General features: G+C 41.5%; 1 protein-coding gene and 1 non-coding gene across 7 annotated transcripts; both read left to right on the top strand.

Moving 5' to 3' along the window:
• Window positions 1-116349: 116349 nt before the first annotated feature.
• Window positions 116350-257215, top strand: fam110b (family with sequence similarity 110 member B). 6 transcript variants are annotated; one of them, XM_080194198.1, is made up of 4 exons: window positions 116350-116627; window positions 180768-180862; window positions 226649-226754; window positions 254958-257215. In XM_080194198.1, exon 4 carries the CDS (start codon window positions 255260-255262, stop codon window positions 256370-256372), a length of 1113 nt encoding a protein of 370 aa, XP_080050324.1. In that variant the 5' UTR covers window positions 116350-116627; window positions 180768-180862; window positions 226649-226754; window positions 254958-255259; the 3' UTR covers window positions 256373-257215. The 6 variants fall into 6 exon arrangements, with proteins under 6 accessions (XP_080050324.1, XP_080050327.1, XP_080050323.1 ...); XM_080194201.1 differs by lacking the exon at window positions 226649-226754 and adding an exon at window positions 178738-178783; XM_080194200.1 differs by lacking the exons at window positions 116350-116627; window positions 226649-226754 and adding exons at window positions 163037-163174; window positions 178738-178783.
• On the top strand, window positions 127056-127247 carry LOC145347114 (U2 spliceosomal RNA). The gene has a single exon (XR_013887772.1). It is a non-coding gene; the product is annotated as a U2 spliceosomal RNA (small nuclear RNA).
• Window positions 257216-288358: the final 31143 nt, after the last annotated feature.

Here is a 288358-nt window from a genome sequence, read left to right as displayed (position 1 = left end):
AAGATGGAATTATTTCTTTATAAAATTTATCTTCTGGTGCTGGATCCACAAAGGGGTAAAGAACATTTCTTTTAGCAAATGCATTATTGGCTTCAGTTGTTTTACAGTTACTTTACCAGGGAGACCTGCAATCCTGTACCTAAAATTTACATATTCTATTTGAACTAAACAATTCTGTTTGCATCACTATAGTAATAGCCACAGCAAATCTTCTTTTGTTTGAATCTGAATCTGTTCTTTTTGTAATCCTGGGTTGGTGGCCTAAATAAAATACATATCATCACACAGAATCCAACAAGGATTCTTTTTTTTAGAAAAGTAAATGCCACTAAATTTGTACTAAAAGAAAACATTATCACATATCAAAATTAATATTGCTATCTATGCTGTTTGGGACTGAATCCATTCATGATAAATCTGGCTTCCATTGAGCCTACGCTAGAAAATTTAACAGCTGGCTCGACAACTTTTCTAGGTTAAGTGAAAAGCACTGCAAGGTTATTGTTGCAATTGGCCGCTATCCTTTGTTACTAGAGAAATAGTCTCAAAAAGCACATTTTGGAAGCACAATTTAGGAAAATAGGAATTGAGAGATCAATTTATGGGAATGAATTTCCACACCTGATCTCCCTGGAGAAAATGTGAGGACTGTTTTAACAAAGAACAAAGAAAATTACAGCACAGGAACAGGCCCTTCAGTCCTCCAAGCCTCCACCAACCATGCTGTCTAACTTAACATAAACTCCGTATACTTCCGGGGACCATATCCCTCTATTCCCATCTCAGTCATGTACTTGTCAAGATGCCCCTTAAAAGTCACTACTGTGACTTCCGCTATCTCCCCCAGTAATGAGTTCCAGGCACCCACCACTCACTATGTGAAAAATCTGCCTCATACATCTCTTTTAAAACTTGTCCCTCGCACATTAAAACTATTCCCCCTTGTAATTGACTCTTTCACCCTGGGAAAAAGCTTCTGACTATCCACTCTGTCCATCCCTTTTGTAATCTTGTAGACTTCTATCAGGTCTCCTCTCAACCTCTGTGGCTCCAGTGAGAACAAACCAAGTTTCTCTAACTCTCCTTATAGCTAATGCCCTCCATACCAGGCAACAACCTGGTAAATCTTTTCTGTACCCTCTCGAAAGCCTCCACATCCTTCTGGTAGTGTGGCGACCAGAATTGAACACTATATTCCAAGTGCGGCCTCACTAAGGTTCTATAAAGCGTCAACATGACTTGCCAATTTTTAAACTCAATACCCCCGGTCGATGAAAGCAAGCATGCCGTATGCCATCTTGAGTATCTTCTCCAACTTCATTGCCACTTTCAGCGAACTGTGTACCTCTACACCCAGATCCCTTTGCCTATCAACACTCCTAAGGGCTCTGCCATTTACTGTATATTTCCTATCTGTATTAGGCCTTCCAAAATGCATTATCTCACATTTGTCTGGATTAAGCTCCATCTGTCATCTCTCCTCCCGAGTCTCCAACTGATCTATATCCTGCTGTATTCTCTGATGGTCCTCATCACTATCCGCAAATCACCAACCTTTGTGTCATCCACAGACTTACTAATCAATCCAGTTACATTTTCCTCCAAATCATTTATATATATTACAAACTTTGCTTGAGTTAGAGGAGAGTTCTTAGAGCATTCTTAATTTAGTGGAACCAAGATAGGGTGATTTTTGGAACTTGATTTATGTAGAAGTATTGAATTCCCAGTGGGCATTTTCATGTAAGTACTTGGTGAAATGAAGTGATGCAATATTTGAGCAGGATGTCCAGATTGTGCACAACTTGTAGCATGGTAGTTAGCAGTTCTGCCTCAGAGCACCAGGGACCCAGGTTCGATTCTAGCCTTGGGTGACGGTATGGAATTTGCACATTCTCCACATGTTGCATGGGTTTCCTCAGGGTGTTCTGATTTCCTCTTACAGTCCAAAAATACAAGTCTCACAACACCAGGTTAAAGTCCAACAGGTTTATTTGGAATCACAAGCTTTCGGAGCGCTGCTCCTTCATCAGGTGAATCGACAGTCCAAACATGTATGAGTTAGATTGATTAGCCATGTTACATTGTCCCTTAGTGTCAGGGGGACTAGCAGGGTAAATACAAGGGGTTACGGGTTTAGGGCCTGCATGGGATTGTTGTCAGTGCTGGCTCAAAGAGCTGACTGGCTTCCTTCTGCATTGTAGGGACTCTAGAATCTATGAAGAATGTCCCACACTCGTGTCAGATCTTCTGGAAGTCATTATTATGGGCAAAACTTCCCTAAACCCCCACCTGTAGGATCAATGGTAGGCATGGGGGAAGAATATGGCAGAAGGGGCTGAAGTTAGTTTCACACTAGCATGAACTTACAGCAGGATCTTCTGCTTGTGCCCACCATGGTGAGTTGGAAATCCACTAGAGGTTGGTGTGAGCCTCATTAGCAGCCTGTACAAATTTATTTGCATTTATTTTTCTTTAAAAAAAATAAATCTGTGGGACAGTCTCAACCAAGAGGACATGGCTGCAAGATAAAGGGCAAGTCATTTTGAACTGAGGTGCGAAAAAATTCCTTCTCTCAAAAGGTGGTAAATCTCTGGAATTCTCTGTCCCAAAGGATGGTGGAGGCTAAATCATTAGAAGTAATTAAAATGGATGGAGATAAATATCTGATAGATCAAGGAAGAGAGGGCTATGTGGAAACGGCACAGAAAAGAAGTTGAGGCTGGCATAGATTAGCCATGATCCTATTGAATGAAGGGGCAGGTTTGAAGGCCTGGTGGCCTACTCCTCCTTCTATTTCTTGTGTTCTTGCGCGAGTCTACTTGGGATCTTCTATTCCCTGGCTCTCCTGTGCTGTTGGTTTTCAGATTAGCCTGTTTCTCTCCCTGGTCTTCGAATAAATAAGAATTCAAACTGATGTTGAATATAATCATGTGACCACAGGATTATTACTTCCATGGAGCACATAAATGATTCAAAGTTAGAAGCCATTGCTACATAATATGGCTGTTCACACCTACCTGTGATGAATTGGTTTCTCTGCAGCTCTCTTTGTTAAGTATTGAGCTCAGAGACAGTGGGCTGGATTTTCCAGTCACACCTGGCTCAAGACTGGAAATTCCCAGCCAAGGTCAATAGACCTTTAAACAGTCGTCAAATTGTTCATTCTATCTGCAAGGATTTGCACGACAGGATGGACTGGAAAATTTACCCAAGTGAATCGGGGAGTCGATGGATTTTGAAATTTAGTATGACCACGGGTAATAGAAGGTTTGAATTCCATTAAGTTGTCTCAGCATGTCCATTCAAGGAAGGGTGCCAAACTTGGGGTCATTTAATTAAGAGTTTTCCAGAGATTGAGATAATTCTGAGTCTGTGTAGAAATCAGAAAAGTCACCCGACTCTCATTGGCCATTTTAACAGCTTGAAGTTTTAATTATTTTAAAACATAGCCAGTGATTTTCAGCCAGTAAGCACATAAGGTCATTTATTATAAAGCTTGGCTTTATAACAAGTAAAACAAATGATGTTTTCATTCTCTTGCATGTCCTATTAAATGGGATCCTGCAAGATACTGAAAAAACAGGAAACAAAAACAGCTATTATTTAATTTTCACCACAAGTTCAAAACTTGCATGTTTCATCCTTCTTATTGTTTTTGTTTGCATGCCAAAGTAATGAAAAGGTAACAGAAATCTTGACTATTCATAATTGCTTTAAAGTATCAACCTCAAAGGCAATTAATTATATTTTCTCAGTGTGATAGTGTAAATTTTCATACCCAAACCTCCTTACTCTTGTTGAGGCATCTGACCTGATCACTTCACAGTTTGCAAAATTAATGACTTGCTCCAGGAGTCAACAGATACGTATCTTGGAACTGGTAAGAAACCATATCGAATGACCAACAAGGCCGCTCCTCCAGGCAATCACTTTAATGCAGGCTGCCTGATTCTCATTACAGGCCCTAGTAAGCCGAGGGTCTTCCAGTTATATTGGGTGTTCCACACTATTAGCTGATCTAATCAAATTGAGAAATACCAGAACGATGTAGGATCCATTTTAACTTTATAAGTGTAAAATGAATGCTCGTGGATTGTCAGCCATTTTACTTTTCTCCCAACTATTATTTCTATTGACATCCATGTAAAATGGGCTGCGGAATCACTACCGCCGGGTTTTCAATCACACAAATTCATAATGACCCATACAAAACGCATAAACTATTGGAGATTTTAGCTAAGTGAGGCAGCACTTTAGCAGCTTAGCAAATGGATTAGCAGTGGGAGATGTGAGACAAAGGGGAAGGAGGTCAGTAAGATTAACTCCTAATGGGCGCATGGGCATGAAGTTCAGCGACACAGGAGGATGGAGCAGTTGAGGTTGCTTCTCATAAGGAGATGATAATATGTGTCTTGTGAGGACTTCAGAGAATACCGGGCAAGGTATGCACTATAGCCTTCCTTTCCATTGAAATCAGATGTCATCTATAACAAGTGACTGAGCTACAACATCAGTTTTACACCAAGGTGACAGGTTGAAAATCTATCCCCTCACTCCAAATATATGACCAATGCGAGAGCTGTATCAGTTGAAATGTCACATATTATTTTGTAAATCAATACATAAAACATTTTCTTTGGAATTTGTTTTTGACCAGTTAGGGTTGTGAAACAAACTTTTTTTAATTTATTCATTCTCCAGATGAGGCGTCACTGGCAAAGCCAGCACTTTAGCCCATCCCTAATTGCCCTTGGACTGAATGGGTTGCTGGCCATTTCAGAGAGCAGTTAAGAGTCAACCTCATTACAGTGGGCCTTGTGCCAGGCTAGGTAAGGATGTCAGATTTCCTTCCTAAGGACACTAACAAAGCAGATGGGTTTTTACAACAATGATGGTTGTCATGGTCACCATTACTGAGGCTACCTATCAGTTCCAGACATTTTTTTCCATTGAATTTAAATCCAACCAGTTGTTATGATGGGATTTGAGCCTGTACCTCAATATCATTAGCCAGGACCTCTGGATTATTAGTCCAGTGATATTACCATTACACCACCATCTAGCACTAGCATGATCTGCAATCTTCTTTAAAAAAGGCCTATGCAAATGTGGCCTTTGTAAAGATTTTGTGGATATTGAACTTGACAGTATATCCTCAGTGAAATAATACCCCATACAGAAAATGAAATAAGATATCAGAACGATAGATTGTGAAACATAAGAAGCATGTTTTTCCATGTTGCAACCAGCGATCCTTCATCACAGCTATCCCATCTAACCTTATTTTTCTGCTCTATTCCAAAGGGAAATATTTTCCTATTTCACAATAAAATCTGTGTAATTGTAAAAGTTGTGATAGACTCAGCTCTAATGTTCACTAGCCAGGAATAACAGGTATACATAGTGACAGTGGAAAAATGATCTGAAGACGGAACTTCATAAAGAACTGCAGTAGAGAAAATGAGTGTTTCCACAGACAAATCAGCTTTGTGGGAAATGTGAACTCAGTCTGAGGCAGAGAGCAGCCTGGATCAAGCATGTACTGAAGCTTCCAAGTTAATGATTTTCTCCTCGGGGAGTAACTCAAATGAACTGGAGTCATTTTGTACCAAGTAGTGCTAACAAGGGCTGCAGTTTCTGTTAAAGATGTTATACTCTCTCTGAGCTCTTGCTAGCAACAAAAAAAAAGCTGACAATTGCACAACTGCAATGATTATTGATAACAGCAGTGAGTAAAGTCGAATAAATCAACAGGGAACTTTGGTTCATTAAAAATAAAAGTGGCTTTTCATTTTCTTTGCAGGGCTGTAATTCCAACGTGAACATATGAGTTCCCTCCCCATCTCCCCATAAACATCAGAAAGTTTTATCTCATAACCATTTTATTTCAGAGATTACTCATTCTGTAAAGTAGAATTGATGGCACAGATTAACCGTGATTTTCTGGGAAATGAGTAAAAACAGAAAGTCCAGTAACTCTCGCTGGATGAATTACTTGTACGAAGAATCCCACAGAAAACTGATGAATAAGAAGAAAGCAATATATCTTGGCTCAGAAATTTGGGCATGCAGCATCAGTTTTTCAGCTGCTAAATGTCCCACTGAGCATCCAATCTGGTGGGCAGAAAGCACATGCTCATTACTAACCTGAACTGCATTGTCATATTGATATAGAATATCTTACAGCCCACACCTGAAACCCCTTACACAAGGAAAAAAGGGGCCTAATGCCATTTGAAGTTCCCTCTGCAATACTGGTTTACACAAATGGAGACAGCACTGGCTTTATTTTTAAAGAGCAGGACTACATGCAACTTAACATGTCATCCTTAAAGGGGCCATTGCAAAAACAACAAACAACCTCACAATCCATATTCAAAGCACAAGAGCAAGAATTTAAATTTATATATTGCCATTAATGGAATGAAATGCCCCTAAGCACTTGAAATGAGCTTAAAAAACAAAGTATAACAAGTCACACAAGACAATATTAGGTCAGATGACCAAAAGTTTAGACAAGTGTTTTAGAGAATGTTGTGAAGGAAGAAAGTAAGGTTGAGGGGCAGAGAGATGTAAGGAAGGAATCCCAGCGTTTAGGACATGAGCAATTGAAGGCATGACCAACAATGGTGAAGTAATTATAATTGGGAGTGCTGGAGAAATTTTGGGGAAAGCCTGCCGAAGGATGCAAGGATGTCTTACTGCAGTTTACAGAGCCTTGGTGAGATTACACCTGGAGTATTGTGTACAAGTTTTGATCTTCTGACCTAAAAAGTGATATAGTTGCTACAGAAGAAGTGCAGCAAAGGTTCATCAGACTGATTCCTGGGATGTCAGGATTGTTGTGTGAGGTGAAATTGGGTCATTTAGGCCGTTATTCACTAGAATTTAGAAAAATGAAAGGGGATCCAATTGAAACATATAAATTTCAGAGAGGGCTGACCGACTGGATGCAGGGATATTGTTTCCTCTGGCTAGATGTCTAGAACAAGGGGTCACAGTCACTGGGTACAGTGTAGGCCATTTAGGACTGAGACGAGGAGAAACTTCTTCAGTCAGAGGGTGGTGAACCTGTGGAATTCTGTACCACAGAAGGCTGTGGAGGCCAAGTCATTGAATATATTTGTGAAGGAGAGAGGTAGATTTCTAGGGTAGGATTTTCTTGCCCTTCCTGCTAGTGGGATTTTCAAGTTCCAGAGGTGACGCACCCCGACTGCAAGTCCCTTATAGTTAGAATGGGCAACAAAGAAATGGAAGACTTGCTGAACAAATACTTTGAATCTGTCTTCACTTAGGAGGACACAAATATCCTTCCAGAAATACTAGAGTCAGCGGATCTAGCATGAAGATGGAGCTGAAGGAAATCTTTATTAGTCAGGAAATTGTACTAGGAAAATTGCTGGGATGAAAACCTGATAAATCCCCAGGGCTAACGTTCTGCATTCCAGTGTGCTCAAGGAAGTGGCCCTAGAAATAGTGGACACATCGGTCATCATTTTCCAGCATTCCATAGATTCTGGAAGCATTCCAGTGGATTGGTAGCTAATGTAACCCCAATTTTTAGAAAGGGAGGGAGAGAGAAAATGGGGAATTACAGACTGGTTAGCCTGACATTGATGGTGGGAAAAATGCTGGAGTCAATTATTAAAGATGTAATAACTCAGCATTTGGAAAGCAGTGGTAGGATCGGTCCAAGTCGGCATGGATTCACAAGGGAAATCATGCTTGACAAACCTTTTGGAATTTTTTGAGGATGTGGTCAGTAGAGTGGACAAGGGTGAACCAGTGGATATTGTGTAGCTGGACTTCCAAAAGGTTTTTGACGCAGGTCCCACTGAAGAAATTAGTGAGCAAAATTAAAGCTCATTGTTTTGGGGGTAGTATATTGATGTGGACAGAGAACTGGTCAGCAGACAGGAAGCAGAGAGTGGGAATTAAAGGGTCCTTTTCAGAATGGAAGGCAGTAATTAATGGGGTGCTGCAAGGTTGCATTCTGGACCCCAGCTATTCACAATATACATTAATGATTTGGATAAAGGAATTGAATGCAATATCTCCAAATTTGCAGACAACACTAAGCTGGGTGGCAGAATATGCTGTGAGGAGGATGCTAAGAGGCTGCAAGGTGACTTGAACAGGCTGGATGAGTGGGCAAATACTTAGCAAATGCATTATAATGTGGATAAATGCGAGGTTATCCACTTTGGTGGCAAAAAAGGAAAATTATTATCTGAATGGTGGCAATTTAGGAAAAGGGAAAGTGCAATGCGACCTGGATGTCACGATGGAACAATCGCTGAAGGTTGGCTTCGGGTACACTAGGTGATGAGGAAAGCTAATGGTATGCTAGGCTTCATAGCAAGAGTATAGGAGTAAAGATGTCTTGCTGCAGCTGTGCTGAGCCTTGTTGAGGCCACACCTTGAGCATTTTGTGCAATTTTTGTCTCCTAGACTGGGGACGAACATCCTTGCTATTGAGCGAGCCCAGCAAAGATTCATTAGACCGATGCCTGGAATGGCAGGACTGACATATGAAGAGAGATTGGGCTTGTACACACTGGAATTTAGATGAATAAGAGGGGATCCCACAGAAATACGTAAAATACTGATGGGACTGGACAAGCTAGATGCAGGAAGAATGTTCCTGATGTTGGGAAGTGCAGAACTAGGGATCACAGTCTAAGAATAAGAAGTAAGCCAGTCAGGACTGAGATGAGGAAGAACGTCTACATTCAGAAAATTGTGAACCTGTGAAATTCTCCACCACAGAAAGCTCTTAGGGCCAGGTTGTTAGATATGTTCAAGAGGGAGCTGGATGTGACACTTGTGGCTAAAGGAATCAAGGGACATGGAGAAAATGCAGGAGTGGGGTGCTGAAAATACATGATCAGTCACGATCATAACGAATGGTGATGCAGGCTCTAAGGGCCAAATTACTTATTCCTGCACCTATTTTCTGTGCTTCTATGTTTCCTGGTGACACGGGAAGTATTCAATAGGAAAATCTATTGATAGAGGCGGGATCAGAAAATCCTGCCTCCCGCCAAAGGCAGGCCATTTCCCACCACCAAGAACCAAACTATAGATGGTGATGGTGATGGTGGTGGTGGTGTTGGGGGGCGTGGGGGATGGGGGTAGCGGGGAGGTGGGGTCAAGGTGCAGAGAATCCCATCTGTAAAGCTGTCAGGAGGTATGGGGAGAACACGGGAGTATGATGTTAAACGAGAGGATCAACTATGATCATATTGAGTGGTAGAGTAGACTCAAAGGGCTGAATGACCTAGTCCTGCTTGGTTTCTATGGGCAGGATTTTCTGGTTGCACACACCCAAAATGGAAATTCCTGCCCAAGCTCAACTGATCTTTGAATGGTCTGCCAAATTTTCAGTCTCGCCCGCTACAATTCCCTATGTTTCTACAACAGATGAATATAGCTGGAGGTAACTATAAGGATGCATTTCTTATAAAATTGACCCTGTTGTTTCCTGGGAGGAAAAAATAGACTTGAACATTGAGAGGTAGTGTACATCACAGGCAGAAAAGACATCATGTGCAATTCTGCTGTTTAGCATTTCACACGGAATTTTAAATTGATATTGAAAGCTGAATTATTGCCGTCCTGACATAAAGATAGGTTTGTTTTAAAAAAACGTGATCCAGTCTTGAAACAGAATCCTAAAATCTTCCTTCAGAAATGAAATATTAAAGAATGTCGGGACACTGGAGAGATAAGGAATCTGAAACCTCTCCTTCAGCAATATTGTTTTATTTATATCTTGATGTATCTAGCCTACTCCTCCACAACTCCTTATGTATTCTTGAAGACTCCCAACTACTCTTTCTCATGTGATTAGCTCCTTTTTGAACAATGAATTCTGGTTTTGTGCCAAAGTTTCTGGGATAGCCACCTCTAACAAAGCAATTGTCAGATACTGAAGTGGAAGAGTAAAGAGGACCAGGAACAAGGCAAGGGACTGCTTTTGTTGGTAATTCATGTGCCCCGGATCTTCAGAGGAAACTGATGTATGTTTGTTGGCAGTCTGCTGGCTGCAGCAGATGAATTACTTACCCACAGAATGTCAGGACACTCTGGGATCCAGATTGAAACCACCATTCATTGTTGCTTTACTAAAGTGGTCCTCTTTATAAGGTGACCCTGAGTACAACCTACCTTTTCCTTCTCATACGACATTCCCAGTACCTCCTGACCTTGCTCTTGCCAAATTGTCTATCTTTATTGTTGTGTCCCAGATGCACCCTTTATTCATTGGCATCTGTCAATGGGATTCTCTGTACGGTGCTACTCCTGATTCAGAAAGTCCACAAAGAAAATGATAAAGGTTCCTAGCAGTCGCCATTCTGGTATAATTGCTGGGATTATTAGCCTACGGAGTTGGGAAATTAAGTATAATGATGAAGTGACGTTGAATTTGTCAAAGTCATTAGGTATCTAGTGAAAGACCGCTGAGAGGCAAAGCATAGCATGACTTAAAAGGATTTAACATTCTATCACCATGAATAGAACTAGATACATTTTTGACGAAAAATATCAAATGAAATGTAGGGAAAGAGCAGAACAGATGAATTGCTTGCCCACCAGAATGTCAGGACACTCTGGGATCCAGATTGAAACTGTGCGCAGTTCTGGTCACCTCACTACAGGAAGGATGTGGAGGCTATTGAGAGGGTGCAGAGGAGATTTACAAGGATGTTGCCTGGATTAGGAGGCATGCCTTATGAAGGTAGGTTGAGGGAGCTAGGTCTCTTCTCCCTGGAGAGACGAAGGTTGAGAGGCTACCTGATAGAGGTTTATAAAATGTTGAGAGGAATAGATAGGATGGATTCTCAGAGGCTATTTCTCAGGGCTGAAATGGTCGCTACGAGAGGACACAGGTTTAAGGTGCTGGGAAGCAAGTACAGAGGAGATGTTAGGGGAAAGTTTTTCACTCAGAGAGTGGTGAGTGAGTGGAATCGGCTGCCGTCAGTGGTGGTAGAGGTGAACTCGCTGGGGTCTTTTAAAAGACTTCTGGATGAGTATATGGGATCTAATGGGATTGGGAGTTACAGGTAGTTCTATGGATTGGTAGGTATAGATGTGATCGGCGCAACTTGTGGGCCAAAGGGCCTGTTTGTGCTGTAGTGTTCTATGTTCTATGTTAACATCATAGTCAGGATTCTCCTATCCCGCTGTGCTGCTCAAATAGTGAAGCAAGCTGGAAGACATCAGCAGGGGGCCTGTAGCAGGATTCACGACTGACATCTAGCTGATCACGAATCTCCCAGGCCCTTTTTTCCCACCTGTTCAGCCCTGCACCGGAAAGTGGCACGAGGCTGATTATCATACGGAAATTCACATTTCCATATGATTAGCAAGCCCAGGATGGTAGCCCGCTAGTATCTCCCCTGTCCCTGCCTGGACAGATTCCCACTAGCAGGGTTTACAACTGCTCCCCACCAACAGGAACCAGGCATGCTCACCCCGCTTTTGGGAACAGAGGCCAATGAGGCTTCCCACAACATCAAGGGCAGGGGAGTGCCCTTGGGCAGTGCCAGCCTGGCACTCTGACACTTTCCACTGAGCATCCTGCCACTGCCCACTGGTCACCTGTCTGTGCTAAGAGCACGGGTGTGGGTATGCCGGCGTTGGACTGGCGTAAACACAGTAAAAAGTCTGACAACACCAGGTTTTAGTCCAACCTATTTATTTGATAATATTCTCACAAGCTTTCGAGGGGTTACCCTCTTCGTCAGGTGAATGGAGAGTTCTGAACTCTCCATTCACCTGACGAAGAGGGTAACCCCTCGAAAGCTTGTGAGAATATTATCAAATAAATAGGTTGGACTAAAACCTGGTGTTGTCAGACTTTTTACTAAGAGCACGGGGCCAGAGGAAGACGGGACCTACTGGGAAGATTGGGTCTACTGGTAGGCCTTTCGATGATGGTGATGGGGGAACCTGATATGCACCCTGTAAAGGGATTGGTGGGGTTGGGAAGGAGGACGTGATTGGATCTGCATACAGCGTGGGGGAAGATCAGGGCCGGCAAAGGTGGGGGAAGGGAAGATCAGAGCTAGCCGTTGGGTGGAGGGGTCAGATAGGCCAGCGATCTTGGTAGTCAGTAGCTGGCAATCAGAGGCGGTAATGGTGGATGCTTGGGAAGATATCGGAAGACTAGCAATCGGGAGAGGGGGGAGGGCGGGGCTGTGGGGGGCAGTGGGGGTGTGGGGGGGGTGGCTGGAAGTGTGCATGTGCCGATCTCACATGAAAACTGGCCCGCTCAGCACTATGCTGCTGGCTTCTCCAGTGGGATGAGGCCCCTTTCTCCCACTTACTGGCTTGAATCTCTCTGAGTGCCAAAGGTTCATTAAACTAAGTACACACAAAAAATGGATGGAAAATTCTTCTGTTTTCTCACTTGTTGGGCATTAGTTTTTCTGGGGGTGAATCCTGGCCCATATTAGTCAACTCCTGTACTTGCAGTATGAGCTAAATTACTTCCTTCTGTGCTGCACTTTCTTTGATGGTATGGACAATATTTCTGAACAATTTGGTCAACTTTTTAATTCTGATTATGTATCTTGAAAGCAAACATTTAAATCAGTTGGCATGAGCCAAAGATACACAGTTTATAGCAGCATCATGTTTGAAATGTCAACAGGAAGAAGTAATTTTGAAATTGCTTTGCTATTGATTGCTGTAACACGCAATTACTCATGATTAAACGAACCTCGGCACTAATGAATTATTGGGATATGTGGTCACTAAGGTAGAAGACTTATCCAATGATCAAACAAATCTATGATCATAGAATAGTTACAGCACAGAAACAGATAATTTGACCTGTCATGTCTGTGCTGGCCCTCCGAAGTAACAATTCACTTAATGCTTTTCCTAGGCTTCTCCCCAAGGCCCCGCAAATCTTTCCTTTCAGATATTGTGCAATTCTGTTTGGAAAGCCTCAATTAACCCTGCCTCAACCACACTGTCAAGCAGTGCATTCTACGCCTGAAATACTCCCTGTGTGAAAAAGGTTTTCTGCATGCCACCATTACCCCTTTGCTCATTACCTCAAACCTGAACCTGCAGTTCTCAATCTTTCCAGCAATAGGGAGAGTTTCTCCCCATCTACTTTGTCTGAACCTCCCATGATGTTGAATCAAGTTTCCTCTAAATTTTCTCTTCTCCAAGGAGAACAGTTCCAACTTCTCCAATCTTTCTAAATAACTGAAGTTCCTTATCCCTTGAACCCTTCTCATAAATCTGCATCTTCCATTATCTTCACATCCTTCCTAAAGTGTTATACCCAGGACTGTTTACACCACTTCAACTGACCAATACTTCTAGAAATTTAACATAACTTTCTTGCTTTTATGATCTATGATCCTCATGGAGCAGTCCAGGGTGATATATGTTTTTATCAACCATGTTATCAACCTATCCTGCCACCTTCAGTGATTTATGCATATATACACCAAAGTCTCTCTGTGTTACACATTTTGTATCTCAAATCAATGCAGAGATGGTATTAACAAATGTCTAACAAGTTTGATTTACACTGCTTGGCAAAATAACTGCACTATGCTCTACTTCTTGCTTTCAGTTCTTTCCGCAGCTTTGTTTACTTGTCGCTGAGTCCACAGCCAGGTTTAACCAGTCAAGCACATTGAGCATCGTAGTAAGTGAGCATGACATAGGAAACATACACACATAGTCAAACACAGAACAATTCAACATTACAGGTGGGATTTTACGGCCTCACTCATCTTGAAACCATAACATCCAGCCTGAGGTCAATGGACCTTTCCTTGATCCGCCCCTCGTCTGTTTCGATTCCCAAGGTGGACGGGGTGGTAAAATTCCAGTCTACATCTTTTATCGCTTGTACAACTAAAGGCCTTGACTATAATTTGACAGATGGCAGGGCCTTGGCGCCCATCCTCCAAAGAGTCAATGGAGGATGTGGCATGCATCCCCATTGATTCCAGCTGGCCCGATGCCATTTCATGCTCTAACAGGCATTGATTGACAGAAGATAGGATTTTGCCTTTCACCATGAGAAAGTCTCACTTTAGAGAGTTGCTGTGCAATCATTCCAGGAACAGTTCTACAATGACAAGAAACTGCCTGGAACGTAGTGCTGGGAACTCGAGAAAAGGTAAATGGCAGCGGTCAATCAGATGAGGGGAGGATGTGTGGTATGGGGGTGTTGGGAAGGTATAGGGGAATTGCTGGAGAACAACTGGGATCTTGGGGGTTAGGTTGAGGGGGAAGGAAAGTCAGCAAACCCTAAAGGGAGGGCACCCAAGTCAGAAGGGGGCTTTTGAGGTTGGTTCTCCCCTACCTTCCCATCTGAGATCAAACTTAGTTCAATTTCAACTCCCCTCCACGACCCCTTACCCACCCCTGATCTATCATCCACCTTCCAGTCTAACAATTGAGGTTGGGCAGGAAAAGGGTCTTACTTGGCCGTTAAGTAGCTGCTTAAGGGCCTTAATTGGAACTAGGGTGGGCTTTCCCTCTGAGGCTCTGCCCACCCTGTTGTAAAATTGGGATCTGGTCGGGGCATGCAGGATTCAAAGGCATTCCAGTTCTTGCAATTTTATATACCCCCCACGTCCTTCCACACCACCACCAATGCCCCACCCCCACACGACCCCCTTCCCCCCACCACAGCCAAGAATTAAATCATTCTTCACAACAAACATTTAGATCGAGCAATTTCTTAGAGTACAGCTTTCTGAGTCCTCTTGCTATAGACATAGTCTTTGAGCTACAAAGTTCTCTAATGGCTATGCTTAAATCAATGAATTTAAAATTGTGAATGATCAACTTGTTTGCATGAACCTGAGAGATACTTGACCTCAAAGATGTACTCATGAAGATGATCTGATCATCTGTAGATGTATAGTGGTCAATGGCCAGATCCTGGTATGACTATTATTGTCAGTGTTTGATGATCAGTGCAGAGAGTGACCATAGAGATACACGTGCCAATGTTAATAAATGTAAATGCAGACTACTGCTCCAGTGAAGTATTTGTGTTCAGTTTCCAACAACAAGTTTGACAAAGAGGGGTTGATCATTTGCTTCCTTCAATGTAATGTGAGAATCCAACTCCAATTTCATTTCTTGATGCATTTGTTGTGACATATGTTTCTGCATATTGGTTGAAATGCATGAGGACGAGCGGAGATATTGGGCTTGATGGTCCTGCCCCATGCACTCATGCACAAATTGCATTCAGGCCGGAAAATCACAGGGGAGGAGCCATAGTCTAGTTCACACCATCACACCATGAACCCCTTTTGGCATTCTTCCAGCTTCTGCTTCCCGATGTAATCTGGTTCATGCCCAGCAGATTAGCATATTTGAATAATTATTTAAACATGCAGGATCAGTTTGGACTGACTTCTGCAATTTCCAATTGTTGGGTGCAGTGGGAACCTGGCACGAGTCTCTGCTGGTCTCCACAAATGGAGACCAGTCAGGATGACCACACCAGGGGGGTTTGGAGGCCATTGCAGCCCCTGGGTGTTCGGGGAAATGGCTCTGTAGTGCCCAGATACCCTGGCAGGGCCAACCTCATGGCGTCAACCTGACAGTGCCAACTTGGTAGTGCCAGAGTGCCAGGGTGGCACTGCTTGGGGGCAGGTTGGCACAGCCAGGATGCCAATTTGGCAGTGCCAGGGACCAGTGCTGAAAGGGGGGGAGGGGGAGGAGCTGAAGTGGGAGGCTTTTGGCCCATAGTGAAATGGCGCTCACTTTGGGGGGAAGTCGCGGCTGCTGGTACAAGCAAGCAGGGGGAAAGGAGAGGGGTGGGGAGACTGATGCCAGTGACTGGGGGGGTTAGCCGGCAAATAGAAGGGGTGGGCAGTTGTAAGGTTGAGCGGAGATCTCCTAGGCATTGGCCTTGTGATGTCCTTAGATTCCACTGTGAAAAGACTTTCAAATGTCGATGAATTCAATAAGAATCTCTCCAGCCTCCAAAAGAATTTTAAATGTGATTTAATTGTCAACTGAATTGCACCAACCTTCCTAATGAGAATTCCACTGATTTTTCCACTAGGGATAACACTTAGAAATCTTTTGGGAGAACTCTGTCTGCTATTTTCACCTTTACCATTACTGAATGTTGTTTGTTTTCTGATTGTCCAGTCCAACTGTATAACTTTGCAAACAGCTTTTGAAGAGGCTCCATGATCTCTGCGTACTTAAAAAGTAATTTTTGATAAATGTTGGCAGTGCTGGGCAGCAAGCAATACTAACTCTGTTATGTTAAACTGTGATATTGTAGTGTGTATATCTACTCCAGCCACTGTCACTCTGTACCCTAGAAAGATAGTCTCAGATGTTGGGGATATGCATTTGGCCTTGTTGAACATTGTGTTGAGTGAGTCAAGTGAGGACTGCTGATAACTGCTAACTGTGTTCTGATTTGTCTCTTTGATGTCATCAAATAGGTTGGGTGGGCCCTCCATTTCTGACAAGTCTGAAAAAATATTCTTCTGGAATATTCTTCTGTTGAACTTAGACTATGAAGCATTCCGTGGTACTGAAGCACACTTTCATGAGCACAAAGGCTGTAAGATGTTGGCTTTGCTTTGGTAATGGTATATGACTGTAGGTCCATCACATGTTGAGCTTTGCAAAGACTGTGGAATAATGAATTGATGCTGATATTTCTTGGATTGTAGGAAATACATATTTGTTTAGAATGCTAAATGGGATGGATTTGGAACAGATCTAGCAACTGAAAACTGGGCATCCATGAGGTGCCATGAGCCATAAGCAACAGCAGCAGAACTGAACTCAACCACAATCTATCACCACACGGCCCAGCATAGCCCTCACTCTAACATTGTCATCAAGCCATGGGACCAACCCTTATTCAATGAAGAATTCGGAAGGACATACCAGGAGCTACACAGGCATACCTCAAAATGAAGCGTTGCTGGTGAAGCTGCAATGCAAACTACTTGCGTGTCAACGAGTAGAAGCAGAATACAACAGACAGAGCTAAGTATTCCCACAATGAATGTATCAGATTTGCAGACTTGCCACTTCCAGTTGGTATGGTGGTAGACAATCAAAAAACTAACTGGAGGAGGTATCACAAATATTACCATTGCCAATGATGGGCAACACAGCAGTGCAAAAAAGGCCAACTTCAGCCAGAAGTGCTGAGTGGATGATCAATCTCCGCCTCCTCTTGAGCCAATTTGATTCACTCAACATGATATCAAGAAATGGCTGAAGGTACAGGATACTGCAAAGGCCATATGGGTCCTGACAACAGACTGGGAATAGGACTAAAGATTGATGCTCCAGAACTATCCATGCTCTTAGCCAAATTGTTCCAGTATTCTGATAATGTGACAAATTGCCAAAGTATGCCCTCTTCACAAAAGGCAGGACAAATCCAACTTGGATAATTACCATCCCATCAGTCTACTTTCAATAAAGTGATGAAAGGTCTTAAAAGGTCTTACCAACAATGCTATTTAGTAGTAGTTATTCATCAATAACTAACTCACTGACACTCAGTTTGATTTCTGCCAAGGCTACCTAGCTCCTGTCCTCATTTTGGCCTTGGTCCAAACATGGACAAAAAAGCCGAATTCCAGAGATGCGGTGAGAGTTTCTGCCATCAACATCAAAGCAGTGTTTGACCACGCATAGTATCAAGGAGCCCCAGCAAAACTGAAGTCAACTGGAATCGAACAGGGGGATTTCCACTGGTTGGAACCATACCTAGCAAAAAAGAAGATGGTTGTGGTTATTGGAGGTCAATCATCTCAGGTCAGAACATCGCTGCAGGAATTCTTCTGGGTAATGATCTCAGGCCAACCATCTTCAGCTTCTTCATCAATGACCGCCACCCCACCCCTCCCTACCCCTATCACCATAAGGTCAGAAACATAGATTTTTATTGATGATTACACAATATTTGGAACGATTCACAACTTAGATACTGAAGCAGTCCATATCCATATGCAGCAAGATCCGAACAACATTCAGACTCCAACTGATAAGTGGCAAGTAACATTTATACCACACAATTACTAAGTAATGACTGTCACCCACAAGAGAGAATCTAACTATCTTCCTTGACATTCACTGACATTACCATCACTGACTCCACACTACCAACAGCCTAGAATTTACCATTGACCAGAAATTGAACTGGATTGGCCATATAAATACTGTAGCTACAAGAGCAGGCCAGAGGCTGGGAATTCCGTGGCAAGTAAGTCACTTTCTGATTCCCAAAGCCTACACGCCATCTACAAGTTCAGAGTGTGATGGAATATTCTCCACTTGCCTGGATGAGTGCAGCTCCAACATTCAAGAAGTCAAAACTATCCAGAACAAAGTAACTAGCTCAATTGTCACCCCGTGTAACACTTTAGACATTTGCTCTTCCACCACCATACACCGGGACAGTGGAATGTGCCATCTACAAAAATCACTGCAGCAATTCATTTACTAACTTGACAGCACCCGTCAAACCTGTGACCTCTACCACCCAGAAGGACAGTAGATGCAGTAGATGCATGAAACATCACCACCTTGAAACTACACACCATCCTGGCTTGGAACTAGATTGCTGTTCCTTCACTGTCTGTTGATCAAAATCCTGAAACTTCCTTCCTAGCAGCACTGTGGGTTTACCTACATCACATGGACTGCAGTAGCTCAAGGAGACAGCTTTCTGCCATCTTTTTAATGATTAAATATTTTAATAATCAATGACAAGGGCAATAAGCAAACGCCAGCTGAAAGTGCACTTCAATAGATATACAACTCACTCAATTTATTTTCTGCCACTCATGATTTTATGTGAACACATGCTATTAAATGACACCTGTCCAATGGGACTGTTCACAAAATATCATGACATTTTGCAGAGGTGAATTGTTTAGCATTTAATTATATTAACTAAAACTGATGTGGATTCAATAAGTCTGTGGCCAACCACTAAAGCATTAAATACAAGGTTAGTTACATTTATTGTCATTTGCGCTTTAAACCTGTTTTTTTTCCATTCCTAGCATTTCTTTGAGTGGAAGTAAATTGGTAGATGCGATCAATGATGATATGCTAAGATTTTGTGCAATGGTAACTAATGAGGCAGTCATCCTGCTGTGAAAAGCAGTTGACCTTATCAAATTATCTTCAGGCAAGATTGCAATCTCTTCAGTAAAATTCAAGCCTCCACCACAAATTGGGTCAACAAACACCTCTCCTTATCATGAGCATTCTATGTAGCCTCTATACAGATCATAGCCAGGAATGATTAAGTGGATAAGTGTACATTTTCCTGGTAACTACTTAAAATCAATAGAAGTTAGAAGTCATGTTGAGACAGAACCTGAATTATTTTAGAGGAAAAAGCTAAATTTAAAATGTATGATTTTTGATGCAAGGCAACAGTGAAATGACCAAACTTTGAGGTTCACAGTTTTCCATTTAGGTAGCCTTAATGAGAACACTTAGAGGTGGAATTTCCTACTCTGCCACTGAAGACATTGCAGGGAACTCACCAGGTCTGGACAGTTACTGCTCTGAGGAACATTAATTGGCTGGAGGAGGCCTTCCACCTTCATGCGAGGAGGTGGTCTGTTTCTGAGAGCTGCTGGGCATCTGATTGGCCAGCACTGTCTAGTCCTCGCAGTGCCATTCATGGGACTACACTTTAGACTAAGAAAATATTACTTTGGGAGCTGGGTGTAAGGTAAGTCTGGGAGGAGGGCCCCCATAAGGAAAAAAGAGAGAGCTGGGATCCAAAGAACAGGTGGATAGGGGACTCCCAAGTGGGTATAGCCCTTCAGGGCAGCTTCTGATCAAAAAAGGAGTCCATAAAGGAGACTGCTCTGTCTTTCCCATGTGGGGCCAAACAGAATAACTTGCTGGACAATCCCTCATTGCCCTTAGTCTCCCCACTAGTCAAAAGGCTGCAGCCAGGGTAGGAAGTGGCCCTAAGTGGATATTTGTTGGCCACTTAAGGGTCTAAAATGAGGCAGGAGAGACGTTCTGGCCTAGATCTCGCTGCCACCTGTAAAATCATGTGAGGTCGGGGACAGGTGGCTAGGTAGTGGGAAAGGCACCAGTAGAATTTTACAGGTCCCTCAGCTACAAACCCAAATTGATGCACGTGGGGGAGGGGGTGGTGGTGGTGGTGGCACAGGGGCGGGGGGGTGTAGGGGAGGAGGAAGGGGGGCGGGGGGAGGAGGGGGAAGGAGGAGGCAGGGCAGGGAGAGGAGGGGGCGGGGAGAGGAGGGAGGAGGAGGATGGGGGTCAGGGGGAGGCATAAAACTCTGCTTCATAAATTGATTTTGGTGTAAATCAGGTGCAAAGTAACACTTTTCCTATCTTACGGAGGAGCTTGGGATTAATGATCTGCCAGAGATATTTTTGTTCCTTATCGGCAATTTTCTAACTGGATGTTTAGAAGGCAGTACCTTAAAGAGAAGGAGCACTCTCCAATAATAAAAGCAAAACACTGCAGTTGCCGGAAATCTGAAATCAAAAACAGAAAATGCTGGAATAAGTCAGCATGCTGGAAGCATCTATAGAGAAAGAAACTGAGTTAACATTTTGAGCCCATGTGACTGTTCTTCAGAGTGAAGGAGAGGGAGAACAGTGATGGATTTTGTTTAAGACGGGGAGAAGAGCAGAGTAGAAGGTCAGAGATAGGTGGGAACAAGGAGGGATTTGGCAAAGATATTATGGGCACAAGGCAAGTGGAGTGTTACTGAGAATGTTAAAGACTAAAGTAGGTGCTGATAATGATAAGGTAGCAGAATGTGTTAATAGCAAAACAAAGATCAGCACTCTATGAAATTCCTCACATGTAGACCAAGGAAATGATGCCAAATTCCCTTCTCTAAGGACATAAGCGAACCTGATGGGTTTTTACTAAAATTAATTATAATTTCATGGTCACCATTACTGAGAGTAGTTTTCATTTCCAGATTTTACTAATTGAATTTAAATTTGAACCCATGCCCTCAAGCATTAGCCTGGGCTTTTGGACAACTATCCATGTAGACAAATGTGAAGGAATCCACGGCCAACTTGTCTGGAATTCTGCTGTATGGCATCAACACTGTGTAGTAATCCATGAAATATATAAACTTCAATGGGCACTACAGCTGGGCTCCACCTGCGGGACACTGTGGCAACTGTAGTAGCACCTCTCAAAGATTTTCCTACTTACGGACTTTGGGTTCAACTATTTCCTCTGCCTCCAAGAAAGTAGGAGATTGAAGGAATAGGGATTCCGCGACACCACATTTCCTACGGTTAGCTCTTCTGCGGAACAGTGTAAATGCTGAACAGTGTATGTATGATAGCAAGAGTAAATGTAGTGGGAATGGAGTATGTTATCAACTTGCAAAACAACAGGATATTGAGACCCTCATGACCCCCCTCCACCATGTGATTCCCTGGTACCAGAAAATCACCAATTTGCTGCAACTTTTAGCAGCGTTCTCTCAGGGCAAAGCTGAGCATTTGCCATTAAGCCTCACAAGAGTATTGATACAGAAGCTTCCATTGCCCATGCCACTGGAGAAACACTGCATAAAAAGCATTCAGGAGGGCTTCTTGAAACTGTATGTAGATAGTCCAACTAGGGAAGGGGGCGTACTGGACCTGGTATTGGGGATTGAACCCACCCTGGTGGTTCACATTTCAGTAGGGGAGCAGTTCAGGAACAGTGACCACAACTCAGCAAGTTTTAAGGTACTGATGGATAAAGATGTGTAGTCCTCAAGTTAAGGTGCTAAAGATATCAAGATCGCAAGGAACTACAAAAGGTCGTGAATGTAGCTCAATCCATCATGCAAACCAGCCTCACGTTCATTGATTCTGTCTACACATCCCACTTTGGCAAAGCAGCCAGCATAATTAAGGACCCCATGCACCCTGGACATTCTCTCTTCTAATGCCTTCCTTTGGGAAAAAAAATACAGAAGTCTGAAATCATGTACCAACTGACTCAAGAATAGCTTCTTCCCTGCTGTTGTCAGACCTTTAAGTGGACTTACCTTGCATTAAGTTGATTTTTCTCCACACCTTAACTATTATTGTAGCATAACAATCTGCACTCTCTTGTTTCCTTCTCTATAAACAGTATGTTTTGTCTGAATAGCACGCAAAAAACAGCACTTTTCACTGCATGTTAATACATGTGACAATAATAAATCAAATCAAATCAAAATTGGGGGAAGGCTAATTGCAACAATATTAGGCAGGAACTGAAGAATGTAGACTGGGGACAAATGTTTGAGGACAAATCAATATCTGGCATGTGGGAGGCTTTCGAGTGTAAGTTGATAGGGATTCAGAACCGACACATTCCTGTGAGGATGAAGGATAAGTATGACAAGTTTTGGGAACCTTGGATAACAAGAGATATTGTGAGTCTAGTCAAAGAGAAAAAGGAAGCATTTGTCAAGGATTGGAGACTGGGAACACACAAAGCAAATGTGGAATCCAACGAAAGTACGAAGAAACTTAAGCAAGGAGTAAATAGGGCTAAAAGGGGTCACGCAAAATCATTGGCCAGCAGGATTAAGGAAAATCCCAATGCTTTTTATACATATATAAAGAGCAAGAGGGTTTCCAGGGAGCGTTTTGGCCCACTGGAGGATGGGGAGGGAATCTATGTGTGGAGCCAGAGGAAATGGGCGAGTTATTAAATGAGTACTCTGCATCACTTTGAGTATTCACCAAAGAGAAGGACTTGGTGGAAGATGAGTCTGGGAAAGGGTATGCAGATAGTTTGAGTCATGTTGAGATCAAAAAGGAGGAGGTATTGGGGTACTTAAGAAACATTAACGTAGACAAGTCCTCAGGGCCTGATGTGATATACCCTAGAATACTGAGAGAGGCAAGGGAGGAAATTGCTGGAGCCTTGAGAGAAATCTTTGTATCCTCACTGTCTACAGGGGAGGTCCCAGAATATTGGAGAATATCCAATGTTGTTTCTTTGCTTAAGGAGAGTAGGAAGAATAATCCAGGTAATTACATGCCAGTGAGCCTTACGTCAGTGATAGGGAAATTATTGGAGAGGATTCTTCGAGACAGGATTTCTTCCCACTTGGAAATAAGTGGACATATTAGTGAGCTGCAATGTGGTTTTATGAAAGGGAGGTTGTGTCTCAGTAACTTGATCAAATTGTTCGAGGAAGTGACAAAGATGATTGATGAGGGTAGGACAGTGGATATTGCCTACATGGACATCAGTAAAGCTTTGACAAGGTCCCTTATGGCAGACTGGTGCAGAAGGTGAAGTCGCATGGGATCCCAGGTGAGCTGGCAAGATGGATACAGAACTGGCTCGGTCATTGAAGACAGAGGGTCATGGTGGAAGGGTGCATTTCTGAATGGAAGGCTGTGACAAGTGGCCTTCCTCAGGGATCAGTGCTGGGGCCTTTGCTGTTTATAACATATATAAATGATTTAGAGAAAATGTAACTGATTTGATCAGTAAGTTTGTGGATGACACAAAGGTTGATTAATTTGCAGATGGCGATAAGGACCATCAGAGATACAGCAGGATATAAATCAGATGGAGACTTGGGCGGAGACGTGGCAGATGGAGTTTAATCCAGACAAATGTGAGGTAATGCATTTTGGAAGGTTTAATACAGGTAAGAAATATACAGTAAATGACAGAACCCTTAAGAGTATTGATAGGCAGAGGGATCTGGGTATACAGATACACAGGCCATTGAGAGTGGTAATGCAGGTGGAGGAGGTAGTCAAGAAGATACACGGCATGCTTGCCTTCATCGACCAGGGCATTGAGTTTAAAAATTGGCAACTTATGTTGCAGCTTTATAGAAACTTAGTTAGGCCACACTTGGAATATAGTGTTCAGTGACTGTTAATGCACAGGAACAAATTGTTCAGCTGAAAAACTTATTAATGAACTGTTGCTGAACAGATCGAAATACAGGTAGCTGTTAAAGTTTATTTATTAGTCACAAGTAAGGCTTACATTAATACTGCAATGAGTGACCCAAGGCGGGGATCGAACCCGGGTCCCTGGCACTGTGAAGCAGCAGTGCTAACCACTGTGGCTACTGTGCCATCTCTCTTGGAGTCCAGCCACTTCCTCAACATCTTCTGTGTCATCTCTCACCATCATGACAAGGGCCTGGCCTAACTGTGACTCACGAGCTGTCCCTGTTGTCAGAGCAAATTTACACAGAACAAAAGGCTATCATAGGAGACATGCTTCTGAGTTACAGTGCAGGAAGCCACCAGGCTTGTACAGATAGCTAACCTGTTGATTGAGGTCCATTGTGGGTACAATCAATGAAGCCTTTGATTTGAGGGAATCCTACAATCTTTACGACCCTTGTGTCTTATTCTGTTGCTGCAACTTTTGACATCAATTTGCATTTATTCATTAGGCCTTAGTTAGCATTTGCTAAGTGGTCTTGTGGCCTGAATTAGGATTTGTATGTAAAACCTAATTGGGCAGACAACTATCAGTGAGTCAAGAGTTCTGCTTCCTGACTAATTTTGTTCCACGAGCATTCCATTTTTAGATAAGAACTGGGTGGTAGTAACAAGAAAGCAGCCCGCACAGAGAGCAGATACTCTTCTATGGTACCCTTCTGAGATTTATTGAGAAGACCTCCCCATTGTTGTCTAATGATAGTCAAACAAAATAAAACAGGAGAACAAAACTTTTTTGCTAATGTTAGAAAATTGGAAAAATTCATTAGGCAGAAATTTCAACTTTGGTGGATGTTTTAACAATTGGTCACTCAACCATCCATTATACACCTCTCCTGATTTCCCATTCCACTGAAGTCACCAGAAAGGGAATACTGCTGGGGTGGATAAGAGGTGACCAATCTGCTACTGTCCACCTCCTCTTCCCTCCTCCCACCAAAGCTGATAGCTCCTTGTACGTCATGAACAGCCTGAGGTTAAACTTCTTTCTATGCCTTCTGCAATATGGTGGGGTGGCACAGTAGCACAGTGGTTAGCAGTGTTGCTTCACAGCACTAGGGACTGGGGTTCAATTCCTGGCTTGGGTCACTGCCTGGGCGGAGTTTGCACGTTCTTCCCATGTCTGTGCGGATTTCCTCCAGGTACTCTGTTTTCGTTCTATATTCTGAAAGATGTGCTGGTTAGGTGCATTGATCCAAACAGGCACTGGACTGTGGTGACTAGGGGAATTTCACAGTTACTTCATTGCAATGTTAATGTAAACCTTACTTGTGACTAATAAATAAACTTTTTTTTTACTTTTCTTTAAAATAGGGAAAGTGTTTCTTTCCCCAATCACAGTTATTCACACAGACTCGAGAAATAGTTCAAATATAACATTGACTTATGAATTCCATCATTTTTGATTTAAGAACTGGGACACCATGTGCCAAAAATTCACTTTCTGACAATAAAATATTCTTATGGAAAATTCAATGCTGGTTTGGCACTATTCCAAAAACATGCTTGGTCAGAATTTATCGCTACTTTCCTGCAGCATGGCATTCTAATCAAAACGCAAATTGCAGCTTAAGTTTAGATTGCTCACACAATTCTGGATCAGGATATTTCTGTGTGTGTTCCAGTTACTGCCTGATTTTGTGATCCATTTACCTGTCTGTTAGGGAACATAAATTCTGACAGTGCCCAGCTTGGATGCGATGGTTTACAGTTCCTGAGGATGCATTGCAATAGCCTGAGGGGAGTCAGCTGAATTACCAAATCAGTGTCACTACAGTGGAAAGCAATATTTATCACTGTATTATCTACTTACTAACGACAAAAACAATGTTCTCATATTTTCCTATGGTGAACATTCTGTTGAGGCACATCAATTGAGGATGCAGAATAGGTAAAAGCGAGAGAATATTTTCTGTCAGAGGCACTGAACTGTGTACATCTCTTATCCCTTCCCATAAGGGGTCTTCAAACATTATAAGAACCAAGATCAACAAAACATGCTTCATTAATGGAAGAAGTGGCGATTGCAGACTAGTAGTGGCAGGGCAATAATTGTGCCAGTGGGTAAACCTATTGTTCATCACAAGGAAGCACTAACCAACATTCTTCCTGAGTACATTAGCATGGTAAATATGTTATGTAACTGGAAGACACCTTTGTACTCTATAAATAAGTGCAGATATCCTGTAAATTCCTGGAATCTTTTGCAATAAGAATGGAGTAAGATTGGAGTTGCCTGTTTTTTTCCAACATACTTCTGCATAACTGGTTTATGCTGAAACATCACAACAAGCAAATTTGCACAATTCTTTGTGCCATTCTCAAGTTATGTCCATCTGTACTCTAATTGGCTCAAAAACATTGCTCCATTGTCACAAGCTGGAGAATGTGGGTTTACTATGTTTGTACCAGTTTGGAGCAGAAATAAATTTAAGCCTAAATATTCATGCACAGCAGGCATTGAAATAATACCTGTTCGTGTCAGTGTTTTATATTAAGTTTTGTGTCACAATTTTCCTGCATGGGATCCTGCACTGTACTTTGTATCTAACTGAATGTTTACTTATAACATCATAAGTTATGTTAAAAAGGGAAAAAAGCTTCCACAAATGTATTTTGTTGGGTGATTTTCAACAGTGCTTTCAGGCGGAGGATATATTCTGAGGTTGCCAGATTCAGGATCTTAAGTGGAAAGACTAGCTTAGCCCTCATTTAGCATAAGTCACTATCTTGGTAGAGGAATTGAACTTTGCATGAGAATTAGCAATCTGAAGAATCACTAAGGGGCTGCTTGTATTTAAAATGTCTGCTAGCACTCATTAAGAAGGTTGCATGGCAGTTTGGTGGCTACCATTTTCCCTAATTCCCTCTCCTAACAACAACCAGCTGCTCGGAAGTGAACAATGTGTAGATCTCAATTTCAAACATTGCTTAAAGGGACATTGACCATTTTATATGCACTTGCTGCTGGAGCCATGAAAAGAAGCTCATTGGGACCGACCTTTTGGTATACTTTATCATTGTTTCACCAACACTTTAACCATATTATTCTGCAAATGCTTGAGTACTTCATCTAATGGAGTAAGTGTTGTGTACTCCACCTTATTGGATGCGACATAGGAGTCATCAAAAGAAGATGGTGGGATGAGGGGTATATGGGGTCATGGGCATCTTTCTCTGAGTTCCCGTCAGACTGGATAAGGAATGGGAGGAGATTGAGACCAGGCAGAGAAGCACAAGTTGCTGCAGGTGAGAAGGACAAAAGGGCAAGGCGGGTGAGGTGGCATCCTTCCCCATTGTAGGTATAGAACACCATAGCCTCCTCTGGAACTCCTCTAACAGGACCTTCCCTCAGTGTTGCATCCAACTACTTAGGTGCCATCTCCCTTGGTCTCTGATCTATTCAGTAAAGTGTTGCTGTGTGTCAGTGGGTGCACTCCACATCTTCTGCTGAAATGAGTACCAGGAGGCCATGTGTATTGTTGCACAAAAATTGAACAAGAAATTCATCTGTGTACTGTCACCTCCAACAGTGCCATGGAGGGCTGGCATCACATTGTTGGGGTCCGCCAGGCTGCAACCTTCTTGCAGAGCCTGAAGACTCCAAGAAAGCACTATCCTGACATCACACAGCACAATTGGCTGACGGGCACCAGGCTACCTCTTGCTAATCCAGGCAGCAAATGTTGCATCACTCCGCCAGTAATAAACATTGAGCCATAAAATGATTTAAAGTGTAAAGGTGCAGGCACCCAAGGTAATTTTTCAGAGATTTTACAGTTGCAAAGTATCTGAAGAAGTACTCTAGAGTGTTTTTGGAGATAGTGTGGTGACTTCCTGGATTTTCCAGAGATTTCACAGGAATAACAGAGGATTTGGTGACCTGTAGAACAGCAGTGTCAGTGCCTTTGGATCTGAAGCAAAACAGGGAGATGGAGCAGAAACTGCTGGGAGGGAAAACAGTGCACAATAACTTCTGCCAACTTGGAGCAAAGCTCCCTGATAGTGACGGAATGTTGCCTGCACCCAGAATCTCAGTGTACATGCCCAGAATCAAGGCCCTGAGGCCTCCACAGCAGAATCTACCTGCAAACCTGATCTCCAGGGAGCTGGCAAACAAACCATCCTTTATCCCTGGCCTGGCTGTAGCCACGTGTTGATCTCAACTACCAACCTAAGTTACGTGCAGCATCAATATCTGAGCTGGCAGCTGCAAGTGTCAGATTAAGCAGTGGGGGCCCTTCATCAGTACTACACTGCTGTTGACTTTCCTTCTCTTGGGGTTGCTGTGGCTGGGCAGGTGGCAGTTTTTGAGTATCTGAAAGTAGGAAATCTAAAGAGGAAGTTTGCTCTGAAGCGTTGTGTCGGGGGCTAAAGTAAGCAATCCACCATCAGCAGCTTGCTTATCATAGCAGATGACAAAATAAATGTGTGTTGGGAAAAGAGAAGGGCCGTATGGTGTAAACATGCTGTTGTCCTTAATGTTTTCACTGAAGCTGGATGTCGAAGGATGCTGCAGCTGAGTCCATTTTGTTAAGAATTATCTCCTCTTCAGAGCTCAGGAGAGGCAGGTGACATCAGCTACATTCTGACCTCCCCTATTATGTACCACCACATTGTCTCACAAAAGAAAGGGCCAAATATCAGTGACTGTAGTACTCCAGTTTAGGTGATGTGCTTGCTATAGCTGAAGGTATGTGAAAGCAACAAGAGGTGGGCTGTGAGGCTGGCACTGTTGGTAGGTGTGTAAGAGTTTGGTGGAGCATCTAGGTGTTAGGTGGAAGTCATAAGTGCCATGGAGTGTTGCCGAGAAATGATGGGGCTGTGGCGTACTGAGCACTGTGAGAGGTTGCTGCAAAGTCATGTGAACTTGCATTCACTGAACAACCATTAGATTAGACTTCATGAGGCACTGCTGTCAAGTCCACGAGTGACGACTTGAGTTCACCTTCCCGGCCATACGCTCGCACTTCCTTCTCAGGGTGGACTCTGAGGTCCTCCTGGCTCCCAACAGATCCAAGGCATTTCTTATCTTGATTCCCCCCACCCACCCCACCCCTCCCAACCATTAAGAGGGCCCTCCTTCCTTTTAAAATCATGCACTGCCTGTATTATCTGCATTCAGCACAATGCTGATCAGTCTCCTGCTGAGCACAGAAGCAACTATCCGCAACAGAGGAGCCCACTCACACCCATACTACAATTCAGTAAGTGATTTGGGAGTTTACATCTTTTTTCCCTCTAACAACAAATTGCAAAATACAGCCTCCCACCATCCAAAACAATGCAGCAAACAATGTTTTTGCCCCATTGCATCTGTTTTATATTTCATTTCTCGTACCTGTGCAAAAATGACACTAGTTTCTATGTGTAGCATCTTCTGCACTTTGCTCATGCCCCAACTGTTTACATCGAATTTAGTTGTTTTATGCTAGTTTTTGTTTATGCCAGCATATGTGAATATTATTAGGAACTTCCAGCCTAAATTGCCATCAGGAGAAGCAGCATAAAATTGGTTGTAAATTTTGTTGTAATTTTAACATAAACTGAGCCCTATCAGCTGGCAGTATAATTTATTTTGAAACAAAGGGCAGAAATCTCCAAAAAACATGACAAAATGTGGGATTTTATGGCCTTGCTCATCCCAAAACCGTGACGATTCCCGTGGCAGGTGGGACAGTAAAATTCCAGCCAAAGTGTCAGGTTCTGACTGAAAACTGGTGTGTTTCTCTCCAGGAACACAGTCAGGCTTTCTGACCAAATCTTCTGACATTCTATTTAAAAAAAATCATTGGGTCTGATTTGCTGGCCGGGGTCTGATAGAACAGGCAAGCCTGGTTCCACAGAGATCAGGCTGCCATCCGTAAAGAGTAACCTGATCCAGAAAAAAAGTAAACTCTCTCCCATCCACCTCCCCCACAAGCTTCTGAGTGACTCCCTTCCCACCACTACAGAAGTATTAGGGAGCACTCTTCCCCTCCTCACACCCAGAAAGGGCGTGAACCTGAAGGACGGAGGCTGAGTAGATAGCTGGCACAAATCCCATTACGGCCCTTTCGTTAGAGGGCCTTAGTGGGATTTGCACCGAGTGAGGGGCAAATGGATCCACTAAATCCCACCCAAACACTTCCAAAAATTTCCCTTTTGCAACCTTAGCCTTAGAATCATGAAATGATACAGCATAGGGGTGACCATTCACCCCAGCATGCCTCTACTGGATCTTTGGTATCATAATCAAGCTCATCTCATTTTCCTTCTCTTTTCCCATCGTTGTAAAATTATTGTCCCTCCAAGTAGTTATGTAATACCTTTTTCAAAGTTGTTGTTGCATTTGCTCCCACCACACTTTCAGACAATGCATCACAACAACTTGCTGTTTAGAAAAAGATCCTCGTGTTACTTCTGCTTCCTTTGTCATTTACTTTGAATCCACATCTTCTGTTTGCCAACCTTTCTTCCACTGGAAACTGTTTTAAAAGTCAATGAATTACTTTAAGTGAAGTCACTCTTGTAAAGAAAGAAACATGACAACCAATTTGTGGACAACAATCTCCCACAGTCAGCAATGTGAAAATGACCAGATATATTGTTATTTTTGATGTTGGTCGTTGGATAATTATTAGCCAGAGTATTGGGAATAACTCCAGCAATCCCTGGGTCTTCAAAATTGTGCCTTGGGATCCTATGCATCCACTTCAAAGGGCAGACATGGCCTTAGTTTTTCACTTATTCAAAATACAGTGTTGAGAGTATTCCATCACATTCCTGCCTTGTGCCTTGTAAGTGGTCGAAAGTTTGCGGAAATCAGGAGCGAACTATTTACTATAGAGTTCCCTGCCTCTAACCTGCTCTTGTAGCCACAATACTTTTTTGACTGGTCCAGTTCAATTTCTGTTTAGTTAACTGCTACATTGCAGCATCTTTTTTCGTACTGAAGCTAGATACAAAGTACACATTTACTATCTGAGCCATGCCCTCCACCCCTACAATAAGACTTTGTTTTGGTCCCTCATCAACTCTACTCTTCCTCTGACTACCTGTTTATTACCTGGGCTCCTTCTTGTATTAGCCATAAATCTACTGCCAGATTTTCACTTTGCTCCTCTCATTCATGTTTACTGATCTAATCTCTGCTTCCTATTTTCAGACTGATTTCCCACTGCATTATGTACCTTACTGCTGCTGCAAGCTTTACTGTACTATCTCACTTTAATCTCTGAATGTGGAAGTGCTAGTTTTGGATGCCCCCTTCTTTTTCCCTTCATAGAATTGTGTTTATTCAATGTCCAAATCATCTCCTGTTTGAAAATCTTCCAGTGTCCAATTACTATTTTGCTGATGAATTCTGATCCCAAACCAAGTGATTCCGTACTACCTAGTTAAGTTGTCTCTCATCCAGTAAAGTATATTTTATAATTGTTTGCTTCTTGTCCTTTTCCGTAACTATTTTATTCCTGTGGTCTTATGATCACTCTTTCCCAAAAGCTCTCTTGCAGGAAACAAAACCAGCATTGATTCCTTCCTTATTGGAGTGGAAATAACTTGATCAAAATGTTCACAGTAACTTCATTGCAGTGTTAACGTAAGCTTACTTGTAACATTAATAAATAATCATAACTTTAAAATGTTCCCTTGCACACGTTTCAGGAATTCCTCTGCCTCTTTGATCTTTATTGCTTTCCTCTTTGTTACTATCCCAGTCTATAGTAAGATAATTGAAGTCCTCCATTACCATTATGCCCCAATTTTTTCTTATTTCTGTTTTTTGTTCCTCCTTCTCCTTCCTAGACCATAACTTATCTACTCAGTAGGATAAAAGCTCCTCTATTGCTCTTTAATTCTAACTATTTCTGTCTTTGACCCCTCAACTACACTATTCCTTTCCAATGCTGTAATATTTTATTTTGTCTAAAGTGACATCCGGTCCTTTCTTTTAACCTTCCCTGTCTTTCTGGAATACCTTGCAACCAGGAATATTTAAATCAAATATCAAATTCTCCCCCTTTCTGAGCCAGTTGGCTTGTCATTGCCACTGTATCTTAGTCTAATGCAACAACTTATGCCTGCAGCTCACCAATCTTAATTACATGCTATGTACATTTATACATGAGGGACAATTTTGTGTCTGCATTTGCCGTAAACACAAGCACGTGGGCACAAAACCTTGCAAGAATCGGAAATCAAGATTCTCGCCAGTGAGATCCAGTTTTCCAATTCTCCACACACCTTGCTGGCGACATAACAAGGTTCCAATAAATTGTAATAACTTGCAATATAATTTAAGGGCTTCCCCATCATCCACTCCCTCACTAAATACTCATACAGTTTACAATAGGTATTTAAAAATGTGAAGCGGTGAAGAGTAACTCACTAGGGGGTGTGAATATACCCCAGGGTTGGGGGAGAGGGATGTGCAGGGCACTGACCCTGGCAGTGCCACCCTGGTAGTGCAATTCTAGAGGTTCCCACTAGGACCATAGCAGTGCCGACTTAGCAATGCCGGGTGCAGTGCCGGGGGTCCCTTTGGAGAGAGGTTCCCTTATATGAGAGGGGGAGATTCTCAGCTTCCGTGGGGGTGGAGTGGAGGGGGGGGCATTGGTTGTTGGTGGTGAGTTTTTGTTGTAGCTTGCTAATTGGGGGGCCCTTTAAAAATGGTGCTTGATCTCTGTGGAGCCAGCATTGCTGGCTCTATGGCACCCTGCCCTCCCAAGGTACAACATCAGAGACGCCAGAAGATATTTGTTACTCTATCTACTGGAACATCTGGCATGAAAAGCCAGCTGCACAGCAGCGGAGCAGCACACTATTTTTCACGGCAGGTCCAGCACTTATTAAATTTTGGAAGATTCCCCCCATGCACTTCAAACTCATTCTAAACTGCTTCACATTCGCTCACCATTTGATCCTTCTTATTTTTTACTCTAGTGCTATTTTCTCTCCCATCCTTTGTGTAACTTGTTTCTGTTCTCAATAACATTTCATTCTGGTGCCAAGCCCCAAATTAATGATGTCAGATCAGTTTAAATCTTCTCCACTAGACCAACTGACATTCCCATGAGAAGCTTGATAGTCACATTTGTTGAGACGTAACTTGAACAGTTGCTTCCTGCCCCAGAATTGCTCCTAATGTTCCAGGAATTAAAAATCTTCTGTTCTGCACTATTTTACCAAGCACTTGTTAATGGCTGTCATCCTATTAATTCCTGTAACACGAGCATGTGGCACTAGGAGTAATCCAGTGATTACTATTGAGTTCCTGCTCTTTAATTTCTTGCAAGCTGCTGAAGCTTTGCCTACAGGGCCACAAATCTTTTTCTTCCTAATAATTGGTTTCCACATGAACCATGACTTCTGGCTGTTCCACTTCCTCCCAGTCAATGTCAAACATTTCTGCACCCTTTCATTGATCCTGAGGGAATATTCCACCGTTCTATTAGATGGACTTTAAGGAACCTTGTTGTTGGTGTGGGACAGATGATGCAGAAGAACAGCACAATGGCACAGTGGGTAGTACTGCTGCCTCACAGCTCCAGGGACCTAGGTTCAATTCCAGCCTTGGTCGACTGTCCGTGTCTGCTTGAGTTTCTTCCGGGTGCTCCAGTTTCCTATCACAATCCAAAGATGTGCTGATTAGGTTGATGGGTCATGTCAAGTTGCCCCTTACTGTCAGGGGAATAAGCATGATAAATATAAATATATGGGGTTATGGGGATGAGGCCTGGGTGGGGTTTTTGTTGGTGCAGGCTCGATGGGCCACATGATCTCATTCTGTACTGTAGAGATTCTATGATTCTGTAACTATATTAATGTCAGCTTAATCCTGCATAATATATTTAACAAGTTTTACAAGAGATCTAGAAATAGAATACTATGGTAAAAGCTTGCTGTTAATGTACCTAATCAGTAGTTAATTCATGTTAACAAATAAATGCAAGTAAAGCAAACTAAGTGTTTCAAACAAAAGAACAGTAGCACTAAATAGAGGTAATGAAAAGACATAAGACGCAATCTTACTGGCTTGCTGTGCTAATTGACCAGTGCAGTGAGCCAGTAAAATTGAGTGCAAGGCCAGAAATCAGATTCAGACCCAGTTTGGTGCCGTATGCAATGTTCCTGGCCTGTTCTATTGGATTTGAATATTCATGTCATGATTAACATAATATTAGTTCATCCTGCGTAGCCATTTGCAGCCTCATGCTTCCCCTCTCGCCAGTGTTACCTCAAGCCATTGAGAATCACTGCTGGTCTCCACAAGCGGAGACCAGACATGGCGGCCACACCGGGGCGGAGAGGGGGAGGGGGTTCGGAGGCATGGTGATAGAGGGCATGGCTGGGCAGTGCCCTTCACGCTGGGCCAGCCTGGCAGTGCCCACCTGGCATCCTGGCACAGCTTACCGAGCACCTAGCACTGCTCACCAGGCACCATAACTGTGTCAAGGGGATGGGGTCTGAGTGGAGATAGGGCCTGAATGGGGATGCAGCGATGACAGGGAGTTATGCAAGAGGGAAGATCTGCAAAGGGGAGGGTGGTATGCAAGGGTGTGATGATTGGCAAATGCGGGTTGATCAGCAAAGGGTGGAAATTCTGCAAACAGGGGGTCATCTGCAAAGAGTGTGTGTGTAGCAGCGCCGTGGAGAGAGTGAGTTGCAGGAGAGGTCATTCTGGGAGACTCATTGGGAGAGTCCCAATGACAGCGACACATATTGCTATGGGTTACATTGCCACCGATGATGGAGGCAATGTCCATGGGGATGGGGGGGCGGCAGTGGGCCTCCCAGTGCACTGAGAGATTGGGGTGCCCTGTGCAATGGCACCCGAGCGCTCTGAAGCCAGCTTCACCAGCGTGCACAGACTCTGCCATCCTACCTGTACCTCACAAATTTTCCAACTGTCAAAAAAATTGACAATGTGGGAAGATTGCAAGGCTGCTGAAAAAACTGGTGTGAAACATTCCAGTTTTCAGACTTTTATGATACTTAAGATTGCACCCAATATTTATTGAACGTGCAATTGCTCTTGAGCTGGTACACAAATTGGATGGTACTGACAGCCCATTTTGCATCACATCAGGTATGGTGGAAAATTGCATCAATCACTGATGACTATTTTGCACATAAGTGAATTACACAGAGTTGTGGCAAATTTGGAAACGGCATCAACATAAAGTGTAAGCCCATTTATAAACTAATGTACTCACGTTGGTGATGTGAACTATTTTGCACATTTAGTCACAAATTAATTTGTGTTTGTTGAGGTGGAAGTGGCTAAACAACAAAGCAGTGGAATATGAATTAACTATTCCAGCAAAAAGCATAAATTCCATGACAAATGGATAGGAAGATGTTTTGAAATCAAAATCTCATTTGAAATAAGATTAATCAAAATGAAATATACTAAATAGTTTCACGGCAAGCAAATTTTTCTATAATTAATTTATAAAATTTAGATGTCAAAAGACCATTAAATTCCACACCTAATTGCCCAAATCAATTTTGTTAGTACGAGGAAGGAACTTTAACATATATAATGCAGGAACTAAGCAACCATGTCCAAAATAGCTGAACAAATTCCCTTTAATATTACTTTGGTGCCATGTGCAACTTCAAATATGTGTTTAATTTTCCAGTTTATGATGAGTACGAAATAAGGGCTGCATATTATTACAAAAGTCAGGATAAAAGAGACTTTAAAACTTCCATGCAAACATGTGGAAAACATTTTTCATTTGTTTCCAAATACAAGAAGCTAACCAATAAAAATACTCAAAAACAAAACAGCATCATTTGTTTGAATTAAAACAAATGATTGTCTGTTATCGTTCCCAAAAGGGGAAAAAAATTAGCAAATGCTTTAATTAAGACCATTGCCCTTCAAAATTTGCAGTTCATGAAAAATTTTAGCTTAATGATCACTAAATTATTAAACAATAATATTCTTTACAAGATCTCTTCTGAGACAGAAGTGAACTTTTTTTTCTAAGCAGAATTGGAAAGCCATCCTAAGGGATGACTACAGCCCTCATGAAGCTGTAATGTATTTGAACTTTTCTCCAGTAACCAGGCAACACTCTCAAAAGAAAATCAGCCACAAGAGTATCTGATGTGTGAAATGGCACATGCTCAACTAATTATTCTCTTGAGTGTCTCAGCTGGTTGTGAAAACATTACAAGATATACAGAATGGGAATTCAGCAATACAAACAAATCTAAAACAATGTATCCACAATTACACCACAATTTCATTTACCTTTAGACTGTCAACAGCATTGGGCCTCCTGGGACATCCTTTTGTTAAGGTTTCAATCTGGATTGATAATGGGATTCTTGGTGCCCATAGTGCTGTTACACTCCAGGTGCAAGAAATCTGTATTATAGCAAACTAAGGCTTCAGCATCTCTTGGACTATGGTATTTCCTGAGCCCCGGATAAGGAACATGTGCACATCACCCATGCCATTCATGATGTGAACAACTGTTGGTTGGACTGTAGGTTTATATGCTCCAGCATGAGCACACACCAGGTACTTCAACACTGAGATCCTCAAAGAAACCCAGAAGATTAACACTCACTCTCCAGGATGTAAAAGGTAAGAGATTAATGTACTCACGTTGATGCTGTTAAGGTTTCAATTTGGATTGATAATGGGATAATGGGTGCAGCTACCTTCCCGACTTGCTCTTGCAAACTCCAATGATGCTTATGCGGAAGGGCTTTGAGACAAGATCAAATATGTGCTCCAAGGGGTTTGCATGCACTTCATGGGGTTTGGATCTTTGTAGCACTGATTCAATGAGAATAATAAAGAAATATGCAAAATTCTTACTCAGAAATGCCAAGCCTTCATTACGCACCAAGATCACTGTAATCATAGCAGGAATGAGAACACTACTTCCTACTCTAATCAGGAGCTCAGTCATCAACAATAAGTGGTAGGTTAAGAAGGCCAAAAAAACCCCTGTGTTATACAAACCTGCACGTCATGTACAGCTTTCCACACCCCACAAGTGGACCAAAAAGCTGAAGACAGCAATACTCTTCTCCAAGAAAATGCAATTATCCAAGACCATTGGAACGATCATTAATTGGGACTCAATAGTATCAGACAAAAAATTCAAACAAACCCTCAACAACCTGAGAGATCAAGGCTGCAATTCCCCCAAAAGCGCTGGATAGGAGGGAAAACTATTCTAGATCCTAACTGTTCTCTGTTCAACTTCTCGATCGAATCTTCGCACTCTGTGCACTGCAGATGTCCCAGTCATGAATCGCATTAAAAATCCAGGGGGCAGGTCCTATTCACACCAGAGTTTGACAGTTCTGGAACCCTGCGCATGCACAATGGCTCCGTACTGTCAGTCTGCCCATTTGCTGGCCCGCTTGATGGCTGGCCAGCCCAGAACACTCGCAGTGCTGCCCCTCCAGTACATCCTTCCCCATGGCCCAATCGCGGTCCCCACAACAATTCCTGGGCCATCTGTGACCCCTCCCAAACAGTGGCAATCCCCACACCCCTCACCTCAGCTGACCTCCCCTACCAAGTCCCTCCCGGAGTCAGGCAGCCCTCCCCCCAAAAGGCCACCCTTCTCCTCAGCCTATCCGAATTACTATCCTCCCTCCATTCCAGACCAATCCCAGTGCAAAATGGCAACAGGACGCCCCCGCACCCGCACCAATCATCCCCAGCTCCCATCCACAGTAGGCTCCACCCTGTTGGCATTGCCCGATGCCAGGTTGGCAGTGCCAAGGTGCCCCTGGGCATGGGCATTGCCCTTGGATAGTGCCAATGGGCACAGACTGGCATTGTCAGGCTGCCCATAGTCTCTAGCTTTCTGAGCACTGAGTACTGAGGCAGTTGCAGCAATGCCATCATTATGGGGTGTGCAAAATCTTGCTAACTGTCCTAGCTGAAGACAATACACATCCCTTCAACCTGTTCTTAACCCTCTTTCCACTCACATTGTCTGTACCTTTAAGACTTGATTACCTGTAAAGACTCACATTCCAACCATTATTTTGTAAATTGAGTTTGTGTCTTTATATGTCCTGTTTGTGAATTGAACTCCCACTTACCTGACGAAGGAGCAGTGCTCCAAACGCTAGTGGCTTTTGCTACAAAATAAACCTATTGAACTTTAACCTGGTTTGACCTTCTTACTGTGGTTACCCCAGTCCAACGCCAGCATCTCCACATCATGGGTGCCCATGTCCAGGGGGTACCACCCCCCAACCACCAAGAGGGCCCTAATTGCCTCCCCTTCATTCCGGCAGAGTCTCCCGATGACTCCCCAAATGTTGGGAGCTTCTCTAAACCCTCTAAACACTGCCAGAATGAATGAAGTACTACTGATGGGGTGGGAGATTCAATCGGAACTGGTTAGTTGCTGCTAATTAGATTTAAAAGACATTTAAAACATATTAAAAAAAGATTCAATTGACTTACCTGCCTTCCTGCCGGTTTCTAGCGTGGTCTGGACTGCGACTGTTCGCTGGCTCTGGGAGATGTGAATGCATTCCTGGCGCATGCGCAAAGCCTGGAACAAGGCTGATGATGTGCATCTCCCACCCCAACCCACCAGAAGAGCTGCAGGTCGAGATGGGAGAATCACAGCCCAAATCAGTCAACTCTTTCTGAGATACAGAAGGCCATCCAGCAGATGAAGAATAACAAGGCATGTGCACTAGACAATTTTCCTGCAGAGATCTGTCAGATCAGCGGTTATGAACCCTTGCTCAAATTCACAAATCTTTTTACAGGAACCTCAGAGGAAGAAGTACTGACTGCTGCAGTATCATCACTGTTTCACTTTTCAAGAAGCATGATAAATCAATTTGTGGGATATATGAAGGCACATTCCTTCTGTTCATTGTGAGGAAATGATCACACAAATCCCTCTAAACCACCTCCTAAACATCATAAGGAAACCATGTTACAAGCTGCATTAATCCATAATCTATATAATTCCATTTAACTCGCAGTTTGCCCATTATAAATGTATTTCAGAAACGCTTTGAGAATCTGCAGCTACATCTTTTCAATTGTTACAGTCATCTGTCCTATGGGATGATGGATCTGGGAAAGGGTGGAATTTATACATTCTGCTAATGTATAGGATGGAATTTTACTAAAATTAGGCTGTCAATCTCGACCCAAAACCCGATCTGATTCCCACCAGCCCTATCACTGTGATCTAGACTGTAATCATTCAGCACTTTGAAAAAAATTCCCCACATGTAAAATACTGGGTTTGTGAAATAAGACGCCAGATTTACCCACCCTAGGGGTCATCTGAGCAGTTCTGTCAAGAGGGTACTGCATTTAGATGGCTTCATAGCACAGCATTACAGACCTTTCCTCACTGCGAGCGATCATCAACACACAAAAGAATGTCAACATCCTTAATGGGCACCCGGTTGACCACCCTACTCACCACCCTCCATGAAGTGTGCAGCGATAAAGGCATATCTAGCCCATCTCCCGCTCATGTGCATTCTCTTCTTCCTCCTCCTCTGTAGGCTCCTCTTCAGTACCCTCCTGCACTTCCTCCTTGTCTGAGGAGACATGCCAGTCCTCTAGATCCTCATCAGACATCTCCTCACCCTGTTACACAGCAAAGTTGTGGAGGACACTGCAAACCACCACAAAATGAAGACCGTCTTAGGACTGTACTGCAGCGCTCCACATGACCTGTCTAGGCAGCAGAAACACATTTGCAGAAGTCCGATTGTCCTGTCAATTGTTGCGCATCTCACAGTGTAGTGCAGTAATTGTAGCGAATCTCTGCCTTGGCCTGTGGCCTCCACCATGGTGCCATCAACCATGACCTGAGGGGATAACCCTTGTCCTTGAAGATCCATCCCTGCAACCTTGTGTGTCCTACGAACAGTTCAGTGATCTGGGACTGCCCAAGGCAGTCATGTGCACTCCCTGAGAAATGGATACACACCTGTATGATGCACATTTTATGGTTACAGACCAGTTGCAGATTAAGGGCACTGGACCCCCTTCCGCTTGATGAAGGAGTAACCACTGGTCAGTATGACAATGAACACATCCCATCCCCCACCTTATGCCCCGCACCCACCCCAGAACCAGATACCCATGCCCTGGACTCCAAGACCACAGAGAGCAGACACCACCAAGAGCCGACTTGTCTAGCACTGACAGCAACATTACTGAGCCCCATGTGGTTCCTGAGTGTGAACCTGATCATGTCATCAGGAGGTGGCAAGGAAGATAGTATTCCAAAATCTCATCAGCGCTAACCCCGTTTTTTGGCCTCTCATGAGATTTAGCAGCCATTACGAGGATTTGAGCATGCAGATAATGCGGATGCTAAATCGTGTCCATAATCTAAGATCTTTGGGCTACGTTTACCCAGGCTTTGGAATCCCAATGTCAGGACAAAATGGAGGCTCCCAAGTCACACTGGTCAGTAACAAGTCTGGATCAGCCATGTTCCCTGAGGTGACCTCCTTATTAGCTACATCTGCATTTGATGTCCTTCTAATATCAGAATGCGGGCTCTCAATGCTGCTGGCCCATTCGAATGGCTTGTAGGCCTGGAGTCTTGGCAGACCAACCTGTAGAGGTGTGTGCAGCTGGGCAGTACAGGAACTCACTAGTGTCTCAACATGTAGGTGGCCTCACTGACCTGGACAATTGTGAAGAAATAAACAAAAGCTAGACTGGGGTGGAGAGAAATCCCTCCACTTGATTGATCTTGGCCATGATTGGGGTCTATCATGAATTCAGACGTCTTTTTACAGCACGGAGCTTCCAGTTCCATTAGCCCCTGCCCCACCACTGAGAGTAAGAAGTCTCACCAGTTGTAAAGACTGTAAAGACCCGCATTCCAATCGTTATTCTGGAAATTGAAATTGTGTCTTTATATGCCCTGTTTGTGAATAGAACTCGCACTCACCTGACGAAGGAGAAGCGCTCAGAAAGCTAGTGGCGGTTGCTACTAAATAAACCCTTTGGGCTTTAACCTGGTGCTGTGAGACTTCTTACTGTGTTTACCCCAGCCCAATGCTGGCATCACCACATCATGGCTGCCACTGATAGGCCAGGCCCATGTGAGCTGGGGACTCCACACACAATTCCACCGGTAGCAAAATGCTGGTGAGGCCACAAAATCACCTCTTAAATGCAGTCTTAATCAGTATAATTGGCTATCCACCTTTGGAATCTGATTTTCATCCCACTCCTTGGCAAGTTCCCCAGCAGGGGAATTTAATGGGCAGTCAAACTGCTATTTTCATGTCTCTATTGCCTCTAAGTCTGCCATCTCAGAGCCAGGAAACTTCTTCTTCATGAAAGACATAGGGCTCTACCTCAATCAAGCACAGCCTTTGTGAAAAACTGATGGTAAGTGTACAGTTTAATTTGTTTAATTATGTGTTCCATAAATCTAAGATCACCTAACACTTTATGGTACTGCTGATACCCTAACTCACACCAAGTCACATTCACCCATAATCCGTGTGCTTACTGACCTGTCTGCTTCCAGTGCAGCAATAATTCAATTTTAAAACGCTTAACCCTTGTTTTCAAATCTCTCCATGACATCTCCTCTTCTCCCCCCATTCCTTTGACCTCTTGCAGTTCTACAACCTTTCATGATTTCTTCGCTAGTAGATCCTCAATTTTAATCATGATACCATTGACAGCTATGCCTTCAGTTGCCCAGTACCAAAATTCTGCAATTTCCCCCCAACCCTCTCTGCCTTTACACCCTCTCCTTTAAAGTGCACCTTGGAACCTGCCACTTTGACCAAGTGTTAAGACATCCGTTCATTCTGTGACTCCGCATGCTACGTAGCCTTATATTTACTCCTGTCAAGTAGCAAGAGTGAGACCCTTATGGAATGTTTTGATAGCTCACCAGATAAGTTCAAGAGTCAGTGAATAGTCAGTCAGTCAATTTTAATCAGAAAAAATTAGCCAAGGGAGTGGTTCACAAAGGAATTCCTAGGTGAGGGACAAAGACAAGGAACAGCTACAGGTCCCAGTTAAGTGAAAAGAGAGCAGCAGGGAAACAGGCTCTAAGTTACAGAAATGACCACAGTTGGCAGACTTTCAGTGAATTTCGCTCAAGAGAAGCCCAGAAGATCCATAAAGGCAGCCAGAGATTGGTGACTCTATGCTATGAGTTGTTGAGGTGAAGTAACCCTTTCGAGCAGTGGTGTTGTGCTTGGCATGGCTGTAGAGCTGAAATTGTGCTTGTAAATTGATGCTTGACCCGGCTTGGAAATCCAGGGAATGGAATCATAAACGACAAGATTGAAACCCTACAAGGTCAGCTATCATTGAAGCCATCTGAGTTAGAGAGGTATTTGGAAAAAATCCAAAGATCTTTGATGGTGGAGATTGGAATCCCTCGTGAGAAAGATGGAATTTTAGTGAGATTGTTTGACTCACAATGTGACAAATGTCTGAGTGGTCATTGCAAAATCCATGGAATCTGTGTTGGCGTTTAATGGGCAGTGTGGTGCATTTATCCACAGTTTGCCTGTTAATTCACATGTACCTCTGCTTACTCTGAATGTTATAGTATTAGATAGATTTTGTTAACTGTTTTATCACTCTGAACTTATATAGTAAAGTTTATCTTTGTTCAAAACCCGCAGAATCTTGTAGCTTCATTCACTTAGTAAGCACCTGGAATCTCAACACATTTGTCTACTTAAACAAAGAATTATTTGATCCCACCACATCCCGGGGTCTGGTCGAGGATTGGAACAACGAGCTTTTAGTCGCCTGTCCTTACATCTACCATGTGGCTCAATGTCAAATTTTATTTGATCCACTCTGGTGAAGCACCTTCTGGTGTTTCATTTTGTTAAAAATGTTCTACAAACACAAGTTATTGCTGTCGGTAAATATATAAAGTAATGATACACCTATGTCAAATGCGTTACTACTTCATTTATCTGTATGTCACCATGATGAGAATTATAGTCAACTCTTTTGATGTTTCTTCCAATGAAAACCATACGTAATTGCAAAATGGAGATAGTGTTCCTTTAATGATGATCATTAGGGCAGCATCATACTGATGTTAGGACCTCACTGATCTTTAATGGCCTAAGCTGTTCAGAGAACCATAAAATTGCAGTGAAGCTTCTTGCTACGGACTATTGACCATTACTGGGAATCTATTTGGGAATTTTACCGTGTTCTTTAAATAAGGCACATTATATTTCCCGTTATTGATAACTTTCTCAATGCTACCTCCGTGTACATCTCTACTTTAGTAAATACGGTTTCATGTTTTCTTCTTTTTGTGAATTGTTCTAGTATTCTTGCTAACATAATCATCTAATGAAACATTCACTTGTATGTTTGTAACATTCCAACCAGAAAAAAATAAAAAAAACAAAAGCAGAAATTGCTGGAAAATCTCAGCAGGTCTGACAGCATCTGTGGAGAAAGAATAGAGCCAATGTTCCGAGTCTGGATGACCCTTCATCAGAGCTAAGAGCAGAGAAAATCAGAAGAGATTTATACTATGGGGGCTGTAATTGAACAAAAGGAATGTAAATGATGATGATGAAAAAATAAGACTAGTGTAAGTAACACTTAACGCAAGCAAAGTTCCATTGTATGTATGTTGTCAAAAAGTGTTATCTCCAAATCAATAATAGATATGCAAAATGAGTAGCCGTAAGCAGAATAAGATAATTTAATTCTGATTGTGTTTTAACCCTTCATTTGTCAATATGGTGGAATGTACATTATCTCTTAAGAACGATAGCAAATGAATATAGCTTTCAGTTTATTATATTTCCTAATGCTGCTTCTACATTACAATATTTGTTTAATTGTCTTGATTTACAATGGGGGTGACTTTCAAGTATCCCATGAAGCAATGTGAAAATTTGAATTTGCTAATCTTCCCCAAGTGGTGAAGAAGGCAGCTTCCAAGATAAAGATAAGGAAGGATTTCCTGGTGCAGCAATCAGAAGCTGGTTTTGGATATCTGTGGTGACTCTTGTGTATTCTGTAGCTAAATACTGCATATTGGTGTGGTAGTGTGCCCCTTTAAAGGGCAAGGGTCTTCTCCAAGGGTCGTGTGATCCATTTGGCCAATTGGGTGCGAATCCTGGAGCTGAGCACTGGTTTTCCATGCCAGAGACATGGAGTACGGTAACCTTTAAATTGCTCTCTTATGTAGTTACCTTAATAAATCATCCATTCGTTAATCTAGTTGGTATCTCACCTGTCTTTGCAAGATACCACAATTAGTATAGACGGAAGCAACCATGGATGACTTGCTGATGTGGGACTGCACACTTAATGTAATGTATCACTCAAATTGGCCCCAATACCATGGCTCTCATGTTATTGTGTATCACTTCCTCAGTCATTCATCAAAATGCTGCAACCCTCCAGGATATCTAGCAAGTCAAGAAAAATGAATGTCTCCCATCCACCAACAGCTCAACAATTTTCCTCCACATCACCTGAAGGTGCATAAACTCTTTAGGACCCATGTGTTTAACCTTGAACAATACAGCTTCAACATTTATGAAAGTCAGCAGCCAAATGGAATTTCACAAGAAGTCACAAACAATTCCGGCATGGAAGATTCCTCATGAAGCTTATGGGCAACCCTAAATCCCATCTGCACAAATTGTGGCAGTTACAGATACTTGGTACACATGTAAAATTAAAAGCTCCATTCTGACCTTACCCAAACCTTTTCCATTAGGCCTCCAGTTCTTCTCCACTCCAGTCTATGACCTTCCATCAACCCAGCCACATCTGAGGCCACCAATTTCCTCTGGAGACCTCTGAGCTCCATCCATTTGATCCCCAACCTCATTTCATCCCTCATTGGCCTCCAATCATTCAGGCAGCTTATCCCCATCTCCCATGGGATTGGATATATCCATAGCTCCTTCTCCCACACGGAGTTGAGGCGCAGACTTACTTCACAGCAAATGGGGAAACTTAGACTTCCAGATTTCTCGTGTGCTACCACTTGCCTCCCTTATCCCCCATTCTTCCCACCTCTCCATCTGTCCAACCCCACCCCCAGATACCCTCTCACCCCAAGAGGTCAAGATGTTAAAATCCATCCTTTTGGGTCCTATGCTGCAATTGAAGACTAATGTCACAAGAACAAATTATATAGTTGAGTTTCTCGTGGCTGTTTTGGGATCCTACTGAGTGCAATATGGCTGCCTGGACTCCCTGATTTACAGCAGTGAGTAGATTGAATTGTCATAAAGCTCTTTGGGACACCCTAAGATCGTGAAAGGTGCTATGTAAATGCATAGACTTGAAACTCTACGGTGACTATTACTCACTGCAATTCATATTATACCAGATTTTCATGCAGGACAGAAAACAAATGTGAGTCCTCTGTTCCACTGTCAACCACTTAATTGATGTAGAGATAGGTTCGAGATGGAGTGAAGAGCTGTGGCAGCCTGGATTAGTGGCAGATGAAAGCAACATTACAGCTGGTGATGCGCCACTCTAGCTGGTCACCTGGTCTTGATGGCCGCATAACTGCAATCGATGATGCCCGACATCTGGTGGAATGGTGGCAATGGTGCTGAAACCCACTGCCATCTATCCCTGTTTGACCACCTCTGTCATGAAAAGAATGTACTATCCAATTCAGGTAAAAAAAAGGCTTTGGTAATCAGTGATATGCAGTGGTGGAGGCCATTTGTCAGATAACACCAAGGTCCCCAGCTGGTCCTTGGAAGGAGTCAGAAGTGAAGAGATTCAAGGCCACCGTGGCTTTGATGTTTACTGGCACCCCAAGACATTCAGTGTCACAAAGTCTTTAGCACTCAGTTTTGTGACCATCTGCCTGGAAAGTTTGCAGTTTCTTGAAACAATAGTTCTTGGTCATTGCTGATTAGCTCTGTCTTTACCAGTAGATCCTATCCTGAAGGGTATGTATTCCCAGGTCTTTCCTGCCCTTTGCCCCTTTCCCTTGTCCTCAGATTGATAGGATGGATGTTTCTCTGCATCGTTACTGGATATAAAATCTGAGAGTCATGCTCCCATTTCCAGCAGCAGCCTTCTTTGCACTCAAATACTGGCCTGCTCCATGCCCCTGAATTATGTCTCCTCTTCCGTTGTACTTGCAATGCCAGGAGGATGATGATCCCCCCCCCCCGCCACTGCCTAATTACTTCTCCCCAATTTCCCCAGCACCTGCACAGCACCTTCTGTCGATGACCATTCACCCTTCAATGGGGCTTTGGGAATTCCCTGAGGAGGCTGTGGCTGACTTTCCATTGAGGCTTTTCACCCATCTCCTTCACCAGGTCTACTCCCGATGGGTGGAATATGTACTCTGTGAAATTTTTAATTTTATTCCCCATTTCGGCATTAAATGGTCATGGGCCCCATCCTTCAATCTTCAATCCCTCAATCAGAGTGATCCCAAGATTCAGCCTAAAATTGCATACTAGCAGTCATCCATGTAGCAGAAATGTAATCCCGCCCAACCTAAGGATTCTGGAAGCTATTTGTGTCTAGTTTGCAATTAGTGATTCTCCTTGAATTGCTTCCCCTAAATTAACACTTCAGTCAGACTTCTTCAATGTGCAATGATAATAGAGCTTTTATTTTTCTGTCAATAAAGCATTTTGAACAAGAAAGATAGCTGCTAGCATTGATTTCAGGCAATTAAAATCCATTCATTTAAACAAAGAAACTGAGGAAAAGTGTATGAGATGTCAGAAAGCTTATTACGAGGCATCTCGGTGCCAAGTTCGACAGAATAGTACATCACAGTGACAATTTCTATTTGATTCACTCAGCCTCCCAATTATATTGCAGCTGCTTCACATTTTAAATAATTAGCCAATGCCTCCTCATTCTCAAACTCACAATGTGTTTGATATGATTAACTATGCCATCTCCTTTCATCAGTACTCCTTTGTTGTCCACTGACATCTAGAGGAACATAGCCAGTGTATTGCCGTTAGTGGGCATGCTTCCTGGTACTACATTGTCACCATTGGAGTCCTTAGGAATTGTCCAATTACTGCTTCGAACAAGTCTTTCATTTTTTCTCAGCCAAGGATTCCACGACCGCCCTGTCTCTGCCAATAACTCCATCCTCTCTTCCATGTGCTGCCCTGCTGGGACACCATCCATATTATTGAGGTTGTCTTTAGTATACTGGGTCCACTTCCAGCTTCACCTTTCCACAACTTCGTTCAACTCAGTGACCATCTCTGTGTTGTCAGGCTTGGGTGAGACAAGAATTCTTCCAAATGAATATCAGGGAGACTGAAGCAATCTTATTTGGCCCCTCAATAAACTGGGCTCTTTCCCAACTGATTTACTTCCATCCCCAGCTACATTTTAGGTTTAAACAGACAACATAAATTCTTAATGTCCTGTTAGGTCTGGAACTGAGTTTCAACTCTCATTGCCAAGAGCTTTTATTTTCCCTAATATTGCATGTTTCAAATTTTTACTCTGTTTCCTCTCCTTTGTTGAAGAAACCTTTTCGTCATTTCTAGACTTGATTTCCCAATGTTTTCTTTGCAAGATTCCCCTCTAAAATAAAGGAAAGAAGTAAGGAAATTAATTATTACAAAAATCGCATTTGTATAGCACCTTTCACACACTTCCAAAGTGCGCACAACCAGTGTCATGCTTTTCAATTGCAGTTGCTGCTATAATATAGGGAAAACCAACAATAAATTCTAAAATAAAATTAAAGTATTACGGATTCAAAAGATCCAAAATAAAAACAGAAAGTACTGGAGAAACTCAGCAGGTCAGGCAGCATCTGTGGAGAAATGCCATTAATGTTTCAAGACAAATATGACTGTTCTCTGGAAGAAGTAGAAATGTGCCCATATGGGCCTGAGTTCAACCTTTCTTTTTGTGGGGTATATGGAACCTCCCTTATCCCAGTCCTACTCAGAACTCCTCCCACAATGCTTTTTCTAGTATATTGCATCCTGCTTTCATCTGGAGTTGGAAAAAATAATCAATTTTGCTCCCAATTTCCATCCTTCTCTCACCTTCACGTAGCCCAATACTTTCCTTCCTTTTTCCAACTTCTCTGGCTCCAATTCCAGGCATAAACTGTCACTAATATTCATTATTCACAGCAACCTCAAATGCACCTTCTTACACTTTGCTTCCAGCAAAGACTCTGTTCCATTCTCCCAGTTTTTTAGTCTCCATTGCATCCATTCTGATAATGTTATTTTCCACATTGATGCTTCCAATAAGTCTTTTTTTCTCAGTCAAGGATTCCACTACCACCTGCCCTCTGCCAGCAATTCCATCCTCCCACCCCAACTGTGGTTGACAGAGCCTATTTCCTACATCTGCTCTCATCCTTCACCCTCCCTCCCAGAACTACAATGGACTTCCCCTTGTTCTCACTTTCCAGTCCATTAGTCTCCGTTTTCAAAGGATTATCTTCAGCCATTTCTGCCAACTCCAGCATAATGCCACTACCAAACACATTTCCTCGTCCATATCAGCAATTTGAAGGGACCGTTCTTTCTGTGACATTGAGGTCTACTCCTCTTTCACCCCCTTCTCATTCCCGTCCCATGGGACCTTCCTATGCAATTACAGGAGGTGTAGCATTTGCCCCTTTACATCCTCCCTCTTCATTGCCCAAGGTCAAAATATTCCGTTCAGGTGAAGCAGTAATTTACTTGGGCTTCATTCAATTCAGTCTAATGTATTTGCTGCTCACAATGTGATCAACACTGGGGAGAACAAACACAGACTGAGTGAGAGCCTTTTGGAACATCTTTGCTCAGTCCTCAGACCCTGATCTTCTGGTCAATGGCTATTTCTTGCTCTCATGTCCACGTTACTGTCCACGGCCTATTACAACGTTCCGGTGAAGTCCAGCACAAACTTAAGGAATAGCTTTGCATCTTCCAGTTTTACGACCTAATGGATTCAACATTAACTATAACAACTTCAGACCACAAACTCAGCCCTCCATTTTGGTTTTTTCCCAAACTGCTATCTTGTTTTTATAGTTTGTTTTCAGATTGTACTGGCCATTATTCTGCTATTAACACCTACTCTGGACCCATGCTGTTTCGCTGCTATTACCATTATCACTTCCTTTGCCTTTTGTCCCATGACATCATTGTCTTTAGTCTCCCCCCTCAATCTACTCCTGAACTTCTCTTTTGCTCCACGTGACCCACCACCTTTCTCAACATTAACCCATCACATTTCCATGTCTTTGATTCAGAATCAAGATCAAAACACTGGGTGGGATTTTCCATGTCCCCTACAGCATATTCTGCAGTGACAGAGATAGCCCACCATTGACTGGCAGTAGAATATTTTGGTCAGTGGGGTTTCCCATTGTAAGCATCCCATGCCGCCGGGCAGCACGTGGCAGTGGTTCACTGTCCGCGGTGGGACCAGCCAACGGGAATGACTGGAAAATTGTAGCCAATAGCTGTTTCTGTTTCCACAGACTCTAGCAGACCTTCTGAGTTTTTCCAACAATAAATTCAACTTGCTAAAAACTCAGCTACTCAATATGTAACTCTAAGTCATACATATCCAAAACCATCCCCTGTGCCCGCAGGCCTAAAATACTGCCAATCCCCCACTGTATTAAGTTCAAAGTCCTTATCTTCAAATCCATCCCCAGCCTCATCCTACCCATACAACCTATTTACCCTGAATTCTGTAGTCTTCTCAGTTGTGCCTTTTATACATCCTCCCTCCCTTTGCCTGATTATTCGTAGCTAATTTTCCATTGCTTCAGTCTTGTTCTTTGGAATGGTCTCATTAAATCCCTTTACCTTGACAGCTCCTTATAAGTGCCTTTTTAAAGCCCATCTTTTCAATATAACTTTTGGTTACTATCTGTGGTTTGCAATCCATTTCCTACATTCTATAAAGAGCCTTGGGATCTATTCTACATTAAAAATGCTATTAGTACATGTGAGTTCCTTTTACTATTCCATTTATAAAATACATATTTATGACATGATTCAGTAAAGATGATAGACTTAATAAGCTTTCAATAACCAACATTATAGCTTTACTATATCCAGCATTTCCTTTGGTCATAATTAAAGTTTGATACAGATAATGTTCCCAATTAATATGTTAATTCAGTGCTGCTTTGTAAATCAAATTGACTCAAATTCTCAATTTTCACTTTAATCCAGGTATTAAGGCCCCAAGATTAATTCTGAGGGTATTAGGAGTGGGGTTTCAATATTAGGTGTGAAACCCTGAAGGGGTTTCAGCTCATCTGCAGTATTTTAAGTGGTGCCATCTCATTATGGTTGTACTTCTTCTGCAGTTGGTGTCACGTGCATGGCAGCAGTTGTAATGCTGACCCGTATGATGTGATCTCAGCTGGAGTTTTTGAAGAATATATTCAAAAATTAATTTGGATATTTACAGAGAAAGAGGGAGAAGTTCCATGATGGATTCCAAAACTGCATCTCAATCCAACAATACATTGTTTGATGGCTCTCTCAGTGCAGTGAGGAATCAGTGAGGGCTCCTCTGCTATGGCAATTAGTACTCAATTAAGTGTTTCAGCCTGGTTCTGTACATCTAAAAATATATCACCTTCTTTGCACCTAGTATTCCACCCAGTCCCATCTCTTACAACCTGCTTATTTTATACATGGCTGATCGGAGGTATTAGGGTTCCCTTTTATGTTAAGTGCTTTCTATTTTTATTTTCACTCTTTGTCGGTTGCAATTTTTTCTTCATATCCCCTCTCAATTTTCTGTAACTGGCATGCTTCTCTTTTGAAGAATTTGCCTGGCATGCATTATACACAAACTGCGTGCGGGTATGGACAGCTTCAGCGTCTGAAGAGAACATAAGAAATAGGAGCAGGAGTAGGTCATCTAGCCCTTCGAGCCTGCCCCACCATTCAACAAGATCATGGCTGATCTGAAATGGATCAGTTCCACTTTCCCACTTTCTCCCCATAACCCTTAATTCCCTTGTTTGTCAGAAACCTACCTACCCGTGACTTAAATATATTCAGTGAGGTAGCCTCCACCACTTCAATGGGCAGAGAATTCTAGAGACTCACTACCCTTTGAGTGAAGAAGTTCCTCCTCAACTCCGATCTAAACTGCGCCCCCCCCCCTTATTGTGAGGCTGTCCCTCTAGTTCTGCTATCCTTTCTAAACGGGAAGAATCTCTCTACCTCTACCCTATCTAGCCCCTTCATTATCTTATATGTCTCTATAAGATCCCCCCTTAGCCTTCTAAACTCCAACGAGTACAGACCCAGTCTATTCAATCTCTCCTCATAGGCTAACACCCTCATCTCCGGTATCAGCCTAATGAACCTTCTCTGCTCTCCCTCCAAGGCCAATATATCCTTTTGCAAATGCGGCGACCAAAAGTGCACACAGTACTCCAAATGCAGCCTCACCAGTGCCCTGTACAGTTGCAGCAAGACCTCCCTGCTTTTATATTCTATCTCCCTCGCTATAAAGGCCAAAGAATTGTGAATGCTACTGAAAACTGTGTCATCATCAACCAAAATCTCATTTCTGACTTCATGATGGAGGGTGGTTCAGTAATGAAGTAGCTGAAGATGCTTAGGCCTGGAATACTACCCTGAGGAACTTGTGCAGTATTGTCCTGGGACTGCGGTGATTGACCTGTAGTCTCCGCAACCACCTTCCTTTAGGCTGCTAGGTATGACTCCAACCAATGGAAAGCTTTTCCCCTGATTCCCATTGATTTTCATTTTGTTCAGGCTCCTTTTTCTTATTTATTAGTGTCACAAGTAGGCTTACATTAACACTACAATGATGTTACTGAGAAAATCCCCTAGCCGCCATGCTCCAGCGCCTGTTCAGGTATGCTAAGGGAGAATTCAGCATGAACAATGCACCTAACAAGCATATCTTTTGGATTATGGGAGGAAACCGGAACACCCAGACAAAACCCATACAAACATGGGGAGAATGTGCAGACTCTGCAGAAAACAGTGACCCACGCTGGGAATCAAACGCGGATCCCTGGCACAGTGAGGCAATAGTACTAATTGCTGTGTCAATTTGGGGCCCCTTATGACATACTTGGTCAAATGCCACCTTGACATTGAGGGTAGTCCTCTCACCTCATCCCTGGAATTCAGTTCTTTTCTCCAGGTTTGGAACAAGATTGAAACACTGTCTGCAACTGATTGGTCCATCCATACCAGATACTCATGCTTCAGTGGGTGCAGTCAGACAAAGAGTTGACTGTTCATCATTGACCCGTAGTTCACGAGTGAACAAGAGCAGATGTTCACAGAAACAATGTTAACAACAATCGAGGATCCACGTAGATTGCTAAGGAAGTGACTCTAAAAATAATGGATACATTGATGGTCATCTTCCAGCATTCTATAGATTCTGGAACAGTCCCTGCAGATTGGAGGGTAGTTAATGTCACTCCAATATTCAAAAAGGGATGTAGAGAGAAACAGGGAATTATAGACCAGAAAGCTTAACATCAGTAGTGGGGAAAATTCTTGAAACCATTATGAAGGATTTTATAGCAGAGCATTTAGAAAGCAATGGCAGGATCAGACAGAATCAGCATGAATTTATGAAGGGGAAATCATGCTTGACAAATCTGTTGGAATTCTTTGAAGATGTAACTAGTAGAGTTGACAAGGGGGGACCAGTAGGTGTGATATATTTGGAGTTTCAGAAAGCATTAGACAAAGTCCCGGACAGGAGATTATCATGCAAGATTAAAGTGATGGGATAGGGGGAAGTGTATTGAGATGGACAGAAAACTGTTTGGCAGAGAGGAAACAAAGAGTAGGAATTAATGGGTCCTTTTCAAATTGACAAGCAGCAACTAATAGGGTGCCACAGGGATTGGTGCTAGGACCTCAGCTATTCACAATATATATTAATGATTTGGATGAGGGAACAAATGTAACAGTCAAAATTTGCAGATGATACCAAGTTGGTTGGGAGGGTAAACTGTGACGTGGATGCAGAGATCCTTCAGAATGATCTGGGCTGGTTGGGTGAGTGCGCAAATCAATGGCAGGTGCAGTATAATTTGGATAAGTGTGAGGTTATTCAGCATGGAAGTAAAAACAAGAGGGCAGATTACTACCTGAATGGCTGTAAATTGAAAGAGGGGAGTGTGCATCGGGACTTGGTTGTCTTTGTGCACCAGTCACTGAAGGTAAACATGCAGGTGCAGTAGGCAGTAAAGAATGGCATGTTAGCTTTCATTGCCAGTGGTTTCAAGTACAGGAGCAGGGATATGTTGTTGTAATTATACAGGGCCTTGGTGAGGCACCACCTAGAGTACTGTGGGCAGTTTTGGTCTCCTTTTCTGAGAAAGGATGTTCTTGCTCTCGAGGCAGTACAGTGAAGGTTTACCAGGCTGATTCTGGAGATGGTGGGACTGATGTACGTGGAGAGATTGACTGGGTTAGGATTGTTTCCACTGGAGTTCAGACGAATGAAGGGAGATCTCATACCGACCCTATAAAACTCTAACAGGACTAGACAGATAGATGCAAGGAGGATATTCCCGATGGTGGGGGACTCCGGAAGCAGGGATCACAGTCTGAAGATTCAGGGTTGACCATTTAGGACAGAGGTGAGGAGACATTTCTTCACCCAAAGAGTGATTTTTGAAGTCGGACAGAGAGAGGACATGTCCCCTTTTCTTCGTGCTGTGCCACTTTTCTTTTGGCTCAGGCCTGTGGAATTCATTACCACAGGAAGTAGTTGATGCCAAAACATTGAATATATTCAAGAGGCAGCTGGATACAGCACTGGAGCAAATGGGATTAAAGGTTATGGGGAAAAAGTAGGATTAGGCTACTGAGTTGGATGATCAGCCCTGATCATAATAAATGGCGGAGCAGGCTCGAAGGGCCAAATGGCCTCCTCCTGCTTCTATCTTCTATGTCTATGCCTAATCTTCCCCAAAGTTCTACTCAGCTGAACACAAATACTGTACCCCAGGGGCCATTAATGAAAAGGATAATCTTTGAGGTTCATCAAAAGAACCTGTAATACGCAAGCAGGCTTTCTGTGTAAGTTGCCCACATCTGCAAAGATAATGGAGGATTCCAACTCGAGCATAGTTGGATTCATGCCACAGAGCATTGCCAAGGTATCTTCTTCCATGGATAAACTGGCTAATTTGGTGGAACATCAATCATTGCAATCAAATATGTCCATGCAGACCTTGGTCATTGTTGTGCAGACTCTTGTTGCCAACATATCTAGCACCTTAAACAGAATGATGTAGATGTCTGACTCACCTGAAGAAGGGGCTGCGAGTACCCTGAAAGCTAGTGGCTTTTGCTACCAAATAAATCTGTTGGACTTTAACCTGGTGCTGTGAGACTTCTTACCTTAAACAGAATGACAGACACCCTGAACTTGGTATTATGGAGCACCACTGATGTGCAGCAACCTGCTCTTCAAAGGTTGATATCATTCAAGTGCGGCTGTACTATGGCAGGAATGATGATGAAAGAGGTCATGGAAGTAGCAACTCTATTTAAAGTGTACCTACTTCTCAGCCATTGCCTTCCCCACCCCACCAGCTCAATCAATGCCCAGTATGCTGCCTTCTCTCTTGAACTCTGTCTGCTGTACATGGGGTATAGTTCTTTATGTGGGGCCCCTCATGATCGCCAAATCCAGAGACATGATTGACTAAGAGCATCTCAACAATCGTAGCAGGAATGCGAGCAACCTGCCTCTTTCTCTTCAATCTAAAGAGGTTGAAACATATAGGAGTGGTAGGAAATGGAAGAGTAAAACTTTTTACCTATACAAGTTTATGTACATCAGTGTTTAAAAAAATGTTGGCCGAAATTCTCCAGCCATTCACACCCTGTTGCTGCTACCAGCAAGAATGAAGAATTTGATGCTCAGTTAAATCTTCATTCACTGCAGCAAGACCAGAGAATCCAAGCTCTGGGTGAGGCAAAATCACACAAAAAGCATCATTTTGCACCATTTTCACACGTTGCCCATTCTTGATTGCTGGTTGCAATTGGCCTTTTCAGGTTTTTTTTGAGGAATGAGAAGACAAGAGTTGACAGGACCAATGTGTTGATGGACATCTTTGTGTAAGTGGATTTGGGAGTGAGGAATGAAGGCTGACTGGTGCTTTGGATGTGATTGTTAAATGAATCTGGTGGTATTAGCTAACTGAATCTTACAGCTACAAGTGAATCACTAACTTGGGCTGCAATGTGAACAGCTAGTATTGTATAGAGTTCACCATCTTCATTCTTCTCCTTATTCTCTTCATTGGATTCATCCACAGATATTATGAGCCCAGCATTTTGTTCCTTCAATAGCAGGCTCCAGTCTTTGCTATTGCGTAAGGTTATGCAGAGTGCAGCACACTATGATCGTCCTGGAGACCCTGGCTGTTAAATATTAACCTGTCCATTCACATGAAGTGCACGTTGAGCATACCAATCAGTTGTCTGGTGTCATATCTGATTGTCATATAGCTGTCATGATGCTATTTTTGTCTAAATTGTGAAGTCCCCCACAAGACTGTCAAGTTTGGAGGAGGTATCTTTTGTCACCTAGCAGCTATCCTTGAGTTGGCTTGGAGGTCCAAAGAGATTGGGTATCTTAGCCTACCACGGGATGTGAGCATCATCATGTGTCCTCTCACATGCATCATCCTTTTTATGCCCCTATCTATCAGTTGAAGATTGGTGGAATGGAGTCCTTTATGTTGACAAGTACCCCTGGTTGATCTAGGGGTGCACAGATTGCCACATGTGTGCAGTCAGTGTCATTCTGTATCTGTGTGGAAAACCAGCCGAAATTTCAAAGTCAAGCGCCCGCTCATTCTGACCAACACCATCACAGACCAACTTAACATCATTGTCACACCTGGCAAACAATCCATCAGTAATCTGCCTTTTGTGTCTGTGTATAGCCAACTGGGAAATCCTGGATACATCTGTAATGACACCTTGGAAGAACCAAGGAACAAACAAATTGAGAGCAGCAGGCTGTTTGATAGCCAATGCCAATGGATGGCCACCAGGTTCAGCAGAGAACTGGTCTTCTAGGAGGTTTCAGATATCTACCTTCACCTTATGTGATAGCCTAATGTTCTGGAAGCAGAAGTCAAGGAAACTCAATGCCTGCCGACAGCCTAAGTTATGCAAGTAATACCATATGTGAGCTGCCATCTCTCCTGCTGCCATCTCTGCTGCTGCCATCTCTTAACTGCCATCTCTCCTGCTGCCATCTCTGCTGCTGTCAACTCTGCTGCTGCCATCTCTCCTACCACCATCTCTGCTGTTGCCATCTCTTGGCTGCCATCTCTTGGCTGCCATCTCACCAACAGATCTCTCCCCAGCAGGCTGTTGCTGTGGTCGTTGTTGCTGAAGATACTACTCTTCTTAGAATTCTTCCTTTAGTTTCTGTTGATTATCAGTTTAATATTTCAATGTATTTAAATATAATTCCTATTAAAGCAATTTAAAATAATATCCTGAGATGAAAGCTTGTTACATTTTTAAATTGCTTTTCACTTACATACGTATTTTAAACATTTTCAGTCTATTTTTTCATTCCCGAGATCCGCGTCCACATTTTCCCATGACTAATAACTTCCACAGACATGTGAATAAAATTACTAGGAGGCATTTTTGAGTGATGTAGGAAATCACCCACTCCCACCACTACTGTCACCAGCAGTACAACCAAACCTACTGCCTGTATAGTTTTTCAAGAAATCAACTGTAAATATCATTTTAGATGAGGATTTGAAATGGGGATTACCATGAGCACGAGATGGAAGTAAAGAACTTGAACAAAGTCATGCAACAGAGCAAGGGGACAAAATGCAATAACACTTACATAAAGCTGTAAATTAAAAACAGGAGATTTTTTTGTATTTCTCACCTCTGCACATCCATACCCAGGATTCACCCCCCACACCCCTTCAAGCCCCATGGAAACAATCAGCAAGCTGCCTGAAGCCTATCAGTGCGGCTTCAGTTTGCCAGCTTGCTGAGATTACTCAAATGAGACCAGGGCATGATCAGGCCTCAACTGATTGCATCAGGCATGTGATGCCCTCACTGGACAGGCCTCCTGCCCACTGAAATCAGACATATGGAAACCCAGCTCTTCTTCTGTAAGTCTGACAAATAAGAAGCTGCAATGCAATCAGAGCGGAGAGCCCACCAATCAGGATTCTGCTTTGTTGAGCTGAGAAGCAGTTGTTCCCTAAAGCTGTGACACACAAGGCCACCTGTATGTTTGCAATTCTACGCAGCAATAGTCCACACATTTCTCTCTACTTGTTTTAAGGATAGTTAGAGAGAGAATGATCACCAAGTGTGGCCATTGGAAATGATCACCTGACAGCCTTGCTTGATGACACTCATAGGGGAAACTGAGGATTAAAAACAAAGGAAGAAGAAAAGTAATGTGGGTGGATAACATTGAGACATGGACCCAAGGAGACTAAAGCCAGAGAAGAGGACAATGCCAATGGGTCCACTAAGACTATGGCGAAAACAAGCAAATGCATTGCCATGCTATGGAAGATGCTAAGCACATTGTAGTACGAATAATATGAATTGCAACAGCCTATCATTTCCCAGGATCAGATGTCTTCTTCAATCAAAACCAAGAGATTCCCCCCAAAATCACTCTAAAGCAGGTTCCATTTCAAGCCACTCATCATCCTGACTTAGAAATATATCCCTGTTCCTTCACATCGCTGGATCAAAATCCTGGCGGTGCCATGGATGTACTGCATGGACTGCAACAGTTCATGAAGGCAGTTCACCACCACCTTCTCAAGGGCAACTAAGTATGGGAAATAAATGCTGGCCTAGCCATCAACACTTGAATCCCGTTTTTTAAACATCTGAGCCCACTTCCTTCAAGAAGCAGCTTCCTCTTCCTGTACCTCCTCCTCATCAGAATCAGACTGACAGATGTCTCATATCACCAGGCACAACTTACTGCAACATTCTTCTCTGAAAGGTGTTGGTATTTTCAAGTGCAAGATGTTTAGATTTAAAAAAAAGTATTTATTCCTTGCAGGGAATTATGGTCCCAGTTTTTCTTTGCTTTCAAAGGCCGAGCTCGTTGATTAATAAAAGCCAGATATTAAGGAGTTGGCTGCTCAGGCCAAAAACATTATCTAAGGCAAAATTCATTCCTTCTATTCTATTGGAAAAAGTGTTGATTTTAAAGCAGCAGTTTAGATTGCATAGCTACTCTATTGGCAAACCTCTCAGGCAGTATTGCAGTTAACCAATTATCAGATGACAGATGGAAGTTACTGTGACCCTTGAATGCAGTGGAAAGAATAGCACTCCAGGGATAGCAGTATCTCATATGGCTTTCAAGCGACATGTTGCCCACTTCTGTAATGGGACATTACCTAGCAGGGTCAAGGAAACCATTTTAAATGCCATAACATCCAATGCAGTAGTTGCAGTTAGTGATTGGTTAATGCCTTAAGACATGGACAAATACCGAATCCAACCATCTGTTATTAATATGTGTAATTTTCATGTATTTTCATGGATTACTTATCTCCTGTTTTCCCAGTTCAGCAAACATGCTTTGGACTATACTTCCTAAATCCTTCTTGTTACTCCTCTTCTGACCTTATAAACCCTTCAGGAAAGCTATTTCTCTGACTGGGTTTTTGGCTGCCTGCCTTCATTTATTTTTCATTGAATTTCTGTGAAGCCATTGTAAAGCACCTTGGGGCATTTAATTAAGCAGAAGGTGCTATTAAAGTACAAATTGTTGTGTATCAAGCACCTAGCAACATCACCTCATAATCTTGAAAGCTTAAATTAGATGAAAGAGTTATTTTGATGATTTTCCAGCAATGCCCCCAGTTGTGCTACAAGTTTAGTATCAGTGCAACATTACACTTTATTATAAATACTAGCACAAGTCTTGAACCCATTCATTTGGAATTCCCCTGTCTATTTTCATGATAGCATTGCCAATTTATCTTAAATGAGTCAATCCCATAACAAAATAGGGGAATACCATGTTAAGCATTTTACACTTGTCTCACTATTTTTATTTCTGCTTATTTCTACTTATGTCCTTGCTATCATCCTAATGCCAAATGATTTGATTTGATTTATTATTGTCACATATATTGGGATACAGTGGATACAGTGAAAAGTATTGTTTCTTGCCAGCTATACAGACAAAACATACCATTCATAGACTTCATAGGAGATAAGGAAAAGATAGGGTGCCAAATATAATGTTGCAGTTACAGGTAGGGTGAAGAGAAAGATTAGCTTAATATATCATTGGACCATTCAAAAGTCTGATGGCAGCAGGGAAGAAGCTGTCCCAGAGTCAGTTGGTATGTGTTTTCAAACTTCTGTTTATTTTCCTGACAGAAGAATGTATATCGGGGGGGCTTGGGGTTCTTGATTGTGCTGGCTGCTTTGCTAAGACAGTGGGAGTGTAGATGGAGTCAGTGGATGGGAGGTTGGTTTACGTGTTGGATTGGGCTGTGTTCACAAAGCTTTGTAGTTTCTTGCAGGCTTGCGCCGAGCAGGAGCCACACCAAGCTGTGATACATCCAGAAAGAATGCTTTCTATGGTGCATCTGTAAAAATCGGTGAGATTCATAACAGACCTGCTAAATTTCCTTAGCCTTCTGACAAAGTAGAGGCATTGAAGGGCCTTCTTAACTATAGCGTCGCTGTGGAGGGACCAGGACAGATTGTTGGTGATCCAAGCACCTAGAAACTTGAAGCTCTCAACCATTTCCTCTTCATCACTTTTGATGTAGACAGGAACATGTCCTCCGTTATGCTTCCTGAAGTTGATTTAAGCAAAATACCTTTTTTTGACTGATGTTCAGATCTGGTACTTGCAGCAAGGCCTCCAGGCACCACTGAGATAGTGCTTTACATTTCAACCAACAAAATACTTGGAGCGCTCACATATCACTTTTTCATTTCTTTTGATTGAAGAGAACATGAGGTTCAATGAGGGGTTTTCAATCACTAGAAATCACATTGGCAATAGAACAGCAGATGATCAGTACATATGGAAAGAGTACTGTCTCACCTCACTGTTCAATAATGTATGGAACCTGAGTAATTTCCTTGCAATGCTGAAAAAATAGTATTGAGGACATTTATATTTTGTTTGCCATACCAATGAATCATTTTAAAAAGCAAATGCTATTAACAATTCAAGCATAGCACCCTTTTTTTTATTAATGGTGTACTCTTAATTAAATGTTGCCTATCGTTTACTTTTCATTAATCCTTTATAGATTCCTTTGAATTGTATCTTGCTCTGCAGGCTATGTTACTTTTTGGCATCACCCGCGTGTTTTAATATTTTACTTGCCAAATCAATCATATAACTGCTTCATTAAACCTGAAACACCCTCAAAGAATTCCAAGAAATTGAGAGGCATAACCGTCATTTCATAAAACCATCTTAGATTAGTTTTATTGCTTTTGCTCTTGCTAGATGCTCATGAATTGTTTTCTTTTAATAAATTATGGGGCAATTTTCCCACGATAGCTTAGGCTCAGATGAGTCAATCTCCAAGGTCACCAAGATGGGATCTTGAGCAGCAGCACCCAGTTAGCCTGCGCTCAAAGCATCTTCTTGGTAAAGGCATTTGGGTGCATGCTAAGGACAGCCACCCCAAGAATGATTAAACATCCATTTACTCACTAAATTGAACCCTTACGCTTAATTCACTCCTGGATTTCAAATGACTGTAAGGATTGTCTTAGTGATCTTCTATTATTGTTGTTAGTATTATTATCTTCTGATGCTATATCTTGGTCAATTTAATTCCTCCACAATAATCACTTATTATTTTCAGTTTTATCAGCTGCATTGCAGTTGTATTTGATGAATATTTGTCATCTTCATTTTTGATATAAACCTCATGGTAATTTCGATATAGATAAGAGTGTGTTTCCATACTGCGTGACATTGCATTGAGTTTTATGCTCCCCTGCTGACAGGTATGAGGAGAGGCATGGTAAAATCCAGTTGGTGGCCTTCCCACTGACTACCTTCCTGCCCCAGACCTGTCTGGAATTTTAAGGGAGGATGGGGGAGACTCAGGGGCAACCTGCCTAGATATGGGTCTATTGAGGTCCTTAAAAGCTTCATCCCACCACCACCAATATTTTGCCCATAGCAAGAAAAGGCCCACAACATTTGACAAGCCTGGGTGCTTTGGCTACATGGGCTGCTGATGTCAGGCAAGGGAGAAGAACTCGTATGTTGTATACTCACATGCATCAGAGGTGCCCTCTAACCAGATCATTTCAACACCCCCGCCCTGCTTTAGCCCTCCCACCTGTCCTTTCAAACCCAGATCTCCTTATCCTTTCACTGTGATCCCTCATGAAGATCCCTGATCCCAGGCATACCTAGGCTGTTCAGCATGGGGGGACTATCTATAGTCCCAGCACTGGCCACTGTGCCCATCTGGTGCTGCTGGTTCAGATTGACTGGCAACTCTCTAAGGTCGTGTCTTCTGTCCCTGAGAAAGGGGCAGAAGTCGTGACTTAAAACAATTGGCGCTACTCCCAGCATTTAAATTGCTGTTAAGCTGTCATTGGGAAAATAGACAGGCTCTCCCCCACTCCTCTGCCACAACTTATCCCAGCAACCTGTGAATTCCAGCCCATTAACACTGACATACTTCAGATTTAATGCAGGTCATTGTTAATTCGTGTGTCAAGTGGGTGGGGAATCCATGGCACTGCCCAATGCTAACAACAAAAATCCCAGACCACTTTGAGGCTCTGGCATCATCTGAATTTAATCTGTGGTCTATGGGTGCCATTCTACTGCAATAGATTTGAAAGGCAGAACTTTGTCAGGCTTGTGTAGAGAGCTAGTCGGCTGCTTGGGCAGGAAATTGAGTCAACTGATAGAGACTCTGTGGAGCACTACTGTTCCTTTGGATAAAATTCCCCAAGCCATTTTAGAGTGGTGTCTTATAATGGATAGATCACTAAATGCCCAGTATAACTGGCCCTCTTCTGCTCATGTGACACAAAGTTTACCTGGTGCCTTCTGTTCTAAACATGTCTGAATCTCCAGTGAGGTCCATGTATGTGTGCTAGTGGAAAGTGAGCTAACTCCTGTGATAGTGGATTGTCATCTTGTCCTCTGAGGTCAGTGCAGCCTCCAACATCGGCTGGTGCTACTTTTCAGTCACTAACCTTCCAAAAGAGTGAACACATCAGTTGATCTAGCTGCCACTCAGTAACTGCTTCATAAGATATCTGGCTGTCCATTGACTGTGAACTACTGGAAACAAATATGCGAATGAGGAAGCTGCCCTAAGACACTTGCATGGACAGAACAAGAAGGTTCTGCCAGATATTCAGGTTGCCCTTGGCAAATGCCTGTCTTGTGGCTAGCCTACCAATATCAAGGGTCTCCTTCTCCTCGGGGTCAATAATGTCAGAAATAAAAACAGAAAACGCTGGAAAAGCTCAACATGTCTAGCAGCATCATTTCAATTCTGTACTCTGGGATTTGGCTTGCTCAGCAAATGACATCTGCTGTGATTAAAATAGTACTTACACCTGTAATTACTAGACTTAACTTTCTACTGCCAGTTTTAATCTACTAAGTAAGGACAGCAACTTCACACCATTTAGTGAATTTCAATGGTGAGGCAGATGGTGAACCGTCACCTTGTGAGACTGAGGTGGAGTGACGCAACTCTGTGAGCGGCTTCTGGATATTCACAGTTAATCACAGCCTACCCCTTCCTTGAAATTACTGTACCATTTGCACATAAATAACACTGACCGTGATTCGCCTCATGAACATTTTGAAAGTCTAGTGAGTTTGATAACAAATGACATGTTTTGTTTTGCCTTCCCTATCATCTTCACTTGATTGAGAAAATTGAGAACAGGTGATAAGTTTTACCAACACAATCCATAATCTGCCCACCCAGTAGATGAAATATTACCACCTGTAAAGATTCTAAAAGCAAAATGGGTCATCTTGGAGGAAGTCAGCAAAAACAAAGTTCAGCAATACAACATTGCTCATGTCACATCAATGATTTTGTAAAAGCAAGGCAGTTTGGTAACAATGGCATTTGTTTTCCTTTTTCAACCTTAACGAAGAAGATGCAATGTGAAGTTTTACATTAAGTTGATGGTAGTCTGTTACCATCACTTACTGAAATAAGGCCCTTTCCACAGTTATGAAGTTGGCTCTGCCTCATATCAATGCTAGCGAAAGAAAATTTAATATTGCAAAATCTGTTTGACAGGTTTCATTTTATGCTTCATGCACTATAAAAGTACCCTGAGTGATTAATTAACAATTGTGTCACTGACTTTTAATATTTCTAAGGACAATGTTTCTAATAAGATATGTACATCAAGATGCAATGGAACCTGTTCTCACTGTGTATCAGTTTTAAACAGTGGACAGTGTCTATCAATCTTTGAATTCTATCAGTTTCTGAGAGATTGCAATTGGTTCTTGTCGCTTTTTCCCTGAGATCAAGGCCAACAAAGATGACATGTAATCCATCAGCAAAAACTATCTGATACATATTCTGCACTTCTGACAGCTTGCTTAAATACTATATTTTACTGGAAGCACATTGACTAGGAAAATTTGACAAGTCTTGAATTTTGCAACACATCTCTCTGAACTTCAGTGACATCAAAACCTTGAATTGTAAACTATGCAGGCTTGAGAATGCAAACTCTATAAGCAAAGACCTTATGATCCTGTACAATTCATTCTGGAATTGTCATTAAAATTCTCCTTCGGGCACCCCCAGGATATGCATTATATGGGGTGGTACTGAAGCATTGAAGTCGGTGAGATGTGGGATTGTTAGGTTGTGCAGGAGTCTCCCAAAATAAATGTTTGATCCTCCAGGTACTGTTGTTAACATCTGTGATTTGCTCCCATACAATTCCATGCATCCTGTGTGAGAATAGCTGACAAGAAAATTGAAATCCTTCCATCTTACGCCCCAACCCGGAATCTACGTTCCTGACACTCTAGCTTCCATCTACAGCTGTCCTTCTTTGGCTGACAACTATTCCGCCATCTTAACAACCTAGAATTTTCTGGTAGTTCTGCCCTACCACCAAAGCTTTCTCACAAATTCAGTCCAGACACATGTTGAAGTATTGCACGGAACAGAACAGGCCAAACTAACCGTGACATATTTTAATTTAACTGTGCTCACAAGTACAGCACGCAAGTTCTACAATTGGCCAACAACATTACTTCGGAAATTCTGTGGGCTCATTAACTTTTACATTATGTAAACTCTGCTGTTCATGAAATTATGTATCACTCATTCTTGTTTTCAGACAAACACTCTGAAATACTGAGAAAATCTTTTCATTACTCCATTACCCTCTGTCATCTGAGGAATTGGAAAACATGAAACTTATGCCATAAATTAGCATTTATTATTAAAAGTGTTAATATTTTTAATAAAAGGGTGTTAAAAGATGAGTTTGTAAATTACAGATACCTGAATTTAGGCCTGCATGTCTCACAAAATGGAAGAGCTGTTGAGCGTTTTTTGCCAGATCAAGGCATTGAGACTTGAGTTTATTTCTGGTTTGTGTTAAATCATCAACTTTTTGTAACCTGTGCAAACACATGTTCAGGCAGAGCTGCTGGCTGGAGGAGTTCAAACTCAGGAGGTGGTCACCTCACAACTTAAAAGGGAGCTCGTAGAAGAGGAATGGGGGACAATTAGACATACAAGACAGGAGTCTAGTGAGGACATCTCACCCTCTAACTGATATTCAGTTCTGAATATTTGTGGGAGAGATAGTGGCTGGAATTTACTGGCCGTCCATGGTCCGCTGCAAGCGAGGATGGAGAATTTGGTGCTCAGTCAAATCTCCGTTCACTGCAGTAGGACTGGCATGGATGGTCCGAAAATTCTGCTCAGTTTCTCTGAGGAGTACAGATAAAGCTGAAACCGTTGCACCATGGTTGCTCAGTAGCACAGTGGAAGGAAGAAAACGTTCAGAGAAACAATAACTATAGGTGAGTCGAGAGTTGGGAAACCAACAGGCAATTCTATAGCTGCAGATATGAATCCAGGGTGTTATGTTGCCTTCCTGATAACATGGTGAAAGATGTTACTGAGTGGTTGCAGGCATTTGGAGAGAGTGCAAAGAAGGTTCACCAGAGTGTTGGCTGGTCTCGAGGGCATTGTCTATGGGGAGAGGTTGAAAGAACCAGGATTGTTTTCACTGGAAAGACAGTGACTGATAGAGGTCGACAGAATTATGAGAGGCATAGACAGGCTAGATAGTCAAAGACTTTTTCCCAGGGTGGTAGTGTCAATTATAAGGGGGCATAGGTTCAAGGTGAGAAGGAGAAAGTTTAAGGGAGATGTACAGGGGAAGTTTTTCATGCAGAGAGTCTTGGGTCCGGGGAACGTACTGTCAGAGGAGGTAGTGGAAGAAGGCATATTAACAACATTTAAGAGGCATCTGGTTGATACATGGATAGGAAGGGAATAGAGGAATATGGATCGAGTAAGGGCAGAAGATTTTTTTGTTTAGTTAGGGCATCATGATCAGCACGGGCGTGGAGAGTCAAAGGGCCTGTTCCTGTGCTGTACTTTTCTTTGTTCTTTTTGCTCTATTCTGAAAGAGGAGTTTGAGCAGCCGGGGGTTGTGGTCCATATCAATGCCTATGACACAAAGATAAGAAGAGAGATAAGGTCCTGAAGACTGTAGGGGAAAGGGCAAGAAATTAATAAACTGGACCTCAAAAGTAGTTTCTCTGAATTACTCCCAGCACCACACATTAGCGAGTACAAAAATAGGAGGAAAGTACAAGCAAATGCATGGCTGGGAGCGAGGCCCAAGCAGGAGGCCTTTAGATTCCCAGAACATTGGGACAGGTTCTGGAGGAAGTGGGACTTGTACAAGCCAGGGAGATTGCACCTCCACAGAGCAGGACCAATATTGCTGTGGGCAGGTTTGCTAAAGCTACTGGGGGAAGCTTTAAACTAGTTAAACAGAATGATAGGAACCTGAGCATAGACTCAGAAGAGAGAGATGCTGTTGGCAGGGTACCTAAGGTGACCAGTACTGCCTAAACTTCAGACAATACAAGATACACAAAGCCAGTGTCCCTGTATTAAAAACATGACTTTATTTAATCAGCAGCTGCCAAGTGACCAGCAAAGGGTCAGGACAGCTCTGAGATAGACCTTCTGATGAAATTTGACATTTACATTTCAAAACAGATCAATTATAGGTTTTCTTATCAATAATCCTACCTTTCATTAGCTTAAAATCAATCATCTTCATTATACATTAATTGACAATAATACCTGTCTTGTATCTTAGCCAACTGCAGCTGACTCTCCAGCATAACGGCATTTTATTAGTCCATAGAATTTGGAAGGTAATTCCCGTTTTGGCTGACTCCACTTCCCGTGTTGCCTAGTGACCTCAGATACCAGCCCAAAATTCAAATGAATGTTCCCATGGGTTTCCTTAAATGTCACTGCCAAACGAGAGTAACACATGACTCCACATCCGGGCATGCATCCATCTTGTCTGGATAGTGAATAAACCCTATTCATAAACTCTGATTAAGTGTCCTAGATGTTCTTTCCGTCTAAAATTTTACTAATAAATCTTTCATATCCCCAAGGTCTAAATATTCTCTTGAAATATGACTTACCCAAATGCCTTTTTACCATGGAGCTTTGCAGCAAATTGCTGTTGGCTAAAATGAACAATATATCTTAAACAATGCATTAATACATTCAAAATATCAGCATATGTGTCTTAAAATCATAATCACTTGTTGAAATCACTTGCTGCATTCATGGAGATGATTCTCCCATTATGACCTGCAAATTTTCTGATGGGTTGGGTCAGGAGATGCGTGTATCAGCCATTTTGCGAGTTCCCTGCGTGTATCTCCAACTGGAAAAAAATGGTGCCGCTGGCACCACACAGCAATCTGGCATGCTGCTGATTTGCAATACTTTCCATACCTTAGCATGCCATTGTCAGGATCTACATGGCAATCTCCACCCACATTTGCATCTCCCACCTCTTTGGCGCGATGTCACTTTGGCGCGAATCAGAGTAGGTATTTAAAAGTCTCAACCTGGCGTGGCAACCTTGAACTGGTGTGAAGAGGTAAGTGTTGCTAGCGGAGTGCGAGAGATATTGCAGGCAGGCCCTGGAGATGCCTGCTCCTTCCTGCTATCTTCAAGTGCTGTCCCATGGAGCAGTGATATTTGGGGTAGGCTTCTATTTTCTCAGAGCTCTCTAGGTGAGGTTCTGTGAAGGAGTTCTGCTCAGTCTTCCCCTCCACGCCTCTTTGCAGTGGCATTGTGTGATCAGGGACTGCACTGAGTGCTGGGGTTCTGGGAGGGAGGGGGGGGACAGGGGGTTGGTGAGGGTGCCAGGAGTGCACCATGCGCTGACTGAGGCCTAACCAGAAGCAGCTGCTGCTCCAGGCCGGGGTGCAGAGGTTCAGACATGAGCTGCATGGAATCTGCTGTCACTGAGTGCGCATCTGGTGTTGATTTGCAGTCTGTCCCTGCTCTGTGACATGGATCAGCAACACATGCCTGTAATGGATGCCGCTGTTGCACACATAGCAATGGCTCAAGGGTGCACATATCGCATGTCTGCACACCAATCTGTGCCAGCATTTGGCATGATGGGAATCTCACATAACCCTAATCGGGTCATGCATGGCATCGTGGATTGTGTGGTGTTACCAGCACTCACAAGTGGGGGTACTGGCCCAAGTGAGGGATTGGGGAAGTGTTGGGTCTATGCAACCAATGAGAATAATCCATCATTCTTTGCTCTTTCCAAACCCCACTGTGCAGATGGATCTCGGACCGATTGATCAGGATCTGGCCATTATGGGGACAGCAGGGGTGGAGGAGGAGGCAGTTCAGGAAGTGGGGGGCATGGAGGGACCACCACAAGAGCAGCCACCAACCAGTCCCTCGGGCAGGGGGCTGCTGCTGAGGGTCAGGAGGTGGGTATGCAGACTCCCGGGGGGGTGGACTGAAGGCGGAGGGTGCCAAGGGTAAGGAGGTACAGGCCCTGCAATTCATTTGAGGTCCTCTCAGAGGAGATGTGCTGTTGCTGGCTGTGGCTCTCCAAGATCATGGTGTGACACCTTTGTGAGGTGCTCGCACATCTGGCACCTCAGAGAAGGGGCGGCCACCCGCTCCCTGTTGACATGAAGGTTACGGCTGCCCTGAATTTTTATGCCTCTGGCTCAATTCAGGCACCCAATGGTGACCTAGTTGGGATCTCCCAGGCCTCCGTGCACAGATGTGAGTGGCAGTTACAGATGTTCTGAATGCCCAGGCAAGACAGTACATAAATTTTGATGTGCACCTTACACAGCAGGAGGCCCAGGCTCTCAGCTTCGCTTCCATTGCTGAGATTCCCAGGGTCCAGGGAGCAGTGGATGGGAGACACATTGCCTTGCAGGCCCCCCATGCAGAACCGCAGCAATTTCTGAACTGGAAGGGGTTCCACTCCCTGAACGTCCAAATTGTCTACGACCATCAAATGAGAATCATGCAGGTCGATGCACGCCACCAAGGGAGTGTCTGCTCTGCCATTCAATCATGGCTGATATATTTTTCATCCCCATTCTCCTGCCTTTTCCATAAACCCCTGATCCCCTTATTAATCAAGAACCTATCTATCTCTGTCTTAAAGACGCTCAATGACCTGGCCTCCACAGCCTTCTGCGGCAATGAGTTCCACAGGTCCACCACTCTCTGGCTGAAGAAATTCCTCCTCATCTTTGTTTTAAAGGATCATCCCTTTAGTCTGATGTTGTGCCTTATAGTTCTAGTTTTTCCTACTAGTCGAAACATCCTGTCCACATGCACTCTATCCAGGCCTTGCAGTATCCTGTAAGTTTCAATAAAATTTCCCCTTATCCTTCTCAACTCCAACAAGTACAGACCCAGAGTCCTCAACCATCCCTCATACGACAAGCTCTTCATTCCAGGGATTATTCTTGTGAACCTCCTCTGGATCCTTTCCAAGGCCGGCACGTCTTTTCTTAGATACAGGGCCCAAAACTACTCACAATACTCCAAATGGAATCTGACTAGAGCCTTATACAACCTCAGAAGTACATCCCTGCAGTTGTATTCTGGCCCACTCAACATGAATGCTAACACTGCATTTGCCTTCCTAATTGCTGACTGAACCTACGTTAAACTTAAGAGAACATTGAACAAGAACTCCCAAGTCCCTTTGTGCTTCTGATTTCCTAAACATTTCCCCATTTAGAAAATATGCCTCCATTCCTCCTTCCAAACTACATAACCTCATACTTTTCCACATTGTATTCCATCTGCCACTTCTTTCCCCACTCTTATAGCCTGTCCAAGCCCTTCTATAGCCCCCAGCTTCCTCAGTACTACCTGTCCCTCTACATAGTTTTGTGTCAACTGCAAATTTAGCAACAGTGCCTTCAGTTCCTTCTTCCAAATCATTAATGTATATTGTGAAAAGTTGCAGTCCCAGCTCCGAGCCCTGAGGCACACCACTAGTCACCAGCTGCCATCCTGAAAAAGACCCCTTTATACCCACTCTCTGCCTTCTGCCAGTCAGCCAATCCTCCATCCAACCCGCCATGGGCTCTTAGCTTATTTAACTGTCTCCTATGTGGCATCTTGTCAAAGGTCTTCTGGAAATCTAAATAAATCATGTGAACTGGTTCTCCTTTATCTAACTTCCTTGTTACTTCCTCAAAGAACTCTAACAGATTTGTCAGACATGACTCCCCTTGACGAAGTCGTGCTGACTCAGTCCTATTTTGTCATGCACTTACAAGTATTCTTCAAACTCATCTTTAATAATGGACTCTAAAATCTTGCCAGTGACTGAAGTCAGGCTAACCGGCCTATAATTTCCCATCTGCTGCCTCCCTCCCTTCTTAAACAGCGGTGTTACATTAGCTACTTTCCAGTCCTCTGGTACCCTCCCTGCCTCCAGTGATTCCTAAAAGATCACCATCAATGCCTCCACAATTTCCTCAGCTATCTCTTTTAGAACCCTGAGGTGTAGTCCATCCGGTCCAGGTGATTTATCCACCTTCAGACCTTTCAGTTTCCCTAGAATCTTCTCCTTAGTGATGGCCACTACACTCACCTGTGCCTCCTGGTTCTCCTGGAGCTCTGGCATCCCACTGGTGTCTTCCACTGTGAAGATTGATGCAAAGTAACTATTCAGTTCCTCTGCCATTACTTTGTTTCCTATTATTACTTCTCCTGCCTCATTTTCCAGTTGTTTAATGTCTATTTTTGCCTCTCTCCTATCTTTTATTTATTGAAAAAACTCTTCCAATCTTCTTTTATATTATTAGCTAGCTTACACTCATATTTCATCTTCTCCCCCTTATTTCTTTTTCAGTTGTCCTCTGCTTGTTTTTAAAGGCTTCCCAATCCTCTGGTTTCCCACTAATCCTTGTCACTTTGCCTGCTTTTTCTTTTGCTTTTATGCTGTCCTTAACTTCCCTCGTCAGCCATGGATGCGTGATCCTCCTCTTAGCATGTTTCCTCCTCCTTGGGATGAGTTTCTTGTGCCTCCTGAATAACCCCCAGAAACTGCCTGCCATTGCTGTTTCACTGTCTTCCCTGCTTGGCTCCCTCTCCAATCAACTCTGGCCAGCCACTCCCTCATGTCTTTGTTGTTACCTTTATTTAATTGTAATACCATTACATCTGATTCCAACTTCTCCCTCTCAAACTGCAGGGTAAATTCTATTATATTGTGGTCATTGCTCCCTAAGGATTCCTTCACCTTAAGTTCCCTAATCAAGTCTGCCTCATTACAAATCACCAAATCCAGAATTTCCTGTTCCCTAGTAGACTTTATCACAAGCAAATGGAAGACAGGCATCAGTAACAGTGTTGCATGCAGAGGAAACAAATGCTACTAGATAGCTAAAAAGGGATTTTGGCAAAGCTTAGTGGCATATACTTCAACGAAATCAGTCTAATAATTATGGAAGTTGAGCATGACATGTAAAGAAGCTTGGAAGTATAATATCAGAATCATTACTAAAACATATTTTTAAAAGACAGGAATAGCTGCTTAACATTACTAATTACAGGGTTTTCAGATTAGATAGACAGGGGAATAAAAGATGGGGGGACGCACAATATTAGTTAAAGCAACAATTACAGATGTAAGGAGGAATGATATACTGGAGGAATCATCAAATTAAGCCATACGAGTTGAACTGAAGAATAAAAATTAGGCCTTCACACTTCTGGGAGTATAGACAACCATAAAACTCTCGGGGACATAGAAGAGCAAATATGTCAGCAAATTTCTAAGAAGTGCAAAAACAAAAGGAAAGTAATGGTGAGAATTTCAACAATGCTAAAAAATGTATAGAAGAAGCAGGATTCTTAAAATGCGTTCTGCAGAATTATTTTAGCAAGTAAATAGAGACCCTAACAAGAAATGGGGCAGTTCTGAATTTAACTTTAGGGAATGAAGCTGGGTAGGTGATAGGGATATCAATGGAAATTTCCATAAGGGAGCATTTTGATAGTAGTGATCATAGTTCAATTGGATTTAACATCTCTACTAATCCAGAGATCTGGATTAATACCCTGGAGATATAAATTCAAGTCATAGCTTAGCAGCTAGTGAAGTTAAATTCAATTAATTAACCAATGGCTTAATTGGCTGAACATTAGTAATAATTTCCATGAAACTACCATATTGCAAAAACTCACCTGGCTCCCTAATCCAATCCAAAAATGTTGACAACATTTTTGTTTTCATGCATACTAACTAACTTGAACTAACTTTGACATCAAATTTGATAGTGCTCAAAGCCATCCCATACACTCAGCAGCTTTCATTAAAAATTACAAGAAAATCAATGACTTAGATAATATCTGAATTTATTCAGTTTTTCATATGAGCAAAAAAAAATTGTTCCACTCTCTACTATAAGCCTGAGCACATCACCTAATTCTCATCATTTCTTAATTCATTTTATTCTCAGTCACAGTAGACTGGGATTCATTCACAATAAATGGAAAGCTTCGTAGTACCTCAATCTACTGCCTGGCTCTTAAGTTGTTTTTTGGATATTGAGTTTTTACAGGGTCTCAGGGTCTACACTTTCGATCCACCATACTCAAATGTCATGGTGTAAAATAGACCCCACCCTCACTACACAGACATACACACACATATACACGCACACAAAACCCCCAATCTCACGGACCATGCTCTCCCCCTCTCTCTCCCCAACATCTCCATACTCAGCCTTTCTCTCCCCCAAGTCTCTGCACTTGTCTCCTCCCCCAAGTCTCTACATTCTACCCATCTCTCCCCTCAGTCGCCATACTCTTACCTTCTCTCCCCCAGTCTCCACATTTTGCCCCAGCCTCTGCACTCTTCCCAAGACTCTGCACTTCACACTCTATTTTCGCACCCCCCAAACACCTCCATGGTCACAGGATATATCCCAAAGGAGGTACACCATTCCTTCCTTCCTGTTAACCTGAGTTGGTGAAAAGGCAGACTGGTTTCCTTTTATCCATCTTTCTCACCAGTACACATTATTGTGGCAGAGGCAGAAACAAGCTGTTACCTGGTCACCCCGGACACATTCTCTTCCATCTTCTTCCATCAGGAAAAAGATACAAAAGTTTGATGTCGCATACCAACCAACTCAAGACCAGCTTCTTCCGTGCTGCCATCAGACTTTTGAATGGATCTACCTTGTATTAAGTTGATATTTTGCCACAATCTAGCAATGATTATAACACTACATTCTGCACCCTCTCCTTTGTTTCTCTATGTATGGTATGCTTTGTATGGCGCACAAGAAACAATACTTGTCACTGTACACTAATATATGTGACAATAATAAATCAAATCAAAAACATTAAGTGGCCAGTTAAAGGTCTCAGTATGCCTAACAATGAGTGGATGCTTGATTCCTTATCCATCCATTGTCTTATAGGGGACTGCTCAGCAATGGGTGGAAATGCAATAGGCTAGCCATCCATTCCATTTCACGTATCTCCCCAACCTGAAATACAATGGTGGGGTCATAAAATTCCCCATGATATTTACGTCCTTCAGTTGATCAACTGTGCTTCTCATGATCAAAATAAACTTGTATTTATTTTCATAATCTCGTGAGACACTCAAGTATAATTCTTCAAAGAATTATACATGAGAAGCACAGTTGATCAAGTGGAGGAAATAAATATCATGGGGAATTTTATGACCCCACCATTGTATTTTAGGTTGGGGAGATATGTGAAATGGAATGGATGGCTAGCCCATTGCATTTCCACCCATTGCTGAGCAGTCCCCCATAATACGGTGGGTGGGTAAGGAATCAAGCAGCCCACACACTATTAGGCATATTGAGACCTTTAACTGGCCAATTAATTTATTTGATTTGATCTACTATTGTCACATGGTGCTGTTTGCTTGTTCTGGTGGCTCAGATGAATAAGAACAGTTCTGTGGCAATCTTTGAGAAAGCGCAGAAGAATCTTTTAATTGTGACCAATGTCCCTTCCTCAATCAGATCCATTAAAAACAGATTGACTCCTCTGTTGGAAATTTCTAGCTTTACTGCTGAAGTTCAACATAAGCATTGTGCTGGAAGTTATTTGAGACATTTTGATGTCATAAACACTATACGATTAATGATACAATCTTCATTGACAGTGCTCTTATACTTAAGGCATGGTCCTCTCTACTATCAGGCACTACATAGGTCTAAAGAGTATTTTGTACCCAGTGAAAACTACAAATTAAAATGTAAACACAACTCTATTGATGCCCAGAGCATGCACACTCGTTGTGCACAAGGCTCATTATTTCCAAAATTACTCTGCTATAATTTGCTTTATGCCGGGCACGTAACAGCATCTGCCATTAGATAGACATAACCTTTCACAATGAAGTTATTAATTTTTTGCAAAGCAATTCATTGAACAGGTGTGTTGCAGCAAGTGAAACCAGGCATTTGGGGTCTGAATGAACAGGGCAACAACTGTATATATCTCCTTAAGCAACTAGACTGGAGGATTGTGAAACTATCAGTGTGCTGAACTAAGAAAGAAATATACTAGAATGAATAAATTAAAGTGAATTCAATGTCAAATCAAATACAGAATATTAAATAAAAAAAGGAAATACATTCGATTTAGGCTCATGTCATATGCTGTAACTGTATTCAGACAATAGATATTTTTACAAAAAAAATGGCAGTTTACCTTGACCTAAGATGCAGTCCAAGGGTCATTTGTATACAAACCATAGAAGCACGCAGTGCAGAAAGAGGCCCTTCAGCCCATCGAGTCTGCACCGACCACAATCCCACCCAGGCCCTACCCCCATATCCCTACATATTTTACCCACTAATCCCTCTAACCTACGCATCCCAGGACACTAAGGGACAATTTTAGCATGGCCAATCATCCTAACCTGCACATCTTTGGACTGTGGGAGGAAACCTGAGCACCCGGAGGAAACCCACACAGACACGGAGAGAATGTGCAAACTCCACACAGACAGTGACCCAAGCCAGGAATTGAACCCAGGTCCCTGGTGCTGTGAGGCAGCAGTGCTAATCGCTGTGCCTCCCAAATATGTTTTTTTATATAGTGCAGAAGGAGGCCATTTTGCCCATCAAGTATGCACCAACTACAATCCTACCCAGGCCCTATCCCCATAACCCCATGCATTTCCCTTAACTAGTCCCCCTGATATGAAGGGGCAATTTAGCATGGCCAATGCACTTAACCTGCATATCTTTGGAGTGTGGAGGAACCTGCACACCTGGAGGAAATCCAAACAGACACAGGGAGAATGTGCAAACTCCACACAGACAGTGGCCCGAGGCTGGAATTGAACCCTGGTGAGACAGCAGTGCTAACCACTGTGCTGTCATGCCATCCCAGGTTTCCAGAATTGGGTGTAGGGCCAGAGAGATGGGGTCTGCTGTGGACCTGTTGCCCTGATAGGCAAACTATAGTGGATCCAGGCAGTCTGGCTGGCCAGAATTGATTTGTGCCATGACTAATCTTTCAAAGTATTTCATAATGATGGATGTCAGACTCACCGGATGGCAGTCATTAAGGTATGCTGCCTGTTTGGTACCAGAATGATGGTCACCTTCTTGAAGCAGTTAGGAGCCTCAGATTGGTATAAAGAGAATACTCCTGTCAGCCAATCTGCGCTGGGTACCCCATCTAGGCCAGTTGCTTTCCGTGGGTTGACTTTTGAGAAGGCTGCTCTGATATTGGCAGTGGTGACTTTGGGTACAGATTCATCTGAGGCTTTGGTAATTAAGTCCTGATCCTCCCTCCAATTTGTCTGGGAGTACCATGCAATGGCAGCACACTCAGTAGGTACCTCAATGCCATCCCTCACACTCTCCAATCTGACACTGTAGCCACAATTCCAGCAGGATACAGTGCATGGATCCACAGGGTGTCAGTGGCACCAAACTTGTTTCCCAGCTCCACACGCACACCCCACCCCACACCCCCTCCCCTGCCCTTGCACCAAAGAAGCCTGGCGTGTTAGAGGCCAGTCGAGTGTCTGCATTTGATCAGTATTTGCATCCTGAAGGGAGCCTCACTGATTCATGATTCCTATTGGAGTCTCACGCATTGCGTAGTAGGTCTCATCAATGCTTTCTGCGCAATGTTGCAGCCTTACTGGGAATGTCAGCGCAGTGTCTGGGAGATCGGCTTGAGAAGGGTTAACAGGTGGCCTTCACGAAATGGCAGAGTTTTTGGATGCACATAAATTAATGGCAATAATCACTAGTAAGGGGAAGCCGGGATGCCTGTTCAGTCAAATGTCTGCCTCTTTTGACAGACAAGGCACAGCTGAATCATGAGGCCAGCAATTAGCATGTCTATCTCATTTCCAAAGGGCACCCTGTTTCACTCAGTTCACAAGAGGTGTTGAGTTGAATAGCCTTCCAATGACCCATTGTGAGCCACCATTACACACAAGCACACCTGATACGTGGGTTTGGGACTGCCAGATAGCTTCTCCCCTTTGTCCTGACACTGCTGCGTGAGTGTGGGTTCCAGTGACACTGCAGTCATCCTTCCCCAAGTGCAAGGCTCTTCAGGCTACACAAGGGGAGATGCAGCCCCTTCCCGAATCCCCCACTCTGTCCTGACAGACCAGCCTCTCATGGGACCCCACTCAGGTAATTCAAAGTCGCTTCCAGGTCTAAGCCTCTTGTTTTCAAGCCCTTCCATGTTCTGGCCAGCTTCCACTAAGGAAGAGCATGCTGTCAGCTGTGATATGGACAGAAACCCAGGAAGGTGGACATGGGAAGTGCTACCTGCGTACCAGCCTTTAAAGTAAGGGGGGCCCTGTCATGAAGAGAAGATGAATCCAAAGATTCACAGGTTAGATAATAGGCCATGTTAAATTGTCTCTTAGTGTCCCAAGATGTAGAGGTTAGGGCAATTAGCGGTATAAATATGTGAAATTATAGGAATAGGGTCTGGATAAGACACTCTTGATGGTGCAGTCTTGATGGACTAAATGGCCTCCCTCTGCAATGGTAGAGATTCTGTGATTCTGAGGCCTGTAAGTGAACACCTGAAATCCTCCTTCCAGCATGCCTATTCTGGGACCTCACCCCTGGCTCCAAGTTGCAATTATCTATGTACTCCACCTCCTCTCCGTACCCCCTGAACACCCCGTAGAGTGCAGGCTGTCTGAGCGCTCACCTCCAAGCTTTCCCTCAGAGATGAAGGCGCCAGGTTCACCTTTATATAGAGTTATTGTAAATGGCGCTGGCATGACGTCATGCCAACGCTGGCTGAATATCCGGTGAGGGGGGAAGTCACAGAAAGAGTGCTTGCTACTGACAAGCTAATGTATTAAAATGAGCTTCTTGGGGCCCCGTGGCGTATTTTACGCTATTCCACTGGCGAGAGGGCTGGACGATAGGATCTTGGGAACTTGCCAGCATGAATCACACTTTCCACATGATGGCACAATGGTTAGCTCTGCTGCCTCACAGCACCAGGGCCCTGGGTTCGATTCCTGGCTTGAGTCACTATCAGTGTGGAGTTTGCACATTCTCCCTGTGTCTGTGTGAGTTTCCTTCAGATGCTCCAGTTTCCTCCCCCAGTCTGAAAGACATACTGCTTATGTGCATTGGGTGTGCTAAATTCTCCCTCAGTGTACTCAAACAGGTGCCTGAGTGTGCTGACTAGGGGGTTTTCACAGTAACTTCATTGCACTGTGAATATAAGCCTACTTGTGATATTGCTAAATAAACTTTAAAATAATCTTGCCAAATCTCTCTGGATTTTGAGCATGTGTGTGCCACCATTCCCACGGACGGGCAGCGCAAGCTCAAAATTGCACCAAGTAAATTGAGGACATTTGTGACAAATGCATACCTATCAGTTTGCTGAAGTTTCTGTACCATTTACACATAAAAGACTTTGAGCACCATTACCCTTATCATCATTCTGACAGCAAGTTACGCATCAATGTTAATTAGGGCAGCATTCCAAAAAGTGCCTGAAGAACACTTCAGTTATTGAATCAGGTGTATAAATGTTCAGTACCCTAGCCATCTGAATCATCTCCATCATTGTTTATAACAAAATTCTATCAGCATCCCTGAATGCAACTGTATTCCTGAACATATTCAGTGCTATTTCAAATAAAATTGGCAGATGTACAAAAATCCTTTGAGATCAAGTTTTATTCATCTTACATTTGTGATGCAACTGTGCTCAATGTGTTGGCCCAATTGCTTCAATTGTTAGGTGAACTTCTTCTATCCCCCAAATATTACACCCTTGAAGTATTTTCCCTGTGGGAGGAGGAAACGTGGTGGAGCTCTGTTGGAATAGTACTGTTGGTGTCTGTCTTTAGGTATGAAAGTGTCTTTGGTTCTGGATTAGAAGATTCTCCCTATAATTAAAAATAAGTTATTATTGGAATGTTTTTTCTGCAATAACTATGCAGGCATTTGCTGCTGCTGCTGTCTGCATCAGTGTGCTTTCTAACACATCTGTAATCATTTGAGCAGGTTGGGTATTTAGTTGTTAGTTTAGGTGTTGGATCATTCTGAGAAATATCACCACCAGTAATGTCATTTCCCTGCTGCTGGGAATTTCATATAATCACATGCTGAAATTACCACGATGAAAGACTATTAATTGCATTCAATGCTGTGGAGATTCAAGGTAAACCCTGGGAATGGATAAGAAACTGACTGAAAAGGAGAAAACAATGAACATTTGTCATACAAGTGGAGTGGGGGGGGGGTTGTTAGGCGGCTGCATTGAGTGTGGTGCCTCAGGGCTTGTTACTGGAACAACATGAATGGCTTAGCTTCAGGAATTCAACATAAAGTGACCCAACTTGCAGAAATTACTAAAATAGGAATCAGAAGCTTAGAAATTAGAGTTTGAGCTGGATCAGCTTTGTAAGTGGGCAGAACAATGATAGATGACATTTAGTATAGCTGAGTACGGATTGCACTTTGGAAAGGAAAATGGGCAACATGCTTGGTACCTAAATAAAAGAATAAAGAAAAGTACAGCACAGAAACAGGCCATCTGGCCCTCCATGCCAATCATGATGCCCCAGCTAAACTAAAAAATACCTTCTTCTCCTGCTCGGTCATATCTCTCTATTCCCTCCCTAGTCATGTACCCGTCCAGATGCCTCTTAAATGTCACTAAAGTGCTTGTTTCCATCACCTCGTCTGGCAGCACATTCCAGGTAACCCACCACTCTGCATGAAAAACTGCTCCGCCACATTTCCCTTAAATATTCCCCCTCTCAAATGGTAATAAAGGTGCAAGAGAGCTAAGATCCTTTGAAGTTTCAACTCTATAGAAATCCAACAAATGCAATCAACAAAACTAATTCCTGTAATGTTGGAAATCTGAAGTAAGAACAGAAAATGCTGGAAAAACACAGCAGGTATGGTGGAAGAAGAGTTATGCAAATTCCAAACGGTCGCTGGAATTTTCCAGCCATCTGTACCAGCAGGATTCTCTGGCCCTGCTGTAGTCATGATGTAGAGATGCCGGCGTTGGACCCACTTGACTACCTGCTGCAGTGAACAGAGATTTGGCAGAGCACCAAATTCTCCATCCTCGTTTGCAGCAGTGGGCAGGGTATGAATAGCTGGAAAATTCTGCCCATTAACTCTGTTTCTCTGTACACAGATGCTGCCAGATGTGTTGAGTTTTTCCAGCAGTTTCTATTTTTTACAAACTAATTGCAAGCTGAACTGCACTGTCAAAATAGGAGAATATGTCAGAAAAGGAAATGATCAAATTTCAGAATGCTTTAGTTAAACTGTACCTTGACTACTATGTCTAAGGAATAAGAGAGCCATTCAAACGCTGGGGGTTGGGAAGGTGTATGTGCCTGTTCTCTAGCAATCAGAGATCTGTGTTATAAAGTAGTGGTGAAATATAGGTTTTGCGGCTTAGAAAGAAATATTTGAAAGTTCATCTTAAAGAGGCACATTAAGTTGTTCAGTGTATAGAGAAGGTAAACCTGGATTATTACTTTAAGTTAAGTACAGTAATGGAACAATGGGAATATCGTTGGAATCTAGGATAGTGAATAAACAAAACAAGCTCACATGTTGGAATCAGGAACCTGCGAGATATGTACAGCTAACAGAAGATGTCTACAGTCCAGATGCTCAGAGTAGCAGCAGCATTATATGACTACATCAGGTATATCACGTGGGTAGCATGCTTACAGTTTGTTTGTTTGTTTGCCACATTCAATGCATCACTAAGAATATTTTTTTTCTATCAACAATGCTGAATACTCAGAAAAAAAAAGCGTGCCAGCAGTTTTGGAAAGCACACGAGCAGTTGCCAGAGGCAATGCACTGACCTTCTCTGAATCAGCAACAAGTTTACAGTAATGTGTCATGCAAGGCTACATTTTAATGAAGATAAGATATGGAGGGGCGATTACTCTGAAACTTTTCTGAGGCCAGCATGTTCCTTTCCGACCTGCTCCCAGATTTTGTGCACTGTTGACACAGCGCTGATTCCTGTCCAGGCAGTGCTGTCATTAATCATCAGAAGTACATTGTTGCCCCATTGGTAAAGGTTTAAGGTTAAGGCACACAGACTTTAGGTCCTTTGCAGTTACAATTGCCTGCTTCAGATCCTGAAATTGGGTTGCTCTGAATACAGCCAACAATAAGCTTACTGCTTTCAGCTGGAATCCACTACAAAAAAGGTAATTTTAAAAAAACCATCTGAGTGGGGAGCAAGGAGAGCGGTGCTTCTCTTAGTTCCACAATTAGCTCATATATTATCACCACCAGTCCCCCACCTTCCCCACTACTAAATCACCACCCCACACTCACCTTGATTACTTCCCTACAATTGCTCACCTCCGTCATTCATTCCCTATGACAGGTGAGCCAATGGTGGACACTTTTATTCTCTTTATGGACTGTCATTTGCAGCCTTTCCCCTTGTTTTTGTGGCTATGATTCATCTTTCATTCCCTCACCCTGCAGTATAAATATTTTCCACTTTCTATGCCTTTTAACTTTGACAAAGGGTCATCTGGACTCAAAACATCAGTTCTTTTCTCTTCTTACAGATGCTGCTGGAACTGCTGAGATTTTCCAGCATTTTCTCTTTTGGTTTCAGATTCCAGCATCTGCAGTAATTTGTTTTTATTTGAGGCCATGGTGGATCTGCGTTGGGGCCTCAACTATTCACCGTAGTAATTAATGACTTGTATAGTGGGGCAGAAAATACATATTTATATTTGCCCAAGGCACAGTGATGAGTGTGAGAGGGGAACACCTTTGTCAAGGGAATCTGATATTAATGGCTTCCAAGTTTGTTCAGAACTTGACTACCCTGAAAGTCTGTTTCCTGAGAACTATAGTGTTCTTTATGAAGAACAAGCTTCAAATTTCAAGAACAAGTTCCCAAACACACGAATAACACGCAGGGTCCAGTTAACCATGCCTATGCAAGCAATGAATGCAGCTTTTTGAAGTTGAAGCTTGTAAAGACAAATTTACAATCAACCATAGGAACAATAATCCTTTCTCCACCACCTACCCTGTCCACTGAGATTGATGTGGCTCAACATTTCTTGCTGAACATGGCTTGTTGTTAGTTATTTATTAATTTAACATTTAATTTAATGTTTAGTTTAATGGTTACTTAGCTATAATTTATTCTTGTGCTTCATATCATTTATGGTTTCAATTACACAAAAACAAACCTGCAGTTAATGCTTTAAGTTTATTTAATAGTGCCACAAGTAGGCTTACATTAACACTGCAATGAAGTTAATGTGAAAGCTTTAATTCTGAAACGTTCTCTATTCTGTCTCATGCTTAAATTCAGAGAAAGAACGTCAAAATAGAAGCTCATCCAGGGCACTAGTATAGCAAAGATTAGCCCTGCCTTACCAATTCCTTTTCATCACCAGATTGCTCTCTCCCCCCACACCAGAATCAATGTTGAGTGTGCCAACCCAATCTGGCATAGAAGTTGTTCCCAATATCCAGCTCGCACCAGCAGACTAGTGCCATCCAATTTCACCTCTGATATTTGAACCAATTGAAATTGAACCAATTGAACACTTCCTATTTAAAGCATTTAATTTTTGCAGGAAAAAAAACTGCAGGGAGAAATGCAAAAGGACCAAGGACTAATTCCTCTCGATTGGAAAATTGTGCATGTCACTCCATGATGTAAGAGATGTGGCACAGGGAAACCAGAGAATTATAGACCAGTTGGCCAAACATTTGTTGTGGGTAAATTATTCATTAGAGAGTGAGATGACTGAACATCCCAAATTTTCAGTTGATCAGAAAGAGCCAGCATCAATTTTTAAAGGGTAGATCATGCCTGATGAATCTGATTGACCATTTGAAAATGTTACTAAAGTAGTGGGTAGGGGAATGTCTGTGGATGTTATTTGTATGGACTCATAGAAACATTTGATGAAGTGCAGTTCTGGTCAACCTATTATAGAAAGGATATTATTAAACTAGAAAAAGTGCAGAAGAGATTTACTAGGATGCTACCGGGACTTGATGGTTTGAGTTATATGGAGAGGTTGGATAGACTGGGATCTTTTTCTCTGGAGCGTAGAAGATTGAGGGGTGATCTTATAGAGGTCTATAAAATAATGAGGGACTTTGATCAGCTAGATAGTCAATATCTTTTCTCAAAGTTAGGGGAGTCTAAAACTAGAGGTCATTGTTTTAAGGTGAGGGGGGAGAGATACAAAAGGGTCCAGAGGGGCAATTTTTTCACGCAGACGTGGTGAGTGTCTGGAACAAGCTGCCAGAGGTAGTAGTAGAGGCAGGAAAAATTTTGTCTTTTAAAAAGCATTTAGACAGTTACATGGGTAAGATGGATATAGAGGGGTATGGGACAAATGCAGGCAATTGGGACTAGCTTAGGGCTTTCTAAAAAAAGGCAGCATAGACAAGTTGAACCAAACGACCTGTTTCCATGCTGTAAATCTCTATGACTCCAAGTCTCTCACAAAAAACTTGTACTTAAAACTAAAGTTTAGAGAATTGAAAGTATATTATTACCCTGATTAGGAAATTGGCTCAGTAACAAGATCCAGAGCAGGGATAATGGCAGGTACTCTGTTTGGTAGAACTGTAATGACAGTTGTCCTAAAAGGACCTGTGTCAGGGCCACAACAATTTACTGTGATCATTAATGACTCATATAATGGGATACAAACCACATATTCATATTTGCCAATTATGCAAAAATTGGTGGTATTGTAAGCACCGTAGATAGATACAAAAATTACAAAGATATATTGATAGATGAAATGAGTAGGTAAAAGTATGACAAGTAGGTATCAAGGTAGATAAATGTGAGACAATTCTCTTTGATTGAACAGGTGAAATGCTGACCTTTATGTCTACCGGACTGGAATGCAAGGGAGTAGAAGTTATGCTTCAGCTACACAGAGTGCTGGTTAGCATACCCTAGAGCTGAAGCCACTCCCGCAATCCACAGTCCCTCCTTCAAGCAAAACCTTCCCCTTCACCAGCAATCCTCAGCCCTGCCCCAAGTCCTCAGATGGCCTTACGCACTTGGCTGGCATCCATCAATGAGTCTCTTGGTTGAGTGCAGTCCCAGTAGTGGCCACGACTCCCTGTGGCATTTCTGGGAAGGAAGTGCTGCCAGTCCTCTAGTAGACCTTGGCAGCAGACCTGTGTCTCTTAAAAGAATGTACAGCCTAGCGGATTAGCAACTTAATTGGCATAAATCGCAACTGGGTCTTCCTCAAAATTTACCCTAAGATTCCGGTGGTTCATTGAGGCCAATGCTGCCCCAACAAAGCCCAGGCCCTGGAGTACTTTGAACAGATCAGGTCACCAAATCCTAAGAAGGACATTTCAGCCTTAAGTGAAATGTAGTTTTACCAAAATGGTAACTGGACGCTATGGATGAAATTTCATGGCGAGATTACACAAACTGGGGTTGTAACCTATGGAATTTAGAAGGTCAAGAAGTGATTTGATTTGTTGTTTTCAAGTTATTAAAGGGAATATATCAGATCAACAGATATTTCTGCTGGTTAGGAATCTAGAAGTAGGGGACATAGGGCCCTATTTTACCATTTTGATTCTCAGTGCTGAGCAGACTTGAATCTGGGAGTGATTCAAATCTGACCTTTAGACCTGTTCTCAGGTGACCCCCATATGCACTCTGCCTGCAAAAATATCAGTGATTCTGAATTGCACTGCACAAGCCTGAGTGGGGCTTAACACACCCAAAATCCTGCAGCTCTGATCAGAGCCTCCAACTGTGCATGTGCAGAGAAAAAAATGATAGAATGCTGCTGTCCGTGCCACAACCCTCCCACGCCGAATAATGCCTGCCCCGGACATTTTCCTATCCCCACAACATTACTGACCCTTTATCCTCCCCTCCCCTCCACCACTCAGACCAATCATGAGCATCTCCCACCCTTTCCTCCCACTGATCTCAAGCAGAGAGGCAGCGGACCTTCATTCTCCTCCACTGATCCAGGCAGAGTGGCAGCAAACCCTCCTTCCCCCCACTGATCATAGGCAGAGTGGCAGTGGACCCCAACCTTCTGCCCCCACCAATTTCAGGCAGAGTGGCAGTGGACCCCCTCCCTTCCACTGATCTCAGGCAGAGTGGCAGTGGACCACCCCCCACCCCCCCACCCCCCCACCCCCCATCCCCACTGGTCTAAAGCAGAGTGGCAGTGGACCTTCCCTTCCCCTTCACTGATCTCAGGCCGAGTGGCAGCAGACCCTCCTCCTCCCCCCAATCTCAGACAGGCTGGCAGCGGACCCCCCTTCCTCCCCCCATTGATCTCAAGCAGAGTGGCAGCAGACGCCTTTTCCCTCCACTGATCACAGGCAGAGTGGCAGCAGATTTCCCCCCACCCCCCGACCTCCCGAACAGATCTCAAGCAGAGAGCCATCGGACACTTGACACCTACCTCTTCACTAACTGGAGTACCTGAATGGGACTTCTATGGAACATGCCTGTTTTGCATCATTTCTGGATGGATGAATGCAATGGTAAAGGGGGAAGTGCTGGTAATATTGGGAATACAGCCTATTAAGTCAATTTAAATGCATTCAAATGTATTTAACTGCACCCATTTAGGGTGTGGTCCCAATCGCAGCCATTTTCGGGCCTTTCGTTGTAAAGGGGGAACTGGCACAGAGGCGAGCGCGGATCATGCTATTCACTTCACACCTGACTTTACCAAATTTTCAAACCTGAAAACTGGCACAGTATGATGGTAAGGTCGGGCTCATTGTCTAAACATTAGAGCCAGAACTTTCATGATTGAAATTAGGAATCACAGGCACACAAAAAGGATAGTAGAGGTTTGGAAATCTCTTCTGCAGGTGGCAAATTATGCTGGATCGATCGGAAATTTTAAATCTGAGACCTAAAAGACTTTTAATATCCAAAGATGTGAAAGGATATGGGGCAAAGGCAGCTAAGTCATAGATCAGCCATGATCTCATTGAATGGCAGAATGGATTTTAGGTAATATAAAACTTTCTCCTGATCCTGTGTTCCTTTGAAAGGCAGGGAATTGGAAAAAAATAGGGTAGCTTTTTCAAAGAGGTGACAGACAAATGCCCTCTTTCTATGATGTATGAGTCTGTTCTTTAGTCCATAATTCTCATTCCTGAAAGACAGACTTTTGAAGCAGTAGAAGTATTTGAAAAGCCCATTATTCTCTTCCACATATAATACACTATAATTTAGCACATATGAAAGCAAGGAAAAATTGAGTTTAAAGACAGGAACATAGTTCTGGTATGCTAGTATTACATGCCAAGTGCGCCAGCAGCAATATAAAGGATAATAATTGCACATAGATCTTCAGTGGCAATGTTAACAATAATCTAAGAGCTGGAGTTTTATTGTGCTATTTCCATGACCACATGGCAACCTAAACAATACTAAAGCTTCTTCAGCATGATTAAACAGCAAATTCAGTGGAGCAAATACTAGATATATCGTTTAGCTATCAATAAATGAAATAGTTTTGGAATATATATGGGGCAGGATTTTTCATCCCCCCCAGTGTGGCATCTTTTGAGGTGGCCCACCATTTTCTGGTCCTGTCACTGTCAATGGGGTTTCCTGTTGTTCACACCCTTTGTTGCTAGGGAACCCAAAGTGGGATAAAAACAGAAAATGCTGGAAAATCTCAGCAGGTCTGACAACATCTGTGGAGAGACCATAGGGCTAACTTTTCAAATCTGGATGACCCTTTGGCAGAGACCAGGATGAGAGATCACTGCCAGCAGGACTGGAAGATCCTACTCACAGAAATGGCCAGAAAATCACAGAATCCCGCAGTGCAGAAGGAGGTTATTCGGCCCATCAAGTCTGCATCAACCAGGCTGTATCCCCAAAACCTCATGCATTTAGCCCAGCTAGTCCTCCTGACACAAAGGGGCAATTTAGCATGGTTAATTCATCTAACCTACATATTTTTGGATTGTGGGAGAAAACCGGATCATGCAGAGGAAACACACACAGACACAGAAAGAACATGCAAACTCCTCACAGACAGTGACCCAAGCTGGAAATCGAACTCATGTCCCAGACACTATGAGGCAGCAGTGCTAACCATTGTGTGACCATACCGCCAAACATTTTATTCTCTCCTCCCCAAAATCTCATGATCTCAGTTAGTTACATTGTGGAATAGCATCCTGTGGTTCAGAGTAGAACTGAATAATTTAAGAGGTACATTTTTTATTTGATCATTCTTTCTCACTCCCTCAATCTTTATTATTACTTACATTTGAAACACATTGGGCTAAAATAGGTCTATGTTGTTTCTGGGTTTCATGTTTTGTGATTTATCTGTACTAATTGAAGTGGATGTGGGTAATTACCACATCAAGGAAAGGATGGTATGTGTGTCAGCTCAGTGGAGACTGAGGTTGCAGATGACCTTTGCTGCAGGGGACTCAACTGAGGATACCAATGCTCTTATAAACATGTAATCACGATATTACAAATTTTAAGGCAACTGTTTTAAAGGTTGATTTTTGTTTTACATCTTTACATTGAGTTTAAAAGCCTTGTTTTCAAAAGGGAATTGTGGTCAGACAACATGGCACCTCTCTGTGTTTGTTCAAACCTTCAGACTCATATCTCTCGAGCTGGCTATGAAAAGTATTAAAATGCAGAGACTCCGCCAGGCATGTCCGTTGCCTCCTCTACGAATGTAAAAAAACTGCCAGAAGAACTCAGAGACATCAGAGGGCTTTTTTTCCTTGTCACCAGGAGTCACTGAGGAAAGCATTAAAAAATTAACTGCTGTTCTGCCAAAGAGTCTAGTTAATTTGGTGAGTTGCGCAATTGCAGAACTAGTAAGGAACAAGGAACTTCTCTCTCCCAAAACCTGCATGACCTACTGAGTTCACCTGAAAATGCAAACACCAACTGATCATCACAGAAGCCAACTCAGCTGTCAAACAGAACCTCAAGTTTCAACCCCTTCACTTCAGAAAGAAAGAATTCAAGCAATGAACCTACAAAAACATCTCGCAGAGACTGATTTGAAATTTTTTTTTATCTTTATCTGCATTTTGATCTTTTGTACCTGTAGTTTCGTTACAAATTTTAGCACTTCTACCTGAAAAACATTCAGCAATAGTTTTGTAACAAACTAACCCTTATCTTGCTTAAGATTAAAACTTGTCTGGTCCACTGAGTTATTTTCAAATTGAACCACTCATAAATTAAAAGGAGACTAAACACCATAAAGTATTTGTTCGTTCCGCAAAGCAACTTTTTTTTTAGCAAGCCTTAGATTTTCATTTTTGATTTGGAGGGAGGAAGAAGTCCTGTGAAATACTTCCCCAATCTCAACAGTTGGGGCCTTGCGGTAATATTACTGAAATTTAAAGGGGCTCTTGCCTGAAAAAGAGTGTTTATTTGTGGGTCTAAGTAGAAATATTTTTGGGAAATGTTTGCAGGTTAATTTTAAATATGTAAGTTGAATCTTGTGTGTTTAAATGTTCTTTTCTTAATAAATCCTTAATTTAGTATTTAAGAATCTCCAAAAATAGTATTGGAACTTTTACTAAAATGAAAGAAAAATACCGTGGATCCTGGAAATCTGAAATGAAAATAGAAAACTGTGGAAAAAATTTTCAACAGACATGGCATGCATCTGTGGAGAGAGAAACAGGGTTAATGTTTGTTTCTCTCTCCATTGATGCTGCCAGACCTTTATAAAGTTTATTTATTGATGTCACAAGTAGGCTTATATTAACACTGCAATCAAGTCCATTGGCCACGCTAAATTCTCCCTCAGCTCACCCGAATAGGTACCTGTTCGGGTACACTGAGGGAGAATTTAGCATGGCCATCACACCTAAACAGCACGTCTTTCAGACTGTGGGAGGAAACTGGAGCATCCAGAGGAAACCCATGCAGACACAGGGCAAACATGCAGCCTCTGCACAGACAGTGACCTGAGGCCGGCATCAAACCCAGGTCCCTGGTGTGAGCAACGGGTAAAGATGCTGTTAACACACATCTGTACACCATAGAAAAATAGCTTAAAGTTAGGTAGACTGGATATAGTCAGGCACATTGATAACCCACATTATGGAAACAACTGTGATTTTAGTCACAAACACAGGGCATAAAATTCGCTGCTGCTAACAGAGCAATAGTCAGGGACCATAAAAAGACTGCCTGTGGTGTAGGAATAACACCAGATGTGTGGGTCCAAGTTATAAAAAGCAAATGGTATACAAGATGTGTTGTTTCTACAACTAAGCATAAAAGGGGGAAAAAGGTCACTGAGATAGTCGGGACAGCAGTGATTAAGTTGGCAAAGGATTGATTACCGCCAATCTGAACTGGACATGTAACAGTGTTGGATAAGACGGATGAGTTTACTAATGCACTCGTGATAACAGGAGACATTGTTAGATGGGGAGTAGAGGGGATGGAAACTTGGGGCACCTCGAGCCAATAGGGGAATGACAACACATAGATGGGACAGGGACCACCAATTAGGGGAGAACAACACATTGCAAAGCCATTACAACGCTTGTAAAAAAGTATAAAAATGTGCTGCAAATCGATGTAAGGTGTGCCTATTTTATTGGACACCCGGTCTTGCAAGAACGTTAAATAAAATATCTTGTTCCTTCAGAACTTGACTTGACTAAATTGTTTGACTGTGAGCTGCGTTTCTCACACTGGTGTTGTGAGGTAGCAGTCAACTGTGTCCTGTTGAGTGTTTCCTCCATTTTCTGTTTTCATTTGGATTTTTACTTCTGACTTCATACTTTCTTGTAATAATATACAAATAGCAAATAGTTGTGATAGCTTGATCAAGTTTCTCTTTAGGATTTGGTCACACATGGAGGAGTGTGACTTCATTTTGACAATGGGCTGTGAGACTCAAGTGGGGGCGATGAAATGGGCTCTCAGTTGAGTGTCACAGCCTCTGCGATTTCTGGTGCAGAGCTGAATAAATTATTTAAATGTTAATTTCCTTCTGATGAGCAGGCATGGGACTGAAGTCTCTGGACCCACTATAGTCCACCCCACCCCACCCCCAACCCCGCCAGAAGTGTTTCACTCCAGCAGGGTTTACAATAGCTTCCCTTTTACATGGAGCTGGCGGTCCAACCCCGCTAGGCCATGAAGGCCCCAGGAGATTGGGGGTAAGGGGGGTTCCCCCTCAGCCTTGCCAGTTTGGCAGTGCCAGTTGGCCCCCTGATGCTGCCAAAAGGGCAAAGTGGCAGTGCCCAAGGGGGCACTTGGCACCACCTACCAGGCACCAGGCAGGGCCTAATGGTATGGGGCCCCACTGCCACTCTGCACTCAGGAGTGACAGAGGGAGGGAGGCCGGCGATCGGGGCTGCCCATCGGGATAGTGGGGGGGAATGGGGGAGGAGATCAGGAGTGCTGATGGCAGGGAGGGGGAGATCAAGGCAGGCTGGGCAGAGTGGTCAAAGTTGGCCTGGAAGTCTCCAAGAGGCCAGCAATTGGGTGGTGGGGGGATTGCACAGCCAGTGATGTGGGGTCTCGGGGCTGGCCAGCAATTGAGATGGCTAGTGATTGGGAGGCTGGCAGTGTGGGCTACTGTGCATTCGCCAATCTCTGCTATGACAAATCAACACATGCACAGTGGCCTGCTCAGTGCTATACTGTCAGCCTCTCCAGCAGGAATAGGCCCCACCCACTGATTTTTAATGATATTCACACTAGTACATTCAGCAGCACTCAGAATGTGGGAGATTTATTTGAAAAACCTGCTGAAAAAACAGTGAAATTTAATCCAGTTTTTACACAAATTCAATAATTAGAATTTGTTTTGGAAGAATCCCACCCTTTGTATTATTTCTGTAGTGTTCAATTGTTCTAATTATGCAAATCTATTTATTATTGACGCCCACTGTGTTTCATAACGCCTGAGTATGGACTGAAAGCAAAGTAAAAAATAAACTAGAAGTTGCTCAAGGCATGAAAGGACTGCAAGCCATGGGACAGGCATTTCAAAGCACTGTGAATAAAACTTGTTACACACATAAAAACTTGAGTCATCTCTGCAGAGCTCTGAGATATAAAACATATAACAATATCAAAGTTTTAAGATATAGTTAAATATTCATTTGGGTCAAAAATCCAATGTTATGCCTGGAATCACCTTGAAAAATGAATTAGTTTAAATGCAGCTGTAGCATTTGTTGCATTTTTGTGGAATTCTACCCACAAACCTAAGGGACAAAATTTACTCCCTTCAGTGTACGAATGAAACTATAAATGGTTTTTTATGAACAATTTACGATTTTGCAACACATAACTCATGGAGAAAATATTCCAGTTTATCACAAATTTTCTGTCCATTGACAAGTGGAAGAAACACAAATTCTTTAGTTGCATGAATCAGAAACTATGGCACTTTTTACAGTTCAGACAGATTTAATCCCTCACATTTGGCTGGAATTCTCTGGTCTGTTATCCCCCCACTGCCACTGCCGGTGAGAATGGAGAATTTGGCACTCAGCCAAATCTCCGTTCATTGCAGCAGGATTGTAAAATTCCAGCTATGGACAAGGTCGAGAATTCTGACCTTAATGTCTGGCTTGCCATAATCAAGACCTTTATTTGCAGATTATTAGATGAATTAACAGTATCAAAACTCAACAATTCCATTGGAGGTTTTGATTGGGATGGGAGTAGGGGAGTATTTGTTTTGGGCAGGGAGAAAGAAGACAGTTCCTAAAGCCCCTCTGCAAACTCATTCTATTTCTCTACCTGTATGTCCTCCCCCTTCCAGTGGGGCTCTCTTACACCTTTCTGGAGGTCAATCTGCCTCATCTCCCCTGCAATCTGTTCCAACAGGTCAAGCCAGGAATCTCCCAGCCCAGGCCTGCTATGGGGACACTGTCTTGGCAATGCTGACCTTACAAGGCCTAGCAGGAATTCACAACGTAGTCCAGGATTAGGTTATCCCCTCACTCTTACCACAGTTGTAGGAGGGAGCACCAAAAGGTGTGAACGTGACAGTCTATGGAGTTGTAATTATTACAGGATGAATTTGTTCTTTCCATACTCACTGCAGAGAGTTGTGTTTGAAAGAAGCACAGGTGAGAATTTTAGCTACATTGCAATGATTCTCTGATATGTGGTCCCTTCGAACTGGGCTCCCTACACAGTGAATATACCCTGACAAACATTGCATTGTCTATATATCTGGATGAGCCAAAAGTCCTATGCTGCTGTGTTTGTCTGAATTGTATTGCAGAGTGAGAGCCCTGGTGACTCAATGCAGTAATTGTTAAAATAACTGCAGAGTTCTAGTTTTTTGAATACTCTACTTCCTCTGAAATTCCAACAGGAAAATGTCTCTTTTACATGATAGTAAAACTGTAAAACTGAGCAGTCCAAAGGGAGAGTTTGTGATAATTTCAAACACAGGGAATTTCTCATGAAATAGTTATTTCCAGGAACAACAATTTTATTACTGATTATTTCAACGAGTTAGTTAATTGATATCATTGTCGCACTGGATGATGCAACTATGAAATCTTATGTAGCGGAGACTTAAAGTTAACTATTGTTTGCCAGAGAAAATGTTGTTCTGATAGGGAGCTGGACCTTATCCCCGTAACTCCACATCAGGATGACTGAGAGGATCAACAGCCCTCCTCGGAAGACGATCAATGTGATGAGCTTCAGGAAGAAGACATGAATGTACATGAGCCTCTCATGAATGCGAGGGCCATGGAGAGACATGTTACGGATATCAAAAACAATCTCATATATACAAGATTCACCCACGATTAAGGAACTCATGTCACCATTTTCCCATTGCCGAGACAGGATTTGTCTGCTCAGGATGTCTACCAATCTCTGCCAGCCTTCCCCTCAAACAGGAGCTACCTCTCAAACTGCATCCCCTGTCACCCAGAAGAGTAAGGGGAGTGGCATCTGTCACACACACTTACTATGGAAGACTGATACTCAGGAGAACTGATGCACCAGTGGGCACCACTGCAGGCCATTGACTTTGTCCCCATGCAACATAATCTCAGGCAATCTTCCTGACACTGTATATAACCAAATCTCCGCAGGGCCAACATGTTCCTCTATGTCCCAGAGCCAAATGCACACATACATGAACATTAAATGAAGACTAATTGCAAATACAAGATATCTTCCTAAACAGGTAAAGGAGATGTTTAACATTCCCCTCCAGCCATCAATGAGTGCCAACCATGATGCATGCTGGTATAGTTAGCTCTCGGACCAACTAAGTCCACAAAAATGGCAATAGTGCACACATGAATAATGTGAAAACAATATATTGCCAGTATGCCAGATTGACAGTTCCAAAGGCTGGGCTCCTGAAGGAGGGGGTGGCATGGGGTGTGCCTGAGGGGGAGGGGGGTGCTTTTGGTGACCTCATAGTGGGGGGGGTGGGGGGTTGGGGGAAGAGGAGTGGGGGGTGGGGGATGCGTCTGATGCCAGCCAGAGGGGTGGACTTTGTCAGTGAGTCATAGTAGAGGGGAGTGTAGGATTGTCTGGCGATCAGGACACCCTTTAGAAATGGACCCCCGACGTCCAAGGTTCTGGCCTTGCTGGTGTCTTTAGGCCCCTACTCCAAAAAAATAAGTGTGGCTGAATTCAGTGAGAACCTCCCCAGGCTCAAATAATTTCTAGGTGTGGTGAATTGCACCAAACCACCCAATGGGAATCTCACCAGTCTTCCTGCTGGGAATAACACTTAGAAATTTTTTGGGAAAATTCCGCCCTCTATGACACTCCTGTGAAGTCCTTTGTGAAGCCATATAAGTTAAAGGTGTTATATGGATAAAAAGTGTTATAATCTTTATACTAGAAAGTCAACGTTCTAGTATACAGGGCTGGAATTCTCTGACCTTGCCCACCACTGGGATGCTCCAGTCCCGCTGCAATGAAGGGAGATTTAGCTGAGCACCAAATTCTCTGTTCTCGCTAGCACCGGCAGTAGGGGGCTTGAATGGCTGGAGAATTCCGTTCCATGAGTAAAAAATACAACATTGCCCACAATTTGACAATTGATTGGTAATAAATTTTCAAACTCAGTTACAGAGGACATGAGAATGGGCAGTTCTGGGAACTGAAAATTCAAAGATCAACTAAAGATCATTTAAGATTGGATTAAGGTATTTTGTTGAAGCAAAGCACAAAGAGTTTTATTCTGTGTTGGATTTGCACTGTGGTACCTGGCTGCATTTAATGTGATCGAAATGTCCCATTTTGCAATACTGACATGCCTCTCTGATCAAATCCAAATGGCACTCTGTTTCTTCATCCTGCTGCATTGGCAAAGCAGCCAGCATAATTAAGGACCACACGCACCCCGGACATTGTCTCTTAAACATTCTTCCATCGAGAAAAAAATACAAAAGTCTGATGTCACATACCATCCAACACAAGAACGGTTTCTTCCCTGCTGCCATCAGACTTTTGAATGGACCTACTCAGCATTAAGTTGATCTTTCTCTGTACCCTAGCTATGACTGTAATACTACATTCTGCACCATCTCCTTTCCTTCTCTATGAACGGTATGTTTTGTCTATAAAGAAATAATATTCTTCACTGTATGCTAATACCTGTGACAATAATAAATCAAATCAAAAAATCAAATCACTGTGCCACTGTGCCGCCAATGTCTTAGTAAGAGCTTTGCGGATTGGAACTTAACTGATCTGATAATATGATTGAAATTCAATTTTCTTTGCTAACCATGTTGCATTTATGTCTTAAACTTAATTTGCTAACTCATAGCTACTTGTTCGAAATCCATTGTTGAAAGTTAGTGCCATCCAATCACATTGCAACTGTGATTCAATGTTATTTATGCAAACAAAACCTTTGAGTCTTGCCACATGCCCCTGGAACAACCCAATAATCACCTATCCCTAATGTAAACCCTTATTTTATCTGATCTTTGCATCCTTCTGTTTACCCAATTATTAATTTGCGTGGATGTTTTATACACACTGACCTAAATTTCTAATATAGTACTTAATCAAAGATCTTTTCACTCTCTGGGTGCACTAAACCATGTTGTACAGCCAGATTAATTCCCCTTAATGGTTAGTGAGATTAATGTCGTTTATTGAAAATGTTCTTGTTTAAAGTTCCACAGTACAATTAATGTTACAGTATAGAAATGTTAAGGCTGGAACAGTACATTCCTGTCAATCTTGGCTTGTTTGGAAACAATGTTATGTAGCATGCAGTGCTGAGTGTGGATAATCAAAGTAGTCCATTTCTTCTCCTGTATGAGGGGTGGACAGCAATGTTACTCTAGACAATAGGATGTAGACCAGGATTGTGGATTGTTTTTCACTAGCTCAGACTGTCAGTTTCCTCTCTTGCCATTGCAGAGGCCCCTAGTAGGAATGAGACAGAGGGATTTAAATTCCTTCAGATTTTATGTGGGAAACCAGCTGGCTTTGTTTGTCTTGCTGACAGAAGCAAGTGCTGGAGCTTGGCAATTGGGCCTGTTGATAGAGAAAAAGCCTTTATACCCTCTCAATGTCCAGGGTGCGTTACAGTCCTCCCTATAATTGAACAAGGGTATGTCAGAGATTAAACCACCTTATGATGCTGCTGATAAAAGTGTCAGTTGTTTCTAAAATATCCACACCTGACTGCTGCAATATGTATTCCACCATTTTAATTTAGAGTTTCTGGGGGCTGATAGTAACCTTTACCATACCACTAATGCAGAGACCTCCTTATCTGGCCAATAATTTTTTTTCTATCAGTAGGATAAAGTACAGTGAAGAGTTTTTAGCACAGTTGTGGAATTTTGGTGAAACAGCAATAAATTGATTGTGTATCTAGACAGGTATAGAAACAAAGCAGACTAAAATCAGCATTTAGTACAGGCCACACTTTGGAAAAGCCATGGCTACTGAGGAGGAAAGATGGAGTGAGGAAGAGCAGATGATGGTTCCTTTCTTGGAATCCTTTCTTGTGTTATTGCTGAAATGTGTGAAACAACTTTAGGATGTTTTGATGATTGATCCCCTCTTCTGGCAGCTTCTTTGTGCTCTGCAGACTTAGACAATGTTTGAGTGATCCAGAATCTGCAGCACCATCAATTTCTGTTCTGATAGAGATCAGATTGAATGACATCACTGACACCCCCAGTACAAGGTTTTCCTGGTTGGACTAGCCATGGAACTGGTTTGAAAGTCAAGACTAAAGGACATATTTGGCAGCTAAATGAATGGGCGTTGATAATCCATCTTAAGGTTGAAACTGGTATGGGTTTTAATTTACACAGAGAACATTTCTCTGTGTAAATTAAATTGTGCATATGCATGCACAAAGCGATGGATCCAAAAATCTATAAGCTAAATGACAGCCTCAGTGAACCATTTCTAGAGGAACGAATGACGTGAATGTGGAACTTGATGGACTCCCAACACAAACTGAAAAGCAGTTGCTTGTCTGAAAGAGGAGGCTCAGAGAGGGAAAATTCTAATACTTGAGACCAATAGCAAAAAAATGAGTGTTTTTGGCAACTCATCACTTTGCAGGAATGAAGTAACCTTTAGAAGTTAAGCTTCATTAACAGAGATATGAGACCACCTGAGTGTTTGCACTAACCCTGCAGGAATTGGGAAATTATCAAAACCTGAATCCCATTCTGGATTCAAACTACACAGGGGCAGTGGGCAGATTCAATGAGGGACTGACAAATGCGAGTAAAGTTGTCCCTGCGTGTGGGAGAGACGGAAGAAGGACAGCAATCCTGGCACTCACAATGTCACAGCACTGGTGGTCATCCCAAGTTCAAGCTGGGAAGGAGGATAGCAGCTAAGAGGGACGGCAAGTGAGGATTGATCAGGGAGGTAGTGTCTGGGGAAGGATTTCAGTCTGTTGTGTTTCAAGCGAGAGGGATGATATCTCCTGAGTTCCACGTTGGACTGTCATGCGGCCTGATTCAGTGGAAAGTTTTGATGCCCCAGCTAACTGCATTGCTACTCTGAGGGTGCAGGGGAACATTACAAAACATCACCTCGACCACCCAGCTCCTGGCACCAGTTGGTCCCCAGGCTGTAACTCATAAATGAAAGGTCAGATCTGCCCGGGATAAATGACAGGTGAAAGGGCTCGGTGAGCTGTGGAAGGTAATAGGAATGCCTCCCAACTAGTTCTCTGTCAGCCTCAAGCGAGCAGGAAAACTAAAATCTGATATTCAGTTTATAATTCCATCCTGCCACAGATGAGCTGTTCTGTGCAACTGCTGCAAATAGCCAAGAGCAAAGGCCATTGAAAGGTGCCAGACCAACTCATTGTGATGCCTGAAATTTGTTTGGCCGCTAGAACCTGGTGAAGTCGGCCCTATTTAAATTTAGGAATAGACCTACTCACTCGTCTGAAGTCAATAAAATGGCTGGAAAAGTAAGATGCAAGAGGACAGTTCCAGGGAGAACTGGGACTTTGAAAATTAAACAAGGGCGAGAACAGACTCCGAGTTAATTAACATTTCATTGTGTTTACTTAACTTTAAGTTTCAGTGCAGTAAATAAGTAATTGAAGGCATGGCAGGACTGCTTACACCTGTCAGGTGCTCACACCCTGGATCATATGGGGTCTCCAGAATGCTACTCATGTCCTGGACAACTACATGTGCCACCAAACACAAAATCTCAAGTGCTGTACCTTGGAACTCGGAAAGCAGCTGGTGACATTGAGGTGTATTCCTGAGGATGACAGCCATGTGGACAGCACGTTACTGAAAAATCAGCCGAAGCTTAAGAAAGTGCAGACAAAGAAGGACTGGGTGGCCACCAGACACAGACAAGAAAGGCATGGTAGGTGCTGCAGCAGTTCCCTGAGAACATCCCACTTTCTAACAGGCACTCAGTTCTGAGTATCGATGGGGGAGAGGGTTCCCCTGGAGAAGCAACAACAGTCATGACCAGAACACCATGCTCGGATGTGCAGGAAATGAGGAGAAAAGATAGGAGAGAGAGTGGTACAGGATTCTATAGTCAGAGGAACAGAAAGGCACATCTGTGGTCGCAGATGCGATTCCAGGATGGTAGGTTGCCTCCCTAGTACAAGGGTTATGGGCAGCATGATGATATAGTGGTGAGCATTTCTACCTCACAGCATTAAGAACCTGAGTTTGATTTCAGCCTTGGGTGACTATGTGGAATTTGCATATTCTCCTCATGTCTGTGTGGGTTTCCTCTGGGTGCTCCGGTTTTCTTCCACAGTCTAAAGATGTGCAGGTTTGGTGGATTGGCTAAGCAAAATTATTCTTTAGTGTCCAAAGATATGTAGGCTAAGTGGATTAGCCATGGAAAATGCGCAGGGTTACAGGGCTAGGGAGGAGAAGAGAGCCTCAGTTGGATGTTCTTTCGACGAGTTGGTGCAGACTCGAGAGGCTGAATGGCCTCTTTCTGCACTGTAGGGATTCTATGATTCTATAACATCACCAAGCAGCAACAGAGCATTTTAGAGGATGTGGCTACACAGCCAGAGTTTGTGGTTCATACTGGTATCAACGATATGGGTAGAAAATGTGTCTACAGTCTGAGTTTAAGGAATTGAGAAAGAGATTAGCAATAGGACATCAAAGGAAGTAATTTCCGAATTAATCCCAAGGCCAAGTGTTAGTGAGTATAGGAATAGGAAAATACATCAAAGGAATGTGTGGCTGGAGAGAAAGTATATGAAGGAAGGTTTCAGATTTCTGGGGCATTGGCATCAGTTCTGGGGAAGTTGGGATCTGTACAAGCCAGACAGTCTGGTTACCCAGGTTCTCTTTTTAGCTTAATAGTAAATGCGCAGTGACTGAAAATCTTTGACGCTCCTGGACATTTGCTTTTCCCAATTACAATTTGTTTAAATTTATGGGTGGCAGCCAATTTGGCACAACCAAGGATGTCAACTAGCATCCTTAACACCCATTAGTGCACTTTCCTCAGCTAGTGTTTTCCTATCGGTGTACACCAAAGGAGATTCATTTCTTCAGCGCTGTGAATTTATTCAGATGATAGGTTTCCATCTGAAATTAAGATAGCAAACTCATCAATAAATTTTCCAAAGGCATTATGGTCTGCAGATGTTTTATATTCTGTTCCAGTAAAGCTACAACGCAGGTATTGATCTGGCAAGTTGGAAAATTGCTCAAGTATGTCCTGGCCACCGTAATCAGGACAAATCCAACCTGGTCAATTACATCCCTATCAGTCTACTCTCGATCATCAGTAAAGTGATGAAGGGGTCATTACCAATGCTATCAAGCAACACTTCCATAGCAATATCCCACTCACTGATGCTCAGTCTGGGTTCAGCCAGGGTCACTTGGTTTCTGACCTCATTACAGCCTTGGTTTAAACATGGATTTCCAAAAGTGTTTGATAAGGTACCACACAAAAGGTTACTTAAAAAAATAAGAGCCCATGGTATTGGGGGTAGTGTATTAGCATGGATAAAAGAATCAGCAAACATCCCCACTCCTGACCTAATGATGGAAGGAAGGTCATTGATGAAGTAGATGAGATGGTTGGGCTAAGAACACTACTTTGATGAACTTCTGCAGTGGTGTCCTAGAGTTGAGATAACTGAGATTTAACAACCACAGCCACCTTCTGTTTTGCCAGGTATGACTCCATTCAGATTTCCCTGATTCCCATTGACTCCTGTTTTGCTTAGATTCCTTGATGCCATACCCAGTCATATGCTAAACTAATGTTCAGGACACTCACTCTCACCACACCTCTGGAGTTCAGTTCTATTGTCCATAAGACCATAAGATGTGGAAGCAGAAATGGGCCATTTGGCTTATTGAGTCTGCTCTGCTATTCAATAAAATTATGACTGATCTGATATGACAATCCTCAACAGCACTTTTTTGTCTTATCCCTATAAACCTTGATTCCCTCACTGATTAAACTTACTTAATGACCCAGCCTCTACAGCTCTCTACGGTAAAGAATTCCACAGATTCATTACCTTTAGAGAAAAAAATCCTCCTCATTTCAGTTTTAAGATTACTCTGAGATTGTGCCCTTTCATCCTAGACTCTCCCACAAGGACAAACAACCTCTCAGCATCTACCCTGTCAAGCCCCCTGAGAATCCTATATCTCTCAATAAGATCGCCTCTCATTCTTCTAAACTCCAATGAGTAGACACTCATCAGAAAATCGCTCTATACCCGGAATCAATTTAGTGAACCTTCTCTGAACTGCCTCCAATGCTAGTATATCTTTCCATTTAAATAATATTCAGCTCCTTTATTCTTCCAACCAAAGTGCATAACCGCACATTTTCCTACAATATATTCCATCTGCCAAGCTTTTGTCCACACACTTAACCTGCTTATATCTCTCTGCAGACTCCTTGGTCAGAATTCTACTGTCCTGCCCTCCATGAAAATCGAAGTGGGCGATGGCAGAGCATGGAAAGGTCCATTGACCTCAGGCAGGATTTTCTAGTTTCGGGATGGAAAATCCTGCTCTTTGTGTCATCTTCACCATTTGCCTTCCCATCTATTTTTGTATTATTCACAAACATTCACTTTCCTCATCCAAGTCATTAATATATATTGTAAATAATTGTAGCGCCAGCACTGATCCCTGTTGCAGGTTGCTACCCTGAAAATGCCCCTCTTATCCCAACTGCCCATTTCTGCTTCCACATCTTATGGTCTTACGGACAATAGAACTGAACTCCAGAGGCGTGGTGAAAGTAAGTGTCCTGAACATTAGTGCAGCATAGGACTGGGTATGGCATCAAGGAATCTAAGCAAAACAGGAGTCAATGGGAATCAGGGAAATCTGAATGGAGTCATACTTGGCAAAACAGAAGGTGGCTTTGGTTGTTAAATCTCAGTTATCTCAACTCCAGGACACCACTGCAGGAGTTCATCAAAGTAGAGTTCTTAGCCCAACCATCTTCATCTACTTCATCAATGACCTTCCTTCCATCATTAGGTCAGGAGTGGGGATGTTTGCTGATAATTGCACAATATTCAGTAGCATTTGTGACTCCTTAGATGCTGAGGCATTCAAATGCAGCCTGGAATACATCCTGGCTTGGGCTGACAAATGTCAAGTAACCTTCACACCGCACAAGTGCCAGGCAACGACCATCTCTAATTCGAGCGAATCTAACCATACCCCTTTGACTTCAACCATATTAACATCACTGAATCCCCCACTATCAATATCCTGGGGGGTTACCATTGACTAGTAACTGAACTGAAGTAGCCATATAAATACTGTAGCTACAAAGATCAGAGGCTGGCAATCCTGCGGCCAGTAATTCACTTTGACTCCCCCAAGCCTTTCTACAATCTACAAGGTACAAGTCAGAAGTGTGTAGGAATATTCTCTATTTGCCAGGATGAATGCAACTCCAACAACAGTTAAAATCTTGACACTATTCAGGACAGAACAGCTTGCTTGATTGGCATCACATGCATAAGCATTAATACCTTCCATCACCGGCGCACAGTGGCAGCAGTGTGTCCCATCTACACGATGCACTGCAAGAACTCACCAATGCTCCTAGAATCATAGGATCCAACAGTGCAGAAGGAAGCCATTCGGCCCATCAAGTCTGCACTGACCACAATCCCACCCAGACCCTATCCCCATAACACCATGCATTTAGCCTAGCAAGTCCCCCTGACACAAAGGGGCAATTTAGCATGGTTAATCCACCTAACCCACACATTTTTAGACTGTGGGAGGAAACCTACGCAGCCATGGGGAGAATGTGCAAACTGCACACAGACCGTTGCCTGAGGCCAGAATTGAACCTGGGTCCCTGGCACTGTGAGGCAGCAGTGCTAACCATTATGCCACTGTGCTGCCCCTGACACAGCACATTTCAAATCCATGACCACATATCACCTAGGAGGACAAGGGCAATACATGCTTGTGTACACCACCACCTTGAAGCTCCCCTCGCTGGGTCAAAATTGTGGAACTCTCTCCCTTACAGCTCTGTGGGTATACCGACATGGTATGGTCTGCAGCGATCCAAGAAGACAGCTCATCCCCACGTGAGTTGTGAAGAGCTTAATGATAAACTTCAGTGGACATAAGCTAGTGGAGTTTGTACACATGTGCTAGATGGGCTTTAATGCAGAGAGCTATGAAGTGGTACATTTTGGTTGGATGAGGAGAGACAACATTGAATACATTTTGGAATTCTGAAAGAGGTGCAGGAACAGAGTTGTATGGACAGAAGTTACAAAAGGTGGTAAGGCAAGTTGAGAAAGTGGTTATCAAGGCATGCAAGATCCTGAACTTTACAAATAGAGGCATGGAGTAGAAATGCAAGGAAGTGATGATAATAGTTTATGAAACATTAGTTCAACCTCAGAAGGAATATTTATCTAATTCTGGGCACCACACTTTGGCAACAATGTGAAGATTTTAATTAGTACTGTACTGATGCAGAAAAATATTACGAGAATGGTTCCAGGAATGAAGAAGTTCAGTTGAGTGGTTAGGGTAGAGAAGTTGGGATTGTTCTTCTTAGAAAAGCAAAGTTTCAGAGGAAATTTGATAGAGATTCTCAAAATCGTGTGCAGTGTGAATAGAGTACAAAGAATATATTTCCATTGGGGAAAACCATGGCCACCTGTAATAATAAAAATAATAACATAAAGGCTAAAATGAAAATGTGTGTGTCAGCATAAAAATGAATGAGAAAGAAAAACAGAAATTGCGTCAAAAATATAAAAACAAGTTTCTGTTTTGTTTTTTAAAATTATTGAACAGTGTTTTGTCTAGTATCTAGCAACCTCAGTTACATGGTGACATTGGGAAAGTGCTGTGTAAGTGAAATAGTGGAATTGAAGTCTCACTTGTTTCAAGCAAGACCTTCCTTTGGCCTTTCACAGGGAATACCTATAATAGAACAAAAATAGAACAAAATAGAACAAATAGAACAAAAGCCTGCTCTTACATGCCCTCTTTGCTTCCTTGCACCCTGAAAATCAGGATAAAGAAAATTGGGTGCATGTCCTCCAAAGCAGGGATACAATAGCCTGGAGAAGGTGAAACTGGAAGATACCTGCAGATATGACAAATATGGTGTTCCTTCTGGAATTGGTAGGGTAATATTGCCACATTGTTCCAAATTTTCTCCAAGATCACCACCTCAGTGTATAAGCAGTGATAATTCAGCCAAGGGTACTGAAATCTTCTTTGTGTACTTGAACACCTGAATGTAAGCTGTGTCCCATGTTACAAATGGTTCAACTAAAGGAAATGCCTGAAGCTAAACATCAGTTTGCTTCAATAAGTAAATTCCACATCTGAACGTTGCCTTTTGCTTTTCAATATTTTAATTGAAATCTTTGGGTGAAGTTGTTCTCAATTCATAACCAGACCCCTTTAACTGTGGTGCTATATTCCCCTCCTCTATTTATTTCCTTTATATACCCACCCAATTTGTTTTTGAACTAATTGATTCAGCTAATGGGAACAACTTTTCATTGTCCACCTTATCTCAGTCTGTCATAATCTTTATTGTCTCCCCCTTCAATTTCGTTTGCTTCAAGGAGAATAATATTGGCTTCTCCAACCATAACTTGTACCTGAAGTCCCTCAACCTTGGAACCATTGTGGGAAATCTCCTCTGCACCCTCTCAAGGTCTCTCCCATCTCACCGACACTGTGTTGACCAGAACTGGATGCAATACTCTTAGAAGAAGAAGAGATATTATGACAACCCAAGTGATCTGAATAAGGGAAAATAGTATGACATCCAGAGGAATACAGAATAGCTGATGAATATTCACAGGAATTAAACAGAGAGAGAACTGAATACAAAATATAACAAAGTGATTGACCTAACCACTGGGGTTTGTTCCTTGTATAACAGGGCTTTTTTTTGTTAGAATGTAAATTAATAACATTCATGCAGCTTTATATTGAACAATAAATCTTACGCAGCATAACATTTTCAAATTGAGGAACATTCTGTTGCAAAAATCAACATTTGTAAAGGTAACTGGGGTGAGGCTATTTAAGTTTTAACCTTACCAAATGTCTGGGGAGGTTGCAAAGGAAATTTCTCAAATTGCTGCAAATTCAGGAGTAACTAATGCTGAATCACTGCTGGGGGGTGGGGGGGATGGGGGCATGGACTCACCATTGCTAGTCTTAGCAAAATAATAGTAATTAAGAAAATAATGGTAGGAATTTTTCTTACAGTTCAGAATCTACAATAGTTACTACAAGCATGCTCAAGTCCTTTAAAGAAGCCAAAAACTTTAGTTGTGTAGAGAGAGTAATGTTACCATCATTCACACTGGAGGGATTTTCCCATCCCCATTCCGCTGCAGTGAACAGAGATTTGGCTGGGCACAAAATTCTCTGACCTCTCACTGCAACGGGAGCATGAAGTGAATGGCCGGTAAGATCGCGCCCCTAGATTTGTCTTCTTTAGAACAAAATTAGGGAAGATTTGAAGTGCAAAATCTTGAAAGGCTTTAAACAAGTAAATAAGTCAAAATGGTTTCCGATGGCAGGAGGGCAAAGGGCAAAGTAATTGACATCCAAAAAACCCTGATGCAGTGAGTTGATTTGGGCTGGGATTTAGTGGAGTTATCTAGAGTGGACTAGGCTGACCCAATAATGGTGGGTAGACCCATTTCTGCTGGTGGAAACTGACCCCAATTCATCAGTGGCATGTTGGGCTGATGCAGGAAACTTGCCCGCTGGCTAAGTCGGCTCACTATTGAGCCACTGAAAGGCAATTATCCTTGAATTCACCAGGACTTAGTGGTGGCTCAGGGATTGTCTTGTATTCACAGGGGTTTCATGTGCCTCCTGAAGACTGCCCAGAAATAGCTTCCAACAATGGCCCTCTTTCAAAGGTATTTAATGTCCAAATGAGGGACCTGGCATTGGGAAAGGGTTACCCATTCAGAGTCACATCCTTGCCCTGTTTTGTGCTCGTGAGCAATCTCTCACCCAATCCCCAATCCTCCTACCTATCTCCAGGGATCTAGTGATGATTGCTGGTTAAGACCTCAGAGTGTTACTAGCAGTGATGGCACTGCCTGGAACATAAGAACTGTTAGCCGTTAATTGGATAGCAGTTCTCAGAGGAGGGGTTCAGTGGGAGGCTCACTTAAGTAACTGATTGCATGTTAGCATCGGACACTCTCTGGAGAGGGAATTCAGTTTCCCACCTGTGGTCTGAACCCCATCATCTGGAATGCAGTGTTTGAAAAGGCGATGGGTGCAGATTCAGTCATAACTTTCAAAGGGGAAATTGGAAAATTGAATAGGAAAAATTGGCAGGGGAACAAGTAGGGAAATGGGACTAATTGGATAAATCTTTCAAAGAGTCATTGCAGGTATGATAGTTCCCTCTGTGTTATATAAATCTCTTCTTCAATGGTAAGGAATCCTCCTTCCTCTTCAGTGATTATCCTTTTCCAAAGTTCATGCAAACATTCTATTGGATATGCTTTATATTCTCTTCAAGTCAAAAAATTGTGCAGGATTTTTCAGACCCTTTGTAATGGTCGCCTGGAGTCAAAACTTCAGCTCTTTTTCTCTCTCCTTACAGATACTGCCAGACCTGTTGAAATTTTCCAGCATTTCCTCTTTTGGTTTCAGATTCCATCATCTGCAGTAATTTGCTTTTACTAAATCCCCTTATCCACAAAAGAGACAAGTGCAAGGTCTCAAGGCAGGGGGGGAAATTAAGACTCAGAACACTGTAGGGAGTGTCTTAGTGCAGAGACCAGAGGTATAGGGTGCTCCCGCAGTGGACAAACCTTGAGAGGCAGGACACGATTGTCCGATATGGAAAGGCGCCCTTGAGGGAAGGCGATCTCCTTTCTGCCTGAGGCCTGAGCAAGATGACCCGCTGCTGCTGCTGAACTCCTCCTGCCATTGAGGCTGGGCCAGAAGGAGTCTTTCCTTAAGTGGCCAGTAATTGGCTACTTAAGGTATCAATGGGTTCAAGGGTGGGTGTGCTGCTCAAGGCCTCACTTGCCCCACTTAAAGTTGCTGACAGGTTGGGGACAGGCAAAAAGTGACAGGAAAGCCACCCAGGAAATTTTACAGGCTCCCCTACCTGCAAAATCATCAGTGGGAGCCTGTAAAATTCTCCCCATAGATTGATTGAAATGTGATGTGACAACCAAGCATGCTCTTACTTTCAAATGATACATATTTTACAACAAGAATCATTGATTAGCATTTAAGAGTGGAACTCTAAGTGGACAACTTTCTTTTCTGCCATACTTGCGCTCAAAAACAGGATGATAAATAAAACAGCTGTTTGTCCTGCCCACAGATCACTGCTTTTATATGTGGAGTAAGAAGTCTCGCAGCACCAGGTTAATGTTGGACGCTTTGGTTTATTTGGTAGCAAAAGCCACTAGCTTTCGGAGTGCTGCTCCGATGGGGAAGTGGGAGTTCTGTTCACAAACAGGGCATATAAAGACACAAACTCAATTTACAAAATAATGGTTGGAATGTGGGTCTTTACAGGTAATCAAGTCTTAAAGGTACAGACAATGTGAGTGGAGAGAGCATTAAGCACAGGTTAAAGAAATGTGTATTGTCATGTGTCGTAAAGGCTGCCTTGGAGAATGCTTACTTGAAGATCAGAGGCCGAATGCCTGTGACCGCTGAAGTGTTCCCCAACAGGAAGAGAATACTCTTGCCTGGTGATTATCGAGCAGTTTTCATTCATCAGTTGTTGTAGCGTTTGCATGGTCTCCACAATGTACCATGCCTCGGGACATCCTTTCTTGCAGCGTATCAGGTAGACAATGTTGGCTGAGTTGCAAGAGTATGTACTGTGTATCTGGTGGATGGTGCTCCCACGTGAGATGATGGCATCCATGCCGATGATCTGGCACATCTCACAGAGGTCACTGTGGCAGGGTTGTATGGTGTCGTGGTTACTGTTCTCCTGAAGGCTGGGTAGTTTGTTCCAGACAATGGTCTGTTTGAGGTTGTGCAGTTGTTTGAAGGCAAGAAGTGAGGGTGTGGGAATGACCTTGGCGAAATGTTCGCCTTCATCAATGATATGTTGAAGGCTCCGGAAAAGATGTCATGGCTTCTCCGTCTGGTGAAGTTCTGGACAATGAAGGGTACTCTGTTCATCGAGTCATGATGTGTCACGGCAGAGTCTGATGGTAGGATTGAGTTTGTGTCTTTGTATGCTCTGTTTGTGAACAGAACTCCCACTTGCCTGACGAAGGAGCAGTGCTCCGAAAGGTAGTGGCTTTTGCTACTAAATAAACCTGTTGGACTTTAACCTGGTGTTGTGAGACTTCTTATTATGTTTACCCCAGTCCAACACCAGCATCTCCACATCATGACTTTACAAGTGGACCCAGATTTTCCAGGGGCAATAATTCTGCAACGAGAGTCCAAAACAGGTTTGTGCATAAAATCAAATTGGAGTTTGGTGGCATCATTACACTTTTAATAACATTTGTCAGTAACCACCTGACAAATGAAACTTCCTGCTCCTGATCACCAGCTACAACAAGTAACCTGATGAAGAAGCATTTCAAATGCTACATGAAGCAATTCTCTGTTGCTCTCAGATAAAGTTGTATATTGGTTTTCGAGGCAATTTTGTACAGTTTTTAATTTAATGGGTATGAATGTGCTTGTAGTTACTAATACAGATTTTGAATTGTAAAGGTACTATCTTGCCGTTGTATTCTTCAATTATTGTTATTTTGTTTCCATTCATTTGTTGAGCTCACACCCCTGATCTTGAATTAGTTCTGGTAAGCAGGTCCATTTCACCACTGTAAATACTGATGGTAAATTATTATTCAACATGTCCGTCATTTCCTTACCTTCATTGTCAATATCATCATTGTAAGTTTGGGAGAGGCCCATGTTGCTCTGACCACCCTCCTTTTTTCTAATATTTCTAAATTCTTTTGTGTGAATTTTGATATCCCATCTTGGTTTCTTTTCATACACCCTTTCTGTAGCTCTTAAAAAGCTGTTTTGCCACCTTTTGTTCATCTTTGTCTCTTTCTTATTCACCAGGATTTGTGCTGGTTTATTCATTTTTGTGTATTTTTCTTTTCTTTTTATGTCTTTTACCGAACAAGTAGCAGATGGAATTTAATATGGAGAAGTGTGAGGTGCTGCATGTTGGTAGAAGAGATGTGAGAGGCAATATGGACATAATGGCGCAATCCTATAGAGTGTGCAGGAACAGAAAAATCTGGAGTTGCCTGTGCATCTTTGAAGTGACAAGACATACTGAAAAAGACATATTGAAACATGTGAGATTTTTAGATTCAAAGCAGAGGCTTTGAGTGCAAAAGCATGGAAGTTATGCTGAGCCTTTATAAAGCTCAGGTTAGGACAAACCTAGAGTTCTGGTCACCACACATTATGAAAAATGTGATGGTCTTTGAGAGGATGCGGAGAGGATTTGCCAGAATGGTTCCAGCAATTGAGGTACTAGTTTACAAGGTTAGGTTGGAAAGGCTGGGATTGTTCTCCTTAGAGTAAAGGATATTAAGGCGAGATTTTGAGAACGATGTATAAGATTACGACAGGTTTTGATGAGGTAGGGCAGGAAAAATTCTCCCATTAGATGATGATACAAGATCAAGAGGTCACTAAATTCAGATTTGGGGCAAGAGATGCAGGGGAGATGTGAGGAAGATCATTTCATGCAGCGAGTGGTCATGACCTGGAACTCACTGCCCATGAGGATGGTGGAAGTGGAAATGATCAATGATTTCAAAGGGAAATTGGATGGGTACTTGAATGGAAAAAACTTGCAGGGCCAGGGTATTTTGAGGGAGGGGAGCAATGGGACTGACTGCGGGATTGCTCCACAGGGAGCTGGCAAGTGCTCGCTGGGCTGAATGGCCTCCTTCTATGTCACAAATGATTTTATAAGTCATGTGTGGCTGTTTTTTTGGCAAGTAAAACTCTTGCACTTTAATAGGTATAAATCAGTTCTGTATCATGTCACATTCTTTTTTCGAAACTGATTATCTGTCATTTTATCCATTAACAATTTTGCTCAGTTCACTGTGCACATTTTCTATCTCAGCACATTTGGGTCAAACATGCCTACGTCTAGAAAATTAGTAGTTTTTAAACTTATTAAACTTGATCAAAAAAGCAAAATACTGCAGATACTGGAAATTTGAAACAAAAACAGAAAATGCTGGAAAAACTCAGCAGGTCTGAGAGAGAAACAGCATTTTCTGTTTGAACTTGATAATGTTGTAATCATTATTAGATAAATGCACTGTTGGGTTGTTAACCAAATCTGGCTCATTACTCATTAATAAACCGAATGTTACTCCCTTGTCGCTTCTCAGACTTATTATCTTCCGAAATGTTTTCATGCACTGGTTTCAGCAAGAAAACCGGAGAGCATTCTGTTGGTGTTGTAAGTGAGAAAAGTCTCTGTATGTCCAGTCACTTCAAAAAGATTCATGAGTTTCACGCTGCGCTTTGGTGGTCTGCCTCAATTCGCTTGACCTGGCATCAGCCGATCTCAGTAATCAGGGACATGGGGGCAGGGGTTGGGACATGGTTGGGGCATACGTTTAAACACCTCTCCAGTACTTGTTCCAAGCCCAACTTTGTGTGTGTGTGTGTGTGTGTGTGTGTGTGTGTGTGGTGGAGGGGGTGGGGGGAGAGGTAGCGTAGGCAGGAAGGAAGGAGCCCTGACCAAGATGCTGGATGTGTGGAGCTGTGGTGTGACATTTTCAATCCTCACAGGGGTAGATGGTCAGTCAGCAAGGTCACCAATCCTTTCTGGGAGGTGATGAACATACCGGTGAGTGCCAGCTTGCTACATAGGAGGATGGGGAGTGCTGGGAGAAGATGAATGACCTTCTTTGTGTAGCCAGGGTAAGTCACGGTGACTGTCACCTCACCTAGCTAACAACACTCTCCCTTCACGACACACTACAGCGCAGAGTCACTGAGCAGACACTGATAGCTAAGTTCCACACACATGAGGACGGTCTCAACAGGGATCTTGGGTTCATGTCACACTATCTGTAACCCCCATAACTTGCCTGGGTTTGCAAAACCTCACTTACTGTACTGTCTGGAGACAATACACATCTCTTTAACCTGGGCTTAATGCTCCTTCCACTCACATTGTCGGCCACTTTAAGACTTGAATAGCAAGTTAGGTGTAAAGATTCGCATTCTAATCAGTAATCTGTAAACTGTCTGTGCTTTATATGCTCTGTCTGAGGCCAGAACTCTTCATTCACCTGACGAAGCGAGGAACCTTGAAAGCTTGTGAGTTTACTATCAAATAAATCGGTTGGACTTAAACCTGGTGTTGTCAGACTTGTCACTAATGGAGTGCCGCAGGGATTGGTGTTGGGTCCATTGTTGTTTGTCATCGATATCAACAATTTGGATGATAATGTGGCAAATTGGATCAGCAAATTTACTGATGATACAAAGATTGGAGGTGTAATGGACAGTGAGGAAGGTTTTCACAGCTTGCAGAGGGACTTGGACCAACTAGAAAAATGGGCTGGAAAATGGCAAATGGAATTTAACACAGACAAGTGTGTGGTATTGCACTTTGGAAGGACAAACCAAAGTAGAGCGTACAGGCTAAATGGTAGGACTCTGAAGAGTGCAGTTGAACAGAGGGATCTGGGAATACAGGTACAGAATTCCCTAAAAGTGACATCACAGGTGGATAGGGTCATAAAGAGTGCTTTTGTTACATTGGCCTTTATAAATCGGAGTATCAAGTATAAAAGTTGGAGTGTTATGGTAAGGTTATATAAGGCATTAGTGAGGCCGAATTTAGAGTATTGTGAACAGTTTTGGTCACCTAGTTACAGGAAGGATGTAAATAAGGTTAAAAGAGTGCACAGAAGGTTCACAAGGATGTTGCCGGGGCTTGAGAAGCTGAGTTACAGAGAGAGATTGAATAGATTAGGACTTTATTCCCTGGAGCGCAGAAGAATGAGGGGAGATTTGATAGAGGTGCATAAGATTTTGATGGGTATAGAGTGAATGCAAGCAGGCTTTTTCCACTGAAGCTAGGGGAGAAAAAAACCAGAGGGCATGGGTTAAGGGTGAAAAGAGAATAGTTTAAAGGGAATATTAGGGGGGGCTTCTTCACGCAGAGAGTGGTGCAAGTGTGGAATGAGATGCCGGATAAAGTGGTAAATGTGGGCTCATTTTTAACGTTTAAGAAAAACTTGGACGGGTTCATGGATGAGAGGGGTGTGGAGGGATATAGTCCAAGTGCAGGTCAGTGGGACTAGGCAAAAAAATGGTTTGGCACAGACAAGAAGGGCCAAAAGGCCTGTTTCTGAGCTGTAATTTTCTATGGTTCTAGACCTGACTTTTGCATCTTTTTCCTGACAGAAGAAGATGAAAGAGAATATATCCGGGGTGCATGGAGTCCTTGATTATGCTGGCTGCTTTTCTGAGGCAGTGGGAAGTGTAGACAAACTCAGTGGATGGGAGGCTGGTTTGCATGACAGATTGGACTTAGTTCATGACCCTTTGTAGTTTCTTGTGGTCTTGGTCAGAGCAGGTGCCATACCAAGCTGTGATACAGTGGGATGTGAAAAGGAAGATTAGATATGAGGGTACCAATTTTGTCAATGGAATTAGCACCCTCAGTGACCATGCTCTCATTAATTACCCTTGCCACAATTACCAGTACTGTCTCCTCCATGGGAGTTCAAACACGCAAATATACCTCTTCCTTACCAGTTAGTTCCTACTGCTCTTGGTTTTGCATCATGTCCTTATGCAGAAGAGGGGGAGGTCTGTCCATGAGTGTTGCTTGTTAGATGTTTGAATAATTTGGCTGTTATGGTTGAATAGTTAATAGTGTTGAAGTTATGAGAGGTGAAGCATACAAATGTTGGACATGATCCTGACAGATACAAATTTTTGGTCGGTGAGTGATGGTGTGGGGAGTTGAGGAATGTGGGAGACGAGTAGCCATTTACCTTTTTAAGAGATGCAAACTTAAATTTAAACAGTGCAAACTGGCTTTAAGAAGTACAGGTGTGGAACACTATTGAGCTCCCTGCTGATGAATGCTACAGTTAATATTGGCTGGATGTAGAAATCATAATGAGAAGGCAGCACAAAGTTGGTGTGATGTCTTTGATACACTGAACAGGCACGAGGTAATCATGCAGAGTGATCCCTGCACTTGCTTTCCAATCTTCCGGCACTTCCCCGGAATCCCGGAATCCAGCGACATCTGGAAAATAACCACCAAGGCATCCACTATCACCTCCGCCATTTCTTTCAGAACCCTCGGATGCATTCCATCCGGTCCTGGGGACTTGTCCACAATCAGCCCCCCCCCCCCCCCCTCAGTCTGTCTAGCACCACCTCTCTAGTAACAGTAATGTCATCTAGACCCTCCAGTCCTACCACCTTTCCATCTCTAACACCCGGCAAATTATTCATGTCCTCCTCCGTGAAGACAGAAACAAAAAAGTTATTCAAGACCTCAGCCATTTCCCCATCCCCTACCACTAAGTCCCCCTTCTCATCCTCTAAGGGTCCAACGTTCACCCTAGCCAGCCTCTTCCTTTTCATATACTTATAAAAACTCTTGCTATCCTTTTTTATATTAAGCGCTAGCCCAGCTTCATAGTTTGAGTTGAGGAGGAACTTCTTCACTCAAAGGGTGGTGAATCTCTGGAATTGTCTGCCCGTTGAAGTGGTGGAGGCTACCTCACTAAATGTTTTTAAGATGCGGGTTGATGGGTTTTTGATAAGAGAGGGGATTAAGGGTTATGGGGACAGGGCGGGAATGTGGAACTGAGCCACAACAGATCAGCCATGATCTTATTGAATGGCGGGGCAGGCTCGAGGGGCCAGATGGCCTACTCCTGCTCCTATTTCTTATGTTCTTATGTTATCTAATTTAACCCCTCGAGATCTCCTCTATGAATCTCTGTAAATGGCTACCACCAAGAAATTGATATTATAAATAAAGTTTTTTCAACTATGCTGATATCTTAGAATGACAAAAAGAGAGTTTGGCTGCTGCCTCTACATAGCAAAAAAAGTTCTGGTTATTTTGGTGTTCTTTTAATTATGAATTAAATAAGCTGATTGATCTTTGGAATTAAAGTGCTTTGGTGCAAGTTACAATCGTGTCCTTGATAAGAGGGCTAAATCTCCTAACTGACATAATATTGTATTAATATAAATGATGTAGTAATGTTTATTCAATTTACTGGTTTTCTGCTGTAATGAACTAGAATGATCCCTTTGAAGTGTTACTCATGGGAACTTTCAACAGTTAATAATAAATTGCAAAACCTTTCTGCAAAGATTAAGTCAGCTCAAAAAATGTGATTTGTTATCTTGACTTTTTGATTTTTCTCAGCACCGTCCCAAGATTTTTGCATTATTGACGGTAACAGAAATTGGTACTCTCCCACTGAGAGTCAACAGTAACCTGTATAGAAACTGGAACTGTCACACCGAAGCTGTTCTTCCAAGATTGGAGATTCAATTCCATTGTTTTTGATACTGCTTAGTTAGGTGTCAGTACTCATCTGCAGAGGGCTTATATAGAAAATGGGTTCCTTGAATTTGAAAAGCATTCCATTTTCCAGTATCGATGTTCCTAATGTTGATGAGCAGCAGCACTATAGAGCGAAAGACCTATTATAATTTACCCACGGAGGGTCATTGGCAAGCTTAGTTTTCCCAGATAATCTAGTGACAGGGAATAATGGAAACTTGGAAATGATTACAAGGCAGTAATCTAATTAGGCAGTTCAGTTGTGATAAACCACAACAGCAAAGCTTGAACACTGACATCTGAATGGCAAGATTAAATTGCTGCCTGGAAGTTATGCCAGAATATCCATTATTTTTAATAACAAACTTTATGGAGTTGTTCCATTCAGATTTAAATCTACTCTCATTCCTGATACAGCTGAAAATGTGTGATTTTTAAAATTGTGAGTCCTATATAACGTGTGTAGCTTGGTGAATCCACTTTCGAATGACTTTGATACTCCAGGAAGAATCTTCTTGTTACAGATAAGGGAAAGGCAGTGGAATAACTCCCACTTGCTCTTCAACTCTTAGTTGTCTGCAACAAGACGTGTTTTAGAGGGAGTGTTTTAAACATTTTGAACTACGTGAATGTGATGTTCAATAATATACACAAATCAGGCTTTTGGACACATTTAAATCAAAATAAAAATGATAATATTTATTCACACAACACTCAACTCCCTCAGGCACAAATGTAGAAATTAATTCTGGAGATAAAAAGTATTTGGGTTATTAGCGAAAGAAAATACAAGAAGTAAATCTCATTCAAATTCCAACCCTTTAAAAATGTACATGTTTCAGCCCTGGGTGGTTTCTCACTCTTTGGATGAATGGAAGTTGCAAGCCTCTGGGTCTCCAATATTGTGGCCAAGATCTGTAGAAGCAAAATTAGTCCTGCTCTCACTGCCTGGATTGAAGTAGTTGTTCAGCAGATTCTGTTCTCCTTGCTGGACAAATGGTCCCTCTTGTCCTGCTATTTTTCTGATTATCTGTCCTTCCCTGATTCTTAAGAGTAAAATAATTTGTAATCAGAGGTCAGTTTTGGTCATGTGGCCTCATCATCAAAACTTCCATCGTCCGCAAAATGGATTTGAGGTTAAAAGCCATTGCAGTACAATGGGGTTTTAGTGATGGCTGTTCACACCCATTTGTGATTCATTGGGTTCTCTGCACATTTCTTTGTTAAAGTCAAGTTCGCAGACAATACATCTGGGGTGGAAATTGATTTAAAGGTTTGGTAAATATATATGCATTGGGAGGTATAAATTCACAAGTGGTTTGACATTGTGAATGTCCACCCACAGTTATGTACATTTTAAGGACTTTCCAAAAGCGGGTTCAGACATGAATCAATCTTTTGTCTGTGCTGAAATCACAGAAGGTCAGCTGACCCTCCATGGGTACTAACTGAAGTCTGTATCTTTAAAGTTGAGAATATGTTTGGGAGTATGATTTCCTTGCAGGCATAACCATTTACGCTTCTGCGTGATTACATGAAATGCTAAAGGGGAATAAAGATTACATATCGTGAGTAAATTAAACTTTGCCCAAGTATAATTACAGTCCTTCAAGAAACTTTCAAATTAGTAGGTAACAAGATTGAAGGGAGGAAGGTAATTCCTAATTCACACCATATTAAGAGTTGAAATGGTTCTACTATTTTATGGTGTATTTTGGAATGTGTAGGACTGGACACAACTTGGCTGCAGTGTGGGATGATTTAAGTAAATCAAGCCAACAAAAACAACAATTTGAAATAATATTGCACTTATAATTTATAAAAATATTCTACAAGTCCTCCCCAATGTCCAGCAAGGCTGTCAGCATTTTTCAAATCTTCTGGCTAGTATTTGTTTTAAAAGCTGGGATTAAAAAAAATCCATTCCTCATTTTTGTGTGTTTTGAGCCCTTCTAGAGCTTTCCATTTTATTTCTGTCAAAATCACTGACCTTATTTTGCCTATTTTCATTTAGAAAGAATGCAGAAAAAATGTCCCTACTGCATACTCATTGAAATTGTGCTCCACTGCCAGTGACAGTAAGCATCAATCTCGCAGTGCCTCCTAAACAAACTATTCTCAGTGTAGGTACTCTTGATGAGCAAACTTCAACTTCTTGGGGCACATCAAATGTTCCCAGTACACTGGTGACGGAGGAGAGTAATTTGGCAGGATCCTCACGTGCATCCATTTCAGTATGGTGGTCTTGCTGCTACCCTTTTGCGCCCTAGTTTGATCAACAAAACTGGGTTGCTCTGATTTGACTAATAAATTCATTGATTAATAAATTGGATATTGTGGAACACCTTCTTGAAATTTGGTAGAAAATTCCTCCTTCCTTCCCGACATTTAAATGTCAAGTATCAATGTGGATTTCTTGTCATGGCTCTTCTCATTCTCACTTTTCAGTAATCCTTTTCTTCAGCCTTGTTTATATCACTTTAGTTTGAGTAAAATAATGTGAAATACCTATTGTTTTGTACAATAACAAATGGAAATTTTGGTGGTTTGATCTTTTAATGCCAATTTCTGTTCTATGAACAACTAGTTCTGCTCTGTTATGCATTCAGCAAAGCATATAATAAACTATGTGATCTTTAATTTTGCTAGTGTTACCTCCAGGCTTAACTGTTCCAATGATCTTCCAAGCCAGCCTTCCATCTTCTATCTTCCAAACATTTGAGCTCATCAAAAAATTTGCTCCCTATATTGTAACTGGCATCAATCCTTGTTCCATCATGAACTCTGTACTTCCTGACCTACATTGACTCCAGGTCCATTGGTGTTCTAATTTTAAAAATCTCATCTTTCAAATCCCTCCATGGTCATATCCCTCCCTATTTCTAGAACCTTCCCCAATTCTACAACCCTCTTGAGACCTCTCTTAACTCCAACCATTTCTGTATGCATACTCCATCACTGGCACTAATACCTTCAGCCATCTCTACCCTGAGCTCTGAAACTCCCTTGCTAAACTTCTCCACATCTTTTCTAAAATGCTTCTTAAAATCTCCCTCTTTTTTTTCCTGATTACTCTCCTGCTAAAAGGTGCCATATAAATGCAATGTTTTCGTTATCACAGTAGGGCAGAATGTCACCATTCCCAGGACATTGTTGAAGCAATTACAAAAAAAAGGGCAAATGCACATTGTTGTTATATTTGTTGAATTGTAACTTACTGCTGAACTATAATAGACTATACTATAAATAAATAATTTTGCCTGATTTTAAATAAGCGGAGTATAAATTATTTGAACATTCTCTCATCTACCCATGGATATTAACGTGATAAATAAAACGTTTGTCTTCACAGTAGAATATTTGGACTATACATGGAATGGAAATGACCCTAATTCTGCATTAATACGCATATTTACCTGCATTAACATCTAAAATAAGTTGTATAAAGGATTGAGTAAAAAAATGGTCGCCGCTTTTTCGGTATTTTTAACGAAGCACAAAGGTTCATTCGTGTGTTACTTTAACGCCCACTATCTTCTGAATCTTGGGTCTTTTCAGTAAATGATCACCCACTGCAATACGCCTCCAATTTTCCTTCGCAAAAGGAGAGAGCACTTTGCCTGATTTAAGCGACTGAACCATTGAATAAGGGGTGTAGACGAAGCAGAGTGTCGGTCCACGTTAAGCTTCTGCTGGATTTCTCGGAAGGATGGTGGCGGCGGGCGTTACTGGCACAGGCTGGGCAGGAGGGGTTTGAAGTGGGCAATGGGAGTGGGGCTGTGGAGGTGAGGAAAGGGGTTGATGCTGGAAGGTTGATCCCCTGTGTGAGTGTGTGTGCTTGGAGGTGGTTGTGCTGCTGGGAGGGAGTCTGCCTGAGTGTGGAAGCAGCTCTCTCTCTGTCTCCCAGTACCGCTGCCGGAGCTGCTTTACAATGTTGCTCTGGGTTACAATGCCGGGTTACATTGTCTCCAGCTCAACCTGATCCGGCCTCCAACTCGCACCGCCGGACCCCACCATCAGATCGCAAACCTACATTCCCCTTTTTTGTTGGTAAGTGAGACTTGTTTGTGTTAAAAACGTATTTAAAGATGGGCAATCCCATGCAATTGCGGCTTGGCTGCGTTTCCACAGTCGGTGGATCCCAGCTGAGGCTCTGCTTTCCCGTCCCCTGGAATTGTCTCTGTCTGTGTCCTGGGGCGGGGAGAGATGGGCAGAAAAGCCTCTGAACGTTTCAGAAGCTTCTTGGCGTTTTTTTAAAATTTCAAGTTGCTAAGAGGTGGGAGAAGGTCTTCTCTGCTTGCCGCCTGTCGCTCTTTGTGTGTGTGTGTTTTTTGAATGAAGTGGAAAGGTCATGAGTGGAGCAAGAAAAAGGAAGTTCCAGCCAGCATTTGTTTAGGAAAATGTGTAACTCTAGGTGCCACTGCAAGCTCTTTGGAGGAAGAAAAAGGCGGCGGGGGGGGGGCGGGGGGAGCTGCCGTTACATATTGTTCATGGATTTAAAGCATATTTACATGAGGTTTTTCTAAAAAAAAGCCAGCGATATTACTTCCAAAGAGTAAAGTGGCTCAGGAGAGGGGAAAGGGCTCGGCAGGGTAGGGGCACAGCTATAAACTGTAATTCCAGTGGATGTAAACCGACCTCTAAACATGAACTTCGGAACGTGGCTGGACAGAATATCCCAACCGAAGTAACGCAGCGGCTCATCATTTTGTTTTAAATTGAAGCTGGCAGTAGTTTTACAATTATAATCAGTTACAGCGCAGGAGGAGGCCATCCGGCCCATCGTGTCTTCCCTCGGAATGAGTGTTTCACCTGGTGCCATTCTCCCCAGTAACCCTGCACGTTGTTTCTTTCCAAATACTCGTCCAATTGCCTCTAGACTGTCCCCATTGAACATCTCTCCAGCACACACACAGCCTGTGCAATCCACACCCTCATCACTCACTGTGTGAAAAAGTTTTTTTTCCCTCGTGTCGCTTTTGCCAATTGCTTTTATTCTGTGCCCTCTCACTGTTGGTGCTTGAATGAGGGGACAAGTTTCTCCCAATTTACCCTGCTCAGACCGCTCATCATTTTTGAAATTGTCTCTTGTCACAACATCGCAAACAATTGCTTCAGAAATCTAGGGTTGGTGTGAAAGAGGTAGAATAGATTTTAGTGCTTGGAACCCTTGATTGTCAGAACCTTGAATCATGTTTGATAATCCCCGAATATAGAGGAACCATGAAGACTCCATTGTGGAAACATGTGACATTTAAAATCAACCTGGATAAAATACAAGGTTTGATAATACCAGCATTAGGGTCAAGCAACCAGAGCACTTTGAGGCCCCAGACTCTGATTATGGTAGGATGCGTGGACTAGGACATTGGGTCATATGTAAAGAGTAATGGAAAGACCTGCACTTCCTCTTATATGTCACCTTAAAGTGGAGTAATTTAGCTCATGATGCTTTGTAAAATTAAAGTGGAAGTCATCCAAATGTGTGGGTGAGAGGAGAGGCCTCCTTCTACACGCTTGCCTCTGCCAGAGACTCCCGTGATTTTAATGCCAGGGAAATAATCTGACTTGGGTGGACAAGGAGTGAGAATGGATGAAAATGTGCATCTGCCTTGAAACATCTTGTGGGACATTGAATCCTTTGTGCAGCATGCAGTGAGGGGCGGCTAGCCTAGAATATTTGTGGAAAGGTCACCTTCAGTTGGTGTAGGAGTCTTGCATTGCAACTGGGCAAAGATAAGTTTAAGTAGTTGGTAAACTACCTCTAACTTGAAGACCTCATCTATATCTTTTGTCCTGTAATAATGAAATTTGACTGCAAATGCTAGTCATGTTTTCTAAACTGAATCTGAGAAGATTGGGTGGGAGTTCAGTCAAATAACCAAGAAGGAAAATGTAGGTTTGCTAGTGTATTAGGAAAAACATCTTTTAAGCAGCCTGTATTTTAAGACATGCAGATAATGCACTGCAGTTGACAACGTATGCATATAACTATCACAGATGAGACATCACACTATTAAGAACATTCAGATGCCCTTTATAAATAATACAGTAAAATGGCCCAGGAATGTAAGTGTTTTTTTACCCTTTGTTTCTAGGCTAATCTGTGTTGGCTTGGCTTGCAGAAAAACAATCGGTTACAGAACTTGACCGAGCACATTTTGTAGGGACAGCTTTCTGTTTTGTGATATCCCCACTTTTCTTTATAGATATCCTTGCCTCCATTCCAAGTGAAAAAAATATTGACTGGCATACTGAACATGATACAAATGTTTATTTCTATTTGGTAGTAAATATGGAAAATCCCTTTGAGGTTGTCTGGTAAAGCAACATTACACTTTAACAACACCATTTTCACTTTACACAGGATCTTAAATCCTGTGTGTTTTCTATGTCATACACCATTCAGTCAGAATTGTAACTATGGCAACGGCAATGGTGTTGTACCATCTATGTTTTGGCTAATAATCATAATAAAAGAAACATTCTGAATTTTCTCACTGATATTTAGATGTTTAGCAGGCATCTTTATCCAAGGCAATGTGCTGCAACTCACTTATACATTAGTCATAATCCAGACCAAGTATTTAAAAGTCAGGATGACATTCATGAAACGAGGTCTCCTCCTCTGGGAACATTGCTTGTCCACAGCAGACCTCATCTAGGGTCTGTCCCTAAAAAATGGAGATATTTGGTTACATTACTATCATTTATGATGACTAGTTAGGCTAAACTGCAGTTAAAGCTAAGGATTACTGTGCACTGTTGCAGTTGGGTTTCAGAATGAGATGTTCTTGTATTTATGACAATTGTTTGTTCTTTAAACCAACTAGCGATAGCTGAATAAAATGCTCTGCAGTTTTTATATTGCTAGCCTGTTAAATATGTAATACTTAACGTTTGTCTATCTTTACAAAGCATATACAAGCGGTAACTGAATGTACTGGAGCAACAAAGACGATAGGCCTTGACAAAATCCTGACTGTAGTTCTGAATACCTGTACAACAGAGCTTGGTGCTTTCATACTGAGCTTGCCTAACACAATTAAATAAGACATTGCTCTCAGCCCAATAATATGGAAGATTGACCAGATATATCCTATCCTCAAAAAAATCAAATAAATTTTTAAAAACCCCATTGGTCTCCTACCAGTCATAAGGACTTGCCATCTAGCTACATCAACATGACCTTGATTCATTTATGGATGCAATCGCTATATTGTAGAGGTAAAAGTGAAAATAGCTGCCCTTGACAACAAATCTACATTTGACTAGTTTGGCACCACGGAGCCCTAGTCAAACTAAGGTCAGTGAAAAGATGGGATAAGTGGATTGAGGTCAAAGAGAAAATCCTCCAGTGGCTGGAATTATACCTGCCACGCAGGAAGTAGTTGTGCTACTTTAAGGAAATGGCGGCACCCTATTGACACAGTAACGAATTGGTTTCAAGGTTGGAGAAAAACATACTCCAATTGGCATAATATTGCTTGTGGTGTTGCCAAATAATCAGTACAGTTTTACCATTTCATTACTATAATTTGCTCAACTTAATTGGACGAAAGTCATGTTGCAAAGTTTTCTGATGACAGGTGGTAGTGTAGATGGGAGCAGAAAGGACATTGAAATATTAAGAGACAGGTTGGGCAAAATGAGCAGATTGAGTTCAATGTACGAAAGTATGAGGTGATCCACTTTGGATGCAAAAAGTTAGCTTGGAGCATTTCCTGAAACATGACAAGCTCAGAACTGTGGATGAGCTGAATGATTTGTGGGGCTATAGTATAGACTCACTACTGGACAAAACCAAAATGATTATAAAAGACTAGTGGAATGTTGCTCTATATCTTAAGGTGCTCAAACAAAAAGTGGTAAGTTATGTGATGTAAAGCTCTGGTTCGACCCGATTTTATAACATTGGATTTGATTTTGGGCATAGCAATCCTGAACAGACATATTAGCCTTGGTGTGAACGCAGTACCAAGTGAAAGGGATTAAATTGAGGCCAGGTTTGCTTTGATTAGTCCTGTATTCCCTTGTGTATAGAAGATTAACAGGCAATCTAATTGAGGTATTTAAGATGAATATCGGATAGATAGGAACAATTTCCTCAGGTTGGGTAGTTTAGAATAGAGAAGAAGAGAGAGGAGTTTAAGAGCTTTGAGCTAAATTAATTGTAAATTAAAAAAAAAGTAGATTTTTGTTAGGCAAGGGTAGTAAAAGACACAACAAAGATAGTAGATGGTGTTCTGGTACAAATCGACCGTGATCCAGTTGAATGGCAGAATAGGCTGATGGACTGGGTCCATTCTTTTCCTTGAGAGCTACCATTGCAGCTCAAGGATACAATTGTAAGTTTTTTTTAATGGAATGATCTACAACTACTTGACTAACCCACTCATTAAAAGATCAGGAATGGGGCTACTGTGATGGACAAGTGTAGTCATGTTGTGAGAAAGCCATCAACTCCAAATTGCAGACCGGTCTGACTTGCACATGTGTGTTGCTGTTCTCTCTGTGTCTGGGTGAGCATCATGGAATTCTCGAAACAGCATCATGAGAAGGCGTTGTAAAGTTTTGTGGAGAAGGCCCACCACAGCTTTATCAGTTAGTAATGGGAAACGTATGTGGTCTTTCCAGAGTTGCCCACATCTATAATTGTAAAAGAAAAGTATAAGTAACTATACTTTGGCCTAAGAGTGGGAGGGAGCCCAAACCACATTTTTAACTTTTGGGTAGAGTGGGTAGTTTATGAATATGGTGGGCTACAATTATTTTAAGTTAACTACAGAATGCTTCATTGCTGGCGCACACTTTGGGAGAATGCATTCATTTTGCTGAAACTTCTATGTTAACAAAATCATATGAATGTATGTTTTATCATTTGCCTTTTAATTTTTATGCCAGTGCGGATTTATACTTAATTATAGTTGCACATTATAGTGAACCATGATCAATTGAATTCTGTTGTGGTGTTTAGAATCAGAAGCTTACTAATCTTTTCTGCCAAAATGTAGTAATTCCAGTATCAATTCCCAGCCCCATACAAAATATTAGTAAAACTTTAATACATGATGTAAAATATAATTTTTGTAACGGTCTATGGATCTGAATAATGGGGAGTCTATGTTTACTGTAATATGCAAGTCTCAGCAGGATTGTGTATCAACAGATTGACTTGATTATCTTGCATCATGTATTACAACCTGTAAGGTGAGATCACTGTGATAAACCAAATATATCGTCCTCTGGTTACTTTGTCAGACATCTGTTTGTGTAACCACTGGCTGGAGTGCTAGATTGTCTGAAATGTTTCTGGCAGGAGGGAAGCCATTTCAGAGAACAGCAGGAAAATAGTACTCTGGTCAGTCATTTGTTGATAAATGGCCACAGCTTTTACAGAACTGGCATTTTGTTTTACTGCTTCCTAATCCTGTGTAGAATCAGAAATCTGATCCAGCTGCAGAAAGAAGAACTAGCAGTAACAGTGAGACTTTTGATTCTGTGTTGTGTAGTTTAGCTTCTGTCTGGCATAACCGTACTGTACCTGTATGAATCTTCTGATTTATTGCAGGAGTGTTTTTTGGGCTCAGATCTGCTGCAGCAAATAAATGCTAAAAGTGCGCAACATCGTAAATCACGAGTGCAACCATTTTTCTGCCTTGTTTATAATTGTGGACGTGCCTTGCTGTCACTTTTGATATATTAATATCTCAATCACCTGCAAGAAGACCAATAATAAGTTGTCATGTTCTGACATTTACCTTTTTGTACATATATATCCTCTGTTGATTAATACAATGATCCATTTTGTCCCCTCTTCCTTTATCTTTTTGGTCCTCCCTTCTGTAAGAGATGTCAGGATATTTTCTACAATAGGGATGTAATTTGTGGAGTAAAAATACAAATTGTTGCTCTAAATAGCAGGTACTGAGCAATAGCCAAAATCTTAATATTCCAGCTTGAACTGGCAGTGTTCATTTTCTGAAGTATTTCTGCAACTTTCATGATTTCTTCTCTTTCACTTGAATTTAGTTTCTCAGCTTGCCATGGTGGTATTGGATTTCTTGACCTTTAGGTTGCTCGCCCAGTAACATTAGAACATCGCACATCCCGTGTTGCTGTTTTTACTTTTGTTTCTGAAATATAGATGCAATGTTTGGCTTGCAACCTCCAGTTTACTTGATTGATTTGGTATACTTGAAGTATTTGGGAAAATTATAGAAAGATCTGCATATTTGTGCAAATGCTCGTTAAACAAACAAGGAAGCATTTTGGATTGGTGTGTTTTCATCTTGAAGGTGTTGATTGGAATATAGCTTTGGTATGGGGCACACCCACCTTTTGGAACACTTGGGGGGAAAAAAATCTTCAGTTCTTCTGCAGGTGAAAGTCATCTTCCCTATAGCTTGCATTTATATAGCTTGTAGTAAACCACTGTGAAGTAAGCACTTCACAGGAATATAATCAGACAAAAAAATGACAAGTCTCAGAGAGAGATTTTAAGGAGAAATTTAAAGGAATAAAGATCGTCGAGAATCCCAGAGTAAAGCAGAAAACCTGTAGAAGAGCAAAGGAAATTGGGAATGCGCAAATAGATGCAAACTGGTGGAGGGCAGAATTCTGGATATAATGGGTGAGTGTAGAGAAAACTGCTAACAGTTGGTCTTTTATAATTCACCTACGTTTCTAATGTTGCCTTCTAGCTTCCAATAAATGAATTATATAAATCTTCAGGTTTACAGGATGCTATTAAACTGAAAATTAATCCAGTAAACCATTTTATGCACCAATGAGATTGCGAATTTAACTAATGGCTTTCAAAAAATCTGGGCCTTAAATTGTGGGGCACTCTTTCTGGCTTAAGTATGGCTTTGAACTATTGCCGCCAACTATTGGAAGACACAGGGACCTGCCATAAAATTAATATTTCTTTATGAGTATGAAAATCATAAATTGTATGCATTTGGCTGGCTTAAGGATACAATTCAAGCAAGCTCACTTCACAAAACTGATTGTAAACTCTAGTCGAAAAGTTGAAAAGATACTGAAGTTCATCTTTGTTCCCTGTCCCACCCCTGTGCTATAGGTAAAGAAGTATTTAGATGCCCTCTTACTCTTTATTTACAAAGGCCATTCTGGAAGACTGAGGTTTTCTTGTGTGTGCTTCTCAATTATGCATGAGATATTTTTGTTCCAGTAGATGCTAGCAGTTATAGTCCTGTCCAATCCAAGTCCCACTGGTTGTAATTGGAGAGAAAGATATAGAGCTATATCTGTCTGCATTATGTTTACCAGATTATATGATAAAACTTAGATGCCAGATTTAAGGTTCCCATGTGGGGTGCTGGTCTGATATGACTGGAGTCATCTCTGTAGCATCCCTGGATTTTTGAGACTCTTTTGCCTTCTACCATTCCCAATTAGAATTAAATTAGTTATCATTTCACTTTCAAATTCTAGGTATTTTTATTTTCTTCATGCAAGTTCGTATCTTCTCCACATGCATCTTCTGTACTGTAAGGAAAGGGACTTTGGAGCAGACTAGCTGAGCATTCATATACATCTGTTCCTGTATTCTATTTATTTACCTTTCAAAATCATATTTCCATAAACTAACATTTGGGTTTTTTGTGAAGGTGAAGTTATCGACAAACTGCAATTTACAACGTGACTTCTATTTTTAAAAGTCATTTCTGCTAGTTTAAAATTTAAAGATTTGTCATTGGATTTGATCCCTTGAGATTATCTATTCCGCAGTAGCTGTAATTCAAGAATGCCACAATGATTTATTTATAGTACTTAAGCAGTGGCTATCATTTCAAAGCTCAGGTTAATTCCAGTAGAACCGGGTATTCCATTGTGGTGAAAGCATCTTAATTAAAATGTTACTGTGGATATTTTCAATGTAGTTTGCAGACTATGTCAGAGCTGTATCTTTTGAGTGGGACGTTAAGCCGAGGCCCCTATTGCCCTCCTTGGATGACACGCAAGATACCTAGTTATTTATCAAGGAAGAGAACAGTAGTTATCCTGGGTACCCTGGACAATATTTACCTCTCAAACCAAAATAATTGAAGCAGATTTCTGGTCATTTATTTCATTTGCTGCTTATAGGAGTTTGTTGTGCATAAATTAGAGACTGTGTTGTTAACATTACATCATACTGTGTTTCAAAATTACTTCATTTACATGGGCATCCTGAGGTTGTAAAAAACAAATGCAAGTCTTTTAATATATTCTTACTAAACTCATGAATAAATGCAGCAATAAAATTTCGGCAAATTAAAGTTATTGATTTTGAGTAAGAAATGGAATGAAATAATTTCTGTTTGGAAACTAAACAGCATGGTAGCACAGTGGTTAGTACTGTAACCTGGTGTTGAGACTTCTTACTGTGAGACAAAAGTCCAACCTTGGGCTTTAACCTGATTGGACTTTAACCTGGTGTTGTGAGACTTCTTACTGTGCTTACCCCAGTCCAACACCAGCATCTCCACATCATGGCCTCACAGTGCCAGGCACCCGGGTTCGATTCAGACCATGGGTGAACCCGTCTGTACGGAGCTTACACGTTCTCCCCATGTCAGCTCGGGTTTCCTCCAGGTGCTTCGGTTTCGTCCCACAGTCCGAAGATGTGTTGGTTTGGTGGATTGGCCATGCTAAATTGGCCCTTGGTGTCTCAAGATGTGTGGGTTAGGGGAATTAGTGGGATAAATATGTGGCGTTATGGGGATAGGGTCTGAATAAGATGCTCTGTCAGAGAGTTGGTGCAGACTCATTGGACCAAATGGCCTGTCTCTGCGTTGCAAAGATTCTATGATTTCATTTTTAAAAATACGACAACTGGATTTCCCCAAGCTAAATTAAAGCACATTCCAAGTTACGTTGATATACCTTCCATATTGACAACATTTTCATTATTACAGGAAGTCATACTGAGCACTCTAACATCTGGACTAGTAAGTAACTTGACTTTCTAACATCTCCTCTTCCTTGATAACCATGCCCTATTTTATTTATAGTATCAATAAGTAAGTTTCTCACAATCATTGGACAAATAACACTCAAAAATATCTTTAAGCTTCACCTCAACATCAAATGATTCATCCAGTGCAAGGTTTGAATGTGCACATTGCTGCTGAATGCTGTTCAGAATCAATCCCTGAATTTTGAGGCTGAGTTCCTTCAGGCTGTCACACTGACGCAACTTCCATGGGCCTGAAATTCTTTTCAGACTGATTTCTCACTGTCACTCATTTCAATAAATTCACGTGATTCATGCTTATATCAGCTGTTCTCCTCATCCTCCCACCTCCCTCTCCAGCTTCCACTTTCGACAATGAATGGCGATCGCCTTTTCAGCCTGCAGTAGCATATCCTACTATCTATTCCTGGGTCAGCCAAAGAAAATATAATTTTTAATTTAAAAAAATATTGAAGTCAGCCATGTGATCAATTGCACAAGCTGCTGGGGTTAAATTAAATTTCAAGTTCAGTGCATGCCATAGCAAAGGTCATTGACTGGAACGCCTGATATTCCTGACATTGCTATGGTGCAAATGGTAGGAAATGGTTGTCGGATTTATTCCCATTGTTTCCCACGTTATCTCTGTTAGCTCAGTCATTTGGACAAACTTCGAGCACCTGTAGTTCTGCGTGGTCTGTTAAATCAATGACTGCACAAGGGACTTTTAACAAACAGGAGATTTATTAACTAAACATACATCTCATTATCTCACCACCTCTGCCCGGTATCCCAGATAATTCTGCCAAGCTCCACTCCTTGATACTCCACATGGCTGCATAGCCATGTGATGGCCTGGTTTACATTCTCCCATTTAGTTTGCTCTGGCGGTGAGATGTAACAGTGTACACACAACTGTCCAACTAAGCATGTAGCAAAGAACAAAGGTGGAACATCAATTTGACTATTGCAGTTGGTGCATAATCTGTGTGCCTTGAACAATAGAACTCCAACTTGGCTCTTGATTAGTGCATAGCCCGTTGTATATCCATTGTGTGCATTCCTTGCCCCTTTCAGAATAAGTTGGGAGAAAAGCAAAAGTAAAACAGACAAGAATAGTTTTGATTAATCTAGACAGTTTTATACATGACCCACTGCATGCTAGGCATGCTCAAGTTTCTGGAAAGTGTATAGACACCTGCAGGTGGGACAGTCCTGTTGGCAGTGTGCATTGGGGTGGGGATGCAAAGCACATCATTTGTGCAATGTAAAGGCCTTACATTGGCCATTCAGGACTCCCAGTGGAGAAATAGTTGATCTGAGTAATCGGCTGCTGCTGGTGGCTTGGCCACTGGCAACAGGTGACAGCAATTGCCAATATACCGGTCACCAGGCTAGTAGTTAGGCTGTAGGGCCTTGTAGCCTCCTGCAGTCTTCACACGATTGTTTGGCCCAATGCTAGAAGAACTAGAGTGTGGGTGTGTTTGTCATTGTGCACCTATTTAATATGCATTATTGCTTCTCGGCCTTTTGGCTAAGATCAAGTGTTGTATCGACATGCTGTGCTTCGTTGAAGTCATTAGGTTACATTTAAGCTTCATTTGAAGCAGTTTTTAAAAGCGGCTTCTCAGCCTTTTGGCTAAGATGCAAATGAGATCAAGCCTTGGAGGAGGAGCTATGCCTACTCCAATCAGCTTGGATCATGTAGATCAAGCCCAAGACAGGAGGTGAGAGCCCTGTCTTGTCAGCTTGGATCGGGAGTGTCTCAACTCTGAATTGGGCTTGATTTGATTGAATTGGAATAAAATATGCATTATAGCAATGCCTTGATGTGCATTGGGTACAAGCTCTGGTTGCAACATGGTTTGGGATCATGATTTTGGTGCATCTAAAGAGCCATTGAGTTGACAAGGGCGGGTCCTGTTGGGGAAGGTTACTCAGGCTTGCAAGTGCAGCATAGAAATTGGTGTTGTCTTGTGTGCACTTTTCCAGATGTTTGGCAGAGCATAAAGCTCTTTGAGTCCATTGGACTGTGGATATAAAGGGTTGCTTGCTGGTGATGAAAATCCCAAATGGAAGAAAAGGTATTTGATTTGGCAGACAAGCTGGCAGGCATTGTCAGTAATGAGTTCTGCAGTATGCCAAGCGTGGAGTTTCATAATTGAAGTATTTTGTCATAACCCAGGAAATGCTGCAAAGCTGTTTATCGACTAGAATGTCCAGGTGGTGGATGGCCAGAGTTGTCTCTCTGGATCCAGATTTACATCATCATCTGTCAGCAGCTGGTCCACATACTGCACCTGACTGACCCTGAATTGATACTTTGTAGATTGAGCCTGACTTCCTTTAGGACATGATGAAGACGCCTAGCATGTTCAGCTATAACCTCAGACCAGGATGTCATCAACTATGATTTTACATGGTTGATCTGCAAAGAGCTGTTTCATATAGCACTGAAAAATCTCACTGCCGGTGGAGATGCCACATGAGGAAGCACGGTGGCACAGTGCTTAGCACTGCTGCCTCACAGCGCCAGCGGCCCAGGTTCGATTCCCGGCTTGGATCACTATCTGTGTGAAGTTTGCATGTTCTCCCTGTGTTTGTGTGGGTTTCCTCTGGATGCTCCAGTTTCCTCCCACAGTCCAAAGTTGTGCAGGTTAGGTGGATTTGCCATACTAAATTGCCCCTTGGTGTTAAGGGGATTAGCTAGGGTAAATGTTACGGGAATAGGACCTGGGTGGGATTGTGGTCAGTGCAGACTTGATGGACTGGATGGCCTCCTTCACAACCAGGGACATGAATGTGATCAATCTTGAGGCTGCCAGATCCAATGGGATTTGCCAAAATCCACATTTTTGCACCTAGTGCACTCAATACTCTTGTTTGTAGCATGTCTGAGATGTTCTGTTCTTCTGTCTTCATGAGGTGACACAGCCTGAGTGGCACTTTGTTTAAATGTATAGGATCAATACATACCCTGATCATACCATCCTTTTTCACTGTGGCTACCATTATTGAAACCCATTCTGTGGCCTCTTTCACTGCAGAAATTATGCACGTTTCTGTCATTTGATGATTTCTTTCTGCTTCACCGCAACTGGTATCCTTCTTGGCGTACACTGTTGGTGCGATTGAGTCATCTAATCTCCTATGGTGTATAACAGATAACTTGCTGATTGTCTGAAAATGTATGTTGTCACCTCCGCGGTATGAACTGATCTAAGTTGAGTGATCCCGTGACGAGATGTAGTCCTGAGTCCTAGTAACAGCTTGAGATTTTAGCCACATGTGGAAGTTGAAGTCTCCCGGTATGCTGTGGAGAATGGCCACGCCCTTAGTGGTGATTTGTCTGCGCACTATAAACCATAAGCAGTTGGATTGCTGGTTGGGCTCTAGTGTTGTCTCTGGTTTGATTTCTCGCAATCTGTTTCGGGTTAGGATATTGTGCTTTCCCTCTGTTGATTTTTACTTTTAACTTGGCATTGGCTGTGATTATCTGTCATAGTGTAGTGAATTTAAGTGGCTGATCAGTATGGATGATTGCATTGATAGTGCCTTGGTTGTGTCATTCAGATGACATTGCAAGTCATTGATCCTAGTTACATGCCTGTCCCTGGGAAAGTGACTGGAAGGGGTGGCGGGGTACTGCTGTCATAGGTAAGAAACTGCAGCCATTTGGATCTGCACAACAATTGCACTTTTTTCCCCAAGGTGAAACATTGTGCACTGGAGGGTACTGGCTGCTGCAGTTGGTACAGGGTGCCCCCTGAACTGAAAATATTCAACATGTCACACCGAAATGGTGTGATCTCCCAGCACAAATCTTTACGCAGTGCTTCAAATTGTTCATCGATTGCACACATTGGTTGCTGCAATTGATCCAGAATCCAGAGCACCCCCTACACTGCACATAGCTCTGCTTTCCTCCTAAACCACACTGTTTCCCCACCTGAATTCTCCATTCAATCTCAGACTAATTTAAAAATGCACATTTTGAAAGCAGATTTTGTAGAGTCAGGTGCTTCTGTTTCAGTAGCTGTTTATGGAATGCATCATTTTCCTACCAACCGATCAAATTTTAATGTTCCAAATGCACACTTTTCTGTTAAGACCTTGAGTGTGTTCATGTAGGACTGGATTGATTTGAATGGTTCAATGAATAGAATGAAATATGTGACAATCTAAAATTGTTTAAGTGGGGGCGATGAGCATATTTCTTCAAATATCTTTGGATAATTGCGGGGTCCTCATGTTCTTCTGAATCAATCTAAACTTCATGATCACTGAGGAACTTGCTAGGTTCAGCAGAGTATAGACTTGTACCTTTTTTGTTTTTTTTTCCCAGACAAAGCTGCACCATAGAATCTGTCCCAATTGTCCACCATGCTATCATCGAAGACAAGTGGGTTAATGCTTCAAAGTCCCTGTACCATACCGCCAGGCCTGATACCTTGTAGTTCTGCGTGGCCTGTTAATCAAAACTACACAAGGGATTCTCAACAAACAGGAGATTTATTAACTAAGCATGCAAACTCTCATTAATGCACCTACTTTGCCTGAGGGCCTGGGTAAATCTGCCAAGCTCCACCTCTGTGACACTCCACATGACCTTGCCATCATGTAGTTAGGTGATGACCTCGTCTACAGTGCTCAAGTGTTGTTTCCAGTACAGAATCTCTGAAATGGCTGTCTGCAGGGGGGAGAAAGAGCTAGTGGTATAGCTACTTACTCCATTTTTCACCCAGTCACCTAGAATTGCATTGAGGAGTTGTCCTGACACCAGAGAAAAATCTGCCCCAGTCTTGTGTGTAAGATGGTTCCGATCCATCGTAACATTTTCCAGTCCTTGGTATTGGATATCATTGGGATTAGTTTTGTGAAAATATCTGAGTCAGGCTTTTCTGCATGGCATTCTTCATGTAACTTGATATGAAATGAGAATTAGTGTTTCTACTTTTTAAACACATTCGCTAAAAGCTTCATTTTGCTTTTCATGCTGACTCTGCAATGTCTCCATTTCTGAAAAAAAAACTACTGAACTCTTTGGAAAATCCTGGTCAGTGCAATAAAGTGATATTGAAGATTTGTAGTGGGAGATTATAATACCCAAGAAAGCGCATCACTCTTGACTTTGTTCAAAAATCAAACGAGCTCCAGTAAAATCATTACATTTTTCTCTTTTATATACATTTTCCTATCATCTGTAAAGTTTGGGAGATCCAAGCAGTGATGATCTTGAGTATGCAAATGATGTCACCAAGGGCCAGTGTATGGATGGAAAGAGAAGACATTGCCAGGAATGTTCTGAATTTTATAGTATTATATCATCTCTAGATGATTAGCACACAATTTTCTAGGAAACCGTATGTTGTGCAAGTGTTCCACGGGGCCACATTTCATAGCAGCACCAGAGACCAATGTGACCTGTACAGAGCCAGTTCAATCCACTCCTTTGTACTGGACAGCAGGTGGAATTTTCCCATTTTAGTGAGTGTCAAGGCAGGAATATGCCAGCAGGATAATGCACCAAATTTTCTAGCCCTGGCCTCATTATGCACCTGGGTATTTCACATGGCATTCAGTGGTGTGGCAGACCTGAATGGTATGTAGTCTACCATAGTGTCCAGGTGTCATCTTGGAAAGGTGCTCAACACTATTGAAGAAAGAAGATGGACCACCTGAAAATGAAGATGAAGCTCCAGGTATATTCTAAAACTGAAAATGTCCTGCTCCAGGACGTCTAATCTGGAAGGTCCACCTGCAACACAATGGCATTACGAATAGCACAATGGTTAACACTGGTGCTTCAGTGCCAGGGAGCCTGGTTCGATCTTGGGTGAATGTGTGGAGATCTCCCTATTCTGCATAGGTTTTCTCCATAGTCCAAAGATGGATAGGTTAGATGGAATTCCCCTTAGTGTCCAAAGATGTGTAGGTTAGAGGAATAAAATGGGTAAATACGATGGGCGTGAGTAAGATGCTCTGTTGAAGAGTTGGTGCAGACTCGATGGGCCAGATGGCCTCCTTCTGCACTGTAGTGATTCACAGATGCACCCTACACCCACAATCATGGTGTTGCAGGCGGCCGCCATCCTGATTCCTGGATGCAGCCCCAAGCATTGTTCGGATGAACCCTGACATCTATACGGCCCATTGCTCATGTATTCGTCCATTGGTTTGGAAAATCTGACATGGTGCCTTCATCTTCATAACAGGAAGCAAATGTGGTTCATGCTGGCTTCTGGCAAGTTTTTTGACCCCTTCGTGCTGGGCTCCAGCAGAAGGTCACACCATAAATTCACACCAACGTGAAACCAATTTCTGGACATCCTCCACCCTGCCACCACCCCCCCCACCCGCTTGTGGGGGCTTGGGAGAATTCTGCCCAGCGTTTCTAATCTTTCCAAGCTTAAAATGTATTCATTAATCTGGAAACCGAAAGGTGATAAGAACACACAGCATAGTGGCAGCAAGTGTCTGAGCAAACCAAAAATATTTTAAACTAACTTAGTGCAGATTTGGAAAAACGACTCATATTTGTTCCAGAAGAGAAATCTGAAAATGAAAAGTGAATCGTCCATCTACAGCCGATAGTGAATTGAGAAGCTGGTGATCTCCTTGAGATATTCCACAGATCATTTACTTAAAAGTGCAGATTGATATTCAGTTTCCTAAAAGACACTATTAACGAAGAGGTCAGCTTAATGCTTCTGTCGATAGGAGATATAGAATTAAATTAACAGCTTGGAGCTTACTGAAGAGGACAGCAAAAATCCAGACAAAATTTTTGAAAAATACAATTTAGTTTTGTTTATTTATTGTCACAAGTAGGCTTACACTAACACTGCAATGAAGTTACTGTGAAAATTCCTGAGTCACCACACACTCCAGCACCTATTCAGGTACACTGAGGGAGAATCAAGCATGGCCAGTGCACCTAACCAGCATATCTTTTGGACTGCGGGAGGAAATCAGAGGTCCTGGAGGAAACCCATACAGATGCGGGGAGAACGTACAGGCTGCACACAGACAGTGATCCGAGCCAGAAATCAAACCCACATTTCTGGCACTGTAAGACAACAGTGCTAACCACTGTGCCACCGTGTCACCCCCTGCACCCATCTCGAGCCAAAATGGATCTACTGATATGAATTTCAAGGTTTGACAGGAATTAGGTGAGCCTATTGATATTGTTATGACATCATTTTTAAAAATACAGCTAGAAAATGGAAATTTAAGGACACAGATGAAAGGCTGATCAATCAACTAATTTGGGATTCTGCAGAGTGTAAGGTTTAGAAAATGCTAATTGGGAAAGACTAGCTGACGATATCTGTAGATACTGTCAGAGGACAGATGAAGATACTGGCTAACTACCTTCAGTTAAGTCCAGAGAAAGGCAGCAAGATTGATGCAGTGTAGCAGCAACAAATGATCATACCCAAAAGAGGAAGACATGGATGACCACATGAATCCATAGACAGGAGATCTGTCCTGAGTATAGATCAATCTGCAAAGTATGTAGAAAAGCCAATCATTCTGAGAACAAATGTAGAACCTGGTAGATGAGGCACCAGAGCCTGAGTAACTGGGCAAGGTTGCTCAGAACAAGGAAATAAACCAAAAATATCTATACATTGGAAGATGATGGTGAATTTCAGAACACACAGGAACCATGCTACTGTATGTTATTGAATGCAATAGTCCCAAAGAGAAAATAAATTCACAGAACCATTCAGAACAGAGAGAATGTGATAAAAGACCCCAATGATAAATCTTAAGATGAAGACTGATATCAGAGTGCAGAGCAACATTATCCTGTGCAGACAATACCTGAAAATCCTTCCTAAAAACATGAAAACTTAGAAGAAAATGGTTATTCAAAGTATTATGACACCTTTTCTGGTATCTTATGAAGTTAGACCAGACCCAACAATTTTGTATTTTGGCATTGGTGTGAGGATAAGATGTTTCACTTTAGGCATGATCCTACTGACACACACTGGGAAGCTTTTATCAAAACTAACTTTATTTAACAGCACAGCATAATTGTACCGAATGAATTAGCTTAACCTTTAATAATTGAACAGTACTAAACTGCAATACTAAATACAATTCTTAACTGCTAACCTATCCTATGAGTTTCAATCAAGCAACATTTCCCTTTTATAGACTTAACCTCCTCTTTAAGGCATAGTTGTTTGTCTTAGCTTAACAGTCCTGGAGCTTTCAGAACACTTTGAGACAGAGACACCTGTTTCTTCTAGCAGCCCAGGCAGCAACTGCTTGTAAAAAATGAAACTGCAAATTTCTTTTTTAAGCTTAGTTCCTCCCATTAACCACATGACTCTGTCTCTGTCAATCAACCTAAACAAGCCCATCTGGTCTAAAATTCTAGGAGAACCTAAATAAGCAAACGGTCCATTAATTCTACAAAGTAACACACATTCCGAGCTAAAATCCATTTTTAGCCTGCTTTCTTAGCATCTCCTGCATGTTAGGACACTCTTGTAACAAAACACTGCCTCTTGAAGCAACCCTACCTTAAACGCAAAAGATAGCAAAACAGCACAGTATCATTACAGAAGAGTATGATGCCATCTTAACTGCATACATGGGGACTGAGATTCAACAACTAGGAACAACTCAAATTAAAGGGATGCAAAGAGAAAGATATTAACTGTATAACTGGATTTTCTTTGTCACTGAATCAAATGATCGGTTATTATGGGGTTGAGCAGTTATGAAGAGCTGCAGTAAACCATGAGGTAAAGGAGATGATACTGTGTGTAGAGTTGAAAAGCGCCCTCTCATCTGGTGCAAATGTACCAGACTGTTTTGATGGTTGGAAGCTTTGAAGGTTTTGAGTATTACATCACCATTGACCCAGTTTTCATCTGCCAGGTAAAGTGCCAATAAAACTAAAAGGAAAGTTTGAAAAATAAACAGTTAGAGATGAAGAAAAGAAGGTGATCACCAGAATCAGAGCCCATACATTTGGGTAAATTCCCACATGCTGAGGAGAATCCAAAAGAATTTGCCTGGAGCCTAAAGCGAGCTTGATGCCAGAGACGGCTACTGGAATGTGAAACTAGATGTGGAATCTTTACAATTGACAACGTTCAACATGCAATCTGGATGGTACAAAGTGAGCCAGGATGTGTTCCAGTTTAACTTCTATAAACTAAAAGTTAACAATCGACTTTTGGAAATAAACTGAACCTCTCTTTTAAAACATCTATTCTTAAAATATTAATGACTCCATCACATGGGTTATAAGATGCTGTGCCGCCAGCTTCTAGAATTGGCATTCGCTGCTCTTTGTGGTTGGCAGACCATGCAGCACAGGCAATGTGTGTGCTTCCATTGCGTTGCTAGAGTTGGACTTGCTGTTGGTGATGTTGTGTATGTTGTCTCAAAGCTCTGGCGCAGGTTGAATATAGACTTAGTTGTTTACTGGTTTTGATGGATATGTATGACCTTGGTATCTCGGTTTCAGCAACAGCTTTTGCTAGGCTCCAGGTTTTCATGATCTGATCCTGTATGTGTATAGTTTGTCCTTTCAGCAGCTCTGGTAGGGATTTAGCTTGTTTGTTGAAGTGCTGACCTCTTTCCTTCAATGATGTCTCCTGGACACTTGGGGGATGTATTATCCTTGACAGAGTAGCTTTTTTTCCCATGCAGCAACTGTCCAGGAGATTTCATCTCAGCTTTGAGAGGTGTGAATAGGAGTGACAGTGAGACAAAGTTTGGGTCTTTCAGCATTTTGTTTTTGAGTTTGTTGGAAGCCCTGTTGTGTAACTCTCAACACTGGTACTCTACACCTTCTTCCATCAGCTTCTGCTGGTTTGATTTGCCTAATGAAGGAGTTCATATTGGATCATGCCAAGAAAACTTCTCAACTCCCTCTTATCTCTTCCACCCCTGAAATAACCATGGTTCTTTCAGGGCTCGACTGTGTATACATCCTTCTCAGAACTGGCATTCTGTCACTTTCACATTGCATTTGTCTGTATTTAGCTTGATCCCAACTTTCCTGTATCCATGGAAGTCATGATCTTTTTCACCCGCACTGTATATCAGAATGTCATTTGCTTTGCTTCTATTTTGCATCTTGTATCTACTTTCTGTTGGAACACAGAGGCCATTATGCTTTAAGGAAAGAGGGATAAATAGCTGGAACTATTTACCCCAGAACTAATGTTAGATGTAAGTATTCCAAGGGCCACATTTCACAGCTGCATTAAAAACTAGTGTGACTTGCAGAAAAGTTTCTGATCTTTTCAAGCTTAAGTGTGATTGTTAACATTTGGTAACCAATAGGTAAAAGTAATTCAAGCAAGAACTGCCTCACGAAGAATTGGCACGTAGAGGAGAGGCACTGAAAGAGGATGATATGTTTAGTCATGTCAGAACCTACAATTGTTGCCATGCTTTATTTTGTTCAGTGCAGTTTGATTGATAGAGATTGAGGGGGATTTCCTTATGTAGCTTATTTTTAGATTAATTTTAACCCATGTTAAAAGTGCCCAAATACAGATTCTTGCCTGTTTTTGGGCAACATATTTGCACAAGGTCCAGCTGTCTAAGCCCTAATATTATGCCCCCCAAAATGTCAGTCATTCAAATTCCTCCTCCTTAAATACTCAAAAACAAATCTACCTTTTGTTTTTTGATCTCTTGGTCTAATATTCCTTTTGGGCTTAGTGTCAAACAGTGAGGTCCATTGGGAAATTTTACTATATTAATTAACTATATATAATGTAAAATAAATGCAATGTTGTAGCGTTAACTATTGTTCAAGTTAATTTTTGGAGGGGAGCTGAAGAGCAGGAAAGGGTGTATGCATTCTCTTCCTTACAGCCTTCTTGGCCAGTTTCATGTGGAATTGCACAATGGTTTTAAAATATGTTTTTTTTACTTTGACCAGCTAAATTAAACAGAACATAAACATTGGCCAGAACTAAGTGGTCACTTAATGGCTTTTTCCTGCCCAGTCTCAAATTTTAGGCTGATGGGTGCCTGAGGATGGGAAGCAGAAAATGTTTTCACCTCGATATCTAGTGCGAAGAGCCCTTCAGACTTGGAGCATTCTCCCCTCATGGATCAAAGACCTCCAGCCCTCCCTAATACCCCCGATACTTAGCCAGCACTGCAGTTTCTGGGACTTGGTCGCTGCCGTGGCGGTGCATTACCTCTTCTGGACATGAATGAACTGGGGAGCTGTTGGCCAATCTGATTGGGTAGGACTTACAAGTGTGGACGTAAATACTGCCTGCTGCCAATCAACACTCAATAGAGCATGAAATGGCAACAAGCTAGACAGAGGTGGTGGGAAGCCCTCTAGATGACAGACACAGAGTGGTCGCCATCCTGAAAATTCAGACTGTTGTAACAATTGGTAAGGTAACACTGACACTATCAGAATTAAAACTGATTAAGATGAGGGTAGAACAAAGTGGTTGAAGGTATTATTCACAGGTCTAAAGGCATGCAGATCTAAAGGATCCTTTTTCAAAAAAAAATCAGAATATCCCAGCTCTGTGAAAAATGTGTTTTAGAAAGGAATGAAAGAGAAAAAGGCAGTGGCTGCTATCCTTTATTTCTAACTCACTTCTCATTGGTGTTGATGAAGTATGTGTTTTCTGAATTTTAGGATCATGTGATCAACAATTAAAGTTGAAAACCACTTACAGATTTTACCAAACATTTTATCGCATGAGGAATCCCACTGATCCTGGATTAAATATTGTTAATGGAAAAGGTAGCTGGCTGAAAAGTAATTTAAAAACAGTTTTTAAAACCACAGACTGTTCAAACGTACTGAGAGGTTTTACAGTAAAGATTTATGAACTCCCCAGAATATTTTACAATTTGGGCCATAAAACTGTCAAATTTTGATCATTGGGTAATCAAAAGTTTATGCTATTTAGATTTAAATATTGTCATTCAATACATTTTACAGAGCTATATCACCAGAGGTGTTTATTTTCTGAATTCTTGCATCTGGAGAACCTTATTACCTGGTAGAGTTCGAAATAACCTCTTCCTCCTATAGTGACTTTTTGATATAACTTTCAAAGTTTTATTTTGCATCTTCTCCTGTTCCATATCATTTGTTGGGCAAACGCGAGGCCTTTCTCTGCCGTGGCAACTTGTATTAAGACTCTGCTCAACACATCCAAAATTGCTGATCCATAGAATCCCTACTGTATATAAGGAGGCTGTTTGGCCCATTGAACTGTACCAATCACAATCCCATCCAGGCCCTATTCCCATAACCCTCATTTACCATGCTAATCCCTCTGGACACTAAAGTCAATTTAGCTTGGCCAGTCAACCTAACTTGCACACCTTTGGAATGTAGGAGGAAACTGGGGCATCTGGAGGAAACCCACACAGACACCGGGGGAACGTGCAAACTCCACACGGACAGTGACCCGTAGCTGTCATTGAACCCAGGTGCTTGGTGCTGTGAGGCAGCAGTGCTAACTACAATGCGACCATGCAACCCATATAGCTTGTGCAGGTTGGAACTCATCTCCCAATAGCTGTACAGTGTGCTATTTCCCAATGTCAAATCACAGCTCAGTGAGTAGCACTCTTGCCACTGAGTCCATGGGTTGTTGGTTCAAGCACAAAAATTTTGGCTGACATTCCTGTACAGTACTGAGGGTACTATGTGTTAGAAAAGGTAGTAAACTGAGGCTCCCGTCTGCCCTCGTGTAGTCAGTCATAGAAGTTTACAGCATGGAAACAGGCTCGTTGGCCCAACTTGTCCGTGCCCACCCTTTTATTTAAAACCCCCAAACTAATCGCAATTGCCCTCATTTGGCCCATGTCTCTCCTTACTCATCGTACCCATTTAACTATCTAAATGCTTTTTAAAAGACAAAATTGTACCCACGTCTACTACTGCCTCTGGCAGCTTGTTCCAGACACTGGAAGTATAACCCTCTGAAAATCACAAATGTTTTAGGTCTCTGTTAGAACCCCTTGTAGAGGTGTGTTTCTGGCATACTTAATGCCCTTTTATACGCTCTTGGATTATTTCTTCCATGATGGTCTTTACTGAGTGCTTTAACCAATAGTTTGAAGCTCCTGCATCTACTTGCACCACTGTGCTTTTCTTCTCCTCCTGTCGGACATTTGGTGTAAAATTTGAATTTGTACTTGCTCTTTGCAAGTATTTGTTGAGCAAAGGATTAACTGAGTTTGTATTATGATTTCATTAATGAGCTGTTGCTTTAAATTCATGTTTAATTAACTTTGCCCACATAGTTCCCCAAACTTCCCACCACAGGGAGTTGCCTTACCTCATGTCTGGGCCTGTTATTGACTAATTGATAGAAATCGATTTGCCAACTCCATTATCATTTTATCATGCAACTACTAAGATGTTGGAAGACAAAAATGATGCACCATAGTCCTTTTTCATCTAACAATTCCAGTGGTTTTATGAGTACCGCCTTAAACTCTGAAACCATGTTTTAGCCACTTATATTGTCACTTTAATGCTGAGGTTATACTTCTGGCTGACGTGAGGCAGTTCTGGATGCTTATTCACGCAGTATAACTGACAAGGTGTATTAATGCTAACTGTTAAGAGTCCTTCCAGGAAGACATTTTTAGATTTATGCCAACTGCTGTATAACTTCAACCGGAGTTATACTGCAATTCAAAACTTTTTAAGGTCCTGAGTGGAATGTTTTGTCCTTGGGAGAATTGCACGTTCCTCTTGCATTTTCCTAATATAAACGATCAAGCTTTTGTAGAGTAGAATTCTGCACTTGTCAAAGCATGCAAACACAGAGCTTCATTGTCACTGCTCTTCATTGTGGGTCAGACCAAGGTCGCTCTAATATAATTGCAGCCTGTCGACAGCTCAATAGAAATGGCAGGTACCAGCCTTGAGTTGCTCACTTCTAAGTGTAGGCACATGAAATTTAATTGAAGATTTGTTTCCAGATTAAGTGATTTGGTATCTGAAGCCTCTTGAGGAAAAAACTTTGACAGGCCTCATTAGATCAGATTGATGAGTCCAGTTTTGATTGTCTCTCATGCTGGATGATATTGTGGCTTTGGAAAGTGGGGATAGAAGATTAGTATGCAATTTAAAGCACCTTAGGTTGATAAAAGAGGCTCAAAGATTTGGGATTCATGCTTGGAGAAGTATAAAGGAAAGGATGTTGTGAATTTACGCAGTGCCTTTCATAAACTTGGGATGTGCCAATGAAGTGTAGTCATGAACAAAGGAAAATGCCAATTTGCATACAGCCAGATGCCACAAACAGCAATGAGATCATGACCAGATAATCTGTTTCACTGATGATTGAGGGATATATCTTGGCTAGGGACCTGGGATAATTGTTCAATCAAGGTTTATAAGGTAATGGAGAGAATTGCTTGTGTTTATGTGGACTATTTGCAAGAACTGAGTAGATTAAGGAGGACTCTGTATCTCAGTACAAGCTTGAACTAGGTTAGAAGTTAAGCTTGCCTGGTGAATGTATCAGCTGTGAAACAGGCTGCATGTTGTGTCACTGAATTTCTTCAGGTGAGAATTGGACCTCAGGCTCTGGGCAGGATGGAGATCGCTTCTCACAAAATGTAGTGAGTCTAGCACATGAGTCAGAACCAGTATGGTTTTCTGGACTAGTTTTGAATACTAATGGTGTCTGAGAGGAATTTTCGCTTTTTAATTGACCAGAATTTTCAACCATCTATGTTTGACATGACCTTATCATCGATATTGTGTAGTTATTTGGCACAAGCAGAATGGATCAGATCTGTCATTTTTGTATACTTGTAAGTGCTCATTTTATTGTCCCTATTTTTCTAATTAAGATATACTTAATGTATATTCCCAATTAAATACAGTGCTGCTGCCATAATTGACTTCTAAGTGGGTTTGATGTTACTACAAGGCATTGTGGTCTTGTGGAGTCTGTGGACCATGCTTATGTAGAAGTTTCTTAATAAAACCTTTTGTTAGAAATCTGTTTTCACTTCAGCCCTACACTCCTGATCTATGAGCACCTGACGCGGAGAGGGGTGGGGAAGAACCTCCTCCTGGGAATAGGAGTAGAACTTGCTCCCCTGGCCAGATTTGCCATTAATAGTCCCAAGCAACAGGTGATCAAAGGAGTCTTCTGCGTCTGCCCCACTATTGTGGCTATATTCATGGCTAGGTGTGCCTGGAGAGCGAATAATGTGGTGTCTTTGGGCACATTGAGGGCTTCTGTGCCCATTGGGCACCACAGGGTCTGGGGTGCATCATCAACCCTCTTAATCACATTTTGATTTACTATTTTGAGTTTCATTTGTGATTTGTTTTTGTTGAAGGCAGTTTAAAGGACTGCCCCTTTTTGCTTTGTCCCTCAGTTTGTTTTATTTGGCTTAATTGGCTTTGCCAAAAGAGTTGGTATAAGCTTTGGAATTTCTCTATTGCAGTATCCTTAATACACAGGGCTGGCTTTTCACTGTAAGAGTTGGGAATTCCTGCCTCTTTAAGTCCTCTACTGGCCCTATTTTTGCCCTGAGGAGATGGAGGCAGGATGGAGTCAGGATTGCCATATCTGGAGGTGGGCAAGTGGTGAGTCAGACTAATTGGAAGGCCCACCTCAGTTGTCTGGGACTTCAACCCAGTTGTGTTAAAGGCTATTAGGCCCCCGTACCCTTTATTCCACTTGCCACCTCCATGCTCACTTGCCCTGTATGCACTGCAGAAACAATGAGCCATATGATAGTAGTTGACAATGCTCTTAAAAAAATTAACACTGATTCAGACATCTGCTTGGGGGGAGGGGGGGATGCTGTTCTTTACCCCAATAAAAATGTGAATTAATAACTGAAGCTCTACTCCAGCCTTCTTAATCTTCTTCAAATAAACAGATTGAAGAAAAGTGTTCAATAAAAGAATAACCTTGACATCATCACTCCCACCTGTAAAGACGAACTTCTACTGAACTACTCCATTAGTGAGTCTTGGAGCCTCAGCCAAGCATTCATTGAGATCATCTGTGAACTGTATTATCAAAAATGTTATTAATTTGGCAGCTAGCCTTTTATTTCATACTTTTGAAAAGTTCCTGGTATCATTTCAATGAACTTTTATTATATCTGTTCCATGCCATTTACTGTTCCCCTGTAATGAGTGTCCAGCGTTATATGCTGTATTCCAACTGTCACCAAAACAACGTCTTGATGAATTTGTACATATTCTTGATTTTTATATTAATTTCCTCTGTATATAAAACCCAAATCTCTTGTTACTCTTCCCTCTTAAACTTGTATCTTTGAAGGTCTGCATAGCTTTATTCCTAAAGGTTTATGTTCTTTCACTCTGGTAAGAATCTTGCTCTTTAGGAGTTGTATAATCTGGTCAGCTTGGGCAAAAAAATCATAATTTCTGTTAATTGATCTGAATTTGACTTGACTGGCCATTTACTAAACTTGCAATTGAGAGTTCTGCATTTATGCTCACGGTTTTCTCTACCACTTAATTTGCTGTCTTCAAGATTTCAGTGTAGTTCATTTTCAACTTATTGACTAATCATTTTTATATGAAAGGAAAATGAACAAGATTTCAGGACAGATTTTTGGACACGAGCTTACCACATTTGGCCAATCTGAAAAATACCATTTTGTTTTCCATTCACTATGAACAAAGTTCTTTGCCTTCCCTCAGTGTTTTTCTGAGCAGCGGGAGATAGTGCATCGTTCATTGGTGGCAGGATCTTGGCCTGCTGCTGCCAATGGAAATTCCTATTGAGTCCAGCGTATATGCACGAGCGCGCGCGCGCGCACACACACACACACACACACACACACACACACACACACACACACACACACACACACACATATCCTGTGCTGGGAAACACAAGGTGGGGATTGCCACCAGCAGGACCAGTGAATGTTGCTGGCAGGAATGGCTGGAGAATTCTTGTCCATATGACTACTTTCTCTTTATTGTCAGTAAGCTTTTTAAGCAGTAGAGAAAACTCTGAGCGTGAATGCAGAATTTTTAATTGCAGATTTAGTAAATGGTCAGTCAGGCAGCAAATTCAGATCAATTTTATATGGCACCTTCTTCAGTTTTACATCATCTGGTGCTTTTGCTTTTGTAATGTGATTTCCTCAAATTACATTAGTCATGAAAACCTGTCCTTCAACAAATCCATACAGAATGGGCTGATTAACTGATGTTTTCCTAAATGCTGTCTACTCTTTTGCTGCATCCAGATTCTACAGCTTTTATATACAATCTTAAGTTTTAACAGGCCATAATTTTTCTCTTTTTATCCATTTCTTCATCTCTCCGTCTCTAAATGGAAATGAAATATTTGTCACCCTTGAGTGATTAAAATCTTTCAAAAGCTGTCATTAGTGCCACCATTATCTGTTTCATAAGCACCAGGTATCCTGGGTTATTTGTAACTTGCACCTACCTTGTTCAGCACTGTTCTGAATATGTATTTCACAACCTCCTCTGGAACTACTACAGGCTGATTTAGTGATCAATACTTCTCTTCCGTCTGAGCTTTTTGTTCCCTTTTTGATTACGTTTTTTTATTTGTGTCTTTAAAAGCACTTGTGTTGCTTAATTGATTGCTAGTCTGTAAATTTTCATCAGTTTTCTTTGTTTCCTTTCTATACATCTTTAATACTTATCATGATTTCTTTCTGTACTTTATTTGTCTCATAGTTATCTGCTTTTACTTTTAGTCATTCCTCTATATTCATGAAAATGCAGCACTTTTAACCCCAGTCAAGAAGTACTTTTAAGTCCACCTTTGTAATTAAATATCTGCCAATCCTCGCCTACATTTTGACCTGACGTTATTTTTTTTCAATGAGTTAATCAGATTTAGTTCCTCATTCATCTCACTGAAATTAGCAATTTTCTAGTCCAGTACCTCGGAAACTTGACAGCCCATTTTCTTTAATAGATTCACACCAAAAATAGATATTCACTTTCCCAAGTATTCTCCTTATTTGTTCTGTGGCTTTACCTAGAAATAGATGTACTGTTGCCTCTCATTTATTGGACATGCAAGGTTAAGGAACCATTCTGGTTTCTGGGTATGCAGTCCAAAGATGTGCAGTGATTGGCCATGCTAAATTGCCCCATAGTGTCCCAAGATATAAATATACTATATATAATACGTATAGCTTAGAGGGATTAGCAGGATAAAATGGGAATAGGGCCTGGATAAGAGTCAGTGCAGACTGGATGGACCGAGTAGCCCCTTTCTGTAGGGATTCTATGATATCCTAAGATCCTTTTCCTATTTAGACTTTGTTTGCTTCAGGCCACACTTAGTATATTGGAGACTTCTACTAATTTATTAATTCAGTCAATTTTCTACTATTTAATGATTTATAATTCCCTCTGATATGGGAATTCAGAGAATTGTGGATTTTTATGGCATCAAGCCAGCCTTTCAGCTCATCACGTGTTACTCAAAAGCTGTTGACTCTCCTATTCCCTATCCATGACAGTTCACATTTTTTATTTTTCAATTAATTCTCTACTTAATAGCTACCATTACTTCTGTTTTCACCATGCTCCATGTGCAACCACCTTTGTTACAGAAATTCTCCTAAGCTCTACCCATCATTCTTTTTGTCGCATTAACCTTTTGCAGTGAATTTACCAGCAGGTTGAAACAGCTCTTCCATTTGTACACAGCTTTATAACTTCTCCTTAATAGCGAAGAGGAAGTCTTCAGAAAGTTCACCCAATGTAGAATTTTTAAGGTGGAATGGTTACAATGTAAAATCGATCTCCTCTTACCTTTCCAAAGGGTTCAAAAGCAGAGCCACAATTTCTCTAACCCTCAAATCTAAAGTCTCTGAACTCTAGCATCGTCTTAGTAAACCCTCCACAACATTGATGTTTTTCCTAAAGTAAGATGTCTGATACTGGGCACAATATTATCCAAGGAATTGTGATTTGTATATGTTTGACATTGCCTGTTTGCATATGTATTCTATGGAATCTAGTATCCATATGCTTTTAATTTTAGAACATTCAAAAGTTTGTGCATCAGATTCCCCAGGGTTTCTTGCTCTACTACTTTTTAGTTTTACAATTTAATGTGTATTTCCTCCTTATGCTTCCTCCTGTGTAAGTATTCCCAATTCTTTGTCTTTGCAGTGGAGGGTGATTTTTGGGTTTCTTCCCATTGATGTGAAGTGAACATGAATAAATATTCATATCTAGAGGAAAGATCAGGAGACAACAGGGTAACTCTGATCAGCTTTCCTGCAGAATTACTCAATTGGAACTTCATCTGTGCCAAATTAAGAAAATCTTCAAAAGACAAAATGTTGGCGCCTGATTTGGAAAATGACATTTGGCACTCCTTCAATTTAGCGATTTCTTAAAATGCTAAAGAGATAAAATTAGCTCTGAAACAAACATGAAGTTTACTACATGTGCAGTGCAGTCATCAAAAGCCAGAGTGATTACTGAGAACTTGGTGTAATAACCTAACACATATATAAAGCTAAGCTAATAATGTTTCAGTTTAATGTGAATACAATTCTCATTGTGCTGTGCAGTATTCAATTTTGTCAGTACACAAAATAATATGTAGAAGATTATTTCTCTTCATGGTATCACTCACATCTTTTTTGGATTTCCCATTTGGTATCCCAGGCCTGACAGATATTAATGTAGTTCGATACCAGGAGATGTGTAATGTGGCTGGAGAGATGTGTGTCTCGTGTTATTTTCTACTTCTACCTGGAAGTCTTTTATCTCAGGGTACAGTTAGAGCACAACAGCTGCAAATGCTCTCTGAAACACTCACAAAAGGAGCACACCTTGCTTCTCCTAACATCAGAAATGCTGCTTCATGTCTCAGTGGCATGTTCCCGAAAATTTAGTTGAGGATATTTTTGGTGGGGATGCAGAGTGCCAAATAACCATGGAATGTTGTGCTATTCTTCCGGTTCCCCAGTAGCCATCACCCGTTTGGCTTCCATCTTCAAATAGTTGTGGCACTCAGTGTGATAAAAAGCATGGCTGTTGCTGGAGTATCTTACAGGCAATTGGTTCCTCTGACACGACATGCACCTTAATTGAGATGAGCATGATTTATCGAAAAATCCAAATTAGAAGCATGAATAGGTCATTTGCTTGAGCCCGCTCTAGCCATGATCAGAATGAATGGCAATCATCCACCTCCGTAACCGGTTCCCACTTTCCCTCCATATCATTTAATCCCTTTAGCCCCAAGCGCTATATCTAACTCCTTCTTTGAAAGCATACATAAGAACATAAGAACATAAGAAATAGGAGCAGGAGTAGGCCATCTGGCCCTTCGAGCCTGCCCCGCCATTCAATAAGATCATGGCTGATCTGTCGTGGCTCAGTTCCACTTTCCCGCCCTCTCCCCATAACCCTTAATCCCCTCTCTTATCAAAAACCCATCAACCCGCTTCTTAAAAATATTTAGCGAGGCAGCCTCCACCACTTCAACGGGCAGAGAATTCCAGAGATTCACCACCCTTTGAGTGAAGAAGTTCCTCCTCAACTCCGTTCTGAACTGCCCCCCCTTTATCTTGAGGCTGTGCCCCCTAGTCCTACTGTCTTTTTTGAGCGGGAAGAGTCTTTCCACCTCTATCCTATCCATCCCATTCATCATCTTATACGTCTCAATGAGATCTCCCCTCATTCTTCTAAACTCTAACGAGTACAAGCCTAGTTTATTCAGCCTCTCCTCATAGCTCAACCCCCTCAACTCCGAGATTCTCCCAAAAAAATTCTAAGTGCCGAATTCGCATGAAAACAGGAATAAATCTCGCTGATTTTTTTTTAGCAGGATTTTCAGAATGAATCTCCTCCATAACCTCTGTTCACTTCAGTGGGGCCGGCTGCCAGTTCCCCATTAATGGGAATGGGGAGCTATTGTAAATCCCGCTTGAATGAACCACTCTTGATGGGAGCGGGGAGAGACACAATTGAGCTGGAGACTTCTGTTCCAGGCCCATTAATGATTAGCAAATCTGGATTTAAATGTTTAAATCAGCTCCATGGATGCGGAGCTGATTATTCCAAAAAACTTGGAGCCAGAGATGTGCAGAGGCCATTGCGCCCAGCTGGGAGCCCACTACATATATACTGGCCCATTGTGCTGCTAATGCAGTATAGCGGGTTGAGAGAATTGTCCCCACAATGTTTTGGCCTCAACTGCTTTCAGTGGTAGAGAATTCCACAGGTTTACCACTCTGAAGAAATTTCTCCTCATCTCTGTCCTAAGTGGGCTACGCCGTGTCAGATTCTGACCACTGGTTCTCAACTGTCCCGCCACTGGAATATCCTTCCTGCAGCTACCCTGTCTAGTCCTTTTAAGAGTTTTAATAGGTAATTATGAGATGCCCTTTCATTCTTCTGAACTCCCAGTGAATATAATTCTAACCGGCTCAGTCTCTCCTCATACATCAGTTGCATCATCCCAGGAATCAATATATGTCACAGGATTGTTTGGTGGCCTGATAGCAACAACAGTGTCATCAATTTAGGAAACCAGTTCCTTATTGGGCTCTCTCTAATTGATCTCTTCCTTTTTATTGGAATAATGCAAAGTGTGGTGACATTGGAAAACCTAATTGCAAGGTGCTGTTTGATTTATTAAACTGGCATGTGTCTGGGCTGCAGTGTTACCTATTACGATTGATGCCATATCTGAAGACTTAGTCTCCAGTCAGTGGTATAACTTAATGATTGCCTCCCTCCTGCGTTGTAAATTGTGAAGGCGGTTTTTGTTATTTTTGACGTGTCTCGGACAAGTGGTGTAATTGTTGAGCTGTTGGTAAACGTGTGGCAGACGGGCTGTGCCAGTACAGCTGCCTCTCCTGCCATCTGAGGCAATTTCTCCTTCAAAGCCACACAAGATAGCCATTAGCTGGAGTGATGAGATGTTCGGGGTCAGAACCACTTGCAGCTGCATGGCAGTTGGAATATGGCAATTTATCAAAGAATCATAAAATCCTTCCAGTGCAAAAGAGGCCATTCAACTCATCAAGTCTGCATTGACTCTCTGACAGAGTATCTTACCCAAACGATCTCCCCCATAACCCCACACATTTATCGTGGCTAATCCATCTAACCTATATGTTTTTGGACACCAAAAGGCAACTTAGCATGGTCAGTTCACCTAATCTGCACATCTTTGGACTGTGGGAAGAAACCGGAGTACCAGAGCAGAAATACACAGACACAAGGAGAATGTGCAAACTCCACACAGACAGTCACCAATGGCCGAGTCCCAGGAGCTGTGAGGCAGCAGTGCTAACCACTGTGCCACAATGTCACCTTGGATTATACTTGGTATTGAGTCTTGTAACAGCAATTACAAAACTGTTTGCCTGCCTCCCAATGCCTGTTTCTCAGCTAAACTAAATCTCTACTAGAAAACGGCAGAAGATATTTGGCTGCCAGTATACCCACTGCATGTACAACACAAAGAGCTTTGATGATAAATCCAAAAAAATAAATCTTCATAACAGGAAATCTGGACCTTTCCGGTGCATGTCCCTGTCTTTTATCAGGTTGCTTTTAGAAGCTCTGACCTTCTTGTCTGTATGTGTATTGAAATTGTTTATCCCAGACTGTTTCTCATTGTGAAAGTACAGACACATCTGTAATTAAAGCTGTTACGGTTATCTGGGTTGATAGTAATCATAAAGTGAGCCTTGGCTGGATTTGTTGATGTTAGAAACTATTTAGCCTCTTGTAAATTTAGAAAATCATTGAGGAATTTCATAATTGACATGCCTAAAAATCCTCAAGGGCACCAAATGCAACATCTGGAAGATTCATTGTGGTACAGAGATTTTATAGTAAGTACCTCATCAATTATTTTACAACCTTAATTTCAAATCAAGTCTATTTTGTTGTCAACAATATTTTATGATCAAGGTCCCTTTCGTTTACTTAGAATAGATGAATATAATTTTAAAATACTGCAGTTCTGCATTTCACTGCTTTGCAGAGAAAGGAACTCTATACATCATGTGTTGTATTTTGTGAACACATTTTTATTTTAAAGAATGCATTATGGTCTTGTACATTTAAAAGCGAATGAAGATATTTCCTACAGATTAAATGACAAGGAATTTCCTTTGGCTACACTTAGACTTCAATATTTCCAACAACACTAGACTGTTGTATATGAAATTCTTTTGGGAAAGGAGGCTACAAACAAGGGAAATACATGAAAGGCTTTTAAGTTTTTTGTTTTACTTTATTTATTAGTGTCACAAGTAGGCTTACATTAACATTGCAATGAAGTGGCTGTGAAAATCCCCTAGTCTCCACACTCCAGCGCCTATTTGGGTACACTGAGGGAGAATTTTGCATGACCAATGCACCTAACTAGCACAGCTTTCAGACTGTGGGAGGAAGCCAGAGCACTGAAGGAAACCCACAGAGACACAGGGAGAATGTGCAGACTCCGCATAAACTGGGACTCGAGCCAGGAATCAAACCCGGGCCCCTGGTGCTGCGAAGCAGCACTATTAATGACTGCCGCTGTGCCGCATGTAACAGTAAGATTTTGTTCTTTTAGTAACAGGAAAACTTTGGCCTAGTGTCTTATTTTTTGTGTAAGTGCTTCAATGTTCTAAACTATTCATTCTATGAATGCCCTGCCTGCTGCAGTTGTAAATGCGCCTAGTTTGGGGGCGTTTAAGAGATCTATGGATAGGTTTATGGACGAAAAGGGATTGGTATAGGCTAGTGGGTCATTGTTTTTGTAACTGGTCGGCGCAACATCGTGGGCTGAAGGGCCTGTTCTGCGCTGTAATGTTCTATGTTCTAAACTTTATTTGCTATTCACAACCCTAGTGCCTTTAGGTATGAGATGAAGTAAGTGATTTATCACCACTGTTCCAGCTGTCTCACGGAGGGTCGCAGTTACCTGGAAATCTAACCCACATAACACCTAAAAAGTGGTAAGATAGTTATATGATCAGGAACAGGAATGAAGATTCTAAAGAGGAACAAGATTGAGGATTCTGAAGCTAAGTGGAATGTGGGTTTGATCAATTCAGAGTGGCTCATGTGGATAATCAGCTGGTGATTGTTACTTTGTGCTTCATTTAGGTTTAGTCAATAAGGAATGCCTAACAAGAGAAACTGAACAACATAATCCCTCTTTATTTCCAAACTTAACTAACCAAGTTCTTCAAGTAATCCGTCACTCCTGATAGTTGTTATCATTGCCCTGCAGAGTAATGTATCCTAATAACGAATCCCAAGCCAAATTTTAATCCAGTCTTTTATCATTACCCGTCTGGATTTTATTTGCTGCGTCAGCCTTTCAACCTCCTACCAGTCACAAACTACATGTTATCCCAGGTGCCATGCCCTGTGATCTTGCATGTATTAAACTGGCATCCCCTCATCCCTCCTGACTAACTCGCACTGCTGGAGAATCAGCCTTCTGCTTTCTGTGCTCCAATTGGTAGCACTCTTGCTTTTAAATCAGAGGTAATGGTTACAATTACCCTTCAATGGACAGATACTTAAACTATACTGACACTTCATGAAGTGAGTTGAAAATGCTGTATCAGGTGAAATATTAAAGCATGCACAGGTAGATATTTAACAATAGCACATCGGCTGTTCCAGGCAAGGTTGGAAGTTCTCCCATGTTACACCTACCATTCCTGCCTCTCTGAACGCTACTAAAATCATATCTGGTCATTTATTTACTGGTTGTCTACGTGCCCATGATATGTGCAAAATGGCTGTGATGTTTGGTAATAAAAGAATAGTGATTACACTTCAAAAGAAATCCTTTATTTTAAGAAAAAACACTTGGGAAATCTGAGGATGCGATAAGGTGCTATGCAAGTGCAAACTGTTTCCCTCTGTTAAGGTTGTCATTTCCATTAAATCCCTCCATTGTCTTTTGGCCATCTCACTGATTCCTGCCAGCTAGATGTCCCTCTGTACAACACATCTGGTTCTTCTACAGACTCCCATCTCTTTCTTGCTACTCCTTTAGCCACCTTTCTCTAACATTCTTTCCCTCACACCTTTGCCTTCAAAAATCTCCATAAAGGTTCCATTTTTTCCTGTTTGTTTGTCTCCTTTTAATTTGCTTCCACTTTTTGTGATTACTGGATGTCATGGAGTGCTACAACCAATTAAGTGTAGTGTACTGTCCACTGTCTTATAAGGTGAATGGAGATTTCTCTCCTGAAGTAATGAATGCTCTGGAAAAAATAAGTGGTTGTTGCAAATAGTTTGAAATAGCTTGCATGAAAGTCCGGAAAAACAGTCACTAAATTGATTATTTAACATTAGAAATATGTCAACAAAATTCCTTCAGGCAGCTGTTTCAGGTTGGTTATAAAATTAGGATCTGAGTTAGAAATTTTCCCTGACCTTTGGGTATTGGGTGGATAAATTCTGTGTGCATCATGGGAGTTGGGAGCTTTCACCCTGTTTTGGAAACTCATACCCAGAGTGCACCTTCACATAGCCCAACCAGTGAGAAACGTTCTGCATTCAATAAAGAGCTAGAGTTTTATTTTTGTGTCTTTGGAATTTGAGTATCCAAGTTGTTCCATTATCCAACTAGAACATGAGTGCTTAACGACTATGATGTGCATTTGGCAGGAAAAATAGGTTTCCCATTTAATACAAGTATGCATATTTGTACTGAGACCAGAGATGAGTTTTCAACTTCGCTTTAACAGTTGAAAAAGCCGCTCTGAACAGTCGTATATCAATTTGGCAAGGATTACACATCCACATGGGATGTAAGGGAAAGAGAAAAACAGATCTGTTAGAATTGTATAAATAACTGAGGAAAAGTAAGGACCTGGGGAAGAACAAGGAGAGACAATATAATATAAAGGATGTATTTCTAAAGGGGATCAGGAAGAGAGGGGCAGCACAGATAGTGAAAGAATAAAGAACAGGCCCTTCGGCCCTCCAAGTCTGCACCGATCACGTGTTCCTAACTAGATCATCTGCTTGTATCCCTCTATTCCCAGTCTGTTCATGTGGCTATCCAGATAAGTCTTAAATGATCCTAGCGTGTCTGCCTCACCAACCTTGCTTGGTAGTACATTCCAGGCCCCCAACACCTTCTGTGTAAAAAAAAAAAAGTCCCCCACATATATCTATTGAACCTTGCCCCCCTTACCTTAAACTTGTGACCCCTTGTGTTTGTCATTTCTGACCTGGGAAAAACTTCCAACTGTTCACCCTATCTATATCCTTCATAATCTTATAAACTTCTATTAGGTCACCCCTCAACCTCCGTCTTTCCAGGGAGAACAACCCTAGTTTATTCAATCTCACCTCATAGCTAAGACCCTCCATACCAGGCAACATCCTGGTAAACCTTTTCTGCACTCTCTCCAAAGCCTCATGTCCTTCTGGTAGTGTGACAACCAGAACTGGATGCAGTATTCCAAATGTGGCCTAACCAACGTTGTACATAACTGCAATATCATATGCCAACTTTTATACTCTATGTCCCACCCAATAAACGCAAACATGCCATATGCCTTCTTCACCGCTTTTTCCACTTGTGCTGCCACCTTTAAGGATCTGTGGACTTGCACACCCAGATTCCTCTGTGTGTCTATATTTCTGATGGTTCTGCCACTTATTGTATGGTTCCCCCCTGCATTAGATCTACCAAAATGCATCACTTCATATTTATCTGAATTAAATTCCATCTGCCATTTCTCAGCCCAATTTTCCAGCCTATCTATATCCTGCTGTATTCTCTGACAATGTTCATCACTATCCGCAACTCCAGCAATCTTTGTATCGTCCACAAACCTACTAATCAGACAGCTACGTCTTCTTCCAAATCATTTATATATATATATGTCACAAACAGCAGAGGCCCGAGTACAGAACCCTGCGAAACACCACTAGTCATAGACCTCCAATCAAAAAAAGATCCCTCCACTACTCTCCATCTTCTACGGCAAGCCGTACCCATCTGTACCCATCTAACTAGTTCATCTTTGATTCCATGAGATTTATCCTTTTGCACCAGCCTACCATGAGGGACCTTGTCAAATGCTTTACTAAAATCCATGTAGACGACGTCCATGGCTCTTCCCTCATCAATCATTTTTGTCACCTCAAAAAACTCAACCAAATTTGTGAGGCATGACCTCCTTCGTACAACACCGTGTTGTCTATCGCTAATGAGACTATTCAGTTCTAAATGTGTATAGACCCTACATCTAAGAATATTCTCCCAACAATTTCGCCCATCATGGACGTCAAGCTCATTGGCCTATAATTACCCGGGTTATCCTTGCTACCCTTCTTAAATAACGGGACCACATTTACTATCCTCCATTCCTTTGGGACCTCACCTGTATCCAATGAAGGAACAAAGATTTCTGTTAGAGGCCCAGCAATTTCATCTCTTGTCTCTCTCAGTAATCTCGGACAGATGTCATCTGGCCCAGGGGACTTGTCTACCTTAATGCTTCGTAAAACACCTAACACTTCCTCCTTGTAATTGCGATTTGTTCAACGAGTCTACATGTTCCTCTGAGACACTACCAATCAACATGTCCCTTTCCTTTGTAAATACTGATGCAAAGTATTCATTTAGGATCTCACTTACTTCCTTGGATTCTAAGCATAATTCCCCTCCTTGTTCTTGAGAGGTCTGATTCTTTCTCTGACAACCCTCTTGTTCTTAACGTATGTGTAAAATGCCTTGGAATTCTCCTTAATCCTGTCTGCCAAGGACATTTTGTGACCCTTTTTTGCCCTTCTGACTCCCTGTTTGAATCCTTTTCTACTTTCTCTGTACTCCTCCAGTGCTTCATCTGTTTTTAACTGTCTGGATCTCATGTATACCTCCTTTTTTCTTTTTGATTTGACCCACAATTTCTCTGGTTATCCATGGCTCTCAAATCCTACCTTTTGTGATTAATAATGCATGCAAGATCCTGGACTTGTAAAATGTTAAATAAGTACACAAAAGTCTGGAAAAGAAATTAGTAAAACTATTCTCAAAATTGTTTAGTTATTGGAGTATAAAAGCAAGGAAATTGTGGCAAACTTTAAAATGCTAGTTGGGCCTTAACTGGAGTCTTGTAGGAAGAATGTGAAGGGTTCTGAGAAGGTGGAGAAAGGCTTAATAAGAAAAGTAAAGTTTATTTATTCGTCTCAAGCAAGGCTTACATTAACACTGCAATGAAGTTACTGTGAAAATCCCCTAGTTGCCACAGTCCAGCACTTATTCGAGTCAATGCACCTAACCAGTACTTCTTTCAGAATGTGGGAGGAAACTGGAGTACCTGGAGGAAATCCACGTTGACATGGGCAGAACGTGCAAACTCCACAGAGACAGTGACCCAAGCTGGGAATCGAATCTGGGTCCCTGGAGCTGTGAAGAAACAATGCTAACCACTGTGCTACTGTGCTTCAGTTATATGGATAAACTGGTGAAACTGGAACTGTTATTGGAGAGAAGACAGAGAGGCGATTAGGTAGAGGTGCTCAAATCACACGGGATCCAGATAGAATTGATAAGAAAAAATTGTTCCTATGATGGAAAGTTGAGAATCAGGAGTCATCAAATTAAGATGATTGGAAAAACAACTAAAGATAACATGGGAAAAGCCCCCTTTTTCATACAGAAGACTGCTTAAGATCCGGAAAGCATGGCCAGGACCATGGAGCAAAGATTCATTCATGGCTTTCAAAAGGAAAGTGAATAAATCTGTGGAGGAAAAACACAAGCTGGGCTACAGGGAAAGGCAGGAGAGTGGGGTTAACTTGCTTTAACGTAGACCTGGCACAGACACAATGGGTCGGATGTCATAGAAACCCTACAGTGCAGAAAGAGGCCATTTGGCCCATCGAGTCTGCACCGACCACAATCCCACCCAGCCTCTTCCCCTATATCCCGACACATTTACCTGCTAATCCCTCTAACTTACATATCTCAGGACTGAGGGGCAATTTTAACATGGCCAATCAACCTGACCCGCACATCTTTGGCCTCCTGTGTTGCAACCATTCTATGATGCACAATGGGATATAGTTTTTTACATAAAACTGGAAAGAGAATTTTGAGAAAAAGCATTTTGTGCAATGATGGATAAATAACATGCTAAATACAGTAACAAAAAACAAAATGCTGGAACAACACATCAATCAGCATCTGATGAAGGATTACACACCTGAAGCATTATTATTTGCAGATACAAATTGACCTGTATATTGCTGCTGTTTTGTTGGTATGTCAAGATTTTCAGTATTTGGGGGCGGCAAGTGGGATTCTCCAACCTTGTTTCGCCGTTATCCCAGAGATTAGTGTGCAAAGCTAAAAATCCTTTTCACGCCCAGCGTGAAAGTATTTGCAATTCTCACTGCCTGTTTTTAATGGTAGAAACCATTCCATACCCATTCTTATCCAGACAGGGCGCGAGGGTGATTAGCATAAGATTGACTGGCTGCTTTTCAATCTCATTAGCAAAATTGGCATGTGATCCCCCCCCCCTTCCACCAAATGCACCCATTTCAGCATGATGTCACATTGGCGCGAAGCACTGCTGCTCCTTAGTGTGGTTCCAGCACAGCAGTTGCGAGGGAGAGTGAGGAAGTGAGTACTGCTGTGCACCAACCTCCTGAGTGCAAAGAGTGGTTCAGTCACTGCCATGATATGGGATGGATTGGGGGCCCCCATGCGCACAGGGGCTTGGGAAGAACCAGGCTGGGCCAGGAGTGCTGTGGTTGAGGATCGCCGTTGCATTGTGGCCGTCTGGTGAGCATTCATCCTGCCTGCCGAAAGCCCCCCTGAGGTCAAGGTCAAATCCCACTAATTATCACTCCCTCCAACCTGCCACCTGTCAGCCAGGAGGGCTGAGCGGTTTACCGTGGGTATCCCATACCAGACCCCACTAATAGTCAGAAGCATCGGGCAACTGATGCCCCATTAAGGGAACAGCTCTGCACACTGCATGAACTCTGTGATCCTCCCAGTGACTGCTTTTGTGGCATTTCACAGTCATCTGCACACAGGTGCATTTAGGAGATCACGGATGCCATGTATGCCCGAGCAGGGCACTCGATACATTTTGACCAGAGCCCGGTGCAGTAAGGAGCCAGAGCTGAAGGCGTCGCTGCCATCATAGGCATGCCGCAGGTTCAGAGGGCTATAGACAGCGTGGAGATCACCCTGCGGCCCCATGGAATAAGGGAGTGCCCTTTATCAACAACTCCTGACATCAGAAATCAAATTTAGCTACTTTTAGCATTACTGGCTGCCCCAATTTGCATCACTATACATTTTATATTCCACTTTATTGGGATGGAGATGCAGGGTCTGTGGAGACCCCAGCAGAGACAACAAATCCCTCAGGAATGTAAAAGACACTCTTTCTTGAGCCATTAACAAGACATTAAGACAAACACCTGGAATTCAACTGTTGAAGATGGAACATTAAATGTAAATGATTTGGGCTATAGGTCAATGATTAAATTTGCAGACACTAGCTGATCAGGCTACCTTTAGGAATGCGCAGCCTTATTTGTTTTCCCTCTTCCAACAACGGAGGGAGCAAGCCATAAAAACATAGAATAGTACAGCACAGTACAGGCCCTTCAGCCCTCGATGTTGTGCCAAGCTATGCCCGGACCCAAGATCAAGCTATCCCACTCTGTATCATTCCGGTGTTAAGGCCACAATCAGCTGTTATCCTTCAAATGGTAGAGCAGGCTTGAGGGACCACATGGCTTATTCCTCCTAATTCAAAAGTTTGTACGTAGTTAATGGCAAGTTACTCAGTTGCATCGAACAAAAGGTCCAGCTTCATTTGTTGCTGTCTTCTCTACCCAGTGAGCTGTTGCTTTTTAATCACTATCTCCCTGCTCTTGACTTCCCCCTTAAATACCCAGCCTCATTACTTCCTGCTTTGCTTTCAAAAGCTTTCCAAACCTGAACATATCAGTGTTTCTTTCTGTCTTTCACCCCGTTAAGTTCCATTTTCCTCCTCAAAGATCGGTCAGTATGAGGCACAGTATTGAAATGTAATTTTTGTGTTGTTTTAAGCTGCCTTAGCAACCATAATGGACCCCTCTCATTCAGTAACAAACTCAACTTACTCACTTTTCCATCTCACTTCCTTCTACACGAGGCACAGAACAGCTTACACTGCTTGGTCGTCCAGTTTCAAAGTCAAAGTAATTCAGAGTATCCATTTCCACATCATAGGAAAAGACCTTGGAGTCTGAGGTTCCATTCAGCTTGAGGGAAAACACCCAAACATTTCATAAATATCCCAATAACAACACTGTACAGGATAATTAAACATCAATAAAATAGAAGGAACACAAGCTGAGCAGCACTTTTCCCACACATTGCTATGAGAATTGAAATTCAGTAGAACAGACCAATGGATTAATCAGCTGTTTGAGGATGGAGTCTGCTAGATGGACGTGAAACAAAGCAGGCTCACTCCAATTACAACCTCTATATGAATTTTGCCCTCCCTACCTGTGCACATTCCTATTGAAATGTGGTGCAGGGCCACAGCATCTCAAGTCCCCAGTTCACCCTGCTCCCCAGTTTGGAGAGAATCGGATTATAATTAGGCAAAGTGAAAGTCCTACGACCAGTAAGTCCCCTTTTTGTGTGTTTAAAAAAAAAAGACAATTTTGCAGAGTTGCTGTTGAAATGCTGAAGAACCAAGGACAAGGAGTTGAAGCTGTGAAGGCTCCGTAACCCTTCACCATTCCTGGTGAGCTTCAAACCCTGTTGGCTGATCGAGACCAACCAGAGACATGCCTTCTGCAAACAGAGATCTTTCAAAACCAAAATCCCACTCAACACTACTATATCCAGCGGAACGACTGAATTAACTGCCGCAACTTTGAATCGAAACATCAGAACCACTGATGGAGCACCTGACCAGCAGAGTTACTGACTATATATTCCTTTTAATTATGGTCTCCAATTCGATCAATTTAATCTGAGCAATCTATCCAGTTTCACTCTGTACAATCTGTGTATACATGTGGAAGTTGGTGAGTACTTTGTTGGTAACTTTATTGTTAAACTTAAAACCTGTCCGATTGGTTCTTCCATCATTTCAGCATGTAAACAATTAAACACTTATAAGATTGGCAATTGCATCCTTTTAAAATGTGTGGTTAAAAATAAAACCCAGTTACAATCAACAAGTGGGGAGTGGAAATCGAGGGGAGCCATTCAGCCCCTCCTCACCCAGTTGTACCTGAACCAGTCTTTGGTCAATAGGAATAGAAAGCCCTATGTGCTTTTCTAAAACGGCAGTAACAAGGTCACAAACAAGATGGTCGAAATGTCCCACTAAAAATGATGTGATTTCCTTAAAACCAGTCAAATTTAAAAGAAAAGCGTCAAAAGCAAAGAATGCAGCAATTCAAAGATTTAGAAAAAGCTGACAATAGGTAATCTTGCTTGATGGGAACTACTTATTGTCTTCAAAGGAAAGCAAGCATTCTGAAATTTGTCAATAACCATCTTTACATTTCCCAGCATCAAATTGTTTTTTCCCTTGAAACTGAGCATTGTGTTCATTGGTCTGTGAAATACTCTAATTTGAAAGGGGCTATGTGGTGTAATGACATCTTATGGAGAATAATATGCTGCGACATTTTAGTCTATTTCTATTTCGTACATGAACAATCTTGCACGGTGGTCTTGTACACCAGATGGGTGGCCAACTACTAAGGGTTTATACATATAAATGAAAGATGGCACATAAGCCAACTATATATAATGTCCCTTTTCTAGCATTTTTGTGCTAAGAAAAACAAGGTTTAAATTTATTTTGGGTGTGTTTACTTGTTTTATAAGCTGAACAAATAATTCAGTGGCAGAAGTAACCAGCCTATTGAAAATGTTGATTCAGTCTCAGTTGAATTTTTATAAGTATTGCTTTCATGCATGTTTTAAAAGGATACTGAGCCTCCTTAACCCATGATTCTTTTTGTCATTAAATCTGTCCTGCCTTCCACCCTTCCTTCCCTTTTTATTCTGCTCTTAGACCTTTCACTTGCTCTAAACCTATTTGTACATTTAAGTTTTTCTGCAGCTCTGGAAAAAGGGGTCGTCACGATCCAAAACATTAATTCTGTTTCTGTCCACAGATGCCGCCTGACTTGCTGCATTTTTTCAACATTTTCTGTTTTTACTTTTGACCTACTGGCCTGGGCTATATTTGAAATCAGGCCCCACAAGTAAAGTCCAGTGTCTAACTCGTTCAACTACCCAATTTACAGTATGTTTTAAAACCTCTTGGCCAAGAATATGTAACCACCAGAGAAAATGACAATTATCCACATATCTAGCTCTCTTTCCATAGCAATTTTCCATGTACCTTGCTGTGTTTCCACTTCTCATCCTTTCCCTTCACTGCTCCTATAGATCCCTTTTTTACTTCACAAATGAGTAGACAACACATTGTCTCTGATGCCACTTCTGGTGCCTCTTTACCATATACCTCCTTTCCTCTCCCCAATTTGAAATTCTGAATTGTGTGGCTCAATAACTAACTAACATGGTTAGTAAGTTTGCAGATGGCAGCAAGATTGGTGGCATAGTGGACCGTGAAGAAAGTGATCTCCGATTGCAATGGGATCTTGATCAATTGGGCCAGTGGGCTCTCAAATGGCAGATGGAGTTTAATTTAGACAAATGCAATGTGGTGCATTTTGGTAGATTGAACCCAGGGCAAAACTTACTCAGTTAATGGTAGGGCATTGGGGAGAGTTACAGAGCAAAGAGATCTAGGGGTACATGTTCATAGCTCCTTGAAAGTGGAGTCACAGGTGGACAGAGTGGTGAAGAAGGCATTCGGCATGCTTGGTTTCATTGGTCAGAGCATTGAATACAGGAGTTGGATGTCATGTTGAAGTTGTACAAGACATTGTAAGGCCACACTTGGAATACCGTGTGCAGTTCTGGCCATCCTATTATAGAAAGGATATTATTAAACTAGAAAAAGTGCAGAAAAGATTTACTAGAATGCTACCGGGACTTGATGGTTTAGGAGAGGCTGGATAGCCTGGGACTTTTTTCTCTGGAGTGTAGGAGGCTGAGGGGTGATCTTATAGAGGTCTATAAAATAATGAGGGTCACAGATGACCTAGATAGTTAATGTCTTTTCCCAAAAGTAGGGGAGTCTAAAACTAAAGAGTGTAAGTTTAAGTTGACAGGGGAAAGGTACAAAAGTGTCCAGAGGGGCAACTTTTTCACACAGAAGCTGGTGAGTGTCTGGAACAAGCTGTCAGAGGTAGTATTAGAGGTGGGTACGATATTGTCTTTTAAGAAGCATTTAGATAGTTACATGGATAAAATGGATATAGAGGGATATGGGCCAAATGCGGGCAATTGGGATTAGTTTAGGGGTTTTAAAAAAAAAAGTGGCATGGACAAGTTGGGCCAAAGGGTCTTTTTCCATGCTGTAAACCTCTGACTCTATGATTCTATAACTCAAAAATTAGAAGGGATTGATTCTGACTGGAACCAATTCTTATGCATGCAGAGTCTGTTTATAGCCATGTTACAGCTTCTCTTGCCTCCTGTGGCTGAGTTGCCTTCAAGGCAGGATTGTTTTTACAGTTAGTGGTCTTTCTAGTCTGGTGCTTTCTTACCACCATGGCAAATTTAAACTCTCAAATCGAAAAAAATGCTTTTGACATGCCAATGTGTACACATATTTTCCTGTTCATCTTCTGCTTTAGTTTAATTAAGCCATCACTTTTGGTTACTCCTAGTTTATAATTCCATATGTTATTCATATATCGCTATATGAATATATATTGTTCCATGTATCCTTTAATGAAAGTATATTCTAATATGCTTTAGTAAAAACATTCATGAATGCTTTTTATTGCATTCATTTTCATATGTAAATTGCAAAAAAGCTGTTAAAATACTTTATAATCTAGTCTTGCATTACTCTAAATTGCTTTCTGTGCCTTGCTTCTGTCAATTTAAAGTTGGATATTGTCAAATACTTGCACCATGAAGCTGCTCACAAAATGTTTTAGCAGTATTGTGGCATCATCTGTAATCTTAACCTTTCTCTTGGTATGCATTAACTGTGTGGTCAGCTACTACCATAATGCTAACATTGTTCGTTTGCTTCCTAATCTAAACATGTTCTTTTTTTTCTTGTACAACAAATGACAGTCCTACCATCCCTGCCCCCTCAAAACTATTAAATATTTACATACTTACAGTGAGCATTAAATAGTTTAATCAGAGAAGCCAGTTGAAGGGATTTATTCAAATTAATATCTACTAATTGGCACCATTTGTGTCGTACTGCTACATGTAGTTTGGCAGAACACAAACAGGCGGTTCTGTCCAATTGGTGTTTATTCCCAGGAGGAATCTATCCTTTCTCACTTCATCTCCCCCTATCTATAAGGCCTTGTATTCTTTTCTCCCTTGTGCACTTACCTAACTTCTCATTAAATGCATCAATGATGTTCGCTTTAGCCAGTCCGTGTGATAGCACAGTTCCCAGTGAGTTTCTCTGCTCTTTTCCAACTAAAATTTAGTTCCATTTGCACTGGTGTCTAAATTGTAACTTCTTGTGCGAAAAATCCAAAGGGTGTAAGGAAGTTGTGGTCACGTGAGAGACATCACAACCCAATCCCCTCTTCATTGAATAATGGTCAAAGGGGATAATTATAATTTGTTTAACTTTTAAAAATATACTGTTGTTAATAACTTGTTTAATTACATTCTTTTAATATCGAATTTCTGTTAATTGAATGACAAGTCTCTTTTCAAGTTGCTTCAAAAGAAAGAATTGAATGCCTTACGCCTGATTAATCCATGGAGTATACTGTTGCTCTATTGGTATATTTTTCTACAAAAGCATGTTGAATTTATTGACAGAGATGCACATGATTTTGACTGGCTTCTGTTCCTTTTTTCATAAAGCAAAACATCCCAAATCATAAGTACAGGAAAAATGCTTTGCTTATTATTGTTGTGTTGGTGTAACATTAGTGAGAAGCAAATGAAACTCTGGTTCTAAATTTTGTTGGTTAAACCACAAGGGTGGCGGAAGAAAGATAAATGGTCTGTAAGGTGTAAGCTTCCATGTTGAAACTAAAATATTCTGGAATGGTTACGTTAACTCTGGCAATACAATTGCATATTTGTGTAACATCAGAGCATTTGCATATATGAAAGCGATCTTGTTCCTTTCCTGGATCACTTCGGGGGGATGCAGGCTAGGGAATATGGGCAGTTTATGAGAAAAGCCAAATGTACTTGCTCAAAGCCCTATTTTGTCCACTTGTCGACGCTTTGGGCTCCTAGGGTGACCCCCCCCCCATCCTCCACCACCCCTCCCCCCACCCTCCACTACCTCTCCACCCCCTCCAAGTCAATCCAGTGACAGGAGCTAATTTAATGTTAACTGATCATTTGCATTTGCTAATTTAAGAATATTTTTGAGTATTACTGGGCATGAAGCAAGTGTTCTATAATTCGGCTGATTCACACTCTCCTTCACGTGCAACAAATTATAGAAGCTGAGTCATTTTGCATCACAGCTCTGTGCGTGCGAAGCAAAATTGTAATGAAGTGTCTGCATTTATCTTGTTTTTACGAACTTTGAGGAAAATATTGTGCATCAAATTGAATTAGCTTATCCACAATAACTTTGAAATATGTACTTTGTATCACAGTGAATTGTAAATATAAAACAAAGAACAATGCAGCACAGGAACAGGCCCTTTGGCCCTCTAAGCCTTCATCAATCATGTGGTCCTAACTAGACCATCCGTTTGTATCCCTGTATTCCCAGTCTGCGCATGTGGCTCTCTAGATAAGTCTTAAATGATCCTAGCGTGTCTGCTTCAACCACCTTGCTTGGTAGTGCATTCCAGGCCCCCACCACCCTCTGTGTAAAATACGTCCCCCGCATATCTGTATTGAACCTTGACCCCCCTTACCTTGAGCTTGTGACCCCCTTGTGTTTGTCATTTCTGACCTGGGAAAAAGCTTCCAACTGTTCACCCTATCTATGCCCTTCATAATTTTATAAACTTTTATTAGATTGCCCCTCAACCTCTGTCTTTCCAGGGAGAACAACCCTAGTTTACTCAATCTCACTTCATAGCTAATACGCTCCATACCAGGCAACATCCTTGTAAACCTTTTCTGCACTCTCTCCAAAGCCTCCACATCCTTTTGGTAGTGTGGCCTAACCAACATTCTATATAACTGCAACATCATATGCCAACTTTTATACTCTATGCCCCGTCCAATAAAGGCAAGTATGCCATATGCCGCCTTCACAATGAACAGTTCATTTACTAGGTGAAGGTGCCAGCATGATAATGAGCATATGCAGGATAGTGTAAGTCTCTATCTTCCCTGAGAGGCTGACATCAGCACTGGACAAATGATCAGCTTTACATAGCAGCTGTAATCTTCTTGCTGCATTGGAGAGAATAATCAGGGACATGCTTACAGTTGACATGAAAATAAGCGTCTCTGATCAAAGCACGATAAGTAGTGTTCTTTCAATATTGTATTTCTGGAGTGAGGTTAATGCACCTACTGGCAACATCCAGCAAAGGACCCTCCAGACCAGACAAGTGAGTACCTTTTTTTCCCTTTTTGTATGTTTCACAAAACACATTTGTGCGTAGAAGCGAATACTGTTGACCATGCTATTGAATTTAATATTGCTGGATGTAGTATAATTTGTACTCCAGTGGGACACAGCAGCAGATGTGACCCATTATTATTGTGGCAGGAATTAGCTTATTGTTGGCTTATTTTGACGGCTGGGGCACGAGATCTATTGGTCTTCACTACTTACACATCAGTGCGCATGTAATGCTTTGTGGATATCTTTCTGTATTCTGTTCATTTTGCTCTTTTTATAAACCTGTTTCCGGATGGCAAAACCTGTGTGCATTTTCCAAGTATATTCCAGGATTGTTTGATTACATGAGGCCTCAGGTTTGGCTTTGGATCAATCAGCATTGTTTTGTTTTGAGATGATGTTTGTCTTGTGTATGTGTTATTCAGAGTAAAAATGGCAACTTGTTGTTGGATTGCTTTTTTTTTTGAAGCAACATTCTGCTTGAACAATTTTACAAATTCAATTCAGTAAAAACCCTTTCACAAGCCTGAGTTAGAATCATGTCCTTAAGACTATTTAGGCCCTTGAATATTGAGGTGCTGAATTGGAAAATAATCAGCATTTAATTACTACATGTATTTCAATTTTGCATATCACATCATACCCTTACTTTATTAAAACACATTTGGGCAATGTGTCTTTTTGTAAATTTTAGTTTGATAGTTTTAATTTTTAATAATTGTGATTAAAGATAATACACAGCCTTTCTCTTGTCTACATGGAAGTGTCTATTTGACTTTAATGAGGGAAGCTCCATTCATTAATTATTCTGTTTGCCTCATGGCAATGTTTGGTGACTTTACTTCATATGACTTATGACGTGTTGGGTAATCGCTAGACAGACAGTTCATCACAAAATGGGATTGGGTAACAGAGTTATTTGGACAAATAACATGGGACCTCGTTCAAATAGAAACCTAGATTGATGGAATGAAAATCTAATCCATCTGCTGGTTTGGGTCTGTATGAAATAGATTTTCACAGTCGTAACCTGGCTCCCCATGGGCTTAGGTCCACAACGCGCAGCACTTGTAAATCAACACTATATTACCGACCTCACTCTGAAAGTCACTGGTGTAAGGAATAGAAAATTGTCACTGCTGCAGTAATGAAGCTCTGTTAACTTCCTCCACTGTTTCTCAGTTTAGCTCTACATTAAGTACTATAGGAATGCTTGATGTTGACATGGTTTGTTCTAACAAAAACAACTTCTAGTTAACAACATAACAATCAGAACTACAATTACTTGAGTTGTCTTAATTCAGCAATCATTTCCAATACTGTTTTTTGAAAAACGTTGTGCAAATTCAACATAATTATTCCTGCAGTTTGATTTTCAATGTTAAATTATTAATTCTGTGGATTGAAAAATAAAGATAGTCATCAACATAATTCAATCAAATTAGTGATTTTCTTTTTTAAACACATCATGACAGAATTGTTGTTAAAACACCTGGTTTAATAACTGATAGAGCCTGATGATGCCACTGGAGAGGAATTTTCTGCAATAGCGTTCATCTTCAAAGAAAACAAAGTGAATATTTAAATAAAAATAGACTTTGCAATCTCCATAAGGACTAACTTTAAAAAATACTTCCAGTCAATAACTGAAAGCATAACAGGACGATTTTTTAAACATTTTAACTGTAAGGTAAGACTAAATGTACATCTTTCTAGGCAGGTTGTACATTAAACTATAGCAAGAATACCCCTCCCCCAATGCTTATTTTTAGCTGAAACTGAAAATAAAACACACTTCATAGGTATATTCTCAGGGGGATTGACAGGACAGATGCTGAGAAATTATTTTCCTTTGTGGGAGAGTCTAGAAGCAGAGGCCATAATCTCAGCGTAAGCAATCATCTATTTAAGAATGCACAAGGAGGAATTTCTTCAGAGGATAGTGAATCTATGGATTTTTTTTACGATGTGGAGATGCCGGCGTTGGACTGGGGTAAACACAGTAAGAAGTCTGACAACACCAGGTTTAAGTCCAGCTGATTTATTTGATAGTAAACTCACAAGCTTTCAAGGTTTCCTTCTTCGTCAGGTGAATGGAGAGTTCTGGCCTCAGACGGAGCATATAAAGCACAGACAATTTACAGATTACTGATTAGAATGCGAGTCTTTACAGCTAATCTGCTATTCAAGTCTTAAAGTGGCCAACAATGTGAGTGGAAGGAGCACTGAGCACAGGTTAAAGAGATGTGTATTGTCTCCAGACAGTACAGTAAGTGAGGTTTTGCATGACCTCATGAGGACGGTCTCAACAGGGATCTTGGGTTCATGTCACACTATCAGTAACCCCCATGACTTGCCTGGGTTTAAGACTTGAATAGCAGGTTTGGTGTAAAGATTTGCATTGTAGGTGTACTGGCCTTCATTAATCAAGGGATTGAGTTTAGGAGTCTGGAGGTAATGCTGCAACTTTATAAGAACCCTTGTCAGACCCCACTTGGAGTACTGTGTGCAGTTCTGGTCGCCTCACTACAAGAAGGATGTGGAGGCTATTGAGAGGGTGCAGAGGAGATTTACAAGGATGTTGCCTGAATTGGGAGCCATGCCTTATGAAGATAGGTTGAGGGAGCTAGGGCTGTTCTCCCTGGAGAGACGAAGGTTGAGAGGTGACCTGATAAAGGTTTGTAAAATGTTGAGAGGAATAGAAAGGGTGGATTCTCAGAAGCTATTTCCCAGGGTTGAAATGGTTGCTACGAGAGGACACAGGTTTAAGCTGCTGGGAAGCAAGTACAGAGGAGATGTTAGGGGTAAGTTTTTCACTGAGGCTGGTGAGTGAGTGGAACGGCTGCCATCGGTGGTGGTAGAGGCAAACTCGCAGGGATCTTTTAAAAGACTTCTGGATGACTATATGGGATTTAATGGGATTGGGAGTTACAGATAGTTCTACGGCTTGGTAGGTATAGACATGATCGGCGCAACTTGTGGGCCGAAGGGCCTGTTTGTGCTGTAGTATTCTATGTTCTATGTTCTCATCAGTGATCTGTAAACTGTCTGTGCTGTTATATGTTCTGTCTGAGGTCAGAACTCTCCATCCACCTGATGAAGAGGGAAACCTCGAAAGCTTGTAAGTTTACTATCAAATAAGTCAGTTGGACTTAAACCTGGTGTTGTCAGACTTCTTACTGATTTTGTTTTACCACAAGGGCATGTGGAGACTGGGTCATTTAGTATGTCTAAGGCTGAAATAGACAGATTTTTAATCAGCAAGAAAATCAAGAGAAATGGGGATACGGTGCAAAAGCAGATTTGAAAATTAGCAGATCAGCCATGATCTCATTGAATGGTGGAGCTGACTCGATGGACTGAATGGTCTACTTCTGCTCCTACATCTTATGGTCTTGTGGTTTTATGGTTAGGCAAACCATGCAACTTTGTTTGTATTTGGTTGTTTGAATCCATGCGCAAGCTTCCACACATTCCAGATCAGTGATCCATAGAACTGTGTTCAATTCAAGAGGAAAAATTGTTTTGATATCATTCCCCTAAAGTAAAAGAAAGTTTACATATATATTTCTTGTCACCAGCATTATCTAAATGATATGTAAGCAGAAAATCTTCAGTTGTGTTTAACATTCCGCATTGTAGCAAATACGTGTGCCACTTTTATGTAAACTTCACAGCTTTTTTGAAATCTAATGGCCTGCACAAGTTTACTCATCAGGATATCTTGCCATAATATCCTTGGCACTCCGATAGGTCATTGACACTATTGCTTTACTCCACATCTCCAGATATGCAAATGAATAATTGTAGATGCATATTTTCATTTTTGTTCCAGTTCTACTTGCACCTTTTCATATGGGTCTTTTAATATCAGACATTATCACCCCTCCCCCCTCCACAGTGCAAATATGTATTTTACGATAATAACAATGATGCATTTGTTTCATAAATTGCAAGTCAACTTTTCACAGTATTGCATGTAGGGAGTTGGGCACAACTGTTGTCTTGTGATGTTAAAGGGCAGGAGATCCATTTGCCCAGAGTGCAGACATGCTTTCAGATGACTGACAAGGCATTTGCTCAGAGCAGCTGCCAAAAATTGTTTAAAACATAACATAAATAGGAATGTCATTACCTGTACGATCCCTTCCAACATCCAAACTTGGAATTATTGTTCCTTCACTTTCACTGGGTCACAAACCTGGAAAATCTCCCTAACAGCACTGCAGTAGGTCCGGAAGGCAGCTCACCACCACCTTCTTGAGGCAAAAAAAATCAAACTAGTAGAAGATGATCATGGATCTCAGCTAAAGTTTTGACAATTTATTTTAAATTGGTGCAGTGCAACAGCTTAATTGGGCCATCAGAAAACTTAAGGAGATGGAGGGAGAGGGATGTTAGTGGTGCTTTGGCCCAAGTCAAACTGGCTTAAAAAGTGATATTAAACAGCCCAAAGTGAAAGTCATGATGGAATGAAGTAAACTTGTGGACAAGTTGGTATCAGCTTGCAATATCAACAAAACAATATCCAGGCTGTGAGTCAGTTGTAGAGAGGAAGTGGATCCAGGAGCCATTCAAGGGGCAGAGCATCAATGAAGCAATGGTGGCTGTTGACCAGTTCAGTTGGAGGGTAGAATAGGAGCGCTGAGTTATCTGTGAGCCAACAGAGTTATCAGAGCAATGTGCACCAACCACTGTCATTTTGATGGCTCAAGAAGGGAAATCTAAGCATTAAAGCAGTAAAGACCATGCAGCCAGGGGAAAATGAAGGGAATAGCCGTGGAATCATGGAGTCAACAAAACAAAGGAGATTTGTCATTGACTTCAGAACGCGTAGTGGGGAACATGCTCTTGTCTACATCAACAGGGACGAGGTAGAAAGCTTCAAGTTTTTAGGTGTCCAGATCACCAACAATCTGTCCTGGGCCCCCATGCAGACACTATAGTTAAGAAAGCCCACCAACACCCCTATTTTCTTAGAAGACTAAGGAAATTTGGCATGTCAGCTATGATTCTCATCAGTGTTTATAGATGACCATTTCTGGTTGTATCAAAGCGTGGTATGCCCCCTGCTCTGCCCAAGATTGCAAGGAACTACAAAAGGTAGTGAATGTAGACCAATCCATCATGCAAACAAGCGTCCCATCCATCGACTCTGTCTGCACTTCCTACTGCCTCGGCAAAGCAGCCAGCATAATTAAGGACTCCACACCAGACATTCTCTCTTCCGCCTTCTTTAGTCGGGAAAAAGATACAAAATTCTGCAGTCACATACCAACTGACTCCAGAACAGGTTCTTCCCTGCTGACATCACACTTTTGAATGGACCTACCTTGCATTAAGTTGATCTTTCTTCACAGTCTACCTATGACATTCTGCACTCTCTTGTTTCCTTCCCTATGAATGGTATGTTTTGTCTGTATAGCACACAAGAAACAATATTTCTCACTGTATACTAATAAATGTGACAGTAAATCAAATCAAAAGATGACTGTGCTAATCCAGGGTATAGCTAGCTATTACATGGTGCAGGAAGAATGAGAGTTGATCGAACCCAGCCCAATGAAGGATGATAAAGGAGTTTGATGGACAACGAAGTACAGCAAAGTCAACGAACATGGAAATTGAGAAAATGCAGAAATGGGCAACACTATCTGACCAGGATGGGGACCAGATGGAATGGGTTAGCTGAGCAGTGGAGTGAAAATTGACCCACATGCTCAGATAAGAAAGTTGAGTAGAGCCAGTTCAGTGAAGAATGTGGTCATGGTAGACAGAGTGGTAGCAAAAGTGGAAATCATGGTAAAATTCACATAGCAACAGAAAAATTACTGAAAAAAAGTATTTCAATGCAGGACTCAAATGCAGCAACATCAGAGAAGCTGGCAATGCTTGAGGACAGTGTTAAACTCAGCGAGTGAGGTGACTAATATATAGCTTAAAATTTGAAAATCTAGAATGAAATAACAGAGTCACAATACTTAAGGTTTGCATTTGCCGTTTAGTCCAGTAACAGGGTCCAGAAAGGCATATGATTCAGAGTCCTAGCTGTCAGAGTACAGGTAAAAATACAGAAAAAAAAGGTCAAAGAAAGGGACTGGAAATGTGTTCTGGATAGATAGCTTTTAACTTGCAGCTGCAATTGGGGATTGAGCTAGACCACGTTTCTTGTTGTGAGCCAAGTCTTAGCTAGTATGGGAAAGGATGAAATGGGAATGGAAAGGCAAAGATTTATAATATGCTGCTAGGATTGAATTCCAATTCAGTTGGAAGCTACCAGTCCAGGAGCTGGCTGAACTATTTGAATTAAATTTACTTGGACAAAATTCAAATACAGAACAGTGGACTTATGACCCTATTTTGAACCATGTGATGGGCACTAAGACAGTTCTTGCATTTCAGTGCTGGAGTATTCTGACCTTTTTATCTTGTATTTCTCAGTGATTCCCCAGGGAACTAATTGGTGATCCTCCTTTGAAGAATTGCAATATATATTTTGATGGGTTATGCACTGTCCGCAGTAGTGGGAAGTCTGCTGCTTAACTTGCTTTGTCCTCATTCATATTGGAAAATTTGGCCACTTGTGCATATACCTGGAATCTGTGAAATATGTACCTTAGGATGGATCATTGCCTTCAGGGGAGACATTTGGAGAAAGTGGTACTGTATATTGCAATTATGTATAGTTTGTGTAATCCAATTATTGAAGCACGGAATCTTCTAGGTTTACCTGAGAAATAAGTTGCTCGGTTTCTCATTATTACTGGTGTCAAATAAAAATCATTAAGTGTTGCATATAGCTAACCACAACCAGCTAAATATTATCCACACCGTACAATACAAAAGAAGACTTTTAGAAGACTATAACTAAAACATGGTCACTTCAGGCTTGGGACAAGATTATCTGGCCCTTCCCGCCAACAGGATTTTCACACCACCACCGCCCTCCCTCCACCTTTGCCAGATTCCCAGCTGGTGGGGCAGTCTAGCCATATAGAGTGTCACAGACTTCAGCAGGACTGGGAGATCTTCCACCACAAGCAAACCTGTGACAGGGAGGGGTTTGGAAAATCATAGCCTTGGTTTATTTTGCTGAACTGAACTCTTCTCAATAGTTTAGTTACTAGAAGATGTGACTGAGTATATAAACCATGAAGTTTTGTCACTATAACACAATATCAACATTGTTCACTCTCAAGTTATTGCATTTGAAATTTTGTTAAATATGACTTGGAGATGAGGAAGACATAAGAACATAAGAATTAGGAGCAGGAGTAGGCCATCTGGCTCCTTGAGCCTGTTCTACCATTCAATAAGATCATGGCTGATCTTTTTCTGGACTCAGCTGTACTTACCCGCCCACTCACCATAACACTTAATTCCTTTACTGTTCAAAAATGTATCTATCCTTGCCTTAAAAACATTCAATGAGGTAGCCTCAACTGCTTCACTGGGCAGGGAATTCCACAGATTCACAACCCTTTGTGTGAAGAAGTTCCTCTTCAATTCAGTCCTAAATCTGCTTCCCCTTATTTTGAGGCTATGCCCCTAGTTCTAGTTTCACCCACCAGTGGAAACAACTTCCCTGCTTCTATCTTGTCTATTCCCTTCATAATCTTATATATTTCTATAAGATCTCCCTTCATTCTTCTGAATTCCAATGACTATACCCCAGTTTACTCAGTCTCTCCTCATAAGCCAACCTTCTCAACTTCAGAATCAACCCACTGAATCTCCTCTGCACCCCCTCCAGTGCCAGTATATCCTTTCTCAAGTAAGGAGATCAAAACTGTACACACTACTCCAGGTGTGGTCTCACCAGCACCTTTTACAGCTACAACATAATCTTGCTGTTTTTAAACTCCATCCCTCTAGCAATGAGGGACAGAATTCCATTTGCCTCCTTAATTACCTGCAAACCAACACCTTGAGATTCCTGCACAAGGACACTTGGGTCCCTCTGCATGCTGCAATTTTTTTATAATAGTCCATTTTGCTGTTCATCCTACCAAAATGGATGACCTCACATTTACCAACGTTGTACTCCATTTGCCAGACCCTCGCCCACTTACTTAGACTATCTGTATCCCTTTGCAGACTTTCAGCGTCCACTGCACACTTTGCTCTTCCACCCATTTTAGTGTCATCTGCAAATTTTGATACACTACACTTGGTCCCCAACTCCAAATCATCTATATAAATCGTAAACAATTGCAGTCCCAACTCTGATCCCTGAGGCACACCACTAGTCACTGATTGCCAACCAGAAAAACACCCATTTACCCCCACTCTTTGTTTTCTGTTAGTTAACCAATCCTCTATCCATACTAATACCATAACACTGTGCACCTCTATCTTATGTAGCAGTCTTTGGTGCGACACCTTGTCAAATGCCTTCTGGAAATCCAGATACACCACATCCACAGATTCCCCGTTGTCCACTGCACATGTAGTGTTCTCAAAGAATTCCACCAAATTAGTGAAACATGACCTGCCCTTCACAAACCTATACTGTGTCTTACCAATGGGACAATTTATATCCAGATGTCTCGCTACTTCTTCCTTGATAAATTCAAGCATTTTCCCTACTACAGAAGATAAGCTAACCGGCCTATAGTTACCTGCCTTTTGTCTACCTCCTTTTTTAAACTGTGGCATCACACTTGCAGTTTTCCAATCTGGGAACCACCCCAGAGTCCAGCGAACTTTGATAAATTACCACTAGTGCATTTGCTATTTTTCCCACCATCTCTTTTAGTACCCTGGGATGCATTCCATCAGGACCAAGAGACTTATCTACCTCTGGCCCCGTTAACTTGCTCAACACTACATCTTTTGTGATAATAGTTTCTAGGTTCTCACCTGCCATAGCCTTCCTGTCATCAATTTTTGGCATGTGTCTTCTACTGTGAAGACCGACATAAAATACCTATTCAATGCCTCAGCCATTTTCTCATTTCCAGTTATTACATTCCCCTTCTCGTCCTCTAAATGACCACGTTTACTTTCGCCACTCTTTGTTTTATATATTTTAAAATTTTCTTGTTTTGTGAAGCATCTGCTTCCTTTATATATATATATATAATATATATATATATATATATATATTTAAAATGTTGCACCATTCTGAGGAGAGATTACACAAACTAGGGTTGTGTCTCTTGGCATTTAGAAGGTCGAGGGGTAACTTGATGAAAGTTTTCAAGGCCCTCCAAGGAGCTGATAGTGTGGATAGAGAGAAACTATTTCTGCTGGTTAGAAATTCTTGGACTAGGGCACATAGTGACCTTCATGGATAAATTTAGAAATCATCTACAAAATCGAGTTTGATGGATTTTGTTAATCAAATGTATTAAAGGGACATTGTTATGGGGGGGAGGGGCATGTAGAGTTAGATCACAGATCAACCTGATTTCTATCTTTAACTTGTGGGAGCGCATGAAGGATTAAATTACCTATCATGTTCTTATGTTCATTTATTTTTGACTGCAGTTACTATTGGGGACCACATCTAGGCAATGGTGTGGATGCAGGAGAGATGTACCAAAATAATTCTAAAGAAAGGCTTTAGTTAAGGGACTAATTCATGAGAGCAAAGAAATATTTATTGAGGTATTAGAAGTTCATAAAGGGCTTTGAAAAGCTACTTGCTGGTTGGCAATGATAAATTTAAGCTTATCGGAAGAATGAAGGGAGAGTTGGAATTTCTTTTTACATAAATTATTAGGAAATGACATTTTATTTTTCTAAATTTGTGGTGATGTGCCATGTGCCTGCTGCTGTTGTCTTTCTAGGTGGTAGAGGTTGGGATTTGGAAGTTACTATCAGTGGACATGGCAGAGTTGGGAGATATGAATGTTTAAGGTGGTGAATGTGGTAATGATTGAAGTGGGTTGCATTATAAACAAACAAAAACAAAGAACAACCCAGCACGGGAAACAGGCCCTTCGGCCCAACGAGCCCACGCCGCCGCATCACCCTACACCTATTCTACCCTGCGTGTCCACGAATGGAACCCCTAACTTAGCCAGATTCAGGGGAGAATAGTGTCAATTTGGTAAAACCAATCAGCCTAAGAGCACATCTTTGGGGTGTGGGAGGAAACCGGAGCGCCCGGAGGAAACCCACGCAACCACAGGGAGAATGCACAAACTCCCACAGACACAGGCCCAAATCCATGTATCTGCACAGCTAGCAGTGCTAGTCACCGAGCTGTTGCGGCGCCCGTCTACCGGTCCAGGATCAAGCACACACACCGACACAAAGTACTAGGCCGCTCCCGGAACTTCCAAGAGCAGCCCACGCACGACCCACCATGTGCATGCCCCTTGTTTGACAACGAGGTGGACCTCCACCTGCGGAATAAAAAGACAAAAACGTTAATCTTACAAGCCTGCTTTTCTGGTGTCTCCCGAGGTTCTAACCTTATTTAATAGCCCCTACCATAACCCTCCATCCTCGTTTCACTCGTGTCTATCTAACTGAACCTTAAACGAGTCCAACGTTCCTGCCTCCGCCACCCTACTCGGTAGCGCGTTCCATACCCCCACAGCTCTCTGCGTAAAGAACCTTCCTCTCACTTCCAAATTATACCTCTCCCCCCTCACCCTTAAATCATGACCTCTCGTGTTTGTACCCAGTCTAGGGAGCAGTCTCTCACTATTAACTCTATCTATTCCCTTCAGTATCTTGTATACCTCTATCATGTCCCCCCTCAATCTCCGTCTTTCCAAGAAGAATAGTCCCAGTTTCTCCAACCTTTCCTCGTAACCCAGCCCCTCCATGCCAGGCAACATCCTGGTAAACCTCCCTTTCCAGAGACTCCACGTCCTTCCGGTAGTAAGGTGACCAGAACTGGACGCAGTACTCCAAATGCGGTCTAACCAACGTTCTATACAACTGAAGCATTAGACGGCAGCTTTTATACTCTATACCCCTTCCTATAAAGGCTAACATTCCATAAGCCTTCCTAACAACCTTCTCCACTTGTGACGCAACCTTCATGGATTTGTGAACCTGCACTCCCAGGTCCCTCTGTATGTCTATACTCTTAATCTGTCTACCTTTTATCACATAGCTCCTCTCTGCATTATTCCTTCCAAAATGCATCACCTCGCATTTGTCAGGATTAAATTCCATCTGCCACCTATCTGCCCACTGCACCAACCTATCTATATCCTGTTGTATCACCTGACAATCCAGTTCAGTACCCGCCAACCCTGCCATCTTGGTGTCATCAGCAAACTTGCTGATCACACCACCTACGCTCTCTTCCAAGTCATTTATGTATACTACAAAGAGGAGAGGTCCCAGTACTGAGCCCTGCGGCACACCACTGGTCACTGGCCTCCAGCCCGACAAGGTCCCCTCCACAACTACCCTCTGTCTCCTATTACCCAGCCAGTTCTCAATCCACCTAGCTACCTGGCCTCGTATCCCATGCGCCTTAACCTTTTCTACCAGCCTACCATGAGGGACTTTGTCAAACGCCTTACTGAAATCCATATAGATGACATCAACGGCTCTCCCATCGTCAACCGTTTTTGTCACCTCCTCAAAGAATTCCACCAGATTCGTAAGGCAAGACCTCCCTCTAACAAAGCCATGTTGCGTACCCCTAATCAGATCGCAACGCTCCAAATGCTCATACATCCTACCCCTAAGTATTTTTTCCATTAATTTCCCTACCACCGATGTCAAACTCACCGGTCTATAATTTCCAGGGTTATCCCTACTACCTTTTTTGAACAGCGGTACCACATTTGCTACCCTCCAGTCTTCTGGGACCTCACCTGTGTCCAAAGAAGAGACAAAGATTTGCGCCAGAGGCCCAGCAATTTCATCTTTCACCTCCCTAAGCAGCCTGGGATAAATACCATCAGGCCCCGGAGCTTTATCCGTCCTTACGCTACCTAAAAGCCCTAGCACTTCCTCCCTCGTAATAGATATTTCCTGCAACTGATCCTCAGCTCCCTCCAAGAGACCGCACGATTCTGAACCCCTCTCCTTTGTGAATACCGACGCAAAGTATTCATTCAGGAGCTCCCCCATTCCCTCCGACTCGATACATAACTCTCCACTTATGTCCCTAAGAGGACCAATTTTCCCTCTAACTACTCTCTTGCTCCTAATATAGGAATAAAATGCCTTTGGATTTTCCTTAATCCTACCAGCCAAAGCCATTTCATGCCCTCTCTTCGCCCTTCTAATTCCCCTTTTTAGCTCCCTCCTACTCTATATTCCCCCAGCGCACTCTCCGTACCCAGTCGTTTCAACCTAACATACGCCTCCCTCTTCTTCCTGACCAAGTCTTCAATACCCCCTGTAATCCACGGCTCTCTAATCCTACCTTTCCCATCCTTCCGCTTAACTGGATGATGTTGAGATACTTGAATATGATTGGAGCTGCATTCATTCGAGTAATTGGAGGGTATTCCATTACATTGTTGTAGGTGGTAGACAAGAGTTTGAGCAGAGATCAGTTACTGACTACAAAATTCTGAGCCTGATGCTTCTCTTTTTTGATGAGGAACAGTCATGGTGAAAAAATAATTATGTTTGTTTTAAGAATTGGATGAATTTCCAAAGGTTTTTTAAAAATGGAAAAGAATGTGAAACGTGCATGCGAAAAAATAATAACATTTTGCCTTGGATTCCCATTTTGTTGGGCACATGAGCGACGCAGGCTTGGAGGGCTGAAGTGCCTGTTCCTGTGCTGTTTTGCTCTTTGTTTGTTCTGAGAGGATCCCAGTTCACTTGCTCTGATGCGAACCCCATGTGGTTAGAAGCAAATGATGGCCACACCAGTCCTGATAAGATGTCATTGTGGTGTGACCAAGGAAGTTGCTTACAGTTTTATACCAAATCTTATTGCTATCTGGAATCCTCAAGAATAGATTAGTAGACTTATTTACTAACTTAGACTTATTAAAGTCAATCAATCTACAACATCAGCTTTTTGTTAGGAAAATCAATTTTTTCAAATTAGATTTACTTCAAAAAAAGCTGAATGCTAAAGAAGTTATGAATTGATCAAAGGTCTTTTGTGTAAAGAAAATAATCATGCTGACTGAACAGGTTGCAAATGGAGATTATTATGATCTCCATAGAGATCGATAACATTTAAAAGGAAGGAATTCTCACAAACCCAATGCAAAGAAAATCGATGGACAGGATTTCACATTTGAAAACTTTTTTTTTTAACTATACCAAAACTAACTTAAACCAGCACATATCAAATATTAACTAACAGATAGAGGATATTTCAAATAAGTAGGTGAATTTCAATTGAGCTGGTCAATATAGCAAAGATGGGCCTCATGAAGTTACAAGCACTCCTATACAAATGTGCGACACATGCAATCACAATATTTCCACTAATGTCTTCATTTTGTAGGGGATCTCGAGACATATCTGCGTTTACTCATAACATTCCCAAAAGAGCACTTGTCTTCTCCAAAAGTATACCTTACCTTTATAAAGAACTCTGCTAGGTTTATATCGTTTCCTCAAAAGTCAGAACCTTTGAGTTGTATTTCTGAAACTTTAATGACCAAAATTGCTTCTGTTTAAAGGGCAGCTGCAAAATGTGTGAAATAACTTGCAGCCCCAGGTTCGGGGGTGAAATTTCCAGATTCAAGGCTTCAGTGCCATTTTGGTTAAGGCGTGGAGCCTTTCTGACTTAATGAAAATTCAGACTATAGTCTGCTCATTTCAGAGACTTGCTTCAATACTAGGATCTGCTTGAAGACTAACAAACACAATATCAATCCATTTGGAGAGAGATTTGCTTGTTTCCTCTTTACATGAATTCTCAATGTGTTTTGAACTACCAAGCAGAAAATACTGGCTGAACCAAACCCTCTGCAATTAGCTTTTAATTTACACTTTGCTTAGCTGTTCATTCCCATGGTAACATGGGCATTTATTGGAATCTAATTATGTCATAATCAGGATACCAATTGACCTTCTTTCAGAATATTCCCTGGTCCATTTTGGTCTTAAAGAGACTAAAGAAAACATATGCTTTCAAAAGCACATGGGTCATAAATTTTCCTCCTTTAAAAGAAAAAAAGGTGTACAAAAGCCAGGATTTTTCAACAATCCTTTTGGAATGCAATACGTTTTAACATTAACAACTGATTTTAAAATACTATAATGTTTATAAAGATAATGACTTTCCTTTGTTGCAATTTACAATTAAACATTTTGCTTTGGCAACACCATAAGGTTTATGTAACCTTAGCTGTCACATGAAAAGTTTAGCTTGCATGAGTTCTTGAATCCTAACGCTCTTGCAATCAAACATTTATTTTCCTACTGGTTGATTCACTTTCTTTCAATATTCTCAAACAATCTCTTATCCATTCCCGATATTCTTTCTAGTTTTTCCATTTTCTTAGTGAATAGGTTGTATATTGTTAACTTTGCATTCTTCATGTTTTGTACAATCTGCATAGGATTGTGAATATCCTGGACCCTGGGATAACATTAATGATGGATTGAATGGTTTTACAACTTGTTTAGTCTAGTCATGAACAACATTGTTAATTATTGCAATCCATCTGGCTTTTGAGGGCTAGCTATTGCAAATTGAAACTTGAGAAGACATTCTCTCTCATTCATCTTTTTACTCTCTGTATTAAACAATTTTACTCCTCTTTTCTTTAAAGAGGACATCAGATTTTACCCTTAGGATGTTTTCAGTCTCATTTCAAAGCTTTTAAAGCAGGTTCTAAACAATTCTGCTTAGGTTTTTACACCTGGGGCTGGATTTTACATTTGCAATTACTATCTACTTTAAGGCCCTGAATCTGCCTTCAGTGCCATATTATGCCATCACAATGGGCAGTGGCAGGTGGGTGAGAGTGGAAGGCTATTTTGTTTAACTGCTTCGGGGAATGGTGAGAAGGAAGGGGGTACATGTGCATCCAAAACCTGCCACTCCCCAGAATGCCGAAGCCACCCTGCTTTAAAGTCTTTGGGCTCAGTGTCCATTTTCAATCCCCATGGGTCACTTTGCAATCCCAGCATTGCCCACTTCAGAGTTCTGCTGAAAGTGTCGACTGACCAGATTCAGCTGACAGCTCTTGGGCAGGACATCCTCCTATGAAAGAGAAAGTCTGACCCTCTGCTTGTTTCAGCTGCTTGGGGGCCATGTTATTGCTGAACAGTGACCCAAGTCTGTTGGAAACACCTACCTGTAAAATCAAGCTTAACGTTTCATTTGTTTTATAATTTCGGGTTTTTAAGTTTCTGAAAAAAGGTCAGCCAACCAAATTTCTAAATTGTTGGAAAGGCCAATTGAATTCACTATCCTATTTAAATGCAGAATCACTTTTCTTCCAAATAAAGTCCTCTTTGGTCTTCCAGGTTGTTTTGATATTCAGCTGAGTGTTTTATTAACCTTTTTTATTCAGTTCACAATTTTTCCTAATACTCCTCCTATTTGTCCTGAACTCAAACTTTGTCCAGTTATAAGTTGAAAAATGTCTCTTCCTCTTTTTGAAGTTCTAACTTGCATTCATGAGTACATATTTCTTCTTGCAGCTCTACAGTGTTACTGTTGTACTCAGCATTTCCATTTTCCATCAAAGTATGTATTTCCTTTCTCTCATTGTTCACTGTATATACTATATCTACCTGCTTTGCAAACCTTGCTTTCTCTGCATTTTTACTTCAGGCTGTTTTACAACTTCTTCAACGGCCTTTAACTTTGCTCTTGAAGGGGCATAAAGAAAACACATACTACTTTAAGAAAATGGGTCATCACAATATAGAAGTGATCATTTGCAGGCTTAAAAGTTCCCTGTCCTGTTGGTCTTTTAAATCCCAGGAGCAGACTTGAAAGTTTACCTGGTCTGGCCCACATGTGACTGTAGAGCCACAGCAGTGTGGTTGACTGTCAACTGCCCTTGGGCAACTAGGGATGGGCAATAAATGCTGGCCAGCCAGCAATACCCATATCCCATGAATTTTTTTTTTAAACTGCATATTTAAACCCCTTCCTATTTGGTTCCTTCTCTATCACCGTACTGAAATAGCTCTCATCAACATCTTGAATTACATCCTATGTGTCAGTGGCAACTTGTTCCTCCTCCTTCAGCTGTGTGCAACATTTATGTTCCACCCTCCCATCCTCCACAGTCTCTCCCCTGTTATGTAGCAGAGTGAGACTGCCCTCAGGAGCCGACCCCCACCCCCATCCCCAGGTTCCACCTTGAAACCATCCCTCCCTCCCCCTAACACCATCATGTTGCTGTTCAGCAGCACCACCCAATAATTGAACGTCAGGTTCCACATGCATGCTAATGACACCCGACTGTCCCTAATTCCCACCTCCCCCTAGCCCTTGACAGCCTCTGATTTGTCATGATGCTTGTCAGACTCCCAGTATTAGGTGAACAGATGTTTCCTGTAATTAATAAAACTGATGCTGCTCTCTTTGGCAGCGCTTCCCAAACTCTCTTCCAATGTGACCCCATTTTAATTCCTTAGACTTTTATCATCCTCGAGTGAAATTTGGTGGGTGGGAGGGAGCGGTGTTAAGACTGTCGAGTGGGGTAGACGGGGGTAGGGTGGGTGGTGATAAGTTGTTAAGTGAGTGAGGGGGGGATTTTAAAACCGCTGAAAGAAACAAAGACCTGGCTTTTACAGGTGGTTGTAATTGGCATCAGTTAACCATGCCCACTGATAGAAAAATAATACTGACTTCTAAAGGGGTCCCACAGCTGGCAAAACACAGTACAAGCTCAAAGCCACCATTGCTGCCGTTCCCTCCCGCTCCACCCCCCCCCCCCCCCCCCCGCCGCCACTGCCTCCACCCCCCACCTCTGCATAATTTGGGAGCCCTTGGTTTTTGATCTCGAGCACAAATTTGGCTCCCAGGTCATCACCCCACCCCTGCCCCTATCAAATTCTGAGGCTGAACCAAGCTATTAATAACATTTTGCCTACAGCTGAGCTTCTTACTCCTTGCACCGCTTACTTCTTCTGCAGCATGAACATCTGCTGCTCTGCCTCTGCTCGTCTGCTACTGAAACGATGATCCTTGTTACTGTTAGCCAATTGGTGCTCCCCTGCCTGGCCTCCCACTCGCTCTAAACTTGAACACATCCTAAACTCTGTTGCCTGTACCCTAGCTCATGCCAAGTCCTGTTCACTCAATACCCTATCCTTGCAGACCTACCTTGGCTCCCAACCAGGCAATGTATTAATTTTAAAATTGCCATCCTTGTTTTCAAACCTTTTCTTGACATGGGCCACCCTTTCTCTGTAACCTGCTCCAACCCTCATTGTGATCTATTGTATGTCTTCCATTTTCACTGCTTTAATATCTGCAACTATGTTTTCAGCTGTGTAACCCTTACACTCTGGAATTTCCTCTCTAACATTTTCAGCCTCTCTATTTGGTCTTCTTTAAAATTGAGCTCTACCTGTCTTATGTGGCTTAGCACGAAGCTTTGTCTGTGTTCTTGTGAAATGCTTGGAACTTTTACTGTGTAAAAGCTCATGTAAATACAATTGTTACGCAAATAAGGGACAACAATATTTTTATGGCTGTGGTTTGTTTTGTTTAGGTCATCGTTTTTAAGGATCTGGTCAATTGCAGTGGATTGAAAAAGCAACGTATTCCTACCCACCGCCTGCCTGTTCCTGTACGTTGGTATCATTGGTGAGTTGGTATCGTTGGACTACATTTTTCAAACTGTTATTTTAGGCCTAAAGCTATTTGTGTCGTCTGCCAGCTGAATTAGCAGAGACTTGCGGGCACACCTGTCTCGGCCTGGTATTGTAAGAATTTTTTCCTGAAATTTCTCTTCCCATCTGTCTGCCTTCTGTGCGCACCTGACACCAGTTAGGAGGTAACATCTATGAATGGTTTTCAAATTATTGTTTAACTGTTTAGCGTGTTTCCCTTTTTGTGTACCATCAGTAATTGCCATCTAGAATGCTTTGAAATGCTTCTAAGTATTGTTGAAATAGTAGTGTTCAACCACGGTTCAGAGCCTCCCTAGTCCCAGACATAATCAGAAATAGAGCCACAGCATTGCAGACCTGATTATTTGACTCTGTATGCAGCCAGCAAGGCTGGAAATCAGCACCAGGGCCTTGTAATTCCAGCCCTTGTAGGTAAAGTATAACAAATCTGTATGTAGGCATGTGTGAAAATAAATAGAACTGAAGCATGTGATACAGTAATGCACTGGAGTAAAAACTTTTGAAGTTCAGTAGGCTTACTTTTCTTTATTTGTACTCAAATTGTATTTACTGGCACAGTGGATAGCTGCCTCACGGCGCCAGGGACCCAGGTTCAATTCCCGCTTCAGGTCACTGTCTTTTATGGAGTTTGCACAATCTTCCTGTGTCAGTGTGGGTTCCCCCGCGTGCTCCAGTTTCCTCCCACTCTCCAAAGATGTACAGATTAGGTTGATTGGCTATGCTGTGTTGCCCCTTAGTGTCAGGGAGATTAGTAGGGTAAAATACGTTGGCTTATAGGGATAGGGCCTGGGTGGGATTGTTGTCAGTGTAGGCATGATGGGACAAATGGCTCTTTCTGCACTGTAGGGATGCTACAAAATTAAATAATTGCTGCAAGCATACCGATGAAACATCATTGTTAACTTTTAATTGGCTGTATTGCACATGGGTGTGTTTGGAAGTGGCTATGCCAATTTAATTAAAATTGGTACTTTTTTCTTCAAGATGAGATGTCTTCACAGCTGGCCATAAAAGATCATGTAGGGAAGCAAAGTTCTCCTGGTTGCTGAGCCAGCACTTATTGCATAATCAGCACAACCAGAACAGATTATATATTTGGTAGCATTTGTGGCATTTGCTGTAAGGAAGTTGCTGCATCTTTCACATTACAGCAATGACTACAGTCCATTTTTAAGCACTCACTGGTCTTTGGGATCTTGAGATCATTTGCATCCAACTTTTCTAAGAATCTCATCAATTCAGTGGGATAGAGCAACACCTTGTACTGATGTTGTACATTTAATGAAGTCAAACATCCCAAGCTGCTTCACAGGAGCGTTATCAATCAAAGTTGACACCAAGACAAAGATGAAAGATGTCCGCAGATGCCCACTTACCAAGGCCCGAAAATGGTTGTGATCTGAACCTTTGCATTTATTTAAATTGACTTGATGAACTGGATGCCCAAACTTATCTGCATTTCCCCCTTTACCATCGTGTCTGAGTCGGCATGAAACAGACAAGCTCAGCAAAGGTCTGTTTCGGGTGCTTCAGCTTCTGAAGAGATAAGTTCAGAGCTTCTGATGGCTCTCTAATTCAGATTGGTGATGTTGGTGGGGGGAGGAAAGCCCGATCATTCTCTGGTGGGCGGGGGGGGGGGGGGGGGGGGACAGATGGATCTCTGGTGGGGGGGGATCCGCTGCCACTCTGCGGGCGATCGGTGGGGGAGAAGTGGGGTTGGGGGTCACTATTGGTCTGGGTAGCGGGGTGGGAGTGGGTGGATAAGGGGGACAGTTATGTTGTGGGATGGGACGATGTCTGGGGGCCATTGATCTCGGGCCATTTTATCCACTTGTTGCAGCCTGGGAACTATGTGGCAGGGGAGCATTTTTCAATTTTTTTTCATTGTACAGTTGAACACTGCAATCTGAGCTGCAATGTTTCGGATGTGAAAAGCCCTACCCACAGTGCAATTCAGACTCGCAATTTTTTTTTCAGGCTGAGCGCGTTTGGGGGTGCCTGAGAACAGGTTTCCAAGTCAGATCTGAATTGCGCCCAGATTCAACACTTAGAGGGCGATTTTACATTTTGATTCTATGTGCCCAAGGGCTGGAAGAAGTTACAGATCAAGGGATAGCGAATTGGGCTCTGATTAGATTCTTAATAAGCTGCAGCTGTTAAAATTGAGCAGTTGAACCATGTGGATCATACAGGTGGGCCCTGTGCATCTATTCACCGCCTATAAGGCAATACAGTGATTTTTGGTAGTTTGGTGTATTACGCGACTGCATCCTTTAAACCATATTATTTTCTGCATGATGTTGTGAAAGGTGCTTTTTACTTTATTTTCTTAATGAGTGCTATGGCTGGGTCTTTAAAGACTTGCAGCTCTGAGTAATTCAGTTTGTACTCTTCAACATTCACCATGCTGGGATCAGCTAATGAAGGCCTTCAGCAATCTTACAGCTACCCAATAATCTGTTCCCATATGTCTTAAAGTCATGCTGAGGGAGCCCCTGTAACAGGAAATGTCAGAAAGTGATCCACATGACGCTTCTGTGTCTCAGGAGTTCATAATATGGAAGTGCTATAGGCGTCACTATCCTCCTCCATTTCTCTCTATTGAGAAAGCCAAGACTCAAAAGCAGAGGTTCTTAGCCAATACATATAGGTGGCTTAAAGCTAAGTTTTCCGCATGCTGTTGGCTGTAGTGTACATTGGAAAATTGGACATGTGCAGCACATGATTTTCATTCCATTCAATTTTAACTTGTCGTTCTTCTTTCGCATTGCACATGCAAATCAAAATTGAATGCTTCAGGTAGATTTGAGTCAAACTTGGCATAATTGGATAGGACGTGCAAAAGTAACGCACTCCTATTTTAAACTCATTCTGTCTATATTGACACTGCAAAGTCATTGCTCCATATTTATAATGGAAACTGTTTAAGCAAACATGATAATTATACCCCTCTCACCAGTGATGACACTGCAATGAATATCAATTTTGTTGAAATATTTGCAAAGAATATGAAGTGACTCCTCGTTTGGTGGAGAATAACAGATGTTTTATCAGCTTTGAAGTTTGCATATGGTTAGCAACCTCTCTCAGGAAATCTTGGATACCCTCCTATATTCAATATTCATGACAGTCCAAACATTTAATATTATCTTGGGAAATTTTGATTTGCAGGCACACAAAGTGGATTTTATACATTGCCTGGGCTACACTAAACATGTAGAACAATCTTAATTTCAAGGCAGCTGTCAGCAGCAACACATCTTTGATTTTGAAAACCATTGGACTATTTTCCAGCACATTAACTCACTTCCATGTTTGCTACAGGGTTGCTTTTACATTTTCTAGGTTTGTGCCTAATTGCCGAATATGTTTTAATCAATATGTTTTAATGGTACAGCTTTACTGTGTCCTCTGTTTCAGCTTGCATTTGGCAAGTCAGCAAACGCATTCTCGCTGAAGAGAAGCAGTTTCAAAGAGGAAGTTGTGTGCTTGCTGAATAATGTCTAATAATAGCTGTGGCAAGCTTTGCTATTAGCCCACATTTACCCTGTACTGTTAGAAGGCTGAGAACCTGCAGCTTTTTACTACTCTTTAATCAAGATCTATTTTCAAGCTTCTGCCCAAACAGAAGCCCGCACCAGAATATTGGCTTTCTAGCCTCCTTTTTTTTTCATCCAATTCTTCTAATCACTTGGGACATATCAGATAAGAGTGCCTGGGAAAGGAGAAATTATTTTTCTTCTATCTGTTAATTTGTTCTTTTTTTGTCATGACCAAAAGCTGCTAAAAATAAAACTTGCCTTTTTTTTGCTTCTCTGTTTTGAGCATAATCTGCAGTCATGAAAAAGTGTCTTTTACTTGTCAAAGAGCAGAGCTTGAATTTTTGAAATTGTGTTTTATGATTTGCAAAAGCTTCTGATGGGGCAATTAAGGAACAAGATGATGAATGGATTTTTCTCTTTTTTAGTCCAACAATCTTTACAAAATGTGTTAATGTATAATGAGTGATGGAAGTAACATGAGTAATGTGAGATACAATTGGGAAAATTGAAGAAAGATAATGAAACATGAAAATGCCCATTTTAGGAAGGGATGCTGGGTCAAAAACTAATATGTTCCTTTTTTAGTATTTACAAAAAAATGTAATCAAATGCACACTCTAGAAATCTGTTCCAAAATTATTGGTTTTCTGCAGTGAACAAAAAAAAGGAACGAAGGTTGATTGTTAATGTGTTTTTTCTAAAGCCCAAGTACAGAGCAATAAACGAGAAATTAAAGTGAATTATTTTCACACGTTCAGTAACTTTGGGAGACATAAACCAAAGCACCATTCCAGAAATTCTGCACAATGAAAACTTTTATTTTAAACAATCAATTACATTATGCCATATTGGCCAAAGGAACTTTTGAATGCTAATGAATGTATGGACATTAACAGCATATAAACGAATCATGCCTGGAATGATTTGAGTTTTTGTTTACTATAATCACTCCGGGCACCAGTATGTCACTACCACTTTTTAAAATAAAAAAAGCAATAACAACAGCTGTTTGCAGAGCTAGAAACAAATTGCGTATGCAGAAAATTAACCTTAAAAGTGAATGAGGTTATGAAGGTTTGACTATTTTCACATCAGTGATTTTTTTTCTATCTTACAAAAATTATCATTCAAAGTTTTCAAATTTTAGTACATGTGGTGGTAAGCTTTCAGTTAAGACATGATCGATAATAAAATCGTATTCTGCATTAATTTAACACAGAGCATGCTGGAAACTGAGAGTCCATTCCATTTAAATGTTATGTGATATCGGTCAGCACAGACAGCAAGGCTAACACACCTCCATGGTTCTAAGTGTAAGCTGGGTTGTTGTTCCCTTGCAACCAGTGTCATCCACTTGCTGCAAATTATTCTCAAAGCCTTGTATTGGCTTTCTATTGCATGCCTGAAGCTGCACACTATGAAGGATCACTGCTCAGACATGCACCACAAGCTTAAGCTACTTTGGGACTTTGTTGTCATTGAAGAGAGATGAGAAAAGCCTCTGCAGTTCCATTTCATAAACTCCAAGTTTCAGCTTTTTTTTTGCCTTCTTTCTTCAGCTTTCTGTAATTCCAATCTGACCTCCAGCAGTAGCTGAAACTATAATAAAATAGCAATGATGGATTCTGCTTCCATAGAACAGGAAATTATTAATTAAAAACAGTGAATTTCTTTTTAAAGCGCTTGATATGCAGATTCACCAAATGGTCTCCATTTCCCCAGTACTTAATGTCATTGTCAGTTATTTTAACCTCTAATTCTCAGAGACCCTAGTGTAATTAACTAAGAGGAGAACAGTGGACTGTTAAGGAACAATAAGGAGAATGCTGTAAACACATGAACGGTTTTATGTTTACATGTTTAGCATTTAATAAACATGAATTACCAGTACAAATGCTGTAAAGTCAAAGATGACTCAAAGTATTTAGTTGAACAAGAATGACCAACAAAAGCAAAACACTTTGAATGGTTTTGGGAGCGTACAGCTGTAGACTTCCCAGTAAAAGGAAGCTCATTATTTGCAGCAAAAAGATAAATGAAGGTTTTTTTTTCTACAAATAGTAAACTGAAAATTTTCTTGATGTGTTGGGAGAAACATCTTCTGTTCTACATATTACCCCAGTGTGATTAAAATAAACCATTGTCAGAAGCACTACTTTATTCTGGCAATTTGAAGTCTGATGAGAAATATTAATGTGATTTTTTTTTTGTGTAACCAGATGTTTTGCACTGGTTATACTTTTTCCAACAATTGATAATTTTCCACTGCTTTCTTGTATTCCACCCTGGTCTAGTTTAAAAGTTTATTTCTTAGTGTCAGAAGTAGGCTTACATTAAAACAGCAATGAAGTTATTGTGAAAATTCCTTAGTCGCCACACTCCGGTACCTGTTTGGATACACTGTGGGAGAATTTAGCATGCCAATGCACCTAACAGCATGTCTTTCGGACTATGGGAAGATACCGGAGAACCTGGAGGAAACTCATGCAGACGCGGGGAGAATGTGCAGATGCCGCACAGACAGTGACCCAAATCAGGAGTTGAACCCAGGTCCCTGGAACTGTGAGGCAACAGTGATAACTGTTGCGCCATCCTACATAATCTATATTTAAACCAATTTTCATTGATGGGACAACCATCATGTGCTGATATTTAATGTATCATGAATGAAGATATTGGGCCCTTCGATGATATACTCAATGATCCAGAATGTAGGAGTAACAACCTGTTTGATTTGTTCTTTGATGTTTAGGGTGTTGTTCTGTATAAGTATTTATTTCTTCATATAAGGTTCAAACTAACTTGCTCAAAGACAATGAAGTATTGTTCTTGAATTTAGTGACCTTAGAAGATCCTGGTTGTCTGCTGTGTGCAAAGGGAAATGAACTTTGTAATATTCCACAGACAACTGTTTCTTGTAAGTGGACACATGTTGGAGTAATCTTCTTGAAAAGTTTATATATTGTTTGCTAGGGAATCATTTTTCATTTTCACAGAAAATCCAGTTCAGGAGATGATAACCTCTGAAATCTAAAATAGTTGTAGAATTATAGGCTTGTCTACAGTTTGAGACTAGGTAGGTTTTTAATATTTTGATCCTGTTAAAATTTGAAGACTTAGTTTCTTTTAAAATTACAATTTCTGTGAAAACTTATTAATCTTACAACATCTGATAGCTTGCTTATGATGCAAAATGAGCACCTGATTTACATGCAAAGTAATTGGAAACTGAGAGAGAACCTTATAATTCTGTACCATGAAAATCTTGAACACAGAATCCATGTTATTGATTTTTGCCCTACTGATTGACAAGGCTCCAAACTTGCAACACAAAAATCATCCCACTCGTTTGTTCTGTGTGTGCAAGCAGCAAGTTCTTTTAAATTAACTCCCCACATTGTTGATTTCAGTCCAGAGTCGTCAGAGGTATGTGGAGTCGAGACAAGGTAAGCTGGCAGGTGAACTCCACATGTAAATCCCATGTTTTCTTACTGTTGGGCAGGATACAGTGAAAAATTCATTTACTTTTCTCCTCAAATTGTGTCTGTAGTATAAAAGTTATGATTTAGTGGAAAGATAAGAGAGCTAATTGTCTAATTTGCCTGAATTTACATACAAATTAAACAGCTGTTTATAGTTATAAAAATGTTCAATAGTTTGTATTATAGCAGCCCACCACTTGAATTTATCTGCTGTGGTTGGGAGGAATTTATATCCATTTTTCTTAATCCTATTTTCTTGAATTCCTCCCCTGGGCTTTTCGGGGCATGTATTACTCATTGGCGTAGATGGGACAGACAGTTCATTCTTCAAACAATGGTTGGGATATATGGAATGCCCTGTTTGTAAATATCTTATCAATTTCTTGCTGAGTTTTATGGATGTCATGTCAGTTACACTGCTAAAGGTAAAGAGAAACAGGTAATGGGTTTTAATTTGCTTTAAGCACATTCCTTTTGCAATTTTGTTACAGTGCCCACCAGGGTCTGTCTCCTCTGTTCATTAGTTTTTTTTTAAATTGATCATTTTGTTTTATTTAAGAGACTATAAATAGTGAACTGCTGGGAACTGGTTTGAACGAGAGAAAAGCTGATAACGTCAATGAAAATCCCTGTCTTGGTTTTAGCTTTCTCAACCAGCTTGAATCTTATTAACACTTAACTCGCTGTCAGTTCCATTCTGATCTGAGTTACCATACTGTTCAGACTGATGAGACCGAATGGAGACACCTGGGGAAGGAGTTGGGGGGGGGAGGGGGGAGCAGTTGTGGAGAGAGTATGAGATGACAAAGGTGTCTTGCTGATTTTTACACAAATTTTAGTTGATTCACGTTTTTAAAGATTTTGGAACATATGTTAACTTACCTTGGGAAGACTGCAAATATATTCAAACTATGGAACTCTGGTATGGAAAAATTAATATAAACTAAATTTTAGAGCTATCATTCTACAGTTGATAGCATATAGGTAAAATGGTGTATGTGCAGGCTGTGCTTATTTGGAGTTGTTGAGTGTGCATGACACTCTCCAATAACATACCTTTGAATTATCTGAGTGGATTAATTAATGGGCTATAAAATCATTGGCACAAGTTAACAGCCACACTTAACCCACTTGTGACTGGTGCATGGAATGGACAAATGGCTAGTGTATGGAATGAAAAAATGTCATACTAATGCAGTAATTAGTATGACAGGCTGTGGCTGAGGAGGAGTAGAGGGAGCTTTACACTGGAACAAAATATGGGAATGCCCACACAGCACAAATCACCATTCATTCTGATAAGCACGTAAACGCTGGGAACTCCTTGCCAACTTAAACCAGGAATAGTCCTCATTATCCAGTTCATTAACTGTAAATGGGCCTAATTTCTGATGTATCAGCTTTTCTGTACATGCAAATAAAAGCAGCGCCAGAAGCAAACTTACATCTGCTCCAAAATTACAAATACCAAACCTGTCCTTTTATGGGGTACAGTGAATCACTTCACAGTGGTACTGCTAGGCGAGTGACCCTGAAATTTGAAATAAAATCCCACTGCAGTAAAATGGAAAATCTTATTCAATGAATCAGAACATTTGTAAGGTGGCTACTAAACAAATGCTGTTAACTTGTCATTAAACCGAGCCAGTTGACTAATGTTTATCGGGAAAGAAACCTGGGACCTTGACCTGCTCAAACCTAATGTGACTTCAGTTCTGTACTGTGCGATTGGCTCCAAAGCTATGTATCTGGTCAAACAAGCAGCATCTCAGGGGATAGCATACTAGTTGCTCACAAGATGCAATATACTGTGCTATGTATGTACAAAAAACTTAAATGTTAAAATGAACGGGTCACAGGCAAGAAGAAAATATTAGAGGAAGCATTGGTGAATTATTAGAAAAAAATGAACAAGTAATTTGCAAACTTTAATGTCATGCAGTGGAATGTTGATACTGGAATGTTTATATTGTATGCATTTAAAATAAATTACTAGTTGTACAGAACCCCTTCATAAAATACTTATTTTCTTGCAAAAGAAGTATGGGAAACAATTTTATTTCTCTTGCTTCCTGAATGCCAATGTTCGAGGTTATCAATTATCCTAAATTCCATAAATGTTTTAATAACAGTTTTTAATAACTCTAGGGTCCAATCCATCTTGGACAAATACTAATTGTTTGCTCAAGAATAACTAAGTGGAGATTTAGAAATACATATCTTGGAGGAATAGTTGGGGAAGATATAAAAAATATGCATTAGAAGAAACAGCCTTAATGGTGTTAGTGTTAGAATTTGGGCTTGTTCCCAAGTAGCTACAACAGACAGTCCCAAACCTGTCACCCAAACCTGAACTGTAGTTAATGGAGTGTAAAATGCCTGAGGACAAATGGGCTAACCTTTTGCCACTGAAGTGTACTGGATAAAACACCATCTGTTTCTGATCTGACCGATAGGTGGAAGAACATGCTGGCGGGCTGCATGTTTCAGATTGAACTACTTATTTCATTTAAAAAAGTAGATAATCTGATCAATATAACTGTGTTGGTATATTAAGTCCCTTCCAGAGTTTCAAGTGGTACAAAATTTGAACTCTTGTTATTACATGACTCTCTTGTCACAGCAACTTTCTAATTGTCTCTTTTATTTTGGAAGCTGTTTTGGTAATATGGCAGAATAGAAACCCAATTGACTGATTTAAATATGGCATTGAAGGAAAGGTGAGCACAGATGTTAGGAGTTCAAGGATATTGGACATGGTGGGGTAGGAGATGGGGGAAGTGGCTTGCAAGGACGGACTGGTCAAAAGTGTTATCTGAGGAGCAGGATGATGATGGTACACTTAAAGGAGAAAAATACAATACCTGAGGAGAGGAAACCTCTAACAACATCAGCCATCATTTGGATTGGAAGAGAGGTTAGATGATCATTAGTTTGATGGGAATAGGGTTGATGGAGAAAGAGGGGGTCCCTATAGCCAAGATGAGCTTGAAGTTGGCATGAAGGGAGAAATTGAAGAGAAACTAATGAAAGATGTGAGTTCAATGCTAGAATTAGAAGTAAGGTTGACAGTGTCTTGAAGGGATGCAGCAGAGGCAGTTAAAGGAATGATTTCAATCTTTCTGACAAATAAGGCCATGAGCTCCTTAAACGTACTGTTGGAATTGAGGGTGGAGAGGATGTAAAGAAGTTATGAAGTGGCGAAGGAAAGCTGAATCTCATTTTGATATGAGATTAAGTTTATTTACTAGTGTCACAAGTAGGCTTACAGTAACACTGCAATGAAGTTAGTGAAAATCACTGTGCAATGAAGAGTGAAGATAACTAATCAACTATCAATACCCATGAACATGGGGTCATCGATAAGAAAGTGAATGGGACAGGAAACAGATTGGCAAGACCAAACCTCCAGATGTGTACTGAGTGAGAAGGTTGGTGAAAGGAGGATGGGACAGTTGAGGCCACTGCACCTAAGGAGGCAACAACAAGTATGTCACTGGCGGATACTAAAAAAAGACACAGAGAAGCTATAGATTTAGATAAGATGCGGTCAAGCCTGGGGCAGCAACAGAGTTTGGAGGTTGATGAATACTAGAGGAATTTGGAAAAACATAACAGAAGAGAAGTGATAGGAGGTACAGTTGACAGGAGAGAACAGTCTGGGAGGAATAAAGATTAAAAAAAAGGAGAGAAACAGTGAAATCAGTAATGGGCTGGTCTGGCATAGCAGCTATATCATGGTAAACAAATGGGCACAGTCTCCAAATCAATGTGTGAAAGATGCTTTCTGATGGAACACAAGAACAGATAACATCTTTCTTGCAAAGACAAGCAAGGAAGAAATTTGATCAGATATTCAAACCAGATGCAGTTATGTCATCATGTGATTATCATCAAGACAATTCAACTTGGAAAGTATGATATGGTAGCCATTGTGAGATATGGCTGCAAGATAATCTGGGCCTGGAATTAAATACATCAGTTTATAAGATCTACAGGAAAGGATATGGAAAATGGAACATGCTCTAGAACTAACAAAGGGAAGGGCCATTTTGGTCCAAAGATGTACAGGTTAGGTGGGTTGGCCATGTTAAATTACCCCTTAGTGTTGGGACTAGCTAGGATAAATGCATAGGGTTATGGGGATAGGGCATGGGTGGGATTGTGGTCGGTGCAGACTCTATGGGCTGAATGGCTTCCTTCTATACTGTGGGAATTCTATGGTTCTATGATTTAACAAAGTGGGTGGTCAGGAGCACCTTGAAGGCTGATAATGGTGATAACGTAAATGAAAATAAGGGAACAGATGTTGAATAATTACTTTGTATCAATATTTATCATTAAGATAGAGGACAGCATGCCAGATATTCCAAGGAAAGTAATATCAAATCAAAGGCAGGTCTACAATAATTGTAGTGAAAGTAATGGCACAAAAGAGAGTAGGTGAGAATATTGCAGGTACTCCATAGTTCTGTAGATTTAGAAAATGTTGATTTTTTTTTTAATTGAATAATTGCATTTGAAGGGAAATCAGTGATTTGTCAACTAGTTGGCCCACCATCTTGTTGGGAATTTACAAGAGCGATTGAACACCTTAACTTTTCAGCTGATCAGAGAGAGCCAGCATGGATTTTTAAAGGTCATGCCTGATTAAATAGTTTTGAAGAGGTGACTTAAAAGCAGGGGAATGTGGCAAAGTCTCATCTGACTTCCAGTAGTTGATAAAGTTCCTGTTAGCTGAAATTGAAGCTCATGGGAGATGAAAGCAAATTATCGTCTTGCTTAAGGAATCAGCTGTGCAGTAGGAGACAGACGATAGGGATAATAAGCAGGGAGCTGATTATTGATGTTCTACAAAGATGCACTGTGCTGCAGCCCCAAGTATAAACTGTATTTAAAATGAACTTTGAGATTAAAAGTCACATATCCAAGTTCGCTAATGACACAAAAATAAATGGAATTCTAAGCCATGTAGATGGAAACACAAAAATGCAGAGGTATTAATTGATTAAGTGAATGGATAAAACTAGGACAAATGGATTTCCTTGTTGGCAAATGTTTAGAGTACCCATTTTGGACCTAACCTACTGGTGAAAAGTTAGAAACAGAGACTGGGGGCCCCATATACTTGGATCATTAAAATGAGATAACCAGATATGGAAATGAATCAAAAAGCTAATGGAATCTTGTCCTTTACTTACAGAGAACTACAATTTAAGGGTTAAAGTTGCACAAAGCTCTGATTTGATCACGTCTGAACTACTGTGAACACTTCCGGGTACCTGATCTCAGGAACGTTATGTTGATCTTGATGGTGCAGCATTGATTTTCCAGATTATACTGATTACAAGGAGAGGTTATATAAACTAAAGTTGTAGTCTCTATTATCCCTAATATTAAGGGGTGATTTGATTGAAGTTTACAAGATACTAAGGGAAACTGATGGGGTAGATTTAGAGAAACTGTTTCCACTGGTTGAAGAGTCTAGGACTAGTAGCCTCAAAATCCAAGCCAGGCCATTCAGCAGTGAAATGAAAAAACACTAAAATATGGTGGAAGTTTGGAACTCTGAAAATGGCAATTGATGATGCATTAATTGTCGATTTTAAATTGGAGACTGATGGATTTTTTTGTTTAAAGGATATGAGGCAAAGTGGATATATGGAGTTAGATCAGAAATTAGCCCATGATTTCATTGAATGGCAGATAAGTGGCCTAATCAGGACCTCCTGATAGGTCCTGTATTGCCTATTTTTTTGTGTAGGATAATCAGAATAAATTAACACATTAATCCTTATCAGATTTTTGCCACTCAAGTGGATAGAGCCGCGAAGAAGGCTTATAGTGTGTTAGCATTTATTAAAAGGGGGATTTGAGTTTAAGAGCTGTGGGGTTATGCTGCAACTATACTGGACATTGGTGAGACCACATTTGGAATACTGTGTTCATATCTGGTCACCTCACTATAAGAAGGATGTGGAAGAATGGAGAGAGTGCAGAGGAGATTTACCAGGATGTTGCCTGGTTAGGAGGGTAGGCCTTATGAGGAAAGGTTAAGGGAGCTGGGGCTTTTCTCTTTAGAGCTGAGGAGGATGAGAAGTGACTTAATAGAGGTTTATAAGATGATGAGAGGGATAGATAGAGTGGACGTGCAGAGACAATTTCCTCGGGTGGATGTAGCTGTTACTGGGGACATAACTATAAGGTTCATGGCGGGAGATATAGGAGGGATGTCCGAGGTAGATTCTTCACTCAGAGAGTGGTTGGGGTGTGGAATACACTGCCTGTTGTGATAATGGAGTCAGACACTTTAGGAACTTTCAAGCGGTTATTGGATAGGCACGTGGAGCACACCAGAATTATAGCTTGGTCTTGGGTTTGGACACAGCTTGGCACAACATTGAGGGCCAAAGGGTCTGTACTGTGCTGTAATGTTCTATGTTCTATTCAGCTATTAACAGATTCCATTTCAATTGTTCAAATTTGGACCAGCCAAAAGTCTAAATGAAGAAATAAAAACAATTTATTTAAAAATTGGAAACCTGATAACTCAATTTCTTCATGGCTCATATAAATAATGGCTCAGATTTGACAGGAGATGGCTTGGGGAAAAAAATTATGATTCTCTTTTAGATAGATGTTATTCTGGATAATACTAATAACTTCTATTGGCATGGGAAGATGAATAAAACACTTCTGCTAAATATATATGATACAATTATTTTAAAAAGGCTGTCTTTGATCTCCAGGATCAGATGGTGGCTATAACCCAAATGAGTATTGTGCTTTCAATCTGGGATACGTTAGCCTTTGGTTCAGATTACTTATTTGAAATTACTTTTAATGATCTTGATATTCCTTAATAAAAGGCCAGAGTGGATTCTTTGAATATCTGAAGGGAATACCAATTGGTTCTCATTGATGCACCTTCATGCGTGAATGAAATAGTGCAATGCATGAGGAAAGATCACCAAATAATATTGATCCTATAAAAAGCAGCATCCTGGCTGGCCCTAAGATTTCCCTTCCTCTCTACACCACAGAGAGTTTGCTTCTCTTCAGGTTTCTTGTATTTCTCTCTCCCATTAGAAATCACACAAAAGTTTTCTTTGTGCTTTCATGGGATGTGGGCATCATGGGCGAAGCCAGCATTAGTTGTCCACCCCAAATTGTCCTTGGGAAAGTGATGTTGATGTTGCCACCTTGAACTGCACCAGTTCATCTAGAATAGTTATGCCCACCGAGTAACAGTGAAGGAACAGTGCTATTGTTTCAAGTCTAGGTAATGCGTGGCTTGAAGGGCAACTTGCAGGTGATGGTGTCTCTTAGCCATCTGCTATCTTGGCCTCCTAAGTGATAGAGGACAGAAGTATGGAAGATGTTGTTGAAAGAGCCTATGTCACTTGTTGCGAGCTGTTGAGATGTATTTTGTGTTAGGAAAACAGGTAGTTTTAAGGGATTTATGTTTGTATTGTTGAATGAGAAATAAGGTACGGATTTAAGATGGGTCTATGTGGGGAGTATAAAACGCTAGTTGGATTCATGTTAGACAAAGGTGTTTGTATGCTTATAGCTGTTGGTCAATTCAAATTGTACTTCTATTGTGCTTAGAGGGTTACAGTGTGAAAAGTAAACAAGCTGGCAGATGTTAAAATAAAGATTGTTTGTTTGGCAATCAGGGACACCTTTAGGATAATCAGGCTTTTGTGTGCTTTAATTGAATTCATATCTGTTGGTTATAGGAAGCTAGAGAGGGAACACCTGTCTCAGCTTTGCTAGAAGAGAAGCAATGCCATGGAGCAATGGTTAAGAACACCAGTGCCGGAAACTTAAAGACCAGCTAGTTAGGGAAACTAGAGGAAATGAAGAGTATTTCCAAAGAAGTCTGAAGTAAAGGAACAGGGGAAACTGGAACAAGAGCAAAGTATTGTTTAGTAAAGCCAGAGATAAAGCTGAAAAGAAGTTGCCACACAAGACCAGAAAATTATCTGAAGTCATTTCTAACGTTTGTGAGAAATTACTACAGTTTGCACAATGTAATGTTAAATAATTGTGGAAATTGCAGAGTTTGTGTCACAGCATTTGAGAAGAAGAAACCTGGAAGAGTTGCAAAACCAGGTGTTGGATACCTTATTAAAACATTGGAGAAGAAGCTTTGTTTGACAGGATAGTGAAAAGTCTGAAACATGAAAGTTGATTTTCTTACATTACTTATTGCTTGTTATCTGCAATAAGTGTCTAATTTCTATCCACAATAGTTTTCAAAAATTTAAGATCACTGTGATCAACGACATATTGCAATAGTCATCACAAGCCAAATCGTTCCATAAAATGAAATCTGTTCCTTCAATGGATAATTTAGGAATAATTCCCACCGTAGTAATTCCATTTACAAAATTACTTCAATTAACTTTGCACAAAGAAATAGGTTCATCCCTTCCTTTAATTTTCCTTCATAAAACTTCCCGGGAACACAATCCCATCAGCTACCATCGATAATTGATCTGCTCCTATATATCTCTCAATTTGAATTTGTTTACTTATTTTGTTAGACAAATAAGGTAATTCTTCTCCCTTTGAAACAAAATATCCAGAACCTCCAATAGCCTGACTTCCTTCACCAGTACTGTATGCTCTGAACTATCTTCAGATCTATTTCCCTTTCTTACAGATTATGAAAGAGCGTGTTTCACCTGTACCACTGTGACAGTTTTAACAGCCATTTCCTTTTTAGGTATTTTCTTTCCTTCAACTGCAACTGGTCTTCATTTAATTTTCAACAATCTGCTGGCATATGTCACACTTCGTTACATTGGAAACATTTAGCCCTCCGATTGTCACATCCACCCTCAGCACCTTCCCTTTTGACCTAAGGTGAAATTCCCTGAACGTTCTGAATTATTCCATCTCTTTCATGACTCTTTGTTTTCTATTCTCCTTCGCATTTTGTATTCTTCTCATATTTGAAAGAATTATGGAGAAAGGTTTGGTTCTATGGGCCAGTTCATAATCACCAGCTAACCCTGCTGTCTATCTAGCAATTTTAATCTTTTGTTCCGCAACATGCATCCTAATAACTGAAGTTAATCTTTAAATTCCTCTAAATATTATCTCTCCCGGGACTTAATATATTCTATTTATCTTGAATGCTTGTATCTAACAGCCAAAGTTAGCTTGCTTTACTCTCTTGAGATTGTCCAGGCTGTTTTCTTACATTTCGAAATTTCTCTCTGCATGCCTCAGGAACCAACTCATACGCACTCAGGATAGCCTTCTTTACTACATCATCATCTACAAATACCTCTTCTGACAATGATGCACACGCTCCTCATATTCTAATCTGCTTTGTTAAAGTAAGATCCAAATTTGTTTGACCACTTCATTTTTTTCGCTACATTTTTCAAAATAAATAAAGAATGTTTCCACATCCTATCCCTCAAATTTTGAGTGCTCGTATAAATTTAAACATTCCCCCACTAGGTTCTTGTCTAGAACTACACTTTCCCTCAACCTATTTTAGAGTCTTTTTTTTAATTGCCAGCATTTCAAGCTGAAATTCTCTCTCTCTTTCTTGTCTTCCCTTGCTAATCTTTCCATTTCAAGTTTCCTCATTTCAATTTCCTTTTGAAAAGCACTCTTTCCCCTTTTCCTGCTTCAAAGCCTCCTCACTTCTATTTTTTTTCCCTTTACCTCCAATTCAGGTTTCTTCATTTCTATTTCTTTTTCCTGCATTTCCAATTGTTTCATTTGTAATTGAATTTTAATCAATTTAATCAAACTGCACTTTCTGAAGTGAGGTCTGGCTGACAGGTCTTGTACATTTAAATGCTTTGCAATTCTTTCAATTACCTCAGCTTTCCTTCTCCAGCAGTTAATCCTAATTCCAATTTATCTGCCAATTCAGTTAACTGACTCTTGGTTGGAGCTAATTCTTCAATTTTAGGGCGGTTTTAGCAATTTCCAATGCTGTTTTGGATTCTAGCCATAAAGATTCTTCACGGTAACTCCAGTTCCTCTGAACAGTACCTCCATATCCCACTTAATCCCTTTTAAGGAGTTGCAGAACCAGTGGCATAGTGGTTAACACTGCTGCCTCACAGCGACAGAGACTGGATTTGATTCTGACCTTAGGTGACTGTCTTTGTGGAGTTTACAAATTCTCCCCGTGTCTTCATGGGATTCTTCCAGATGCTCCGGTTTCCTCCCAGAGTCCAAAGATGTGCAGGTTTGATGGATTGGCCATGCTAAATTGCCCCTTAGTGTCCCAAGATGTTTAAGTTCTGGCAATTAGCGGGATAAATATGTGGGGTTACAGGGATAAGGTCTGGGAGGAATGCTCTGTTGGAGAGTTGGTGCAGACTCAATGGGCCAATAGCATTCTAGATATTTTACGATTCACCTTTTAACAATAAATACCAGATCAAGTTGAACTATTCAACATTCAGTAGCTTGCTTTCTATGTTTCAAAATGGCCTAATGAATTATTACTAATCAGCATCCAATAACCCTTTCTTCACACTTTGGTAGTTTTTTCAACGACCCAACAAGTAAAATGAACTCAAATTAACTTAGGGACAAATTAAGAGGGGCAGCCCCCCAGAAAGGAAGGGGGGGGATGGCCCAAACAGAAACCAAAGTCCAAAGGAAACTTAAAACATTAAATCAAAATGTGATTGTAAGGGTCTATAACACACACCAGCCCCTGCGGTGCCCAGCGGGCGTGGAAGTCTTCACACTTTGGTACCATGCAAGAGCCCCAACTTACGTTATAATCCTATCAGTGTTAATATTTGACAGGAAGATTCCAGAATATCACCCTGGCTTAGAAGATTGTAGTTATTGCCTTATATAAAGTGTGTACGAACCGAGTCACAGGACTGCCAAATCGTTTTTAACAAGGAAAAACACGTTTTATTAGAGGTTTTACTATAGTACAATATTCCTTCACTCCCCTTATCTTCACAAATGTACACAGACTTCAACACCCACTCTGAAACCAAATGGCAGATTCCACTTAATTGATGGATTTCATTGGTCGTTATGTACTTTGGAATGCCTTGACAGTGTGAAAGAAAGGCACTAGATAAGTGCAAGTTATTTTCTGTTAGGACAAAATTACAATGTTGATCTGGCATTATAAAAATCAGTTAAGGTTTCCGTTCCTAATTGCTATATGAAGACCTTCATTTGAAAATGGACATTCACTGGCAGGATTGGGCTAATCTGTAATACCCTTCCCTTGAAGAACCCATCAACATTTGTTGTCCAGGCACAGACCTGAAGCAATAGCCTTTTGGATAAGATACCAGATGTCTTGCTGTTTTGTGTGGAACTGGAGCTGACCATGAATCACTGAATCAGAAGCGGAGAGAATTGGATGTGGAAGATGCCTTTCAGCAACAGAAGTAGCCTTGTTACAGCTAAAGAGTTGATGTACAATAACATACAAACACTGCATTTTAAGTGAGGAATCACACAGCTTATTTTTTTGAAAACGTTAGCCACTGTCTAATAAAAACAAATGCTAGCTTAGTTTACTGAAACGTGCGAATGGTGAATTACGTCTCTCAGGCATGAGCTCGTAAACAAAAGTAGCTTTATTAAATGGAGAAGTACTCCAGCAGTGAGCATTGCTCTGAATGGAGCGATTGTATGTGTTGCTTTATACCACATGTGTGTTGAATAACTATCAAATGAGTTTCATCACACTGTTACAAATGTGGGATTAGACTTGGTGCAGTCACATATCAAACCAGTTAAAGTTGCCTCTTTGTGTGCTTTTTAATTAAAAGATAAGATCTATCAAAATTCATTTTAGCTACAAGTAGCAAAGTGCTGAAATATTAATTAAATACAAGTGTGGCATAAATACTCAGCTCATTTTTGTTGTCTTTAATCTTGGATTAATACCAGCAGCACCTTTGTTAAAGTAAAATTAAATTCCCTGCAGTGAACTGTATTATTGGTGTAGCCTACCTAGATCTTACTTTACCCATATTCTCCTTCTCATTCCCGTACATTCTGAAGGCACATTCTGACGGTAATTCCATAGATTTCATCCAAGCAGCCATTCTTCATATTGGACCCTAGACTGTGAGCCAAGATTTTCAAATATGGACATCATTAAGACCCAAATGGCTACTGACAGACTCAAAGGAAAATGTGTCCTTTGTACCCAGTTTCCCTGAGGTTGGTTTATTTACATAGCCTTGAGTCCATGTTTAGACAGGTGCCCGTAGCGCACTCATGGTGGGAGTGGGAAATTGCTTAGAAATGAAATTTTAAATGTTTACCTGTTTGAAATGGAAACTTCCTGTGCTGCTGGTCTCCACCCTGGGGAAATCATGTTATGGGATGAAACTCCCTACCTGTTTTTTCATCATCCACCACCTGATTTACACTAAGAAAATAATAGAAAATTGAGGCTCGAGTGTTAGCAACTTCTGTGAGGGACATTTCAGGCAAACATGAATTCCCTCGCCAGACATCCACAAGATTATCTTCTAAATAGAAGAATAAAATATTATTTTAAAATTATCAAATCACCCTTCAATGTTTGAGGAAATCTCACAGCCTTTAAAAATACATGGATGAGCACTTGAAATGTAATAACATTCAAGGCCATGGCAGTGCCAGGGACCCACGTTTGAATCCCAGCTCAGATCACTGTCTGTGCGGACTCTGCATGTTCTTCCATGTCTGTGTGGGTTTTCTCTGGATGCTCCAATTTTCTCCCACTGTCTGAAAAACGTTCTGGTTAGGTGCATCGACCATGCTAATTTCTCCCTCACAGGCACCGTAGTGTGGCAGCTAGATGATTTTCACAGTAACTTCATTGAAATGTTACTTGTGATGCTAATGAATAAACTTTAAAATTTTAAATTTAATAAGTGGTAAGGAACAATGCACAGCGGCTAGTGAGTCAAAACTTTAAATGAGTGAGAAGTAAATTTTCAATGTATGAACTTTCCTCAAACAATGATGAAAATGTGAAATGATGCCAGAGACAATAGAGACCAAAGCATTAAATCCATTTGAATGCTAAAATGGTTGAGGGATAACAGGATCACTTCCTGTGCAGAATTCCTGTGCATTATAAATTGCTCAGTCTTGGGATTTTCAGCGGTGTGAAGGAAAGATAAAACAAGTTAACCTTCTGAGGGTGAGTAGCATTTTATTCGCAAAATAATTCAATGAACCTGAAACATTGACAGGTCCTATTCCACTGTGGCCCAGGGGCATGGTTCTTTTTAGAACCAAATCAAACATTGAACCAGAAGTTTATAGGTTGAAGCTTGGTTTTGAATTTGCTGTATGGGGAACATTTAACTGCTTCTTAACTGTAAGATGATTGGAAAGGAATCTGGAAGTGATGTCCCATTGAGCTGGGTTTCAGCCGATTACACATTATTGACAGTAATGTGACAGTGACCTCTAACATAGACTGACTGTCGTCTGAGTTGATAGTGGAACCTAGACAAGGTACGATTGCTAACTTGGGAACTTGATGCATTTAAGTTTATCTCTCGAGCTATAATGTAGATTAGCAGCCAAGACTCTGACTTGCTGCAAGCTAATTAAGGAGCCTGGTTAATAGCAACTGCTGGCAATGGCAGTTATCTGTCAATCAATAGAAAGTGAGTTGGTGTTAATCAGCGTACAAGAAGCTGACTTGGCATTTGCAACTTGGGTACAAGTCATCAGTCTTCTATAAAAGTAGACAGGTTTTGCTATCTCAAATGTGGGAGCACGGGAGTGTGATGGCTGAAGTGTGATGATGTATGACTGTTAACTTGGGAATTTGGTGCAGAGGGAGGAGAAGGTGCTGCTTTTATAGCACTTTCATACTGCACAAACTGGTGAGTTTCAAGGCTTTAATTATTTAAACGGGTAGGTGATTGAAATCATAGAAACCCTGCAGTGCAGAAAGAGGCCATCTGGTCTATTGAGCCTGCACTGACCACAATTGTATGAAGAGATTGTATGGTGAGTTTTCAAGATTTTATTCCTCAAATGCTGGAAGTAGTTTAAGCCAATGGGGAGATACATGTATTGTATTAAATTTATAGCTTAGCTAGTCAAATGAGATGATATAACTACAGACAACAGATTAAATGATATTTCTCAATTTTAAATCTAATTAGCTAAATTAGAGATAGGCTATGTGTTATAACTGTAGCATCTGGTTGCTGGTGGATACCTGTGTGAATCGTGATAACCCCATCTGCAGTAAATATCTGCAGCTGGAGGAACTTCAGTTCCGAGTTGAGCTGATGTTCTGAGCACTGCGATGCATCAGGGAGGGGAAAGTCACCTGGACACTTTGTTCTAGGAGGCAGTCACATCCCTTAGGCTAGAGACAGGCATGTGTGATCAGGAGTGAGGCAGGTATGGGGATTCATCGGGTAGCAATCGAGGTGCCTCAGCCTGTGGCACTTATCCAACAGGTTTAAATATCTTGCAACATGTTTGGGTGAGAACAGGGATGATGAGTAAATTGACAGACCATGATACAGGAAACCATTAAAGTGGAGGCAATAAAAATGAATGTGGTTACAGTAGGAGACAGTATAGTTAAGGGAATGGATACTGTCCTCTGGAACCAAGACCAAGAGTCCTGAAGTCTGAATTCCCTGCCAGTGCTTGGGTTAAGGACATCACTTGCTGCTGTGGGAGAGGAATAAATCAATTGTCACGCTGCATGTGGGTACCAAGACCCAAGTTGGACTAAGGAAGAGGTTCTGCTGTATGTGCAGCTCAGGTGAAATGAAAAAGCAAACATCAAAGGTGGTAATGTCAAGATTACTCTCTGAGCTATAAGCAAATTGTCACAGGGTAAATAAGAGTTGAACACATGGTTCAGTGATTGTTGTGGGAGGAATAGGTCTTGAGAAGTGGGACACTGACACCAGTACTGGAGAAAGAGGAAGCTGTACTTCTGGGAAGGTCTTGTCTAAAACATGCTGGAAACAGTTTACTGATGAATCATTTCGGTAGGGCTGTAGAGTGTACTTAATATTATGGGGGATGGTTCATGTGAAGATAGATTTGGAAATCTAAGAGAAAAGATAAGACAGTAGTACAGGGTAGCAATGGGTGGTAGTGAAAACCAGGGTGTGACAGGAAGGAGACAAAAGCATACAAATAAGGTCAGAATAGGGGGAATTGTTTCTTTTTTTAAAAAAGTCAAATTAAAGATGAGTCTTCGTTCCAACCATTATTTTGTAAATTGCGTTTGTGCCTTTACATGCCCTGTTTGTGAACTGAAATCCCACTCACCTGATAAAGGAGCAGCGCTCCGAAAGCTAGTGGATTTTGCTACCAAATAAACCTATTGGACTTTAACCTGGCGTTGTGAGACTTCTTACTGTGTTTATCCCAGTCCGTCGCCGGCATCCCCACATCCTGGAAAGATCTCAGCCATTGGAAAGCTGTAAAAGTAACACCACTGTACAGAAAAGGAAGGTTCAAACTGTAGACCAATTTACCTAGCATCTGTCATGGAGAAAATGAAAAAATTCGCTCTCAAGGAGGATTGGTGGTACCAGTTGGATGTTTAGAAAATTGTAGTGGAATCAGGCAGAGTTGACATGGTTTTTTGAAAGATAAATCATATTAGATAAATTATTTTGAGGATGAATCCTTTTGAGGATGAACAAGCAGTGCGGATAAAAGAGTCAACAGATCTGATGTATTTGGGTTTCCAAAAGGCAGTCAATAAGCTACCACATAAGTTTGCTGCACAACAGAACAACTTCTGGTGTTGGGTGTGACACATTATCATAAGACATTGGCTAACTAGCAGGATGTAGATTCCGGATAAATGAGTCATTTTCAGGTTGGCAAACTATAACTGGTGCAGTGCCACAATGATCAATGCTGGGGCCTCTGCAATTTACGATCTATATTAATTACATGGATGAAGGGACAGTCAACTTTGTTGACAATACAAAGATGGGTAGGGGAGGAAACCAAATCTGCAGAGGGATATAGGTAGGTTAGGTAAGTGACAGCTAGTACTTTGTGGGAAAATTAGGTTATTCACTTTGCACTATACTTTTTTTATTCTTCCTGCCAGAATGTGGCTGTGCAGGGGGATCTGGAAGTCCTTGTACATACAAAATATTAGCGTGCAGGTACAGCAAATAATTCTGATGGAAAATAGAATGTTGGTCTTTATTCTAAGGAGGATGAAGTGTAAAGGTGGGAAATTCCTTCTGCAGCTGTACAGGGCGTTGTTGAGATTGCTGCTGAAGTACTGGGCACAGTTTTGGTTTCGCTGCTTAAGAAGCAATTTATTTGCATTGGAAGCAGTTCAGAGAAGGTTCACTAAGCTGATCCATGGGGTTGAGGGGGCTTGTTGTATGAGGAAATATTGAGCTGGTTGGGCCATTGGAGTTCAGAAGAATGAGAGATGATTTTATTGAAACAAGATTCTGAGGGAGCTGGGCAGGATAGATGTATCCCCTCATGACGAAATCCATCATTGGTGGGTGTTGTTTCAAAATAAGAGATATTGCATTTCAGGTAGAGATGAGGAGAAATTTCTTCTCTATTGAAGGTTGTCAATTTTTTGAATTCATTTCCCCAGAGAGCAATCAAGGCTGGATCATTTCATATATTCAAGGCTGAGTTAGACAGGTTTTTGATTACCAAACAAATGAGTGCAGGGTTATGGAGTATTTGTCATAATCAGACTAGCCATGATCTTATCAAATGGCAGAGTAAACACAAGGGGCCAAATGGCCATCTGCTACTTCTTTTTCTTGTGATCTATTTAGTTTGGGTACAGGATGTGGTGGTGGAATCATGCCTTTTTGTTACAGAAGTATTATTAAAAATCTCTTGTGTAGTTCTAGTTCCATTTATTCTATTCCATTGTATTCAGTGCTTTGTTACATGACTTCTGTTTGCAATGTCGCTCCATACAAGTGACTATTAAAGGAAGGTACATTTGATTTCAGACTATTCAGTCTCATCTTATTTCTACACAATGAGATAATGGGCAAAAAATATTCATCAAACTTAGTCTAAAACAAGGTTCTTTGGAAGTGTTTTTATGCATCTGTTACGCCAAGTTTGCTGGTCAAATAAATTGCTTCAAGGCCAAGTATCTTAAACTAACACTAGATTGCATTCCCAGCCTTCAGTGTTGAAATTCTAGTCTGTGAAATGTTTCCATTTCCATTCCACCCTTCCCCTCCCCTCAAAACCTACAGAAGCCTGCCTTAATGCAGAATAACTTCAATAAATAATTGTTCAGACTTGAACTCACACCACGGGTAAAATCTGTCCCCTGAATTACAGTTTTCTCCCCAAAGGGAGGATATTTGTAAATCTTCTGTTAGATGAGCTGGAGGATCCAACCAATAATTAAAAGAGCCAATTCTAGGTTTACAAATGAAGAATAATCACTCGGGCAACATATTGAAAGGCAACTGCTGCTTTTGAAATTCTATCCCAGTCTGAATGTTTGGCCTCGAAAGAATGAGAATGGAATGAATCAAAAAACAGAATAAAAAATGCAGTGTGCACAGGGCTGAAAAGAAATTTCAGACTTAACCAGCTCCCGTAACTGCTCTGCTGGGTCGAGGAGTTTATCTAATGTGTGGTAAACACTGTGCGCGCCAGAAGGATCAGAGATACCGGTTGAGTTAGATTATTTTGACTTTATTGTTTTCAATCCCTGTTCCAAATTCTGTTACCAGCTATCAGTTCCATCTATCTCCCTGGCAAACCTGAGACTAAGTCAACCTGTTTGCAAAGCTGGTGTCACATTTCAAAACATAAAGGAGCCTTTAAGTGTTCGATTGTAAAAAAAAATTGAGAATTTTGAACTCTGTCCAGAGTATGTATGAAAAAACAGAACTTGTATGTGTCTGCACCATGGGCTTGAATTTGACAGGGTGACGGGTGCTATGATGAGCTGTAGGTCCAAGCAGTGCCAGGTGGATGTGGTGCCCACTGCTGAAGCTATAGGCAGTTCCACCACACAGATGAGCCCAGCTAAATTTGGGGTTGGGGTGTCAGAGGTAGCAGGTGTCCGGGTTCAAGAGGCAGGAGGAAAGTAGAGATGATCTGATCTCTGATGCGCCCAAGGCAGTTTCAAAGGAGGTCTCCTTTCCTCGTCTGACATGAACCCACACAGCTCAGCCGGCCAGGTTTCCCACATGGTGTGCTCCCCCACCTCCCCCCAATTATGATCCACCCCACCCCACCCCACCCACCCACCCACCCACCCACCCTCCTGCCCTTGGCCCTTCCTCCCCTTGGGTAAGATACTGGCCGTGATAGAATGAGGCCAGATGCCTCACTGAGCCCGAGTTGGGCAGCACACCAAACGTAACATTTCAGCTGGATTGGCCAGATTGCCTGTTGGATTTCACAAGCCTTCCCCCTCCTTCAAACCCACACTTATATCACGCTTGCTGGTTTGGTTACATTTATACAGTGAGATTGATTGGCTTTAAATTAGCTGTTCTAATGTGGACTGCTTGTTGGTTCTTTTATATTGGCTTATGTTCACAAATTTTCAGCCTTTCTCCACATGTACTCCAGACTGACAGGAAATCAACAATTCATGGGCAGTTAAGCTAGCTGGAGCAAAGTCATTTAACATGTCAGTCATAAAATAAGCAACTTGTTTAATGGAGCAAATAGTGAAATGAGATAGTTAGCACTAATTGAGTGAATAGCTTAAAGTTTGTCCACTTTAATTGTGTTGGCCTAACTATTCAAATACGACAGCTTGCACTAGTCTCTTAGGATTGCCAGCCCTCTTACGTTGCTTTAGAGAACCTCAGGCCTTAAATGTTTTGCTACCAACACCATGCCACCCTCCCTTATCCCAGCAAAGCCTTTGGTTCAGTGAAATTGTCCTGCTTAAGAGTGCCTAGAAACAGGACCAGCTGAGAGACTACAGCGGAGGAGAAATTGATGGTGATGAGGAAAAGGATTTGAGGTCAAGAGAGGATGTGGGAGCAGGATTTGGGATCACGAGGCTGGGAGCTGGAAAAGAAAGGAAAGGAGGAAAGTAATAGTAGGCTGAGTTTTGGGGAATAGGAAGACAGGTTGGAAAGTGAGAAGGACAGGGGAATTAGGATCAGAGAAAGGAAAAACTATGGGAATGGTGGGTGGGAGGGAGATTTAGGCTTTGGCAGATGAGGAAAGAGAAGCGACTTGAGGCATGGGATGAGCTAGAGGCCAGTGATTCCTAGAGCAAAAGCAGCAATATGGTCAATGGGAGTGGCAGCAAGAGTAATCAGTAAAGGGATTGCATCATAGAGCTTTAATGACACAGAAGCAGATTTATTTGGCCTGTTCTTTTCAGTCAGTTCCATTTCTCCACTCTCTAATTCCCGTAGCCTTGTAGGTTTATTTCCCTGAGATACCCATGCAATTTCTTTCTGAAATCATCGATTGCCTCTGTTCCTCACACACTGTTGCAGATACATGAAACCTGGGAACGTTACTGTGGGTGAATGGTGAAATATCATTTCCTTTGACAAATGGACGATTCACTGGAAGAAATGAGCAGGGCTGAGAGTTATGAGACCATTGGATAGCACATTATAAGTGGGTTACGATGAGATCTTGAATAAAATGGATAATTTGTAAAAGATGGATCTAGCTGGACTGGGGTTACAGAAGAGGGTACCAACGCAGATGCTATGGGAGGTGAATGGCCACCTCTTGTTCAGTGATTTCTATCAATCGATGAATACTTCACTGAGTCCAAGCCAAGCAGTTTAGAAATGAGTTAAGGAAGACATTCCTTAGTTTGGATTAGGTCGGCCTGGGCCTGGGTAAGATACTCTTTCAAAGAGTTGGTGCAGATTTAATGGGCCGAATGACCTCCTTCTGCACTATGGAAATTTTCTACCGAAATGGCAGTCAGTAACCTCTGCTTGGTCACAAGATTACTTCTTGTTGTACATTATTTTCCATACTGTGAACATGTTCACCTGTGCTAATGCTGTTCAATTTCCTGCATTCGAAATTTGCAAAAACTGATCTTGGTGTGACAGATATCAGGATTGTTACATATGCAATGAGATGCAATATTATTTTGGCACCCTGAAAGAACTGATCATCACCCCTATCAGATAAACCCCACTCTGCAATGGCCAGAGATGAGGGAGAACTCAGGAAATGGCCAACTAGAACAAACCAGCGAACAGGCACGCACCAATGATATCAGTGGTAGGAGAAACAGCTCATGTGCCAGTGGGCACAATCATACCTGGCACTTGGCTAGTTGATGTCAGGAATAAATCCAACAAATAGGGAAAATAAAGCAGGGAAAAACTTGTCTTTTTAATGGTGAGAATGAAAACTCACCAATGCATTGAGTGGTGGAGGAAATTAGTGTAGATGTGTTCAAGGGGCAGCTGGATAAGTGCATAAAGAAGAGTAGAACATTACAGCGCAGTACAGGCCCTTCGGCCTTCGATGTTGCGTCGACCAGTGGAACCAATCTAATGACCCTCTAACCTAAACTATTCCTATCCACTGACCATTTAAACGCCCTTAAAGTTGGCGAGTCCACAACAGCTGCAGGCAGGGCATTCCACGCCGTTACTACCCTCTGAGTAAAAAACCTACCTCTGACCTCCATCCTGTAGCTACCACCCCTTAATTTAAAGCTATGTCCCCTTGTGTTAGCCATCACCATCCGAGGAAAAAGGCTTTCACTGTCCACCCTATCTAACCCTCTGATCATCTTGTATGCCTCAATTAGGTTGCCTCGTAACCTTCTTGTCTCTAATGAAAATAACCTCAAGTCCCTCAGCCTTTCCTCATAAGACCTTCCCACCATACCAGGCAACATTCTGGTAAACCTCCTGTGCACCCTTTCCATTGCCTCCATGTCTTTCTTATAATGCAGCGACCAGAACTGTACGCAATACTCCCAAGCGCAGCCGCACCAGAGTTTTGTACAGTTGCAACATGACCTCACAGCTCCGAAATTCAATCCCTCTACCAATAAAAGCTAACACACACTGTACGCCTTCTTTACAATCATATCAATCTGGGTGCCAACTTTCAGGGAGCTATGCACATGTACACCGAGATCTCTGTGCTCGTCAACACTACTAAGAGTCCTTCCATTAGCCCTATATTCTGTACTCCTGTTACTCTTACCAAGTGAATCACCTTACACTTTTCTGTATTAAACTCCATTTGCCACCTCTCGGCCCAGCTCTGCAGCTTATCTATGTCCCTCTGCAAACTGTAACATCCATCCTCACTGTCTACAACTCCTCCGACTTTAGTGTCATCAGCAAATATACTAATCCATCCTTCTACACCCTCAGCTAGGTCATTTATAAAAATGACAAACAGCAGTGGCCCCAAAACAGATCCTTGAGGTACACCACTTGTAACTGAACTCCAGATTGAAAATTTCCCATCAACTACCACCCTCTGTCTTCTATCAGCTAGCCAATGCCTGATCCAAACTGCTAAATCACCCTCAATCCCATGCATCTGCATTTTCTGCAGTAGCCTACCATGGGGAACCTTATCAAATGCTTTTCTAAAATCCATATACACCACGTCAACTGCCTTACCCTTATCCACCTCTTTGGTCACCTTTTCAAAAAGCTCGATAAGGTTTGTGAGGCATGACCTACCCTTCACAAAACCGTGTTGACTATCCCTAATCAATTTATTTCTCTCTAGATGATTATAAATCCTATCCCTTATAATTCTTTCCAAAACTTTGCCCACAACAGAAGTAAGGCTCACCGGTCTATAATTCCCAGGATGGTCTCTACTCCCCTTCCTGAACAAGGGGACAACATTTGTTATCCTCCAGTCTTCTGGCACTATATCTGTAGCCAATGACGACATGAAGATCAAAGCCAAAGGCTCTGCAATCTCCTCCCTAGCCTCCCAGAGAATCCTAGGGTAAATCCCATCCGGCCCAGGGACTTATCTATTTTCAGACTTTCAAGAATTGCTAACACCTCATCCTTATGCACCTCAATCCCATCTTGTCTACAACCCTGTATCGCAGTTTTCTCCTCGACTACACTGACTTCTTCCTGCGTGCATACTGATGAAAAATACTCATTCAGTGCCTCTCCTATCTCTTCAGGCTCCACGCACAACTTCCCACTACTGTCTCTGACTGGTCCTAATCTTGACCTAACCAATCTTTTATTCTTGACATACCTATAGAAAGCTTTAGGGTTCTCCTTGATCCTATCTGCCAAAGTCTTCTCATGTTCTCTTCTAGCTCCTCTTAACTCTCTCTTTAGCTCCTTCGTGGCTAATTTATAACTCTCCAGTGCCCTAACTGAGCCTTCACGTCTCATCTTTACATAAGTCTTCTTCTTCCTCTTCACCAGAGATTCAACTTCCTTAGTACACCACGGTTCCCTCACTCGACCACTTCCTCCCTGCCTGACAGGTACATATTTATCAAGGACTCGCAGTAACTGCTCCTTGAATAAGGTCCACATTTCAGTTGTTCCCAGCCCCTGAAGGTTCCTACTCCAACCTATGTATCCTATGCTTTTTTTCTGTACTTCTGGTTCTCGGGGCTTGTTAGAGTGTAGTTTACTTCCGTACTGGAAGTTAGGCCAGGGGATTGTCGTTGAGGGGGAGCGGGGGGTATAAATAAGGGGTAGCAGCATAGAGCGGGCAGCGTCGGGAGCGGGCAGCGGAGTGAGTGGGAACTGAGTGAGAAGGGCTTTGGCTCGCTGGACTTAGGAGAGAGCAGGCTTAGAGAAGGTGAGAGACAGGTTTCTACCTTTGGGCACTTACAGGAGGTTGGGAACATGGTAGGGAATATAGGGAGGAATGTAAGTTGCGTCCGGTGCCACATGTGGGAGTTCCTGGTGGTGTCACGGGTCCCCAAGGTACACATCTGCAGTAAATGTTTAGAACTGCAGCGATTGAGGGCCCGGGTCAGGCAACTCGAGGGGCGTCTGGAAGATGCGTTTCTAGTCAGGGAGAACGAGGAGATAATGGCTGGGAACCATGAGCAGGAGGAGGTCTCAAGGGCTGAAGAGAAGGGAGGATGGACGACTGTTAGGAGGGGAAAGAGGAAGAAGAAGAGTAGTCGGGGTCCCCCGGCCTCCCCAGAAGCCCCCCATGGTTCGTCAACAGGGGCACAGAAAGATAGGCAGGAGGAGGTGACTGACTTAGAGGGACAGAAGGGGACTGGCAAGGTGATAGTGGTAGGGGACGGGAGGGTCAGAGGTATCGATAGGAGGTTCTGTGGACAGAGGCGTGACTCCAGGATGGTGGTCTGCCTCCCTGGAGCAGGGGTCAAGGATGTAACGGACAGGGTAGAGGGAATTTTGAAAGGGGAGGGGGCACAGGCTGAGGTCATAGTACATGTAGGGGAGGGGGACATAGGAAGGAGGAGTAGGGTAGAGGTCCGTAGGCAATTTAGGAAGTTGGGGGCCAAACTAAAGAGTAGGACCTCTCGGGTGGCACTCTCTGGGTTGTTGCCCAGTACCAGCAGGGCAAAGAATGACGAGATCATGCAGCTGAATGCATGGTTGAGGGATTGGTGTAGGGTGGAGGGCTTTACTTTTGTGGATCACTGGGAGGTGTTTAGGAGAGAAGGGCAATTGTACAGGAGGGGTGGGGAGAATTTGAACGGGAGGGGAACTAACGTCTTAGCGGAGAGGTTAGCTGGGGTGTTTATGAGGGGTTTAAACTAATATGGAGGGGGGGTGGGGAGGTGGCTGGGAGAGAGTCGGGCGAAAGGAAAAGTATCAGGGAGAAGGAGGTTCCGAGGGACACTTGTGGGTTGAACTGTGTCCGTTTCAATGCTAGGAGTGTGGCAGGGAAAACGGATGAGATTAAGGCCTTGATGTTTGTGAGGCAGTTAGATGTGGTGGCTGTAACAGAGACATGGTTAAGGGAAGGGCAGGACTGGCAGCTGAATGTTCCTGGGTACAAGTGTTTTAGGTGTGACAGAGGAGGGTTAAAGAGAGGTAGAGGGGTGGCACTGTTAGTAAAGGAGAACATCACAGTAGTGCAGAGGGAGGACAATATGGAGGAGTTAGGGATTGAGTCACTGTGGGTGGAGTTGAGGAATAAAAAGGGAGAGATTACGTTGCTAGGGGTGTATTATAGGCCACCCAACAGCCCGAGGTCAGTGGAGGAAGGCATTTGCAGAGGTATTTTGGATAGGTGCAGGAAGAATAGGGTGGTTGTAGTGGGTGACTTTAATCTTCCTGGAGTGAATTGGAGGGGGCCTAGAGCTGGGGGTACGGAGGGAGAGGAGTTTGTGAAATGTGTTTTGGAAGGGTCTCTAGAGCAGTATGTAACTAGTCCGACTAGGGGAGGGGCTATACTGGATTTAGTGTTGGGTAATGAGCCGGGGCAGGTGGGAGAGATAGAGGTAGGCGAACATGTGGCTAATAGTGACCACAAGTCCGTCTACTTTCGGATAAAAATGGAAAGGGACGAGTGCTGGCCGAACGGGAGTGTGCTGAACTGGGGAAAGGCGAACTATGGCAGGATTAGGAGGGAGCTGCAGGACACTGATTGGGAGGGACTGTTAGCTGGCAAGTCCACGGTTGGCAAGTGGGAGGCTTTTAAGGGCAAAATGAAATGGTTGCAGGGGAGGTATGTTCCGGTTAAGCGGAAGGATGGGAAAGGTAGGATTAGAGAGCCGTGGATTACAGGGGGTATTGAAGACTTGGTCAGGAAGAAGAGGGAGGCGTATGTTAGGTCGAAACGACTGGGTACGGAGAGTGTGCTGGAGGAATATAGAGAGAGTAGGAGGGAGCTAAAAAGGGGAATTAGAAGGGCGAAGAGAGGGCATGAAATGGCTTTGGCTGGTAGGATTAAGGAAAATCCGAAGGCATTTTATTCCTATGTTAGGAGCAAGAGAGTAGTTAGAGGGAAAATTGGTCCTCTTAGGGACAAAAGTGGGGAGATATGTATTGAGTCGGAGGGAATGGGGGAGCTCCTGAATGAATACTTTGCGTCGGTATTCACGAAGGAGAGGGGTTCGGAATCGTGCGGTCTGTTAGAGGGAGCTGAAGATCAGCTGCAGGAAATATCTATTACGAGGGAGGAAGTGCTAAGGCTTTTAGGTAGTGTAAGGACGGATAAAGCTCCGGGGCCTGATGGTATTTATCCCAGGCTGCTTAGGGAGGTGAAAGATGAAATTGCTGGGCCTCTGGCGCAAATCTTTGTCTCTTCTTTGGACACAGGTGAGGTCCCAGAAGACTGGAGGGTAGCAAATGTGGTACCGCTGTTCAAAAAAGGTAGCAGGGATAACCCTGGAAATTATAGACCAGTGAGTTTGACATCGGTGGTAGGGAAATTAATGGAAAAAGTACTTAGGGGTAGGATGTATGAGCATCTGGAGCGTTGCGGTCTGATTAGGGATACGCAACATGGCTTTGTTAGAGGGAGGTCTTGCCTTACGAATCTGGTGGAATTCTTTGAGGAGGTGACAAAACCGGTTGACGATGGGAGAGCCGTTGATGTCATCTATATGGATTTCAGTAAGGCGTTTGACAAAGTCCCTCATGGTAGGCTGGTAGAAAAGGTTAAGGCGCATGGGATACGAGGTCAGGTAGCTAGGTGGATTGAGAACTGGCTGGGCAATAGGAGACAGAGGGTAGTAGTGGAGGGGACTTTGTCCGGCTGGTGGCCAGTGACCAGTGGTGTGCCGCAGGGCTCAGTACTGGGACCTCTCCTCTTTGTAGTATACATAAATGACTTGGAAGAGAGCGTAGGTGGTGTGATCAGCAAGTTTGCTGATGACACCAAGATGGCAGGGTTGGCGGGTACCGAAGTGGATTGTGAGGTGATACAACAGGATATAGATAGGTTGGTGCAGTGGGCAGATAGGTGGCAGATGGAATTTAATCCTGACAAATGCGAGGTGATGCATTTTGGAAGGAATAATGTAGAGAGGAGCTATGTGATTAAAGGTAGACAAATTAGGAGTATAGAAACACAGAGGGACCTGGGAGTGCAGGTTCACAAATCCATGAAGGTGCAACACAAGTGGAGAATGTTGTCAGGAAGGCTTATGGAATGCTAGCCTTTATGGGAAGGGGGATAGAGTTTAAAAGCTGCCGTCTAATGCTTCAGTTGTATAGAACGTTGGTTAGACCGCATTTGGAGTACTGCGTCCAGTTCTGGTCACCTTACTACCGGAAGGACGTGGAGGCTCTGGAAAGGGTGCAGAGGAGGTTTACCAGGATGTTGCCTGGCATGGAGGGGCTGGGGTACGAGGAAAGGTTGGAGAAACTGGGACTGTTCTCCTTGGAAAGGCGGAGATTGAGGGGGGACATGATAAAGGTATATAAGATACTGAAGGGAATAGACAGGGTCAATAGTGAGAGACTGCTCCCTAGATTGGTAACAAATACAAGAGGACATGATTTAAGGGTGAGGGGGGAGAGATATAATTTGGATATGAGAGGAAGGTTCTTTACGCAGAGAGTTGTGGGGGTATGGAACGCGCTACCGAGTAGGGTGGTGGAGGCGGGAACGTTGGACTCGTTTAAGGTTCAGTTAGATAGGCACATGAGTGAAACGAGGATGGAGGGTTATGGTAGGGGTTATTAAATAAGGGTTAGAACCTCGGGAGAGACCGGAAAGGCAGGCTTGTGATTAACGTTTTTGTCTTTTATTCCGCAGGTGGAGGTCCACCTCGTTGTCAAACGAGGGGCGTGCACACGGTGGGTCGTGCGTGGGCTACTCCCGGAGGTTCCGGGAGTGGCCTAGTACTTCGTGTCGGTGTGTGTGCTTGATCCTGGACCAGTAGAAGGGCGCCGCAACAGCTCGGTGACTAGCACTGCTAGCTGTGCAGATACATGGATTTGGGCCTGTGTCTGTGGGAGTTTGTGCATTCTCCCTGCGGATGCGTGGGTTTCCTCCGGGCGCTCCGGTTTCCTCCCACACCCCAAAGATGTGCTCTTAGGCTGATTGGTTTTACCAAATTGACACTATTCTCCCCTGAATCTGGCTAAGTCAGGGGTTCTATTTGTAGACACGCAGGGTAGAATAGGTGTAGGGTGATGCGGCGGTGCGGGCTTGTTGGGCCGAAGGGCCTGTTTCCCGTGCTGGGTTGTTCTTTGTTCTTTGTTCTATCCTAAATCTCGCCGAATAGCCTCATAATTACCTTTCCCCCAGCTATAGCTTCTGCCCTTCGGTATATGCCTATCCCTTTCCATCACTAAGGTAAACATAACGTAATTGTGGTCACTATCACCAAAGTGCTCACCTACTTCCAAGTCTATCACCTGGTCTAATTCATTACCCAATATCAAATCCAATGTAGCCTCACCTCTTGTTGGCCTATCTACATACTATGTCATGAAACCTTCCTGCACACATTGGACAAAAACTGACCCCTCTAACATGGTTGAACTATAGCTTTTCCAATCGATATTTGTAAAGTTAAAGTCCCCCATAACAACTACCCTATTACTTTCGCTCCTATCCGGGATCATCTTTGCAATCCTTTCCTCTACATCTCTGGAACATTTTGGAGGCCTATAAAAAACGCCCAACAGGGTGATCTCTCCTTTCCTGTTTCTAATCTCAGCCCATACTACCTCAATAGACAGGTCCATATCAAACGTCCTTTCTGCCACTGTAAAACAGTCCTTGACTAACAATGCCACGCCTCCCTCTCTTTTACCACCTTCTCTGCTCTGACTGAAACATCTGAACCCTGGAACCTGCGTTCCTGTCCCTGCTCTATCCATATCTCTAAAATGACCACAACATCGAAGTCCCAGGCACCAACCCAGGCTACAAGTTCATCCACCTTATTGCGTATGCTCCTCACATTAAAGTATACACACTTCAAACCACCCTCCCACCTGCCAATACACTGCTGTGACCTAGAAACCTTATCCATGACCTCCCTATTCTCATCCTCCTGTACATTGCAGCTACAATTCAGGTTCCCATCCTGAAGGATGTGTTGATAGGGTGAGAGATTTGTGGAGCATAAAGCATTGGCATAAACCAGCGCAGTATGTTTCTGTGATATACCCTTAGTTATTGGTGTAATTTCAGAAAGTTACTATTCATTATTCAGGGAATTAATGTTCCCCCCACATCTCGTTTGTCCAGCAAATCCCTCCCCCAACTTTGCTTTCCCCTCTTCTGCCCTCCGTTCGTTCTTGGGTCTTCTCCAATGGTCACATGTCACAGAATCATTCGTCCAGAGATACTTACAAGTAAGAGTTGAAATTTGGAATATTTACTTTAGAGAGAATAACAAGAAACTAGAATCTCAATATTTCAGTACACATTTGAGGTGGCAATTGTTTCCACCATGTTTTTCTGCTTCATATTCCTCATATTTCTACATAATCTATTTTCAGTGATGATGTATGATCTTTTCAGCTTTTGTATCCTCATCCTAATATTAGGAGTTTCTCCTGCAGAGTGCATTTTTCCCTTATTTCTAGTACTTTTGAGTTATTAAATAAAGTTGCTTTTTTATTGGCACTGTTTTAATTCAGGTTTTGGGAGACCATAATTCCAGAGTTCACACAAGTAATGCCTGGCCTTACCCTAGCAGTACAGTTTATATATAATGATGTCCAAGTCTGATCAGCAGAATGAGGAAGGCAAATTTATCAGTAGAAATTTGAGGAGTCATTTCACTATAGCTACTCTCTTGAAACCTAGATGTAAAACAGTTTGTTGTCAGCACTGGACCTGTCGTCTAATGTAAGTCGGGTGCTAAAAACTAAACTGATCTGAAGCAAAAATACACTTCTCTCTCATTTTTATTCCATTTAACTCTTGAACTGCATCATACCTTTACTCAAATAGACCTTACTTATATTAATTTACTGGTTTACATCAACAGTTTAAATGCACTCCAGTTGCATGCTCTGAGTTGAGGACAGCTTCCAATTTGCAGCTTGCTCACTTTACCTGAGCTGTTTAGTTTTAGTTATTTTCAATAGTGAACATCATGTCCATTTTTTTGGATGGCAAAATCAAAGGTGCCTTTACTCTGCTTGTCCCAGAGTTTACTCAGCTCCTCCTGGAAAGCAGTGCATCTGAACCAACATGTACTTGAGCAAAATGTGTGCACTCAGGCACTGCTGTTGTTTTACTGAGATTTATCAGTGTTATTTAAAAAGAAATCTTTAAAAATTAAAATCCAATGGATTTTTGTAACCTTTTGACATAAATCTTAAATGTATTTACACTAGTTCATGAAGTATTGGTTTTTGCCAAATGCAAAGGTGTCTCAATTTAATGACTTTAGACCAGAATTAAACTACTTTGTAGGCAAAATGAACGTATTCAGGCATTGTGCATGTTTTTGAGTTAAGAGTGTGAGACTTTAGTTCCCTGGTGCATTCTCCATGATAATACCTAACAATCTGCACCCTTTTCTCATGCAATATGAATTGTTGCTCCTTTGAAATTTGGCAGTCTTGAATCTGTCTTGATGAGTGCAAGACAAGTTTCAACAGCATGTCATTTTTTATTTCAGCAGTATTCATGGGACAGTTGCAATTACAAAAAAACCTAACCATAATAGCTTCTAATAACATGTTTTTGCTACTAAAAGGAAATTAAGGCCTCACACGAATGACCAGGATTCAGATCCCAGAGTGAATGTCTTATATTGCATAACAGTTGTTATTTTGCAGTAACATTGCACACTGAATTTACATTGATTTCCCAGGAGACCTGTCAGTTAAATATGTGAAAAGATAACACTGGACCCCATAGGAAAAGACTACAATTGTTAACATCATTTATTGGCACTTGCATGTAAAGAAGCAGAAAGATCAACTATACATTTCAGATCTGACCCACGGCCAGCTGGATAGTGTCCATTAATCAGACAGTTTTTTTTTCTTTTTGCATTCCTGTAGCTCTACGTAAACTGGAATTTTTTTATTGTGAAAATGTACAAGTAGAATCCTTATTGCTGCAGGAGGGTTTCCAAGCAAACGATAACTCCTACAATTTATGTACAGTATTTCTTTGAAGCTTGAACAGACCTTGGCACCCATTCCTCAAATCAATTCTCCAATGGAGCTGTGTTTGCTCCATTAGTAAGGTTCAAATAGCTTTATACTTGTCGTTCCTGTTTGTATTTTATGGCCTGACTGCAAAGTGGTTTCTGTTTCACAAAGGGATAGTATAACTGTAGTCAGAACCCTGAGGTACAGTGACACATTTTAAGAGGTTTTTTTTTCATTTATGGGTACAAGCATCAGTGTCAAAGCCAGCGTTTATTTCCAATCCCCAATTTATCCTCAAAGATGGTGGTGGTGGTGAGTTGCCATCTTGAACCGCTGCTGCCTAGCCCATGTGATGAAACACCCACAGTGCTTTTAGGGAGGGAGTTTTGGATTTGACCACACTTCTCTGGTTTAACATCACTTGGAGTACATCTCTCATGGTGTGTCAAGCTGGATTTGTAAAGTGCTTGGTGCCATTTGAATCTCCCTACAGCCTTTAAGAAAACCTGTTTGTTTGTGAAAGTGGATTATCTGTTTCAAGTTTTCAGAACGTTCAAAGCCTGCAGGTGGGTTTGTTACATGCTTAAAGCATGCTTTCTTTGGCACAGCAGTGCAAGTCGCAGTAGTATATCACGTATAGTGTCTGCAGTAAGCTCCGGGTCAAAAAGAGTCTTTAAATTAAATAATTTTCATCAGATGTATCTTTTTCTCACCCTCATTGCATCATTTTTGCCTCTATCTTAAAAGAGTTACCATTTTATATCTGAACCTAAAAAGCGAAATTAAAATTTAGGTTTTTCATAGAAACCTCTGACATTCCACTTGCCTGGCTGAGAATACAGTGAAGTAAGAAATAAAGGTCAAATAATATTATTGGGCTTATTTATAAGCAGCAATATCACCATAAGGTGTAATTTGATGTTTGGGAATACTGCTTATATTTATATTATCTTGATCATTGGGACAAGGTCACCCAGCTGTAATCACTTTGGTATTAACCTTTGCAAGGAGTTTATTTTGAGTTGGCATGATTATGATCTGCATAGTTTGTTTATAAAACTGTGGTCCAATATGCTTCAATCAACAATGCTCTTTATTTAACGCTCAGGAATGTTGTTTCATTTTTCTGTTGTTATATTTCATTGTCTTTGATAAAATAAGGGTAAATATAACAACACAATAGGTGGAATCTGTATTTCAACAAGGTCACTGTCAATAGTAAGTTAACATTTACTTAGCGCTTGCTTGTGTGCGAGTAGTTTTCCTTAGTTTACGGAAAATAATCTATTTAAAGCTTTGAAAAAATATATAGTGAGAGGATTCCTGCCAAAGTCTCCTGCTAACATTGGCAAAGGCTTTCAATATTATTGAATTTGCTGCTGGGACTGCTTCAGCTTTGCACGTAGAAATGTGGTTGCAAAACAAAATTACATATTTCCAAGATGCGTTTCTTGGGAGACTTGATTTTGGCAGTGTTAGATACATCAAACTGACGTAATCTTTCCATTGGCTTCAGTAAGATCCCAAAGTCTGTAGTGGCTCTTATTGATGAAAAACTTTTTTTTACTTTTCAAAACTTACTTTCTATTAGCTTCTAATGCACTAAATTGTTTTTCACATTTTCTGGATAGTGTCAGCAGACGTTCAATCTTCATTCAGACTACATTTAACATTTGACCACCACAGCACTTCACAAGTTTTGATCAACTTGTATTCACCTGTAACCTCTGTTATTTTAGTATGGATATTTATGATAACAGAACTTGAGAAATAGCAGGAGGAGTGGTAGACAGAGGGGAACCGGTGGATGTGGTGTTTTTAGATTTCCAAAAGGTGTTTGATAAGGTGCCTCATAAAAGGTTGCTGCAGAAGGTTAGGGTGCACAGAGTTGGGGGTAAGGTGCTAGCATGGTTAGAGGATTGGCTGTCTAATAGGAAGCAGAGAGTTGGTATCAATGGGTGCTATTCTGGTTGGCGGTTGGTGACTAGTGGAGTGCCGCAGGGATGAGTGCTGAGGCCTCAACTATTTAACAGTTATATAGATGATCTGGAGGAGGGGGCTGAGTGTAGGGTAATGAAATTTGCTGATGACACGAAGATGAATAGAAAAGCAAATTGCGTGGAAGGTGTGGAAAGTCTGCAGAGTGATCTGATAGGTTGAGCAAGTGGGCGAGGACCTGGCAGATGGAGTATAATGTTAGCAAGTGTGAGGTTACCCACTTTGGCAAAAATAATAGTAGGAGGAATTATTATTTAAAAGGCAAAAAGCTGCAGCATGCTACAGTGCAGAGGGACCTGGGGGTCCTTGTGCACGAGTCGCAAAAACCCAGTCTGCAGGTCCAGCAGGTGATCAAGAAGGCGAATGGAATGTTGGCCTTTATAGCGAGGGGGATAGAATATAAAAGCAGGGAGGTCTTGCTGCAACTGTACAGGGTACTGGTGAGGCTGCAGCTGGAGTACTGTGTGCAGTTTTGGTCGCTGCACTTGCAGAAGGATATATTGGCCTTGGAGGGAGTGCAGAGGAGGTTCACTAGGCCGATACCAGAGATGAGGGGGTTGGACTATGAAGAGAGACTAAATAGACTGGGTCTGTACTCGTTGGAGTTTGGAAAGATGAGGGGGGATCTTATAGAGACGTATAAGATAATGAAGGGGATGGATAGGGTAGAGGTAGAGAGATTCTTCCCCCTTAGAAAGGATAGCAGGACTAGAGGACACAGCCTCAAGAATGGTGCAGTTTAGATCAGAGTTGAGGAGGAACTTCTTCACTCAAAGGGTGGTGAATCTCTGGAATTCTCTGCCCGTTGAAGTGGTGGAGGCTGCCTCGCTAAATATATTTGTTACGGGTAGACAGGTTTTTGACAGACAAGGGAATTAAAGGTTATGGGGAGAAAGCGGGAAAGTGGAACTGATCCACTTCAGATCAGCCATGATCTTATTGAATGGCAGAGCAGGCTCGAAGGGCTAGATGGCCTACTCCTGCTCCTATTTCTTATGTTCTTATGTAAGTCATATGGCCCTTTGATCCTGCTTCACCATTCAGCAAGATCAGGACTCATCTGGTTTTGGCCTCAACTCCACTTTCCTATCCATAGCCTTACTAATTAAAAATCTGTCCACTTCTCCCTTAAATTAACTCAAAGTCCCAGCATCTGCCGTGCTCTGGGTAGTGAATTCCACAGACAAGTAATTTCTCCTCCATCTATGTTTAAATCTGCCACCCATTATCCTAAAATTATGACCTCTTGTTCTAGATTGCCATACAAGAGGAAACATCCTCGCCACATGTACCTGTTAATCTCCCTTATCATCTTATACACGTCAATTAGATCTTCCCTCATTCTTTAGACCAATTTCATTTCGTGAGACAAACCCCTCATCTATAGAATCAATCTAGTGAACCTTCAAGGCAATATTTTATTGCCCACCCAATTAGTTGCCTGCATGCTAAATTTCTGTGTCTCATGTAGGAGGACACACAGATCCCTCTGTACTACAGTCTCTCTCTTAAAATTTTTCATATCAAAGTTGATACAACATATTTACCCGTGTTATACTTCATCTGTCAAATCACTTAACCTATCTGTATCCCCTTGTATACTCTTTAGATGGATTTTTCTGGCTATTCCTGCCAGCAGGAGCTTATGGTAACGCTGAATTGGAACCTCCCCTCCCCCACTCAAATGAGCCGTACAAATTGCTGTTGACTTCGGTGGGACCAGAAGATCCTGTCGGTGGCCAAAAGCTCACCGCCTCTGGGGAGGACAGAAAATTCCAGCCTTTGTGTCCTCCTCAAAACTTGCTTTCTCACCTATTTTTGCATCATTAGCAAATCTTACTACTAATAATGGATTCTAGCATTTTTCTTAACCAGCCTTTAGTTTTGAGCTTTCTGTCTCCTTACTTTCTGTAATCAGAATGTTACAGCAGTTTTCCAAACTGCTGCCTAGTGACCTTTGGAGGATTGTAGCCAATACGTTCATTATCTCTGTAGCCTATTTTTTTGAGACCCTATAATTTAGACTTTTGGATCCCATTATTTTGTCTAGTACTTTTTATTCTTGTAACAATGATTGCTTTAAGATTTTCCCTTTTGTTCCATGATTCCCACCTATTATTTGGGATGCTTTTAGAGAAACGATAATGATATAAAATACTGTTCCAATCTGCTGCTTCTTTGTTTCCCATTATTAACTTCCCAAACTCGCCCCTGTAAGAGATCAATGTTTACTTTAGCTTCTCTCTTCCTTTTTATATATTTGTGAAAATTCTTAGTTTCTATTTTTATATTCTTTGCGACTTTATTCATGGGACATATTTTCTGCCTTTGTTTTAGTCAGCCATTGATGTTTTCTAATATTTTCCCAAATTTCAGCCCTATCAATAATCTTTGCATAATTGTATGCTTTTTCTTTCAGTTTGATCCAATTTTTAACTTTCTTAATTTGGTTGTGGATGGTTCATCTTCCTTTCTTTAATAACAGAATAATTACAAAGTGTTGTATTTGTAATATCTAATTATTTTAATTAGAAACTTGGTGTACTCATCATGAGTATTACCTGCATTTAAAAAAGGATTCCAACTCTTTTTGGGCTAAATTTAATTTTTTGTCCTGATCCTTATGGAGATCCATGTCACATCCATGTAAATGTACATGACTTTCCGGAGTGCCAGTAACCTCCATCAGCGGAGTGTTTCATTAGATCGTATCCAATTTAACTGATTTTGTCTCAGTGGCTTGATGACAATTACGTGAAAGTATCAGATTGTAAAATGGATGCTTCAAACTCCTGATACTTGTACCTGTGCCACTGAAATGTTACCTTCACGTTTTATTTTACTACTCTTTGACAATGCATTCCGAGCAGTCTAATTGTTATCCACCTTTCTCAGACAGGAATATCCAGATATCAGAAATATAAATGAGATGCTCCACTGAACACCTCTTCAACATTCATGAAAAATGCATTTAATATGGATGGTTTACGAACGCATAGTTCACTGTGAGCCACATGATACGGATGAACAGCTCTTGGTAGCAGATGTTTGATGTTGCTCCTGTTTGTGTCATAGCCTTGATCGCACTAACCACTAGCTAGAAAGAGATGCTTTCTTTGATTTAAATCAGATTTGTAATAGGAAGCGATAAGCATTCATCGTTCAGCCCGACATGAATCATGCAGTTCTGTTCAGTTCAACAGACTTCATGCCAATGAGATATTTTCGCATGGAAGTAACATTGCAAGATAAAGATAGCATTTGTTTTCATGTTGAAGTCTGTCCAGATTAGTTTTTGTGCATACATGTGATCAGAGTGTTCTTGTTTGACCCCAGGGAAACACTATTTCACTTGTGATGATTCTCAATAGACTTCCTCATTTTAGTGCCGGATTTACAGGGACACAATCTGCGTTTTCATCAGTATATCCGCAAAACAAAAATACTAAGTGCTTATTTGTTTTACATCTTCCATGCTGTATACACATGACATAAGCAGAGTTAACATCAGGAAATGCTGATATCAATTATTCGTCTTTGCTCTGGCTGGAACTTGACAGTCCATGCTTAAGGTATGGATTGTGATCTGTTATTCAGGGTGTTTTTCAGATTAGTACCATATATAGCTTCCTAAAATGTGTTCTGTTTCTGTGCAATGGGGAACAATGCAAAAACACAGGCACGGTATTTGATCAGACATTGTGTATTTATTTTAATGGGTTTGTTTAATTTGGCATTTTGTGTGTTTGTATTTCCTGCTCAAATTTATGAAACAAAAGCTATTTATTCTATTGGATTCTGTTAATTCACAATGCAACTTGAAGCACTTCAACAGCAAAGTACAGAGCAGTGTTTAAATTTTGATTTGTTTACTAAAGAAAAGTGTGCATTTTATACAGTACCTTTCATGTCCTTGGTGTGTGCCAAAGCAGTTATTGCCAATAAAGTACATTTGCTGCTGCAAAGGAAGAAAATAAGGTGACAGATCTGTCATACACCCAAAAACTGAATGCCTGCATCTTGCTTTTCAAGATGTGGATGTGCCGGCGTTGGACTGACGAAGGGGCTAACCCCAAAAGCTAGTGAGTGTACTATCAAATAAATCGGTTGGACTTAAATCTGGTGTTGTCAGACTTTTTACTCTTGCTTTTCAAGCCATTCTATTTACTTCCATTTGTGTGAAATGTGTACAATATGAACTGATCATTATTATTGCCATTGAGCTTGCAGTAGCAGCCCATATTTGTCTGGCTGGCTGCTGGTTTTGGTGGCATGCCGATCAGCCCTGCCAAGAAAGTGTTTGTTAGCATCAGCTGTGGCAAATGCTGCATGGAGTAGATTTCCCCCAAATGACTTTGAATTTAATTTGCATGTTAATAAAGCAATGTAATATGTTGCATGTGTAATTAGCGTTAACGGGTGAGAAGTAGGATGTGTGAGTTGATAAATGGAGAAACAACTGAGTATTTGTAGAGTGAAGCTAGCCTAAATTTAGGCTATTGTAATATAAGTAGACCTAGGCCTACAGATGCTAGATCCGAAAACTGAAAATATCTGAATACAATCAGCCCCAAGGGCTTCAAATAAAAGATACTCGCCCTGTAGTGGAAAGCCAATTAACGTTGTACTTAAAACTGCTAGCTTTGTGTTAGTTGTGTGATATAGTGCTCTAATAGATTTGTCGAATTGCTGATTGTTTGCAGCAGGAAAATCATCGGAAACTGCATTCAGGGTCTGAGAGATTCTGTGAGCAGTACCACAGGAGATCGATGACTTTGCTGTGAATCCACGTAGCTGTGTCTCCAATTCTTCCCACATGCATTACTGGAACATTCATTTAAAAGTCTTTTTCTATAGAAATCAGTCACTAGTTTGATAGTCTTTCTCTGGGTGAACCATCACAAAGCATTTCAATTTTTACTTGGTTTCCCTTAGCCATTTATTCATCTGATGAAGATGATCTGACAAGGCATTGCCGATGTTTTGCATTACAAAGATCTCTGGTGGCTTTAATTACAAATTTTATTTCATTGAATTGCGCTATAAGAATGAATCTTAACAGCAAAGTAGATTTTAAAATAGTAGAAATGCATTTCTAACAGCTCAGCCTTCTAATTAGACTAATTCATATCAAAAAGAAAGCACTTGCATTGAAATGCCAAACAATTTCACAAAACAGATTACACGATCATATGCTAATATTTAATTTGAAGCCCTTTATTTCGCTACAGCACCACTTAAAGTTGAGTATTGTTAGGTGGTACAGTGGTAGCACTGCTGCCTTGCAGCACCAGGGGGCCTGGGTACGATTCCCAGCTTGGGTCACTATCTGTGTGGAGTTTGCACATTCTCCCCATGTCTGCATTGGGTTTCCTCCTGGTGCTCCGGTTTCCTCCCATAGTCCAAAGATGCACTGGTTAGTTGAATTGGCCATGCTAAATTCTCCAAGTGTACCCGAACAGTGCCAGAATGTGGTGACACGGGGATTTTCACAGTAACTTCATTGCAGTGTGAATGCGACTAATAAATAAACTTTTAAACTTTGTTTTTAATATCCTCCTTAGTACACTTGTTACATGATTATTCTGTAGGGTTGAGTTGGACAGGTAGGCTTGTGCCAAATACCTTTGTTTTCTGCAGTTGTCCTTTGTAATGATTATGCTGCATCAATGCAACTAATATTCTCACCAGCTGACAAGGTTATCTGGTTTCTGATCTGTGTCCCATTGCTGAAGTCCCAGGTGTTTTTTTAGTGTAGAAGGGCATAGTGAATCCAATTCCGTGCCATTCCCCATTTCTCCAACAATACCAACGTTGTTGGTCCTGAGAAATTTGTACAAGATATTTGCTTATTCGTTGGAAGGATTACAAAAACAGTCTGTCCAAAAATGTACAGCTATTTTACCCGATCACATGGCCACTGGTTATCAATGGGTATGTGAGCTCAGTGTCCTATAATCATATAGAATAAAATCGCTACAGTGCAGAAGGAGGCCATTTGGCCCATCAAGTCTGCACCAAACACAATCCCACCCAGACCCTATTCCCGCAACCCCTCATATTTACCCTGCTAATCCCCCTAACACTAGGGTTAATTTAGAAGGCCAATCCACCTAACCCACTCATCTTGGGACTGAACAATATGAAGTGAACAATCCAAACTGTTTTGCATTGACTATTTCACAGGCTTAATGGGTTGCAATGACAACTGCAATGATGGCTGATTCATGAACACTTTGCCTGAAATAAGCCAGTTAGTTATGGAAACTATTACTTGAGTCCTAATAAAATGCAAGACAAGGTCGTCATTTTCTTTCTTACTCAGCAAATTGCTGCTGTATATGTTAATGTTCAGGGGATTTGAGCAAGACTGGCAAGACCAGCATCTGTTGCCCATTGCTAATTGTCCTTGAGAAGGTGTTGGTGCACCGCCAACCTAAATCACTACACTTCATCTGGTGTATGATACACCCACTGTGCTGTTAGGAAGAGCGTTCCAGATTTTTGACCCAGCAACAGTGAAGGTACAGCGATTATAGTTCCAAGTGTGTGGCTTGGAGGGGGAACTTGTAGCTGGTGATGTTCCTATGAATCTGCTGCCTTTGTCCTTCTAGAAGATAGAGGTCACAGGTTTGGAAAGTGTGCTGAAGGAGGCTTTGCAAGCCCATTGCATCTTATGTATGGTATTCACTGCTGCCACCGTGTATTGGTGGAGGGATGAATGTTTGAGGTGGTGAATGGGGTGTTGATCAAGTACGTTGTTTTGTCCTAGATGGTGTCAAGCTTCTTTGAGTGCTGTCATCCTGGCAAGTGGAAAATATTCCATCACACTCCTGATTTGTCCCTTAGATGGAAGCCAGGCTTTGCGGAGTCAGAAGGTAAATTACCCACTACAGAATTCCTAGCCCCTAATCTGCTCTTGCAGCCACAGTATTTACATGTCTTGTCCAATTCTGGTCAATGGTAATTCCCAAGCATGTTGATAGTGGGGGAATTGTGATGACAGTGCCATTGAATATCAAGAGACATGGTTAGATTTAATCTTAATGGTAATCGTTGCCTGACACCATAATTCTTACTTGCTGCTTACCATCCCAAGCTTGAATGTCGTCCAGGTCTTGCTGTCTATAGACAGAGTTGGGAATGATACCAAGTTGAGATAGATTTTTGATTGACAAGGGAGTCAAGAGTTATGTGGGGGGCAGGTAGGAAAGTGGAATTAAGACCATTGTCAGATCAGCCATGACCTTACTAAATGACGGAGCAGGTTCAAGGGACGAATGACCTACTCCCATTTCTTATGTTCTAGCACTGTGTGATCATCAGCAGCTATCCCTATTTGTGACCTTACAATGGTTTAAAAAGGTTGTAAATGAAGCAGCTGCAGACAGATGGGCCTAGGACACAACTCCTGAGGAACTCCTACAGTGATGTCCTGGGGCTGAGATAATTGATCTCCGACAAGGAAGCTAGTGTTTCTTTTCAGCTTCTTGTCAGGCTCATGACTTGTAACTGTTCTTTGGAAAATTAATACAGACATTCAGCCCTTCAAGGTACATCCTAATCCCCATTTTCCAGCCTTCTCTCACTGCCCTGAATACAGCTTTTGATCTATAATTATAAAATTAAAATCAAGTAATCCATTCACTGTAGTTAATGGTTAAATTTACTAAATATACATATATTTTCTCACTTTGTCCACCTCTCATATCTACAGAGAATGATCCAAACTTATAGGAAATATGTACAGCATGCATACCATTAAAAGAACTAAACATCACTGTCAGTGATATTAAATACAAGTTAGTTCTTCCAATCTTGCAATACACAAGGACAGCATTACATTTGCTGATGATACACTTGAGTATTTAACCCTGTTGGGATGAAACCGTAGTTATGAAGAACAACTGAATAATCTAGTTATTTGGAGTGTGTTTTACATTGTGGGGAAAACAGTGATTTATGGTCCATATCCAAGACTATAATTCTGTGAATGTGTCTTTTTTTAAAATGATAAATGCAATGCAGGAGACAAGTGAATTTGTTTTCAAGTGGCAAAACAGTCAATTTAGGTTATCTTAGACGCAGTGGGCAGCAGACACAGCAGCATGAAATCTCTTTGCCTTTGATTATACTTAAATAGTGATGCTAATTACCTTGATGTATTCTTAATGGTGCTAGCAAATGTATGCTATTGTCATTATGTTTTCAAGAATTTAAATGCCATTGTAAATATTTTTATCATTGGAAGTTGTATCTTGAATCATCCAAGCCATAAAAATGGGACTTTTTGCATGCTTATAAGAAACAGGAACAACAGTGGTGCATTTGACCCCTGGCGCCTGCTCTGTCATTCGGTCAGATCATTGCTGATCTGATTTGTAGCCCCATAACTCTTGACTCTCATTTAATCAAAAATCTGTTTAATTCAGCTTTGACTATGTTCAATGATGCAGCTTCTATTGCTCTCCATGGAAAAGAATTCCAAAGACTAACAACCTTTTTATGGAGTAGACAGAAATGGGTCATTTTCCAGTTAGTAGGATGTAACAAGTAGTGTGCCACAGGGATCAGTGCAGATGCCTCAACTGTGTATGATTCATATAAGCGATTTGGGTGAAGTGACTGATGTTTTGGTTGCTAAATTTGTTGATGATGCAAAGATAGGTAGGAAAGTAAGTTGTGAAGAGGATAATTTTCTTCTTTTAAGGTGCAAGGATCAAGGTTTAAAAGATATGTATGAGACAAGTTTTTTTTAACAGAGGGTAGTGGGTGCCTGGAACCCGCTATTGGGGGAGATAGTGGAGGCAGATACAATAGTGACATCTGAGGGACTTCTTGACAAATGCATGAATTGCTTGGGAATAGAAGGGAAATGGTCCCCAGAAGGGTAGGGGATGTTAGTTCAGATGGGCAGTATGGTCAGTGCTGGGCTAAAGGGCCTGTTCCTGTGCTGTAATTTTCTTTATTCTCCTTTGTTCTTTTAAGGACTTGAGGCTACAAAAAGAATATGAATAGATTAGGTGAGTGGGCAAAGATCTGAAAAATGAAGCATAATGTGGGGAAATATGAGGTTGAATGTTTTGGAAAGGTGTATAAGAACATAAGAACATAAGAAATAGGAGCAGGAGTAGGCCAACTAGCCCTTCGAGCCTGCCCCGCCATTCAATAAGATCATGGCTGATCTGTCGTGGCTCAGTTCCACATTCCCGCCCTCTCCCCATAACCCTTAATCCCCTCTCTCATCAAAAACCCATCAACCCATCAATAAAAACATATATAAATGGTAAGAGATTGCAGAGCCCTGAGGTGCAGATAGATCAGTGTGTCATAGTGCATGCATCGCAAAAGATTAGCATGCAAGTGCACAAGTAATTAGGAAAGCTAATTCCAAGAGGAATTGAATACAAGAGTAGGAGATTAGGCTTCAGTTATACAAGGCATTGGTGAGACCACATCTGAAGTATCTGTACATTACTGGTCTCCTTATTTAAGGAAAGATGTAAATGCATTGGAAGCAGTTCAGAGAAGCTTTACTACATTAATACCTGGAATGGGCATGAGGAAATGCTGAACTAAACTTCATCCCCCAAATTTAGACGAGTAAGAGCCAACTTGATTGAATCATGTAAGACCCTGAGGGGACTTGACAGGGTGGATATGGAAATGTTTTCTCCTTTGGGAGGATCTAGAACTAGTTTTAAATGAACAACCCCTTTTTTTAAAACTGAATGAGGCAAATTATTTCTGAGGGCTGCAAGGCTTTGAAATTCTCTTTTCTCACAAGATGGTTAGGTTAGTCTTTGAATGTCCTTAAAATAGATTCTTGATAAACAAGGGGGTGAGGGGTAGGCAGAAATGTGAAATCGACATTAAAATTAGATCAGTCGTGGTCTTATTGAATGGCGAAACAGACTTGAGAAGCCAAGTGGCTTAATCCTGCTCCCACTTCTTGCGTTTGTATCTCTAGACATAAATAGGAGAACCCTTGTTTTAAAGTTGTGCGTTATAGTTCTAGATTCACCACGAGGGAAAACCTGCTCTTGCATCCATTCTGTCAATTCCACTCCGAATCGTGTATGTTTTAGTAAGATCATCTCTCATTCTCCCAAACTCCAATTGGCTACTCCTGCTGAACCTTAAAGTCAACCAATTCATTCTGAGAATTAGCTGGTGAATTTTCTGAAGTGCTTCCAATGCAAATATGTCTCTGAGTAAGGTGAGTAAAACAGTACACAGTACTCAAGATGTGGGGTCTCACCAATACCCTGTACAGTTGCAGCAAGACCCCTCTACTTTTATACCCCATCCCTCTTGCAATAAAGGCCAGCATTCCACTTGCCTTCCTAATTATACGCTGTACCTGCATGCTAATCACGTGTGCAGTGTGTAATTCTCAGGGGCTTTAATCTAAAATTCTACAAGCATTCTTAGGAATTGAACAATCAATTAGGTTATACATACCATGCCCACAGTTAGTAAGGCACTTTTCTCTCCACGAGAGAACCAAATACACTGCGTCATTCTGCTGTTTGCTTCATATATCCTCTATCCAAGTCTCTGCACAACAGCAGGTTTTATTTGGCTATGGGTATCACAGTTACCTACCTGAGTATTTAGCAAAAGCTGCCGTCGTACTCAAATTTGTAATATTCCTTATTATATCACAAAATATCTATTATTTGCTGACATTGAGCTTCAGGGTAGTTCTGAGGCAGTGCTGCCTTTGCAATGAGAAATTATGCATGTTCAGGTTTGTGTAAGAGATCATGTTACTATTCAATAAAGAATAATTCTCCTGAACAATACCTCTCCTTCAGTGCCATTAAGTGGTTGTGCGTTAATTTGCATTTGTGAGTCCTAACTTTACCCATATTGGTTACTGTTGTATGACAACTGTGACTACACTTCAGAAGTAATTCATTGTTTGAAAAGCACTTTGGTATATATTGAGATTGCAATAAGGTACTATAATACATTGCTTCTGAGTAACTGTAACCAGGCCATGTAATCTTGAGGGATGGATTCAGTGAGGTTACAATATTTCGGAATTAATTTACAATGCTGCTTTGTAAGGTACTGACATCCTTCCCCAAAAACAGATCAAAACATGACGAGGGTATCTTGATTTGAAGTCTGCTCTTTAGAAAGTGTAAAATCAATGACAGCCAGAAATGAGCAGGATGTTATTCAGCATTCGTCAGTGCAGATGTTCATTCACTGCACCCAGATTTGGCATCAGCTCCAGATGAATCAGAACACCCGTACCATGGGTGCAGCCCAATGCTGTAAATGATCTCCTCTTTGTGGTATGATTAGTAAATTACATGTGCAGCTTAAAAAGGAAAAGCACTTCCCTGAAGTGCACCCTACCTTTTTCAAAGAAACCTGGAGTTCAGAATTAAAGGCATTATCCTTGCCTTCATTCAGTCTTTTTTAGCACAATAAAGGGAATAAGTCTCATCATGTGGGATTCTCTGAATAGTGTGATGATGTTCCTTTGGTAATTTGTAAGCTTAGTGTTGCTGTGGGTTAATATATTTGTGTATTGATTGTATCTATGATTAAAAAAGTGATCCAAAATTTTTCCATTGCATCAATCAGAACAAGCAATTTTGTTCTATTTCCTATGCAACACTGAATTATTCATGTTTTTGAGCAATTTGCAGGCTTTGTTTTTGATTTTTTCCAGATGTGTGTATTCCAGCTGTCAAATTTCAAATAACTCATTCTCAAAGGTGAAAACTGATGACGCTTTCAGCCTGAATGCTATGCTTTAAAAAAACTCATGTCCTAATTATGATGATTTGTTTTTATTTTGCTGTTCATATCTAAAAGGCACTGAATTCCTTTAAGAATAAGGCACCTGTATATAAAGTGTCAGTAACCTTGCTCTCTAATCATCACCAAGAGGAAAGATCATACTCACTTTTTAATAATGGTTTAAAATTAGCAAAATTTTACTGCTGAATTTACACTGCCAACCTCGCTAAATAGGTGAAGACCCTTTTGACTTGAGCCTTGGATTTTAAACATTGCTTATCTGAAATTATGCTAATTGCCTAGAGCCCACTGCACAAATAGCTGTGTAGGAGTTGTAGGATTGGAGTGTTTCCAGATTAAGGGCCACATGTGATTGTAGTTTATATCCTGATCATCCTAATTTAGGACATTGAGGCTGACAGTGCCTTTTTGGCAGTTGTCAATCCATACAATAACTCCTTAATGAGATTCTATCGTAGATTAAAGGAAATCTCTGTTTCTTCTGTGACTTTGTTTGGTTTCAACTGGATCAAAGGAAAAGAGAATGGATTCACATCTGTACAGCACCTTCTATAATCTCAGTTCCAAAGTGCTATACCATGAGTGCAGCCCAATGCTATAAACGATTTGTAAATTATGTTCCAAAGTGCTATACAGCCAAAGAAATATTTTTGAAGTGTGTACACCATTGTAATGTGCAATGATCAATTTGCATATTGCAAGACCACATAAACAGCAATTTAATAACTGGCCAAATAAATGTTGTTGGTGATGTTAATTTAGGCATGAATACTATTGAGGATACTTCTGCTCTTCAATTAGTGTCTTACCTGCATTGAGACTGGAGAGTGAACCTTGTTTAATGTCTTATCTGAACAGTGACAACTCTTGAGTGCAGCACTTCTTGAGTATTTCACTATTGTGTCGGCATAGATTGTGCAGTGAAATTTCTGAGGTGGGACTTGAACCCAAAACCTAGAAACATAGAATCCCTACATTGCAGGAGGTCAATTGGCCCATCATGCCTGCACCAACCACAATCCCACCCAGGCCCTATCTCCATAATCCCACATATTTACCCTGCTAATCCCCTAATCAACCTAACCCGCACATTTTTGGATTGTAGGAGGTAACTGGTGCATCCAGAGGAACTCATGCAGACATGGGGAGAACATGCAAACTCCACACAGACAATGACCTGAGACCGGAATTGAACCCGGATCCCTGGTGCTGTGAGGTAGCAGTGCTAATCACTGTGCCACTTCTTCTGTCTCGGAGGTGAAAAAACCTTCTGTCTCAGATGAAAATGCGACCACCATTCTAAGGCTGACACTTGAAAAAATGTTCTTGAAGAATATGTACTGAAGTTAATGTCTTCATAGCAAAAAAACATTCCAGAAGTCTTTGTTGGGGAGAATTAAACCTCATAACATATGGGAGAATGTTCACTGATGTATAATTCTTCAAGATGTCTCTGGTGTGTAAAGTTCTTGGTGTTTCATCTGTGTCTCTGCAGCAAGATCTTTGAGTTTGGACAGCAAAAGGTAACTGCTTATTGGGATCATTAATGAGAAGATAACTGACACATTATAAAGAGTTGCGCTAGTGATGTATTAAAATTCTGATGACAAGCTAAAACAGACTAGAGATGCCTATAGGCATTTCATCAAAGTAAGCCACTGTGACATTTTAATTTTTGCTAACGCAAAGATGATGGAACAACCTTTTTAATATTCCAATAAATCAAGCAAAACGTTTTAAATGTGGCTTTTTCTGTGCTACTCTCTTTTTTGTGATGAAGGGATTCCAACTAATAAAGTTTAAAATTTATTTATTAGTGTCACAAATAGGATTACATTAACACTGTAATGAAAATACTGTGAAAATCCCTTAGTGGCCACACTCCAGCGCCTATTCGGGTACACTGAGAGAGAATTTTGCATGGCCAATCCACCTAACCAACATGTCTTTCAGAGTGTGGAGGGAAACCGGAGCACCCGATGGAAACCTATGCAGTCACAGAGAGAATGTGCAGACTCCGCACAGACAGTGACCCAAGCTGGGAATCGAACACAAGTCCCAGGCACTGTGAGACAGCAGCGCTAACCACTATGCCACCGTGCTGTCCCGAAGTGAAAAACTACTCATTGAAAAGCAGAAGTGTCCTCAACAATATTCATACCTTAATCAACATCACGAAAAACAATTATTTGACCAGTTATTAAGCGCTATTTCATAGAATCGTAGAATTCCTACAGTACAGAAGGAGGCCATTCAGTCCATTGAGTTTGCAGCTACCACAATCCCACCCAGGCCCTACCCCCATATCCCTACATATTTACCCACTGATCCCTCTAACCTACACATCTCAGGATACTAAGGGGCAATTTAGCATGGCCAACCAACCTAACCCGCACATCTTTGGACTGTGGGAGGAAACCGGAGTACCTGGAGGAAACCCACACAGACACGAGGAGAATGTGCAAACTCCACCCAGACAGTGACCCAAGCCAGAAATTGAACTCAGGTCCCTGGAGCTGTGAAGCAGCAGTGCTAACCACTGTGCTACCGTGCCACCCATTATGGGACCTTGTTATGTGCATATTGACTGTTGCACAATACCATGGTGTATACACTTCAAAAGTATTTCTTTGGCTGTATACCAGTTTAGAACATAACTTACAGATAGATAATCAATTGTGATAGTGAGATACATGCATAAATAGAAAGAAGTTGCAGCTTTTACTCATGTTACCCAGTTTCATAATAATGAATTGATAGCATCCATACCAATTTCCTCCTCATAAAAAGCCGAAATGGAATTCCAACATACACAAGTTGTATTGTGGATCTACCAACACAGACACTATCTGAATTGTTTCCACTTCAGGCAGGAAATCATTAATTTGTGACCATATAAAATGTTTGCATTATGAAGTATCTTAATCTTGTAGAAATTTGGCATCATGATTGGTTTGTCACTGAATATCTGAAACCATATAATCTTTCCACCTACATAAGATTGCCCATTCTCATTCTTGCCTTATCAGAAGCAACTTCCAGCCATACATACCTGCCACAACCTATGATTGTCCAGCTCTAACCATTTGTCCATCTCCTCCTCCACGCACCTCCTTGTTGATGTGAGAATCTTCAGCCATCTTGACAACATCTCCACACATCTATCCACCAATTTCAACTTACAGCAAAGCTTATTCTGCTGTTACTCCTGAGATTGCTCATATGTACTAACTCTCAAACCAACAATGCCTCTGTTTTAAAATTCTCATTCTATAACCTTGCCAGTTTCCTACCTCTGTAACTATTTCAGAACAATAGTGTTTGTCCAATTCTGGTATTGTGCAAATCTCCAGCTTTAATCACACTACCTTGATGGTCATGCTTTCAGCTGCCTTGCCCTGATCTCTCTCTAAACCTCTCTATTTTTCCCTTCATTCTTTAAGATCCTCCTTAAATCCTATCTCTTTAAACAAATTTTTGCTCATCTATCCTGATGTCTCTTTGTTGCCAACATTTTTCTTTTATTGATTTCATTCTTGTTGAGGCATTTTCCTATGTTAAATATAGTATATAAATGAAATTTTTAAAAGTCAAGTTGATTCTTGCAAGGCCATTTAAATAAAAATAGCCCTCTTAAATTTGTGGGTATTCTTTAGGTCAGAGTAAAATAAAATCAAAGGTCTATTATTTAATGTCCGTAGAGGAAAAGTACTAAAACTAATTTTAAACTAGTTGGGCCAATGACCTGTTTATGTGTAGTAATTTAAATAGATTTCTATGGATTAATGTTCACGTCACTGCTGTTTGAGATCTTGCTAAGTTAAAAGCTGCTATGTTGCCTACAACAACAATAATGTATTAAAGAATCAATGCATTTCAAAGTAATTTATCGTATATAATCCAGAAATGTTTCAGCTTTTTGTCGAAGTCCTTCTGTTTTACAAGACTGCATTTAATTTTTAAATTTTCATTTTTAAACTTGTGGGTGTGACATCTTTACAGGACCAAAAAGAGAATGCACAGGATATAGAGTTCAAAGTGCCCAACTAGTTTATTCCTGTCAATTATATAAAAGCACAATTGGCCATAAGTGGGTACTTTTTTCTCTCTTCTTGATTGAAATATTACACAAAAGTTCAAATTCCCCGCAACTTGTTCTTATTTACAAATTCAATTTAACCACTGATTTCCAGAAGACTAGAACCACTGGAAGGAACATATTCCCTTCCTCGGCCTAAGCTTCCAGAACTAGGAAATGGATCTTGACCCACCTTGGTCTGAGCCTCAGGAGATGTCTTATAACAGAAATATTTCTCCTAACTTTCAATTGAGTTTTCCACTTCAGACATGTCTCTCTGACACTGATACAATGGCCCAATTTTACCATTGCATTGTGCCCAAAAACTTGGTAAAGTCGGGCATGCGACAGTTAGCACAATCTGCGCCCACCTCTGCACCAGTTCCCCCTTTACCAAGGCCCAAAAATGGCCACAATTTGTACCGTGCCCAAAATGGGCGTGATGTCTATTTAAATGTATTTGCATGCATTTAAATTGACTTAATATGCTGCATGCCCAACTTTACCCCTACTTCCCTCTTTACCACTGCATTCGCCCATCTGGAATCGGCATGAAACAGACATACTTCATATGTCCAATTTGGGCACTCCATCGGTGAGGGTTAGTGCGGAGCTAAGTGGCCAAGTGTCCTATGGCTCTCTGTTTGAAATCGGTGGCTGGGGGTTAGACGAAAGTGGGTCCATTTCCAATCTGCTTGGGATCGGTGGGAGGGCAGGTGGTGAAAGGGGGGTCTGCTACCACACTGCCTGTGATCATTGGGAGGAAGGGGGGTCCACTGCAACTCTGCCTGTGATTAGTGGGGGGAAGGGGTGACAACTGCCACTCTACCTTAGATCGGTGGGGGAGAGGCCTGCAATTGGTCTGGATGGTGGAGTTGGTGGGGATAAGCGAGTCAATAATGTTGTGGTGGTGGGGCAGTTGGGAGCCGGGGGAGGCATTATCTGGACTGGGAGAGCAGCATTCTGTCTTTTTTTTTGCACACGTGTAGTTGGAGGCACTAATAGGAGCTGCAGGGTTTCGGTAATGTTATGCCCTGTCCACAGGCCTGTGGAGCGTGATTCAGACTCGCTGATATTTTTGTAAGCAAAGTGCATATGGGAGCACTGGAGAATGGGTCTAAAAGTTGGATCTGAAACACTCCCAGTTTCAAGCCTGCCCAACACTTAGAATCAAAATGGTAAAATAGGGCCCAATATCTTCAGGACTCTTCCTGGTAACTACTTCAGCTACTTATGATGGTATTCTGTCACTGTACCTTTTGCTTCAACTTTGGACTTCTTTCCTTCACACCACCCATATCACTATTCTTTCTTTCTTTCTTCCTTGATGTTTCCCTCTACTGACCATGCTACATGTGGCTTCAACAATGAAAATATTATACCAGGCTTTCTTCTAAGAAGCAATTTAGCGGATGTCTTGTCATTGGTAATGTGAGGTGTGTAATGATAAAACATTTGCCAGTTTGTGATTCAATGACAATTGACAGAGCTTCCAATTTGTATCTCAAATTTTCTTAGCAAAGTCACACTTAACAATTTGTACTGTTCGCTCTGCTACTCCATTTGATGATAGAGTTCTACCCTGTTCATTCAGAAGAAACCTGAAAGCTCTTCTGAATAAAACTGACATCTTTTTTCAGATACAATTTCCTCTGGGAAGCCATAAGCAGCAAACAAACTGTAAAATACTTCCAGTTTTTCTATTTCATTGAATCCCTACAGTGCAGATTCCACTGGCCCATCGAGCCTGCACGAACACAGCATCTTACCCAGGCCCTAACTCATTTCCATGCATGTACACAACAAAAGAATCTTGCTCACAATTATATTTTCCAAGTCACTGAATAATGTCTGTTGATGCAGCCATCCTTGAAGATCAGCTCAGCCATGCGTACAAACGGCCTTTCCATTAAGACTGATTTTAAAACTATATCTCAGCAAAAACAAACCCCTCAATTCCTGGTTTGCTGGAGAATTTGTCAATCTAAATTTGTTCAGCTAGAGACGTCCACTTTGTTACCCAACTCTGATATCTTTGCAGAACTGAAAAGTAGTAGTAGCATGTAGAGTTCAAAGGTAATAACTGAAAAAACTATTTTGTTCTGGTTTGACTATAGATGCGTACACAAAGAAGTTGTGAATACAATAAGGTTATAGATATTGCTATGTATTCTAAAATTGATGGGGTGAATTTCCATTGGTACTCACTCACACGTGCCATAAAGTACTGAAAGTGGTCATTTGCTCAGTGTTTCTACGTTGAGAACAAGAAGCCTTGTAGAAATCCACGCATGGAAAAATGTTTAGGATTGGGTAAATTGCGCTTGGGAGTTGCACATTTCAACACTATGCAGTGACAATAAATGATACATTTAATTTCTGGAAAGCTGGCCAGGCAGGCTGTGTGGAAGCTTTGAGTGATGCTACTTATCTCTGTATTTATTGTACACTTCTATATCTGATTTAACAGCAACATTGTTCATTAAACTGGTGAAGCACTCAATCCGTGTGCAAAACACCTAAGGTTATAAACTTCAATGCAGGTAACTTGAAATGTACATAATGCTGAACAATCCTTCATCTTTAAAAATGCTAGTCACAAAGTAAAGTTAAAAAAGATAACCCCACTCCATTGTAGTTGAAATGCAACTGGTCTAAAGCCCAATTGATGTAAAAGTATTTCCTCCGAGTGCTTGCCAAACCTATAATAATTCTCGGATGAACCACTTCAAACAGTTGTATTTATTTTACATGCTTGTGTTGGAAAAGCCATTTTACTTGAATAGTTGAAACTTTAAAACCTAGTCTCTTAATTAATGTAACTTCAAATTACTAGATAACAATTGTTTTTCTTTTAAATTGAACTATTTGTGGTTCAGTTTGTATATTAAGCACAGTATTGCCTGCCATCCACCCAGGAACACTTCCTTTTAATAGTTCTATCTTCGCATGTGCTAAGCTTGTAAATGAGCAAAAGCTGATCGATGGCTTTGGGGAAAAGAAACGCTGACACAGATTCTGAAAAGGCTGACAGCCCAAGACATTTGAAAACAAGTAATTGCCCAGACTTTCTAAATTAAACTGTAGGAAAACACAGCAGCCCAGAAATTCCAGAGAGGCCTTTTAGAGTGGATCTCCACATGTGCATTTTTTTGTCCATCCATAGCTGGGATATGATTTCAATCCCAGGATCAGGACTATTTACCTGCAGCACTAGGTGCAATAGGCACACCCTTGACAGCACGAGGTACAATAAGCACACCATTGACAGTGCTAGGTACAATATGCGCACGATTGACAGTACTAGGTATAATATGCGCACCATTGATAGTGGTAGGTACAATACGTGCACCACTGACAGTGCTAGGTACAGTATGTGCACTACTGACGGTACACCATTGACAATGCTAAGTACAATATGCGTACCATTGACAGTACTAGATAGAATATACGCACCATTGACAGTGGTAAGTGCAATATGCGCACCACTGACAGTGCTAGGTACGGTATGTGCACCACTGACGGTACACCATTGACAGTACTAGGTACAATATGCGCACCGTTGACAGTGCTAGTAGGCAGGGGAGAGATTGTGCCTTTGAACACCATTATGTGGTTTCACACTTCTGGCTCTTTTTTTAATTCTTAAGTGCTGCTGCTTTCCCATTGGACCAAATTCGCAGTGAAATTCAGATTAAATGCTCTGCAATGGTTTGTTAGAAGGGAAACATCATTTAAAATTTGAATTCTTCCCAATCAGAATGCTGCAAAACAGTGTATCTGCCTGTACACTCTTGAGACCAGCTTTTCAACATCGCAATGCACAATAAGCTTTTTCAAATACTTTTGCCTCCTTCTCTTTAGAAATTTTTGATAAGTGAAAATAGGTGTACATATGCAGACATAACTGGCTCCCTGTCCTAAGTTCAACACACCTACCCAGACATTGGCTCTTCCGTTAGTCCAGCAAGTTGCAGGTCCAATGTTCCTTTACTGGCATTGGGAAGGAAAATCCATAAGAACATGAAAAGCTGGAATAAATCCAAATTTTGAAGCCTTTCCGGGAAAGGTGGGAAGGGTGGTTTCAGCTCATGCATCCCTAAAATTTATTTTCACCTTTATTAAAAATTAAGCAGAGTAGTGCTAATGCTCTTGGAACCCAAATCCCAACAAGGTGGCTTTGGTGAGTATTGAATTTACTTGGAATCACTTTCTGACTGCACTTCCGGTTTGCGGGGTTTCTGTGTGTGTATTTTACTTCCGTACCGGAAGTTAGGCGAGGGGATTGTCGGGAAGGGGGAGCGGGGGTATAAAAAGAAGGCAGTGATAGACAGCGGGCAGCGTCGGGAGCGGGCAGCGGAGTGAGTGGGGAGCTGAATGAGAGTTATAAGGGCTTTGGCTCGCTGGGCTTAGGCGAGAGCAGGCTTAGAGAAGGTGAGTTGCAGTTTCTATCTTTCCCGGGTTGCGTTTCAACACATACAAACCCAAGAGAGGTTGGGACATGGCAGGGGCAATGGGGAGGAACATAAGCTGTGTTAGGTGCCACATGTGGGAGTTCTTGGAGGCATCGCGTCTCCCGAGGGTCCACATCTGTGTTAAGTGTTTAGAGTTGCAGCGGTTAAGGGCCCGGGTCAGGCAACTAGAGGGGCGTTTAGAGGATACGTTTCTGGTCAGGGAAAATGAAGAGTTAATGAACCATGAGCAAGAGGAGGTCCCAGGGGCTGAGGAGCAGGCTGGGTGGACAACTGTCAAGAGGAAGAAGAAGAATAGTCCTGGTCCTCAGACCTCCCCAGTGGCTCCCCAAGATTCATCGACAGGGGCACAAAAGGATAGGCAGGAGGGCCAGAATGACTCAGAGGGACAGAAGGGGGCTGGCAATATGATAGTGGTGGGGGATGGGAAGGTTAAAGGAATCGACAGGAGGTTCTGTGGGCAGAGGCGTGACTCCAGGATGGTGGTCTGCCTCCCTGGAGCAGGGGTACAGGACATAACGGAAAGGATAGAGGGAATTTTGAAAGGGGAGGTGACCCAGGCAGAGGTAATAATACACGCAGGGGAGAGGGACGTAGGAAGGCGGAATAGGGCAGATGTACGCAGGCAATTTAGGGAGTTGGGGTCCAAACTGAAGAGCAGGACCTCCAGGGTGGCATTCTCTGGGCTGCTGCCTAGTACCAGCAGGGCTAGGAATAACGAGATCATGCAGCTGAATGCATGGCTGAGGGATTGGTGCAACGTAGAGGGCTTTACTTTTGTAGACCAGTGGGAGGTATTTGTGAGAGAAGGGCAACTGTATAGGAGGGATGGGGAAAATTTGAATGGGAGAGGGACAAATGTCTTAGCAGGGAGGTTAGCTGGAGTGTTTAGCCAGGGTTTAAACTAATAGGGAGGGGGGGTGGTAATGTGACTGATAGCTCAGTAAACACTGGGGTCGGGAGGGAGTTGGGTGATAGGGTAGGTTTGGGTGAAAGGAAAATTAGCAGGGAGAAGGAGGCTCTGAGAGGCACTGGTGGGTTGGACTGTGTCTGTTTCAATGCGAGGAGTGTGACGGGTAAGACGGATGAGCTTAGGGCCTTGATGCTTGTGAGGAAGTTAGATGTGGTGGCAGTAACGGAGACGTGGTTACGTGAAGGGCAGGATTGGTAGCTGAATGTTCCTGGGTATAAGTGTTTTAGGTGTGACAGAGGAGGGTTGAGGAGAGGTGGTGGGGTGGCGTTGTTAGTAAAGGAGAACATCACAGTAGTGCAGAGGGAGGACAATATGGAGGAGTTAGGGATTGAGTCTCTGTGGGTGGAGTTGAGGAATAAAAAGGGAGAGATTACGATGCTAGGGGTGTACTATAGGCCACCCAACAGCCCGAGGTCAGTGGAGGAAGGTATTTGCAGAGACATTTTAGATAGGTGCAGAAAGAATAAGGTGGTTGTAGTGGGTGACTTTAACCTTCCTGGAGTAGATTGGAGGGGGCCTAGAGCTGGGGGTACGGAGGGAGAGGAGTTCGTAAAGTGTGTGTTGGAAGGGTCCCTAGAGCAGTATGTAACTAGCCCGACTAGGGAAGGGGCTATACTGGATTTAGTGTTGGGTAATGAGCCGGGGCAGGTGGTTGAGGTTGAGGTAGGCGAACATGTGGCTAACAGTGACCACAAGTCCGTCTACTTTAGGATAAAAATGGAAAGGGATGAGTGCCGGCCGAAGGGGAGGGTTCTGAACTGGGGGAAGGCGCACTATAGCCGGATTAGGAGGGAGCTGAAGGACACTGATTGGGAGAGGTTGTTAGCTGGCAAGTCCACGGTTGGTAAGTGGGAGGTTTTTAAGGGCAAACTGAAAATGTTGCAGGAAAGGCACGTGCCGGTAAAGAGGAAGGATGGGAAAGGCAGGATTAGGGAGCCGTGGATTACAGGGGGTATCGAAGACTTGGTCAGGAAGAAGAGGGAGGCATACATTAGGTCGAAACAACTGGGAACAGAGAGTGCGCTGGAGGAATATAGAGAGAGTAGGAGGGAGCTAAAAAGGGGAGTTAGAAGGGCGAAAAGGGGGCATGAAATGGCCTTGGCCGATAGGATTAAGGAAAATCCGAAAGCATTTTACTCTTATATTAGGAGCAAGAGAGTGGTTAGAGGGAAAATTGGTCCTCTTAGGGACAAGGGAGGGGAGCTATGTATCGAGTCTGAGGGAATGGGGGAGATCCTGAATGAATACTTTGCGTCGGTATTCACGAAGGAGAGGGGATCGGTGTCGTGTAGTGTCTTGGAGGGAGCTGTAGATCAGCGGAAGGAAATATCCATTACGAGGGAGGAAGTGCTGAGGTTTTTAGGTAGCATAAAAACGGATAAAGCTCCGGGGCCTGATGGTATTTATCCCAGGCTGCTTAGGGGGGTGAAAGATGAAATTGCTGGGCCTCTGATGCAAATCTTTGTCTCTTCTTTGGACACTGGTGAGGCCCCAGAAGACTGGAGGGTAGCTAATGTGGTACCGCTGTTTAAAAAGGGTAGTAGGGATAACCCTGGTAATTATAGACCGGTGAGCTTGACATCGTTGGCAGGAAAATTATTGGAAAAAATTCTTAGGGATAGGATGTATGAGCATTTGGAGCGTTGCGATCTGATTAGGGATACGCAACATGGCTTTGTTAGAGGGAGGTCTTGCCTTACAAATCTGGTGGAATTCTTCGAGGAGGTGACAAAAACGGTTGACGATGGGAGAGCCGTTGATGTCATCTATATGGATTTCAGTAAGGCGTTTGACAAAGTCCCTCACGGTAGGCTGGTAGAAAAGGTTAAGGCACAAGGGATACAAGGACAGGTAGCTAGGTGGATTGAGAACTGGCTGGGCAATAGGAGACAGAGGGTAGTTGTCGAGGGGACCTTTTCGGGCTGGAGGCCAGTCACCAGTGGTGTGCCGCAGGGCTCAGTACTGGGACCCCTCCTCTTTGTAGTATATATAAACGACTTGGAAGAGGGTGTACATGGTGTGATCAGCAAATTTGCGGATGACACCAAGATGGTAGGATTGGCAGATACTGAGGAGGACTGTCAGGTGACACAGCAGGATATAGATAGGTTGGTATATTGGGCAGATAGATGGCAGATGGAATTTAATCCTGACAAATGCAAGGTGATGCATTTTGGAAGGCATAATGCAGGGAGGAGTTATGTGATAAAAGATAGACTGATTAAGAGTATAGAGATACAGAGGGACCTGGGAGTGCAGGTGCACAACTCTCTGAAGGTGTCGACACAGGTAGAGAAGGTTGTGAAGAAAGCTTATGGATTGCTAGCCTTTATAGGAAGGGATATAGAGTATAAGAGCTGCCGTCTAATGCTTCAGTTGTACAGAACGTTGGTTAGACCGCATTTGGAGTACTGCGTCCAGTTCTGGTCACCTTACTACCGGAAGGACGTGGAGACCCTGGAGAGGGTGCAGAGGAGGTTTACCAGGATGTTGCCTGGCATGGAAGGACTGAATTACGAAGAAAGGTTGGAGAAACTGGGGCTCTTCTCCTTAGAAAGACGGAGATTAAGGGGTGATATGATAGAGGTGTATAAAATACTGATGGGAATAGATAGAGTCAATAGTGGTAGGCTTTTCCCTAGATTGGGGACAATTACGAGAGGTCACGATCTAAGGGTGAGGGGGGAGAAGTATAATTTGGATATGAGAGGAAGGTTTTTCACGCAGAGGGTCGTGGGGGTGTGGAACGCGCTACCGAGTAGGGTGGTGGAGGCAGGCACGTTGGACTTGTTTAAGGTTTACTTAGACAGACACATGAGCGAAGCAAGGATGGAGGGTTATAGTAGAGGGTATTAAATAGGGTCAGAGCCTCAGGACGACACCGGAAATGTAGTTTTATATGTCTTTTTATTCCACAGGGTCGGTCCACCTTGTTGTCAAACGAGGGGCATGCACACGGTGGGTCGTGCGTGGGCTGCTCTTGGAGGTTCCGGGAGTGGCCTAGTACTTCATGTCGTTGTGTGTGCTTAATCCTGGACCAGCAGATGGGCACCGCAACAGCTCAGTGACTATCACTGCTAGCTGTGCAGATACATGGATTTGGGCCTGTGTCTGTGGGAGTTTGCGCATTCTCCCTGTGGTTGCGTGGGTTTCCTCCGGGCGCTCCGGTTTCCTCCCACACCCCAAAGATGTGCTCTTAGGCTGATTGGTTTACCAAATTGACACTATTCTCCCCTGAATCTGGCTACGTTAGGGGTTCCACTCACACACACACAGGGCGGGGTAGGTGTGGGAGGATGCGGCGGCGCTGACTCGTTGGGCCGAAGGGCCTGTTTCCCGTGCTGGGATGTTCTTTGTTCTTTGTTTTGTTAAGACTCATTTGTTTTCAATGGAAAGATCTTTAAATCAAGCAGGAAAAAGCCCATTTTTTCAATGTATTTGCCATAAAGAAAGAGGTGAACATGCCTTGAAGAGGAGCTGTGCCTCCCTGTGGGAGAAGATGAGGAAATTGCAAATGATTAAGTCTTTTGAGGGTTGAGGCTTCAACTCAAAAGCTTCCACCCATCCTGTTTATATTTTAACAATATGATGTGCAAGTGGGTCAAATTTAACAAAAATGACCAGATTCTCTGTGACTGGTTAGCAACCCCTTTCACAAATAAGGCCCCAGCATACACAAATCCTTTCTAGCCTACAGGCACAAAGCCAGCACAGGAGGACCTACATGTTGTTGCATCTTCATTTGCATAACTGTGCTGCCAAACCACAGAATTCCATACCTATACACAAATTGTCACTGTTTGCACATGTGCACGACTCAGCAGATTCACACTTGCAATAATATTTAATTGCATTTGGAGTGAAAAGTTAAAAAGCATTGATTTTAAAGTACTGCCATTAAAAATATGACTGGCCTGAAGAAATATATGAAAGATTAATGATTGCCATGCAAGCCTCATTCAATGATGGTAACCAATGTCCTCCTCCAACCCCGATCTTCCCTCTTCCATTTGAAAGAATTGCACAGATTTGTTTAGATTTAAATGTTTTCTCTTATTAACAGCAGTTTAATTCTGTTTTTTCTGTCGAACATGTTGTTTCTCCTTTAATGTTTGATTTTATTTTGTAAGCTGTTCTTCAGTGCTTATGAATTATTATCTACTACATTGTTGTAGTAATTAATGTTGAGTATTGCTGAAAAAAGGCCTCTGTCAAAACTTTTAATCTTGCAATCATCAGGACATTCACAAGAATACAATGCAAGGGAAATTAACATTTATACTTCATGACGAGCGTATTGATTGGTTGGCAAGTGGGCTCTGATTGATAGAGGATTGCCATGTAGAATGCACCAGTTGATGGAGACTGACAACAAACTGTCAAGCATTGTTTGAAATTTAAATCAGGTAGCTTGAGTCTGATCAAGATGTTGCCATGGATCCCCTCTAAGTCCGGCCCTGGCAAAATATTTTTTAGTGTTCATGAGAAATGTCTCTGTTGGACCTTGCATATTTCTGATGTATGGATGATATGTTTGCTATACTTAAACCTGCAGCCACATGTAATAATTTCCTTATATCTTACTGGACTTCATCCTATGCTCAAATTCACCTTTGATATGCAGCAGTAAAATGAGTACTAGTTGAGATATCTACCAGGAGATTCATTACCATGGTCTATGCAGGCCTACCTTCACTGGTCAATATATATGTTGGGATTCTTACATTACCACATGCTGTAAGATTGGCCTAATTTGCAATCTTGTAAATGAAGCTGAAGCCATTTGCTGACCATGTTAGCTGGATGCTGAAATAGAGGACATCAAAGGCATCCTGTGGGAAAATGACTACCCTGTTCAGATCATTTTGAGTTGTACATCATGCAAACTCATAATTGGACCAAAGCCATCACTTTCAACCCTGAAAAGTGTCCAGTGTACCTCAAATTGCCTGGAAGGGCAATGTATCAAAAATTTGAGCAACAAGTGAAGCTAGCTGTTTCCTGCTGCTGCTATGCAATAGCAACACAAGTGGTATTCGACACTAACAGAATGCAACCATCAAGCCAAAAAGATATTCTGCCTTTCACAAAAATACATAATGTCTTATATGAATTTCAATGCCAGTGTGATATTGGGTATGTAGGTTATACAACCCAAAGACTGGCAGATCACATCAAAAAGCATGTCCCTTCTGCAGGTGAAATGGGCAAGCTGCAAGCCATCCCCAATCAACGCCTGCTTACTAAACGGTGTCCAGCATTAGATGACATTCTCCAATTGGACATTTGCTAAATAATCCTCAGTGTGCTAAGAATTATGCTGCCAACAAGTTAAAATTCATCCTGCATCGGAGTGTGCCACATTTTCATGTATTAGAAGCCACAATTTAATATGCAGGACCCTGCTCTTTGCAGACTAAAATAACATATATACACATTAGTGACAACCATTCGCTAATTCATTCCTTCGGGCAGTGACCAATCAGAGTCAAGCTGCCTGGTTTATAATTTCAAACAATGCTTGGCAGTTAACTGTCAGTCACCATCAACTAGGGCATTCTCCATGGCAGAAATTCTACTATTCCCAGCACCATAACAAAGAAGTAGAAATGGCGATCAGGTATCCGTTAGTAGTTGCCTACGTAAAGGTCACGCCATAATCAAGACAAAGTGGCCCAATGAAGTGCTGTAGAAGAGGGCCTCTAAACATGCACACCAAGTTTTTCAGAGATCTGATCCTTGAGGCCTGTGGTTTTATTCGCTATGAAAGACATGCAATGGAATCATTGAAGGTTTCTAAAGACAAGTATGCACTCAAATTCATCAAAAAGAGATTTAGCACTAACATCCGTGCAAAGAGGAAGAGAGAAGAATATAGTATTGCAAAAGACAGTTATGAAGAAAGATTAATCTCTTTAAAGTTGCTAGCATTAAAGTTATTTCAAAGTTTAAAAAAAACTCTACCATTCAGAGTCCATTTGCAAACCAATCAGCACTCTCTTCTGATACAGTGTAAATTTGCTGATTTCCCTTGCATTTTACTCTTGCAAATATCCTGATGAGTGCAAGATGAAACGTTTTCACAAAACGTCCAGTTTCTGCAGCAATGTATTTGTCATTTCTTTAGGAAAAATTTATATTCTGGTATAAATCAACAAATTTTCATGTTGCAGTTTACTACTCCGATTCCAATTCAAAACTGACAGAAGTGTATACTAATATAATTTGTTTGACTGTGATGGTTCTTATTCTTCACCTGCCTCAGCTATTTGGGATCTTTTTCATTAACCAAAGGATGAACATATTTAGCACAAGGGATTAGGGTAATCGTTACTATCAGAAGAGTGATTTTATCTGTCATAATATGGAAGCTCAATTCTTGAAATAGAGTCAAACATAGGAAATTGCAAAACTGTTCTTTAAAGTTACACTAGCAAAAATATTCTTGGCCCATTATGCTTGAGTCATTCATTGCAGGAGCTATGCAGTGCTAATCCTATAATCCTATTCTCGCCTTAAAAAACCATAACTTTCTCGTCTTGGAATATTTATCAGAATGCTTCACAAGTATGTTACCTGACCCTTGGAATTTGACAATGCATTCCATATTCCAGACATCACTTACATTAAAAAAAATTCTAAGCTTCTCTCATCACTTTCTAGTACCCTACAGCTCAATGATTTTGTCCTCAGTTTTAAAATTCACATCCTTATTCTCAAATGCTCCCTTGGCCTTTCCCCTCCCTACTTCTGTAATTTCCTCCAACCAAGATTTTATACACGTTAGGCAGAATTTCAGGTCCCATGGCAGTCAATAGGTTTTCCCATTGTTTGCACCCTCCACTGCCAGGAAACCCTTGGCAAGGGGTTGCTGTTTGCAGGAACAGAAGATCCCGCAGCTGAAAAATTTCTATAATAGGTTGCCCAAAACTGCAGCCAGTACTCATAATACTGGTAGCCCAGACATCGCCTTGTATGAATTTCTCTTTGATCGTTTGCCATCATACAAGTTGCTTTGACATTTCAGTAATTGGTGGCGAAGAGGGGATTCACTGACAGCAAACAATGACAGTTAGCACAACTCAACTGAAGTGACAGTAGAGACTGTACAATTACTTGGCACTCCTGCATTAAAGAGAAGGAAATCTGTGTGGGTGTTTAGTAAAGATGAGATCAGACTTTGCTGAAATATACTTGAGGTGGAACAGCTTGCCAACACAGTCTAGCATGGTTGTATAAGTAGATGACAACAGCGAAGAATTATCACCTTTAGAGAGAGAGAATAAATACTTTAAAAGGATTGTTGCCCAGTATTAAAGTAGAATGAGATTTGAGATTATTAAGGAGATTCTCTTAAACTGTCTCAAAATTGGAGCCAAAAAAATGCATTTGCATCACCTGAATTGGGTGAAGTTATAAACCGTTTGGATCCCCTGTTCTCATGGGACATGCCCAGCAATTTGAACTTAGCATGGTTCAGTTCTACCAACATTCTCACGCATGCAGTCTCACAATCTTGAAATTATCAACAAAGAGTTTCAAAAATCCAATAACTCAAAAAAATATATAATCCTACATGGAGAAGTTCACTGAGATGTTCTTAAAGTGACTAAAATGCATTTAGTAGAATGGCATTGCATTCTGAAATTTGGTTTGTTTCCAAAAGCCAATAACTTTATTAATGATATGTCGAGAAAAAAAAATTGGACTAAGAATAGACAATCTTCCACTGTCACATGATTAAGGGCAAGAGCGCACACACATGTTTTCCATCATGGAGGCTTGGATGGGAAAAATCATGGGTAAAGTCCAAGATTTGGCCACACCTATACAGGTTGTGGATGTCACTGGCTAGGCCAGTATTTATTGCCCATCTCTAGTTGCCTTTGAAATATCAGAGATGTTTTTTGAAAGTGGTACTTAGCCTTTCAGTTTCTGCTTATTTCCACAGCATCGGGTATGCAAGTTGTGACAACTTGATTCGGCATAGCATTTGGACTCAATAAGATCTCTAATTTTGTGAGTAGAAACTACACTTGGACTCTGAAATAGAGTACATGTACCTTGAGCAGAAACTGAAGGCAGCTTAAAAAAAAAGCTCCCACGATCATTACCATTCTGTCCCCAAACCACCTAAAACGGCAGTCAATTGCTCGTGATTGATATGACATCGCTCTCTACATGTTAGTCCCTGCTGCATATCCGTCTTTGATATATTTTTATCTCACTTTGACTCTCAAGTGCAATTGATATGATCAATCTCTGAAGTATAATTTTTCCCTGAGAGCTTCAAAATTTGGGTCACCATTGGATCTTATTTTATCACAAGCAGCAAGGAAAACTGCCTGATTTGGGTTGCTGTGCTTGTGTACAGGTTATGTGCATGTACAAATGATATTTTTGCAATATTCATGAATAATGTGTTGTATTGCAAAATAAGTTTTTGGAAATCTCCCAAAGAAAAATATTTAAAGGAGTAACAATTTGCATTAAGTGAGTGCCACCTTCCTTCGGCTGACAGGGCAGTAGCCAGACAGAACAGCCTTAGCAGTGTTGTCACAGTATAAGAAACATTAAAAAAAAGGAGGTGGCCATTCACCTCCTTCAAGACTGCTGCACCATTCATTATGATCATGGCTGATCATTGAACTCAATAGCCTGATTCTTCCTCCCTCCACCCTACCATATCCTTTGATCCCCTTGCCCCTTGCTTCTTGAAAACAAAATGTTTGGCTTCAACTACTTTCTGTGGTAGCAAGTTCCATAGGCTGATCACTCCTAGGGGGTGAAGGAGTAGACTGAAACCTGGCTGTTGACAGTATTTCCGTTTTTATTGATACCTCTACTCTCTCCATTTGGGCTTTTTTAACATTTCTATCCGTGCCTATAAAATAAATTTAGCTTCCAACGGCCAACAGGACAAATTCCAATGAATGTAAGGTTAAAGTATGAGAAGATCTCCAACATACTGCAAATGAGAAGCATTTCTTTATACTTGGATATTCAAAATAGCAGGAACCTACTAATCTCTCAAGTCCTTACTTGAAAAGCCTCTCTGGGAATCCACATGATGCATCCAGGTAGCAGCTTGTCTACTGCTGAAAATATCATCTAAGTGTCTGCCAAATTCAACACTTCCCCTGTACAAGTTCTGAATGCAAACAATTACATCATCATTGTCCAACAAATTTTAGCATTTGTGACTATTTGGATTGCAACGCAGGCATAAGCTCTGGCATGCAGATGCACAGAAAAGTCAACATTCTAGACATTATTAGAAGAACTGCCAAGTGGCATGAGACACACATCAATACACAGGAAAAAAATTAAAGAATATTCTGATCGTAAAGTGTCAGGTAAAAGGGCTGACTGAGATTGATTTATTAGTATCTGTCAGAGATTGATTTATTAGTATCACAAATAGGCTAACATTAACACTGCGATTAAGTTACCGTGAAAATCCCGTAGTCACTGTACTCTGACACCTGTTTGGGTACGCTGAGGGAGAATTTAGCATGGCCAAAGCATCTAACCAGCACATCTTTCAAACGGTGAGAGGAAACAGGACCACCCGGAGGAAACCCATGCAGACACAGGACGATATGCAGACTCTGCATAGACAGTGACCCAAACCAGAAATCGAACCCGGGTCTTTGGCACTGTGAGGCAGCAGTGCTAACCTTGGTGGGCATTTACCATGCATGAATCTTGTTTTATCCAGAAATGCTGTGCTGTTTTTTTTTTCAGTCCATTTTGTTCAATACGTGATTAATTTGTTTTTCAAAATAATACGTTTATTATTTTGGAGTTTGCGCATACAATCTGGTGTTGTACTGTGAAAATAAAAGGGAAATTTTGGGAACTTTCTCAGAAAGATGTTTGAACCTGGCCCTTTACAGAACCAGCCTTTTGCAGCAAGTGAACAATAGCTCCCTTGGCTGACAGTGGCACGCTGCTGCTGCTGCTCTTTAAAGAGATTGGCATTTTTGCACCTTGCTGCTTCGACCAGCTGTTCAGGGATGTTAGCTAAGCAGCAGTCACTGCCGCCATGGAAATGTTAAGAGCTCAAATAATCTTTTTATACTTGCACGTTGGAATTTATTTGGGTTGTAGCGGAAGAGCAGAGCTTCATTTTGCTGCTCAACCCCTGAATTTAATATATGATGGGTAAAGCATTTGAATGGAGCTCACAAACAAATCATGTAGAGTGTTACATTCATGCTGAGCTCTTGATGTTTTCATTGTTAAACTGCCTTGTGGGTATCGAGCCCCATTCAACCATGATTTAACAAGGAGTGTGGAGAAGCAACACGGGAATAGCACTAAGCTTACTTAAGAATGAGGTGTCAATTGTTATAGCTGCAATACATGCATGCTAAGTGATGGAAGGCTACTGGTGAGAGCTAAGCAAACCCATAGCAAACTGGTCAGATCAATTCTCTGCAGTCCTACCACATCGAGTTGTGAAAAGTGTGACACAATTATCTGACGTTCCCGATAACGTAAGATCAGAAATGGGAATATCCACTGATGATTGCAGAGTGCTCAATACCATTCACAACTCCTCGGGTATCTCTGCGTATAGCACACATTTAAAATGGGGCTGATAAGTGGCAAGCAATATTCTTTCCATAAAGTGCCAGGCAATGACCATCTCCACACGAGTTTTCATCATCAAATCTCCCGCCATCACATTCAAGGGATCACCACTGACCAGAATCTTAACCATATAAATGTGATCACAGGAATAAGTTAGGCTGATTATTCAACTGCAAGTAACAACCCCACCCCCTCCCCTAACCCCACAAAGCCTTTACACCACCTACATGGCAGAAGTCAGGAGTAAATACTCATTCATCTCCAGTATCACATGATAAACAGATAAGAATCTGCCATTTGGCACTTAGAACCTTAGAACTTACATTCTGTAAGATTATGGATGATTGCCTCAATCCCACTTTCTTGTACAATCCCCATATCCCTTCATTCCATTAATACCTAAAGTTCTGTCAGTCTATGTTGAATATGTCAATAACTGAACATCCACAGCTCTCAGAGGGAGGGAATCCCAAAGATTCATAATTCTTTTGAGTGAAGAAATTTCTTCTCTGTTGTAAATGACTGACCCATTTTCTCAGAACATGACCACGGCCCAGATTCCCCAGTCAGGGGAATAGTTTCTTGGCACTCTGTTAAGCCTCTATTTTGCTTCAATTGGATCACTTCCCATTCTTCTAAATGCCAGGGAATTAAGGCCTAGTCTACTCAAATCTCCCCTCATTGGGTAGTTCTGTCATCCCAGGAGGCAGTCTAGTGAACCTTTGTTGCACTCCCTTTACGGCAAGTACATCTAGCCTTCCTTGGGCAAGGAAACTAAATTAGCACACAATTGTGCCCTGGCCAATGCCCTGTACAATTATAGGAAGTACACAGTAAAAAGTCTGACAACACCAGGTTTTAGTCCAACCGATTTATTTGATAGTAAACTCACAAGCTTTCGAGGGGACTCCAAACTTTTTACTGTGTTTACCCCAGTCCAACGCCGGCACATCCACATCACAATTATAGGAAGACTTCTTTACTCCAAACTTGAATTACAAAAGATTAGTGTACCATTTGCTAGCTGTACCTGTATGTTAACTTCCTGTGATTCATGTACAGGGACACCCAGATCTTCCCAGTCTCTCTCCATTCAAAAATTCTATTTTTTTTTTATTTTTCCCACCACAGTAAATCACTTCAAATTTTGCCACACTGTATTCCATTTGCTGTGTTCTTACCCTCTATCACTCTGCATTCTTTCCATTTTCCTCACTGTTTACTTTTCACCTAACTTTTGTACCACTAGCAAACTATATCATAGTTTGTTGCAAATTATGTTACCCTTAATCCCTTCATCTAAATCATTAATACAGATTGTTAATAGTTGACACTCAAGTGCTGTCCCTCAAAGTACCCACCCTATTACAACCAAATAGTTGCAAAATGACCCATTTATTCATTCCTACTCTTGTGTCTGTCCAATACTATTCCTCAGTCCAAGCTAATGTAACACTCCCATTTCCTAATTTTGTGTAATAACCTCTTGTGTGACACATTTATTGAATGCTTTTTGAAAATCCAAAGAGGCTACTTCCTCTGGTTTCCCCCATATCCATCTACTGGATACATCCTCAAAAATCTCTACGCATTGTCAAACATGATTTCCCTTCCATAAATCCCGTGTTGACTCGTGATTATTTATATTATGATTTTCTAAGTATCCTGTTATCTCCCTAATAATAGATTCTAGCATTTTGCCCACTGACATCAGGCTAACTGATCTATAGTTCCCTGTTTTCTCTCTTCTTCAAAAGTGAGGGTTATGTTTACTACCTTCCAGTCCTTAAGAGCTGTTGTGGAATCAAAGGAATTCTAGAAAATGAAAATCAATACCTTTACTATCTCTGCTGCTATTATTTTTTAAAACCCTAGGTCACAAGTCATCTAGTCCAGGGGTTTTGTCATTACTCAGTCCTATTAATTTCTCCTTTACCATTTTTTGTATTTATTTCTTTAAGTTCCTCCTTCTTTCTGGACCCTTGGCTCCACATTATTAAGAACACTCCAGAATTTCAACCGGTTCATTTGTTTGGCACCATATTTACCACCCTAAGCATTAATTCCCTCTACCGTCAGTGCATCATGGCAACACTGCAGCAACTTGCCAGGTTCTCTGTGATGTCAGGTCCCAAACCTGTCATCTGCAATCCAGAAGAACGAGGGCAACAAACGCAGAGGGGTTCCACCACTTTCAAGTCACACACATCCTGGCCTGGAAATTGCTTGTTTCTTCATCCCTCGAACTCCATACTTAAAGGCATTGTGGGAGTACCTAGACCACAGGGACTGCAGAAATTAAAAAGGGCAGCTCACCATCACCTTTTCAATGCAGTTAAGGATGGGGAATGAACACTGGCTTTGCCAGGGATGTGCAAACTTCCAGAAGGAATAAGAAGAACAAAACATGTTAGCCAAGGTGATATCAAGGGTCAGAGTGTAAATTTTACCTGCATAAAAGGTATGGTTTTATTGTAGTGCCAAATTAAAAATTGAACTATAAAATCATCCATATATTCTGTACATTTTGTAGAAAAGAGTTATTTTTTGCATTTTTATTGCCTTTTTTTATTGATACTTGAGCACACTTTTACATGACCAAGTTATTGTACTGGCACATGTAGTGTGACACAGATATAATTATGACACTTTCATGCTTCTTAAGAACTAAGTAGCCACTTTACCTGTCCAACTAACAAAAGAATCAGTAATCCAGGAAGTGATATAGTCATGTAGGATTCAAATCTATAAAATAAACTAAAGCAGGTTGACCCTATCCTTATCTGAACTTGAAACATACCACTTTCACTAAACCTCACTGGTCCATGACAAGAAGTGGATAGCTGGTTTGTTTTCTCTCTCCCTGTCAAAAGGTCACTATACCTTGGTTGAGTGGATCCAAGTTCCCAGGAGAAAGAGCTATTAATATTAAGAGTTGATATAAAATGTTGATGCTACGTTAGCTGGTTTGACAGAGAGGTTATTTTTAAAAGTCACTGGTGACACATTTGATTTAGGATAGCACACCATTAATAATGCAGTTTTTAATATGCATATCTCAAGATTATTTGCTGCATTCCATACTAGCCAACTACTGCAAACTCTGCGCTTTTTCTGTTTTGTTGCTGTAGACTAGCTGTGATAATAACACATAGTTGGTTATTCTGTGTTTCAGATCACTGCCTGGAGTCGAACATAAAAGAAGACAAGTCCCCCACATCTCTTAGTCAGCTTAAAAAAAAGAATCAGTAGAGCAGATTAATACAGACTTGTGTCTCGTGGCCCTGTTGTACAAAGACTGGCTTTAAAGAGAACATAGTGGTATTTAATGAGCTATGAGATGAGGCCCTGCTGGTGATATTTGCAGCATAAGACTCTTTCCCTTTTCTGACTGCTTGATATACATGATTCAACACAGTGTATTTGGAGTTACTCAACACCGATTCCAAGACGGCTGCTGGGGACAGGCCTTCGAGCATGCCTACAGAAATGCTACAAGCAGATAGCATGGTCAAACCTGTTGGTTCGGCAACCACCTTCACGTCAGCCGTCCCTCTCCGCATCCTGAACAAAGGGCCGGACTATTTTCGAAGGCAGGCAGAGCCTAACCCTAAAAGACTCAGTGCAGTGGAACGGCTTGAAGCTGATAAAGCAAAATATGTAAAGAGTCAAGAAGTGATCAACGCCAAGCAGGAGCCGGTAAAACCAGCTGTGCTGGCAAAGCCGCCAGTCTGTCCAGCAGTCAGGCGGGCAGCAGGTACCCCGTCACAAAAGCTATCTAACAATCATAAGGCAGACAGCACTGCAAAAAGAGAGAACTTGAATCTGGAAATTTTGAAGAATATCATTAATAGCTCAGAAAGTTCCACCTCAGGATCAGTACACAAACACAGTGCACGGAACTGGCCCCAGCACAGACCGGCCTCCACAGAAATCAACAGGCGCACGTTTGCAGAATCTATTCAGGTATACAGTAATCAAGGCCATAGTAGTCTGCAGGGAAGCAACCTGAATGTAACCAAACGATTGTTTGAAGACCAAGTCAGTGATTCAGCCTTGCACATTTCTCACAGTTCAGCAGATGTGAGGAGGGTTGTTGAAGGGAAGCCTCTAAAACCAATACCCAGCAGCAGTTCTGCCCCTCCTGTTCTACCCAAACCTAATATTTCAACCTGTAATGCACCCAAGTCACCGGCACAAACCACCCCGGACTTGCCGACCAACCCAAGCAGACGGCCTTCGCTGCACCGCTCCAAATCTGATCTCAGTGACCGCTATGCTCGTGCCAATGCAGATGTAGAGCGATTCTTTAACTACTGCGGACTAGATCCTGAAGAACTCGAAAACATCGGAATGGAAAATTTCACAAGGGCAAATTCGGACATAATCTCCCTGAACTTTCGCAGCGCGAGCATGATCAGTTCAGACTGTGAGCAGTCACGACGGAGCAATGATGACCTGACTGATGACGAGGAAACCAATGATCGAGTGCCGTATGGTATTTCAGCAGTGGAAAGGAATGCAAGAGTGATTAAATGGTTATATAGTTGCAAACAAGCTAAGGAATCCCAGAAAATATCTCATGTTTAAGGAAGGGACACAATTCTGGTTGAGTCAACTTTTTTTTGTATTTTTATTTTTGTCTGTGAATCTTTTAGTTGTGAAGAGTTGTGAAGTCTACTGGGATATTTCTTGCAGATCTCAATTCCACTGTGTTGCTAGCTGTATGTTCTCTCATTGCATGCTTATTGACTTGAACTCAGAACTGGCCTATACTTCAGAACACACGAAGACATGGACATTTCAACTGTATTAAGATATATACCTATATACATATGTATTGATCAACAAGAGCACGGGGTACTATGTCCACATTTTATTGTACATTTCAAAACAATTATCTGTGAGGGCAAATGACCTTTATTGTGGCCGAAATAATAAATGTAATCAGGGCAAAAAATAAATCATCTATAACATTGCGACGGCAGTCACGTATAGCTCACCTTGGTCTTGCAACGCATGGTACGGCCCATGTAACCTATTCAATAGTCCCATGTAACCTCTAATAGTAGTGCGTTGTCTATAATGTTTCTCCTGAAGCTGTCCAGTTTAATGCATCAGCACGGTACAGCTCTGACAATCCATGTCTTCCAAATCTGCTTCAACTGCCAGTCTAACTGTCTGCTGTAATGTGGTGCCGAGAAGTGAAAAGTACAGCGGGTGATCTCATTAAATTCTTCATTGCTGCTTTTTAATATACTCCAGCGCTGCACTTCATTTCATTAAATGACTGGTGCCTAAGCTGATAGGGGAAACCAGAACTTTTTTTTTGTATTGTATAAATGCTGTAAGAGTTTGTAAATACTTTAAAGCTGTTATCAGATCTGTAAAGAAGAATCTGTTATACTAATAAATAGTTTCCAGTCCATTTGTCACCTTTCTTGATTTTAGCTTTTTTTTTCATTCATGATGCCGATATTGCTTTGGTTTTAAAGTGAACATTTCAAACAGGTTTGCAATATTGTGACTCTTATTGTTTCTACTCTTATTGTGGTTTCATTCATGGAGTGACAGTACACTTCAGGCAATGTGCAATGGTGGCCTTAATTCACAACACTCCACATTGATTACTTAGTATTCAAATCCTAGAATTATATTGAGCTCTTATCCCTTTTAAAGCTGTTAGTGGGATCCATAAGGTGTTGCACTGTAATACTTCAAAGCTGCAGCAAAGACTTAATGGCAATTTGAAGCCATGCTCCTTGTGTTTGGGCTGTGTAAGCATAGGAAATAGTCCTTTTGTTTTTTATTTGTATTTTTGGAAATAATAGCTTACCTTTCAATCTTGAAGGTTAAAGGCTTGATATACTTTACACTCTTAAAGATTAAAGGCTTCACACATCCTTTCCATGGGGTGGGTTATCTCCCATGTACATCTTGCCATACTTGCAATCAACTAAACTCTAATATACCATTTTAAAAATTAAATGCAAGCTGCAATAAATTATAAAACAGGATTCTAGGAATCATACTGAAACTGAAGCGATCAACATTATTCTTGTTCAAGGTATAAACATGAATTAAATGGCGAATACCACTAATCTGAAGAGAAAACCAACATTACAGGAAATTTGCAGAAGGTGGTTTGGCAACAGTTGAAGGAAAGATACTGAACATTTTCTAACTGATAAATGGTCTTGCATGAAGCATTCATTATGGACACATTCTTAGCCCCCGTATGGAGGCAGGCGGGCACACAGAATTTGTGCCGTCACCTGGTAAGCTACAGCCAACAATTAAGGCAAATGGCCTTTACAGTAAGGGGATTGGTGTACAAGAATTCAGACATCTTGCTACAATTGGACAAGGTTTTGGTGTGACTGTATGCGGAATAGTGTGTGTAGTTTTGGTCTCCACTTTGAAGGAAGGATATACTGGCATCAGAGACAGTACAGTGAAGGTTCAACAAATTGATCGCTGGAATCAGGGGTTTGTCCTATAATGAGAGGCCGAGTAAATTGGGCTTACATTGTCGGGAGTTTAGAAGAATGAGAGGAGATCTTATTGAAACCCATAAAGTTCTGAAGGGGCTTCATATGGTGGATGCGAAGAGATTGTTTCCATTAATGGGGGAATCTAAAACAAGGGGACACAACCTCTGGATAAAGGGCCAATCATTTTAGGATTGAGATGAGGAGAAATCTTTTCACTCAAAGAGTTATGAATCTTCAGAGTTCTGTAGTCCAGAAGAATGCGGATCCTCTAGTATTGAGTATATTTGTGGCTGGATCAGACAGATATTTGGGGTCTCAGAATTAACAGATATGAAGTTGAAGCCCAACATCAGCCATGGTCATATTGAATGGTGCAGCAAGTTCAGTTAGTGAGATGGTCTACTCCTGGTTCTCCTACTTGTGTTTTTATCCAACTCCCTAACTATTTTTTGGAGGTGGGATCGGGGGCAAAGTGACTACCCACTCACAATTCAGGAAAAATTATTGCCAGGTGAATATTTCCCAAACAGTGCATGATCAGGATTTCTATTTGACCCTGACTTGGGGCCCTGACCCAAGACCCAAATTCTTGTTGTATATTTTTGTTTTGGACATTAATATTTCAGTTGAGAACAGTTCTGCGGAAATGCTAACCCAACTTTCTCTTTCAACTGCTGACTGGCCACTCATTGCACATTTTCTGTTTTCATTGTGCCATTGTTCAGAGTAAGAGTGTATGATTAGATTGCCAATGTTTTTCTTTTGGTTGATGGGCCTTGTAACCTTTTGGCCTCTGTATATGTTCACATGGCATTCAAACACTTCACTTCATGTTTCAACACTGAGTTCAACCAAAACTTAGTAGATATTTATCTGTGCACTATTTTTCTGTATTTGTATTGCATCCTCTTTATGTATTATCTTGTACTAAAAGCACAATTGAGTTTGGAGAATTTGGAACTAATGCTACACAACTCTTTAAAAACTATGGAATCACAAGTTAATGACTAAACAATTGTAAGTGCTTGGTGTTTCTTTTACTAGTTTTAATAATAAAAAAACATGTTTCTGCACTCTAGGCTGAAAGCAACTGATTTTAGTACAGTTAACAATATTATGTGATGAGGTAGAGAAAAATCTTTTATTTGATGCAGCCACATTTTTCAGAAGTTACTTCCATTTTCTACCGAATTAGCAGCTAACCCTTACCATGGTTCTGTCCTTGCTGCCAAATGTTCTCCTCTTACTGCAAGCAACGGAAATGAGATGATTGTTCATTCACATTGGTATTATTTTTTTTCTCTTTGATCAGGTATAATGGGCTTGTGCTGAGATTGTTTGCTTCCCTTTTCAGTTTTAGATTTGTAAAGTGTCTCATTATTTTAAATTGCATTTTCAGAAATGAGTCTAACTTCTACACCGCCTTTGGATTGGCTGAAAGCACAGTGGGGAAAGGCAATAGACTGCACATCATAGCTCATAAAGAAATAGACCTGGAAATAAATATGTCCTGCAAATTAGTACCAGGATCTATTAAAACAGCAGGAGTATTTTGGTTGATGCTTTCTAACTGAAGTGGCTCATTATCGCGTGTCTGGGGAAGGTAATATGTGCCAAGTTTAAATGCAAGTCACGCAGTAATTTCCAGTTCGCCTCCAGTTATACTCGGGAGACTCGATATTTATGTTCTGATGTATAAATAATGGACATCTTTGACTGGGGGTTATCGGATACCCAAATGCATGCGCTATTTCTGACATGTGTAACCTTGACGTCATGCACCTTTGTTTTATGACTTGCAATTAACCTTAAATAGCTGTTCATTCTTGTTCAATAAATTGATGCTCTGCATAACTGACCTTAAATTTTTCACCTCAGAGAAGCACAGAAAATGAGACTGGGTGACAATGAAAATGCTGTTAATGTAAATTGTAATCATATTTGGTGGTGGAATAACTTTTCGAAGATAAATGTGATAAGAAATGACTCGCAATTGATGTTTGCTGGCTTTCATATTTTAGGTTGTTGGGAAGTTCCAGAGGAATATTCAAGGAGTGAATATCTGATCAAATATTGCCTTTGAAGAAGAGCGAATAACACCATGTAGTCAAGCGTTTAAAAACATTTGTGCGATAAGTCTGATGGAGGTTGGTGGATCAATGATAAATGACTGTAAAAGTATTGTCAAAAATACCACAAGCCATGCCTGACTCCAAGAATTGGAAAAAAGGGAGGCTATTTAGTGTGACTGTATAGCAGAGACAACTGGTATCTAACCGTCGCAGTATTAAAGTAACAAGATGTGTGCAATTGAAGAATTTCAGAAGCTTTTAATTTTTTTGAACTATTTTTCAATCTCTGCAGGACCGGATCAACTCTTTCTCTCAATTTAATAGTGATCATGCAGGTTTTCAAAGTGACCTAAAATATGTAGCTGTATTTTTAACTGCCATTATCCTCATGCAAGTGCTTAACACACACCATAGATTCCTACAATGTGTAAACAGGCCATTGACCTATTGGACTGGATTTTACTCTCCCCACCAATAGATTTGAAAGCTGGGAAGCTCATAAAACAGTGTCTCCTCCCCTAACCACCCCCTCCACCCCCAACTGTCCATGTCCTATCTCAAATTTTGTATGGGTCACTGGAGGTGTCAGCCTTGGGGGCCATCTTGCCCTTGTCGCTGCATTATCTGCGGCAGAGTAAGGCCCATGCCATGTGGATAGCCCGGCAACTTTAGCTATGTGGTATGGTGTTAAGACTCTTTTTGGGCCTCCTGTGTCAGTCGGAGAAACCTCCCCCTGCCTCATAGATCATGCTTTACCCTTGCCCCACCAGCTTCTCAAAATCTGGACGCAATCCCCTTGTGAACAGAACTCCCACTCACTTGATGAAGTAGTAGCACTCTGAAAGCTTGTGGCTTGTGCTACCAAATAAACGTGTTGGACTTTAACCTGGTGTTGTGAGACTTCTTACTGTCCCCATCCCCTTCACCAGGGCCTTCCAGGCAGGCCCAGTGATACCCCAGACTATCTGGGCTCCTCCTTGTCATGAATGCTGTAATCCCATAGTTCCAGCCTGGTGGCTGCTGGGACTGTAAAGCTTCCAGCCATCCAATTGGCTGAAGGTGGGACTTCCTAAGAGGCAGGAATTAATGTTGCTCCTGCATTAAATTGCTGAGGGACAGCTGTCATCCAACTATTTAACCAGGCAGTTGGGGATCATAGCACACTGTAATATCCAGCATGTGTGTGTATTACAGCTTATTTTATAGTACACCCACCTCTTAAATCGTCAAGTTTGGTTCAAGCCCCATTCTGGAAACATGAACCCATGATTGTAGATTGACATAGCAATACAGCACTGAGACGCTGCTGGAGGTGCCACCTTTTGATGAGACATTAAACTGAGGATAGAAACGTTGAAAGTAGGAGGAGGCCATTTGGCCCCTTGAGCATATTCCACCCCCATTCATTTTGATCATGGCAGATCATCCAATTCAGCCGACTGTTCCCATCTTCTCTCCCATATCCTTTGATCCCTTTTACCGCAAGAGCTATATCTAACTCCTGCTTGAGAACAAAATGTTTTGGCCTCAATTACTTCCTGCGATAGTAAATTCCACAGGCTTACCATTTTCTGGGTGAAGGAATTTCTCCTAATTTCAATCCTACAGAGCCTGCCCTGTATCCTCAGACTATGATCCCTGCTTCTCGACATCCCCGCCCATTGGAAGCATCCTTTTTGTATCTACCCCGTCTAGTCCTGTTAGAATCTCACATGTTTCTATGAAATTCCCTGTCATTCTTCTGAACTGCAACAACTATAATCCTAACTGACTCAATCTCTCCTTGTACATCGTCCTGCCATCCCAGTAATCAATCTGGTAAAACTTCATACTTCCTCTGTAGCAAAACATCCTTCCTCAGATAAGAAGCCCAAAACTGCACACATTATTCCAGGTGTGACCCCACCAAAGCTCTGTATAATTGCAGAAAGACACCCTTGCTCCTGTAGTCTTGCTGCACCTGCATGCTTACTTTCAGTGACTGGTGCATGAAGATCCCGAGGTCTCATTGCATATTCCTCTCTCTTGATTTATAGTAATTCAGATAATAGTTGCCCTTCCTGTTTTTGCTATTAAAGTAGATAACAACATTTATCCACATTTAACTGCATTTGCCCACTTAGCTTATCCAAATCACACTGATGCATCTCTGCATCCTCCTCACAGCTCACCCTTCCACCCAGCTTTGTATCATCTGCAAATTTGGAGAAATATTTAGTTCCCTCATCTGAATCATTGACAAATCCTGTGAAAAGCTGGGGTCCTAGCACTAATCCCTGTGGTACCCCATTAGTTACTGCCTGCTATTAAGGAAAAGACCCATTTATTCCTACTTTTTTCCTGTCTGCCAAACAATTTTCTATCCATCGCAATGCACTGCCCCCAATTCCAATCACATTAACTTTACAAGCTCATTTCTTATGTGGGACTTCATCGAAAGCTTTCTGAAAGTCCAAATAAAACACATCCATTGGCTCCCTATCGTCAACTCTACTAATTATGTCCTTGAAGAATTCCAGTAGATTTGTCAAGCATGATTCTCCTTTTGTAAAATGTAATACAGATTATATGAGCAGGATTGGGCAGGATTTCTGAGGCCAGAAACTGATGTTGAGCATGAATCCGAATCTCCAGCGTGGCTGGAGGATTTCTACCTCAATTTTACTGGTGGCAGCCCATGAATAAGCCGTCATAGGGTTATCTGTCTTGTGTTGGATCTCTGCCCACACCCCTGTATCTACTAGCCCAATCAGAGGGCCAGCAGCTCAACAGCACCACCAGGAGCAGTGGCCACTACTGACATCTGCAGAGGCCCTGAAACCTGTTCCACATGAAGAAACATTACAAAAATCAAAAAGAGGTTGATGGAGGGAAAGCTTGACCTAACCGCTTGCTTTCCCTGCTCACAACTCCCCTCTTAGAATGCAGAAATATTTCACCCCCTTCCTGTGGCCACTCGGCTGCTCTGGGAGGCCCTGTATTCAGTTTGTGGCCTTCCAACCCACCTCTGGATTGATACACCATTAGCAAAATACTGATGACCTAATACAGTGATGGATAAGTTCTATCTTTAATTTTGTTTCCTGTCTGCTGGAAGCTGGTCCTGAGATTGATAAAATGCGCAATGGCAGAATTGCTGTGGGAGCCAATCTGACTCCTTTATCAGCCTCCCCACCATGATCCTGCCTCCTGAAGATTGGTAACATTCCTCCCATTGTCTTATTGTTATTTGTGGGACTTTGAATGTGTGAAACTGGCTGCCCTGTTTACTATATTACGACGCTGATAGCCAAGTTCTGCTCACATGAGGACGGCCTCAACCAGGATCTTGCGTTCATGTCACACTATCTGTAACCTGCACAACTTGTCTAGGCTTGCAAAATCTCACTAACTGTCCTGGCTGGAGACAATACACACCTCTTTAACCTGTGCTTAACCCTCCCTCTGCCAACATTGTCTGTAGCTTTAAGACTTGAGTGTCTGTAAAGACTTGCATTCCAACCATTATCTTGTAAATTGAGTCTGTGTTTATGTATGTCCTATTTGTGAACACAGGTCCTCACTCACCTGATGAAGGAGCAGTGGTCCAAAAGCTTGTGCTACCCTAAGTAAACCTGTTGGACTTTAACCTAGTGTTGTGAGACTTCTTACTGTACATATATTACAACAGATACTGCACTCAAAAGTCCTTCATTAACTGCAAAATACTTTAGGACATTGAGGTTCTAAAGGTGCCAAGTAAACCATTCTTTATACTAGTTCTTTTCTAGAATTGTTCAAAACTAACCCAATTATCCTTGGCTATCATTGTCATCTTGTATTCTCCCCACTTTTTCAAATATTAATTCAATTTGACTTTAAAAATGCAATGCTCTGTGCCTCAATCCCTCCCTGTGGAAAAGCATTCCATGTTCCAACAATGCTTAACGATATATCTGCTCACTGATCTTCTCCCTCTTTTAATGCTCATTTTAAATTGAAAGACCTCTCATCATTGGCTCTCCAGAGTAAATAATATTGCCCTATTCACATTATAAGTGTTCTGCTAAAATGTAAAAAGCCCTGTTTAATCTCAGCTTCCTCTGCTCTAATGAAAATAGTTCCAATATCTAATATCGCATTTCTGTCATTATCATACTGAATCTAGATCTATCTTATGTGTTCCATGCCCTATTTATAGCTTCTAAATGTCTGTGTCCTTTGGTGTCAATTTTATATAATTACAGAAGATTGTAAGTTAATTGTAGGGTCTCTGCATAAGAACATAATAAAACAGGAGCAGGAGTGGGTCCTCAATTATTCAATAAGATCATGGCTTTTTGATTGTGGTCTTAAATCCACTCTCCTGCCTGCCCTTTATATCCCAGAAGTCCCTTGTCTGTTAACAGTCTGTCTAACTCAACCTTGAACATAGTCAATGACCCAGCCCCACTGCTCTCTGTGGAAAAGAATTCCAAAGATTAACACCCATCTTAAATGGGGAAACCCTTTATTTAAAATTGTGCCACTATAACCGAGCTTTTCTCTCAAAACATTGTGTCCAAACCTCCTCTGACTTCCTTTCCTCTTTCATGTAGGCTACATGACATCCAGACCTCTGGCAATTTGTCCACTTGAGTTTTAATATCTTTCAGAACGCATTATTTTTCTGCAGTGAGTTTTACTTGTATCCATCTCTAGTCCACAAACCTTGCCATTCATGCTATTTTTGTGAATAAGACATAATGCAGTCTGCTGCAGTCATTACATTAGGACAGGTAATTGCATTTTGATGTCTCTGAAACATTTGCGAAGTTTCAGGAAAATGTAAAGCCAACAGGAGATGGAGTCCTTTACATTCCCCAGGGGATTGTCGTCTTTTTTTCTATTCCACTTAGTCAAGTGCAAGCTTTATATTGTTGCTGTCTGGACGATCTCCATTGTCTTTTCAGAGCTGCAAGCTTTTTCAAAATCCAGCCAGAAAAATAAAAATAAGAAACTGTATCTTTTTGGCGGGTGGAAATAAAAGCACTCCTCCATGTATTATTCAAGACCCATGCCAGGGAGAAAAGTACTTTTGAACACACATGACACATTTCCCTCTACCCTTTACCCTGTTTCACAACAGAGGCTGAAGGGCCCAAACCAAGGGTGGCCCACAGTTCGATGATGACTCCTTGTCATCTTCCTGCCTGCTAGTGGGAAGATTTGACCTTCCAGCCTGACCAAAGAAGCCTGAATGGAAGTCGTACTGGCAGTCTAGGGGTCATCTAAAAGAACATGACTGCAGTACAGTAAGATGTTCGATGAGTTCTTAAATTCTGCCAGGGTAAATGTGTAAGCATTTTGCAAATGGCCCTGTATGGAAGGTTTTGATGGGCTCAAGTGTGAGATCGCCAAGTGCACAAAGCAGCATGAAGCAGATTTGCCACTTAGCATGGTAACAGGGCATTCTTGGGGAATATGGAGGGGGCATGGTTTATGAACAGCACCTGTCAGTTAGCAAGGATCATTGAGAATTATTCTATGCTGACAGTAGACATGTTGGACATGGATTGGAAAGCATGATGTTTCCACATCGGTTTATTAATGTCTCTTCTTATTTGCAGGAGAAAAGGGCATATCATGCATGAGACAGGACCACAGTGGAGGTGGTCAACCAAACATATCATTTTCAGCCCCCTGGTGGAGGAGGTATTGGAGCTGTCTGCTGACCAGTGGGGTTATCCCATTGTGCAAGGCAAGGGCGAAGGACAGCATAGGGGTGGTGAGAATCAAAGAGCACATAGCTTTCACCTACAACATAACAGTGAAGGGGGTGGAGGACTGGAAACTGTGGAAGTTAGCAGAGAGATAGCATTGATAGGTTTAGACTTTGGAACTTGCAGAATTTGGGAAGGAAGGTATGTCTCAATGTTGAAGGGGCAGAGGTTTAAACCATGGTTAATGTCTCCCAGTGGTGCCACTGTGTGATTTTGGAAATATATATGTCTACAACCATCTCAGATGATGATGATACCCTTCATAGTCCTTGTTTATGTCCTCTAAAGATGAAACATTGGAAAATGCAGCCATCAGCTCTTACGGGGGAAGGAAATTGGAAGATAAATAGTGGTAGAGGATTCAATAGCTGGAGGAAGCACATGGGTGTTTCTGCGCTTGTAGACATGACTCTGAGATGATTTTTTGCCTCCCTGGTGTCAAGGTTAAGGATGATACTGAGTGGCTGCAGTGCATTCTCATGGGGGAGGATGAATATCCAGCAGTGGTCATTCACATCAATACCAAAGCCATGAGTGGGAAGAATAATGAGTTCTTGAAAGCAGATATTTGGGAGATGGGAAAGAGATTAAAAAGCAGGACATCAAAGACAGTAATTCCAGGATTGCTCCCAAAGCTAGTGAGTAAGAGAACCAGTTCAATTTCTGGTCAATGGTAACCCCCAAGATGTTGTTAGTGGGGAACCCAGTGATGGTAATGCCATTGAATGTCAAAGGGTGATTGTTAGACTCTGTTGAAGATAGTCAATGTTTAGCACTTGTGTGGCACAAATGTTACTTGCCATTTATCAACCTAAGCCCAGATAATGTCCAGGTCTTGCTGCATTTGGAAATGGACTGTTTCAGCATATGAGGAGTCCCAAATGGTGCTGAACATTGTGCAGTCATCCGTGAACATTTCCACGCTTAACCTTATGATGGAGAGAAGGTCATTGATGAAGCAGCTGAAGATGGTTGGGCCCAGGACACTACTTTGAGGAACTTCTCCAAGGATGTCCTGGGACTGAGACTGCCAAGAACATCAACCATCTTCCTTTGTGCCAGGTATGATTCCAATTAGAGTTTCCTATTGATTCCCATTGATTCTAAATTTGCTGAAACTCCTTGATGCTATACTCAATCAAATGCTATCCAAGAGCAGTCACTCTCCCTTCACCTCTTGAGTTCAGCTCTTTTGTCCATGTTTAAACCAAGGCTGTAATAAGGTCAGGAGCTCATTGGCTCTGGTGAAACCTAAACTGAGTGTACGTGAGCTGGTTATTGATAAGCACATGCTACATGATTGCATTGTCAACGACGCATCTTTGCTGATGATAGAGAGTGGACTGATTGATCAGGTAGAATTGCCCTGCTTTTTGTGCACAGGACATAGCTGTAAACTTTTCAACTTTGCCGGGTAGATGCCAGTGTTCTAGCTGTATTGGAATAGCTTGGCTCCGGGCAATTGCCACAATATTTCCAGAATGCTTAGGCTTTGAAGAATCCAATGCCTTCAGCTGTTATCACATTTGGCAAATCAAATTGGCTGAAGACTGGCATCCATATCGTTGGGGACCTCAGGAGGCAGACAAGATGGATTTTCAGCCTGGCATTTCTAGATTAAAATAGTTGCAAATCCTTCAGCCGTATTTTTTGCACTGATGTGCTAGGCTGTCCTATTATGGATGTGAAGCCTCCTCTTCCAGTTCTTCAATTGTCCATCACAACTCGCAACTGGATGTGGCAGGACTACAGAGCTTGGAACTGATCCACTGGTTGTGGAATCACTTAGTTCTTTCTATCACATGCTGCTTCTGCTGTTTGACATGCAAGTAGTCCTGTGTTATAGCTTCACCAGGCTGGCACCTCATTTTTTAGGTATGCTTGGTCTTGCTTTTTGGCATGCCCTCCTGAACTCTTCATTGAAACATTCAGATTGTGAATCAAACCCTGGTGGTTCCATGGCCTGAACCTTACTCTTTCTCATAAGTAAACAAGGGTCAAGGGAGTGGGTCTGGGGGTTGGAAGTGACTGGAGTATCTAGAAACATTTTATCATTCATTTTCTCTTCACTGAGATATTTACAGTTCTAAGTGAAATCATATGTAAACAACAGTGGCCAAATAATGACTTATTACTTGGCTTCATGTTGACATAAAGAAACTAGTATGTTTACTTGTATATGATGGATGAGTGAAATAAAAATATGGTTTCATCAGTACTTTGGGGTGAACTACCTTGGCAATTCACCATTTTTCATCTGTCAAGAGTGTCACTGTGATGAACAACTGGAAAAGAAACTGTTCCTTTGTAGCCACAGCGTAACATATCTCTAAACTGATTCGCTTGACTTGGAGAATAGGTTTCCTAGATATGCCTTTAGCTGTTGTCTGATGCATCTTGAAAAGAAACAAATCAATTTGACTCTGGCTGCACTTCCAGGAAATGGTCTCATTTTTTAAAAAATAATTTTCACCTAAAGCTGTTTGGAATTCTATCAATCTAAAACCAGCTACGCATTTTTTTTGTTGATGTTTTAGATAATGCAATAACTTATATAGACTTTCAATTATTGGGAAGCATTGTTATTTTGTAAAGTATCCAAATAATTGTTAGAGAATGGAGCTAGTTATAGCACGTGCTGACTAATGACTGCAAGACTTGGTATGATCGCTCTCACTCACTCAGGTTAACCTTGGAACATAGAGTTAGTGCTTCATTGAAAGCTTTTAGGGTAATCTTGCCCCGGGGCAAAGCCATTATGGTGCCAGTAGTAACAGTTATGCCTGTAGATGGTGCTCTTATAGAAATTTTCAATGTCAAGAATGTCACATCCAGTTAATCATACCAACCAACACTTGCATCTTGCACAGCTTTGGCAATTGTACTTGTAAGGTTTAACCCCACATTTCATTCTCTATAATGACAAGTTACAAACAGTTACATTCTTTGTTTATTCACCAGCGTCAGCAAACACGAGAAGGATTTCTGAACTTGATGGGGGAGACTTTCCTTTCCAGCAAGCCCTCTCAAGAATTTCACATCCTTCAAAACATATGAACTGACCTCCATTCTGAGGCAATTTACTTCTGTTTTCTTTGTAATTACCTTCCTACCCAGACCCATTTCTCCTCCCTGTCCTATACTGTCACTACTCCTCTTGCACTTTCCTTTACTTTCTCTTTCCCCTTCTTCCCTTTCCACTTCCTCACACTATGCTGTCACTCCCCTTTGCTTTGCATCCTTCTCCTCTTCTCCATTCTGCCTTGCATAACCCCTTCTCCCAATCACTTTCCCCCTCCCTCTTCGTCTATTTCCCTTTCCTTCTTCCTCTTCAGCCTTCTTTTATCCTTTCTCTTACTTTCCAATTTCTCCTCATCTCTTGATTCTCTCCTGTTTTATTACTTTTTCACCTGCCTATATTCCTTTCAATTTTCTCCCTCCCCTTCTGTATCTCCTTTCACCGCTCTCTTTCCATTTTGTGCCTCCATCATTGCCTTTTCAAATTCCTCATGTCTTCTCTCACCTGACAAGCACCTGCCCTCTCCCCTTCCCTGTATCACTCCAATTCTACCCCTTTCTCTTGGCTTATTTGTATTAAAGACCAATTTTAATATTAGCTCTCCTTGTAACATTCTACAGGAAATGAACTAGAAACATAGAAGATAAGAACAGGTGGAGGCCATTTGACTTTTCGGGCCTGCTCTGCCATTCATCACGATCATGGATGATTGTCCAACTCAATAACCTAATTCTGCTTTGATCCCATTTGCCCCAACTGCTATATCCAGTCACCTCTTGAATACATTCAATAATTTGACATCAACTATTTCCTGTGGTAATGAATTCTACAGGCTCACCACTGTTTGTGTAAAAAAATGTCTCCTCACCTCTGTCTTAAGTGGTCTACCCTGAATCCTCACTCTGTGATTCCTGGTTCTAGACTCCCCCACCATTGGGAATATCCTCCCTGCATCTATGCTGTCTAATCGTGTTAGAATTCTATCAGTCTCTATGAGATCCCCCTCATTCAGTGAAAATAATCCCAATTGAGTCAATCTCTCCTCATACATCAGTCCCGCCATCCCTGGAATCAGCCTGCTAAACCTTTGCTGCACTCCCTCAAAAGCAAGAACATTCTTTCTCAGAAAAGAAGACCAAAACTGCTAGGAAAATCTCTGTGTGGCCTCACCAAGGCCCTGTATAATTGCAACAATGCACCCCTGCTCCTGTACTCGAAACCTCTTGCGATGAAGACCAAAATATCGTTTACCTTCTTTACCTCCTGCTGCATGTGCATGCTTACCTTCAGTGACTGGTGCACAAGGGCACCCAAGTCCTGCTACACACTCCCCTCTCCCCATTTACAGCCTTTCAGGTAGAAATCTTGTTTTTGCTTCTAAACTGAATAACATCACATTTATCCAAATTATACTGCATCTGCCATTGATTTGTCTCCTCACCCAACCTATACAGATCTTGCAGAAGGATCTCTGCATCCTCGTCACAGTTCACCCTCCCACCCAACTTGATATCATCTGCAAACTTTGAGATGTTACATTTTGTTCCTTCATCCAAATCATTTATATTGTGAATAGCTGGCATCCCAGCACTGATCCATGTGGCACCCCACTAGTTACTGTCTGCCAATTTGAAAAGGACCCATGAAGAGAGCCTGCTAGTTATGTTTTAAATTCAGTATGTGGAGCAAACGTTTGATTGAAAACTATTTAAATTTGCCTCTTGAAGTAACTATTCTTCTTATCCGTGATAGTACGATATAGCAGAAGACATCCTGCATTGACTCTGAGAAGGAAGGACCACAATGCCTATTGCCCAGCAGGCAATGCACTGGATAGCCTTTCTCCAGACTGAGAACCTTGGACGATACTCAATAGTGCCATGGAGGAGGCCTTGGCTGCTGCTGGAATAGGACCCCATGGAGTCCTGGGATCATGGACCAACCCAGGAAAAAAGTAAGTGTTGTTGGGGGTGGGGGTCACGAGGGGAGCAGTAGGGGTCAGCAGCAAGGGTGGGGATTTGATTACCTGTAAAGACTTGCATTCCAACCATTATATTGTAAATTGAGTCTGTGTCTTTGTATGTCCTGTTTGTGAACACAAGTCCTCACTCACCTGAACAAGGACCTTGATACTCTGAAAGCTGGTGCTGACAAATAAACCTATTGGACTTTAACCTGGTGTTGTGAGACTTCTTACTGTGCTTACCCCAGTCCAACGCCTGCATCTCCACATCGTGACTTTTTCAACGAGCAGTGAGATGTTACACCCTGGTGCCATAGCTGATATTAATCCCTCAACCAATATCATAAAGATAGACCGGCCATTGTCTCATTGATGCTTGAGGGAGAATGCAAATTGGCTACTGCAAATCCAACAGCATAACAGTGATTGCACTTGAAGTACCTCATTGTAAAGCATTTTTGGAGATCATGGCATTGTCTATATAAATGCAAGATTTTGAGCTCCTTATCACCAGTTTGTAGAAGTAATTCAATATAAAGTGGGATATGATAATATAGATGTTGGCAAAAGGAAAAACATACAAAACAGTTATTTAGGGGAAATGTGGCTGAAACTGAAATAATTTATTTTCATAACCTATAATTAAAGACACAAATAATTTCAGCAGGACTTCTTAAACTATGGTTTGCTTGATTGAAAGAGACTGAATTGAACCCCCAGTCTTGCTGAGGAATGATTCTTTCCCTGACCTCATTGAATGCCCTATGAAAGTTAACCAGCAAATGGCTTTGCTGAAGTTTGAGGAGACCTGTCTTTGAGGAGGAGCACAGATTGAACATTGCTTGATGCTTATACTTTTCACCCTTATCTGGCATTTGTATATGATTGGAAATCTAATTACAACAATTGTTTTTAGTCCTTTTGTTCTTATGGGTCAGTTTTCTCTGCCATTTTTGAGTTATTTCATTGTGTTAATACTCATATTGATGTTTTTTCCACATAATTTCTGTTCCCTTGTTGGAAAAATCTTTTTTACTATTTGTAGTAAGTTTGGCATCATGTTGATGCTACGAGAACCAAGTGTTGTATCATAAGATACAGTGGAAAAGATACAAAATTATTTAGTTGTCATTGTTAGATATGTCAGCAAGTGGCTTTAATGGTGTTCAGATATCCTGGTATAAAGCTGCATTTTGAGGTTTTTGCATATCATATTTTTTAATATAGACAAGTTTATAAACATTGTTGGATGGATACTAATATATTTTGTATTTTGAGATTGCAAGCCAATTATTTTGGACAGAAACTGCCAGCTTAGCATAGCCATGGGCTATAATCTTTTCAATGTTTTTTGAATCTTGATTTATAATCTTTTACAAAGCCTCCAACAATGTCATTCGTGGGAATAAAGAAATGCAATGTCTCTGTTTGGAAATGGCAAGACTTAACAGTCTGTATCTAAGAGGAAATAAGATTTAAGGCCAGAGAAAGAAGAAACGGAGAAGGAAATGGTGACTTGGAGGCAAATTAGTCACAGGAGGGAGGAAAATTAGAGAGAATTGTGTGAGGGGTAAAAAATGAAAAGATTTTTTTAAAAAGTAAAATGTTAAATTGGAAAAATCAAGGCTCTCATACTTGTAGAAATTAAACTCCAGTGGGAAGGAGACAGTATTGCAGAAGTCTAAGTTTCATTGAAAAGATCTTTACGCTGTTAATTACCAGCTATAACTTTCTATGATGAGTTTAATTTATATTTACTTTACAAATCCAGCATTTTTTAAAAACCTGTGGGTGGTTTGAGGACAAGCTGCCATTCCTATGAGGCTCTAATGGCGGAGCAGTGCAAATCATCCAGCAATTTGTGGCGATTTGCAACTCTCGGGGTATATCTTCCTTGACACAAATTGCTAGATGATTTGCACACTAATGATGCCGTGTGTGTTGAACTTGCTAACACTTCCCCGGCAAAGTTATGGGCCAATATGTTTGCAATTAAGTTCTGCCTTATTATCCTAATTAATGGTTTAGAAACCACACCTAAGATAGAAGTCAGCAAGAGAACGTTGTGATTTCTTATTAGACTCGTGTATCTTTTTTTCTTCTTGTTGCATTCCTGCCCACACGGACACAAAAATAGTTTTAAGAACTGCAGATGCAGTAAATGAAAAAAAAATTAACAAATAAAGAAAAACCAATGTGAATAAATAAGTTATGAAAGAAGAGAAACAAATACATTTAAAAAAACATTCAAAATGAGAAGAAAATTCTATAAATGTGCAGCAGTTGGCCAAATCTGAAAGAAAAAGCTATATTAAAATTCAGCTGTAAGTCTTCATCAGAAATGAGGCTTTGGTTTCTGTCAGTTGTTTCTCTATGACCCAGAAAGAAAGTTATGCAAATTTGACGATAACATTTCCTTGATCTTTTTTGTCCTTTTCCTTTTAATCCTTTCATTTCTTTTCTTTCTGGTCCATTGAGTGCCCTATTTCAAATCTGTATTAGATTTCTGGATAAATATCTGAGACTGTTTTTTTTTAAAAAATGGTTAATATTTTACTCCCAAGCTCTCCCACAAACAAGCTTTTTGCCAGAAAGCTTCTGTTTTAAACTCCAGGCGAGTTCCTCTGAACCACAAGAAAAAGAAGGATACGGACTGTATGTGGTAATTTATTGCTGGATTTGGCTTATGGTGTTAAAATCTATGGGATGTTGTTTTAGGCGATATATATTCCCAGAGTTTAGGGAATTAGATTGTATACTTAAATTAGCCTTGTTTCAATTTTTTGTGTGTCGCCATCATAGCTATTGTTACCTTTCTTAAAATAAAAGCAAAGTATTGCAGATGCTGGAATCTGAAATAAAAAAAAATCTCAGCAGGCCTGACAGCATTTATGGAGTGAGAACAAAGAGTCTGGATGACTCTTAAGCAGAACTTGAATAGACTACACAATAAATGACAGAGGTGACCAAAGCCCCCATAGACTTTAATCACACTGAGTCAACCAATCTAGCTGAAAATCCATCTTTCTCACGAGGGTTCTCAATCTTCATCTACAAAGAACTTGCCTTGGAATCCTCTCCAAAGCTCACTACCTTGAATAGCTTCAGTGATGGCCCATCTCGGCCTTCTGAGATTCAATTTCTCTGGATTCCTCAGTATACTCAAGTGTCAGCTTGTCAGCAAATTTCAGATCTTCAGTCGTGCCAAGTAGAATACCACTGCTCCAAACAGGTACCTTTGCTTCAATGGGCATCTTTACTTAAAGTCTGCTTCCTGAGGCCCTTTCTCTAATGAGGTGCCAGCTAACTGGGACCTGTTTCTATTCCTTGTCATTGTCCCTTACTTGAAATTTCTTGAGATAACACCCTGTCCCCTTGTCCATCTCTCTTTGAGGCACTTTCCTTGGATTAAAACTGACTCACTGACTGACTAAAAAGTGACTCCCCAAGAATTGCAGTTGCTTGACCTTTAAACTCATCTGGTGACCTATCGCAACACTGCAGGGTCCCACTATTTGCTAAGCAAGAACAAATGTAAAATGACGTGGCACATCTTGTACCTTAAATTTTACAGTCTGTCTAGTTTGCTACCTTAGTAAATAGGCACACAGGCCAAAAAAAAGCACTTCACAACAAATGTTCAAAATTTGATTGAGTGCTATTTGATTGGGCTAGTCTGTTCCCTAATCTACGTTACTGTCCTTGATGACTTAAGCTTGTGCTGGCTGTGCTATACTATGTCTAGCTCTTATACTTGTTACAACATTGAGGTTCCAGGACTGAATTCACCCTCTAATCTCTTCGCAGTTGCAAAATTATTCAGTGATAATCCTTATTGCTCACAGTTCCTACATTTTATTCAATATAAGTAGAACTTGATACGTGCTGATGTTTGAAAAGTAGCCTCATCATTACCCACTGGGCAGAAGCTTTGTCTCCAAATGATTACTCCCTGGTTGCACCAGCCAATACAGCACATGTGGCCTCTTTGTCGGCCTCATCCTCTTAAAAGACACATCAGCAGGATGGTCTCGAACTACCTCTGAATACCTTAGAGGACCTTATTTAACCCAGTCATTGCTTTGCTGTAAGTTGAATGGACCAATTACAAAAGTCAAGTATGATTTCTCCATCTAGACTAGGGCAAGCTCACAAGGCCTTTGGTTTCCCACTCTTTGACACTAATTGGCCTGTAAATATTCCAGGAATAGTGTCTGACTAAATGTTTGTCTTGGTGCTAAGTTAGTTTGTCTCAGATCAGCTTTCTGTGCCTCTCGCAATGAGTTTTATCTTCCTGCTCCCACACAGCAAGTTGTTTTTTTTGCACGCTCCATGTGATTTCTGCTGAAATGTTTTTGTCCTTACATTCTGACCATTTGACATCTTTTACATCTCCTGGGCTATTGAAGCATTTGGCCATTGAAGGTTTACATAACTATTTCTATCTTGTCACCTGTCACCCATTCTTATCCAGAACATAATCACAACAGGGAACTAAAATAGGACAAATATGACAAAAATCAAAAATAAATGCACAGCCTGTCACAGATAGCATTTTGGTTCGTGTTCATTAATTAGCAAGAAAAGCTGAAGTAGGAATTTCTCAAGATTCGTACAAGCTACAGAGGAAGCATTGTGTTTATCAAACCTAATATGCTCTGGGATTCTTGCAAAGCAAAAATTCCTACCTCCGAATCTGAATACTACAATTGTGCATTAATTAAACATCGGTATATTTTTAATTCCTCTAGATTTCTCTTCTATTTTGCAGTTTTTCTCAAGCATGTCTGAATCAGCTGTTAAAAAGTGCAAGAAAGGATAAAGGTTTTTCTTCTAAAATGCTTTCATTCCACATGAGAGCATTTCTTCAGTGAGAGCATGGACAACATTGGAAATTTGCCACATTAGGAATTTTCAGGTTCAAGCTTGCATCAAAAGTTCCAAGTCAGCATTTTGAAGATCTTGGATTGAAAGGCATTGTGTCAACAGTGCTACCTCATGTTATATGAAAAAAAAGGTACAGATTGACAGGAGACAGGAATCACTTCTACATTTCATCAGCATTGCATTGAATCACATTGATGCTAAATTGAATAACAGAGAAAATAAAATTTATAGACATCTCTCAGCACTAGATTATCCCTGGACAAATTAAAATGATATCTCCCAAAAAATGTTTATAACATCTTGATCAGCACGCCGCTTAGTAATATCCACAAAGAGGAATGGCAGATAATTGATTTCACCACTCCCTTTGTTATGATTCAGGTTAGAAACTCCTAAGTGTTTTATGGAGCCCATTTGGATTGTAAGTTTTTTGTACTTTGAATTTGGCTAGGATAAGCTCTTCAGGTATGATTCAAATGAGCCACTTGGGAGCATTTATCAAACAAAGTTTATTTAAGAATATTGTTAACATGTATGGATAGAAAATTAACAATAGCTTTTATCAATTACAAACAAAAACAAAACAACCAAGATAATGTATAACCCTTAACAAATACATCTCAAATGTTTCAATCAAACAAAAACTTCCCATTGACAAAAATCCTTTTCACAGGTTTAACACAGCAAAGACGAATGCTTATGTGATACTGGAACTAAGTCCTTTAGTTGGAGAATTGAAACCCTGACTTCTCAGCCTTGTAAGTGCTAGCGGCCATCTGGATACACCCAGAACAGTTTTTAGTCAGGACACCAGGGAATGAATCTAGCCAAGCTACCAACAGCAGATTTTCTACTCCAAAAGGGAAGGAGCTTTGCTTTCAGCTAACCAGCAGAATTTCCAAAACCAGGGAGAGAAAGAGAAGTATCTCTTTTCAGCTTGGTATGCCTTCTAAACTAAACTGCTGCCAGCCAAAACAGAGAATGATGCCTTAATTTCACTTGGAAGGAAAGAAAAAAACTACCCAAACCACATGACCTTCCTCTTAACAATGCAGGGTCATACAAGATCCCAGAGTAAAAATAAACAAACCCCATTTAAGTAGCAATAAAAGGACTTCTACAGACAACTCGGCAACACTGAAAGCCACAGAGAACATGATTTAAAAATATATATCTTAAAAGGTAAACTAACATCACACCTTCCAGATCTGGCTGAATAACATAAACAACTATTGTAACCCAAAAGCAAAATACTACAGATGCAGGAAGTCTGAAAAAAAAACAAAAGTTGCTGGGAATAATCAGCAGGTCAGGCAGTATCAGTGGAGTGAGAAACCGAGTTCACATTTCAGGTCCTCTCCTGAAATATTGGGGCTGGGCTGTTCTGGCCCCACTGTGATAGGTTCCCCCCACCACAGATGCAGCAAGCCATTCAGATGTCCATTGACTTTGGTGGGACCACGAAAGCCAGCCCTTAATTCTATTTCTCTACACATGTGCCTGACCCGCTGAGTATTTTCAGCATTTTTTGTCTTTTTAAAAACTATGATGTCAGGCTCCAGACTGCCAAAACTGATTACTGTTCCAGGCTTGTCCTAGAATGCAAAGATCACTCCATCTTCTTTTCTCTACTGCATTTTGTCTTCTGAAACTGGTCATCTCCATCCTCAGCTTCAACAAATGTGGGTCAAGCTCATGAATTTCTTTGAATGGCCTCAAAGTCAGTACACAATCAATTGCCTCTGCCACTTCCCTCTCTTCCTCTGGTCTACTGGTCAAACTTCCTCTGAGCTCTAATGGTGGCGCAGTGGTTAGAACTGCTGCCTCACAGTGCTAAGGTCTCGGGTTCATTTCTGGCCTAGGATAACTGTCTGTGTGGGTTTCCTCTGGGGTGCCCCAGTTTACTCCCACACTCCAAAAATGTGCAGGTTGGGTTGATTGCCCATGCTAAATTATCCCTTAGTGTCAGGAGGACCAGCAGAGTAAATACATGGCACACCCCCTGCCCTATCTCCATAATCCCACATATATATCTCACTAATTCCCCAACCTACATATCTTAAGACACTTAGGGGCAATTCAGCATGGCCAATCCACCTAACCTGCACATCTTTCGATCAGGGGTAGATACCAGAGCACTTGGAGGAAACTCACACAGACATGGGGAGAACTAGCAAAATCTACATAGACAGTCACCCAAGGCCGGAATTGAACCCTGGGTCACTGGCAGTGTGAGGCAGCAGTGATAACCACTGTGCCACTGTGCTGCCCTTCTCTTCTGCCCATCTGTTGCCCTCTCACTTAACCTATCTGATCCCTATGACACTCCACTAATTACAGCTTGACGGCCTATTTATCCCTCACCACTACTTGCTGTTGGCTAGCCAATCTTTTATATTTGTTAATATGTTGCCTCATATGCCATGTGCTCATATCTTGTTAGTAACCTTTTTAACTGCCTTTTGGAAATTCAAGCGCACCACATTTATAGGATCCTCTTCATCCATCTTGCTTGTCATTTCCTCAAAAACTCTAATAAATTACTTAAACAAGATTTCCTTGTCACAAAACCATGTTGACTCTCCCAGATCCCATTATGATTTTCTAATTATCCTGCTAAAACCTCCTCATAAATGAATTGTAGCAATTTCCTTATGACAGATTTTAGGCTAACTGACCGATAGTGTCCTATTTTCTCGATTAAAGATGTTACATTTTTAGAAACCTTCCAGATTCTAATGAATTTTGGAAGGTGCCTCAATTATTTCTGCAGCCACTTCTTTTAAAACTGTGGATGAAGGCCACTTGGGTCCCAGGGACTTATCAGGCTTTAGGTCCCAGAGTTTTTCCAGAACCTTTTCCCTGTTAATGGGGATTTTTTTCAGTTTCTCCCTCCCTTTTACTTCTTGATTTTCAGGTATCTTTGGGAAATTTTCTAAGCTGTCTAGACTGAAGACAGACATAAAATACAACATCTCTGCCATTCCCTTGTTTTCTATTATCAATTTCCAAGGCATTCTCTCCACAGAACTAACACCATCTTTTTCTACTTATATACTTGTAGAAAGTTTTGTTTACTTATTAGTATCACAAGTAGGCTTACGGTTTGAAGTTGCCGCAATGAAATTACTGTGAAAATCTCCCAGTCGCCATGCTCCGGCATACACTGAGGGAGAATTTAGCATATCCAGTGAAAATAACTAGCACGCCTTTCGGACTGTGGGAAGAAACCAGAGCACCTGGAAGAAACCCATGCAGACACTGGGAGAATATCTATGCAGAGTCTGTACAATGACCCAATCTGCGAATCGAACCCAGGTCCTTGACGCTGTGAGGCAGCAGTGCTAACCACTGTGCCACCATCTCGCCCATATTCTGTTTTTATGTTACTAGCTAGCTTTCAATCATACTTTGCTTTGTCCCCTTTTTCTGTCATTCATTGCTGGTTCTTAAGATTTGTCTAATCTTCTGACATGCCACCAATCTTTGCAGATTTATACAGTGTTTCTTTCTCTTTGCTAACTCCGTTTCTCTACATTTTCTGCCAGACCTGCTGCGTATGCCAAGCAATTTCTGTTTTCATTTATTGGTGAAAACATTGGTGATATATTCCATCACTTTTTGATGATTAAGGGTCGGCTTATGATCTATAGCTGAGTGGATTGGATTTTTCCTACATTTTGTGGACATGACATGCTTAGGCAATTTTCCAATTTGTTAGGTAGATGTGGTGACGTAGTTGTACTGAAATAGCTTGGCCAGCAGAATAGCTAGTTCTAGAGTCTTCAGAACTGCGGTTGGGATGTTTTTGAGACCCATAGCCTTAACTGTATTCAGTGCACTCAGACATTTCTTCATTTTAGTTGCAGTGCTTAGAATGAGCTAAGCATTGGCAGATGTGATGGGAATCTCAGGAGGAGGCCAAGCCACTTGGCACTTCCGACTAAAAATGGTTGCAAATACTTCAGCTTTGTCTACTATTCTACTCATTTTCTTTCGTTTCTATGGTCCATAGGAGACAAGAAAACAGAAATACTGCAAGCAGCGTAGCCAAAAACACAGAGTGACAGTCACTGACACATAGGAAAAAGACCAAGATAATAACAAAGAGACATAAAAGGACAAAATAGCAGATACAGAATAAAGAGCAGAGAAGCATAGAGAGAATGCAACAGAGTTAGAAAGCAAAGTTAGCACTGACTTGCCAGATCATTGGCTGTCTCATCCAAAAGGAATGTGAAAAGCTTGTCAGAGTTTCATGGACTGAGCTTCACCAAGATGCACTTAAGCTATTACAGCAATAAAGACTTCCCTCAGCATTCATAATGTTGAAAGAACAAGGCAGCACCAGCAGATTCAGACCTGATGTAGCCTCTTAGATTTGAAGCCTATTTCAGAGTGCACTCACTTTCCACGTATGCTGCAAGATGCCCCTCCAGGGACAGTTGCAACACTTCATAGAGAAAGAATGTGGCAGCATCAGGTCAGTACAGTAACCTATATGGAATATTGTGCTCTATACCCCAAACTATCCTTAAGCAATGCCATGGAGAATCTTCTAGGAGTACTTGAGTATTTGAAAATAAATGATATAAAACAGGAAAATGTATTTTTTTGTCACATAGATTGAACTGCAAGATTAATAGCAGTCTGAGGAAAAACAAAATGCTTAAACTGGCATTAGTGGGGGAGGATCTGAACATTACTCACAGGCCGTGAAGATTGTCATTTCTTTCTAATTAACTGTTCTTATTAAATTTGTAGTAGCAAGAATAATAAGAAGTGGCATTCTACATTTATATCTGCTAGGGTGTTTACTAATTTGGTCGGACCAAACCGAGCATTATAAAATAAAGAAACATTTTGTCAAAACGTTTTATCTTGCATTCAGCAGGACAATTTGCAAGAATACAAATGTACTTTTGCAGATGCACCACAGAAAGCATTCTTTCTGATTGTATCACTTTTTGGTATGGCGCCTGCTCTACCTAAGACCACAAGCAACTACAAAAGATCATGAACGTAGCCCAGTCCATCACGCAAAACAGCCTCCCATCCATTGACTCTGTCTACACTTCCTGCTGCCGTAGCAAAGCAGCCAGCATAATTAAGGACCCCACGCACTCCAGACATTCTCTCTTCCATCTTCTTCCATCGTGAAGAAGGTACAAAAGTCAAGTGCCAATTGACTTAAGAAGTGTCTTCTCTGCTGCCATCAGACTTTTGAATGGACCTACCTCATATTAAGTTGATCTTTCTCTACACCCTAGCTATGACTGTAACACCACATTCTGCACTCTCTTGTTTCCTTCTCTATGAACAGTATGCTTTGTCTGTAAGCACACAAGAAACAATACTTTTCACTGTATGCTAATACATGTGACCATAATAAATGGAATCAAAATCAAATTGAATTTACTGGAAAATAAGAAGTACATGAGAAGACAGTGCTGATAGTTTGTCAAGTGGACTCTGGTAAGAACATGCCATGTAGAATGCACTAGTTGATGGTGACTGGCAGTTAACTGCCAAGCTTGGGGTGACATGGTGGCACAATGGTTAGTACTGCTATCTCGCAGTGCCAGGGACCTGGGTTTGATTCCCAGCTTGGGTCACTGTCTGTGTGGAATTTTCACATTCTCCCCATGTCTGCATGGGTTTCTTCCAGGTGCACTGGTTTCCTCTCTCAATCTGAAAGACGTGCCAGTTAGGGGCATTGACCCTGAACATGCGCTGGAGTGTGGTAACTAGGGGAATTTCACAGTAACTTCATTACAGTGCTAATGTAAGCCTTACTTGTGATAAATAAACTTTAAACTTTGTTCAAAATCTAAACGAGGCAGTTTGACTCTGACTGGTCAAGGCATTGCCCTGAGGAATGGACCAGCCAATGACTGTCATCTATTTTGTTTAACTGAAACAGGTGCAATGCGTGTACATGTTCTTTCTGTCTGCAAAGAACAAGGCTGTATATTAGTAACTTTGTAGCTTCTTGTATGCACAAATATGTCACACTATTGAGTTCAAATGACAATCTTAAATTGGATGTCAGTATAATTCTTAGCACACTGAGGATTATTTAGTAAATGTTGTCCATTCACGGAACCACCTAATGTTGGACACTGCATTTTGAGTTTACGAACAGCAGTTTAATCAGTAATGGGAGACAGTGGAGAGAGGAAAATAATTTAAAGGTTACAGAAGGTAAAAATGGGGTGATAAAGCTGCTTTTGGCATAATTACTTTGATTTTTTTCCCCCTATGTTAGTGGATATTCACTGTATAGGAAACACAAGTTAATAGATCTTTCCAGGTACTACTGACTGTATTAGTTTCATTTACATTTTTAAATGTATCACGAGAGGTGTAGTAATACAATAATGACGTGGTTTGGAGCACCAACTTGTAACAGTATGGAATAGTATGATTGAGGTTTGTCTACAGAAATAATTTTCTGATCAAAGACATGCTTTCTCAGAGAGGTAACTCCGGTAACTCAATGAGAGGGAGCAAATCGACTGGTCATTCTCCAGCAGCACTCTCAACGTTTCTGATAGCAAGTAACCTAAAGACACTCTGATGACCTGTAAACAAACTGATATCCTGACCACATGCATTATCAGCATCATCATAAAAGGTCAGGCTTTAATGAATTTAATTGCAAAATGACAGGTATGGATTTCCTATGATTGAATGTAGTGGAAATCCCTCATTCTTGAGCCTCAGTCTTACAGAAACACACAACTTTTGCACTGAGCACCAATCTGTGAGTCACTACAAGTAGAAACATCCCCGTAATGCTTTTAGTCTGTGCATCTTACCCCAGGCAATAAGCGATGTTAATGCATGTGACATTAACACATTTCTGTTGAGCCTCTTGTCAAGTCAAGAAAATCCAAACATTGCAATAGTATAAACATTCACATGGTTAAAGTTTACTGTGTCAAAGGCTTTCCTAGACATTACTGGGACTCACAGAAAGACCTCATGATATCTGACAGTTTGAGTCTCAGTAGAGAAAGGAGGCTTCAAATAGCATTCAGACAAAGCCTTGTTCTGTTGTTGTCAAGATTGATACACACAGGCCCAGAATTTTGATGGCTGTGATCATTTTACAGATGCTAAACAGACGGCTAAGCATCCAGTTTAACAGACAGGAAGCACACATTACTTACAATCCAGTAGACTGCTATCTATTATGTACAAAACAAAATTGCCTCTAGATCCATGTGTGAATAAATATTAGGCCCCTTATTTACATATGCAAATTGTCAATTACTCATTTGAGACCTTCTCTGCAGTATTTGTTTTCCCACATCCCCTATGCCATCTTCCTAGCCACCCACCTCGTAACTACCAGAAGCAGATCTCAGCAGCTATGTGGGGATGAAATAAAATAAATTTTAAACAATCTATACAACTTTCCCTTATGCAAACTTTATAATGAAATAAAATTCCAATTCATGAAATAAAATCATAGAATCATACAATACAGAAGAAACCCTTCAACCCATCGAGTCTGCACCAACACGTGAAAAATACCTGACCTCCCATTCAATCCCATTTACTAGCACTAGGCCCGTAGCCTTGAATGTTATGACATACCAAGTGCACATCCAGGCACGTTTTAAAGGATGTGATACAACTTGCAGCGATCTTCCTCCCAGGCAGTGCATTCCAGACCGTCACCACCCTCTGGGTAAAAATGATTTTTCTCACATCATCCTAAACCCCCTGCCCCTTACCTTGAACCTTTGTCCTCTCATGACTGAATCTTCAACTAAGGGGAACAGCTACACCTATCCACTCTGTCCATGCCCCTCATAATCTTGCACTCTTGATCAGTCACTCCTCCGTCTTCTCTGGTCCAATGAAAACAACCCAAGCCAATCCAACTTCTCTTCATAATTTAAAGGTTCCATCCCATGCAGCATCCTGGTGAATCTCCTCTGCGCCCCATCCAGTGCAGTCATATTTTTCCTATAATGTGACAACCAGAACTTCACACAGGATTCTTAGCTGTGGCCTCATCAAAGTTCTGTGGATCTCCAGCATGACTTCCTTGCTTTTGTAATCTATGCCTCGATTGATATAAGAAAGTGTCCCATATGCCTTTTTCACCACCCTACTGATGTGCTCTTCCACCTTTAGATGTCTGGAGACAAACACGTCAAGGTCCCTTTGTTTCACAGAACCTCCTAGTGTCATGTTGTTCCTTGAATACTTCTTTGTCAAATTACATCTTCCAAAGTGTATCACCTCAGATTTTTCAGGGTTAAATTCCATCTGCACTTAGCTGCCCATTTGATCATCCCATCTATATCTTGTAGCCCAGGACCCTCAGACTCACTGTTAACCATTCAGTCAATCTTTGTGTCATTCACAAACTTACTAACCCTATCCGCCACAAATGGAAATGAAAAAGCAGAAAAAGAAAGAGTTAAAGAAACGGAAATACAAAATCTTGAGCATGAGCTTCACAGAGAGAAAGAAATCAGACAGCATGAACTAGTTAGAGAAAAGCTTAGGTTACAGAATGAAAAGGAGTCTAGTAGTTCAGATAAGAAATCAAGAGTCATTCTGAACTTTGATGTAACAAAATTCACTTAAGGTGGAATTGAGAGATATTGTGTCTCATTTTAAAAGGTGACTAAAAGCTAAAATGGCCAAAGGACACATAAAATCTCACCTGAAAAGTTTTTTTGGGGGAGAAGGTTATGGATATACATTCTCATCTTTCAGCAGAACAATCCTCAGATTATGAATTAGTTAATTCAACAGCACTTAATGCTTTCAAGTTTGTCCCTGAGGCAGGTCAGTTGAAATTTCTGACTTTAAAAAAAAGCGAAATGAAATGTCTGTAGAATTCTCTTTTATTATTGTACACAACAGGATTATACCCATTGGGAAGAACTTTCCAGCTCTTTAGATCCATTTTTCAGTTGTGAATCAGCCTCATCTTGCTATCCTTTCAATATTTATATGCCTATGAAAGACATATTGATTTCCTTTTATGTTAGCTCCTAGTTTCTTCTCATGTTCTCTCTTTGCTCTGGTGTCTTCTCATACTTTATTTTCCCCCAGTCCCTTGTCTCCCCATCCCTTCTCATACTCTCAGCGATGGTAATACTGTTGAATGTCAAGAGGAGGTAATTAGATGCTCTCTTACTGGCGATGTTCATTGCCTGACACTTGAGTAGCGTGAATGTTATTCATCTCTTATCTATCCAAGGCTGCAGGTATGGATTGCTTCATCACCTGATGTATTAATCAAATACTGTCCTTCAGCAAACATCCCCACTTCTGCTCTTCCAATGTAAGGAAGGTCATTGATGAAACAGAAAATGGTTAGGCCTAGGAGACAGTCCAGAAGAACTCATGCAGCAATTCCTTGAGATGATTGGTCCCCAACAACCATGACCATCTTCCATTGTGCCAGATATGACTCCAGTCAGTAGAGAATTTTTATTTGATTTCTATTAATTTCAATCTTACTAGAGCTTCTTGGGGAAGCCACATTCTGTTAAATGCTACCTTGATGTCAAAGGCAGCAACTCTCATGTCACTTCTAGAATTCAATTCCCTTGTCCATGTTTGGACCAAAGTTATAACGTGGTGTGGAGCTGGGTGGTCAGGGCAGAACACAAACTGAGCATCAGTGAACAGGTTATTATTGAGTAAGTGCCATTTGATTATGCTGTCAATGGCACCTTCCATCACTTTGCTATTGATTGAAAGTAGGCTGGTGGGACCATAATTGTCTTGCTCTTTGAGGACAGAAAGTTATGAATATGGAAGCAGGAATAGGCCTTTGAGTCTGTACCTGCAATGAGATCATGGCTGATGGCTTACTGACCTAACTCAACATATTGCCTTTGCCCCATAACCCTTAATATCTTTAGTTAACAAAAATCTATCTTATTTCTGTGGAAGAGATTTCTAAATGTCTATCATTCTTTTTGTAGAAGTATTTACTAGTTTCATTCCTCAAAGGTCTGACGTCATTTTTAAAAACTTTATCCTAACTTTTTAACCAGCAGAAATTTTGGTCAGCTCTGGTCAGTCTCTACCACATTTGCTGCAGAAGAAGACAGTGGATTGAGAAGATGTATGATTCATTGGCAAGTGTTTTCTCTGGGCCCTATTCTCAGCCAGCTGAGCCGTTTGTTTCTGCTGGCTTCTTCCAATGCCCTTCCAACATTCAACCTCAAAAGATTATGGCCCTCAGTGACTGTGTCCTAGTTGTTAGTGTAATGTCCGCCATCTTCATTATTTCCTTTCAGGTGTCTGCCTGGCTGATGTATGGATGTCAAGGTGGTCATAATCCTGTGGCCAGTTCACTTTTCAGAAGCTGTCATCCATTTGAATAACATGTCCGAGCCAGTGCCAATGCTATTGGCTTAGCAATAAGTGCATGCTGATGGAATTAGCACACTCCAGGACCTCTGTTTGTGGCCTTGTCCTGCCACGAGATGCTGAGGATATGCCTGAGGCAATGAAAGTGGAAACTGTTCAGCCTTTTCTCCTGCCTAATATCTGTTGTCCAGCTGCCACAACGGCAGAGGAATTGACTGAGGATGCAGTTGATAGACTTGCAGTTTGGTATTGTCAGTTAGGTTGCTGTTGTTTCACATTCTCTTACTCAGATTGGACATTACAGCTGCAGCTTCTGCGTTGCACATGTTGACTTCAGCATCAAGTGACAGCTTGTTAATGATTATAGAGTCAAGAGTTGTGAAGCTATCAAAAAGCAGCAGTACCACATTGTTGATGTTTATTGACAGGAGTATGACAATATTTGTCTTCCCGGTGATAATGGTTAAAGCAAATTCTTTACAGATGTGTGAGTGTCTATCCATCTGCTGCTAAGGTATTCCTCAGTATGCTGGTGCACTGTCTTTAATGTACAGCGACTCTCTGATGAGGACTTGACATATTTTCAGTTTGGATCTCTAGCAAGCAAAGCTGAACAGCTTTCAACCACATCTGATAAATAAGTAGACATCCTCTCTAGAAGACCTGAAGACAGCAGCAAAGAAAAATATTCCAAAGATTGTTGGTGCCAAAACATACTGATTCCACTGCAGATATCAAAGAGTTCCAATGGTGTCCCAGTTCCAATGGTACAACATCATAACTGTCCTTACCCATCTTGGTGTCATGGAAAGAGGAGATCACACTGAGAAGCTTCAGGAGGCAGCCAACTTTCTGCAACAGCTTTATTGAATGTCTCTGCTCATATGGTTGATAGCGTTGGTGAGATCAATGAAGGCAATATATGGTGGTCTCCTTTGTTCACAGTACTCCTCTTGCAGCTGCTGGACTGAGTAGATCATTGTGGATCTTCCAATTTTGAAACCACATTGGAATTTGAGGCGGATGTGTTCAACCAGCATCTGCAGTTTGACAAGGACAACAGGGCAAATACTTTACCCATGATGCTCAGTAGCAAGATTCCTTGATAGTTCCTCTTTTTATTGCAGCATGATGAGGCTGCAGTTGCCTTATTCTTTTACAGGGTCGCAATCATTGCATCACACATTTCCTGGAACACTGCCTCCTCCTCCCAGCAGAGACAGAGAAGTTCGTGCAGATCTGTAGGAGTGCTGGGTTCAGCATCAGCGCCTCAAGTTTAGCCCATGGCCAGCAAATCAATAGCTTTGCTAAGCTCCTCCGTTGTGGATTGACAATCCAGCTTTGTCTAGACAGGCAGGCAGGTTTTCTATGGTGTATAAAAATTCCTCAGTGACAGTGTTCTCCCAAGAGTACAATTCAAGTTAATGTTTCATCCAGATCTCCAACTGCTTATTCAGTCGGTGAATTCCCCTTTCCTGGTTTTCAATGGAACTGTTTTTTGCTGACATCCCTTTTGTATTTTTGATTCCTTCATACACGTCCCTGCCAAATCCTATGTTGAAGGACCTCTGGATATTCTATCAAAGTTGTATCAAAGAGCAAACGATTACTCTTTGGCACACTGCCAAGCAGTCTGCTGGACTTTGAGCAGCTCTTAATGCATTTAGAGTCTGCTCGTTCAGATCTCTCTTGTAATTAATGAAAGTGAACCACTTGGCTTCAATTATAGGTTTCATTACAATGATGTTACACTCAAAATAGTCAGCATTTTTGTCTCCAGCTTCCCATACATTGAGAGTGAGATAATATAAACGTGGTGTCAATGTATTTTCTAGTTTGCTTCTGTGCTTTTTGTGGACATGCTGGAGAGCACCTATTCATTTGAGTCGTGGACCTGTTGGTTTTTATCTGGGTAGGCTGGGTGGCTGATGTTGATACTTGGACAGCCTTTCAACTCTAAATGAAAAAGCTCCCCTATGCTGCAAACATACCAGGGAATGACCAGTGCTGTGGTAGCTATATGTGCTGAGAATTCTGTTCAAAA

This window comes from Carcharhinus amblyrhynchos, chromosome 8 (assembly GCF_965287045.1).
Source record: "Carcharhinus amblyrhynchos chromosome 8, sCarAmb.v2.hapA, whole genome shotgun sequence".
NCBI lineage: Eukaryota > Metazoa > Chordata > Chondrichthyes > Carcharhiniformes > Carcharhinidae > Carcharhinus > Carcharhinus amblyrhynchos.
This window is presented reverse-complemented; position numbering and strand designations above follow the sequence as displayed.

Coding starts and splice junctions, on each gene's coding strand:
- fam110b (XM_080194202.1), top strand. CDS start 255,260: ATGCCTACAGAAATGCTACAAGCAGATAGCATGGTCAAACCTGTTGGT.